Source organism: Anomaloglossus baeobatrachus, chromosome 1 (genome assembly GCF_048569485.1).
Source record: "Anomaloglossus baeobatrachus isolate aAnoBae1 chromosome 1, aAnoBae1.hap1, whole genome shotgun sequence".
Lineage (NCBI taxonomy): Eukaryota > Metazoa > Chordata > Amphibia > Anura > Aromobatidae > Anomaloglossus > Anomaloglossus baeobatrachus.
This window is the reverse complement of record NC_134353.1, coordinates 906,080,989-906,369,346: the sequence shown is the minus strand read 5'-3', so window position 1 is coordinate 906,369,346 and position 288,358 is coordinate 906,080,989. Positions and strand designations below refer to the sequence as shown.

The following is a 288,358-nucleotide window of genomic DNA, read 5'->3' as shown; positions in this document are numbered from 1 at the left end:
GCTCGTCCGGGATCGGTTTTGCGGCTGCAGCTGAGATGTTAGCCCCTCCGTGGGTAGGGGCGGTGTGTCCCGGGGCCCGGTGGGGGAGGACTGTATGGGCTGATGCTGTTGTCGGGGTGCAGGGTGCCGTGCCGCGGTGTAGTGTGTCGTGCCCGGATTGCACTAATGTACTCACAATTAATTCACACTGAGTCACTGGTAAACCAAAGTTCGGGTCTGGTCAGTTCCCGTGGCCGGCTGCGGATGTCCCCCTGCGGGGTTGATGGTGGCTCCTTTTCCCGTGCACCTCTAGATGTTGTGTTTCGGCTCCCCCTGCCTAAGCAGTGGTAGCCCGCTCCCTGGCGTTGAGCTGGCGCAGGCGCAGCTGGCGCAGGCGCTGGCCCGTCGGGTGTTTGGCCCTTGGCGGTGGCGCTCACCCGGTCTCGGTGGGCTTTTGACTTCTTTCGGGACTTTGGTTGTGGATGAACCCATGAGGTCCGGCCAGCAATCAGTCAATTTGCCTATACTAAGTGGCTTCTAAGCTAGGACGGGGACTGAGTACCCTTCTGTTGGTGCTCCGGTACACGTTTGACTTTCCGGTTCGGGACCGGCGGGCTCCAACCCAGGCCCGATCCGTACGGTTCCGCCGGTTGCTGTACCGTACTCCTGCAGACGGCCACCACCGTCTGCCTGCCTGACGTTTTCCAAGGGGCCCAGGCTCCTACCCGGGTCCCTGACAGCTGCTCCTCTACCACTCACTGTCACTGTATAAACTCCACTCTCCTTCTGCTCTTGAACTTCCTGGAGTAGTCTCCTCGGTGGGCGTGCCTTTCCGCCTGACTCCTCCACCTGGTGTGCTCTACTCGCCCTGAGGGAGGCATCAGGTCTCCCTCTCGGGTGACATGTGTGTGACCTCACAGGGGGTGGGGGTGTGTGTGTATGTGGCTGATGTAATTACCTGTGACCCCTGGAGTCCAGAGCGTTACAAATGTATCGCCCCGCGGCCTCGGCTGCGACCGCCGAGCCGCTCGGGTCCGGGCTCGTGTCGGTGGCTCGAGCGCCTCCGGACCCGGGGGTCACGTCGCTCTGGAAGGGTGTTTGGCGCTACGCGCGGGGAATGTGGGTGTTTGGTTTTGGGAGGATTGTTTGTGACGCCACCCAAGGGTTGTGGTGATGGTGGACACCACAGCTGCGGTGAAGGTGCGGGGGACTCCCGGGAGCGGTATAGTGGTGCAGCTAGGTGTTGACCCATCCGTGGGTAGGGGATGTTGGTCCTGGGGCCCGGTTGTGCAAGGACCGGGGTGCAGGGCGCAGGGTTGCGGCGCGGTGCCGGATGGCACTGGCGTACTCACGATTAAACCACACAGAGTCACTGGTAAACCAAACGGAGGGATGGACAGGGCCCACAGCCAGTTGCAGCTTCCTAGTCGGGTTGGCAATGTCTGCCTTTCTCCTGCACCTGTGTTTGTAGTGTGACCACTGTGCCTGGGCACTGGTAGTCCGCTCCCCGGTGTGTATGTGTCGTAGGAGCCCCTTTTGCCCGCAGGCGCTGGCCCTTGGATCTCTGGCCTCTGGCGGTGTCTACTATCCGGACAGGTTGGGCTGTTGCCTTCAAACGGGACTTCGGTGGGAATGAACCCCTGAGGTCCAGACCGCAATCAGTTAATTCGACTATGGTGGTGGCATATAGCCTAGTTCGGGGTCTGAGTACCCTGCCTGGTGCTCCGATATCCTGTTAGCTCCCCGATTCGGTTCCGGCGGGCCACTACCCTGTCCCGGTCCCTTACGGTTCCGCAGGTCGTATTCCCGGTCTCCTGCAGGCGGCCACTGCTGTCTGCCTGCCTGACTGATCTGGGGTCCTAGGCTCCAGCCCAGGTCCCAAGCAGAACTGTACTCCACTACTCTCCACTCCACTGTACTGAAAAACTCTTTTCTGTTTTCCTGCCTCAGGCCAGCAGACTCCTCGGAGGGCGTGTCTTTCCGCCTGACTCCGCCCACCTGGTGTGCCTGTCTGACTCTGAGGGAGGCAATTAGGTCTTTGTGGTTGACTGGTGGTACCTTTCTAGTGTGGGGATGTATGTGGTGAGTGTAATAACCTGTGACCCCTGGGGTCCAGGGCGTCACATTCCCCCTTGATTTAATGCAGACCGTCCGCGGGCTGCCCGTCCACACTGGGTTTTTTGTTTTTTTTTCTGAAAGATAAATAACAAGTAAAACGTTCAAAATCATTTTTTTCATTTCTTCCCTTACGGGAGGCACATGACTTGAACCGTTGCAAACGGGAAAACATTTTTAATAATATCAACAGGAACGGCTCCATCCGCTTTCCCACCCAAGCAACCTGAACATTGATGCTGCTCCTAAGAAACAGGCAGCACCCGTTTTCCCCAGTCCGGAAAACGGGAACTGGCCCAGGCCACCCAAGCGGGAACGGGTACGGTGACACGCACCCGGCAGTCACTCAGAGGCCCCACGTCCAAGGGGACCCCTGACCCGGAGGATGGTCACCGGTCCTGATGGTGACCGGACCCCAGCCTACTCTGCTGCGGGTCCTTCCTCCAACCAGCCTCTCCGGGGACTGGGAATTGTGGGAAGGGGCAGTTGGGGACTATTTACAAACCCAATAGTCTTTGGGTGGCTTGCGAGTTCTCAGCCTTGTCTTTAGGGGGAGAAAGGGGACAACATCCGTCCCAACAGGGATGGGCACTTCAGCAGGCAACGGGCTACCACCAACACTTTAGATCCCAACGGGGACTGTCACTGTCGACAACGGGAGTCCGCTGCCTTACGTAAGGTCTCCTTCTTTGTACTCCTCCTCCAGCTCCACATCGGGGCTGCATGGCGGGGAAGGGGATTGGGGCCGCCCATGAACGCCGCGGCTCACCCTCCTTCTGGCATCAAGGGCGAACCAGCCCCTCTCCCTGCAGTGGCTTGTGTAGGTGAACAGCTCACCGGCCTTCAGGTCACGATCTGGGTGGCCCAGGGGCAAGTGATGGTATACGTCCCTCCTGGAGAAAAAGACTTTGGCCTCCAGGCCCGGTTCGTAAATAAACCCCCATCCACGCCGGGGGCAAAACTGCCGGACCTGGCCCTCGTAGGTCTGGCCCTCACCCGGTATGTTGCATTCCGGAGATTCTCCTTCTCCCGGATAGTGAGGGCCAGTACCGCGGCCATCTCCTTATCACGAGCCTCAATCCCCCGGCCCGTCTGGTTCAGCTGCCGCTCCCAAAATGGGGTTTCCACACGCTCCTTCTGCGCGGGAGTCGGGCCCAGTCGGCTCTCCCTGATGCTGGCTATGACCAGCACCATCTGTGTTGAGGAGCTCCGCTGTGTCGCGGCCTGTCTTGCTGCCTTGCAGCGACAACCCTCCGCTGCCTCAGCCGAGGCCTTGAGCTTGGGAGCAGCCAGCCTTACCTTCCGGGCCTCTTTCCGGTCAGCGTCCATCATTCCTCTGGCCAGGTGGACTGCCGGGGCCTCTTCGGGCGTGGTCACTTCCAGGACCAGCGGTTCCCCACGGGGAACGGGCACCTTCCAGGGCAACGGGATCGGTGCCGACCGGGCAAGCGGCCGTCCGCGGGCCGCGTCTACAGGCAGGTACGGTGGAACCCGCTGCCGGTGTCGGGGACAAGGGACTGATCGGCAGGGGGGCGGCGACCGGCGCGGGCTGTGGGGGACGCAGCAGGGTGAGCGGGAGCAGACCGGGCTCCTCGGCAGCAGTAGCCGTTCCCTCTGGGACATAGGGACGTGGGTCGCCTACCCGTTCCTCCAACACTGCCTCCACCTCACATGCCCGCACGGCCGCAGCTACCTCCTCCTTCTCAGCCACCCACCCTTCCACAAGGAGCTGGACTTGGGCCTGTAGTCGGCGACTCATCTGCGCCGTACGGGCTTTCACCCACGCCGCTGTTCCGGGCGCGGGCTTTGGACTTGCCGGACGGGGCGGACGTGTTTCTTGCTCGGGATCCAGGAACAAGACGGGTGCAGAGTCCTGGCATCCCTGCTTCTCATCCCCGGGATCACATGAGGCCAGCTCCTCGCCCGCCCCCCTTGGTTTTTCTACAGCACTTCTCTATTTGGGGCGGAGCTTCACTTTCGCGCCTCCACTGCTCGGGGAAGATGACTCTAGCGGGAAACCTTCGCGCCCATGATGGCGGATCTTCAGATTTTTCATGGGACGCCGCTGACTGGAACCACAAGGCGCACTTCTACCGGTAAGTAGACTGGTTCTATCCTGTTCGTAACGCCAGAAGAGTCGATGTGTATCGCCCCGCCGAGCCGCTCGGGTCCAGGCTCGTGTGTGTCAGTGGCTCGAGCGCCTCCGGACCCAGGGATCACATCGCTCTGGAAGGGTGTTTGGCGCTACACGCGGGGAATTGGTTTTCGGAGGATTGTTCGTGACGCCACCCAAGGGTTGTGGTGATGGTGGACACCACCGCTGCGGTGAAGGTGCAGGGGACTCCCGGGAGAGGTGTAGTGGCGCAGCTAGGTGTTGACCCCTCCGTGGGTAGGGGATGTTGGTCCCGGGACCTGGTTGTGCGAGGGCCGGGGTGCAGGGCGCAGGGTTGCGGTGCAGCGCGGTGCGGTGCCGGATGGCACTGGTGTACTCACGATTAAACCACACAGAGTCACTGGTAAACCAAACGGAAGGATGGACGGGGCCCGCAGCTGGCTGCAGCTTCCTAGTCGGGTTGGCAATGTCCGCCTTTCTCCTGCACCTGTGTTTGTAGTGTGACCACTGTGCCTGGGCACTGGTAGTCCGCTCCCCGGCGTGTATGTGTCGTAGGAGCCCCTTTTGCCCGCAGGTGCTGGCCCTTGGATATCTGGCCTCTGGCGGTGGCTACTATCCGGACAGGTTGGGCTACTGCCTTCAAACGGGACTTTGGTGGGAATGAATCCCTGAGGTCCAGACTGCAATCAGTTAATTCGACTATGGTGGTGACATATAGCCTTGTTCGGGGTCTGAGTACCCTGCCTGGTGCTCCGGCATCCTGTTAGCTCCCCGGTTTGGTTCCGGCGGGCCACTACCCTTTCCCGGTCCCTTACGGTTCCGCAGGTCGTATTCCCGGTCTGCTGCAGGCGGCCACTGCCATCTGCCTGCCTGACTGATCTGGGGTCCTAGGCTCCAGCCCAGGCCCCAAGCAGAACTGTACTCCACTACTCTCTACTCCACTGTACTGAACTGAACTCTTTTCTGTTTTCCTGCCTCAGGCCAGCAGACTCCTTCGAGGGCGTGTCTTAACACCTGACTCCGCCCACCTGGTGTGCCTGTCTGACTCTGAAGGAGGTAATCAGGTCTTTGTGGTTGACTGGTGGTACCTTTCTAGTGCGGGGGTGTATGTGGTGAGCGTAATGACCTGTGACCCCTGGGGTCCAGGGTGTCACACTAAGAACCCGTCAATCAAAAAATCCTAGGATCGCTCTGCACCACACCCAACAGACACACCATTGGGTAGCCTGAAGGGAATAGGGCCGCCCATTTGGGGGGTTGGTTTGGGAGGGTTAGGAGTGTCAGGAGCAGTGATTTGAGTGGTGACTCTCGTGAGGAGAGGTCACAAGTCGGTTGGAGGTTAGGAGCTGGGCTCCTTGAGAATACTACGTGGTAGACGTTGGTCTGGGCCTGGTAGGAGCTGGAACCCCGGTCACAGGGGATCGTGAGAAGAGGCACAGAACTGCCGAAGAGGGCAGTCTGCGGCCTTGTACCGGGCAGGGGCCAGGGCACAATGGGGTACGTGGACCCTAGGCCGGGAAGTAGCTTCAAGCGTCCTGGTAATTCACCCGAGGAGGATGGAGCCTTCAAGATTCATTCTCCACCCGCTCCAAAATTGGGCTACTAGCACAACGAGGGGGATAGGACTTTCCCAATACACAGTCCAGAAAATCCCAAGTGTGAACCCTGAGAGCAAGCTCACTCTGTTAGCCATACGGGTGAGCGGGACCCGACTAGTACTACACTACAGGAGCCAATCAGTAGAAAGGTGTCAAGGAAAAGGTCCCAGGCTAACAAGCAACACCAACAGGCACGGGATCCAGGCGTGCTCCCTCCCTGCTGCAGCGGTGCTCAGAACTTTGGTTTACAAGTTGTCGGTGTCAGCGTTACTGGACTGAGTGAGAACGCAGTGCCCCTTACCTCCCCAACGGTATCCCTTCGCCATCATCACCGAGCCTCGGGGCATTCCCCCTACCCATGGAGGGGTTAAACACCTGGCTGCCATCCCATCGCCACCGGGTGCTCCCAACGGCAGCGGTGGTACTCCACCTTACCACACACCGTGGGTGGCGTCACAAACTTTACACATACCACTCCCCTGTAAATACCCCCTTTTTGTTCTGAGTGGCCGCACGACCCCTGAGTCCGGAGACCCCTCGAGTCACCGTGGATCCGGATCTGAGCAGCAGTCCGACTGCTGACATGGGGGCGGTACAGCAGCAAGGTGTCGTAGCCCTCCATGGGTAGGGGGGATGCCCCGGGACTCGGTGAGGGGTGCCGTGGGTTGCAGGGGTCACTCTCGTACTTACTCAGTCCATAAGCAGACACTGACAACCGGGTAAATCAAGTCTCTGGGTACCGCTGCCGCTGAGGGGAGCTCGACCGGGTCCCATCCCCAATGGTGCTGCCTGGTGATCCGTGACCTGCCTCCTGGCACTTGGTTTGACTTCAACTTGGTGGCCCGGTAGCATGGAAATAGCCGCACCCCGCTCCCTACTATGGCTAAGTATGGGAGCTTGCTCTCAGGGCTCACTCTTGGGATTTTCTGGACCGTTTTGGATTGGAAAGTCCTATTCCCCTCGTTGCGTTAATGCCCCGATTCTGGAGCAGGTGGGAACAGATCATAAATGCTCCGTTCTCCTCAGGTAAATTATCGGGTTTCCTGAAGCTACTCCCCGACCTAGAGTCCGTGTACCCCGTCGTGCCTTTGGTCCCGGACGGGTGACAGTGCTAGGCTGCCGGCTGTCCTCTTCGACAGGTCCAGGCACCTCGCCACAATTCCCTGCGACCGGGGGCCCGACTCCTCTAGGCCCAGACCACTGTCTGCAACCTAGACAGTTCCTTCAGGAGCCACCGCTCCCAACTTCCTCTGAGCTCCTCACAACTCAAGGGCTCCTTCACGACCCTCTCTCAACTCCTCACTCTCTACACTCCTCACCTTCTCTCCCTGACCCCCCCAGGTGGGCGACTCTATTCCACTCAAGCCATCCACTGGTGTGTCTGGTGGGTGTGGTGCAGGATGTATCTAGGATTTGATTTGCTGTTGGAGGCAACACCATTTAGATAGGGACCCAGAACCAAGAGGGAGGTGGAATACTGCATGGAAGGGCAGCTTGTGCAGTACCCTATGACGACCTGATAGTCCAGGGGCGTCACAATTCCATTATCCTTCTAGAATGCGAATACTTCTTTGAGCTGGTCCAGGTCTTGTAAGGAACCTAAGTCCTCAATCTTGAGGTCCTTGACAACCTCTTTAGTGTATTGCAATGGTGCACGGGGCAGCAGTCACGGGCGAGGGTTTCACTCCTTTGCTTGCCCTGGCACTCTCCAGACAAGGGGGTTTGAGGGTGTGTGGGAGTTTTACCTTGCTGCAGCGTTACTTCTCGGCTACAAGCCAACTTGTCATTGCCTAGTTCACAATGTGCGGTTCCGTGTTTAGGGTTATTGAAGATGAGTCCAGAATGGTTAAAAAGTGCACATAATTTACTGGTCAGAAGTTTCCAACACCATTTCATTTCCCTTTGCGACAGGTTTCACACTTGGTTTGTCACAAGCATTGACATCTTAGTACAGAACGGCTCTTTCATTACGGCTGTAGACAAGTTCACACCGGCTAACAAGGAGGGTGTGGGCAGTTAGCGTATCGCTGTCCCCTGGGTCTTTAACCACATGGGTCAATGTGTATCACTGTCATTAGAGTAGCCTTTGGGATCACTCCTCGACTTGATTTCCTCAGTGACCATCAGTCAACACTGACCTGTCACTGTCTACACTCTTCACACTAACCTCTCTGATGGGTGGTGCTCTCTGGTCCTTCAATTTCTCTATGGAGCTTAAGCTGCAATCCGGTCCCAGTCACCTTTACTTCCACCTGCCCCTTACTTCTGCCTTGACTTACATTTCAAACCACACTAACGCCTGGATCGGCTGGGGCCCATCATGGATCTGGGATCGGCTGGGGCCCATCATGGCAGAGACCAGTACCCTGAGGCTGCACTGGAACAGTGAGTAAAAAGACCTGAAACCGCAGCAGCTGACTCTGCCTCCTATTGCCGGCGCCCCGTACTTAGTGCCTGCCATCACTACAACCTACATTATCCTCCCCGGGCCCGCTCCACCTTTAGCAGGGGTGGGGAACCTCTGGCCCGTGGGCCGTTTACAGCTCACCATGACTTTTTATATGGTCTTGTCGGCTGCTGGCCCTTTAAATCACAATGTGTGATGTGATGCGAAGATGCACACAGCATGCTATCAGATCCTCAGCATGCAGGTCTGTGTCAGCGTCCAGAGAACATACACTACAGTTCAAAGGTTTGGGGTCACCCAGACAATTTTCTCTTTTCTATGAAAAATCCTACTTTCATTTATAAATGAGTTGCATAATGAATAGAAAATATAGTCCAGACATTGCCGAGGTTAGAAATAATGATTTTTACTGTAAATAATAATTTTCTCCTTCACACTTTGCTTTCGGCACAGAATGCTTCTTTGCAGTAATTCCAGCTTTGCAGACCTGTGGCATTCTAGCTGTTAATTTGCTGCGGTAATCTGGAGATATTTCCCCCCATGCTTCCCCCCTCCCACAAGTTAGATTGGCTTGATGGGCACTTTTTGCGCACCATACGGTCAAACTGCTCGCACGACAGCTCAATAGGGTTGAGATCTGGTGACTGGGCTGGCCACTCCATTACAGATAGAATACCAGCTGCCTGCTTCTTCTCTAAATAGCTCATGCATAATTTGGAGGTGTGCTCTGGGTCATTGTCCTGTTGTAGGATGAAATTGGCTCCAATCAAGCGCTGTCCACAGGGTATGGTATGGCATTGCAAAATGGAGTGATAGCCTTCCTTATTAAAAAACCGTTTTACCTTGTACAAATCTCCACTTTACCAGCACCAAAGCAACCCCAGACCATCACATTACCTCCACCATGCTTGACAGATGGTGTCAGGCACTCTTCCAGCATCTTTTCAGTAGTTCTGCATCTCACAAATGTTCTTCTGTGTGATCCAAACACCTGAAACTTCGATTTGTCTGTCCATAACTGTTTTTTCAATCTTCCTCCGTCCAATGTCTGTGTTCTTTTGCCCATATTATTCTTTTCCTTTTATTAACCAGTCTCAGATATGGCTTTTTCTTTGCCACTCTGCCCTGAAGGCCAGCATCCCGGAGTCACCTCTTCACTGTAGATGTTAACACCGGTGTTTTGCGGGTACTATTTAATGAAGCAGCCAGTTGAGGACCTGTGAGGCATCGATTTCTCAAACTAGAGACTCTAATGTGCTTGTCTTGTTGCTCAGTTGTGCAGCGCGGCCTCCCACTTCTCTTTCTACTCTGGTTAGAGCCTGTTTGTGCTCTTTTCTGAAGGGAGTAGTAGTCACCGTTGTAGGAAATTTTCAGTTTTTTGGCAATTTCTCGCATGGAATATGCGTCATTTCTAAGAACAAGAATAGACTGTCGAGTTTCACATGAAAGTTCTCTTTTTCTGGCCATTTTGAGAGTTTAATGGAACCAACAAATGTAATGCTCCAAATTCTCAACTAGCTCAAAGGAAGGTCAGTTTTATAGCTTCTCTAATCAGCAAAACTGTTTTCAGCTGTGCTAACATACTTGCACAAGGCTTTTCAAAGGATTTCTAAATATCCATTAGCTTTCTAACACAGTTAGCAAACACAATGTGTTGGAAATGGGCCTCTATACACCTATAGAAATATTGCATTAAAAACAGATGTTTGAAGATAGAATAGTCATTTAGCACATTAACAATGTATAGAGTATATTTCTGTTTAATTTAATGTTAGCTTCATTGAAAAAAAATTTGCTTTTCTTTCAAAAATAATGAAATATCTAAGTGACCCTAAACTTTTGAACTGTAGTGTACTTTGTGGGCGGGGTAAGCATGAGGTGTGCTGCCGTGCCACAGAAGAAGAGCAGCAACAGGTTTACCGGCCTCCCTGCTGTACATGCCTCGCGGTGCTGTCCGATCTCCGCCCAGTGCTGTGAGCCCTCCCCCTCCTGTGAGGTATATGTGAGCCCTCCACCCAGTGCTGTGAGCCCTCCAGCCAGTGCTGTGAGCCCTCCAGCCCTCCTGTGATATATATGTGAGCTTCCAGCCCTCCTGTGATGTATATGTGAGCCCTCCACCCCCTCCTGTGATGTTTATGTGAGTCCTCCACACCCTCCTGTGGTGTATATGTGACCCTCCACCCACTCCTGTGATGTATAAGTTGAGCCCTCTACCCACTCCTGTGATGTATCTGTGAGTCCTCCACCCACTCCTGTGATGTATATATGAGCCCTCCACCCACTCACTCCTGTGATGTATATGTGATCCCTCCGCCCCTCCTGTAATGTATATGTGAGTTCTCCACACCCTCCTGTGATTTATATGTGAGCCCTCCAACCACGCCTGTGATGTATAAGTGAGCCCTCCACCCACTCCTGTGATGTATATGTGAGTGCTCCACCCACTCCTGTGATGTATATGTGAGCCCTTCACACCTCCTGTGATGTATATGTGAGCCCTCCACCCCCTCCTGTGATGTATATGTGAGCCCTCCACCCCTCCTATGATGTATATGTGAGTCCTCCAACCCTCCTGTGATGTATATGTGAGCCTTCCACCCCATCCTGTGATGTATATGTGAGTCCTCCACCCCTCCTGTGATGTATATGTGCACCCTCTGTGACGCCCTGGACTAGCCAGGTAGTCACAGACATAACATCACACACACACCCTCCCCTGGATAGTTTACATCAGTCAAACAAAATCCTTGTTGCCTCCCTCCAGGGTCTGATGTCCACATCAGGTGGGGCGGAGCCAGGGGGTTGGCCCCACCCACCGAGGAGTTCACAGGCCTGGAGGCGGGAAAAGAGACAGATTCGAGTTGGAGTTGAAAGTGAGAGGATAGAAACTGTTAGTGTCTGGGTAGGAGCCCAGGCACTGTCAGCAAGGTCGGCAGATGGTGGTGGCCGTCTGCAGGAGTTAGTGGACCTCTGCGGAACCATAGGACCGGGGTCGGGCGGTGGCCCGCCGGTACCGAACCGGGGAGCGGAGTGAAGCTAAGCACAAAGGCAGGGCCATTGGACCCCGACTAGGCTTGGAGCCGCCAACAACGGTCAAATCCGAAAGTGACCGGAACCCCAGGGGTTTTCTAACACCCAAGACCCGACAGAAGGCAACAGTCCACACTGTGAGGATACACAGCCACCGCCATAGGCTAGAGATCCAAGGGCCAGCGCCTGCGGGCAAAACTGGCTCCTTCGGTACCTATACGCCAGGGAGCGGACTACCATTGGGAAGCCATCGGAGTCAACACATTTTACACAGGTGCAGGGAAAGACAGCCGCCATCACCTGTCCGGGGAGAGCAAAGACACTGCAGCCGGCTGCGGGACCCGTCCATCCAGCTGTTTGGTTTACCAGAGACTCTGTGAATTTGTGCCTGAGTGAGTACAACAGTGCCATCCGGCACCGCGCCGTGCTGACCCTGCACCCCGGCCACTCTGCCTCCCCGTACCGCCACCGGGCCCCGGGATCACCAACCCCTACCCACGGAGGGGACCACATCTTAGCTGCTCCCTGCCATCGCTCCCGGGATCCCCGTCACCAGCAGTGGTGGTGCCCATCATCACCACGACCCGTGAGTGGTGTCACGAACTATCTCCCCAAACAAACCACCCCCTTTTCACTCGTGGGCGAGGAGCGTTGCTCGAGTCCCCGGGTCCGGCCCACCGCTCTAGCCACCGAGCAGCAGCAGCAGCCGCGGACCCGAGCGTAGCGAGCGTGGACCCTCCACCCGCGACACCTCCACCCCCTTCTGTGATGTATATGTGAGCCCCCCACCTCCTCCTGTGATGTATATATGAGCCCTCTAGCACCTCCTTTGATGCATATGATTTACCAATCTGTTGACTGCGCTGCAGACTGAAACAAACCTAGAAAAGCAGTTGTGAGAAGCAACATGATCAATATCACCGAACATCACAGCCGCACCAAAGAGAAGCAGCTCCAACCACCACAGTAGAGGTGAGTTAATTGTTAAACAAAACATTAGGGTCATTTTTATCCTAATAATTTTTTGCGGCCCCCGGAGGTTGGTAGAAATTTCCAAATAGCCCCCGGCAGAAAAAAGGTTCCTCATGCCTGTAGGGAGCAGAACCATCTTTGCTGCGACACCATCAGCCCCGGAGGACATCACCCGCAGCGGCGGCTAATCCCTGGCTGCGCACCATAGGTGGCGTCACGAGACAAACCTCCATTCCATCATCCTTCCCCTTTGATTGTACGCCTCAGAGCCACGAAGCCAGGCAGGGCCACCCGTGACATCCCCAGACCTGACATCACCAGACCTGTGGGTGCTACATAGATTTCCCCTTCCAACTAGGGAACTCAGGACTGGTGACACCTAATGGTTATCGGTAGTACTGCACCCATAGCCACACACACGGAGTACCTAAACATTTTACTGCTTCTATAAATATAAATACACATTATACATTCTTATAAAAACAATATCTTCAGGAGGTTGTAGGTAACAGGCCCCTTTCCTACAGTACTAAGGCCAGTGCATCCATACATCGTATGGGCCTTACTCTGGTCACACGATGAGATGAGATCAGTAGATGTCCCCCCCTTTGGACTCAGCCCTTCTAGGAAGTGATCAGCATCATTATAGTATATAATGAGTTATAGACAGATATAGCAACCATATTTGGCATGTGTACAAACCTGGCTATGCCTACCCATGTTTCCTCAAAACCACAAGAAACATTTTATTAAGGGCTATTCTCAAGTTCTATAAATAAAATTTACAATTTGCACTTCAATTTTGCATTAAAAATCCCTAAATTCCAGAACACATTTTTAATTACTGCTTATTACCTAGGTAAGGTTACCAGCTACCCCTAAAATAAATGAAAAATAGATGGTCTCCTAGGCACTAGAGCAGATCTTCCAAGCTCATTCCAATAGAGCTTGTAAACTCTGCTCAGATGTTGGCTGCATTGCTGAATCTAGCTCCCTTTGCTTATTTTATTTTACAAAGGCAAAGCTGTGCTGGTCCAAATAATCAATTGTGAGCTCTCCGACAGGTAGGGGTGCTATGTGCTCCTGAAATAATGATGAGTGTGAGGGAAACCCTGGGATATGAAGGTGAATTATGACTTCCAGTCATAATCGCTCTCATCACTCCCTGGCAGTGCCCCCTCCCTTCTTGTTCTCAGATGTCCAGCATCTGTGAAGGTGTCACATCCCAGCAACACATCCCATGGCCATCTCCTGTGATATGGAGATTAGGTGATGTGGGAACAATGGACACAGGATGACTCCCTGCCGTGACCCTGTAGTAGGGGCTGCTATCTAGTTAGCAAGCTTGGAAGTATCCAGACAGGACGACTCCAGTAAAAAATGGTTCATATCTCGCAAGCCATATTTCCGATAAATATGGCAACCATAAAAATGGTGTCTCCGCATGCGGACGATGCTGGCACACCCTTTTTATGGGAGCAGGACCTGGGGAAATACCCCAGGCGTGATATCAGCCAATGGGGAACTAGTAGACAAGTCATGAGTCCTCTCGTTCTGTAGCTAAATTCATAGCTGTCACAATGAGAGCGTCGGCGTCCGCCTACGACGCTCCCAGGCCAAGTTATGGCCATATTCCATGTTGTGGATTTTGTCCATAACTCCAGCCAGGGGTGGAGCAGTGCTCCCTCTGAGGTCACTAAGGTAGGAGGGGACCTGGATTTGCCCAGGTTGATAACCCTACTTCGGCCATTTTCCAGTGTTCTTCTGCTCGGGGGCCTGGTTGGGAAAGACCTGTGAGGGAGTTCCTGGAAACCTGGTCTATGGCGCCCCCCTGTGGCCAGACGCACAAGGTAACTGCTGGAACTGTGTATGCCTGTTTGTAACCCATGCTTTGCTTGTAACTGTACTCTGACATATGTATATTCTGTAGATCCCCTATTGTATATATTGTAGTTTCTAGTGTGCTTTAGGCTGATTAAATTATATAATTAATCTTGGGCTGTTCTGTTATCTCGATCTTGAATCCCACGTCTGTGTGTTCGGCTAATAGTTACCGTGAAGCGGTTGGTGGCAGCGAGTTGTGCCAAGGATTATTGTGGGGAGGCCAGTGAGATTCGGGGAGGTTTTATATATTCCGCCCGCGGAGGTCGGGGGAATATATACCCTACTCTCACCGGGGACCCTTCAATAATCGGCATAAGTAGTATAGCGGCCTCCTTGCTTATTGTCGGGCAATTCCATAATTGGCCTGACTATAAGAGGGGCGCTAGAGAGCGCGTCACGTGCTCTGTCTGTCGGTCGGGAGGTATAAAGGAGGGGTGACCCCCACTTGTTACCCCCCGATTGTGACGTACTGGTAGCCAGCGCGGGGGATTTCTGAGTGACCCCCCCGGTGGTTCGTGACATATTGGTGGCATAGCGGTGGGATCGAGATAATAGTGTGTGTGAGTGTGAGACCCATACTCCCAGACACTAAAGACTGCCAGCAGCAGCTGTGGCTGCTGGGGTCTTCAGACTAGCTCAACACTAGAGTGTCAGAGTGCAGATACTGTAAGGTGTGTGGAGGCATCAGGTGGCAGTTCTGTGTCAGTGACCAAAGTCTGCAAGAATGGCTGATGGCACCAGGAGCAAAGCCAAAGGAAGGGCCGATGCTCAGGCCAGAGACGATGAGGAGGTTGTCCACGAGCCCTCCAAGAGCCCGACGCCAGAGAACAGCTCTGCAGAGGACATTGCACAACCTGGCAATTATGGACAAGATGAGGAGCAGCTCACCCAAGGGTCCTCAACGAGCCAGATGCCAGCCCTCCGCTCTGCAATGGACAGTGAATCACCAGGCTCCGCAGCGGGCCGCAGATCACCACGTGCCATTCCACCGAGCCTGGGAGGCTCGGATAGCCTTCTTCAAATGGCTATGGCCCTTCTCCAGGCTGGAGACCAGGAGGGCTACAAGGAACTCCTGGCAGAGCGCAGGGCAGAGCGGCAGGCAGCGCGTGAAGAGCGCCAGGCAGAGCGTGAGGCTGCGGAGCGACGGCAACAGGCAGACCGTGACCACCAGCTGCAGCTAGCTCAGCTCCGGCCCTCATCAGCCACACGTGACCTTCAAGACACCAAACTTCCAAAGGTCCGTGTTGAGGACTTCCCAGTGCTGGAGAAGGATGGAGACTTGGACTCTTTCTTGACTGCTTTTGAACGGACTTGCCTGCAGCACCATCTGGACAAGGACCAGTGGGCCAAATACCTGACCCCCCGTTTAAGGGGTAAGGCCCTGGATATCCTTGGGGACTTGCCTGCTGAGGCAGATCAGGGCTACGACACCATCAAGCGGGCCCTGATCCAACAGTACAACCTCACTCCAGAGTCCTACCGCAAGAAGTTCCGGACCCTGCAGAAGGGACCAAAGGACTCCTGGGCTGACCACCGGCGGGCACTTGCCCGAGCTGCCGACCACTGGACCCAAGGCCTGCAGCTTTCCACCGGACCGGAGATCCTGGACTTGTTCATCACGGAGCAACTCTTGTGGAACTGCCCTGAGGATCTCCGCCAGTTCATCCGAGACCAGAAGCCAAAGGGGTCCACGGCTACAGCTGCCCTGGCCGATGACTACACCAACAATCGGGCTCCTGAGGCCAGGGGAGCAGCCACCAGCAGCACCTGGAGAGGGGGTAAGATGAATTCTACGACTGCCCCACCTGCCCCTAGACTGCAGGGGGTGTCCCCCTCAACTCCCCTCTCCAGGCCCGTGGCAGAACCAAGACGGTGCCACCAGTGCAACCTACCTGGACACTTCAAGGCCATGTGCCCTCAGCGTCCCAAGGCCCCGGCCCCGGCTCCGTCCCCGTCCCAAGGGCCGCCCAAGGTGTATTGTGTGGGTGGGGGTGGTGGTAGGTCCCTGGACAGCTTCCAACCTGTCACCGTCGGCCGGTCTGTGACCATAGGATTGCGAGACAGCGCCTCGGAGGTGACTCTGGTGCGGCCTGGGATGGTGTCCCCCCAAGACTTGATCCCTGGAAAAACCCTCGTTGTCTCCGGGATTGGAGGCATTGACCCGGCGCTGCCTGTTGCTGACATTTATGTGGACTGGGGCGCAGGGCGAGGGGTGAGGGAGGTGGGGGTAACTGATCGGATCCCTGCAAACGTGCTACTTGGGACAGATTTGGGGCAGATAACCTCCCAGTTTGGGCCCCCCCCAAGGGCTGAACCTTCAGCCCGTACTGACATGACTCCTAACAATGTTAATGTGTTATCTATGAATGATGTAAGGGAGGAGGGAGTGAACTCTGATATTTCTGCTTGCATAGACACCATAGACACACACTCAGCTGCAGCTGTGACAGGGGAGGGGGTCAGAGAAAGGTGTGACAATGCCTCTACAAGTAACCAGCCAGTGAGCTGGGATCTGTTGCCCTCTGCAGGGATAAGCAGAGAGCAGGGTGCTGCAGGGGGAGGACCAGTGTGTGGGGTGGGGGCTACCACAGCAAATGTGGGGTCCCCAGAGATTTCACAGCGGGGTTCTGTTGCTGCAGGAGGGGAACAGGCAGGTGAGATTGGGGCCGGTCCAGGAGCGGAAGTGCTCCCAGGTAAGATCTCGGTTCATGGTTCCCCCACAACCGGGGTGTCAGGAAGCCAGGTAGGTCTGCCTGAACCGGCGACTTGGTCAGGAACGGAGGAGGAGCAGGCACGACCCACGGTCGCAGCGGCTGTGGCCGCTGTCACCCGCAGTGGGAGTGCTGGAAGCCCAGGGGCCTCCCGGAGGTCCGATAGCTCTTCCCCTTCTGACCAAGTGGCAGCCGAGTCAGGTGGAGGCTAGGACACAGGTCCCGGGGTACTGACTGAAGATGTGACAGTCTCGTCGATTCTGGCCACATCTAGTCAGGGGTTTCAGGCAGCGTTAGAAGCTGACGACAGCCTGAAAGCTCTTAAGGAGCAGGCGGCACAGCCTCCCTCGGACTCGGACCCGGAGCGAGTGGTCTGGGACCAAGGACGGCTGTACCGGGCCACGGTCCAGCAGGGTTCACCGGAGGCGTGGCCCAGGGACCGACAGTTGGTGGTACCCTATCCGTTCCGGACGGAGTTGTTGCGGATCGCACATGAGATTCCGATGGCCGGACACCTAGGGATCGCTAAGACCAAGGCCAGGTTAAACCAGCATTTCTACTGGCCAAAAATGGGGGCCGATGTGGCTGCCTACTGCCGTTCGTGTGAAACCTGTCAGAGAGTGGGGAAGGCGGGGCCACACCCCAAAGCCCCACTAGTATCTCTGCCAATCATCGATGAGCCTTTCAGGAGGGTGGCTGTGGATCTGGTCGGCCCGCTGGCCATCCCCAGCAGCTCCGGGAAACGCTTCATACTGACGGTAGTGGACTATGCCACCCGGTACCCAGAAGCAGTGGCCTTGTCGTCCATTCGGGCTGACAAGGTGGCCACCGCATTGCTGGAGATTTTCTCCCGAGTGGGTTTTCCCCAGGAAATGCTCACTGACCGGGGGACCCAATTCATGTCCCAGCTGATGGAGGCCCTCTGTAAGCAAGTCCAGGTGCGACATCTGGTGGCCAGCCCGTACCATCCACAGACTAATGGCCTGTGCGAGCGGTTTAATGGCACCTTAAAGCAGATGCTTAAGATGTTGGTCGACTCCCATGGGCGTGACTGGGAGCGGTATCTCCCACACCTGTTATTTGCTTACCGGGAGGTTCCACAGGCCTCAACAGGATTCTCACCGTTTGAGCTCCTGTACGGGCGACGTGTGCGGGGCCCCCTGGCTCTGGTGAAAGAGGCTTGGGAAGGGGATTTGGCCACCCCTGGAGTGTCGGTTATCGAGTATGTCATGCGCTTCCGGGACAAAATGCAGGCCTTGACGCAACTGGTACACGACAATATGGCTCAAGCCCAGGCCGATCAGAAGCGTTGGTACGACCAGAACGCTTGTGAGAGGACCTACCAAGTGGGTCAAAAGGTGTGGGTACTGGTCCCCGTACCACAGGACAAGCTTCAGGCAGCCTGGGAAGGCCCATACCTCGTGTACCAGCAGCTCAACCCTGTGACGTACCTGGTCACCCTGGACCCTGCCCGTGGAAGGCGGAAGCCCTTCCATGTGAACATGATGAAGGCACATCATGAGCGGGAGGCATGTGCGCTCCCCGTGTGCAACCTGCCCGAGGAGGGAGAAGCGGAAACCCTCTTGGATATGCTAGCCCAGGTTAGGGCAGGCGGATCCATTGAGGATGTGGAGGTTGGCCACCAGCTCTTGGAGGACCAACGGTCCCAGCTGTGGGCCACCCTACACCCCTTCCGGGGGTTGTTTACCAACCAGCCCGGAAGGACTAACTTGGCTGTCCATCACGTGGACACTGGGGATCATCCCCCGATCCGGCGTTCAGCATATCGGGTCTCCCTGGAGGTGCAGCAACACATGCGCCAGGAGATTGACGAGATGCTGAAGCTGGGGGTGATCCAGGCATCCAACAGCGCTTGGGCCTCGCCTGTAGTCCTCGTCCCTAAGAAGGACCGAACCACTCGGTTCTGCGTGGACTACAGGGGGCTCAATGCTGTCACAGTCGCCGATGCGTACCCAATGCCACGCATCGATGACCTGCTCGATCAGTTGGCCGGGGCTCAGTACCTGACCATCATGGATCTGAGCCGGGGATATTGGCAGATCCCCCTGACTCGCAAGGCCAGGGAACGCTCTGCCTTTATTACCCCATTTGGACTGTACGAGTCCACGGTGATGCCATTCGGGATGAGGAATGCCCCTGCCACTTTCCAGCGGATGGTCAACACCCTGCTCAAGGGACTTGAAGGGTACGCGGCCGCGTACCTGGATGACATTGCCGTCTTCAGTCCCACCTGGGAAGATCACCTAGAGCATCTAGCACAGGTGCTCAGGCGGATCCACCAGGCAGGTTTGACCATCAAGCCGGGAAAGTGTCAGCTGGCCATGAGCGAGGTCCAGTACCTCGGTCACCGGGTAGGCGGGAGAACACTGAAGCCCGAGCCTGAGAAAGTGGAAGCCATCGCATCCTGGCCCACCCCCAGGACCAAGAAGCAGGTGATGTCCTTCTTGGGGACCGCTGGGTACTATAGGAGGTTTGTTCCATGCTATAGTAGCCTGGCAAAGCCCTTGACGGACCTCACCAAGAAGAAGCTGCCCTCTGCAGTCGATTGGACAATGGACTGCGAGACAGCCTTCCGGGCCCTAAAGGACGCCCTGTCCAGCCCGCCCGTGCTACAGGCAGCCGACTTCACGCGGCCGTTTGTAGTACAGACCGACGCCAGTGACTTCGGCCTCGGTGCGGTGCTCAGCCAGGTGGACTCTGCGAGCCAAGAGCACCCAGTCTTGTACCTGAGCAGGAAGCTGTTACCACGGGAAGTGGCCTATTCCACGATGGAAAAGGAGTGCCTGGCCATAGTGTGGGCCCTGCAGCGTCTGCAACCCTATCTATACGGGCGCCACTTCATCGTGGAGACGGACCACAATCCCCTCAGCTGGTTGCACACCGTCTCTGGGACGAATGGCCGATTGTTGCGATGGAGCCTTGCGCTCCAGCAATACAACTTCACCATTCGCCACAAAAGGGGCCGGGACCACGGTAACGCAGACGGGCTGTCCCGACAAGGAGAGGTCGCGGACGGGCGCACGGGGGAACACCGGAGTGTGCTGCCCCCTAGCGCCCTCAAAAGGGGGGAGGTGTGAGGGAAACCCTGGGATATGAAGGTGAATTATGACTTCCAGTCATAATCGCTCTCATCACTCCCTGGCAGTGTCCCCTCCCTTCTTGTTCTCAGATGTCCAGCATCTGTGAAGGTGTCACATCCCAGCAACACATCCCATGGCCATCTCCTGTGATATGGAGATTAGGTGATGTGGGAACAATGGACACAGGATGACTCCCTGCCGTGACCCTGTAGTAGGGGCTGCTATCTAGTTAGCAAGCTTGGAAGTATCCAGACAGGACGACTCCAGTAAAAAATGGTTCATATCTCGCAAGCCATATTTCCGATAAATATGGCAACCATAAAAATGGTGTCTCCGCATGCGGACGATGCTGGCACACCCTTTTTATGGGAGCAGGACCTGGGGAAATACCCCAGGCGTGATATCAGCCAATGGGGAACTAGTAGACAAGTCATGAGTCCTCTCGTTCTGTAGCTAAATTCATAGCTGTCACAATGAGAGCGTCGGCGTCCGCCTACGACGCTCCCAGGCCAAGTTATGGCCATATTCCATGTTGTGGATTTTGTCCATAACTCCAGCCAGGGGTGGAGCAGTGCTCCCTCTGAGGTCACTAAGGTAGGAGGGGACCTGGATTTGCCCAGGTTGATAACCCTACTTCGGCCATTTTCCAGTGTTCTTCTGCTCGGGGGCCTGGTTGGGAAAGACCTGTGAGGGAGTTCCTGGAAACCTGGTCTATGGCGCCCCCCTGTGGCCAGACGCACAAGGTAACTGCTGGAACTGTGTATGCCTGTTTGTAACCCATGCTTTGCTTGTAACTGTACTCTGACATATGTATATTCTGTAGATCCCCTATTGTATATATTGTAGTTTCTAGTGTGCTTTAGGCTGATTAAATTATATAATTAATCTTGGGCTGTTCTGTTATCTCGATCTTGAATCCCACGTCTGTGTGTTCGGCTAATAGTTACCGTGAAGCGGTTGGTGGCAGCGAGTTGTGCCAAGGATTATTGTGGGGAGGCCAGTGAGATTCGGGGAGGTTTTATATATTCCGCCCGCGGAGGTCGGGGGAATATATACCCTACTCTCACCGGGGACCCTTCAATAATCGGCATAAGTAGTATAGCGGCCTCCTTGCTTATTGTCGGGCAATTCCATAATTGGCCTGACTATAAGAGGGGCGCTAGAGAGCGCGTCACGTGCTCTGTCTGTCGGTCGGGAGGTATAAAGGAGGGGTGACCCCCACTTGTTACCCCCCGATTGTGACGTACTGGTAGCCAGCGCGGGGGATTTCTGAGTGACCCCCCCGGTGGTTCGTGACAATGAGACAACCCTTTTGTTAAATTTGCATAAACTTTGACCCTTTTGGGGTCTGGCTCTACCAAAATTGGGACTGTTGGTAACACTGTCAGACAAAGACAGAAGAGGGCTCTTGTGCAAGTGACTCGCCCACCCCAGGGCTATGGGACACCCGGTGCCGGGCCGGACTAGTCCGGTGGTAGTCAGTGGTGGCTGGGCCCGGCTCCGTGGCCCTGGTGGGTGTCAGTAAAATATGTGGCTTGATGAATAAAGTTTGTGTTCGTGACGCCACCTGAACCCTTGGACTGCTGGGACCACTGTCAGGGACCTCCGCCGTTTCTGAGTGATTCTGAGAGTAAAAGCCGGTACCCTTCTCTTAGTGTCTCTATCTTCTGCTGTCTTCCTTAGCCTTGCCTTTGATAGGATAAACCTGGCTTGGCCTCCACTACAGCCTCCAGGCTGGGGGGTCACCTGTCGGCTGATTACCCCTTTTCTGGAAGTTCTGCTATGGGTTCTGGCCCGGGGAGTCTACAACGTTCCCTGGGCCTCGGTTTTTACTGTTTGGAGATGATCTTTGCACTCCTCCAGTCTCTAGGGACCGTCCCCTGTCGCAGCTTGATCCCTCCACCGATGTTCTTGTGAACCAGGCCACCGCAGCTCTAAACTGCCCTGGACAGCTATACAGACTGCCCGTGGCCCTGCGACTCCTTCTCTTCTCTACGTGGTGTCACCTGGACCCTCCGAGTCCCAGGATCTTCACCAGGAAGCGTCTCTTTCTTCTTCTCAGCTCCTGACTGACTTGGAGCTGTCTTTCCTTCTCTCCTCCTTGCCTGCCTCCGGCAGGCCTCCTCCTCCTTCACCACTCTCCCTCTAACTTCGACTGACTAAACTTGACCTTCCTCTCTGTGTCTGCTCTCAGATGGCTCCTCCCACCTCCCCAATTGCTCTGTTCTACCCTATAGGAGCAGGGATGGGTCTTACGACCCCTCCCAGCATTCAGCATGGCAGAGTTGTCTGCCACTTTCCCTGGTCCCAGTGTGTTCCTAGCAATGGGTGTAGTGTGGATTTACCAGGGGACCGGAGTTCACTCTCTTCCTCTCTCAGAATGGGGCATCACACCGCTGGATGGGGTGCAATGACCTGTGGCGACGGAAGCCTCAGGGGCGCCACACTCCCCCACAGCAAATCCCAGCACGTCCTCGGGCTGAAAAACAACAAAAACATGTGGAGGAACTGCAAAACATTTTTGTTATGAACAACATTAAACAATAAAACATTTCTTCCCTTTATGGGAGGCACAATGATTCGAACGTTACGAACTTCTTATAAAGAAAACTATGTGTGCACTTCCAGTTCATTGCACGGTTTGGGCACATCCCCCATAATTCTGGTAGGGGGCACAACGGGTGCAACTATATACATTTCTTGGCTACAACAAGTCCAGTAGCCTGGCAGTTCGTTCAGCTTCAATTTAAACGTAAGACACATAAACAACATACCAGCCACTAAGTCCAGTGGCCTGGTAAGACATGACACAAAAACATTCACCGGGAACCACATTCCAGTTCCGTGGCCCGGTACATATAAACATGGGGGGTGACATCTTCGAAAAGCACAAGGGGCAGTAAGGCAGGAAAGGGTGTCATCTTCAAAAAGAACATTAGGGCAGCACAAAAGGGACATCCTCACAAAGAATGAGGGGCAGACAGGGGCTATATACAGTTCAGCTTCTTTTCTTACTTCTTTACATGTAGGGATTCTTCTCCGGCTCCCCACCTGGCAGCAGGTAGACAGCGGTCAGCACAGTCTGCGTCTGCTGGTCTTGGCGGGCCGCGCCTGGCATGGCGGCGGCCTGTATTGGAGTCGCTGCTGTGACCGATTCCTGACGGGCCACACCTGGCGTGGCTGCGGCCTGGGCTTGGCGGGCCGCATCTGCGGCGTGGATTAACGTCGCCGCTGCGGCGGGATCTTGCTTGTCCGAGCGGGGTATCGCTGCTGGGGCCTGAGCTGGACGGGCCGGACCCGGCGTCGCTGCTGCGGTGTGGATGGGCGCCGCTCCGGCGGCGAAATCTTGGCGGGCCGCACCTGGCGTGGCTGCGGCCCGGATCGGCGTCGCCGTGCCGGACGTCTCTCCAGAGGCAGCGGGGGTTGGGGCACTCGCGCCGGCAGGGGCAGCATGGGACTCACCCAGATCTAGGCCGGAGATGCTCTGCAGCAGGATCGGTATCGCCGGTGTGGACTCTGGATGGACGTGGGCATCACCCCCACGCAGGCCTCGCTGCACAGACTTCTGCAGACTCCTCATGGCCAGCACCATCTCCTTCCCCCACACGGCTGTCTCCCGTCCGCTCTGCTTCTTCATCCCGTCAGCCATCCTTCCGACCTCAGCCTCCAGCTCAGCGGCGGTCACAGGCCTGATCCAGGTAAGCTCCCCCTGGCCTCCGCTTGCAGGAGCCATTTTCTCTCTCTGCTGGTCTGGCATTTAGACTCTTTCTGCCAGCCGGCCAGCTTTTCTAGTCACCATATCTTCTTCTTCCGCCTTCCATGGCGGGCACCGCTTCGCGCTCTCTTCTTGGACAAGGGGGCGGGGCTTCTCTTGGCGCCCTTTCTTCTTGCACGCCCCCCTTCTTCCCGCGCTCTGTGGCTTCAATGGCGGCAGTTTCTCATAGTAAACACAGGCTATTTCACGATTCTTCAGGCGCACAGTACCCGGTGTGACCGGGCACGAGATCCTGTTCACAGCGCCAAAAGTTGACTCGCCCACCCCAGGGCTATGGGACACCCGGTGCCGGGCCGGACTAGTCCGGTGGTAGTCAGTGGTGGCTGGGCCCGGCTCCGTGGCCCTGGTGGGTGTCAGTAAAATATGTGGCTTGATGAATAAAGTTTGTGTTCGTGACGCCACCTGTGGTATGCGGCTATTAAGCCGCCGCTGCTGTGTGAGGCCTCCGGGGTGATGTTATGGCAGCAATGGTGGTACTGCTTCCCACAGGTGGAGCAATGCCCGGGGGTTCAGTTGGTGCTTGTGAATGTCTAGGCAGCTGAAATAACAGAGACCACTCCGAGGGTGCAGTTCAAGTTCTTTACTCACAATTCTTGTCGGGTCCCGGGAACCCTTGGACTGCTGGGATTACTGTCAGGGACCTCCGCCGTTTCTGAGTGATTCTGAGAGTAAAAGCCGGTACCCTTCTCTTAGTGTCTCTATCTTCTGCTGTCTTCCTTAGCCTTGCCTTTGATAGGATAAACCTGGCTTGGCCTCCACTACAGCCTCCAGGCTGGGGGGTCACCTGTCGGCTGATTACCCCTTTTCTGGAAGTTCTGCTATGGGTTCTGGCCCGGAGAGTCTACAACGTTCCCTGGGCCTCGGTTTTTACTGTTTGGAGATGATCTTTGCACTCCTCCAGTCTCTAGGGACCGTCCCCTGTCGCAGCTTGATCCCTCCACCGATGTTCTTGTGAACCAGGCCACCGCAGCTCTAAACTGCCCTGGACAGCTATACAGACTGCCCGTGGCCCTGCGACTCCTTCTGTTCTCTACGTGGTGTCACCTGGACCCTCCGAGTCCCAGGATCTTCACCAGGAAGCGTCTCTTTCTTCTTCTCAGCTCCTGACTGACTTGGAGCTGTCTTTCCTTCTCTCCTCCTTGCCTGCCTCCGGCAGGTCTCCTCCTCCTTCACCACTCTCCCTCTAACTTCGACTGACTAAACTTGACCTTCCTCTCTGTGTCTGCTCTCAGATGGCTCCTCCCACCTCCCCAATTGCCCTGTTCTACCCTATAGGAGCAGGGATGGGTCTTACGACCCCTCCCAGCATGCAGCATGGGAGAGTTGTCTGCCACTTTCCCTGGTCCCAGTGTGTTCCTAGCAATGGGTGTAGTGTGGATTTACCAGGGGACCGGAGTTCACTCTCTTCCTCTCTCAGAATGGGGCATCACACCGCTGGATGGGGTGCAATGACCTGTGGCGGCGGAAGCCTCAGGGGCGCCACACAAGTACAGTATTTGGGACTTTTGCAGTCCAATAGGTGATTATAGCACACAATTCCACCTACGTTGGAGGTAGAAGTGGCCTCCTAATCTCTTGGGCACCTGTGCAGATGCAAAGTTGCATCAATGATATGTCCACCCCTGGTTGTCATTTATGCATTTTTCAGCTTTGCTCTCACCCTGACAATGTTTGAGACAGCTCAGCTTTACCAAATGATCACAGTGTAGAATCAGGTTAGGTCCTGACCCTGTCTATAAGAGTTTGCAATCCATTATTGCAATCCATTATAAATCACAGTATCTCTTGTGTCATCGACTTAAGAGTCTAAAGGGGGCTTAACACAGAGCGACATCACTAGGCATGTCGCTGGGGAAAGCACCCGCCCCCGTCGTTTGTGCATCACAGGCAAAACGCTGCCCGTGGTGCACAACATCGTTAGGACACATCACACGGACTTACCGCCTAGCGACGTCGCTGTGGCCGGCGAACCGCCTCCTTTCTAAGGGGTAGGTTCGTTTGGCGTTACAGCGGCGTCACTAAGCGGCCGCTCAATAGAAGCGGAGGGGCGGAGATGAGCGGGCGGAATATCCCACCCACCTCCTTCCTTCTTCATTGTGGGCAGCCGCAGGTACGATGATGTTCCTCGTTCCTGTGGTGTCACACGTAGCGATGTGTGCTGCTGCAGGAACGACGAACAACCTGCGTCCTCAACAACCAACGATTTTTTGAAAAGGAACGACGTGTCAACGATGGGCGATTTGGTAAGTATTTTCCATTGTTAACGGCCGCTTGTTGGTGTCACACGCAACGACGTCGCTAACGATGCCGGATGTGCGTCACGGAATCCGTGACCCTGGCGATATATCGTTAGATATGTCGTTGCGTGTAACGAGGCCTTTAGGCCTTGTGCTCACGCTGCGTTTTTTTACGCGTTTTTCGGGTGCAGTTTTGCTCCCGAAACTGCATGCATTTCCTTGCTGTGCGCACATTGCAGTTTTTTTGGCTGCATCTGTAGTTACTCTTTTTGCGTTTTGTCCCTGCATTTCGGAGGACTGGCAGATCAATCCCCCACTGACTTGGGGTCTGTATGAAATGGATCCCTGGTATCTGGCCAGATGCCGTTCCTCATATAAAGTCTAGGTGGATTGTGAGGATGAGGGCAAGATGTGACACCATATCAAATATAAATCAAGACTACTCCCTACCAGAAATTTGCATACCAAGAGAACAAGGGGACAATGTAGTCATGGTCCAATATAGGACCCAATCATCAAAGATGAATCAAAACAACTTCTTGCAAAAATATAAAGGTGTTTATTACAAAATTTATTAAGCAAGAAGAGACAAATGACAAACAAATAAAGACAATACATAGTAATAAGTCAGGTACTCAAGGAAGGATCACTGATGGTAAACCACATGGGTCCACTGTCCACACAGGGGATATTAATTAATAGTAGTAGCAAAGAATTTTTGTGACAAAAAAACCCCAGTATAAATAAGTAGAATCTCTGAAGTATACTCACTCATGACATGTCTGTATACCATTAGCAAAATGTATTGATAACTAAATATTGGCAATATAAACAATTCCCATCTGACAATGGCCACAGACATGTGCAGAGACAATCATGTACCTGGGGATGAGTCATTGCGTGTAACGAGGCCTTTAGGCCTTGTGCTCACGCTGCGTTTTTTTACGCGTTTTTCGGGTGCAGTTTTGCTCCCGAAACTGCATGCATTTCCTTGCTGTGCGCACATTGCGGTTTTTTTGGCTGCATCTGTAGTTACTCTTTTTGCGTTTTGTCCCTGCGTTTCGGAGGACTGGCAGATCAATCCCCCACTGACTTGGGGTCTGTAGGGGATGGATCCCTGGTATCTGGCCAGATGCCGGTCCTCATATAAAGTCTAGGTGGAGTAGAATATGGCGCAAAGGGGTAGGAGCAAACGTTTTATACTTATCATTTCACCGGGGCGGCTGTCACACTAGTCCCGCGGCCTCTCTTTCTTGTTCCCAGGCCGCTCCTTAGGCTCATACATATCCACTGCTTCCCTTCCCACTTCATCTGTGATTGGTTGCAGTGAGACAAGCCCCCATGCTAAGTGACAGCATGCCTGAGGCATCCAATCACAGATACCGGTAGACGGGTCTATATCTGACAGTAAAATAAATAAATAAATTAAAAAAAAATGGCATAGGATCCTCCATATTATGATACCAACACAGATAAAGCCCGACAGCTGGGGGCTGGTATTCTAAGGCTAGGGATACCCATGGTTATTGGGCACCCCCAGGCTAAAAATATCAGCCAGCAGCCACCCGGAATTGCCACATCCATTAGATGAGTCCTGGCACATTACTCGGCTCTTCTGGATTGCCCTGGTGCAGTGGCAATTGGGGTAATGAGGGACTTAATAGCAGCCCACAGCAGCCATTAAGTCCTAGATTAGTGAAGGCAGGGGCTATGACACCCCTCATCACTAATATGTAAGTGAAAGTAAATAAATACAAACACCACAAAAATCCTTTATTTGAAATAAAAGTCAAAAAGCCCCCTCTTTCACTACTTTATTAACCCCCCAAACACCCCTGCAGGTCTGATGTAATCCACATGAAGTCCCACGATGCTTCCACCACTGCTACATCTGAAGCTCACAGCCCGCACAGCAACTGAAGTGAGCCGCGCAATAAGCGGTGACTAGAGCTGGGCAGACTCAAAGAAAACTGAGAGTGGCGGGTCCCTGTTACCTTTTTTTTTTAAACTCAGTTCCGATCCAGAATCCGCTACCCATATAAGTCTATGGGGATCAGAAACCAAAGATTAAAAATGTTGGTAAAAGGGATGGGGAGATAGACGTGGGCACGCTGTACTAACCCATTCTATGTCATAGCGGCAAGCCGCTTCCAGGTCGCGCATTCACTTCTGGACCAGACTTCTTTGAATAAACACTGCTTTCCCCGTCCACCGGTGCCTGTGATTGGTTGAAGTCAGCCACGCCCCCACACTGAGTGGCAGCGTGTCTGCATGTCAGCTGACTGCTTCCATTCACAGGTGCTGCAGATGCGATATGCTAATAACCCTTTGCTCAGGCTATGCTCCGAGCGTGGTCCGAGTGTCATGTGACTGTGACCCGATCGTGCGATTGTATCACAGCTGCAGAGGAGAGGGAGGGATTAATCCCCCCACCTCCTCTAATATCAGACTGTGCATATATCGCACTCCACTTGGATAACATCCGAGTGCAGTCCGATGACTTGTATGGGAGCGAGTGATAGGAGACTCGCAGACAGGCCGGTGTTACACTTGCGTGTGACTCGCATGAGTATTGAGTCGCATCACCTGGCATGGCCTGCCGCAGTTTGGACAGGAGCATGTATTTCTATGCAGCTGCACGCTCGTGTCCGGAGAGTGGCAGGCTGGGTGATGCGACTTAATACTCGGGCTAGTCACACGTAAGGGTAACACCGGCCTCAATCGCTTCAAAAAGTTGAAAAAAGTCGCAGATGTGAGCTGCAGCATTGCTTTATATGGGGCCGAGTGCACTCATGCGAGTCATACATCAGTGTAACTCTACCTGTACAGTAAAAATAAATAAATTAATTTAAAAAATGGCGTAAGGTCCTTTTACGGATCCTTTCCAGGTCCTTGGCCGTGGGTGGCCACGGTTATTGGCCACCCACCCAGCCTAAAAATAGCAACCTGCAGCCGTCCGTAATTGTTGCATCCATTAGATGCGACAAACCTTTTGCTTTACCGGGCTCCTCTCGATTGCCCTGCTGCGATGGCAATCGGGGTAATAAAGGGTTGATAACAGCCCATAGCTGTCACTAAGCCCTAGGCTGTGATGGCAGGCGTCTGAGCTCCCCCCATCACTAATCTGTAAGTGAAAGTAAATAAACACAATCACCGAAAAAATCCTTTATTTGAGATAAAATACAAAAAACACCCTCTTTCACTACTTTGGTTAACCCCCTAAACACCCTACAGGTCCGACATAATCCACACGAGGTCTTACTGTGATTCAGCTCTGCAATATCTCTGTCACAGTGAGCGACCATAGAGCATGACCGCTCACTGTGCACTCCACAGAGAGAATGAATGAGCCGCGATGAGCAACCAATCACAGAGGCCAGGCCGGCCGGTGGGCGGAGAAAGCAATACTGAGTGCATATAGATGAGCAAAGATGAGTGGAGGCCGCAAGAGCATCGTACAGCCACACGGGAGCAGTTTACAGCTGTGACAGAGCCTCGGTAAGTATGAAGCTTCTTGCTTCATTCTTAGTTTCTTTCTTTTTCCTTTATTTTTTTTTTACTTCTCGAGTGCGGGATCTGGATGAAACAGCCGGAATCCTGGGCCCGAGTCCGGCACCCGGGAAACTTTCAAACCTTGCGGATCCGGACTTTTACAGTCAGGGTTCGTCCAACTCTTGTGGTGACGTCACTCAGGTTAGCCGCGGCCTCAGCTGCAGTCCTCTACCTGTGGCCGCAAATCACCTGAGTGATGTCACCGCTGATCGCGAAGCTCACTTCAGTTGCTGTGTGGATCTCACAGTGGGCAGTCATTGAACTGAAGTGAGCCTCGTAATCAGCAGTGACATCACTCAGGTGACTTGCAGTCACAAGTGGACTCCAGCTGTGGCTGCGGGTAACCTGAGTGACGTCACCGCTGATCGCGTGGCTCATTTCAGTTGCTGCTTGGAGCTCACAGCGGGCAGTCATGTTCTATGGTGCTCACTGTGAGCTTCAGATGTAGCGTTTTTGCCACAAGTATATTTTTTGGGGCTAAAATCTTGCAACTTTGTGGTCACCACAAGGATGCAAAAACGTGCATCTTTGTGGCCACTGCAAAGATGCAACATGAACACATAGCGTTACTGTTGCTGAGACCATCAGTTATGGTTGCGGCAAATTCTTGTCAACATTTGAATGTAAAATCATGATTCACATGGATCAGTAGGGAAGGAATGGTATCTGCTGCAATCACTGCAGTGTTTTATTTTCTTGACCGTTTTATTTTCTGGTGTTTTTTTATTTCACCAATATCAGGACTACTTTTCTGTCAAATCAAAAAAATTACATAAAAAAACCCTCAAATTTTGGATATCATCTATTTACATTATTTTGTGACGCCAAAATAACAAAGATTCCAATTACATTTTTTGCTCTCTCAACTAATTCAAAATTCTATTTTTCAATATCCATGTGACTTAGCATTATACCCACCACCAGATCATCTGGGATAGTTCACTCCTGGAAAGGCGAAAAATGAAGAAAAATGTTGCAAGATTTTTGGACTAAAGATCCCTCTCCCTGCCCCCAGTGAGCTCAGCTGCTTCCACACCTGCCAGCAATGGTATTGTGAAAAAGAAAGCCCTGTTGAAGCTCATGGGGTAAATAGTTCTTCCTATTGTCTTTCTAGAATGACGTGATACATTAGAGACTGAATTGACTGTTGGGGGTCAACATTTTGCAGGAAGAGCTGAGATTTTTATTGATTCCAACTTGGTATACAAAGTATCTTTTTGTTCACTTTTTATTGCATTTTTAGGGGGGTGAGGTGACCAAAAACATCCCCACAATTCTGACGTTTCATTATATTTTTCTCTTTAAGGCATTTTCTGTACAAGATAATTTTATATTTTGATAGATCAAACTTCTACAGATGTGGCGATACCATATATGTTAGTTTTTGTCATACACGTTTATTTCCTTTGTGTGTAATTAAACAACACAAAAAAAAGAGGAAAAAGGCAATTTGGACATAATTTCACACAAAACCTCCAAAATAGACCAGACTAAATTGTTGGCACCTTTCCAAAATTGTGGGTAAACAACTTTGTATCAAACATGTGATGTTCATTAAAAGTCACTTTTGGTAAGTAACAGGTGTGGGCAATATGAAAATCACACCTGAAACCAGTTAAAAAGGGGAGAAGTTGACTCAATCTTTGCATTGTGTGCCTGTGTGCACCATACGAAGCATGAAGAACAGAAAAAGGAGATAAGAACAGTCTGAGGACGTGAGAACCAAAATTGTTGAAAAATGTCAACAATCTCAAGAATACAAGTCCATCCGGAGATCATGGTATTCCTTTGTCCACGATGCGCAACATAATCAAGACGTTTATTACCCATGGCATTGTAGCTAATCTCCCCGGATGTGGATGGCAGAGAAAAATTGATGAAATGTAGCAATGCAGAATAGTTCGGATGGTGGATAAGCCGCCCCAATCAAGTTCCAAAGAAATTCAAGCTGTTCTGCAGGCTTAGGGTGCATCAGTGACAACGCGAACTATCCATTGATATATGAATGAAATGAAATGCTATGCCAGCAGGTAGTAGGACACCACTGCTGACAAAGAGACATAAAAAGTTTGCCAAAATGTACGTGAGTAAGCCAAAATCCTTCAAGGAAAGTACATCATTCTACTGTTTACCAAAAGGAATGAGGCCTACAAAGAAACAAACACAGTAGTACCTACAGTCAAATTTGATGGCGGACCAGTTGGACACGTTGAAGTGTGTTGATACACGAAATGGACGTAGTCCTTAAACTGCAGCCGCCCGCATGTTTTTAACATTTGCTAATAATGATTTTTTTTTTATGGATGATCAGCGCCGCTTCATTTTTTTTAAATTTTTGTTGGATTCCTCTACGACTTTTTTAAGTGCAGCACCTTAAGTCTTCTTCGTCAAGGGAGCCTCCTACAGTGGTGCACAGACACATGTGTGACTAATTCCAAACTATTTTTCTTTATTTACCATGTCAATATACAGTCTGGTTCTGCTCCCTGTCTTCGAAACTTGGATGGAACCATTAGGCGTTGATAGCAACAGCCTGGGAGGGTCTTCTCCAGAAGGATTTAGGATAAACTGGCTGGTCAAGACACAATCACTACCATAGATGACCTAATTTCCCTGGCTATCCAAAAAAGTGACATGTTAGCAGAGATCTTTGCATCTAGCTATGTCCTTCCAAAGATAGCTCATTCCCCTGCCTTCCGAGAAGATGTCCTTGTGATTGTCTCTATCCTTCCAGGTACCGTTCATTCCCAAGTCTTCCGAGTTAACATATGAGAAGTCATCCTTGCGTCTGGCTCCATCCTTCGACAGACTGCTCATTCCCCAGTCTTCCGAGGTGACACGTGAGAAGAGATTGTTCCGTCTGGCTCCGTCCTTCCAGAGACCATTCATTCCTTAGTTTTCCAAGCCAGTTGTCCCTCCTGAGCTTATGCAGGTCGACTGAGTTAAGCTGGCAGAGCAATGACAGGAACTCCATCATGCCAAGGGATTGTGCTACTACTGCGGTCGCATGGAAGATCTTATCCGCTCCTGTCCCAAGAAGTTGGTAAACTCCCAAGCTTAGGGTTTGATGCAGAGGAAACCCTGGACGAGAATAATTTCTCTCCGCCATTGATTCTGTGTGGGTCTGTGTCATGTGGAGTTACCCGGTTTGCTGAGATGGCCTACCTGAATTTTGAGTAGACTGGAAATTTTGTACAACAAGCCATGGCCAAATTTGAGAACTGTGTCTTTGAGCTGTGCTCTTTCCTTCCTTGGATATATCATTTCATACACGGGACTGAAAATGGATCTGGGGAAGGTGTATTCTATTCTCAAGTGTCCCTGTCCTGATTACATTGAGGCAATCTAGCGGTTTTTAGGATTTGCAAACTACTCCCACCCGTTTTTCTCTCACTTCTCGCTTGGGACAGCTCCAATTTCAAAGCACTAATCTGAAGATATGGACTCAGAGGCTGAGAATGCATTTCTCTCCTTGAAACCGGCCTTCTCTCCTGTTCTTGTGCTACATAGTCCAAAGAGCAACAAGTAATTCTTCCTGGAAGTGGATGCTTTGTCCTTTTGGGCAGGGTCAGTTCTTACACAGGAGACTCTCACTGGGAGAATGATAATGTGTGGTTTCTTCTCCAAGTCCTTTTTGCTATTGAGCGCAACTATTTGATTGGAGATTGTGAGTTGTTGGCAATAAAGATGGCTTTGGATGAATGACATTATCTACTCAAGGGTACAGTCCATCCAGTCATCAAGTCACCAGCTCAGAGTCTAAATCCCCGCCAAGCTAGATGGGCACTGTTTTTTGCCCACTATGTCTTTGTTCTCAGTTTCCAGCCCGCAGACAAGAACATAAAGGTAAAAAACACCAAAAAAAAACTGAGCTGTGACAATTGTTCAATAAACATGCAACATTACAAGCATGTGAATTGCAGCCTCAAGACTAGAAAAAAACCAGGAGATAATTGTAGAAAAAATACCCTGACTATAAATAAATAAATTGCAAGTGCTTAATAAACAGGGTACTTAGTATATACATTTTTGCAAAAAGGTTTTTTTTTGGTGTTTTTTGTCTGTTATCTTGCTTTAATGCAAGTTGGGGGTGCAGCCCTCCTGATACTGAGGCTGAACAATTACCTGCTTCTCACTTTTTGCTGTGTATTTAATCTGGGACCCAGCTAACCACTTTACCATCCATATTGAAGTTTTGACATGACACAAGTCAGGTACAGAATATGTTTTTAACTTTAGTATGTTAGGGACTGTCTCAGATGGGTACACCGTGACGAGGTGAGACAGCTTCTTACCTTTTTGCAAAAATGTATATACTAAGTACCCTGTTTATTAAGCACTTGCAATTTATTTATTTATAGTCAGGGTATTTTTTCTACAATTATCTCCTGGTTTTTTTCTAGTCTTGAGGCTGCAATTCACATGCTTGTAATGTTGCATGTTTATTGAACAATTGTCACAGCTCAGTTTTTTTGGTGTTTTTTGTCTGTTATCTTGCTTTAATGCAAGTTGGGGGTGCAGCCCTCCTGATACTGAGGCTGAACAATTACCTGCTTCTCACTTTTTGCTGTGTATTTAATCTGGGACCCAGCTAACCACTTTACCATCCATATTGAAGTTTTGACATGACACAAGTCAGGTACAGAATATGTTTTTAACTTTAGTATGTTAGGGACTGTCTCAGATGGGTACACCGTGACGAGGTGAGACAGCTTCTTACCTTTTTGCAAAAATGTATATACTAAGTACCCTGTTTATTAAGCACTTGCAATTTATTTATTTATAGTCAGGGTATTTTTTCTACAATTATCTCCTGGTTTTTTTCAAGAACATAAAGGTAGCTGCACTCCCTAGGTCCTTTCTACTCACAGACCAAGAAGAGGAGCCTCATCATATTATCAAGCCTTCCAAGATGGTTACATCGGCTCCGCTGAACTTGTCTCAGATTCTTCTAGTGAAGACTTTGGTCTTGGAATTGGCTAGGAAACAGTTGTGGGGTCATACATCTAAGTTGGCTGACAATGCCGGACAGAGAAAGACTACTCTACTTATCTCTCGATATTTTTGGTGACCAGCCATGCAAAAGGATATTATGGAGTTCATTTGGCCTGTCCTTCATGTGCATGAAGCAAGACTCTCAGGCAAATTCTGTACTGACGAATTGTACCACTTCCCGTTCTTTCAGCTCCCTGGCAGCACATCACTATGAACTTTATCATGGATGCGCTGTCATCTCTGTGGTGGATTGATTCTTGAAAATGGCACACTTTACTCCTTTGCCTGGGCTTCTATCTGCAACCTTGTTTGCAGAGAGGCTCACCTGCACATCTTTCACCTCCACAGGTTATCACTTCACATAGTATCCAATAGTAGTGTTCAATTCACATCAGGGCCGGACTGGGACTGAAATTCAGCCCTGGAACTCAAACCAAAGCAGCCCACATGTGGTGGCGCACTGGCGGTATAATACCGGTGGCGGCCAGCAGCATTGAAAATTGGCCGCTATAGTGGCAGCCGGCGGGTGGCGGCAGCCACAAAATAATTTTAAACAGCAGGCAGTGCAGGCAGGGCCGGCTCCAGGTTTTTGTGGGCCCCGGGCGGAAGAGTCCCAGTGGGCCCCATCCACACACAGACACACACATACGTACACATACATGTACATATTTAAAGACAAACTCACAAAAATACATATAGAACTGACACATCTATACAGTCATATACACTGACATACATTGATACACATCATACATGTATACAGACACACACAGCTCTGCTGCATACATACACACATAGCTCTGCTGCATACATACACACATAGCTCTGCTGCATAAATACACACATAGCTCTGCTGCATAAATACACACATAGCTCTGCTGCATACATACACACATAGCTCTGCTACATACATACACACATAGCTCTGCTGCATACATACACACATAGCTCTGCTACATACAGACACACTTAGCTCTGCTACATACATAGCTCTGCTACATACATAGCTCTGCTACATACATACACACATAGCTCTGCTACATACATACACACATAGCTCTGCTGCATACATACACATAGTTCTGCTACATACATACACACATAGCTCTGCTACATACATAGCTCTGCTACATACATACACACATAGCTCTGCTACATACATACACACATAGCTCTGCTGCATACATATACACATAGCTCTGCTACATACATACACACATAGCTCTGCTACATACATAGCTCTGCTACATACATACACACATAGCTCTGCTACATACATGCATAGCTCTGCTACATACATACACACATAGCTCTGCTACATACATAGCTCTGCTACATACATACATAAATCTGCTACATACATACACATAGCTCTGCTACATACACGCATAGCTCTGCTACATACATGCACACATAGCTCTGTTACATACATAGCTCTGCTACATACATGCACACATAGCTCTGTTACATACATAGCTCTGCTACATACATACACACATAGCTCTGCTACATACACGCATAGCTCTGCTACATACATACACACATAGCTCTGCTACATACACGCATAGCTCTGCTACATACATGCACACATAGCTCTGTTACATACATAGCTCTGCTACATACATGCACACATAGCTCTGTTACATACATAGCTCTGCTACATACATACACACATAGCTCTGCTACATACACGCATAGCTCTGCTACATACATGCACACATAGCTCTGTTACATACATAGCTCTGCTACATACATGCACACATAGCTCTGTTATATACATAGCTCTGCTACATACATACACACATAGCTCTGCTACATACACGCATAGCTCTGCTACATACATGCACACATAGCTCTGTTACATACATAGCTCTGCTACATACATGCACACATAGCTCTGTTACATACATAGTTCTGCTACATACATACACACATAGCTCTGCTACATACACGCATAGCTCTGCTACATACATACACACATAGCTCTGCTACATACATACATGAATCTGCTACATACATACGCATAGCTCTGCTACATACATACACACATAGCTCTGCTGCATACATACATGAATCTGCTACATACATACACATAGCCCTGCTACATACATACATACATACACACATAGCTCTGCTACATACAGACGCACACGTGGCTCTGAGGGGCCCACACACGCGGCTCTGGGGGGGCCCACACACAGCTCCAGGGGCCAGCACATACAACACCGGGGGGGGGAACGGGGAGGGCACATACCGCTCAGGTCACGGTGGAGAGGGGGCCCACACAGCGCCGGAGAGAAGAGCTGTGCTGGGGGTCGCTGGCTGGCACTGCAACTCCTTCATCTGTGGGACTGAGCAGGCCGGTCGGTAGCTCCGCCCACAGATGAAGTTCAAACCAGGAAGTCTGCGCGCCTTAAAGGGACGGCGCTGCAGATTCCTGGCGAGGATTGCGGACCCCCGGAACTCGGCCAAGGGGCACCAGAACTGACGAGGCCGAGTGGGCCCCCCCGGCTCTCCAGGGCCCCGGCATTTGCCCAGGTATGCCGCGTGCACTGCTGACGCCGGCCCTGAGTGCGGGAGAGGCGGGGGGCGGCCCCCCCACCCCTCCACCGGCCAGCCCACTGGGAGAAGTCCCGCCCCTCCCGCCTGTCAGTCCGGGCCTGATTCACATCCAGGTTCTGGAGAGCTACTTGTAAACTTTTGAATGTATCCCTGAATTTGTCTTCTGCTTACCTTCATCAGTCCAGCGATCAGGTGTAACTGGTCAACCAGATCGTGTCCAGGTTTCTGCTGCATTTTACAAACATACACCACAACACAGGGGTCAAACTTTTGTCTTGGATGGAGCTGTCGGATAATAATAATCTGAGCAAGGCTTTTGCGAACTCACTGTTCTTCATTGTATATGGTCAAAGCCTAATGTTCCCCTTCCAGTGTCAACTACTTCTTGAAGTCTGCTGTTGATTCTCACACTAAGGACTTCTTCAAAATCTGACAGGACACCAAAGCCACTCTTGAAAAGTCATCTGAACTGATGAAAAGACATGTGGACAAGAGACGCTTATATCCATTGTGACGTCCTGGACTAGCCAGGTAGTCACAAACACAACATCACACACACTCCCTCCCCTGGATAGTCAACATCAGTCAAACAAAATCCTTGTTGCCTCCTCCAGGGTCTGATGTCCACACCAGGTGGGGCGGAGCCAGGCGGTTGACCCCACCCACCGAGGAGTTCACAGGCCTGGAGGCGGGAAAAGAGTTGAGTTTTAGTTTGGAGGTATTGAAGTTGGGAGTTGAAAGCGACAGGACAGAAACTGTTAGTGTCTGGGTAGGAGACCAGGCACTGTCAGCAAGGTCGGCAGACGGTGGTGGCCATCTGCAGGAGTTGGCGCAGGTCAGCGGAACCGTAGGATCAAGGATGGGCGGTGGCCCACCGGTACTGAGCCAGGGAGCAGATCTGAACCAATCACAAAGGCAGGGCTATCAGACCCCGACCAGGCTAGGAGCCGCCGACAACGGTCAAATCAGATAGTGACCGGGACCTTAGGGGTTCCCTCACACCCAAGACCCGACAGAAGGCAACCGTCCACACAGGGAGGATAAAAAGCCACCGCCATAGGCTAGAGATCCAAGGGCCAGCGCCTGCGGGCAAATGGGCTCCTTCGGTACATACACGCCGGGGAGCGGACTACCAGTGGGAAACCATTGGAGTCAATACATTAGACAGTGGTGCAGGGAAAGACAGCCACCATCAGCCTGTCCGGGGAGAGCAAAGATACTGCAGCCGGGTGCGGGACCCGTCCATCCAGCCGTTTGGTTTACTCTGTGAATCTGTGCCTGAGTGAGTACAACAGTGCCATCCGGCACCGCGCCGCGCTGCCCCTGCAACCCTGCACCCTGGACTTCCTGCCTCCCCGTACCACCACCGGGCCCCGGGATCACCAACCTCTACCTATGGAGGGGGGAACCAACATCCTAGCTGCTCCCAGCCATCGCTCCTGGGATCCCCGTCACCAGCAGCGACGGTGACCATTATCACCACGACCCGTGGGTGGCGTCACAAACTATCCCCCCCAAACAAACCACCCCTTTTCACTTGTTGGCGAGGAGCGCTGCTCGAGTCCCCGGGTCCGGCCCACCGCTCGAGCCACTGAGCAGCAGCAGCCCCGGACCCGAGCGTAGCGAGCGCGGCCCCTCCATCCACGACACCATCATGTTTTCATCCAGGAGATAAGGTGTAGCTCTCCTCAAAGTACATCTGTCTCAAGATGCCATCTTACAAGCTGGGTCCTTGGTTTATTGGTGCCTTTGAAGTAATCAAGAAAATCAACGCCATGTCCTACAAGCTGAAGCTTCCAGCCTCATTATGTGTGCCTAACTCCTTCCACGTTTCTCTCCTCAAGCCAGTCATTTTCAACCGTTTCTTCAAGGATGTTGTGCCACAATTTTGCCTGTCTTATTGGAGGATGTCTTTGAGAATAAGAGCATCCTGACCATGAAGAAGGTTAAATGAAAATCCCAATTTCTGCTGGGCTAGAAGGGTTTTAGCTATGAATAGTGGTCGTGAGAGCCCAAGTAACACATTCACGCCCCTCTTATCCTGAAGAAATTCCTTTCTGGACTGGTGAGAAGGGGCTTTAAGGAGAGGGGTACTGTAATGTAAGTGTCTGTGCACTGTTCCGCTTTCTCCACCCGGCAGTGACACCAACGTACTCACCGCTCCAGCTGCCCAGCTGTGCCTTCTGCTCCGGTACCTGCTGCAGCTTCCAGTTCCCAGGGCCTGGTCTCTTGGCAACATGCTTAGGGCATGCATGTGAGCTCCCCGCTATTGCTGGGAGGCAGTAGATATTTAAGCCCTCTAGGGTAAACCACACACATGTGCATGATAGAAAAAAAGTGCTGGGGAGTTCTGAAGTGGCCAGCAATGAGTCTGGTTCTAAATACCATTGAAAACCTGTGGAGAGATTTCAAAATTGCTCTTTGAAGAAGGTGCCCTTCAAAAATGAAAGACCTGGAGCAGTTTGCAAAAGAAGAGTGGTCCAAAATTCCAGTTGAGAGGTGTAAGCAGCGTTGATGATTATAGGAAACGATTGAATATATTTATTCAGTCCAAAGGGTGTGCAACCAAATATTAAGTTGATGGTGCCAACAATTTTGTCCAGCGCGTAGTGTACGTTCAGGAGACAGGCTGGATGGACAGGCAAAGGAGACTGGCAGGACAAGTACAGGTGCAGGTTACACACAGGACAGGTTCAGGAAAAGGATACTGAAAAGATGGGTTCATATACAGGACATTGGCAGGTCAGACTGGCACAGGATACTGGCAGGAAGCATACTGACATACAGTCTTGCAGCACTGGGGTCCTGGGTTCAAATCCCACCAAGGACAACATCTACAAGGAGTTTGTATGTTCTCCCCGTGTTTGCGTGGGTTTCCTCCTGGTACTCCACTTTCCTCCCACATTCCAAAGAAATATTGATAGGGAATTTAGATTGTGAGCCCCAATGAGGAAAGTGTTGCTGATGTATGTATAACACTATGGAATTAATAATATTATTATTATTATAAATATTTTTATTATTATACTGATGTGACTAGAGTAAAGAGGAAACTATTTTATCCGGCATGTCCCTACAAGGGAAGGTGCTTTAAACACCCAGTGCCTCCCAGCCATCAGTTGAGGAACACGTTTACGTGTTCTGACCCTTTAAGAGATGGGGAGTATGTGTGCCCTAAGGGGTGTTGCCAGGGGACCTGGGCGACATGTGCACGCCATGGAGCATGGAGATTGGAGGAGTGGGAGAACAAGCATGGTGGTCATGGGGGTGAGTACGTCGGTGGTAATTGCCAGAGCATTCAACTGGATGTTCACCGACTACAGGAAAGTCAGGATTTGATCCTGCTATTCATGTTAGTGGGTAATCTCCTGAAATAATTCTCAGAGCAGAGGTATATTGGAGTTAGCAGGGTCCATCACCTAAGCAAACTGTTACGGGTGTGGACACACTGCGTCATGGAATGGGCTTACCAAGAAGGGGTGTAAATAATTGTCTACTGGGTTTTCACCAGAGCCTCTGATGGTGAGGATGGACTGGGCTGTGGGTAGACACCAGCTACCATTCCAGGGTAGGTTAGGACCCTGCTTCACCAATTAGGTGCTCTGGAGAAAAATATATATATGTGGGAAAGAACTCCGGCACTCTTAGTAACCCCAATAAGAGACTTAAGCAGTAGTGATGTTCAAATAGAATTTTTTATTCTGAGAAAAAGTCCATAAATAAACGTTTTCGACCTAATTCGGTCTTCCTCAGAAAGGACTTATCTATGGAGATGCAGGGTAAAATTATGATCTTCCTTTGTAAGATCCTCCTTTATGGATCCACCGATTCAGAACAGACCTGTTATAATGAAAAAGCGTTCTTTGAATAAGGGTTTTTTTAATATTTCTATCTGACGTCTTAATAGTTTCACGGGGAAATGACCTTACCACGTGTTTAGGCCGATCAGTTCATCATTACGGTATGAAAACAAATGTAAAAATCAGCTGCCTATAGGACCATTCAATAGCATATATTCAGACTATCGTCCTATAAATTGGATATCTTAAATGAGGTTGGATTGGACAATACTGAACAAAAGAGGAAAGCCCTCACGATTATGTTACAAAGTGGACATATGTGTGTGGGGAACCGCTCCGTGGACTTCACTGACAGTGAAGTCCACGGAGCGGTTCCCCACACACATATGTCCACTTTGTAACATAATCGTGAGGGCTTTCCTCTTTTGTTCAGTATTGTCCAATCCAACCTCATTTAAGATATCCAATTTATAGGACGATATTCTGAATATATGCTATTGAATGGTCCTATAGGCAGCTGATTTTTACATCTGTTTTCATACCGTAATGATGAACTGATCGGCCTAAACACGTGGTAAGGTCATTTCCCCGTGAAACTATTAAGACGTCAGATAGAAATATTAAAAAAACCCTTATTTAAAGAACGCTTTTTCATTATAACAGGTCTGTTCTGAATCGGTGGATCCATAAAGGAGGATCTTACAAAGGAAGATCATAATTTTACCCTGCATCTCCATAGATAAGTCCTTTCTGAGGAAGACCGAATTAGGTCGAAAACGTTTATTTATGGACTTTTTCTCTGAATAAAAAATTCTATTTGAACATCACTACTGCTTAAGTCTCTTATTGGGGTTACTAAGAGTGCCGGAGTTCTTTCCTACCATTCCAGGGTAGACCCCAGTACTGTAGCATCTGACCCAAGGGTCAGGGACGAATTTACCGAGAGCAAGTAGCACAGAACGGGTAGTGGAGGCTGACTGGACAGAGTACGTTAAGGAGACCATCTGGACTGACAGGCACAGGGGACTGGCAGGTTCAGGTGCAGGTTACAGGCGCAGTATAGGTGCAGGTTGCAAGTTACAGGCAGGATGGGTTCAGGTACAGGTTGTAGGCAGGATGGATTCAGGTATAGGATACAGGCAGGACAGGTTTATGTATATGTTACCTGCAGTAAGCAGACTGGCGTACTGACAAGATCAAAATAACCAGGAACCTAATTTCTAAGGCACCTCTCTAGAGGGGAAGGTGCTTTAAATACCCAGTCCCTTTGCTGCCCCTTTAAGAGATGCGGATTGCGCGCCCTAAGCACATTGCCAGGAGAACTGCACGATATGTGCATTCCCTGGAGCATGGAGACAGAGCATGGGAACAAGCTTGGTGGCCGAGGCTAGTGAGTATGTCAGCGTCGCTGCCAGGTGGAGGAAGCGAGACCGTGCATTGACTCTGGTGTTCACAATGAAATGGTCATCAGTGTGAGATGGTGACATCCACAGGACATCCACTTCTCTGTCTTTCTTCTTCCAGTCTCTCTGTATCTCTGTTGCAACCTCCTGATGATACTCTAAACTTAGTGGCCACTAAGAACTTCCAGCTTGAAGCCTTATGATGGAACAATACTGTTGATCAATTGTTAGGTGTTGCCTTTGTCTCATGGTGTCAAAATGTGAGCAACATGATGAGGAGAACTGTATAAATACCAATTCTAATTGAACCCAGAAATTTATTGGGCGATTCATTGATCAAATGCCTGTTTTGAATCTTGCCATTAAGCTCCTTGTTAAGAGAACAGCAAGTTGTGCAAAAAATATTGAAACATAGTTGGACATGTGAATTCAATAGATTAGAGTAGCTCACATTCAGTTAATCTAAAAAGGTTAGAGCGCATTTTAGGATCATCCTGAAATTTCAGCCAAAACCAAAAATCCCTAACTTTTTGTGAGTAGTGTATCTTATCAAATTTGCTTCTGGATCAGTCATTATCAAAATTCTTAATTCTGAGGTAAAATCTGTAATCAGTGAAGACGTTCCCTGTTGTGAATACATTTTCCAGTTTGGGGCTCCCTCTTGTGGTCAGTGCTGGCAGTGCAGTTAATTTGTGGAATGAATGTCACACACCTGTGGAGGACTGGCAATCAGGTCTCTCAGATTGGGCTATATAGCTGAGTAGTTTTCTACTGTTACTTGCCGGTGCTCAATGGATATCCTGTGTGTTAAGGACATTCTGAAACCAGCCCTGCTCTCTACCAGAACTTATCTCAGATAAGTTGGTCTTGTACCTCTTCTTATTGTTTCCACTTTCTTGTTGTTTTTTTCTACTTTGATACTAATGCTTGATTCCTATTTTGCCAGTGTGGATTTCCTGGTGGAATTGGATCATTCCCTGCTGGGAGTGTCTGTATACCCAGCTCCATGATTCTGCAATGTATTGTGTTTTGTCATGCTTGGTATTAATTCAGTCCCTCATCTATATTAGTGTTTTTGGATCCCAGTAACATCAGAGTGCTGATATAGTGGGGGAGAGGCCGTTTGGTCTCAGGGTTTTTCCATATCAGACGTGCTGGTATTTATTAGGGTTTTTATGGCTGTACAGAGTACTCCTTCCTATCCTTTCCTATATAGATAGTTTGGGCCTCACCTTTGCTGAACCTGTTTTTCTAGCTTTGTATTGTGTTTTCCTATATCATCGTAGTCTTTACATGTGGGGGGCTATCTATATCTTTGGGGATTGCGAGAGTATTTTGTTTTCCGGCTGTGTCGAGACGACTAGGTCATCGTAGGCACGCCCCACGGCTACTTCTAGTTGTGTGTCAGTATTAGGTCTGCAGTCCATTAAGGTTCCAGCCACTCTGGTTACTTTTTGGGTTTCTGCATTTCTTGATCCTCCTCGGTCCCTGAATCATAACATTTACATTACTGAGATAGGAGATGGCGGTTAGTGCTGATGAGACTAGATGCAGAGGGAGGAGATAAAGGAAGAGAAAAGAGCTAGATGCAGGAGGACCTTACGTAGAGGGAGGAGTAAAGGTATAGGGAGGAGCTAGAAACACAACTCCGCCCCGCCCTCATCTACATAAAATATCATCACCATCAACCGCCATCTTCTTTCTCGGTAATGGAAAAGTCTTCACTGAATACAAATGTTATCTCTGAATTGATAATTTTGATAATGACTGTTCAATTCTGGCAGTGAAAGAGGCAGATTTTTCTGATAAGATATCTTACAAAGTTGCCTATTTTCTTGTGTAGTATGAAATAAAAATTAAAACAACGGTTACACTTTAATGTTACATGCCACCATTTTTATTATTATTATTTACTGTATTTATAGAGCATCATTGATTCCATGGTGCTGTACATGAGAAGGGGTTACTTATAGAATACATATACACTGTGTGCAGAATTATTAGGCAAATGAGTATTTTTATCACATGATGCTTTTTATACATGTTGTCCTACTCCAAGCTGTATAGGCTGAGAGCCAACTACCAATTAAGTAAATCAGGTGATGTGCATCTCTGTAATGAGGAGGGGTGTGGTGTAATGACATCAACACCCTATATAAGATGTGCTTAATTATTAGGCAACTTCCTTTCCTTTGGCAAAATGGGTCAGAAGAGAGATTTGACGGGCTCTGAAAAGTCCAAAAATGTGAGATGTCTTGCAGAGGGATGCAGCAGGCTTGAAATTGCCAAACTTTTGAAGCGTGATCACCAAAGAATCAAGGCAAATAGACAACCGGGTCGCAAGAAGCGTGTTGGGCAAAAAAGGCGCAAAATAACTGCCCATGAATTGAGAAAAATCAAGCGTGAAGCTGCCAAGATGCCATTTGCCACCAGTTTGGCCATATTTCAAAGCTGCAACGTTACTGGAGTATCAAAAAGCACAAGGTGTGCCATACTCAGTGACATGGCCAAGGTAAGGAAGGCTGAAAAACAACCACCTCTGAACAAGAAACATAAGATAAAACGTCAAGACTGGGCCAAGAAATATCTTAAGACTGATTTTTCAAAGGTTTTATGGACTGATGAAATGGGAGTGACTCTTGATGGGCCAGATGAATGGGGCAGAGGCTGGATCAGTAAAGGGCAGAGAGCTCCATTCCGATTCAGATGCCAGCAAGGTGGAGGTGGGGTACTGGTATGGGCTGGTATCATCAAAGATGAACTTGTGGGACCTTTTCGGGTTGAGGATGGAGTGAAGCTCAACTCCCAGACCTACTGCCAGTTTCTGGAAGATAACTTCTTCAAGCAGTGGTACAAGAAAAAGTCGGTATCATTCAAGAAAAACATGATTTTCATGCAGGACAATGCTCTATTACATGCATCCAACTACTCCACAGCGTGGCTGGCCAGTAAAGGTATAAAAGATGAAAAAATAATGACATGGCCCCCCTTGTTCACCTGATCTGAACCCCATAGAGAACCTGTGATCCCTCATAAAATGTGAGATCTACAGGGAAGGAAAACAGTACACCTCTCGGAACAGTGTCTGGAGGCTGTGGTGGATGCTGCACGCAATGTTGATCGTAAACAGATCAAGCAACTGACAGAATCTATGGATGGTCGGCTGCTGAGCGTCATCATAAAGAAAGGTGGCTATATTGTTCACTAATTTTTTGGGGTTTTGTTTTTGCATTTCAGAAATATTTATTTCTAAATTTTGTGCAGTTATATTGGTTTCCCTGGTGAAAATAAACAAGTGAGATGGGAATATATTTGTTTTTTATTAAGTTGCCTAATAATTCTGCACAGTAAGGCTATGTGCCCACGGGACTCTGTATCTGCGGATTTTTCTGCATCAAAATCCGCAGCTTTCCCCCGGAATCCGCACCTTTTCATAGGTGCGGATTTGACGCTGATTTGATGCGGATTTTGTTGCGGATTTTGCGATTTTTTTTTTTAATTCAATTGAATAGGCAAAATCCGCACGAAAATCTGCAACAATAATTGACATGCTGCAGATTTTTCCGCACGAAAATCCGCACGATTTCCGCTGCGGAAAAATCCGCAGCGTGGGCACAGCATTTCCAAAATGCCATAGAAATGGCTGGGGAGTAGCTGTGCTGCAGATTTCTGGAAAATCACGCTGCGGAAAATGCGCGGCTTTTGCCGTGGATTTCTCTCGGAAAAGCCGCGGATTTTCCACGTTTTTGCAACGATGCAAAATCACTCGAAGGTGTCACACGCAACGGCATCGCTAAAGCGACCGGATGTGCGTCACAAATTCCGTGACCCCAACGAGATCGTTGAGCGATATCGCAGCTTGTAAAGCGGCCTTTAGACTAATATCCTCCATAATACGAACCTCACACCTCCGTCTCCAAGACGTTTTTCGTGCCACGCCAGTTTTCTGGAATGCACTACCCCAAAGAATGCGACTAATATCCAGCCCCCAAGTTTTTAAGCATACATTAAAAACACATCTCTTCAGACAAGCTTATTAGAATAACTTTCTAACCTAACTCCCCCCTGTCTCACCTTCTAAATGCTACTCGTACCCTTCTCTCTCCTATTTCTGTCCTCACTTCCTACATACAACCAATAGCACGTAAGGGCACCCAAAAGGTTACTGTCTAAAGTAACTGGCTTCCCATTGCCCAACGACTCCAGCTCCAAACATTAACCATGACATACAAAGCCATGCACAACCTGTCTCCTCCCTACATCTGTGAACTAGTCTCCCGGTACCTACCTGCACGCAACCTCAGATCCTCACAAGATCTCCTTCTCTACTCCTCTCTTATCTCCTCTTCCCAAAATCGCGTACAAGATTTCTCCTGTGCCTCCCCCATACCCTGGAACGCTCTACCTCAGCATATCAAACTCTCCCCTACCGTGGAAAGCTTCAGGAGGAACCACAAGACCCACCTCTTCCAACAAGCCTACAACCTACAATAGCCCTCGGTCCAGTAGACCACTGCGCAACCAGCTCTGTCCTCACCTATTGTACCATCACCCATTCCCTGTAGACTGTGAGCCCTCGCGGGCAGGGTCCTCTCTCCTCCTGTAGACTGTGAGCCCTCGCGGGCAGGGTCCTCTCTCCTCCTATACCAGTCTGTTTTGTACTGTTAATGATTGTTGTACGTATACCCTCTTTCACTTGTAAAGTGCCATGGAATAAATGGCACTATAATAATAAATAATAATAATAATAATAATAATAAAGACCAGATCATTAATCTTTATATGTAACCAATACACTAGCATAACGATGGCCGGCCAGATCTACAAGTGTGCTTCACCTTTTGTGTCCCCCTTCTTCCCCATAGATTGTAAGCTTTCGAGCAGGGCTCTCATTCCTACTGTAGCTGTTGAATTATGTACTATTTTGTCTTGTTTTTGTCTATACAACCCCCCACCGGATTGTAAAGTGCTGCGGAATATGTTGGAGCTATATACATAAACGTTATTATTATTATTATTATTATTATTAATATTATTATTAACGAGCCAACATAACTACAAATATATTGATTGACAGCTACTTCTAAGATTGATTATAGCTGCCAGTCCTGTCTATATGGCCTTTTATACTCTTCCTAGAAATACATAAGAAATGTCAAATATCTGGGTCAGACTCATAAACCCATCCATATCAATGGGCCACCAGGTTGGACACGCAGGACATGGTGTCAACTGAGTGACCCTTGAGTCAGGTCATTGTTTCATTGATTTAACAAATCTTAAAAAAAAATAATTAATAAATAAATCCAATGCAATGAAACAAGCTAGCCCAGACAGACTGCAGGGAGCTCGCGTGCCCTCCCCCCAGCTCCTAGCTCATTGGTTAGGCTGCTTTGTCTTGGGGGAGCTGTAGAAGGTAGCTTCATGCCCCCTCCCTTTGTGTTGAGGCAGCTGCAGCACATTTGAATGTATATAGGGGGGATTTGAAAGGACCATTACCAATGGGCCATCTGTCTCCCAGCCAGCAGTAGGAGCACACAGACTAGGATCAGCCTGTCCTTATAGTCACAGTGATCAGCACCAGGGGTTGCAAGCGCTGTCTCTGCCAGCATGGTGTTAGTCCACGTAGGATATCTTGTTCTTCCAGTCTTTGGCTCTGTACGGAACCGAGGTACGGTGGTGGTGGATGTGGTGGTGGTGGTGGTGGTGGTGGTGATGGTGGGCTTCTGATGGGGAGGGGGGAACAATTGCACTAAATGCTATGATGTGCCTGACACAGGAGGGAGGGAGAGGGCAGATATGTTGATCAGCCAGAGCCTTGAGGTCTGCAATCTTCTGCTTGTGTGCCCTGTATCTATTTATAGAGACACACAGCATATCTGCTCTATGGATACATTGTATCTGCTTCTAGTATTCTGCATGGATACAATGTATTATTTTGAAATGCCATTATGCCAATGCTAGTAAATAATGTCGTGTTGTATTTCTATTTACAAATAGATGCATGGATACATACAGATATGTTGTATGGGTACTTTGTATTATTAAGTCACAATTATTCCATAAGAATAGTGTTATAGATACATTATGTATCATTCTAATATTCTGCTGTATGGATAGATTGAGAATTAGGAATCCTGCTGACCACAGACATAATGAATACCTTGTATCTATTTCTTATAAGCCCATAATGTATGGATACATTGTAGCTATACATTTTAAATACATGCTGTTTGGATACACTCTATATACATTCTAAATACATGCTGTTTGGATACATTCTATCTATACATTCTAAATACATGCTGTTTGGATACACTCTATATATACATTCTAAATACATGCTGTTTGGATACACTCTATATATACATTCTAAATACATGATATTTGAACACACGCTATATATACATTCTAAATACATACTGTTTGGATACATTCTATCTATACATTCTAAATACATGCGGTTTGGATACATTCTATATATACATTCTAAATACATACTGTTTGGATACATTCTATCTATACATTCTAAATACATGCTGTTTGGATACACTCTATCTATACATTCTAAAAACATGCTGTTTGGATACACTCTATATATACATTCTAAATACATGCTGTTTGGATACATTCTATCTATACATTCTAAATACATGATATTTGGACACACGCTATATATACATTCTAAATACATGATGTTTGGATATATTCTATATATACATTCTAAATACATGATGTTTGGACACATACTAAATACATACTATTTGGATACATTCTATTTATACATTCTAAATACATGCTGTTTCGATACATTGTATCTATATATTATACATACATACTGTTTGGATACATTCTATCTATATATTGTCAATGCATGCTGTTTGGATACATTCTCTCTATACATTATAAATGCATGCTGTTTGGATACATTGTATCTCTACATTATAAATACATGCTGTTTGGATACATTGCATCTATATATTATAAATTAATGCTGTTTGGATACATTGTACATGTATACATTTTAAATACATGCTGCTTAAGTACATTGTATCTATATATTATAAATATATGCTGTTTGTATACATTGTATCTATATACTATACATACCTGATGTTTGTATACATTGTATCTATATATAATAAATAGCTGATGTTTGGATACATTGTATCTATATCTATCTATATATATTATAGGATGCTATTTGTATACATTGTATCTATTATTGATACCTTATGTATAGATACAAAGTACCTATTTAATATAGAGCTGTGTTGTATGGATACATTGTATCTATTTCTTATAAATCCATGCTGAATGGATACATTGCATTGTTGTATCTTATTGAGCGTCCTGCAGTAAGCAAGTATTGGCTTCCGTTTTTGATATCTTGGCCCTAATCTTATTTAGACATTTGCTGTATACTGTTTTATTTAAGGAAGATCAGATCCAATTACTCTTTGTGAGCCACCCCCTCCTCCTCATTGCTTCGTTTCATCCTCACATCAGCTGCTTTTTCCTACTGTCACCAAATTCTCTTGCAAAAAAAAAGGTGGCTGCAGCTTGGTGGTTAGAGGAGGGGAGGCTGGGGTTCATTTAAAGAAAGGGAGGGGGCTGGTTTCACCTGTATGTAGCATTGTTGTTATGATCTAGCAGATGCTTAAATATTCTAGCTATCAAAATGTGCAAAGGCTATCAAACACCCCCCACCCCCACTCTCCATGCAAATTGCTGATGACCTGACATTTTTAATCATGGCACAGTGCATTTATTTTTAACCAGCTCAATTACATATGGCTCCTCCATCTTTTGTTAGATTTAAGATTAGTGAAAAATGAATAGATCTAATTTGTAGGATATTTGGGACGAGATCGATAGCGATATATAGACGATGTGTTTGGACTAGCCACTGCATTTTTATACAGACCTGTCCTTCCTCCACTGGTGAGGTCAGCAGATAGTTGTTCTTCAATAATTTCCTGTCCTCTCCAGCCTGGGGACTATTGGCTAGTGATTGGGATGATGCCCCAGTACAAAAAATGTATAATTTTAATATTATGCATCTAAACTGTATGCATGCAAAAACAAAAACATCTACCCTTAAAAAAAAGGTTTATTGACTATGGGATATTATTACATTTGCATTTATCAATTCTTTTTTTTTTTTTTCCTTCATTGTGTAGCACAGTGAATGACCCAACATGCTGCTCTTGGTGTAGTCCTCTGCCTCTGCATATACCTGTATTGTGACACCCTCTTAACCATTCCTGTTTCCATCTGAAGACAACATTGTTCTCTAATTAAGCTGCAGTATCCCCTTCTTTCATGGCTGCTTGTCCTTTCTTTGTTTATGGAGAAGGGTTACTATCTGGGTAACCCTTGCCAATGCAATTATTATTCCTCCGCCTCCACACTCGTCTACCACCGCCACTATCACCATCACCACCACCTTTATGCTCCAAAAAAGGCTTTCGTTTCATTGTATCATTCAATAAAAAAAATTATAAATTATAATTAAAAAAAAAAATTGCAAAAAAAAAAAGTAAATTTGTAAAAATATATATATTATCTCTTAAATATTTAACGTAATCCTATACAGCCATGTGAGGCTGGAGCTCTGGCCACTATAGCCCTGCAACAAGGGGATACTGATGCTTTATAATGAATTTCCTAAAATCATATTTTTCTTGTTGAAAACTGTAGAGAATGTAACCCTGAATCTGTTTTTCTTTCTTTTTTTTTTTTCTATTCTTTGTAGTATCATTGTAGTAACATAGAAACCTAGCCATTCAGTAGAGCTGTAGAGAATAACAGCCATTTTTATTTGTATCTTCATCTTGTTTAGCTAAGTACATTACACTGTAAATTTCTGTTAAGTGGATTCATTTTGCTTTCGGGAAGACCAGGCCTTGGTCTAAGCTAAATTTTAAAGGAACTATAGAAAGGGATGGGGAGGATGGGGGTGGGTGGCCATTAATTTTCCAATTGTATTTTCCAACCATCAGAATCCATTGTTTGCAGTCTACCTTTGAAAATTTTGGGGAAAAAAAAATCAAAAATATTAAAAATAAATTTATAAAAAAAATTGCAATGACAAATTCAAATAATTGGCTTTGAAAATTTTGGGGAAAAAAACCCCAAACTATTAAAAAACAAAGTTTAAAAAAAATTCAATAATTGGCTTTGAATATTTGGAAAAAAAAAAATCAAAAATAGTAAAAATAAATAAAAAAATAAAATTGAAATGACAAATTGGAATAATTGGCTTTGATAATTTAAAAAAAAAAAAATTGAATTTAAAAAAAATTGCAATGATAAATTGGAATAATTGGCTTTGAAAATTTGGGGAAAAAAATCCAAAATATTAAAAATAATAATAAAAAAATTACAATGACATATTGGAATTATTGGCTTTGCAAATCTGGAAAAAAAACTAAGGAATCTTGAAAATAAATTAAAAAAAAAATTGCAATGAGAAATTAAAATAATTGGCCTTAAAACTTTTGGGGAAAACCCCCCAAAAATATTAAAAATAAATAATAAAAAATTAGCAATGACAAATTGGAATAATTGGCTTTGAAAATTTGGAAAAAAAAATCAAAAATAGTAAAAATAAATAAAAAAAAATTGAAATGACAAAATTGGAATAATTGGCTTTGATAATTTAAAAAAAAAAATTGAATTTAAAAAAAATTGCAAATAATAAAAAATTATCAATGACAAATTGGAATAATTGGCTTTGAAAATTTTGAAAAAAAAATAAAAAAAATATTAAAAATAAATTTAAAAAAATGAAATTAGAAATTGGAATAACTGGCTTTGAAAAATTAGGAAAAAAATTAAAAATATTAAAAATGTTTAAAAAAATTGAAATGACAAATTGGAATAATTGGTTTTAAAAAATAAAAAAATATATAAAAAAAAATTAAATGCAATGATAAATTGGAATAATTGAAAATTTTGAAAAAAAAAATATTAAAAATAAATTAAAAAAAATTGCAATTACTTATTGGAATAAATGGCCTTGAAAATTTGAAAAAAATACTACAAATAAATTTAAAAATATTACAATGACAAATTAGAAAAATTGGCTTTGCAAATTTGGAAAAAAAAAAAAATATTAAAAATAAATTTTAAACAATTGCAGAGACAATTTAGAATCAAATTGGCTTTGAAAATTTTTGAAGAAAAACAAACAAAAATATTAAAAATAAATGAAACAAATTGCAATGACAAATTAAAATAATTGGTTTTGAAATTTTGGGGAAAAAAATTGAAAATATTAAAAATAAATAAAAACAAAATTGCAATGTCAAATTGGAATAATTGGCTTTGAAAATTTTGGGGAAAAAATCAAAAATATATATATAAAAATTGCAATGACAAATTGGAATATTGGCTTTAAAAAATTTTGAAAAAAAAAAACAAATATTGAAAATAAATTTGAAAAAAAATTGGAATAATTTTATTCTTTAAACCTTGTTGGCAAAATGGTTGATCCATTTAACAGGAGTATCCTTTTTTTTCTGCTGTGCTATAAAAACTACTTTCTGTTCTTATTTTGTGGGTAATGTTCTGTATCTGAAAGCCTTTAGTCGTGAACCTTTTTTTTTTCACCTTTTATTTCATGTACTAAGACTAAAGCATGTTCTGTATTTTTTTACATTACCTAGTTATTCTGATGTAAATCTCTCTGTAGAGGCGTACCCTGCTGAAATGTACTGTGCTGTAGCCTACACATCTACTCATTGTATGCCGCTTTTGTTCTGTTGTGCCCCTCCAAAGCATGGTGGGCTTGCCTTTTTGTATCGTGTGCATGACTCTGTTACACTCAGTTTCACAAATACTAATACAACAATCTTTCAATAAAGAAACTAGTTTTCCTATATTAACCTAGTCTGCCTTTTCTATTGCTGTTTTCCCATTTATTGTCGTACTCCTTTTTCTCTAGTAGATCTATATATCCCTCATACCTTATTACTGAATCTCCTTCCTATGAGTGAATGACTTTAGTTTCTTCGCTATGGGGGCCCTTGTTAGAATTTATTTTTTTTCACTTTATTTCCCTTTTTTTATTATTATTTATACTTAATAGATTAATAAAAAACAAAAATTCATTGGCTGCAAATCTTACTAAGAGGTTTCCAATCTTTAAATAAAATATGTTTTAGGCAGTGGACATCATGGTCGTTAGAATTACACGTCATCCTTTTTCTTTACGTTAGAATAGAAGGAATTATAGTCAAAAAGTGCAATCACTTTACATTTTAGGGTTGAAAATGACTGACTGCCATACACCGCTAAGACAAAAAATAATGGTTAGAGGCTTAGACGTTTAAAATAACTTCTAATCTTCTTTCCTTCCTGAAAAATCACACTTTTCTTGGTTCCCTTAAAGGAATTTTCCAGACGTCCCTGCACAAATAAATGGTAAAGCTTGCAGTACCTTTTTTGGCCACTACACAATGTATTGAGCTGTGCCACTTCCAATACTCCAAGGTAGCCTCAATCGGCTGATCTGTGGGTCTACCTAAGTCAGAACTGTACCAGTATGATATTGATGATTTGTCCTGAGGATAAGTCATCAATAATAAAGCACTTAATCTGGAAACTGCTTCCCACCATACTCTAATGATTCCTTCTCTCAATAATTCTAGATATCAGACTCACGAATATCCTTACATATGGTCTAAGCCTTCAAGATACTCCCATGGAGCTTACTGTCTGCCACCTGGCATTTTTTTTGCCTTACTCTAGGTCAACATGTTAGGTTAGGTCATGGGTTGAACGTGATGGACTTAAGTCTACCTTCAGCCTTAACCACGATAGAACTCTAAAACATGTTAGGTTAGGTCATGGGTTGAACTCGATGGGCTTAAGTCTATCTTCAACCTTAAACACTATGAAACTATAAGATCCTACATGATCCTATGTTAATAGTCATCATGTCCACCACTCAGGAGGTCCAAGAACTCTTAAGACAACTCACCAACAGTCTATATCAATGAGATATCTTGCTATTACCATCCCTACTCTCTACCAGCCAAGTAGTGTCTCCTCTGCCAAAGAGATGTTGTATCATTAAGGTCAGAATCCTACAAATTGTAAAGACCAGTAGATATTGAAGCCTCTGCCAGAAAAAGAGGACATAAGATGACCTGTCACCTCTCCACAAAAGCCTGAGTTAGTTAAAAATTATATTCCAGGAAATATAAAATTACTGGTACATATGTTTTCAATATTCTACAACGAGCTGAGTCTCTCTTATTCCCATTGGAGTTTTATGACTACATTGAGTGTTACCAGTTAGGGGTGTGCTCTTTGACAATATGACACTGTCCAATTGGTGCTAACTTACACAAGTACACACCCATTTGACAAGGTGACTGGTAACCACCCAATTCACAAGGTGACTGGTAACCACCCATTTCACAAGGTGACTGGTAACCACCCATTTCACAAGGTGACTGGTAACACCTAGTTGTCAATTTAATCATGAGCTTCTAAAAGGAATAACAGAGTGACTGTTTAAAGAAAAGGAAATATAAGTATTTACTAAAACAGATAAGTTTGTAGAACTGTCATGTCCTTTTTAAAGCTGATCTGTCACTTGCCATTAATATTTATATGATTTTCTTTTTACTTGGTGTGACTGATGCTGTTCTCCTGAATCTGGCAATGTTTTTCTTTTGTTCCTATGACTCTCCATTCCTGAGATATAGCCCTTTCTTCACTGTATGTAAATCTAGTCTTGTTAACCAAGTGGGACGAGAGGAGTTGAGGACCACGCCCATTTGGTTGAAAAGCCATTATTTATACACACGGAAGAGATGGCCATATCTCAGGAATGGAGAGGAGCAGGAAAAAAAGAAAACCAACACTAGATTCAGGAGAACAGCGGCATTTACACTGGGTAAAAAAAAACAAAGATATTTTTGGCAAGTGACAGATTTTTGTATAGTTTGATGTTGAATATTACTACAAATTTGTGAAAGTTAATTGTGATTAGAAATATTTTGTACTAATAAAGGTCCAGAGAAGTCTAAAAAAAAGGTCCAAAATATGATAACTCTAAAAGCTACTGTACAAATATGTAACCCAAGAACCTTGCACATGCACAGAACCTGAGCAGGAAGGCCTACAACACCGGCCGGGTTTAGCCAGGCCTCTGTGTTGGTTTCTTTGCTACCTTTGTAAACAATATACAGAGCCCCCCTCCCTTACTCTGCTCTTTTCTTTCTAATCTGGATTTGTAGTCTAATCTCTCGGTAGTGACATATGCATACACATACACACGTGTCAGTAAGGGAGGTTGTGCTTCGCCTTGCATGAATGAAAACATGCATGTGTTTTGAGGCTGCTCATTTCAAATGTGATTTCTTTTTTTAATTTTATTTTTTTATTTCGATCCTTTTCACTTCCATGAAACTACAATACGGTCATTTTGGAAAAACGGGGCCTGGATATCGTATGACGATGCTGTCCATGGAGGAAATTGCTTCTTCTGGTGCTTACGAGGTTTGTGGTCCTCGTCTGCAGAATTCTTATTCTCGAGAATAGGTTCTACAGAAAGATTGAGGGTCACCAGCGTTTTTAGGGATGGGACAGCCTGGTCATGTGATATTCAAAACAATGGTGCCAATAAATCTCAGACTGTGTGGACTTGAAGGTATCAAGATATTTTTAATTCCATATATTTACATCTCAAGGTTAGTGGAAGGTCACACGATTCAACTGATATGGTTGCCATGATATTTTATGGTAAACACTCTTTGCTAAGCAGAAGTATAAAAATGGGCCTAAACGTAGGCTCGGCTCATAATTGTGCCATGATTTACATGAACACTGGATATTCTGGTGCATTTCTAAGCCCAACAGACACCACTAGAGTCTGATAGGCCCTCTGACTTACAATGGGGTCCGTCTGGGTTATTTGGTTCCTTGTGCCGTACTATTCTTCGCATCAACTCTGACAGGACTTCTGACAGGCTATGATGACCTGTTGGCAATGTAAAACAAGCCTTAGCAGACATTTTTGGTGTTGTGAGAGCTGTTACAAACAACTGAGCTCAAGTGCCTCTTCCATACCTTCTATTTGGCAACAACACCATTTTTGAGCTAAAGGTCTAAGAAAATTGAGACATGTTGGTTGATAGTGACTCGCTGCTCAATAACATCATATTAGAGGATAAAGGTGCCAATACAACTAAGGCAAGCTTCACACTATGTCTCTGCGCATAGCCTACGGTGCATATCAGGAGCTTTTTGCTGCATTTACTGCACCATTTGCAACATGAAAGTCAAATTGTGAATTATTTTGGCCCCATCTGGCTGGTGTACATCTGCAAACCACAGAAAATAAACATCAACCATGGAGTATATGTTCTTTTGCAATCGGTTGCTATGGTGTACTGATTCCTAGATACCCATCCTGATTGTGACTCCAGTTGAGCGCCTACACTCAGGAGATGTGGGCCCAAGCGTGGGCAGAGAGGCAGTGAGTACCTAACCTAAGATAGTGGTTGTTAGGGTGAACTCATAGAAATGTTCACGAGTTGCCTGCTCCTGACTTAATTAATGTTGATCAAGCGCATGCTTAAAAGAATAACACCAGACACAGTCGGATGTGAATCTTTCCTTGATCAGAGAAAAATGTCACCAAGAGAGCCCTATTCCAATAGAAACATTGACTTATATAAACTAGGAAAAGGGGCATGGTCAGTTCCTCACTGGGCATGCTCGGATGTGTTCATTGGTCAGTGGGTTGGACAATGGGCTAGTCCATGGGCTGATCCATGGGCGTCATCGTGGGCTGGTCTGTGAGGTCATCAATGGGGTTGTTCCATGAGGCCATGAGTGGGGTGGTCCTCTAGGTTGGCCAGTGGGTCTTTTCCCTTATATGGTGATTCTTCTTACATCTGAACATTCCTTGCATACCAGTGCAGGGTGTGGAGAACATGAAATGGAAGCCATCTTTAATGTGTGTTACATGATGATATATCTGAACTGACTATGTAAGGTGAAATAATATGTTTCATCAGTGATTTCCCACAACCCCCTACGTCTCAAGGTTAATTAAGTATTTGATCCAATGGTCCTCCTCAACAGTGTTCCTATATAGAGATGAGCGAACCCATGAAAGTCCTGTACGGCTAATTCAGTTTGGGACACGGACTTGACTTGAACCTCAATGGAAGTCACTAACTGGGCAGTACGGGTCTCTGCCCACATGCAGCCAGGCATAAACACATCACTTCCGGGGGCAGGTAGGCGGGCTTTTTCTATTTTTTTTTTTTTGTTTAGTGCGCGCTACATCCGTAGATGCTGTTGTTACCCCCAATGTGAGCCATTCAAACAATGCAAGAGGCTCGCACTGGGTTGAGGACCGAGCGTACCAAAACACAGTGATGCTCACATGAGTGATTTTCATACGTAAAGCCCGACCATCAAACACCAAACCTCGGGTTCGCAAATCTCTAGTCATATACTCCTTCAGTTCCCATTAAAGAGAGTATAGTAAAGGCTCCCATACACATTAGATGGCTGTCGTCCAAACAATGCTTCGGCTAATTGTTTAGTCAACAGCCATCTCGGCTGTCTTTCTCATACACGTGAGAAAGTCACCGACAGATATCTCTGACAGTGATATACCTTCAGGAGAACAAAGCCATTGGTAGTCCAAAATTGGGCATCCCAATGACAAGTCTCCCAACGATCAGTTGGCTGGCTCCATCATACACATAGGAGTGTTGGCCAAACCTCTTCATATCAACAGATGTGTCTGACATTAGTCTAATGTGTATGGTCAGCCATTGCCAGACACCTCTGGTGGCAGCCTATCTCCCTGGGAAATAAAAGGATTGCTCATCCTTCACTCCTCTGATACAATCTGTAGTAGTGGACCCATACTTATTATATGGTCAGCCGGTATCACCAAGATTTGTTCTTTAAGTGTATGAAGCAGAGCTAACCACAAAGTTGGATTGGCTCAACGGTGCCATTAGAAAAGGAGAAAAGCATCTTGGTAACATAAAGACCATGCCACCATGCCATTCTCCATCTCCTAGATTTTTTAGAAACCTACATTTAGGTGAAAATGTGATAAAATCTAGTTGGCGTAATAGTCAGAGTTTATGGTGGCTTATCATGAAACCCAAAGTTTGAATGACTACCTGTATATAACATGCTTGGTTTAGTTGCAGTTGCTCTTTACATATCTTACTGGAGAAGGTTTTGGAGCTTTTAGTTATTTTCAGATTCGTAGTCAGTGGCTACCTATTGCCTAAGGGGGACCTCAGATGCCCTTCTGCCTTTATGGCCATTGCAATAGTAATGTATGTATCCACAGCAGCTGGATAGTCAAGGGTCATCCACTTTTTATCTACGTGTCCTGCATAATTTATGGCACTTTATCATGACTTATTAATAGCCTATGCCATCCTTAAAAGGGGTCATGACCGGCACTATAAAAAATCTCAGATGATGACGAGCTCAAAAAAAGAACAAACTGAACCCGTTTCGTAAGTGTTTCATACTAGAAAATGTACATCTGTCATACTTTCCACCGGCAGTGCTCCACTCAATACTCCCCTTGAAGAGTGCTCATCATTTTAAAGGGGGACTTAAATCGATGTATGTAAAAGGTTTATGGATAATGGATGAAGTTATCAGAGCTACAGTCAGCCATTGAAAACAGGAAAAACAGACTGCAAATAGACCGTAAATAATAGGTATTACCCTCTCATGATCCCCTATATAATGTACGAGTAACAGAGCTTTGGACAATCTCATTGTACCAATCCAGAGCCAATGATTCAGCGCTCACCACCCAACCCTATAATTACTCCATATTGTATTATGACAGTCCTGCTGGGTTAGTTCTATAGTGTTTCATGTAGGTTATAAACCCCCAATCTGATTCACAAAGGAACAGACGGCATCTGGAGGTCTAATAATGTCTTCTCCGGGAATGGCCTTCAGCTTAATGTTCTCTTGCTCTCGGCAGCACCTGAGTGTTCCTCGTCAATAGTTCGCCTTTAAGAAATTTTGAAAAGGAGTGAACTACAGCTTACAGCAATGTATATGAATGCATCGGCACAGACCATTGTCTTCCGGCCACCTGTCACTGGACCAAAGGGAAAACAAAAAGGATTTATTTTCTTTCTCTAGGTCTTTCTTTGTAGTTTGAAGCTCAGCAAAAGTGTTGGTGGGAACTAACTCACTTTACGTGAAGTCACAGCCAATAAATAAAGTAGCCATATTGTTCAGATTGTTCCGTCCATGCATAATGTGTGGAATGATAACACTTCATAAATAAACTACTCAACAGAAGAGAAGGAAAAGTCGTAGAATTATGGAAATTACAGGATGGAAAGACATGTTAATGATTTGCCAATGATGAAAAATGGAAAAAAATGAAACATTTTAAAGGGAACCTGTGACCAGATTTTGGCGCTCTAAACTAAAGCTAACACCTTAAGCATCACCTGTGCTGCATTCCATGAAGCTGCACATTACCCCCTGACCCCCCACCCTGTTTGGCCCCCAAAAATACCTTCATAAAATCTCCTGGTCCAGTCCAATAGGCGTCCTAATCTGAGCCTCCTGGCCCTCCTTTCGCCGTCCTCCTGTGCTGATCGACGTGGATGACACCTCAGACACCACCCATGTAGGCGGGCAAAATCTCTCGCCTGCACAAACATATTCCCAGCTTGCACAGGTGCACTTCACTCTGCCCTATTGTGGACAGAGCTGAAAACAGAGGTGTGCCTGCGCGAACCTGCGAATTCTCTGCTCAAGCGCAAGATTTTGCCCGGAGATGTGGATGACGTCACTTCCTTCATTCACATCGCCGGACAAAATCTCACGCCTGCTCAGAGAGCTCGCCGGTTTGTGCAGGCGCACTATTTTCCGTTCTGCCCGCAACAGGGTAGATCGAAGTGTGCATTCACGAGTCAGGAATATGGAGATAAGCAACACGTGCTGTATTCCATGAAGGTGCACGTTACCCCTTCATTGCCCCTGTACCCCCCAAAAATACCTTTATAAAATCTCCCCCCCTCCGGTATGTAAACTATCTAGTCCAGTCTGATGATGCCTCCTGTCCATCCTTTCACCCTCCTCTTGTGCTGATTGACGTGGATGACGCCTCGGATGTAATTGACATCAGTGAACAAAATCTCCATATTCCCGACTCGTGCAGGCGCACTTCGATCTACCCTGTTGCGGGCAGAATGGAAAATAGTGCGCCTGCACGAGTCGGGAATATGGAGATTTTGTTCACTGATGTCAATTACATCCGAGGCGTCATCCACGTCAATCAGCACAAGAGGAGGGTGAAAGGATGGACAGGAGGCATCATCAGACTGGACTAGATAGTTTACATACCGGGGGGGAGATTTTATAAAGGTATTTTTGGGGGGTACAGGGGCAATGAAGGGATAAAGTGCACCTTCATGGAATACAGCACGTGTTGCTTAAGGTGCTAGTTTTAGTTTCTTACGCCAAAACGTGGTGACAGGTTCCCTTTAATTTATTCAGCTTGAGCACTATTGTCAGAAATCTCCACACTTACAGCCTTGGCTGCTATCAGTGAGGTCATTAATGGTTGTCTGAGGAACATTCTACTCTTGGGAAGCAAATCATCAAGACCTGCAGTTGGCTAGTCTCTTTGCAATTACTGATCAATATTATCCCAGATATGCTCAATGGGAGACAAATCCAGAGATGCTGCAGGCCATGGAAAAATGTTTGCACCACACAGGCTACTCATAGTAGCATTAGCAACATGCGGTCCGGTGTTGTTGTGTTACTAAAAACCAGCTCCTGGGTCTCTTTGATAAAGTGGCCATACCACTGGTTCCACGACCAAATCAATGTAATGCCGAGCTGTTAGTGCACCTGGAAGGAAGACTAGAGTGTCCTACTATCATCAATTATGCGATCACACTCCATAATCCTAGGAGTAGGACCAGTGTGGCGTTCTCTAGTGAAGGCCTCTTCATGGCGTTGCCCACTTGCCCTCCAGTTTAATATCCGGCTATCATTGCATTCAGAACAAAAAAAAACGGGACTCATCACTGAAGAGGACATACCTTCATTCTAGTCTCTATTGTCAGCTTGCTGTGCACAGTGATAATCCTTGAGAGTGGTGAAATGAAGTCAGAGGACTATCTGTAGCTGGACATTTGGTTTGTAGCCCAATGCAATGTAGACGTCTTCTTATGATAAGTGTAGACATTGATGCCTTAAGGCCGCTTTACACGCTGCGACATCGCTAAAGCGATGTCGTTGGGGTCACGGAATTCGTGACACACATCTGGTCGCGTTAGCGATGTCGTTGCGTGTGACACCTAAGTGCGATCGAAAATCATCGCAAACACGTGCAAAATCGCTAATCGTTGACATGCTCCCCAAATCCCAATTATCGTTGCTGCTGCAGGTACGATGTTGTTCGTCGTTCCTGCGGCAGCACACATCACTATGTGTGACACCGCAGGAATGAGGAACCTCTCCTTACCTGCGGCCGTCGGCAATGAGGAAGAAAGGAGGTGGGCGGGATGTTCATCCCGCTCATCTCCGCCCCTCCGCTTCGATTGGGTGGCTGCTTAGTGACGTTGCTGTGATGCCGAACGAACCGCCCCCTTAGAAATTTTTTTAATAAAAATTTGGTTGTATACTATATCTGATCACGCTTTTGTTACCCCCAGTGGGATCTGTTCAAACACTGCAAGAGTCTTGCACAGGGCTGAACACCGAGCGTGAACATCATGTTCACTCATCTCTACATATAACATCATGACGTGGCAGCTTGATGCATGTCAGAACATTGTGAGGCCTACTAAGTACTGATGGGCGAACCCGAACTGTAAAGTTCAGGGTCCATACCGAACACATAGTGTTCGTGCACACGATCCCGAACACGAGCTTTCCTGGGAAGCTCGTGTTACAGTTCGGGTCCAGGGGCTGTAAAAAAAATAAATCTTTATTAAAAAATATTATGATTATACTTACAGGTCCCATGACGCGTCCTGCAGACTCTGTCTCCTGGCCGCTTCTGCTTCCGGGTCCGATCATTGCTGGGCCCCCGGGTAAACACTACTCACTACAGGACCTTCCATGACATTGTGGTGCCCCTGCGGCTTCAGGCGCCACAGGATACTGCGCCTCAACTGAGATGCAGTATTCATCCCTGGTAGGGAGGAAGAGGTTATTCACCGGTGTGCATCACAATACATTCAACACACAACTTAGTTGCCATCCACTGGAACTTGGTTAGGGCAGGTCATTTGGATGGTCACCATAGTGAATGGGACCTCCTACCCACTAGTTCAGCCACCGACAAGGAAGATGTGAGAACACGGTCGCTGAAGTGAGAGCTGATAGCTCTCTTAGGATCTGTGCAGACGGGGTACGGAGCCCTAGGTTGGGGGGAACTTTATATCCCTCTAACAAATCCACCGGGCAGAGGATTCCAAGTCTCCTGGCCCACCACAAGCGCCCGCGGCAAAGCAGCACATAGAGCCAGGAGTTGTGATCACGATCCAGCTCACAACAGACTCGTGCTGCTTGCTATACAGGACTAAACCCCAGGACACGGGTCTCTGTAGGACTACAAGTCCTAGGGATCCATCAAACACAGCGCAAGGAGGAAGGGCTCACAATCCACAGCACCGGTTCTGGCCTCTGACCTATCCGGGATCGGCTGAGGTCCATAACAGCAGTGACCGGCACTCCAAGGGTGACGACCTTACAGTGAGTAAAGAACTTTAACTGCAGTCTCTATGTCGTCCCATCACTGCGGGTGCTCGCAAACTGGCGCCCCTTAGCCATAGGCAACTACCATTCCCAACATCCTACCTGGGGCCTAGCTCTACCTGTGGAGAGCTGCAACCCCCGAGCTGCGTTACCATCTGCCCCAGAATAGAGAAGTCTCGCAGCGCACACCACAGGTGGCATCATGAACAACTACCCCCATCGACCCCATCCCCAGCTCTATTGACACCGCCGGGGTCACGGACCCATGCAAGGCCACCTCGGTGACCCAGGAGAAGAACCGCGGCCCGGTGATGGGTAACCCACCGACCCCGTGGGCACGTCAACATCATAGCCATGTGACCAGTCTGGTGTGAATGTTGTTATTAACTCGTGGGTTACAGGACCTTCCGTGACGTCATAGCCATGTGACCAGTCTGTAACCCACGAGGTAATACAACATTCATACCTGATTGGTCACATAGCTATGACGTCATGGAAGGTCCTGTAACCCGGGGGCACAGCAATGATCTGGGTCCGGAAGCAGGAGCGGCTGGGAGACTGAGTCTGCAGGATGCGTTGCGGGACCTGTAAGTATAATGACAATGTTTATTATTAACTATATTCTTTATTTTACAGCCCCCGTCTCATCCCATAACTGTAAAGTTCGAGTTCGGTGTCAGGACGCAAGTTCGCATTATCTGAGAACCCAAACTTGAACTTTACAAAACGTTCAGGCGAGGCTCCCGAAACACGAACATTGGGGGGTTCAGAAATCACTATGACTAAGTAGCAGAGGATTGCCAGTACAGAAGTAAATTCTAACCTGATGCGGCTGCCAGGGTAGATTAAACTGGACAACAGAGGTTAGTTCGAATTTCTTTGCTAATCACTTCTTAGAAACAAAATAACACCAAGCAATTTGTTAATTGTTGAACTTCTATAAAGAAAAAATCTGCTGATCAAAAGATCACAGTGATCAGGTGGAAAAGAAAACAAGTGTTTAGTTCCTACACAGCACCTCCACAGGGGAAAGAAGGTATTGCAGCTGTCCATGTAATACATAGAAATGTCAGGTCCTGCAGAGAGAGACGAGTTTTCGTCAGTCTAGTTAATAGCTGTAGTACTCTCTTTTATTGGTTTATTAAAAGCCCTAGTATGGTATATAAAAGTGGGTCTCCCCTTTAACGCTGCAGAACACATGCACAACCACTGCCATTCCTTGTTATAGTCCTTCACAAAGCAGTCAACATTCGGCTTCATTTCCATCAGGCTAATTTTGCTTCTCGTAAGGCCTTAGTAGGCCACCAAAAAGAGTACTTCTCTCATATTGCTACAGCAATTCCGCAGGGAAAATGATTAAGTGTCCTTATTGTATGAGCACATTTCAGTTCGGTAAGGAGCAGAATTTCGAGTACAGACTGTATTTGGATTAAAGATCAGGGCCAACCTTTATAGACATAGACTTGTCAAGGGATGTTAATATTAAAGTGCGCACCACTAGCCCTGATGACTGGCCCCACTTGGCCCCCAAACCTGGAGAAATAAATTTACACATGGCGTAGTTACATTCCTTTGTTATATTTTGGCAGTGTATGTTTGTAGCATCAGGGTAGACCATAATAAATCATGGGTTTCACTAGTACATCTACATATGGTACTAACCAACTCCTTCAAGGGAATCTGTCACCGGGTTTTTGCCACCTAATCTGAGAGCAGCATAACGTAGGGGCAGAGATCCTGATTCCAGCAATGTGTCACTTATTGAGCTGCTTAGTGTAGTTTTGATTAAATCACTGTTTATTCAGCAGTAGATTATCATTAGAGGACTACTTGGTGTGCTACCAGGTAGTCCAGCATATTCATGAGCTCTGTATAATTCCATCCGCACCACTGATTGACAGCTTTCTGTGTACACTGTATATGGGCAGAGAGCTGCCAGTCTGTGGTGTGGGTGGAGTTACAGAACGCCACCTTCAAATAAATGCTAGATCTGCAGCAGAGAAAACAGTGATTATATCAAAATGACAGCAAACAGCTCAGTAAGTGACACATCGCTGGAATCAGGTTTTCTGTCTCTACATAATGTTGCTCTCAGATTAGGTAGAAAAACCTGGTGACAGATTGTCTCCTCAATATACGGCTCTGGTCCCCGTCCTGTGACCCTGAGGCCCGGTGAGCAGAAGAATGAAAGTGGAGGGGCTCGGGCTGCCAATGTGTCCAGGCCCCCTGTGTGCTTCTGCTCTCCGAAGTGCAGGCAGCTGAAGCGAGGCAGGGGTTGGGGTAGGTGTGCCCCCCCCCGCCACCCTCTGCTCTGCCCCACTGACCCTGCCTCCAGTCCAGCACATGGCTAATTTGCATGCTCCTCCCCTTCACATGCAAATTAGCCATGTATAGTAGCCGAAGCGACACTGCCAGACCCCTCTAATGCAGCTGTGACTGGGGCACGGTGAAAAGGGGCACTCAGCCGGCCCGGGGCTTAATAAAGCTAAGTAATTACGCTAGGCCGCCCTCTTCACCGGGCCCCATACACCAGTCATGGTTATAATGCCCTGATGGCGGCCTTGCCCTTTGAAGAGGATCTGTCAACAGATCTCACAATGCAAACTGCATGCATTATTATACAGTATAAAGCCTGCTTTACACGTTGCAATTTCGCATACGATATTGTATGTGATTTGCAACGCCCCCATTGTACGTGTGGCACGTTCAATTTGTTGAACGTGCCGCTCAAATGATTAACCCCCGTCACACGTACTTACCCGTCCATACGACCTCGCTGTGGGCGGCGAACGTCCACTTCCTGGAGTGGGAGGGACGTTCAGCGTCACATCGACGTCACGCGGCAGCTGGCCAATAGAAGCGGAGGGGCAGGGCTGAGCGGGACGTAAACATCCCGCCCACCTCCTTCCTTCCTCATTACTGGCCGGGAGCCGCAGGATTCAGGTAAGATCTGTTCATCGTTCCTGGGGTGTCACACACTGCGATGTGTGCTACCCCGGGTATGATGAACAATCTGACGTTCAATCCATGAGGAATGAACGACGTGCGTGCGATGAACGTTTTACCGTTCAATCGCATTCGCACGTACCTGTCACACACTGCAATGTAACTTACAATGCCGGATGTGCGTCACTTACGACATGACCCCGCCGACACATTGTAAGATACATTGCAGCATGTAAAGCGGGCTTAAAGCCCGTGACAGGTACATGCGATTGAACGTTAAAACATTCATCGCATACACATGGTACCTGTCTCTAGAATTGCACGTCAGATTGTTCATCGTACCCGGGTTAGCACACATTGCAGTGTGTGACACCCCGGGAATGATGAACAGATCTTACCAGCGTCCTGCGGCTCCCGGCCCACAATGCGGAAGGAAGGAGGTGGGCGGGATGTTTACGTCCCGCTTAACTCCACCCCTCCGCTTCTATTGGCTGGCTGCCGTGTGATGTCGCTGTGACGCCGAACGTCCCTCCCACTCCAGGAAGTGGATGTTCGCCGCCCACATCGAGGTCGTATGGAAGGGTAAGTACGTGTGACGGGGGTTACTCGTATGTGCGGCACGTTCAACAAATTGAACGTGCCACACATACGATGGGGGCGTTGCAAATCGCATACGAAATCGTATGCGAAATTGCAACGTGTAAAGCGGGCTTTAGTCTGTTAGATTGGATAAGACTGTTGTGCTTTCTTTAAAAATCCATCTAGGAATGACTGTATAATCCTTTTTCAAAGTTTTCTCCCCTGGCTATTAAAAAGAATCTTGACTCATAACCTTCTTATTTTAATAATAGGACTAAACAGACATTTTTAGTTGAATTGTCACAAGAAGTACACCAGCGCCATCAGGTCTAAAAGATCTATTTAATCATTTGTACAGTTTTGAATTGTGAAACAGGGTGACGGATCTGGTTTAACACAATGGAGGCCATCCTTTAAGACTGGTGTAGCGCACGCTTGCACTATGTCCGTCTTGCTGGAGCACAAGGCGCCAAATTCATTAAGAGGCATCTTCCGAGTAGCGTGAGAACTGGAGTAGCATATCTGCCATACAAGACGCTTGAACTTTTGGTTGGGTGGACTTGTCAAAGCCCCAACCTGCCCTGTCTCCTCCCCAGCTCCACCCATGTATGCGGTGCTGAATCAAATTGGTGAGAAAAAGTCACCAAATTGATGTGCAACTGCGCATTGCACAAAAATTTTTGCGACTTTTCAAAGATTCTATGAAATTTTTTTGCCGTAAAAGCATTGATGACTCGGCCCCAAAATGATTGCAAATGGTGAGACTATGCTTTATTATTTACCGAACGTGTATATTGCTGTGTAGATGACATAATTACAGCTGTCTTGGGAGGAAATTGATCCAGCCTGTGCAATCCGGCCGCATGCATAGTAATATCAGCAATGCCACCATCACGCTGACAAGGAGAGGCAGGACATTGATCCAGCTGTCCCGGAGAAATCCTACACAATTAGCTTAGCCAAAATTCGATAAGCCAATTTTGTGTGTCCGAAGATCTTGATTATCTCTGGAGTCTTTTATGAAAGCCATACTCACAAAGAAGACCCCCTATCTGAGCCATTATTACACAAAGACATTCAAATATAGAATGATTCTCTATAAGGTTCTCTCATTCTGTAAAAATAAGAAATCCATTAAAATAAAAAGGTCTTCAAAAAAAAGTTCGCAAATTTCAGTTGCAAATTATTCAAAATGCCTTTTATAGGAATTGATCCTGTCAGAGACAAGTGTCTAACGGATGGCCAGGGGACACAGGAAACCCTATATAGACCCTAAGACTTGGGTCCCAAAGCTCACTCTCACATTTGGAGGTACCCTTAAAGGTAGGGAGGTCTGGACTCCCGACCTGGCCCTGTCTCCTGTCCTGGCCCTGATAACAAAGCCCACACCGCCCACACCACCCAGGGGACCAACCAGGACAGAAATCCCAAAAACTCACCAAATATGAAAAACAGACAGTGGTTAAATAAAACCTCATGCACACCTAAAACCTACACCAGGGAGCACCCAAAGCTATAAGGGTAGGAGTAACAAGAGACAAGAGGTAACAACAAAGAAACAGACAACAATTGACAAACCACAGCAGACAGCAACAAGCACGTCCTCTCTGCTCCCTGGCTAGCTCCAAACTGAGTCGAATAACCAGCAACCTCTCCAGGAAGCAGATGGATTAAATGCAGCCCGGAAGTGCTCAACTGAAGACAGCTGAGCAAGTCTGCTGCTGCACCAGGAAAATAATTAACCCTAAAATGCCTAAAGAATAAAAAACAATGCTTAAATGTGCATAGTCTCAGATGGAAATAGAGAACTCCAATCCTGAGCTTGTCCTTATACACATGACAGAACCTTTTTGTTAAAGGGAATGTGTCATCAGGTAAATGTCCTTTTGTTTAAAGAGGCTGTCACTTGCTCAAAAAAACTACCTTGTAAAAAGCCCTGAACTTTCCTGATTCTGCTGCTCTTTTCCATTTTGCTCTGCATTATTCCATTGCAGAGATATTCGCATTTGTTGCTTTTGGAGTGTAATGTGTGAAATCTCTACTTGCTGACCAACTGGGTGTTTCTTCAGAGTCTTCTCTGGGGGGTGGCACAGCATGGCAGCTTATCTAGCAGTCTGAGATTCTGTAGAGCTGTGATTGGCCACATCTGGAAGGGAGAGGTAAACCCCCACCCCCAGAGAAGACTCTGAAGAAACACCCAGTTGGGCTACAAAGCAGAGATTTCACATTGTGTGCTACTGAATAAACAAAATGTGAATATCTCTGCATTGCAGTGACACAGCACAAAACCGAAAACATCAGCAGAATCAGGGGAGCGCATAGATTTTTTTTTATAAGATATTCAACTCAATTTTCAGCAACTGACAGACCCTCTTTAAGAAGGTTTGTGTGCTGCATGTATGTTTTTTTAGGCAATCTTGTAATTCTTACACTGGCCACTGAGGCTATTTTAGACTTCCTCTCCTTTCAGGAATAGTTTACAGCAGAGGAAGGATAACACTGACAGTTAACACCTCCTATAGAGATCTGATAATACAGGATCCATTATAGGCGATATCACAGCAGACCTGCTCCCCCTTCCTTCACAATGACCTTTGCACACGCACATTAGATACTACAATACAAAAGACTGAGTTAGAGGCTGTTTATTGCGGCTAATGTACATGTTGATTTCCTGAAACAACAGGAAGTTGGAGTCTTAAAAGCCCTAGTGGCCAGTGTGAAAATTACAAGGTTGCTCATTTTTATTTTCAATATAGGTTCTGATACGGGAAATTAAAAATAGTATTGACAAATGAAAATAATCCATTTCACCCCCCTCAAAAATCCAATTCAAACAATAGATCATTTTCTGATGACACATTCACTTTAATAGTGTTATAGCGTAAAAATTCAAGCAATTAAAGGGAACCAACCATCAGGATTTTGCTATATGAAGTAAAGGCAGTGCCATACAGGCACTAGGATGCTGAATCCAGGCATACCTGTTATAGAAAGATGGGACGCTTGATTGCTGAAATATCTGTAATCAAAGTTCCAGAAATGCACTGCACTTTGATTGACATGTGCGTGGGGTGCGGGCCTTTGTGGGTCGGGTTCTCGGTGTATATTTCTCCTCCTGCGTCTTGTGTGGCTTGCTCCCTTTTCTATATTTAAATATTGCACCACACCGCCATTGCTGCTGTTGGAAGTGCGTGAGCATTCCCACAGTAATGATGTCTTCATTAAAATGACGCTGTAGACTGTGCATGTTCATATGTAGCACGCACGGGGCAGGGGTTAAATACTCGTCGCCAGGCCGGTGATGTCGGGTCCGGGGATGTCACGGGTGGCCCTGCCCGGGTCCATGGTCCCGAGGTGTACAATAAAAGGGATGGATGAGGGAATGGAGAGGATGAGGGTGAAGGAGGATGATTGGCTCGTGACGCCACCTGCGGTACGTGGCCAGGGAATTAGCCGCTGCTGTTGTCGCTGTCCTCCGGGGCGGATGGTCGTAGCAGCAAGGATTGTTCTGCTCCCCACAGGTGGGTCAGGCCCCTCGGAGGATGATGAGGGGAGTGGTGGCCGTTGGCGTCGAAGCACGGGGCGAAGGCGCCGGCAATCAAAAGACAGCTGCTGCGGTTCTAGGTGTTTTACTCACTGGCTTTAGATGGCCCAGGAGGTATCGCTCACCACCGTGTTAAGCTCCAGCCAATCCCGGTTAAGTTAGAGGTAGCCACTGGTATTTTGAAAGTGCCCTTTCTAAGAGATGCCCCTCCAGGAGTGAGGAACCCGGGCTGAGCGTCCCGCTCCAAGCCTCAGGCTTCGTGAAAGAAGAGAAGAAAGTGGTGTTGTGTCACCAGAACTGACGTCCCGGCTTGACTTGACTGCAGATTGAGTAAAGGTTGCTTTTACTTCTACCCTAAGTAATACCGGCCCCAGGTGGTTGTACTAGTGACCGGGAAAGTCCCATGCTTCGTGATGGCCACCTCCCTATCTCCCTAGTCCAGTCCCCAGTGGAAAAGCACCGAAATTGTATGTAAAGTGTAAATGTAGAAACACCGGTGATTAACCCCCTCCTTACCCGAGATGAATACTGCAGCTTAAATGAGCTGCAGTACCCTGTGGTGACTGAAGCCTCATGGGCGCCACACATACTGCTATATCTAGCACCATTTTATTAAAAATATTGTGGTGAAGACTATAAACAGCATCGGCGCGTGCACAGTTTTTTGTTTGTTTTTTTTTATTTCTGCACACGTGCCTGCAGCGCATAGTCTTCTCTGCAGTTTCTTTAATAAAATGGCGCCGTAGATCACGCTATGCACATGTGCGGACTACGACATAATTTTAATATAGACATCATTACTGTGGCAATATGCATACGCAGCCAACAACAGCAATGACAGTGTGGTGCAATATATAACTAAAGAAAAGGGGGTAAGCCAGGAAGACGCAGGAGGAGGAATATACACCGAGGACCAGACCCACAAAGACCCGGCCCCAATGCACACATCATTCAAAGGCGCACTGCATTTCTGGAACTTTGATTACAGATATTTCAGTAACCAAGCGTCCGATCTTTCAACAAAAGGTATGTCTGGATTCAGCATCGTAGTGCCAGTATGGCTCTGCCTTTACTTTATATAGCAAAATTCTGGTGGTTGGTTCCCTTTAAAGAGTTTAGCATGGGAAATGAAGACTATTATTTTGCTACCCCCTGTATTCGAATTTTTGTGGTGATATCTTCTTCCACAGCTGAGATTTTGTGCCCTAATAAAGTCCCAACTCATTTTACAATCTCTATATAAAAAAAAAAAAAAAATTGATCAAGACACAACTTGTTAAAGTTTCCGTGAAGATCCATGTACCGGCCGCTCACACTTATCCGGACAGACAGATGGCTGATGGTGGCTGTGTAACACTAGGCCTCTTTGTGCGGCCTCTAATTCTTCACGTCCTGTGCTGGCAGACAACAGATGGTCACGTTTTATAGACTAACCGATGTTTAGTGACACACTTTTTCTTTACTCGCTTCATTAAGGGAATGCTCCTATTGTGGCTTTATTTTCTTTAAAAATTGACAACAATTTGCTCGTATATAGGAATTAACATTCTCCACTGACTCCAATGAGTTGTGACTGTACAAGCCAAACAAAGGACCATTTCTATGATGGACAAACCAGGGTTCACTTACTTTTTCATGGATCAAAATTACCAAAAATACAATATCTGGCTATTACCAAAACATTTAATGTGCCCACTTAGCATATGAAGCCCATCACAAATGCCGACTGGCTTCACATACTCTAAAAGTTCTAACAAATACCAGTAAAGTGCTCTATGATATCCGCTGGAGAAGTTTAGGTAAGATACTGTCAAGAAACATACTACACAAAAAATCAAAAATAATATAGGGACTTTTACCTTACAAAATGAGGACCACACAATGAAATGATGAAAGATAGCATAATATATAAAATAAAATATTATTTTTTATTGTAAGAATATAAAAAATATATATAAATATATATAAAAGTAGTAGGGGGTGCCCAAACAACAGATCTGAAATGATGAGAGAAAATCTAGATTAGGGCATGGTGGTGAAGATTATAATATACATATAAATAATGGTGCCTTAACGTTTTAATATCAAATTAACATAGACTCCTTTAAACGGCTCTGTGTGAAACGTACGTCGGGGTCTGTGTGCCTTCAGTTGGTGGAAGTCTTTGATTTATATGGTTATTATAGATTATATTAATTTGATATTGAAATGTTGTAGCACCATTATTTGTAGCCATGGCCAGACTGCTCCCCCGCCACCGGATGGTCCAGTGAGGGGCTTCTGCGCCGCCACAAAGACAGACCCAGCTCCAGCCGGGACCTGCAATCAGGCCGTTCTTGCGTTGCTGAAGATCCCAGCGCTCCAGGAGAGAGACGCTACGGAGGCCTGGACCTGCACTGTGGACATCCCCATGCCGCCGCTGGAGAGGCTGCCCCCCCTGCATTCTGCGCCGCTTGATCCCGCGGCCTGGATCCATGAGGAGTGTGACAAAAGGCAGGTGTACCTGCAGAAAAGAAGTGACATGCTCATTCTTTTTCTCAAAAAATTCTGCATAAAGAATTTTCTTGAGAAAAAAACAGAGTGCGCACAGCTATTTTATTTTCCATAGGTTTTGCTGGCTAATGTCTGCAGAAAGGTTACAACCATTTTCTCAAGAAATTTCTGCAGCAAAAACGCGGGTAAAAATGCAGTGTGCGCAGACTGAATCTTTTTTATCTCTGAGATAAATGGCCACCATGAAAATACATTTATAAGTTTCATGAAACTAACAGAAATTGTCTCTGCTGCCATTGTTGTCCATAGCAACCAACCATAGTGCAGCTTTCATTTTCAAAAAGCATGTTAAGAAATGAAAGCTGCGCTGTGATTGGTTGCTATGGGCTACAATACAAACATTTTCTTTTATACCATTGTCATAAATTTGTCCTACCATGAGTCTAATGTGGAGGGACGGACATTAGAGTAAACAAGATTTAAGATTAGTTTTTCCTTTTATAAACCTGGGTGAAACGTTCAATCATAAAAATAATAGTATAGTTGTAAAAGCGCCATCTGCTCTGATTATTACTGCGGCATTTACACTATTACTATAGCACAGAATAAAGTAAATGATAAGCTATTTCCATAAACAGCATAAAAACGCTATGATAGTGCCGTAGCGCATAGCATAAGTATCCAATGATACCGTAGTGCACAGCATAAGTAAACTATGATCATGCCGTAGCGCCCAGCATAAGTATGCTATGATAGTGCCGTAGCACACAGCATAAGTATGCTATGATATTGTGGTAGCACACAGTGTAAGTATGCTATGATATTGCTGTAGCACAGAGCATAAGTACCGTATGCTATGATAGTGCCATAGCGCAGAGCATAAGTATACTATGATAATGTAGCGCAGAGCATAAGTATGCTATGATAGTGCCGTAGCACACAGCATAAGTATGCTATGATAATGCCGTAGCACACAGCATAAGTATGCTATGATAGTGCAGTAGCGTACAGCATAAGTATGCTATGATATTGCAGTAGCGCACAATGTAAGTATGCTATGATAGTGCTGTAGCGCACAGCATAAGTATACTATGATATCGCCGTAGCGCACAACATAAGTATGCTATGATAATGCCGTAGCGCTCAGCATCAGTATGCTACGATTGTGCCATAGTGCATAGCATAAGTGTCGCGGGCGGAGGAGGGGACGCTGCACTCTCCCACTGCTCGGGTCCGGCCGCTGCTGCTGCGGCTGCTGCTGCTCGGTGGTGGCTCGAGCGGTGGGCCGGATCCCGGGGACTCGAGCGGCGCTCCTCGCCCGTGAGTGAAAAGGGCGGGGATTGGATTGTGGGCATTTGGTTATTGTCCGTGACGCCACCCACGGTTGTGGTGATATTGGTGACACCACCACTGCTCTGGACGGGGATCCCGGGAGCGATGACTGGGAGTAGCCTGGATGTTAGTTCTCCCCTCCGTGGGTAGAGGGTTGGTTGTCCCGGGGCCCGGTGATGGGGTAGGGATGGATGGCAGGCGGGCTACGGGGCCTGTCGAGGTGCAGGGTCGCGGGGGCAGCGCTGTGCCGCACGGCACAGTGGTACTCACTCAGCCAATGATGAGGACACAGTTCTCGGTAAAACACACGGCTGGATGGACGGGTCCCACAGACGGCTGCGGTGTTTCTCCTCCCAGCAGGTTGATGGTGACTGCCTTTCCCTGCACCTGTGTAACGTGTACGGTTCCAATGGGTTCCCACCGGTAACCCGCTCCCCAGCTTGGATGGGTACTGAAGGAGCCCCTTTTGCCCGCAGGCTCTGGCCCTGGGAACTTTAGCCTTGGCGGTGACTGTGTTTCCCTCTCTCGGTTGGACTGTTGCCTTCTGATGGGACTTGGCTGCTGGGAAACCCAGGAGGTTCCCTTCGTTAACGGATTTGGCAAATTCATGGCGACTCCTAGCCTTGCCGGGGTCCGTAAGCCCCTGCCGGATGGTGCTGGCTTCTCTTTGCGTACCGGTCCGGTACCGCCGGGCCACCGCCCGTCCACAGTCCTTACGGTTAGCTTCAATAGGCCACTCCTGCAGACGGTCACCACCGTCTGCCAACCTTGCTGATCTGTCCGGGCCACACACCCGGACCAATTTCAGGCTTCTCTTCTGCTACTTCCCTCCTTCCACTTTCACTTCCAACACTAATCTGCCCTACTTTTCCCGCCTCCAGGACTGTGAACTCCTCGGTGGGCGGGACCAACCGCCTGGCCCACCCCCTGGTGTGGACATCAGCCCCTGGAGGAAGGCAACAAGGGTTTTTGTCTGACTTTGGTGTGCCTGACCGGGAGTGTGGGGTGTGTAGGTGTTGTGCTGTGACGACCTGGCTTGTCCAGGGCGCCACATAAGTATGCTATGATAGTGCCATCGCGCAGAGCATAAGTATGCTATGATAGATGATAGTGCCATAGCGGAGAACATACGTATGCTATGATATTGCCATAGTGTAGAGCATAAATATGCTGTGATAGTGCCGTTGTGCATAGCATATGTATGCTATGATAGTGCCATAGTGCAGAGCATAAATATGCTATGATAGTGCCGTAGCGCAGAGCATGAGTATGCTATGATAGTGCCGTAGCGCACAGCCTAAGTATGTTAGATAGTGCGGTAGCGCCCAGTATAAATATGCTATGATATTGCTGTATCGCAGAGCATAAATATGATATGATAGTGCCGTAGGACAGAGCATAAATATGCCATGATAGTTCCTTAGTGCAGAGCATAAATATGCTATGATAGTGCCGTAGCACAGAGCATAAATATGCTATGATAGTGTCATGTCATTTATGGTTGTGGCTGCGGTATTTTTTATTAAAATGTCACCACATATGTACGGTATACCATAGAGGGATAGACATGTATTGACAATTGTATATCAAGGAACACCAAGCTGATTTTGTCAACCTCTTAATCCCCTGGAACAGGCTCCCATCAGCTGTCCAGTAGCCTCGGGCTGTAGATTAGTAGGGGGCGGCCATACTCATTATGCACTGGCTTTGTTCTCTCTGATGAGAACGGGGTCACTGAAGTTGGTTGGATTTACTTGGTCAATTTGATTGTATTGATTTGGTCACCATTCAAAAATCTCTACCCCCCACTCCACCAAACCAATGTTGAGAACTCTACTTTGATCCTATTTGATGTGGTAGAAAACAGGTCAAATGTCGACCCCCAGCCCCCATCCTTATATTGTTCTTACACAATGCCTCCTAGGATTCATATATGGGTCAGCCAGCTCAAGAAGCAGAAGAAAGTATGTCAGTAATTATTATTATTATTATTATTATTGTTTATTTATAGAGCACCATTGATTCCATGGTGCTGTACATGAGGGGGTTACATACAGAATACATGTACACGTTACAATAGACAGACTAGCACAGGGGGAAGAGGGCCCTGCCCTTGCGGGCTTACATCCTAAAGGATTTTGGGGAGGAGACAGTAGGTGGGGTGTAGGTGGGGCGGCAGCTCCGCACGGTGGTGGGGCGGCAGCTCCGCACGGTGGTGCCAAGCGTCTCACAAGTCTGCCATCAAAAAAGAGGTCTGAGGCATTTAGGTTCAAACTCTACAAATGGCTCAACTGACTCATTATTAGGGCTTTTGGACCCCATTAGTCACTTGTATCCAGGTTTTGCAGCTATCTTTGCACTGCTTATAGCTATATCAAAGAGTAAACTGACTAAATGGAGGATTTGAGACCTTTAACTGGCTGTCACAGTCTACCACCAGTACCTGGCGTGCCCAGGCAAACACAGGGCCACACTCCAACTGGATGATTCACTTTGCCCAAGTTTAATTTTGCAACATCCGCATATATGTATGATGGAAGTGGACACTCCATGTATTGAGCAGGCTCAGGACCAGGGCCAGCTCCATACAGTGTGGATGTCACCCAAGTTTTAGGCCTAAGACACACGGCATGAAAATCGGTGCGAGGGAATGCGATAAAACATCGCATTCCACTTGGACCGATATTAGTCTATGTGTCAGCATCCATGAGCGATTATTTTCTCAGCCCTAATCGGACCGAGAAAACAATCGCAGCATGCTGTGACTGTAATGCACTCCTGGTTTCTCTCGCACCCATTCAAGTCTATGAGGCGAGAGAAAAATCGCACTGCACTCGCGGTACACAGGTGTACCGCAAGTGCAGGGCGAGAATGGCAATAGCCGGCTACGGAGGAGAGAGGGAGATAAATCCCTCCCGCCCCTCCTCCGTGCCGACCCACCCCTCCTCAGCGCCAGCCCGTCCCCCGCAGCTCAGGTCCGATCGCATGAACGGACCTCAGTCGCAGTGACACTCTGCTCCCGCAGTGCTGCCAGCGTGAGCCGAGTGTCATGCGAGGATCGCAGTAGATCCCTGTGTGGCCCCAGCCTTAGGCTGAGTGCGCACGCTGAGTTTATTGGACATATCATTTGGCCCCATTTCTACCTCCAAAGCAGATGAAATTGTGCATTTTCATGAGTTTTTGGGGCTGCAAAGGGCCCATATACTGTTCTTGCACAGGGGCCCTTTTCTGTCTCTGTCCAACAGTGGTTTATCGTGCAGATTGTTGCCCAAATCTGCATATCTATCCTTATTCCAGAAAAGTTAATGAGAATTCTGAAGTGCTGTGCACACGTTGTGTGCTGACCCGCGACAGCCGACGGGCTGCTCAGACCCAGATCCGCAGTGGCTCGAGGGGTCTCCGGACCCAAGGCGGGGTCGCACGGCCTCTCGAAAATAAAAGGGGGCTATTTTGGATAGTGTTCGTGACGCCACCCACGGTGTGGGGTAACGTGAGGGACCACTGCTGCCGGTTTGGGGAGCCCGGGGACACTGGTGCGGGGCAGCTGAAGTTGTTAACCCCTCCATGGGAGTGGTGTCCCGGGGCCCGGTGATGGATGGCGTGGGGAACCTGTCAGGTGCAAGGGGGGTAACGTGTACTCACACAGTCCAAAGTCACTGACGCTGACACCAGATAAACCAAACTCTTGAGCATTCTGTGGTCCTTGGATGGGCACGCTGGCTCCGTGTCCTCTTGGTGTTGCCTGTTGACCTGAAGCCTTGTCCCTTGGCACTGTGTGTCCTACGTGTGGATCCCTTACACTTGGAACGTTTCGGGTCCCGCTCACGTGTGTGGCTAGCAGGGTGAGCTTGCTCTCAGGGCTCATGCTTGGGAATTTCTGGACGGTTGTGGGAAGTCCTATCCCCTTTGTTCCTGAAGATTCTGTTCCCGTCGAGTGAATTACTGGGCTGCGTGACGCTACTTTCCAGCCTAGGGTCCGCATACCCAGTCGTGCCCTAGTCCCTGCCCGGTTGTAGCACAAGGCAGCCGGCCTGCTCTCTCTTTAGCAGCACCATGCTCCCTGCCACTATCCCCTGTGACCGGGGTTCCAGCTCCTTCTGGCCAGGCCAACGTCTGGCCAACGTCTGGCACTTGGGACACATACAGGAACCCAGCTCAACAGCGTGACCTAGACTGTCACCGCCATCTCTCCTTCCACCTCCACTCTCCAGCTCTACAATTCACTAACTGCACTGACAGTCTGACACTTCTGCCCTCCTTCTACCAGCCCTCCATCTGGGTGGCCCTATTCCCCTCAGGCCACCCAATGGGTGTTTGGAGGGTGTGGTGCAGAGTGTTCCTCAGGATTTGTGTACACCTGTTGGTAGCAACACCACAGTGACAGGACCCGTAACCAAGGAGGAGCGGGTACCATGCAGAAGGGCAGATTGCACGGCACCCTTGTGATGACCTGATAGGCCAGGACGTCACAGTTGCTTCTTTTTACCTCTTAAGTTTTGGGTGCAGAAATAATAATCTGCAGTATGTCAATTGTTGGTGCATTTTTTTCCATGAATTTTTGTTAGCCCTTCCAGCCATTCATTTTGCAAAAAAACTGCATGGCAAAAAATGCACCAAAAATACACCAAAAACACACCAAAAAATGCATGTTTTTTTTGCAGTTTTCTGCCACAAGGTGCGTTTTTTTTGGTGCAGAAAACCTCAGCGTGTGCACATACTCTTAGATGCTGCAGTCAGTTGTGACAGAAGCATTTGAGGGTATGTTCCCACTATCAGTAATAGTAGCGTTTTGGACATTGCAGGTTTCCGCTGTGTTGTACAGTAGACTCACAGTGGATGACGTTTATAGATATCTCCTGCCCACTGTGCTTCTGTTCTCCACAGCATAAACTGTCATCTAGTGCAGGGAGAGTACAAAGTCCACAGCTTCCGGAACCCTGATCGTGGGCACAGGCCGCTGTGATCTCCTGCGGAGAACACTCACAGCCTCACAGGAGAGGACACCCTGCGTCCAGGACACAGTATGTCCTGATCGTGAACACCCACCCTTAAGGCCACGTTACACGCAACAACGTATCTAACGATATATCGATGGGATCACGGATTCCATGACGCACATCCGGCATCGTTAGCTACGGCGTTGCGTGTGACACCAACGAACGGCCGTTAACGATCAAAAATACTCACCTTATCGTTAATCGTTGACACGTCGTTCATTTTCAAAAAATCGTTGATTGTTGCAGGACGGAGGTTGTTCGTCGTTCCCGAGGCAGCACACATCGCTATGTGTGACACCTCGGGAACGACGAACTACAGCTTACCTGCGGACGCCGGCAATGAGGAAGGAAGGAGGTGGGCGGGATGTTACGGCCGCTCATCTCCGCCCCTCCGCTTCTATTGGGCGGCCCCTTAGTGACACCGCTGTGACGCCGCACAAACCTTAGAAAGGAGGCGGTTCGCCGGCCACAGCGACTTCGCTAGGCAGGTAAGTCTGTGTGATGGCTCCTAACGATTTTGTGCGCCACGGGCAGCGGTTTGCCCGTGACGCACAAACGATAGAGCGGGTGCTTTCACCAGTGATATCGCTGCGTGTAAAGCCCCCTTTAGAGGTTGAAAATGATGGAAGGTGAAATTTCAAACTTCAATGGTTCCTCTCATTCATCTCATCTCATCTTTTCATCCATTTAAGGCTATGTGTGCACGCTACAGATTTACCACAGATTTTACCATGGATTTGCCACGGATTTGCTGCAGAAAATGTGTCTAACATTTCTGCAGTCAATCCCCAGCAAAACCTATGGGTATAAAAAAATGCTGTGAGCACACTGCGTATTTTATACCTGCGGATTTACCGGCGGATTTTCCGCTGCGGAATTAATGTGCATGTCACTTCTTTTCCGCAGGTACCTGCGGTTTTTGCCATAGATAATGGTAAAAATCCGCAGGGACTAACCTGCGGAAAAACCACGGCAAATCCGTACCAAACCGCGGCAAAACCGAATGCGGATTTCGTTGTGGTTATGTGCGGTTTTTCACCGCAGGTGTGGGATTCTTTCAGAGGGTCCAGATTTTCCTTGAGAAAAAGTCAATTTCTAGTGCGCACATGGCCCACTCAAGGCCCCCGTGTCTGCCATGAGTCTACATGTGTGAAGCAAAAATTTTTAAAAAAATGTTGTTTTCTAAATTGAAAACAATTTATAACTTCAGATCACACCTTTATTCCTGACACCTAATTACAATTTAAAAAAATAAACAAAATTAATATATTTGGTATTGGCGCATGTACGAATCAATAAAGTATTCTAACGATCCTCTCATACAGTAAACCTCAAAACGGAAAAATAAAATAAAATGGTAGAATTACTGTTTTTCTTGTTAATTTTGCTTCCAAAAATATAATAAGTTCAAAAAGTCATAAGGAACCCAAAATGGGACCAATAAAAACTAAAGCGCAACTCGTAAACAAGCCTCATACACCTTCATAGACCGAAGAAAATGTTTTTGCTCTTGTAAGGTGAGGAGGAAAATTTGAAAGGAAGGAGTGGCACTCTAGGACTCTATCCCAATGGCAAGTATAATCCTAGAGCGGGTCCTGGGCTGCACTACCCAAACAATCATGATGAGAAAAGTAGAAATGTTGGCAGTACCCATCACACATGCACTGGAAAGGGGGATCAACAACTCTAGCGCCACTTTTCTCCACAAAGAAACGGATAGGGGAAGGTAAAGATCTAACTTTTCTAGCAAAAGTTATTGAAAGCCAGACCAACTTTTATCACCCGTCATTAGACACAAGAAAATGTGACGCACCAAAAATGAATATAAGGAATCTATTGTGTGTGATGAAGACCCAAATATAGTGGTCGAAACGTTACAGTTTTTGGATTGCCTGTGTAATAAAGTCCTTATATTCATTTTTGGTGTGCCAAGTTTTCTTGTATCTAATGACAGGTTTGAACCCTTCTTGAGCCCCCGTAATTCCAAGTGTGGCATAAACCTGTAATGCCTGATTGGAGCCACAGACTCAGACTGGCTGTAAAGGGAGTCTAGAGAAAAGCCGCTCACAAAGCAGGACCCCAAGAACACTGCAACCCTTCAAACCCTATACAGGGATTTGGAATTACACAGAGCTCCAGAGATCACTACCTGTGGTAGACTGTAGTCCGTGGTCGTCAGGCAGGGTCAAAAACCAGGAGATGCAAAACAGGAACCGAATCGGCAGGCAAGGGCGCAGTGAGGAGACAAAGCAAAGGTCAAATCCGGAACTGGCAGCAAGGTACAAAAACGACAGGCAGGAGGGTAGTCAAAAAACAAGCAAAGGTCAGCGCACAGGAATCAACATACAAACAGCACATGAGCCAGGAGTACAGAACTATCTCTGGCAGTGGTCATGTGACAGGAGGGGGAATAAGAAGGGTGTGGTGTCTTCCCATTGGCTGCAGGTGAATGTTGGCAACTTCAGCTGGAAGACACACACACCACCTACAGTCAGCCAGTGGTACTGCAGGTTCCAGGGAAACCCAGCCTAGTGGATGAGCGAAGCCTGTGCTCCGCAGAGCCATGGGCACCGACTCCTCTCCCATCACCAGCACTATCCATGGTGGGAACATGGCGTCATCTGGCGATCAGAGCAGAAGTCGCCGGAGCGGGCTCCGGTGGGGACGTGACAAAACCTTATTCAACTTTTACCATCAACATTAAATTGTTTTTAATACTAAAGCAAGATGCTAGACCTGTCATTGGGACTGGGAATCCATGTGGATGTTACTATAAAGTGTGTCCAATGGAAAAGCATTTCTAGCCTTCAGAATTTTATCTGTAAAGCATCAAGTTAGGACAATTTTATATTTGGCCTTTGGTAATCCAAAGTTCACTCAAATTTTTGGGAAGGATTTTGAGTGTATGGCACATGGCGTCTTTGAGTCAAGTTTTCCAAGGTAAAGACTTTTCAGGAAAGGGGGCTTTACACGCAACGACATCGCTAACGAGATGTTGTTGGGGTCACGGAATTCATGCTGCACATCCGGCCTTGTTAGCGACGTCGTTGTGTGTGAAACGTATGAACGACCGCTAATGATCAAAATTACTCACCTAATCGTTGATCGTTGACACGTCGTTCTAATCCCAAATAGCGTTGCTGTTGCAGGACACGGGTTGTTCGTCGTTCCTGAGGCAGCACACATTGCTACGTGTGACACCCCAGGAATGAGGAACAACACCTTACCTGCGTCCTCCGGCAACGAGGTGGGCGTCACTTTCTTTCGGCTGCTCTCCGCCCCTCCGCTTCTATTGGACCTATGCCGTGTGACGTCGCTGTGACGCCGCACGAACCGCCCCCTTAGAAAGGAGGTGGTTCGCCGGCCACAGCGACGTCGCTAGGCAGGTAAGTACGTGTGACAGGTACTAGCAATGTTGTACGCCAAGGGCAGCGATTTGCCCGTGACGCAGAACCGACGGGGGTGGGTGCTTTCACCAGCGACATCGCTAGCGATGTCGCTGCGTGTAAAGCAGCCTGAAGACTCTGGCTGTGTTTCCTTGAAGCTTGTTCATTGTAGTTTTTCTATAGTTTTTTTTGGCTGCTCTGCGCTGGTGTACCCTTTTAGTAAATAAAACTTTAAACGGGGATCAACTTTCAAGCGGAAACTACCCACATGCAACTTATTTTAACAGTTTAGCAGCTTTTGAAGCCTTAAAACAAGTGACAAAAGATAAAACTCTTACACAGATATGTCAGTATTACGTTGATATCCATTATGTTCATTCTTTGTAGTATTTTGTAATAGCGCTTCTTCAGGTGAATGTGCCTGTGGGCTCTCTTGCACCACTGTATACATCACATGAGTGCTATATGTGGCGCCCCTGACCTGGTCAGGCACCACTGAGTACTGCACCCATGCTGGGGACAGTACAATACAGGTAATCCAGAAGGCTGACAGGGGTGTGGTACACAGGCGCATAGTAATCAGCTCTCACACATGTACCCATGAGAGGACCCCTGGGGATCCCAGGAGGGGGAAAAGCCTTCACCTTCACTGGAATAGTGGAGGGGGCCAAAAGCCTCCATCTCCTCTCAAGGGGTGTGGTAAGAGAATCTGGTTGCTAGGTGGCGTAGGCAAGAACAGGAGAGGAGGAGCAGTGAGCCGGTTCAGAGCAGAGTCCAGGGAGCTCCGAAGAGAGCTGACCCCTTCCCCTGGGCTGCTGGAGTCTGACAGCGTCCGCGCAGTGGCTACCGACGGGGGAGAACGGTCAACTAGGAGTGCTACCCGAAACCCATCTCCAGCTAAAGAGAGAGCACAGAGTGGGAAGTAAGGAGACTGCTAGGGAGTACCAGGCCCAAACGGGCGGCAGATCCCGAAGCGGAGATAGATCCAGCTTTCTTTTGCTAAACCTGCCGGTGTGGGGCTCTCAAAGCCCACGCCACAACACCACAAAAGCCGCAGCCACGTAGCCACAGTTAGGGCCCATAGCTCACAGGAGGCAAGAAGCTGGAGTGATCTGGCCCAGGCAACAAGCACACGGCAAACGAAGGGGAGTGAGGCTTCAGCAACTTCCCTGGGTGACCCCCATAGGGACTAAAAGTCGGGGTCACCCCAAACCAAAAAGGGCTAAGGAAGGCGAGTTAGTAGTCACCCTCACAAGTCAGCCTGAAGGACACCTGGTTCCCGCCTGGTTCATCCCAGCTACGCCCGGGTTACTCACCCTGCCACCTGAAGTGAGTAAAAACCCTGAAAGACATTCTGCCTGTGTGGAGTTATTCTGCGCCTTGTGGAACTACGCACCTACATCGGGCCCTGGGGCTTGCCTCACTCTCAGGAGGCTATCCCAACTAACTGCACATACCATCAGCCCCAGGCGACCCTCAACCTGCAGTGGCGGTCCCTACTGGCCGCAATACTGAGAGTGGCGTCACGACAAGAAGAAGATCTCCTACCTGTGACCAGATCCAGCTGAGTGGAGTCCCTGAAGGTAATGCACCGACACAACACCTGTGGGGCTTCACACTATACATTTTTTTTTTTTCGGATAACACTTGTACCATGTTATTTGATGGGACAGTGCTGATGCCTGATTTTATTTCCACTGTCAGTGAACAATGGAAACATGATGCCATTTCACTTTGAAATTCGATGTCATTCACCCTTTCAAGTTTATGGCTGTGTGTAAAACATCGGACTGTACTCGGATGACATCCAAGTGCAGTTCAATTTCCACGGACTCAAAATTGGAAATTTTGTTCTCCATCTTCTCCACAAAATATGCTAATCTTCTCTCATCTGAGAAAGTCAGATCACAATAAGTTGACACTCTGGTCAGAGTTTGGTCAAGGTGTCATTATTATAATCCACCCAATTCTCTCCTTTGAGAGAATCTACGGTTGTATTACCCTAACCTGAAAAAGATATCATGTGCACTTACCCTGAAGAAGATCCACTCCAAAATCCACAAAAACAGCTTTAGATAATCTCAGAGGATGTTCACACTGCATCTTTGGAAGAGTTTTTTGGGACAACTGAAAAATTGCTCAAAAACTCAAAAATAACTTTGCTGGTCATCTATTCAGGCTTTTGATCCTTTTTTTGGTTCAGGTTTCCAAAAATGTCTAGTGGAATAAAAGATTGTCACTACTTTGAATTATCTCTTGGTGGAAAAAAAACCCCTGTGACGGGGTCCTTCTCCGATATCACACAATCAACAGAGCGAGAGACAAGTGAGCAATCCAAAGAATATTTCATGCAATCCAGAATGTCCATCAAATAATCCTCCACATAAAGGGTGGAATAGTCCAGCAATGGCATAAATGTCCCGGGGATCAGTCACACTCCTCCTGCAGTCCTTCTCCAGGGAAATCGGGGTTTCTCACAGTCTCTCTCGGATGCTGGCCGCAGCCCTAAGGTCCAGTCACACTAAGCAACTTACCAGCGATACCAACAACGATAGTGATCGCTGGTAAGTTGCTAGGAGGTTGCTGGTGAGATGTCACACTGCGACGCTCCAGCGATCCCACCAGCAACCTGACCTGGCAGGGATCGCTGGAGCGTCGCTACACGAGTTGCTGGTGAGCTCACCAGCAACCAGTGACCAGCCCCCAGCGCTGCGTGGAAGATGCTGCGCTTGGTAACTAAGGTAAATATCGGGTAACCAACCCGATATTTACCTTGGTTACCAGCGCATGCAGCTACACGTGCAGAGAGCAGGGAGCAGCGCACACTGAGCGCTGGCTCCCTGCTCTCCTAGTTACAGCACACATCGACTTAATTACCCGATGTGTGCTGCAGCTAAATGTGCACAGAGCAGGGAGCAGCGCACACCGCTTAGCGCTGGCTCCTTGCTCTCCTAGTTACAGCACACATCGGGTTAATTACCCGATGTGTGCTGCAGCTACATGTGCACAGAGCAGGGAGCAGCGCACAATGCTTAGCGCTGGCTCCCTGCTCTCCTAGCTACAGCACACATCGGGTTAATTAACCCGATGTGTCCTGCAGCTACATGTGCACAGAGCAGGAGCCGGCACTGACAGTGAGAGCGGCGGATGCTGGTAACGAAGGTAAATATCGGGTAACCAAGGACAGGGCTTCTTGGTTACCCGATGTTTACTGTGGTTACCAGCCTCCGCAGAAGCCGGCTCCTGCTGCCTGCACATTTAGTTGTTGCTGTCTCGCTGTCACACACAGCGATCTGTGCTTCACAGCGGGACAGCAACAACTAAAAAATGGCCCAGGACATTCAGCAACAACCAACGACCTCACAGCAGGGGCCAGGTTGTTGCTGGATGTCACACACAGCGACATCACTAGCAACATCGCTGCTACGTCACAAAAGTTGTCCATCAGCAGCGATGTTGCTAGCGATGTTGCTTAGTGTGACGGGGCCTTTAGCTTTTCCCTCAGAGGATCAATCCTTCTCTCTTGATTTTCCCAGCCTGACTGACTAATCTCCAGGTAAAACAGAGAATTTAGGTGGATCCCAGGCCCCCTTCCCCAGACTTAGTGACAATAGCCCGGCAGGGGGTTATTAAACCTGCGAACAGGACAATGTACAGACAAGGAATACAAAATGGACAGAACACCACGCCTAAAATACGAACCTACACAAAATTCTACACAATCGCCAATATTCCATCATCACACCCCTAATTAAGCATTGTCTAATCAAAACTCTACAAAAATGCTTGAAAAACTCTTCAAAACAATTTCAGACAACATAAAACTCCTGATGACTCCTCCAGGCTTACGTACATGTGACGTGTTTTTCACATGTATTTTACATTGGAAACCGTCTGAAGGCCTATGTGCATGCAGAATCTGTTAGACGCCGTTTGAGCAGCCTGAGTTTTCTCTAACAAAACCAATTCACAAGAAAATAAATTTCAGGTGTTGCAGGGATTTTGCTTTCTTTTTCACACCAGCTCTGCGGCCTTTTTACTATACGTTCTTTTAAACGAGCTGATGACACCCTCCATGTGGCATAAAGAAGAGGAATTTGAAGAAATAACATGCTACTTCAAGGTTTCCGAATCCTGAAGTGGTTAAAAGACATAACAAAAGCTTGAACATGTGCACAGCAAGTCACTTTTCCATAGACATGCACATGTTCATTCTTTTGAACAGCTTTTGAAAAGTCTTTGAGAAATACATAGTGTACACATATTTATAAAGTTCAAAAGAATGAACACTTGCAATTCTAATCTTTTCAGGTTTCCAAAAATTACAAGAGGTTAAAATAAGTGACGTGTCCATTCAGTGTTGTACTGGGGTGCCAAAAGCCAGTAACATTGACGTTGAGGGTCCACTGTTCCGCTACATCCAAATATTACATTACTTTTAGATATATCTATATAATAAACTGGGTAGTTTTATTAAATAAATGATGAGATTCTGCCATTTTCTGTACAGCATGAATCAAGTGTATTCTGCCAAATACTGCCTGTTCTGGAAGTTAGGGAGCCCACACCTGCCCAATGGCCCACCGGGTGTTTCGCCTGTTACTCTGTTGGCTAGTCCAAGCCTGTGACCATTCATTGGGCATTTTTTGCGTGGAAGATGCTCCGTACTGTACAATTTAAGTCAATAGGAAACCTCAAAATATGCCCAGAACACGGTGGGAAAAAACAACCTGTATAAAAAAAAGAGTTCTCACAAATAGTAATGGGCATGCACTAAAATGCTCGAATGCTCGTTTCTCGATTCGAGCTGGTCAGACTTTCGGACGAGCTTGACCCGAGTAATGAGCATTATGGAAACTCAATGATTGGCCAGTTCGGGTATCCGCTCACATACAGACAGCTATAAACAGAGTTTTTCCAGACTGAAGGAGGGTGGGGGTTTTGTTCTTGTTACACCGAGAACGTTGTTTTTAACCCTGGAAGAGCCATTCAGTGACTGCAACTGGCTCTCCTTGGGGTTCCTGCACATATCATGCAGTGATGCATGCCTGCGCATTGTAGTCATTGTTTCACAGACAAAATATCTTAGCACCCGCCATACTCGGATGAGCTCCACGATTACTTGAGCACCCAATGGTTGATCAAGTAACGAACAGTCCTCAGCACGCTCGCCCGTCACTAACAAACCAGTGGAAAGCTCTCCAAAAAACGCCGGTGACTAAAACCATCAGAAAAATACTTAGGATTTTTTTTTTTTTTTTTTTAAAAAAAAAAAAAAGACACATAAGACACTTACTTAAGGAAAAAAAATCTTTGGAGTTTCTTGAAATGTCTTCTGCTTGAAAAACCCATTGGGCTCACCCACGTTTAAAGTACATTGTGTGCACATAACCAAAGAAGGAGTTTCTTTGAGATGGTTTCCACCAGAAAACTGGTCAGTTTCGATCACGTAAAAAAAAATATTTGTAAATATATCATAATTATTCATAAAATAGAAAATTTTATAACCTCACCATGTAAAAAAAGAGTGACATTCAATTTCTTTGAAAGAAATTTCTGGGGGAATCTACTCTATGCTTGACTTTGTCAAGTCAAAATGCTACACTACACCATGGGGAAAAAAAAAACATTTCAAAAAGTTCTTTGGAGAAAAAAGTCAAAACTGTTTCAAAACATATTTCTGGAAAAAAACACCTTAAGTAGATTCCACTCAAAAAGTCGTTTTTTTGCTTCCTAAAATCTCAGAGTGAACATACCTTAAATCCAATCTCTACTTGTAAATCTGGTAAGTATGTATTCACGTAAAGAGAGTTTCCTCAAGGGTCTCCTGACCGGCGCTAACTGTGGTCAGGCCATGTAGGTCTGATGTGAGCACAGTCTGTATTTCATGGAAGTGTGAACCCGATCTTAGGAGATAGCATTCACTTTGATCAACCCCTAATACCTGTAGACTTCTCCAGCAATCAGGTATAATCTGTAATGGAATCTGCAGGAGAAAATGAGCATTACATAGTTCCCAGTTAAATCAATGGGTATTTCTTATAAGTCATGGAAACGTGGGTCCTCCAGCTGAAGACCTCCTGGAGTTGTCCTCAGCCTGGAAGACAAGGATCCCTATTTGGTGATACTCGAAGTCAGGGCTTCGTCTGTACCTCTTGGAGTTGTCTTCATCCTAGTAGACAAGAGTCCCTAATGGGTGATACCCGAAGTCAGGCCTACGTCCATACCTCTTGGAGTTGTCTTCAGCCCAGTAGACAAGAAACCCTATTGTGTGATATCCGAAGTCAGGGCTCCATCCATAAATCTTGGAGTTGTCTTCAGCCTAGTAGACAAGGGTCCCTATTTGGTCATACCCAAAGTCAGGGCTCCAACCATACCTCTTGAAGTTGTTTTCAGCCTAGTAGACAAGGGTCCCTATCGTGTGATATCCGAAGTCAGGGCTCTGTCAATAAATCTTGGAGTTGTCTTCAGCCTAGTAAACAAGGGTCCCTATATGGTGATATCCAAAATCAGGGCTCCATCCATACCTCTTGAAGTTGTCTTCAGCCTAGTAGACAAGGGTCCCTATTTGGTAATACCCAAAGTCAGGGATCCATCCATACCTCTTGAAGTTGTCTTCAGCCTAGTAGACAAGGGTCCCTATTTGGTGATACCCAAAGTCAGGGATCCGTCCATAGTGTATATGTTGTTGGTTTATTACAATGGTGGTCTTTAGTGAAGCACGTATATTGTCAGAGGAGCATTTCCTGCCGTATACATCAAACCGATGCCTAAAATGCAATAGGAATAAAACCTTATGGAAACGTCATAAGCAAAATCCAACATGATGAATCATTACTCCTCCAGACGAAAGATCACTACAGGCCGCCAGAGTGAACTGTAATTTTTCCTTTGTCTTTACGAACACTTTCAGTCTCTGAAAAGCTCTGTGATAAATCTGAATCACAGGAGACTGAGGATTTCCCACAAAGCACCGCTTCTAATTCATGAGTAGTTCTCAGACACACCAATCCCACTGACAGCTGCCGGAGATTTATTTATAGAGATATGTCACATATGAGAACTCCTCGACTCATTCAGATCCATTCGCTCATCCATATGGGGTGGTAATATGTTATATTCTTATAATAAGTGGCTGGTATTAACCCTTTCACGACCCGGCGATTTTCCTTTTTTTGTTTTTTGTTCTCCCTTTCTTAGAAGAGCCATAACTTTTTTTTTTTTCATTGATCAGTCAATATTGCCGTATGAGGGCTTGTTTTTTGCGGAACGAATTGTACTTTTGAACGACACCATTAATTTTATCATATAGTGTACTGGAAAAAGGGAAAAAAATCCAAATGCAGTAAAATTGCAAAAAAAAAGTGCAATGATTGTTTTGGTTTTTTTGGGGGTTTTCTTTGGGGGGGGGGGCGGTTATTTACCCTGTTTGCTATATCGTAAAACTAAACTGGCAGTATAATTCTCCAGATCAGTATGAGGTCATAGAAACCAAGAATGTATAGTTTTGTTGTTTTTTTTTTTTAAATCACAGTATGTGGTAAAACAAAATGTAGAAGATTGTAAAAAAATAATTTGCAGGTACAGTATTATATTAGACATATTCTTGTACATAGGAGCAGTATTATATTAGACATATTCTTGTACATAGGAGCAGTATTATAGTAGTTATATTCTTGTACATAGGAGCAGTATTATATTAGACATATTCTTGTACATAGGAGCAGTATTATAGTAGTTATATTCTTGTACATAGGGGCAGTATTATATTAGACATATTCTTGTACATAGGAGACAGTATTATAGTAGTTATATTCTTGTACATAGTGGACAGTATTATAGTAGTTATATTCTTGTACATAGTGGACAGTATTATAGTAGTTATATTCTTGTACATAGGGAGCAGTATTATAGTAGTTATATTCTTATACATAGGGGGCAGTATTATAGTAGTTATATTCTTGTACAGAGGAGAAGTATTATAGTAGTTATATTCTTGTACAGAGGAGAAGTATTATAGTAGTTATATTCTTGTACATAGTGGACAGTATTATATTAGTTATATTCTTATACATAAGGGCAGTATTATAGTAGTTCTATTCTTGTACATTGCAGCAGTATTATAGTAGTTATATTCTTGTACAGAGGAGAAGTATTATAGTAGTTATATTCTTGTACATACGGGGCAGTATTATAGTAGTTATATTCTTGTACAGAGGAGAAGTATTATAGTAGTTATATTCTTGTACATAGAGGGCAGTATTATAGTAGTTATATTCTTGTACATAGGAGCAGTATTATAGTAGTTATATTCTTGTACATAGGAGCAGTATTATAGTAGTTATATTCTTATACATAGGGGGCAGTATTATAGTAGTTATATTCTTGTACAGAGGAGAAGTATTATAGTAGTTATATTCTTGTACATAGGGGGCAGTATTATAGTAGTTATATTCTTGTACATAGGAGCAGTATTATAGTAGTTATATTCTTATACATAGGGGGCAGTATTATAGTAGTTATATTCTTGTACAGAGGAGAAGTATTATAGTAGTTATATTCTTATACATAGGGGGCAGTATTATAGTAGTTATATTCTTGTACAGAGGAGAAGTATTATAGTAGTTATATTCTTGTACATAGAGGGCAGTATTATAGTAGTTATATTCTTGTACATAGGGGGCAGTATTATAGTAGTTATATTCTTGTACATAGGGGCAGTATTATAGTAGTTATATTCTTACACATAAGGGCAGTATTATAGTAGTTCTATTCTTGTACATAGCAGCAGTATTATAGTAGTTATATTCTTGTACATAGGGGCAGTATTATAGTAGTTATATTCTTGTACAGAGGAGAAGTATTATAGTAGTTATATTCTTGTACATAGGGGCAGTATTATAGTAGTTATATTCTTGTACATAGGGGGCAGTATTATAGTAGTTATATTCTTGTACATAGGAGCAGTATTATAGTAGTTATATTCTTGTACATAGGGGCAGTATTGTAGTAGTTATATTCTTGTACAGATGAGCAGTATTATAGTAGTTATATTCTTGTACATAGGGGGCAGTATTATAGTAGTTATATTCTTGTACATAGGAGTAGTATTATAGTAGTTATATTCTTGTACATAGGGGGCAGTATTATAGTAGTTATATTCTTGTACATAGGAGCAGTATTATAGTAGTTATATTCTTGTACATAGGGGCAGTATTATAGTAGTTATATTCTTGTACAGATGAGCAGTATTATAGTAGTTATATTCTTGTACATAGGGGCAGTATTATAGTAGTTATATTCTTGTACATAGGGGCAGTATTATATTAGACATTTTCTTGTACATAGGGGCAGTATTATAGTAGTTATATTCTTGTACATAGAGGACAGTATTATTATTATTATTATTATTTATTTATAGAGCACCATTAATTCCATGGTGCTGTACATGAGAAGGGGGTTACATACAAAATACGTATACAAGTTACAGTAGACAGACTAGTACAGAGGGAAGAGGGCCCTACCCTTGCGGGCTTACATTCTATAGGATTATGGGGAGGAGACAATAGGTGGGGTGTAGGTCAGGCGGCGGCTCCGCACGGTGGTCGGGCGGCAGCTCCGCACGGTGGTCGGGCGGCAGCTCCGCACGGTGGTCGGGCGGCAGCGAGTTCATTGTAGATTGTAGGCATTTCTGAACAGATGAGTTTTCAGGTTCCGTTTGAAGTTTGCAAGGGTAGGGGATAGTCTGACGTGTTGAGGCAGCGAGTTCCAGGAGACTGGGGATGCTCGGGAGAAGTCTTGGAGTCGGTTGCGTGAGGAGCGAATGAGAGAGGAGGAGAGGAGGAGATCTTGGGAGGACCGGAGGTGACGTGTTGGAGTGTAGTGGGAGAGTAGTTCGGAGATGTACGGAGGGGAAAGATTATGCACAGCTTTGTAGGTCAGTGTTAGAAGTTTGAATTGGATACGGTGGAAGATTGGAAGCCAGTGGAGGGACATGCAGAGGGGAGAAGCGGGGTGGTATTGAGGAGAGAGGTGGATAAGTCGGGCAGCAGAGTTAAGGATGGACTGGAGAGGGGCGAGTGTGTTAGCAGGGAGACCACAGAGGAGGATGTTACAGTAGTCGAGGCGGGAGATTATGAGGGCATGCACTAGCATTTTAGTAGATTGCAAATTGAGGAAAGGGCGGATTCTGGAAATATTTTTGAGTTGAAGACGGCAGGAGGTGGTGAGGGACTGGATGTGTGGTATGAAGGATAAGGCAGAGTCAAAGGTCACTCCGAGGCAGACAGTATTATAGTAGTTCTATTCTTGTACATAGGGGGCAGTATTATAGTAGTTATATTCTTGTACATAGCAGCAGTATTATAGTAGTTATATTCTTGTACAGAGGAGCAGTATTATAGTAGTTATATTCTTGTACATAGGGGCAGTATTATAGTAGTTATATTCTTGTACATAGGTGGCAGTATTATAGTAGTTATATTCTTGTACATAGGAGGCAGTATTATAGTAGTTATATTCTTGTACATAGGAGCAGTATTATAGTAGTTATATTCTTGTACATAGGAGCAGTATTATAGTAGTTATATTCTTATACATAGGGGGCAGTATTATAGTAGTTATATTCTTGTACAGAGGAGAAGTATTATAGTAGTTATATTCTTATACATAGGGGGCAGTATTATAGTAGTTATATTCTTGTACAGAGGAGAAGTATTATAGTAGTTATATTCTTATACATAGGGGGCAGTATTATAGCAGTTATATTCTTGTATATAGGGGCAGTATTATAGTAGTTATATTCTTGTACATAGCAGCAGTATTATAGTAGTTATATTCTTATACATAGGGGGCAGTATTATAGTAGTTATATTCTTGTACATAGGGGCAGTATTATAGTAGTTATATTCTTGTACAGAGGAGAAGTATTATAGTAGTTATATTCTTATACATAGGGGGCAGTATTATAGTAGTTATATTCTTGTACAGAGGAGAAGTATTATAGTAGTTATATTCTTATACATAGGGGGCAGTATTATAGCAGTTATATTCTTGTATATAGGGGCAGTATTATAGTAGTTATATTCTTGTACATAGCAGCAGTATTATAGTAGTTATATTCTTGTACAGAGGAGCAGTATTATAGTAGTTATATTCTTGTACATAGGGGCAGTATTATAGTAGTTATATTCTTGTACATAGGTGGCAGTATTATAGTAGTTATATTCTTGTACATAGGAGGCAGTATTATAGTAGTTATATTCTTGTACATAGGAGCAGTATTATAGTAGTTATATTCTTGTACATAGGAGCAGTATTATAGTAGTTATATTCTTATACATAGGGGGCAGTATTATAGTAGTTATATTCTTGTACAGAGGAGAAGTATTATAGTAGTTATATTCTTATACATAGGGGGCAGTATTATAGTAGTTATATTCTTGTACAGAGGAGAAGTATTATAGTAGTTATATTCTTGTACATAGAGGGCAGTATTATAGTAGTTATATTCTTGTACATAGGGGGCAGTATTATAGTAGTTATATTCTTGTACATAGGGGCAGTATTATAGTAGTTATATTCTTACACATAAGGGCAGTATTATAGTAGTTCTATTCTTGTACATAGCAGCAGTATTATAGTAGTTATATTCTTGTACATAGGGGCAGTATTATAGTAGTTATATTCTTGTACAGAGGAGAAGTATTATAGTAGTTATATTCTTGTACATAGGGGCAGTATTATAGTAGTTATATTCTTGTACATAGGGGGCAGTATTATAGTAGTTATATTCTTGTACATAGGAGCAGTATTATAGTAGTTATATTCTTGTACATAGGGGCAGTATTGTAGTAGTTATATTCTTGTACAGTTGAGCAGTATTATAGTAGTTATATTCTTGTACATAGGGGGCAGTATTATAGTAGTTATATTCTTGTACATAGGAGCAGTATTATAGTAGTTATATTCTTGTACATAGGGGGCAGTATTATAGTAGTTATATTCTTGTACATAGGAGCAGTATTATAGTAGTTATATTCTTGTACATAGGGGCAGTATTATAGTAGTTATATTCTTGTACAGATGAGCAGTATTATAGTAGTTATATTCTTGTACATAGGGGCAGTATTATAGTAGTTATATTCTTGTACATAGGGGCAGTATTATATTAGACATTTTCTTGTACATAGGGGCAGTATTATAGTAGTTATATTCTTGTACATAGAGGACAGTATTATAGTAGTTCTATTCTTGTACATAGGGGGCAGTATTATAGCAGTTATATTCTTGTATATAGGGGCAGTATTATAGTAGTTATATTCTTGTACATAGCAGCAGTATTATAGTAGTTATATTCTTGTACAGAGGAGCAGTATTATAGTAGTTATATTCTTGTACATAGGGGCAGTATTATAGTAGTTATATTCTTGTACATAGGTGGCAGTATTATAGTAGTTATATTCTTGTACATAGGAGGCAGTATTATAGTAGTTATATTCTTGTACATAGGAGCAGTATTATAGTTATATTCTTCTACATAGGGGGCAGTATTATAGTAGTTATATTCTTGTACATAGCAGCAGTATTATAGTAGTTATATTCTTGTACATAGGAACAGTATTATAGTAGTTATATTCTTGTACATAGGGGCAGTATTATAGTAGTTATATTCTTGTACATAGGGGCAGTATTATAGTAGTTATATTCTTGTACATAGGGGCAGTATTATAGTAGTTATATTCTTGTACATAGGAGCAGTATTATAGTAGTTATATTCTTGTACATAGGGGGCAGTATTATAGTAGTTATATTCTTGTACATAGCGGGCAGTATTATAGTAGTTATATTCTTGTACATAGGGGGCAGTATTATAGTAGCTATATTCTTGTACAGAGGAGCAGTATTATAGTAGTTATATTCTTGTACATAGGAACAGTATTATAGTAGTTATATTCTTGTACATAGGGGCAGTATTATAGTAGTTATATTCTTGTACATAGCGGGCAGTATTATAGTAGTTATATTCTTGTACATAGGGGGCAGTATTATAGTAGCTATATTCTTGTACAGAGGAGCAGTATCATAGTAGTTATATTCTTGTACATAGGAACAGTATTATAGTAGTTATATTCTTGTACATAGGGGCAGTATTATAGTAGTTATATTCTTGTACATAGGAGCAGTATTATAGTAGTTATATTCTTGTACAGAGGAGCAGTATTATAGTAGTTATATTCTTGTACATAGGGGCAGTATTATAGTAGTTATATTCTTGTACATAGGGGCAGTATTATTCTTGTTGGGGGAATTTGGGGATTTCAAAAAGGCACAGACCAAGAGTCTTGTAAACAGGTGTATTTCTTTAGGTGGATACAGCAGCAGGTCTGATAGTATAAGACGCACGTAGTCTCTTCCAGCACGACGTCGATTAGTCTTTTCCTCTGTGGTAAAATTGCTGCAGTTAATTCACTCTGAGTGTGAACATTTTAATTACGCCACATAGGAAAGTTTCATCAAACCACAGCGACATCTCGCAATCTGCATCCCAGTTAATTAATCAACTCCATGTAGTCCAGTGAAAAATCAATTGGTTCTTTTACATCGGGCCTTGTGCATTTAGCACAGCACTACACTGCGCTGCAGCCGGAGAGCCATTATACTCAGACGAGGTCATTTCAGTCTGCGGATGACATTTCCGGCTGATACTTCTATGGATGTTAGTGGCCACGTTCACATGTGCAGACTTAATGGCATATTACAAACGTCATTGAAACCAATTCATTATGTTTTATAATTTTTATTTTTTTTCTTTATTTAATTTTCTATAGTATACAAATGATGATTCCAACTTACATGCATTTTATACATGAGTCTAAATACATTCTCCATTGACCAAAAGTTTGGTCATGAAACTGGTGATAAGCAGATGTGCAGTTCTACTGGGTCAAACAATGAAAATAGAGACTATCAACCAAGATCATGTCCCTCTGTTATTCCTCTTGGAAATGTAGAAATAAATTAACAACTAGGCCTTAAGCGGGCTTTACACGCTACAATAAATCTTACGATGTGTCGGCGGGGTCACGTCGTAAGTGACGCACATCCGGCATCGTTAGTGTTGTTGTAGAGTGTGAAACCTACGTGCGATTGCGATTGAACGAAAAACCATTGGTCACATACACGTCATTCAATTTCTAAAAATTGAACGTCCGGTTGCTCAATGTACCCGAGGCAGCACACATCGCAGTGTGTGACACCCGGGGAACGATGAACTCTGCTTACCTGCGTCCCGCGGCTCCCGACGGCTATGCGGAAGGAAGGAGGTGGGTGGGATGTTTATGTCCTGCTCATCTCCGCCCCTCCGCTTCTATTGGCCGGCTGCCGCGTGACGTCGATGTGACGCCGAACGTCCCTCCCACTCCAAGAAGTGGATGTTCGCCGCCCACATCGAGGTCGTATGGACGGGTAAGTACGTGTGACGGAATTTAATCGTTTCTGTGACACGGGCAACAAATTGAACGTGCCGCACATACGATGGGGGTGTGCGCGATCGCATACGAGATCGCATGTGTAATTGTAACGTGTAAAGCAGGCTTTATTCTTCCTTTTGTTAATGTCCTTAATACTCTGATTCTGAAGGTGCTTGATATTGAATTCTGGAATTTACAAGCTGCCTAAGTACATCAGAGTTAAAGCAACTGCCCTATATTGTGCCTGATATTGAGCCTGATACTGAGCCTGATACTGAGCCTGATATTGAGCCTGATATTGAGCCTGATACTGAGCCTGATATTGAGCCTGATACTGAGCCTGATACTGAGCCTGATACTGAGCCTGATATTGAGCCTGATACTGAGCCTGATATTGAGCCTGATATTGAGCCTGATACTGAGCCTGATATTGAGCCTGATATTGTGCCTGATATTGTGCCTGATATTGTGCCCGATATTGTACCTGATATTGTGCCCGATATTGTGCCTGATATTGTGCCCGATATTGTGCCTGATATTGTGCCTGATATTGTGCCTGATATTGTGCCCGATATTGTGCCTGATATTGTGCCTGATATTGTGCCTGATATTGTGCCTGATATTGTGCCCGATATTGTGCCCGATATTGTGCCTGATATTGTGCCTGATATTGTGCCCGATATTGTGCCTTATATTGTGCCTGATCTTGTACGCAATATTGTGCCTGATATTGTACGCAATATTGTGCCTGATATTGTACCCAATATTGTGCGCAATGTTGTTCCCAATGTTGTGCCCGATATTGCGCCTGATATTGTGCACAATGTTGTGCCTGATATTGTGCCCGATATTGTGCCTGATATTGTGCCCGATATTGTGCCTGATATTGTGCCTGATATTGTGCCCGATATTGTGCCCGATATTGTGCCTGATATTGTGCCCGATATTGTGCCTGATATTGTGCCTGATATTGTGCCCGATATTGTGCCTGATATTGTGCCTGATATTGTGCCCGATATTGTGCCTGATATTGTGCCCGATATTGTGCCTTATATTGTGCCTGATCTTGTACGCAATATTGTGCCTGATATTGTACGCAATATTGTGCCTGATCTTGTACGCAATATTGTGCCTGATATTGTACCCAATATTGTGCGCAATGTTGTTCCCAATGTTGTGCCCGATATTGCGCCTGATATTGTGCACAATGTTGTGCCTGATATTGTGCCCGATATTGTGCCTGATATTGTGCCCGATATTGTGCCTGATATTGTGCCTGATATTGTGCCCGATATTGAGCCCGATATTGTGCCCGATATTGAGCCTGATATTGTGCCTGATATTGTGCCCGATATTGTGCCCGATATTGTGCCTGATATTGTGCCCGATATTGTGCCTGATATTGTGCCTGATATTGTGCCCGATATTGTGCCTGATATTGTGCCTGATATTGTGCCTGATATTGTGCCTGATATTGTGCCTGATATTGTGCCCGATATTGTGCCTGATATTGTGCCTGATATTGTGCCTGATATTGTGCCTGATATTGTGCCTGATATTGTGCCCGATATTGTGCCTGATATTGTGCCTGATATTGTGCCCGATATTGTGACCAATATTGTGCCTGATATTGTGCCTGATATTGTGCCTGATATTGTGCCCGATATTGTGCCTGATATTGTGCCCGATATTGTGCCCGATATTGTGCCTGATATTGTGCCCGATATTGTGACCAATATTGTGCCTGATATTGTGCCTGATATTGTGCCTGATATTGTGAACAATATTGTGGCTGTTATCTGTTCTCTTACACCCTTTGCTTCTAGGTGGAAATTTTTTATGCATTTCCCCACAAATTCTGGATTTTACAAGTGTCTTAAGTACATCAGAGTTAATGCAACTGCCCAATATTGTGCCCGATATTGTGCCTGATATTGTGCCCGATATTGTGCCCGATATTGTGCCCGATATTGTGCCCGATATTGTGCCCGATATTGTGCACAATGTTGTGCCTGATATTGTGTCTGATATTGTGCGTGAAATTGTACCCAATATTGTGCCCGATATTCTGCCTAATATTGTGCCCCATATTGTGCCTGATATTTTACCCGATATTGTGCATGATATTGTTCCTAATATTGTGCCCAATTTTGTGCCCAATATTGTGGCTGTTATCTGTCATCTGACACCCTTTGCTATTGGGTGGGAAATTTTTATACAGTTGCTCAAAATTGGTTCCAAGCAAACTGGCAGCTCAATTGGCCCAAGTGCTTTTGAAATGTATGGAGAGGGAAACAAATACTAACCCTTCCGTATAAGAGAAACAAGGAAACAAAATTTTGCCTTTTTTTATGAGGTCTCTCTTTTGTGTACACCGCTGGTACAGTAAAACCAAAAAGATCAGGAATGGGGTGCAATACTATATGATATTGAGGCAGCTATTCAGTGGCTCAGTTATGGATCATTCTTATGGAGCACGGGTATGGATCACTTTGCCTGTCTTTTTTTATGTGGGTACAATGTTCCTCTTAACAATATATTAAATCTGGAAGCTATGTACCTGCCCGGACTCAGCTCTGGAGTTATAAGAGTTTTCAAAGAGATTTTATTCCCAGAATCGCATTATTTTTCCCAAAGCACAGTAAATGCATACATATTGTTAATGTATAGACTGAGTCCAACATGAAGTCCTCTGCCTCTTGTGTGCTCCTGACTAGCTCCATCGCTGTGAGTTGTAATCAAGCTAATTTAAAGAGAATCTTTCACGTGTAAAAATGCTGTTAACCTGGGGTTTATCTGCTGGTTAATAGCATTTGAAACATCTGCGACACCTGCACGTTGCACCCTGCTGCCGGGAGGAAATAAACTTTAATCCTCCCGGGACTGTTGCGGTTTCAGTCATGGGGGCAGTGTCAGCGCGGATTCAGTCACCGCTCCATGAATGGAGAGCGGCGGCTGTAACCGCACCTCCTACACTGACTGACAGGTGCTCAGCATTAGAACCAGCTGTCAATCAGTGTGGGAGGAGCGGTTACAGCCGCCACTCTCTATACACAGAGCAGTGACTGAACCCATACTGGTGCCATCTCCGTGACTGAAAAAGGAACGCTGTCATTATGATTTTCCTGTGAAAGCCAGCATTTGGCTGGCCTTCATAAAAGATTGTGAGTTTAAAGAATAGCTATACATAACAGTGCTGATGCACTGCTATGTATAGCACAAGTGATTGGACCATCGGAGCTTCAAGTGCACTAAGATGACTATTAAATGCAGTCAAAAGTTAAAAAAAAATATTTTTTTTTAAAATATGAAAAAAATAAATAAAAAAACCACAAGTTCAAATTACCTCCCTTTTGCCCCATAAAAAATAAAATAATTAAAAAAGAAATTAGAAATACACATATTTCATGTTGCTGCATTCATAAAAGTGAGATCTATCAAAATAGATGCAATCTGTAAACAGCATAATGAGAAAAAAAAAATTAAATTCCAGAATGACAGGTTTTTTTGGTTGCCACAACATTTCCGGAACGCTGCTGGGAGGATTAAAATTCATTTTCTCAGGGCAGCGGGGTTGAATGTGATGACTCTGGGCAGTATTTAAACGCTATTAACAGCTGTTTATAGTGTTTTTATATGTGACAGGTTTCTTTTAAGTTTAGAATCCACTTTATACCTCTGTGCACTGCTTGCCCCTGTAAATTTCACTGCTTGACCAAATTTATATACTGATATCTACTACAGTATAGCTGTCTGTGTGGCTTTACATCATTATCTGGTTGTAGCAGAGTTCAACTCTCCTGCACTTTTCTACAACGGTAGTGTAGAGCTTTGTTTGTTGTCTGCTGTGCCTGCTGCTAACAGATCAGTGATATGAAACGACAAATATTGCTCTGTTGATGCATACAACAGAAAATAATCCTCTGTAATATGCATCAATATAGCCACATTTGTAGTTTCACTCCCATCTCTACCGTCTACTTTTTGTACTTTTTTGCAAACTCGAGCCAACTCTTTATGACGATATTAAGGCTGGGGCCACACGGGGATCTACTGCCATCTCCTCGCATGACACTCGGTTCACGCTGGCAGTACAGCAGAGCCGAGTGTCATGCAAGTGTCCCTGCGACTAAGGTTCGATCATGCGAGCGGATCTCAGCTGCGAGGGGCGGGCCAGCACTGAGGAGGGGCGGGCCAGTGCTGCGGAGGGGAGGGCCAGCGTTGAGAAGAGGAGGGAGGGATTTCTATCCCTCTCTCCAACGTTGCCGGCTATTGCCATTCTCGCCCTGCACTTGCGGTACACCGGTGTACCGCGAGTGCCGTGTGATTTTTCTCTCGCCCCTTAGACTTGAATGGGTGCGAGAAAAAACAGGATTGCATTACAGTCGCAGTATGCTGTGATTGTTTTCTCGGTCTGATTAGGGCTGAGAAAATAATCGCTCATGGATGCTGACACATAGGTTAATATTGGTCCGAATGGAATGCAATTTTTTTTATCGCACTCCACTCGCACCGATTTTCATGCCATGTGGCTTAGGCCTTAAGTCAAGGCTTCTTCACCTTTTTTGGGGGCCACCATTCCAGACTTATGTAACGTGCATTGCATGGACGTCTGTTATCTCACTATTATGAAGCATACAAGCCATCTCCACTGCCATGTTTGTCGCTCCAGAACGGATGCTGTTGCTGGGTCCATTTTCTTAGGAAATCTTCTTCATGGCTCCTCTTTGATTCGAACCAGTGACCTTTCGCTTGGGAATCAACTTAATAACACACTGAGCTATTAAAGAATGTGAGAACAGGTTGTAATTTGTAGTATATGGAAAGATAAAGATTTTTCCACCCCCAGGAACAATGCAGTGACATGACGAGAATGTGCATAACTAATCATATGCTAAATAGCTGCAAGTCAAATTTATGTAAAAGATAGCCAAGATGATTGTCTATAAAATGAAGGTCGTCTCAAGCTCATAGTTATAGTGGACGGTGAGATATGGAGGCTGAAAGTCAAAAGTTCAAAACATTGTTACTCTTTTGCTTGTCAGTGTATCTGTTTTTCTATATGTGGCCTGGCTGGATTTTCTGCGCTGGAGATGTAGCATAATCCAAGCATATTCTAATGAATTACTTTAACGAAATATGAACCCACACAAGTGTCTACTGGAGGCCACATCTTATCAAAAGCTCAATAATTGTATGACCTGAACTTATGATTTGCATTTCCATGCAGATGAGACAATTAAGTCTGCGCTGATTGTATGGGTATAGTAATGATAGCAATGACCCGGGAAAAAGCATTCAGAACCTCGCCGCTATAATCACTGAGCTGTTGGCATTCTGCTTCGTGATTGCCATAAATGAATGCTGACTGCATGGGCAGGGAGATGGCGGGACTGAATGTCTGATCAAAGGCTCTTTACATGCAAAGTAATCATTCCACTAAGTCTTGTACAGAGCCAGGTATTTAGAGCTCCATACATCCACTCGTAATATATTATTGCAATCAGCTTGGTTAATAAAATTACACGATCATTCCACATTTCATAGGTAATATTACTTGGCCTGTATTGTCTCCTGCTCCCCAATACCACCATCACCTTCTGAGATACGAAACATCACAATTCCAGCGCTGTCTCACCACAGCCTTCCTCCAAACTACAGCTAATGCCACAAGTTTATAGGGTATTAAGATATTTAATAGCCTCCACCTTAATGTGAGTGGCAATTTGGACCTTTCTCCAACAGTAGTTTCACCATTACGTGACACCAGAGTTTTCTGAAATCCAGTGGACATGCAGGTTTTATGCCTTCGTACGGACCACCAGTAGGTTTGTTGACCTCCCCATGAGGTGGATCATTAGCCTTTGTGTTAAGGGCTCATCTGGTGAGGTGGATGCTTTAAGCCATTGTTCAGGGTGAGCAAAATGTACCAAAGGCAACCATGATGGATAAGGGATCAGATGTGGTATCTGAATGCAAAGCTGTCATGCATTGTTCGGCGTTGCACTCGCTGGGTGTCCGACTCTGTTCACACTGTATAGTCCGACAAACAGCCTGGGTTTTCTTAGTTGCACAGCCTGTCATGGGTCTGGCTTCACTATTCTCCAGCACTGCAGGAGTTAATTCCTGCTGGCTTGTGATCATCTGCTGGAAGCTCAGCCTGCTGATTACCATCCTCAGCTGCCTTCACCCTTTATTAGGTTCTGGTTCCTGGCGCTGAGTGCCGGATATAGCTTCTGCTTCCTCGGTTCCTGAGGTTTTCCCATTCTATAATGATCAACAAGATGCAGTTATGTGTGGTGTGTGAGTCCTCCAGTTGTGCATTTATTTCCTACCCCTTTTGGTTTACTGCCCAGTTCACTTATTCTCCCTCCTTTGTGTTTGAGTGCAGTGTGCACGCGTTTTCGATTACCCTTGCCTGTGCTTATTTGTGGGGTTTTCATTACTGGGCTTCTGACGCTCCCTCCGTGGGGGAGTAGAAGAATCAGGGCTCAGACAGGAGACAGGGTTACATTGGGGGCTCGAACCTGGCTACCATTGAGTCTACCTTCAAGATAAGGGACAACACAATGGTCAGAGTCTTAGAATCAGCTTAGGGGCTTCTGTTCCATTGGTTCATAGTCTGCCCCAACCATTTCACAAACTTTGAAGCACATATACATCAAATATCGTGTCACTGAATTTGATGCGGGCTCGATTGCCAAGCCTGCACCTTTCCTGATACATGATGGCTGAGTTAATCAGCCAACAAGTGCCTTTAACAGCCACAGGCGAAGTAGTGCTGTTACCATGTTAAATGCCCCTGTCAATGTCTGACACCAGCAATTAACACACACCAGCATGGGGCACATCATTCCACATTCTCTTCGGTGCACTCAAGACATGATCGTGGGTTGCCAATGAATTGTCATGATAGCTGAGGGTCTGATGAAGACCCCCATGCCTGTCATTATGATTTTCCTGTGAAAACCAGCATTTGACTGGAATTCATAGGAGATTGTGAGCTTAGAGATTAGCTATACATAGTAGTGCTGATGCACCGCTATGTATAGCACAAGTGATCAGACGATCACAGCTTCAAGTCCCCTAAGGCAACTATTAAATGCAGTAAAAAAAAAAAGTTTTTAAAAATATGAAAAAAATCAATAAAACACAAGTTCTAATTACCTCCCTTTTGGCCCATTAAAAATAAAACAATTAAAAAAGAAAAAAAATACACATATTTAATATTGCTGCATTCATAATAGTGAGATCTATCAAAATATAAAATAAATGTATCCAATGGGTAAACAGCATAAAGAGAAAAAATAAATGCCAGAATCACGTTTTTTGGGCTGCCATAACATAGCAATAAAATGCGATAAGTACATCTAGCACAAAATGGTATCAGTAAAAACGTTGGCTTAGGTTTCAAAAAATAAGCCATTAGACAGCTGTATATCCCAAAAATTCTCAGAATATGGTGAAACAAGTTAACTAGTGATGGGAGAAACAATGAAAGAACTGAGAGACGACACTTGAACCGGGGCAGGTGAGTAACATTACGGAAGCTGTAGGCAAATCCTTAGTTAAGGGTTCTGGCTAAAGATCGTGAAGATGGCCATTGGCAACCCATTGGTTTGCAGGGATTTCTTCATATAAGCTGTTCAGGAGCACCCTGTTACTCAGCTTCCCATTGCCAGGGGGTGGTGTGCTCCTCATGATTGACAGTTTGGACCAGCAGCATGGTCACACCTCTGCCCCGAACTGTGCACTCCTCTGTAATGCTAACAGAGGCAGCATTGGAGAAACACAGGGGTACTGGAGCTGCCCAGATCCAGAAATCTTGCCAGCTTCAGCATAGAGATTGTATGCTCTAACCACCCAAACCTAGTAAACCACCCACCTCTGATACACTATAGTGGTGGCTACTAACCTAGTTGCTTCTTCTTGCAGACACATAGCATTTTTACCCTTTAAACTATTCTGTAGCCAAATAAAGTGGACTTTGGTTTTGAGATTGTGTCCATCAGGTAGACCAACCAGAGTCTACTGACAAAGCAAAGCTTCCATAGACTCCAGTTGGTCCACTTTTTCAAAATTGGTGGGATTGGCCAACATTCATCTATGTCTATTGCCACCTTACATTCCCTCTTATGGTACGTTCACTGATAAAATATACACAGGGGCTAGCCATAGTCGGTACATGAGTAGCCTTTGCACCAGGACTCAGTACCATTAGGCAACCAAAGGCTCTTCTACTGCTTAAAAAGGCATCAGGATAATATTTGGGATGTGGTTGTCATGGGGGTTATCCAGAAACATCAAGTGATAGCTCTGTGTCCATCAAGTAAACCAACCAGAGTCTACTGAACATGAGCAAAACTTCCATAGACTCCAGTTGGTCCACTCCTTCAAAATTGGTGGGATTGGCCAACATTCATCTATGTCTATGGCCACCTTACATTCCTTCTTTTGGTACTTTTACTTACAAGGTATACATAGGGGGTAGCTATAGCCAATATAAAGGTAGCCTTTGCACCAGAGCTCAGTACCATTAGGCAACCAAAGGCTCCCCTACTGCTTTAAAAGGCATCAGGATAATATTTGGGATGTGGTTGTCATGGGGGGTCCAGAAACATCAAGTGATAGCTCTGTCTCCATCAAGTAAACCAACCAGAGTCAACTGATCATGAGCAAAACTTCCATAGACTCCAGTTGGTCCACTCCTTCAAAATGGGTGGGATTGGCCAACATTCATCTATGTTTATTGCCACCGTACATTCCTTCTTATGGTACTTTTACTGATAAGATATACACAGGGGGTAGCCATAGTCGGTACATGAGTAGCCTTTGTGTTGCGGGCGGGGAGGAGGGTGTCAGCACTGCGCTCACCCCACTGCTCGGGTCCGGCTGCTGCTGCTCTGTGGTGGCTCGAGCGGTGGGCCGGATCCCGGGGGTCTCGAGCGGCGCTCCTCGCCCGTGAGTGGAAGGGGGGTTTGATTTGTTGGTGGGGGATTTGATTAATGTCCGTGACGCCACCCACGGTTGTGGTGATTGTGTGGACACCACCGCTGCTCTGTCTGGAGATCCCGGGAGTGGTGGTATGGAGCAGCTAGATGTTGGTTTGCCCCTCCGTGGGTAGGGGGTTTGGTGGTCCCGGGGCCCGATGACGGGGTTAGGTTGGTGGACAGGTGGGTTATGGGGCTTGTGGAGGTGCAGGGACGCAGGGGCAGCGCTGTGCTGCACGGCACGGAGGTACTCACTCAGCCCAAGGATGATGACACAGTTCATGGTAAACAAACGGCTGGTTGGACGGGTCCCTCGGATGGCTGCGGTGCTGATGTTCCCTGCAGTTAGCGGTGACGGTCTCTTCCCTGCACCTAAGTATAGTCTTTGGTAGCGATGGATTCCCACCGGTAACCCGCTCCCCGACTTGGATATGGGCCAGAGGAGCCCCACTCTTGCCCACAGGCGCTGGCCCTGGGAAACTGGTGCCTTGGCGGTGGCGGTGTCTCCCCTTCACAGTTGGACGGTTGCCTTTACTTGGGACTTTGCTGCTGGGAGACCCGGAGGTCCCCTTCACTGACGGATTTGGCAAATTCGGCGACTCCTCGCCTTGCCGGGATCCGAAATGTCCCTGTCACTGGTGCTGACTGTTCTTTGTATACCGCTCTGGTACCGCCGGGCCACCACCCGTCCACGGTCCTTTCGGCAACCTCCGATCAGCCTCTCCTGCAGACGGTCGCCGCCGTCTGTCAACCTTGCTGTCTCAGTCCGGGGCACACACCCGGACCAACTTCAGGCTCTCAAACTGTCACTTTTCTCCTTTCACTACTTTCCCTCCTTCTACTTCCTTCTCCAAACTCTATCTCTACACTCTAGCTCTGCCTGAGCTCAACTCTAATCTCAACTCTTTCCCTTCCAAACCCTATCTGCCTGGTTTTCCCGCCTCCAGGGCTGTGAACTCCTTGGTGGGTGGAGACCAACCGCCTGGCTCCACCCCCTGGTGTGATCATCAGCCCCTGGAGGAAGGCAACAAGGATTTATGTTCTGACCTTGGTGTTCCTGCAGGGATGTGGGGTGTGTGTGGTGTTGTGACCTGTGACCCCTGGCTTGCCCAGTGCGTCACATTGGCACCAGGACTCAGTACCATGTTTATTGCCACCGTACATTCCTTCTTATGGTACTTTTACTGATAAGATATACACAGGGGGTAGCCATAGTCGGTACATGAGTAGCCTTTGCACCAGGACTCAGTACCATTAGGCAACCAAAGGCTCCTCTACTGCTTAAAAAGGCATCAGGATAATATTTGGGATGTGGTTGTCATGGTGGGTATCCAGAAACATCAAGTGATAGCTCTGTGTCCATCAAGTAAACCAACCAGAGTCTACTGAACATGAGCAAAACTTCCATAGACTCTAGTTGGTCCACTCCTTCAAAATTGGTGGGATTGGCCAACATTCATCTATGTCTATGGCCACCTTACATTCCTTCTTTTGGTACTTTTACTTACAAGATATACATAGGGGGTAGCTATAGCCGATATAGAGGTAGCCTTTGCACCAGAGCTCAGTAGTCAGTACCATTAGGCAACCAAAGGCTCCTCTACCGCTCAAAAAGGCATCAGAATAATAATTGGGAGGTGGTCATCATGGAGGATCCAGAAGCATCAAGTGAAAGCTCTGGTCAGACAGTGTATGAGCTTATGGGCTACGATAATGTTTATGGATCCTCTAGCAATAAATTGGAAGGCAGAACTGTATCCGATCCCCCTAAGTGCTAAGTCTTCTCAGTAATGTCTGCAGCTACCCTCCGCATTTTCCCTGATTTTGGGGGGTTATTTGGAGGGTGCAGCTATACTCACCAGCTCAGACCTTATCCAGACACGTAATTTAAAGCAAACCATGTTCCCTTACAATATCTAGCTACCGCAGAAACCCTGACTACACACTCGACTGCTGTGTAATTGCAGATGTCGCTTTGTTCCTTCCGTGTACCCGGTGGTTAGAGATGTAAAAATGCCATGCAGAACGTCTGACTTTAAAGGTTCCTGTGTGCTGAGCGTTCATGTGTCACCTCATTGTCTTATTTTAGAAAGTTCTTTTACACTTAGAAAGAAAACCCTCCCAAGACAGCCATGAATTTCTTAATATAGGCTAGCGAGCCGTCACTTCGTCTGTACAGATCGTGCGTCTTCAGTTTGTAAATTAAATGGTGGATGAGGAGCAAATTATACTGTACACATCACAGAAATTGTCATTTAAAGGGATTGTCTGCATAGGAAATGCCCTGCGAGAGTGATAGTGCTGTGCTTCTTACAGGGGCAGCTCTAAAAAATATTCCAAGAATTGTAGATACTTGACCTGATGGCAATCAATAGAGGCAGCAATTATTATACCCGCTCATCACTAGTTACCAGTACCAAACACCCGAGCATGGTAGTGCCCGCTCATCACTAGTTACCAGTACCAAACACCCGAGCATGGTAGTGCCCGCTCATCACTAGTTACCAGTACCAAACACCCGAGCATGGTAGTGCCCGCTCATCACTAGTTACCAGTAGCAAACACCCGAGCATGGTAGTGCCCGCTCATCACTAGTTACAAGTACCAAACACCCGAGCATGGTAGTGCCCGCTCATCACTAGTTACGAGTACTGAGCACTTGAGCATGGTAGTGCCCGCTCATCACTAGTTACCAGTACCAAACACCCGAGCATGGTAGTATTCGCTCATCACTAGTTACCAGTACCAAACAGCCGAGCATGGTAGTATTCGCTCATCACTAGTTACCAGTACCAAACACCCGAGCATGGTAGTGCCCGCTCATCACTAGTTACCAGTACCAAACACCCGAGCATGGTAGTGCCCGCTCATCACTAGTTACCAGTACCAAACACCCGAGCATGGTAGTGCCCGCTCATCACTAGTTACTAGTACCAAACACCCGAGCATGGTAGTGCCCGCTCATCACTAGTTACAAATACAGAGCACCCGAGCATGGTAGTGCCCGCTCATCACTAGTTACGAGTACAGAGCACCCGAGCATGGTAGTGCCCGATCATCACTAGTTACGAGTACAGAGTGTCGCGGGCGGGGAGGAGGGTGTCAGCACACCGCGCTCACCCCTTCTGCTCGGGTCCGGCAGCTGCTCAGTGGTGGCTCGAGCGGTGGGCCGGATCCCGGGGTTTCTCGAGCGACACTCCTCGCCCGTGAGTGAAAGGGGGGTTTTGTGGTGTGGGGATTGTTATAGTTCGTGACGCCACCCACGGTTGTGGTGATTTCACCACCGCTGCTCAATATGGGGATCCCGGGGATGGTGATGTGGAGCAGCCAGTTGTTGTGTCGCCCCTCCGTGGGTAGGGGTTGGTGATCCCGGGGCCCAGTGGGGTGCAGGGGCGCAGGGGGCAGCGCTGTGCCTTGCGGCACTGAGGTACTCACTCAGCCAGTAAACACGACACAGTTCTCGGTAAACAAACGGCTGGTTGGACGGGTCCCTCGGACGGTTCACGGTGCTGCGGTTCCCTGCAGTTAGCGGTGACGGTCTCTTCCCTGCACCTTTGAAATGTCTGTTTGGTAGCGGTGGATTCCCACCGGTTACCCGCTCCCCGACTGCAATCTGTGCCGGAGGAGCTCCACACCTTGCCCGCAGGCGCCGGTCCTGGGAAACTGGTGCCTTGGCGGTGGCGGTGTTTCCCCGTTGTGGTTGGACCTTTGCCGTCAATCAGGACTTGCTTGTTGGGGGATCTACGTCCCCTTCACTAACGGATTTAGCAATTTACAGCGACTCCAAGCCTTGCTGGGATCCGAAAGCCCCTGCTCTGGTGCTGACTGCCCTTTGTATACTGCTCCAGACCCCCGGATACACACAGCCTCCGTGGCCCTTCCAGCAACCTCCAGACAGTCCCACTGCAGATCTTCACCACCGTCTGCTGACCTTGCTGACTCCGTCTGGGCACACAGCCACAGACCAACTTCAGGCTTCCTTTCTTTACTGCTTTCTTCCTTCACTTTCACTTAGCTGTTTACTCTAACCCTGTCTAGACTACTCCTTCACTCTTGCCCTGCCTGGGCTCCACTCCTTCCACTTCCTCCTCCCTGACAGAACTGCACTCTTGCCCTGCCTGGGCTAATCTGCCTGGTTTCTTCCTGCCTCCAGTGTTGTGAGCTCCTCGGTGGGCGGAGCCAACCGCCTGGCCCACCCCCTGGTGTGCATCATCAACCTCTGGAGGAAGGCAACAAGGATTTTTGGGTTAGCTGGTGTACCTACAGGGAATGTGGGGTGCGTGTGTGTTGTTATCTGTGTCCCCTGGCTTGCCCAGGGCGACACATTTGTGGCGCCCTAGGACCTGGTCGCCACAACAGCATTGCCCTCTCAAAGGGGTAATGCTGAGCCTGGAGGTAATTGGGAGATCCATTGGCCAGCAGGTTTAACACCCAACACAGTTCTCCCTCCGGCCAGCAGGGGGAGCTCTGAACCTGGAATTCCAGGGAGCCTTCCTCTACCTGACCAGAGGGAGGAAGTAGAGTCAGTCTGAAGGGAGTAGTGAAAGTGAACAGACGCAGAGTGAGCTGTCCTGTGAATCTGGGGCCTAGAGCTGGAGCAGCTTGGCCCAGAGAAGCAGGAATAGCTGAGAGGCAGCAGAGAGACTCAGACATCGGAGTCTGTGGTTGCCAGGGTATAAAATCCGTCCCTGGTAGCCGAGTCCGAAGGGCAGGAGAGCTGCAAGCCCCTGGCCCAGAAACATCCAAGGTACAGCTGCAGCATCAGGGCCCGGTGTGGACTCCAGCGGAGAAGCACCAGAGAGAGGGTCTGCGCAGCCACCTACAGAAAGAAGGGACGTGCCATCGGTCCCAGCAGCAAAGAGGGCCATTGCTGGATTCAGAGAAGCAGGGTCCTATCATCACAAAGCAAAGTACAGGAGTAGGCCTCATACTCAGCTGGCCAGAAAGATCATCCCAAGTACTTCCAGGCCGACCGGATCCCCATCACCACCTGTAACGGTCTCCCAGGACTGGACTGTTCCCAGAGTAAAAGAGGAGAAGGTAAAGAGACTGTTGTTTGTGCCTGGTTCTTTCCTCGCCTGTCGGCCCTGCACCGTGTTAGCCACACAACACCATAGACTTTCACGGGCACCAACTGTATCCCGGGGCATCGCTCCACCTGTGGGGAGCAGTAACATCATAGCTGCCATAACATCACCCCGGAGTTCTCCCATAGCAGCGGCGGCTTAATAGCCGCATACCACAGGTGGCGTCACGAACATTAACTTCAACTCATCAGCCACATATTCAACTGACACCCACCAGGGCCACGGAGCCGGGCCCAGCCACCACTGACTACCACCGGACTAGTCCGGCCCGGCACCGGGTGTCCCCTAGCCCTGGGGTGGGCGAGTCAACTTTTGGCGTCACGAACAGGATTTCGTGCCCGGTTCCACCGGGTACTGTGCGCCTGAATAATTGCGCTTTAAAGACTGTATTACTGCGTGTTTCACTGTTTGAAAACTGCCGCCGCCATTATCCTCACTGAGCGCAGGAAGAAGGGGGGCGTGCCTGACAAAGAGCGCGAAGGGAGCGCGCCATCAGAGCAGAGCGCTGTTAACCCCGCGCGACCCGGAAGGAAATTTGAAAAGTGAACGGAGCCTGGTAAGGTTCACTAAGGGGGAGGAAGATGTCCGACGCAGAGGGAGGGCAGGTGGCTGCCATAGCCCGAGACGCCGCAGCGCCCGCCGAAGCGATCCCTGTCGCCGTCGCCCCATCCCCCGCTGTAGCGCCGGTAATGCCGATCACCATGCCGTACATACCGGGCGCAGAATGGCTGCCGCAGTATTCCGGGGAGTCCCATACCTTGAGCGACTTCAGAGAAAGCCTGCACAGCTTATTCCGGGTGTATCCGCTGACTGAGAGCCAGAAGGTGGGCATATTAATGGGACAGCTAGCCGGCGCAGCCCAGCGTGAAGTGAAGTCCTGGCCTGATACAGATAAAGGGACAGTAACCCAGATACTGGCCAAGCTAAAGAGTACTTTTGACACCCGCACCGCAGCAGAGATAAAGATGAGATTCTTTGGGTGCAAGCAGCGGCCCACAGACAGCATAAGGGACTATGCCTTAAACCTGCAGGAGGCCCTGAAAGCGGTTAAACAAGTGGACCCAGAGAGTGTACGTGAAGAACACAAACTCCTAACTGAGCAGTTCATAGAGGGGCTCCTGTCAGATGCCCACAGGACCCAGCTGCGTATCATGGTCCTGCAGAACCCTGCTCTGGACTTTGCAAAGTTTAAGGACCAGGCCATCCGGGTACTGAGAGAATCTACACCGAATGACCCAGTGCCCCTCCGGCCTCTTGCTATCACGTACCCCGGGGTGGTGCCTGCAACACGAGCCACTGCAGGGGCTGAGGCGCAGTCCCTGGATAAGGATCCCACTGCAGAGCTCAGACAGCAGTTCCAGGAGCTGACCAAGACTGTAGCTGCCCTTGCCAAGATCGTGCAGTCCCTACAAGTGACCCCATCGCCTGCAAAAATCGAGTTGGCCTCCAGCCCAGATGACGTCCCATGGATGCGACAGAGGAGGGTTCCGCCGACCCGAGGCAGAGACACAGACCGGTATGATTCAACGGGACAACCGATCTGCCGCCGCTGCAGCCAGGCGGGCCACATTGCACGATACTGTCCTTTAAATGGGCCGAGCCTGGGGCCAGGAGCCGACCCCCAGGTGTAAGGAAGCCCGGCTCAAACCCCAGCCGCAGCAAGTATGTGGGAGGACGCCCGGTCCTTCCCATTGTGCTGGATGGGATCCCTTTGAATGCCCTCCTGGATACTGGGTCCCAGGTAACGACCATCCCCTATAAACTGTACAAAAGATATTGGGCTGATTCAGACATTGACCATGGCCCAGATGATGATTTAACAATTGTGGCCAGTAATGGTCAGCCCTTACCTCAAATTGGGTATAAAGAAGTAACCATTAAAGTGGGGCGGGTGGAATTGCCATGTCAGGGGATGATAATTGTAGATATTGATCGCAAAGAATCTGACCCGCTGGTAACCATTGGTACAAATGTGATAGAAAATTGTATTGCCGAAGTGATAATTTTGTTGCAGCAGGCGTCTGAAACTGCCAGCTCCGGGCAGCAGCGTGCCCTACAGAGGGAGATCAGAGCCCTGATGAGGAGGCAGCAGGTGGAGCTGGCCGGAGGAGAAATTGGCAGTGTGAGGGTAAGTGACCCCCTACCCATTGCAATACCCCCAAGAAGTGAAATGTTGATATGGTGTCGGGCAGCAATAGGCCTCAAGGGTCAGGATTACCATGCCTTGGTAGAACCGGTGTATTCAGACAGTAGGCCTGGAGTCCTGATAGCCAGAGGGGTAGCAGACGTCCGCAAGGGGAGAGTGCCCATCCGTGTCCTGAATTGTGGGGAGGAGGAAGCCAAATTGCCCCGGTACGCCACTGTAGCAAAACTGTACACTGTCAGCAACAACACCATCAAAGCAGTGGAACCCTTGATCCCGTCCGACCAGGCGGAAGACAAGGGCTCCAAGGGGCAGCTGGAAGACTGGTGCCAAAACTTACATGTGGGCACCGACTCCACCCCCTCACACCAAAAGAATGGGGTTTACCGGGTGGTACAGGAGTACGAGCGGGTCTTCAGCAAACACCCCCTAGATTTTGGGCAGGTGAAAGGGGTTAAACATCAAATCCCCACGGGTGATCATCCCCCCGTTAAAGAGAGATACCGCCCTGTACCCCCCGCACAGTATCAGCGTGCCAAAGAAATGTTACGGGAAATGAAGGAGGCTGGGGTTATCAGAGATAGTTGTAGCCCCTGGGCAGCTCCACTAGTGCTCGTAAAGAAAAAGGATGGTACAATGAGAATGTGTGTAGATTACAGGCAAATTAACCGCATTACACATAAAGATGCTTATCCCCTACCCAGAATAGAGGAGTCACTAACAGCTTTAAAGTCAGCTAACTATTTCTCCACCTTGGATCTCACCAGTGGGTATTGGCAGGTTCCCGTGGCAGAGGCGGACAAGGAGAAGACTGCATTCACGACGCCGATGGGCCTCTGCGAGTTCAACTGCATGCCATTCGGGCTCTGCAACGCCCCAGGGACATTCCAACGGTTGATGGAGTGCTGCTTGGGCCACCACAACTTCGAAACCGTGCTGTTGTACCTGGATGACGTCATAGTCTACTCCAAGACTTATGAAGACCACCTGAAGCACTTAGCAGAAGTGTTCGAGTCTTTGTCAAAATATGGCCTGAAGATCAAGCCGTCCAAATGTCACCTCTTGAAGCCAAAGGTACAGTACCTGGGTCATGTGGTCAGCGCAGAAGGTGTGGCACCTGATCCGGAGAAAGTCACCGTAATCAAGGACTGGCCAAGACCCACCACGGTAAAGGAGGTGCGGCAGTTCCTTGGGCTGGTGGGCTACTACCGAAGGTTCATTGATGGTTTCACCAAGATAGCAGCGCCCCTTCAAGATCTCCTGGTGGGCCAACCAAAGCAGGCTAAGAAGCAGAGCCCTCCATTTGAATGGAGCAGCCAACTAGAAACCTCCTTTGTCCAGCTGAAAGGGGCTCTCACGGGAGAAGAAATTCTGGCCTACCCTGACTACAGCCAGCCGTTTGTACTGTATACAGACGCCAGCAACGTGGGCCTGGGAGCCGTTTTGTCCCAGGTGCAGGGAGGCAGGGAGAAGGTGATAGCGTACGCCAGTAGGAAGCTTCGGCCCACAGAAAGGAATCCAGAAAATTACAGTTCCTTCAAGCTGGAGTTCCTCGCTATTGTTTGGGCAGTGACTGAACGCTTCAAACACTATCTGGCGTCGGCCAAGTTCACCATCTTCACGGACAACAATCCGTTGACACACCTGGCAACAGCCAAGTTAGGGGCGTTGGAACAGCGATGGATGGCCCGGCTGTCTAACTTTGACTTTACCATCAAGTACCGGGCTGGCAAGAAGAATAACAATGCTGATGCGCTGTCCAGAATGCCTCACTTACCCGAATCTGGAGAAGACCTGGATGAACTCGAAGAGATAGAGTTACCGGCTTTCCATCATCAGGGCGTTTCCCAGTGTGAGCATGCTGTGGGAGTGAAGCGCTCGAGCCAACACGAGGTCCCGGTTAACCCATTACTCCACCATAATTGGGAAGAGACACAGAACGGTGACCCGGCGGTGCGATTGGTCAAAGAAAAGCTAGCACAAGCTGAGACTCATCTTGGTCCAGATGCTCCAGAAGAAGCCCAGCAGTTGTGGAAAGAGAGGGGACGACTGTTCACCTACCAAGGCAAGCTCTGCAAGAGACACGTCAACTGGCGAACAAATGAACTTGTCTGGCAGATCGTGGTTCCGCAGAGGGATGCTCCAATGGTCCTAGCAGCTTATCATGATAACGCAGGCCACTTTGGGTGGAAGAAGTTGGAGGCCCTACTCCGTGATCGGTTCTATTGGGTGCACATGAGAAAGGTGATCGAGAAGTGGTGCCGAGACTGTGGCCCGTGTAACCTGAGGCGGAAGGATGATGCCAGCCAAAGGTCTCCCCTACAGCCAATTGTTACGAAGCAGCCCCTGGAGTTGGTGGCCCTGGACCACGTGAAGTTAACACCAAGCCGGTCAGGCTATGTGTACGCCCTCACAATTGTGGACCATTACTCTCGTTTCCTGGTAGTAGTGCCTGTGAAGGACCAGACAGCCAGAACAGCAGCTAAAGCGTTCCAGGCATCCTTTTGCCGGCCTCACGGTTATCCGGAAAGGGTACTGACCGATCAAGGCCCTGCGTTCGAGGCGGAGGTGTTCCAAGAGTTTTGTAACATGTACGGTTGTAAGAAAATCAGAACAACACCGTACCACCCCCAAACCAATGGACTGTGCGAGAAAATGAACCATGTGGTTATTGATATGCTGAAGACTCTACCTCTGGAAGAAAGGAACCAATGGCCAGAGAAGCTGCCAGATCTGGTCGACCTGTACAACCATATCCCAGTAAATTCGACCAACTGCAGCCCCGCTTACCTGATGCGAGCCAGACCTGGCAGGTTGCCTGTAGACTTTGAGATGGGGACTGTGTCGCCTGAGGCGGTTCAAGAAATAGAGGATTGGGATACAGAACGGCAGCAGCAGTACCGTAAGGTCCAGGAATGCGTAGAGAGGAGCCTGTCTCAAGCCAGAACAAGACAAGAGCAGCAGTACAATCAAACGGCCCCAGCAACTCCCTTAGCACCTGGAGAACAAGTCCTCAAGAAGAAGCGGAGGACGCATAAATTGGATGATCAGTGGGAGAACGAGCCCTACACCATTATCCCCTCCAACTTTGACAACAGTAAGGTGTGCCTCATAAGCAAGGACGAAGGCAAGACTTGTCAAGCAATATCCAGAGACCGCCTGAAGACGTGCCCTGAGCGGTGCAAAGTTCAAAGGGAAGTGGAGGAAGTTCGAGAAGAAGGGGAAGAGATGATACAAACGATCCTCGGCAAATTCCCCAAGACTTGGACCCGCATAAATGGTGCCGTAGTGGTACCGGTCCTGACGTTCCCACAGTTGGTCGAGCCAGAAACAGAACAGGTTCCGGATCCACCCAAAGAACCGTCCGCCCCGACACGCGGTGACACGCCAGCAGTGGAACAGGAGGATCAACCCCCTGTCAGTGGTGAACCTGTCATACCCTTGGCGACTCCTAGACCACATAGGCAATCATCATGCATACCTATTGGGGTTAGGCCTACCGGTAGTGCTGAGATAGGAGACACACTAAGTAGTCAGGGACAAACACCAGAGCTACGCAGGTCTCAACGCAGCACTCGGGGACAACCCCCTCTAAGGTATAGGGAATCAACTATATAAAGAAAGAGTATTTATTAGAATGTAAATAGTTATGTGAAAAGTCTGTAATGTCGTGTACAAAATGTTTTTTTTTTGTGATTGCGAAATTGGACAATTGGGCCACTGGACTATGGGTGGCCAACACCTAAATTGTTTATAGTTAGCACCAGTGTGCTCAACACCCCTGAAGAAAAACCCGTCCGGCGTGCATAGAGTGGGGTCATCAATGCTCTGACGCACGCCCAGAGCCTACGTTGGGGGTTTTATCGCGGCGGGTCCCCCATGGAGCAGTGTAATGGACACCCGGCAGGGAGCCACACTGGACTCTTATAGTACTGTTTGAATTTGTAACGTTAAAGAGAATGTGCCTCCCATATTGGGATGAAATGTATGACATGTTATGTTTTGTTTCCACAGTCCGGGAGTACTGAATTTAACTAAGGGGGAGTGTGGCGCCCTAGGACCTGGTCGCCACAACAGCATTGCCCTCTCAAAGGGGTAATGCTGAGCCTGGAGGTAATTGGGAGATCCATTGGCCAGCAGGTTTAACACCCAACACAGTTCTCCCTCCGGCCAGCAGGGGGAGCTCTGAACCTGGAATTCCAGGGAGCCTTCCTCTACCTGACCAGAGGGAGGAAGTAGAGTCAGTCTGAAGGGAGTAGTGAAAGTGAACAGACGCAGAGTGAGCTGTCCTGTGAATCTGGGGCCTAGAGCTGGAGCAGCTTGGCCCAGAGAAGCAGGAATAGCTGAGAGGCAGCAGAGAGACTCAGACATCGGAGTCTGTGGTTGCCAGGGTATAAAATCCGTCCCTGGTAGCCGAGTCCGAAGGGCAGGAGAGCTGCAAGCCCCTGGCCCAGAAACATCCAAGGTACAGCTGCAGCATCAGGGCCCGGTGTGGACTCCAGCGGAGAAGCACCAGAGAGAGGGTCTGCGCAGCCACCTACAGAAAGAAGGGACGTGCCATCGGTCCCAGCAGCAAAGAGGGCCATTGCTGGATTCAGAGAAGCAGGGTCCTATCATCACAAAGCAAAGTACAGGAGTAGGCCTCATACTCAGCTGGCCAGAAAGATCATCCCAAGTACTTCCAGGCCGACCGGATCCCCATCACCACCTGTAACGGTCTCCCAGGACTGGACTGTTCCCAGAGTAAAAGAGGAGAAGGTAAAGAGACTGTTGTTTGTGCCTGGTTCTTTCCTCGCCTGTCGGCCCTGCACCGTGTTAGCCACACAACACCATAGACTTTCACGGGCACCAACTGTATCCCGGGGCATCGCTCCACCTGTGGGGAGCAGTAACATCATAGCTGCCATAACATCACCCCGGAGTTCTCCCATAGCAGCGGCGGCTTAATAGCCGCATACCACAGGTGGCGTCACGAACATTAACTTCAACTCATCAGCCACATATTCAACTGACACCCACCAGGGCCACGGAGCCGGGCCCAGCCACCACTGACTACCACCGGACTAGTCCGGCCCGGCACCGGGTGTCCCCTAGCCCTGGGGTGGGCGAGTCACATTCCCCCTTAGCAAAACGCAGACCGTCCTCGGGCTGCCCGTCCAACACCGGTTTTATTTTCCTTTTTGTTTTTCTGAAAAGGTAAACGGTATAACATTATAAACGGTAAATTATGTACATTTTTAATAATAACTCTTCCCTTAACGGGAGGCACATTTCTTTTAACGTTGCAACGGTATACGGTCACGGTTTCCGCTCTCTCCCACCCAAGCAACCTGGCCCTGATGCTGCCCCTAAAACCCAGGCAGCACCCCTTGACCCACAGTCCAGCACAAGTCACCCGAGCGGGATCTGTCCTTCCCCTCCAGAGGGTGGCCACCGGTTCCTTTGGTGGCTGGGCCCTGGCCTGCTCTGCTCAGGGCCCTCCCTCCAACCTGCCTCTCCGGAGGCGGCATTGCGGAAACGGTAACGGTACCCAACATATTTACAAGCCACTTAACGTTTGTGGTGCCCTGCTAGTTCACGGGCTTGTCCATGGATAGTTCCCATGCAAAATAAACTTTAAACGGTCCCCACGGGGACAACGGTGCCGGCTCCAGCCGGTTGCAAATCAACAAACAAATCAGGTGACTTCTTCGGTAATTTCACTTATCATTCTCAACTTTTAAACAAACAGAGTGGTGGTCCCAACGGGGACAACTTTTAGGCGGAGGACCGCCGGCTTAGCAGTCCATCCTCAATCGCAGGGCTCTAGTGCCACCTTCACGTGGTGCACCGCCGTGGACCCCGATGGTAGCTAGCTGCGGGTCATCTTCCTCCATATTCAAGCGGGCATGCACATCCGCTCTACACCCCTCTCGGGCATCGATCTCCCTGCGCAGCTGCTGTTGCCGTCGCTCCCAGCCGGGAGCACTTTCTTTTTGCTCCGGTTCAGCGTGTGCGAGGGACGGGCCCAGCCAGAGTCCCTCCGTGTCGGCTACGACCGGCACCTTCAGTAATGAGGGACCCCGCTGTGACATGGCCTGCTCTGCCTCCTGGCAGCTGCATCCCCGCCGTGCCTCCGGTGCATCTTTGCTGACGGGCTCAGCCTTTGGCTTCTTCCATAGAAGCGGTTCAGAGTGGTCATGAGCTTCTGCTGCAGGTCGGTCCGCCGGGGCGGATTGGCAGGGTACCGCTACCGGTGGTGGTGGTAGCGGGCCTAGTGGCGGGGCAGCAGCAGCTAACGCGGGTAGCGGGAGAGGCAGCAGGGTGAACGGGTGTAGGCCGGGCCCCTCAGCCGCAGCGGCCGATCCCTCGGGAATACAGGGACGTGGGTCTCTTACCCGTTCCTCCAAATCTTCCTCCACCTCACATCTCCGCGTAGCAGCCACCACTTCCACCATGTCGGCCTCCCACTCCTCCAGGAGGAGCTGCATGCGGACCTGCAGACGGCTGCTTAGCTGGGCGGTCCGGACTTCCACCCACGCCGCCATGCCGGGCGCGGGGACCACGGTGTTGTTGGTCGGACTCAGCATCTTTAGCAGCGGCCTCTTCCAGGAACCAATAAATGGCTGCAGGGTCCTGGCGTCCCCGCTTCCACAGCCGCGCTCACATGCGTCCAGCCGCCATCGCGTCCCCCTTAGCTCTTTTCGGCCCCTCCTGTCTCGGGGCGGAGTTTTGGCCTTCGCGCCTCTACTGCTCGAGGAGACGCTCGAGCGGGAACTTTTCGCGCCAAAGATGGCGGCTTCTGAAATTTTCCTGCCGGATGCCTCTGGCGGTAACAAGGCGCACCTCTACCTGACGGCAGAGCGGTAGGATCCTGTTCGTGACGCCAAGTTGTCGCGGGCGGGGAGGAGGGTGTCAGCACACCGCGCTCACCCCTTCTGCTCGGGTCCGGCAGCTGCTCAGTGGTGGCTCGAGCGGTGGGCCGGATCCCGGGGTTTCTCGAGCGACACTCCTCGCCCGTGAGTGAAAGGGGGGTTTTGTGGTGTGGGGATTGTTATAGTTCGTGACGCCACCCACGGTTGTGGTGATTTCACCACCGCTGCTCAATATGGGGATCCCAGGGATGGTGATGTGGAGCAGCCAGTTGTTGTGTCGCCCCTCCGTGGGTAGGGGTTGGTGATCCCGGGGCCCAGTGGGGTGCAGGGGCGCAGGGGGCAGCGCTGTGCCTTGCGGCACTGAGGTACTCACTCAGCCAGTAAACACGACACAGTTCTCGGTAAACAAACGGCTGGTTGGACGGGTCCCTCGGACGGTTCACGGTGCTGCGGTTCCCTGCAGTTAGCGGTGACGGTCTCTTCCCTGCACCTTTGAAATGTCTGTTTGGTAGCGGTGGATTCCCACCGGTTACCCGCTCCCCGACTGCAATCTGTGCCGGAGGAGCTCCACACCTTGCCCGCAGGCGCCGGCCCTGGGAAACTGGTGCCTTGGCGGTGGCGGTGTTTCCCCGTTGTGGTTGGACCTTTGCCGTCAATCAGGACTTGCTTGTTGGGGGATCTACGTCCCCTTCACTAACGGATTTAGCAATTTACAGCGACTCCAAGCCTTGCTGGGATCCGAAAGCCCCTGCTCTGGTGCTGACTGCCCTTTGTATACTGCTCCAGACCCCCGGATACACACAGCCTCCGTGGCCCTTCCAGCAACCTCCAGACAGTCCCACTGCAGATCTTCACCACCGTCTGCTGACCTTGCTGACTCCGTCTGGGCACACAGCCACAGACCAACTTCAGGCTTCCTTTCTTTACTGCTTTCTTCCTTCACTTTCACTTAGCTGTTTACTCTAACCCTGTCTAGACTACTCCTTCACTCTTGCCCTGCCTGGGCTCCACTCCTTCCACTTCCTCCTCCCTGACAGAACTGCACTCTTGCCCTGCCTGGGCTAATCTGCCTGGTTTCTTCCTGCCTCCAGTGTTGTGAGCTCCTCGGTGGGCGGAGCCAACCGCCTGGCCCACCCCCTGGTGTGCATCATCAACCTCTGGAGGAAGGCAACAAGGATTTTTGGGTTAGCTGGTGTACCTACAGGGAATGTGGGGTGCGTGTGTGTTGTTATCTGTGTCCCCTGGCTTGCCCAGGGCGACACAAGAGCACCCGAGCATGGTAGTGCCCGCTCATCACTAGTTACGAGTACTGAGCACCCGAGCATGGTAGTGCTCACTCATCACTAGTTATGAGTACTGAGCACCTGAGCATGGTAGTGCCCACTCATCACTAGTTACGAGTATTGAGCACTTGAGCATGGTAGTGCCCACTCATCACTAGTTACAAATACAGAGCACCTGAGCATGGTAGTGCTCGCTCATCACTAGTTACAAATACAGAGCACCTGAGCATGGTAGTGCCCGCTCATCACTAGTTACGAGCACCCGAGCATGGTAGTGCTCACAAATCACTATTTATCACCCAAAAGTTTGGAGCATGACTGGACTCAGACTGGTACTAGGACTTATACAAACCAGTCCCAAATTACAAAGCAAAATATCACTCATCTATGACATCAGATATCTGATTTTACTTCTCCATATATTGCAAGAAATAGCTCTGAAAGATTATTGATCATTCTCAAAGAAAATAGGGGTTTCATAGGATTCAAAAGTAGCACCATAGCTGTGTAGTATTATACCTCAGTCCTATTATTATTGGGACTGAACTGTAATACCAAACATAACCTTTTTTTAGGTGTGGCGCTGTTGCTGATAATGTGCTTTTCTGTAATCATAAAGTAGTCATTACTTTTCATGTTGCTATTTATATGTCCCATGTCACACACTGTCCTGAACCCCTTTAATCCCTCAGTGTCAACATCTTGATAAATGGAATAAGAAAGTCAAGACGGTGAGGTCTGATCCTCCTGGACAACGTCCAGTTACTGCTTATGCAAGTCTGACATAACATCGCACAACCCTTGGAGGGGATTTCCTTCTAGTAAATAAAATCTTCATAATGTAAGAATAAAAGAAAAGTTTTGTAGATCTCTAATAGACTTTTTAAGTGACTTTTCTTGTCTTGCGGTATCAGTTACTGTTTTTTCATCAAATAATAAAACAAATGGTGCACGTGGGGGTGAAATAAATTTATGACATTTTGAGAAGTTGCAAATGAGGCATTAGGCTAAAACATTTTGAAACGGAAAACCACGTCCACATTGTCGATATAAGGGAAAAAAAGGGAGTAAAAAAAACCCCAAAACAACCGCTCATTCATACAGTGCCTACAAGTAGTATTCAACCCCCTGCAGATTTAGCAGGTTTACACATTCGGAATTAACTTGGCATTGTGACATTTGGACTGTAGATCAGCCTGGAAGTGTGAAATGCACTGCAGCAAAAAAGTATGTTATTTCTTTTTTATTTATTTTTTTTTTAAATTGTGAAAAGTTTATTCAGAGGTTCATTTATTATTCAACCCCTCAAACCACAAGAATTCTGTTTGGTTCCCCTAAAGTATTAAGAAGTATTTCAGGCACAAAGAACAATGAGCTTCACATGTTTGGATTAATTATCTCTTTTTCCAGCCTTTTCTTACTAATTAAGACCCTCCCCAAACTTGTGAACAGCACTCATACTTGGTCAACATGGGAAAGGCAAAGGAGCATTCCAAGGCCATCAGAGACAAGATCGTGGAAGGTCACAAGGCTGGCAAGGGGTACAAAACCCTTTCCAAGGAGTTGGGCCTACCTGTCTCCACTGTTGGGAGCATCATCCGGAAGTGGAAGGCTTATGGAACTACTGTTAGCCTTCCACGGCCTGGACAGCCTTTGAAAGTTTCCACCCGTGCCGAGGCCAGGCTTGTCCGAAGAGTCAAGGCTAACCCAAGGACAACAAGGAAGGAGCTCCGGGAAGATCTCATGGCAGTGGGGACATTGGTTTCAGTCAATACCATAAGTAACGTACTCCACCGCAATGGTCTCCGTTCCAGACGAGCCCGTAAGGTACCTTTACTTTCAAAGCGTCATGTCAAGGCTCGTCTACAGTTTGCTCATGATCACTTGTAGGATTCTGAGACAGACTGGTTCAAGGTTCTCTGGTCTGATGAGACCAAGATCGAGATCTTTGGTGCCAACCACACACGTGACGTTTGGAGACTGGATGGCACTGCATAGGACCCCAAGAATACCATCCCTACAGTCAAGCATGGTGGTGGCAGCATCATGCTGTGGGGCTGTTTCTCAGCCAAGGGGCCTGGCCATCTGGTCCGCATCCATGGGAAGATGGATAGCACGGCCTACCTGGAGATTTTGGCCAAGAACCTCCGCTCCTCCATCAAGAATCTTAAGATGGGTCGTCATTTCGTCTTCCAACAAGACAATGACCCAAAGCACACAGGCAAGAAAACCAAGGCCTGGTTCAAGAGGGAAAAAATCAAGGTGTTGCAGTGGCCTAGTCAGTCTCCTGACCTTAACCCAATTGAAAACTTGTGGAAGGAGCTCAAGATTAAAGTCCACATGAGACACCCAAAGAACCTAGATAACTTGGAGAAGATCTGCATGGAGGAGTGGGTCAAGATAACTCCAGAGACCTGTGCCGGCCTGATCAGGTCTTATAAAAGACGATTATTAGCTGTAATTGCAAACAAGGGTTATTCCACAAAATATTAAACCTAGGGGTTGAATAATAATTGACCCACACTTTTATGTTGAAAATTTATTAAAATTTAACTGAGCAACATAACTTGTTGGTTTGTAAGATTTATGCATCTGTTAATAAATCCTGCTCTTGTTTGAAGTTTGCAGGCTCTAACTTATTTGCATCTTATCAAACCTGCTAAATCTGCAGGGGGTTGAAGACTACTTGTAGGCACTGTATGTGATTTGCACACTACGTGCCGACGAGCTTTTCCTAATTCTCTCAATGTTCAGTGGGAAACTCCAGCCCTTCATCGTTGAGAGAAGCAAGAAGAAAAGTTAGATGTCACATTTCCATAAGTATGAAAGTCATATATGAGTAGAGTGGCCTTGTGATGACTGCTGGAATCAGTGAGCAGAGCTGAATCCTGACAGTGAGTATATTACACGCTGTTAGGATTGGCATGCTTCCGTGTTTAATTTTATAATTAAAGGGTTTGTCCAGGTTTGTGATAAAAGTCTACAGTCACTTTAGGTGACTTCAGGCTTTTGAATTTTCACTACACATTTTTAAGAGCACAAGTATGCGATTTGTATACTTTCGGCGACATTCCAACTAGACGTGTCCGGCTTCACTCAATTCACTTGTATTCAGCAATGCCACACATGTCTATTAGGCACATAACCGCATATATGCAAATCACATAGGTGTGATTTTGTGACCTGCAACTTTCGCCACTGACACCATAGAATCCTGACAGTGTGCATTGGGCACATTGTGAGAATTCAAAAGTCTGCAGTCTCAAAAAGTGCCTGCAGACTTTCATTACAAACTTAGAAAACCCCTTTCATGCTCCTAACATAAATAACAGTATAATACTTAACACAGTCATGTACAGCGTAATTTTACAAGCTATGCATAGTTATATATGTACAGGATCAGAACTAATAACACCACATGAATACATCCCTAGAGCCACCAGCAATACAGAAATACATCACTAGAACCACTAGCAGTACAGAAATACATCACCAGAGACACTAACCGTACAGAAATACACACAAAGAACCAACATAAGTACATGTCAGGTCAGACCCATGTACATTTGCATCACATGAACCTACAATTCCCAGTATGTGCCTATGGAGATACTGGGAGTTGTTGTTATCAGTCATCATGATGACTGCAGACCTTACAGGAAACATAGTACTGATCAGAATTAGTTTTGCAAATAAACATTTATATCCAGGTGCCTTATTGATTACATTGTCTCTGATCGGAGTCGTTTGCTTTCTTTTCTTCATCTTGTCCAGATGATATCCACAGCTCGTCTCTGCAGACTTCCATCTCCTCTAGTCTTCTGCAGGACATTATGACACAATGCCCTTAAAAATAGCAGAATGATTATAATTCTCTTGAATAAAAATATACACCCTATTCTGTGCCCCTGAATAAATAATTGCCCCTTACTGTGTTCCCTTCATATAATATTATGCACACACTGTCCCTCTTATGCGCCCACTGGGTCGGAGGGTTACTCGTCACTGGGCCGCGGTGTTTCTCCTGGGACACCGCAGTGGCCTTGCGCGGTTCCGTGACCCTGGGTATCAATAAAAAAAACTGGGGATGTGTACGATGGGGGTAGTTGTTCGTGACGCCACCTGTGGTGCGTGGCCAATATTAGCCGCCGCTGCGGGACTTCTCTGCTACGGCAAATGACAACGCAGCTCAGATGGTTCAGCTCTCCACAGGCAGAGCTGTGCCCCAGGGAATATCGCTGTGGCGCATTGGGAAGGGCGCTGGCAGTAACTGGACGACACAGGCTGGACAGTTCAAGGTCTTTTATTCACTGGTCACACACTGCCATTGGAGCACCGGGCTACTCTGTGATGGGCCCCAGTCTATCCCGGATACTTTGGAGGTCACCACCGGTGTTGTGAATTGTTAGCCCTTCCCTTCTGTGTGGTACGAGTTAAGTCCCTGTGACCTGTAGTCCTTCATAGACTCCTGTCCTGGGTTTAGTTCCCATCCTGTATGGCAGGCAGTGTGAGTCTGTTATTGGGCTGGATCATGGTCACAACTCCTGGCTCTGTCTGCTGCTTTTTCCCAGGCACTTTAGGTAGGCAAGGAAACCTGGAATCTCCTGCCCAGTAGATTTATCTGAGGGACATAAAGTTCCCCCCAGCCTAGGGCTCCGCACCCTGTCTGCACCGGTCCTGAGGGAGCTAACAGCTCTCTTCTCAGCGACCGTGTTCTCCTGTGTCTCACATCTTTCCTCTCCTAGGCTGTTCTGTCTGAATTTGCCTCATATTACATCATATCCCATGGCCCAAGAACCACCAACACCTAGGCAATTGCACATAGAAAAACTTTCATTGATTGGGTCAGGCATATAAATATTACATGGGATATAAAACATCATAGCAGGTAAAGAGGTTAAATGACACATGAGAGCGAGCAAAAAATCCCCATGTGGGGCTGCATGGATCTAATAAGGTACACACAAGGGTATACTCCCAGCAGGGCCAGTGTAAGTGCCTTTACAATAAACAGGTTCAAGGTAAAAAGACAGAATAGTACTTAGTAAAGAACCGTAGGCACATTACCCAAACACATAACCCGGCGGGGAATCCACCAAATGGGATGGGTGTAAACACAGTATGGGGAGTCGGTCCCCTGAGGAAGTCATCACGAAATACGTATTGGGACTGCTCCCCATGTGCGTCTGCATGTAAGTGTTACATTTGGTGGATTCCCCGCCGGGTTATGTGTTTGGGTAATGTGCCTTATATGCCTGACCCAATCAATTAAAGTTTTTCTATGTGCAATTGCCTAGGTGTTGGTGGTTCTTGGGCCATGGGATATGATGTAATATGAGGCAAATTTAAAGACTTTCCTTCCGCTGTTTTAATATGTTCTTGAAGTTGTTGCCTCTCACTATATCCAAGTCTGCTGTGACTGTCTTGGTCGTTGCTAACTGTTCTGTCTGAATGTCTGTGTGTCCTTACTCCCCAGTCTGTGTAGCTCCACCCCCCCAGGTGCTCACCAGAGAGTGGAAAGTCCCATTGCTATGGTGACATCCAAATGACCTCTCACCCAGTTCCAGTGGCTGCTACTAAGATTTGTGTGTATGAAATGTGATACACACAGGTGATGGCCCCGTATCCGAGATGAATACTGCACCTCTGGTGAGGTGCAGTACCCTGTGACGCCTGAAGCCGCAGGGGCACCACACGCCCCACATGGCCCTGTCTTTTACACACTCTTCCCCTCTTCACACTGTCCTCAAACACTGTGCCCCCATTATGCTGCCCAGTCTCTTTACTTTGCCCACTTACAACACTTCCCTTCCCTGGCATACTGTCCCCTCCTGTCTGTGTCCTTACACTGTCTCCTAATGCTATTTCTTCTCTATGCTGCCCACTCCCCCCACACACTACCCACTTTCTATTCTTTGACACTTACACTTTTCTCCACCCCAAACTGTCTCTTCACATTTTTCCCCTCAAAAGTTTCCTTGCACATTTCCCCCTCCCTCGTGCTGTCTTTTCTCACATTCCCCCTGCTAAGCATACTGTCTCCTCACATATTTTCCCCTCACCCTTCATCTTGTCTCCTCACATATCCGCCCGACTCCCCATACTGTGTTTACACCCATCCCATTGTTTTTACTCCCCATACTATGCCTGCATCCATTCCATACCCCTCACTCCCCATACTGTCTACACATACTTTCCTCCAGCTCCCTATACTGTGTCCTCATACATTGCCCCTCACTACCCATTCTGTATCTATACCTATCCCCCCTCACTCCCCATACTGTGTCTGTACCCATACCCCCCTCACTCCTCATGCTGTGTACACGCTCATCCCCTTCGCTCCCTAAACTATCAGCACCCATTCCTTTCCATGCCTTCCAAAATGTGTCCTTAAATTAATTCCCCCCTTGATTCCTATTTTGTGTTAGCACCCATCTTGCCCCTCATTCCCCAATTACAATAATCTTCAATGTCTTCAGTTCCACTGGTTTGGTTCCACCAATGCTGTCTACACCGCCAGCGAGTAACATCAGCAGCATGATCAGGTGACCTGATCTCGCTGCTGATGACACCCTGACCTGGAAGTATCAGTGGTCAGGACTTCAGTTATACTTGCATCTGAAAGGTGCAAGCATAATTAATTGCTAAGAGCTGGTGCTCTGCACTTTCTCTGAGCCAGGTGTCATCTTGACAGTCGAATCCCGGTCCAGGGGGTGCCACAATGGGAAACAACTCAGACTGCGATAGCCCCACCCCAGCTGCTGCACCTAGAGCACCTTCCCCGCTTGTCCTCCCCTGGATATGCCTGATTTTAGCTGTCAGAAATATTAGACAATGTTTACACAGAGATTTTTAGAGGCTATCCAAAATAAGTGTTTCAAGGGGAAACATTTTTTTCTTAGGAGAGTTTTGCGGATGTTTTTCTTTTTCTGAAGTGATTTTGAAAAATATTGTACGGCCAGGTGCACACGTTGAGTATTTGGTGAGTTTTTTACCTCAGTACCTGTAAGGCCACGTGCACACGGTGAGTATTTGGTGAGTTTTTTACCTCAGTATCTGTAAGGCCACGTGTACACGGTATTTGGTGAGTTTTTACCTCAGTACCTGTAAGGCCACGTGCACATGGTGAGTATTTGGTGACTTTTTTACCTCAGTATCTATAAGGCCACGTGCACACAACGAGTATATGGGGACTTTTTTACATCCAGGATTTGTAGCCAAAACCAGGAATGGGACAGAGGAAAAGTATAATAGACACACGGGAACCACTGCTGTATTATTCACCCACTCCTGGTTTTGGCTGAAAAATAAATAAAACCCAAATATTCGATGTGTGCATGTGGACTAAAAGGTTTTTTTTACCTGAAGAGGGGCTTTTTTTGCAGTCTTTTGATTAGATAGTGTCTATTTTGGAGGGGTTCCTTCAGAATCTGCTTCATAGAATTGACATGAACTTTCTTTTCACCAGATGTTTTTCAAAAAGGAAAAAAAATATTCCAAAAAAAGAAAAGTGGATTTCTCATAGAATTAAAAAGTGCCCGGCTGGAACCTCCACCCCCTCCCCAGGGGGTAGGTGGAGGCCGGCATGACGTGGCTAGGGGGGATAGGGTGAAGAGGGAAAGGGGTGGGGGTTTAGGGACAGTTAGGCTGGGAGCGGGGAAAAAGTGGCATTGCTGCGGCTGCAGCTGAAGTAGTTGTCTGCCACTCACAGACACTGCTGCCGAGAAAAAAAAAAAAAAAAAAAAAAAGAAAAGAGACCGTTATCTTACCTGTTATGGACGGTCTGTTGGAGGAGCTACGGGGGGCGGCCTGGCGCCATCCATCCAGCTGGCTGGAGGAGCAGCTGCGGGCAGTGCTGGCTGGTGGCGTGGTGCCGGGTGCGTCTGCCCCGGCTAGGCCGCAGGCGCGGCCCGCTCGTTGTGGTCGGCGGTCGGGGGGGGCTCCGGGGCCGGCCGCGGAGGTCTCTCCGGTAATTAGGGAGCGGCCATGCTGCAGGTCCAGGCCTCCGGAGCGTCTCTCTCCCGGCGGTTCCGGGCGGGCCACAGGGCAGCGGTTAGAGCCGGGGCGGTCCAGTGCAGCGCCTGCGGGGCCTCAGCGGCAGCGGGGAAGCCCCATTAGGGACCCTCCGGCGGTGGGGGGGTGACCAGCCTTGGGAGCCCCCTCCGGGCCGGGAGGAATTCACGGCCGCGGCTGAGGTCAGCGGTGGTTAGCAGGCCTCGGCCCAATAGGGGGGAGGGGCCTGCTGCTACCTGGCGTCAAATGGACCTGGAGGCTGCGGCGGGCCGCACTGGCGATGTTCCGGTCGGGCGGCCTGGCTGGACGGCACGGGACACGCAGGACGGACGGCGGGATCCCTGGCAGGAGGTCGGCGGGCCAGGGCAGGACTGCTCTGGGTCTCAGCAGCAGCCTGGTGGTCGGGATCCAGGAGCGGCGGTGCGTGGACCACCTGGATTGGGCTCGGGACCGACCGATCCGAGGTTACCTTCGCCGATCGGACCAGTGGAGGACTTCAGACAGGAGAGGGACGCGGCGCCAGGGACGGCTGGACGGCAGGATTCGGGATTGACGGCTGGCGGGATCACAGCTCCTGCGCAGCTTGGTGAGTACAGCTCTGTGTCTTGTTTGTCTCCTTTGGCTAATGTTGTGTCAAGTAGCGCAGTGGGTCCGGCTGGGGCTGGGATGGCTCAGGGGCAGGCGGCTCCGCCGGGGTCACTAGGGGTTGAGGAGGTTTTGTCGGAAGTCAGGCAGTGGCTGGCGCGGCTGGAGGGGAGTGTCGGAAGTTGTGCTTCGGCGTGGGTGGGATCGGCAGTCCCAAGCGTGGGGGTAGCGGCGGCGGCGAGTGCGGCGGAGGTACGGCGGGGGTCCGAGCCAGTGTCGGTTTCTGTGCAGACGGAAAAGGACAAGGATCGGATTCATTTGGATGATAAGGCGAGGGGGGAGGTTTACGTGTGTTTTGAGGGGCCGCTGGGCTCGCATTTGAAGAAGGAAGTTAGGGAAAAAATTTGGAGGGATGATTATGTTGAGATCTTCTCTTTGTTGCCGTTAGAGAAATTTAATTTGGACAAGCCCAAGAAAGATGACAACAAAAAAGAGGATGATGAGAAGCGGCGGTGGCGGTTGATCCCTCAGACGTTTACAAACTGGCTGCAAGCGTTTGCAATTTTAGCTAGTGTAATAGGGGAAAAGGCGCCGGACAACTGTTCGCACCTTTTCTGCTATTTGGATTCTATAGGGGAAGCTTATAGGGTGTATGGGGGGACGGCCTGGTTGCGGTATGACGAACAGTTTCGTCAGCGGAAAGCCATTCGTCCATCCATAAGATGGGACCAGAAGGATATTGGGCTCTGGTTGCGGGTCATGGCACCGACTCGGTATGGGCAATCCTTTCCAGGGGCGGCCGGGGTTTCCGGCCAGGCTGGGGGGCGGTACGGCCAGCAGGCCGGCGGGGGAGCCGGAGGGCAGCCGGGATCGCAGAAATCAGGGCTTTGCTGGCTCTTCAATGAGGGCCAGTGCAAGTTTGGGGAGCAGTGTAAGTTTAAACACCACTGCTCACACTGTAGCGGCACCAATCACGGGGCGTCGAGATGTTTCCGACGTAGCAAGGTCAGAGGGGGGCCTGGTAATTCAAAAGGGGGAGACTCCAGTGAAGCTTCCAGAGATGCTCCCTTACCTAAATAGGTTTCCTAGGAGGGAGGAGGCAGAGTTGCTAGTGAGGGGTTTTCAATTCGGTTTTTGCATTCCTTCAGGAGCGGGTCCGGGGCAGGGGCATTTTAAGAATTTACAGTCGGCAAGCCAGCATCCGGAGGTGGTTCGGGAGAAGTTGGAAAAGGAGGTGTCTTTGGGGCGTATGGCGGGGCCGTTTCGGTCCCCGCCTTTTCCGGATCTGGTGGTTTCACCGTTGGGGGTGGTGCCGAAGAAGGAGGCGAATAAGTTTCGGCTGATTCACCACTTATCTTACCCGCGGGGGGGAGGATCGGTGAATGATGGTATAGATCCTGAGCTATGCTCGGTGGTGTATACGTCGTTTGACGAAGCGGCGGCCTGGGTGCGGCGGTGTGGACGGGGGCTCTGATGGCTAAGACGGATATTGAATCCGCATTTCGGTTGTTGCCGGTTCATCCGGACAGTGTACGCTTGCTCGGCTGTTTTTGGGAAGGGAATTATTTTGTTGACAGATGCCTGCCCATGGGATACTCATTGTCCTGTTCATTGTTTGAGGCATTTAGTTCCTTTTTGGAGTGGGTGGTTAGGGATGTTTCGGGTTTGCAGTCTGTTATTCACTATTTAGATGATTTTTTCTGTGTTGGTCCAGGGAATGCGGTTGTTTGTCAGAGTTTGCTTGCAACGATCCAGTGGGTAGCTCAGCGTTTTGGTGTCCCGTTGGCGCCGGGGAAGACAGAGGGTCCGGGGACATGTATTTCTTTCCTTGGGATTGTTATTGACTCGGACAAGTGGGAGTTTCGGTTACCGGCGGATAAGGTGGTCGCTCTCAGGGAGCAGGTGGCGAGGGCGCTGAGGGTCAAAAAGCTATCCCTGAGGGAGGTGCAATCGTTGCTGGGCAGACTCAATTTTGCGTGTCGGGTGATGCCGATGGGGCGGATTTTTTCACGGCGGCTTGCGATGGCCACTGCGGGGGTGCTAGCGCCTCACCATTTTGTGCGTCTGCCAGCCGACGTCAAGGCGGATTTGGAGGTGTGGGGACAATTTTTGGCGGATTATAGCGGGCGGTCCCTCTTTATGGAGCCTCTGGTGGGTAATTCGGAGTTGGACTTATTTACCGATGCATCTGGGGGGCAGGGTTTTGGGGCTTATTTTGGAGGAGAGTGGTGTGCAGAGCGATGGCCGGAGGTTTGGCAGTCGGCGGGGCTGGTGAAGAATTTGGTGCTGTTGGAAATTTTTCCGATTTTAGTGGCAGTGACTCTGTGGCGGGAACATTTTCGGAACAGGCGGGTGCGGTTTTACTGTGATAACATGGGGGTAGTGTTAGCGATTAACAATATCTCGGCTAATTCCCCTCCGGTGATTAAAGTTTTGCGGAGATTAGTGCTGGCCTGTTTGTCCATCAATGCTTGTGTGTCTGCGTCGCATGTGCCGGGGGTGTTGAATTCTATTGCTGATGCTCTCTCTCGTTTCCAGTGGGATCGCTTCAGGGAATTGGCGCCGGGGGCGATTGCCGTGGGATTGCAGTGCCCTCCCGAACTATGGAGTGTGGTATGAGGGCAGTTGGACATTTGATCAAAGGATCTGTTAGGGCCAGGTGGACGGGCAGACCCAGGAGGTGGATCCACTGGGCCGAACTCCTTGATGATGGTAAGGGGTCCGGTAGCTGGAGCACTACAGGTAGCAAGGCAGTCCGTGCACACGAGTATAATGGAGAAGTCCCTGGGACCACGGAGTCACTGATGGTAGTCCGGGTGACGGAGCTCAGGTTCGGAAGCCAAGAAGATGTCAGGCGGAGTCTGGAACCGTTGGAGCGAGATGACGGGTCACCGCAGGGATCAGAGATGGTACGGACTGTCAGGATGGCAGATAGACAGCGTTCGGGGTTCGGGATTCGGCAGGACCGGATGGTGAGGCAGGATCGGCTCTAGAAGAGAGAGAGGTGAGTATCTCACAGAAACACAAGGAGACCTGACTCCTAGCTTGGGAAACACGAAGAACAGGCCCCGCCCACTTGGACACTAAACCCCTTTATACCCTGTACCTGTGTGCTTCATTTCCTGTCAGTGGACGCTGGCCCTTTAAGAAAGGGTCAATGACCGCTCGCCCTAATGCGCATGCGCGCGGCCCGGGTGCCAGAAGCCAGAGCAGGAAGCTGTGAGGAGGAAGCAGCAGAGCCGGGCTGGGGATGGGAAGCCGACGAGCGCCGGGAGCGGGGACCAGGTGGCCTGGGAAGCGCGGGCAATGGAGGCTGGAGAGCGGGGAGCATGGCAGGTGAGCCGGGGAGCGGGGCAGGGGACCCGGAGAGCGTGACAGTACCCCCCCCCACGCCCCCCTCCCCGCAACCGGGACAGGAAGGCACGGATCAGAGGAGTGCCCACATTCTCCCGGGGCTCCCAGGACCTATCCTCAGGACCATACCCTGCCCAGTCCACCAGGAAGAACTGTCGACCCCGTACGGTCTTCATGGCCACGATATCCCTTACCGCATAGATGTCGTCATCGGCAATAGGAGGAGGAGCCGAACTGGCAGCAGCGGAGAAGGGACCAAGGACAACCGGCTTGAGCAGGGAGACGTGGAAGGAGTTGGGTATCCTCATCGTGACCGGGAGCTGTAGCTTGTAGGAGACCTCATTGATCTTGCTGAGGACTTTAAACGGTCCGATGTAGCGAGGTCCCAGCTTGTAGGATGGTAGCTTCAATCGGACGTACTTGGAAGCAAGCCAGACGAGATCTCCTGGAGAGAAACACGGAGGGTCCAGACGTCTCTTGTCTGCGTGTCTCTTCATCCGCAGGGAGGCACGTGCGAGGGACGCCTTAACCAAGTCCCAAATGGTTGTGAAGTCACGGACTACAGCATCAGCAGCAGGGACATCCGAGGAAGAGGATACAGGCAATGGGACGGTAGGCTGAAGTCCGTAAACGACATGGAAGGGAGAGCTGGAGGAGGACTCACTGACGTGGTGATTATGGGAGAATTCAGCCCAAGGAAGAAGCGTGGACCAGTCGTCATGATGGGCGTTGACGTAGTGACGCAAGAAGGAGGTCAATATCTGATTGACCCGTTCCACTTGGCCGTTCGACTGAGGATGGTAGGCTGAAGAAAAGTCCAGAGTCACTCCCAGATGTTTGCAGAGAGCCCTCCAGAAGCGGGAGGTGAACTGAGTTCCTCTGTCGGACACAATGTGTGATGGAAAGCCATGCAAGCGGAAGATGTGATGTATATAGGCGTCCGCGAGTTCCTGGGCAGAGGGCAGTCCAGCCATAGGGACGAAATGAGCCATGTTAGAGAACCGATCCACCACGACCCATATGACTGTGTGTCCGGAGGACAATGGCAAGTCCGTAATAAAGTCCATCGCAATGTGTTGCCACGGAACTGAGGGTATAGGCAGAGGCAGAAGACGGCCATATGGCAGATGTTTGGGCGTCTTGTTCCTGGCACAAGAGGAGCAGGCAGAGACATAAGAAGCGACGTCCGTGCGAAGGGATGGCCACCAGTAATGACGTACAATCGCACTCCAAGTTCTCTTCTGACCAGCATGACCGGCTGTTTTCGAGGCATGGCCCCAGTGTAACACTTTTCTCCTGTCAGTCTCAGAGACAAAGGTCTTCCCGGGCGGTATCTGGGCCAGGGTGACAGGGGCCACCGGAATGATTTTACTAGGGCAGATGATGGGCTGGGATGTCTCCTCCTCCTGCTCCATGGGCATGAATGACCTGGACAAGGCATCTGCGCGTACATTCTTGTCCGCGGGTCAGAAATGGAGCTGGAAATCGAATCTGGCAAAGAACAAGGACCACCTGGCTTGCCGTGGGTTCAGTCGCTGAGCAGACCGCAGGTATTCCAGGTTCTTGTGGTCCGTGTAAATAATAACGGGGTACACTGCTCCTTCCAGAAGGTAGCGCCATTCTTCCAGAGCCAGTTTGACTGCCAATAGCTCTCGGTCACCGATGGTGTAGTTGCGTTCAGGCGCTGAGAAGCTCTTGGAAAAGAAACCGCAAGTCACCATCTTCCCGGAGGAGGACTTCTGCATGAGCACTGCTCCGGCTCCCGAGGAGGAGGCATCCACCTCCAAGGTGAACTGTCGGTTTAACTCCGGACGGTGGAGCACAGGAGAGGAGGCAAATGCCCGCTTCAGAGAGCCAAACGCGGCGTCGGCCGCAGGTGACCAGTCCTTTGGATTAGCCCCCTTCTTGGTCAAGGCGGAGAGAGGAGCAGTCAGAGTCGAGAAGTGAGGGATGAACTGGCGGTAATAGTTGGCGAATCCCAGAAAGCGTTGGATTGCCTTTAGTCCAGAAGGAGGAGGCCAGTTGAGAATGGAGGAGACCTTCTTTGGATCCATCTGCAGTCCGGTATCGGAGATGAGGTACCCCAGGAAGGGGAGAGAAGACTGCTCAAAGACACACTTCTCGTACTTGGCGTACAGTCGATTCTCTCTCAGTCTTTGTAGAACCAGCTGCACGTTCTCTCGGTGGGTCTGGAGGTCCGGAGAGAAGACAAGGATATCATCCAGATACACCACCACACAGACGTAGAGAAGGTCCCGGAAAACGTCGTTCACCAATTCTTGAAAGACTGCTGGTGCGTTACACAGGCCGAAGGGCATCACGCAGTATTCATAGTGCCCATCGCGAGTATTGAACGCGGTCTTCCATTCGTCCCCAGAGCGGATGCGGACCAGGTTGTAGGCACCTCGAAGGTCCAACTTGGTGAACACACGAGCTCCTCTAAGCCGATCAAACAATTCGGGGATGAGCGGCAGGGGGTACTTGTTTTTCACGGTGATTTGGTTCAATCCCCGGTAGTCTATGCATGGGCGTAAGTCGCCTTCTTTCTTCTTAACGAAGAAGAAACCTGCTCCAGCAGGAGAGGAGGATCTCCGAATGAATCCCCTTGCCAGGCTCTCAGTGATGTAAGTAGACATGGCCCTTGTTTCGGCTGGAGACAGTGGATATATCCGTCCTCGAGGTGGTGTAGTTCCCAGGAGCAGGTCGATGGCACAATCGTAAGGACGATGTGGCGGAAGTACCTCTGACTCCTTTTTATCAAAGACGTCCGCGAAGGACCAATAGGCCGAGGGCAGTCCCGGTAGGGACTCTGGAACCGGAGGTCGCCGGATGGGTTGTATGGTCTTCAGACAGTTCTCATGGCAAGAAGACCCCCATCGGGTGATTTCACCAGTGCCCCAGCTGACTGATGGTTCGTGTGTCCGTAACCAGGGAAGTCCCAGCAGGATTTGATGGGACATGTGTGGGAGGACGTAGAGAGCGATGTTCTCGGTGTGCAGGGCACCGATACGTAGTTCGACCGGCCTGGTGATCCAGGAGATGGTGTCAGAGAGGGGTCTCCCATCCACAGAGGCGATCACGAGGGGTTTGTCGAGTGGAGTAACAGGCACCTGGTACTTGTCCACCGTGGCCTGCTGGATGAAATTGCCTGCGGCCCCAGAATCGAGGTACGCCTCAGCCGTGAACCGCGTCTCTCCCGTTGTCACTTGCACAGTCCATGTAACTGGGTCTGAGAGAGTCCCAGCACCTAGGGTGGCCTCTCCTACCAACCCTAGGCTTTGGAGTTTCCCGGCCTCTCTGGACAGGAGCGTAGCAGGTGTGTGCCCTCTCCGCAGTAGAAGCAGAGGCCCTTGGCGAGCCGCTCTGCTCGGCGTTGTTCAGACTGCCGCACACGGTCGATCTGCATGGGCTCGTGGACGGAGACACCAGATGCCGCTGACTGGAGCACAGCGGGCTTCTGCGGAGGAGAGGAATGCCGTACCGGACGTCTCTCACGGGACACCTCTTTGGAGCGCTCCTGGAAGCGAATGTCCACTCGAGTCGCTAGGGTAATCAGGGCATCCAGGGTGGACGGTACGTCACGACCAGCCAGCTCATCTTTGATTCGACCCGAGAGTCCTTCCCAGAAGGCGGCGGTTAGGGCCTCGTTGTTCCACCCGAGTTCCGAAGCCAAGGTGCGAAAACGGATGGCGTATTGACCCACCGTCAGAGTCCCCTGACGTAACCGGAGAAGAGATGAGGCAGACGCGAAGGCGCGTCCGGGTTCGTCAAAGGTGCCACGAAAAGCCTGCAGGAACTCCTGGATGTTCTTGGTCACCGGATCCTCCCTTTCCCACAAGGGGTTCATCCACGCCAGTGCCTCGCCCTCTAGATGGGACATGATGAAGGCGACCTTGGCTTGGTCGGAGGCAAACAAATGCGGCAGCTGCGTGAAATGGAGGGAGCATTGGTTTATGAATCCTCTGCAGGTCTTGGGATCTCCGGCGTACCGGGGTGGTGAGGCCAAACGAAGTCTGGAAGGATCCGAAGAGGCTGCCACGGGAGCCGTGGATTGACTAGTGGAAGCCCGAGATGCTGCAGATGTAACTGACGCTTGTAGCGTGTTCAGGCGGGCGTCCACAGAAGTCATAAAGTTCAGCATGCGGGTCTGGGCCTCACGCTGGCGTTGGAGTTCCTCCTGTAAAACTGCTAGTGCTGCAGCGGGATCCATGGCCTGTTCTTTCTGTTAGGGCCAGGTGGACGGGCAGACCCAGGAGGTGGATCCACTGGGCCGAACTCCTTGATGATGGTAAGGGGTCCGGTAGCTGGAGCACTACAGGTAGCAAGGCAGTCCGTGCACACGAGTATAATGGAGAAGTCCCTGGGACCACGGAGTCACTGATGGTAGTCCGGGTGACGGAGCTCAGGTTCGGAAGCCAAGAAGATGTCAGGCGGAGTCCGGAACCGTTGGAGCGAGATGACGGGTCACCGCAGGGATCAGAGATGGTACGGACTGTCAGGATGGCAGATAGACAGCGTTCGGGGTTCGGGATTCGGCAGGACCGGATGGCGAGGCAGGATCGGCTCTAGAAGAGAGAGAGGTGAGTATCTCACAGAAACACAAGGAGACCTGACTCCTAGCTTGGGAAACACGAAGAACAGGCCCCTCCCACTTGGACACTAAACCCCTTTATACCCTATACCTATGTGCTTCATTTCCTGTCAGTGGACGCTGGCACTTTAAGAAAGGGTCAATGACCGCGCGCGCGCCCTAATGCGCATGCGCGCGGCCCGGGTGCCAGAAGCCAGAGCAGGAAGCTGTGAGGAGGAAGCAGCAGAGCCGGGCTGGGGCTGGGAAGCCGACGAGCGCCGGGAGCGGGGACCAGGGGGCCTGGGAAGCGCGGGCAATGGAGGCTGGAGAGCGGGGAGCGTGGCAGGTGAGCCGGGGAGCGGGGCAGGGGACCCGGAGAGCGTGACAGGATCGTTGGCAGAGGCGACTTGGACGGCTTATCAGCAGGCATGGCATCAATGGGAGGATTGGGTGCAGTCTTTTGGTTTGATTCGGTCGGTGAAGGATCAGGTAGGCGTGTTACTCTTGTGGATTTGGCGGTGGTCGGTATGGGGTTGGTCCCAGGCGAAGGTGGGTCGGGTGGTGGCGGGCCTGGCCTTTGGTTTTAAGTTGCGGAATAGGCCGGATTTGACAAAGAGCTTTTTGGTGCGGCAGGCGTTGAGGGGGTTTTGCCGGGGGCAGAGTTGTGTGGATAGAAGGAGGCCAGTGTCTTTTGCTCTATTGGAGCGAATGGGGGCCCACCTGAGTGCGGTATGTTCGTCTGTTTTTGAGGTTAATTTGTTTCGGCTGGCGTTTTCGTTTGCGTTTTTCGGAGCGCTCCGGATTGGGTAACTGGTGGCGGTTAGTCGGCAAGGTTTCGGGGGGATTCAGGCGCGAGATGTTTTTTTATTTGACACCAGCGTGGAATTTTGGCTCCGGAGGTCCAAGACGGATCAATCCAGCAGAGGACGGCGGGTGGTACTGGGGATGGTGGCGGAATCGGCAATGTGTCCAGTGCGGTGTTTACGGGAGTTTAAGGAGTTGGGACCGCGGGTAGATGGGCCGTTGCTTTGTCATGAGGATGGTTCGTTCTTGTCGAATTATCAGTTTCGGGCAATTTTCCGGAGGTGTGTGGAAGGTCTTGGCCTGGATCCTAGTTGTTATGCGCCTCATTCTTTTAGGATTGGAGCGGCGACTGAGGCGGCGGTGTGCGGGTTGAGTCCGGAGGTAGTACGGAGGATAGGTCGGTGGGAATCCAGGAGATATTTGAGTTATGTGCGCCCTTAGCTTGGCTTGTGAGGTGGTGAGTTTTTGGATTTATTGGGTTATGGTATGGTACTGTAATGTATTTTTGTTGCCTTCCTTTACAGGGGATTTTTCCCGTTTGGTCTGGATATTGGGCCACTCCTTTGTGCACTGGGCAGCGATCCGGGCAGACATTCGATCGGAGGGTCGTCAGCTGGGCTTTGCACGAAGTGTGGCGGTAATCCGGTGGTTGGGTATCCGGGGCATGCGGTGGATGCGGGTGTTGCCCGAGGTGCACAGGGCACTGCGGTTGGACCGGGCGCCGGATATTCTGGTCTTGCACGTTGGGGGAAATGATGTGGGAATGGTGGCGGGCCGGGAGTTGATCAGAGATATCAAACATGATTTACTTCGGCTGTGGGTGGCTGTACCAGGACTTCGGACGGTCTGGTAAGAGATTGTCCCGAGACGGACATGGCGTAGGGCTCGGTCAGTTGAAAGGCTGAATAAGACCCGTATAAAAATCAATCGGGCCATTTCGGGTTTTGTAGTGAGGAATGGGGGGGTGGCGGTCCGTCATTTTGACCTGGAGGCGGTGGATCAGGATTACTGGTTGGCAGATGGGGTTCACCTGAATGCAGTGGGAACAGATTTGTGGTCGTTGGGGATCCAGGAGGGTATTGAGCGGGCCATGGCATTGTCCGGTAGAGGGGGGGTCTCGAGCGTTTGAGGGGGTCAAAGCGCTCTCGTTATGGTGGTGGGGGTGGGATCCTCGAAGTTGGTGAAAATTGGATTGGGGGGTCCCAATGGAGGTGGAATTCCCCCCGTTAATTACTGGCTTGGGGAGTGGTCTGGTGATCATGGGGGAACATCGGCTTGGTGGGGTCGGTTCCCGTGCTTGGTGGTTTAACCCTTCTCCCTCATATTTGTTTGGTGCTCCCGAGTTTGTGGTTGCGGCTGGGAGTAATGGGGTTGAGGGGGAAGGTAGGATCGGAGTATTGGGTGATCACCAGATTGTTTGAGCTTCGAGGACCACAACCCCTTGTTTTATAAATGTTATTATAAGTTATGTTTAAATAAAAGGCTGCTGTGGCCATTTCATCCAACTATGTGTCTGTGGTCATTTCAATAAGGGGTTAAGCTTTTGGGGGTGGGGGTATGGTAGCAGTATAAGGGGTCACCAGGACTCCACTATGCCAACGTCAAGATTTTCCCAAGTGCTTTTGAAGGTGATTTTTGGAGAGGAAGACATTGTAAAAAAAAACCCTCTGTGTTAGCGTAGTCTTAGAAGGGTTGTGCAGGACTCTTTCTTTATTTTTCTTATGGACCTAAGAACTTACAGATCGGAAGTTGCTAAGTTGCCCGGAAGAAAAGGATCTGCTCTGTTGTCGTGAGGCCAAATGAAGCAGCAGAATTTCCGGAATGAGTGACCCCATTAGAAAAAAAATATAATAGATAGGATAAATCATTCAAAAAGAATTTCATCAGATAGCATAAATCCAGGGGATTGACGGTAAATGTCAAATCAATGGTGACCTCAATGCTGGGATCCTCCACTCATCACCAGACTTGGGGGCTGCAGTCTTCCCAGACACACGGTCACCGCTACAAGGACACTGAGCATGCATCCTGCCGGACTATTCAGTCAGTGGCTCCAAAGCACTTCTCATCGCTGTCATTAAATGGTGTATTCCCATCTCCAAGATCCTATCCCAATATGTAGTAGGTGTCATAATAATATTAGCAAATACTCCTGATGTCTCTTACCTAATGTGCAGGGCATTACAGTAGCTTAAGTATTCATGGTTGCGACCACAAGTGACTAAATGGATGCTTAAGCTGCAATGCCCTGTACATGAGGTAAGAGACATGGCTAATCAGGAGAACTATACTACACTTCTAATTGGAGGTCCCGTATGTTTCGGTTTATAAGACGCACCCCAAATTTAGTGGAAAAAAAAGGTAAAAAAGAGAGGTTTGTATTATAATCCGGTGGTATCATACCGGGGGGGGGGCGGCAGTGGTGGTGGAGCAGTGTTACAGGAGGTAGGGGCGGTGGTGGAGCAGAACGATGCTGTTGGTGGTGCGGCAGGTGTTCCAGATCCTTGCTACTGGTGCTGTGAGGTAAGCAACATCCAGAAACTGTCGGCACTGCGGTCTTCCAATGAAATGGCGCCCAGATTTGGCACATGCAGCTCAATTACAAGCCGAGTGTGCAGCTCAGTGACAAGCCAAGATCTCATCTGCACAGACGCCACCTCCGGGCACCATTTTCCTTAACACTAGAAGTCCCAGAAATTTCGAACTCCATAGGGTTCCAATGGTAGAAATGTTAAATGACCCCTCTCTCTGACTTCTAGTGTTAAGTCCACTGCTGGGAGATCAATAGGGCGTAGGCGACGCGTGCACAAATGAGATCTTGATCCGAGAGCTCCATCTGCACACGCGCCGACTCCGGGTGCCATTATTTGAAGCCCACACTGGAGACAATTTTAGGATGGCCCCTGCCTCACCGCCCACAGCACAGCAGTCTGAAGCACAGCGCCCACAGTACAGCACCCACCACCCCAGCATAGCCACTGCAGCACAGCACCCACAGCCCGCAACATTGCCCCTGCCTCCTTTCTACCCCGCACCACCACCTCCCGGTAAGCTACATTCAGATTATAAGACGCACCCCTCATTTTCCTCCCATATTTTTGGAAGTAAAACTGCATCTTATAATCTGAAAAATAAGGTATTTGCTAATATTATTAATATTACACCTACTACATACTGTATTGGGATAGGGTTGTAAAGATAAGAATACCCCTTTAAGGCCCTGTGCGCACTAGAAAATGGAATTTTCATAAGAAAATTCCGCACCCTCTGAAAGATTACCGCACCTGCGGTAAAAAAAAAACCCACAGCAAATCGCATGCAGTTTTTGCGGCGGTTTTACTGCGAATTTTCCGCAGGTTGTTCCTTTTTGACCATTATCTATGGCAAAAATCGCAGGTACCTGTGGAAAAGAAGTGACATGCAATTCTTTTTGCTGCAGAAAACATTCAGCAAAACCTGTTAGTGAAAAAAAACCGCAGTGTGCGCACAGCATTTTTTTTTTACCATAGGTTTTGCTCGGGAAGGACTGCAGCAAGGTTATAAACATTTTCTGCAGCAAAACCACGGCAAAAAACGCAGCGTGCGCACAGGGCCTAAGTTAGGATTGTGCAGCAGATTTCAGGGTTGATGTTGGTTACAGAAGGGTTCTCCTTACTTTATTTCTTTTGTATTCCCTAAACCTGTGTAAATGATAGTGTAGAGTAGTGCCAATATTTTGACCAATCGCTGTCTTCTTCGGTGTCCAGTGCCGCTCTGGTCCTCCGCTTATTCATGTGATGACTCTTATGTCTTGCCAGATTATACTATGGTCTTCGTGTGACCCAGAAGTGCTTTTCCAAACTAAAAACAGAAACTTACATTGTAAGTGCTCACTCACATAAGCATATTTATTGCTGATTTATCGAATAGCACTCAAACCTATGTTATTCAATGGCGCAGTGTTGATCAACTTTTTTTTTCTCATGACGATCTGGCATGAGAAAAAAAAAATCAGCGTGCTGTGCAAATCAGATGGGGTGCAACCATTCAAGACCCAGGGGTGCGTGGAAATTTGTTCTCCGTCGACTCCTGACAGTGTGCTGCGATTCTGTCAAGGTCTCCAAGATCAATCTCTGATCAGAGTTTGATCCTTGTGTCATTTGTATAATTGAATCTCTCGCATTAGCGAATCTACGTTCATGGGACCCCAGACAAAAAACGACTTCTGAGTCACACGCAGAGAGCAGTGTGATCCGGCAAGTTGGAAGAGATGTGAGGTTGGTCCCATATGGTAGTCACGGTTCTCGAACGCCCTGGTCAGCCCCACAGGAAGTCAGATATTGTCTTTGGTGTTGTGGTGGACCTGGTTGGGTGTGAGGGTTTGTGTGGTGCAGGTCATACCTTTCAAGAAGCCTCACGTCGCCGGTGATAATGGCCTACCAGGTCCCATCCCCAGTGAAGACAGACAGAGAGGCAAACAGTTCTTTTTCAACAGTTCTTTTAGTTGAACACAATCGACTTTACATGTGATAATGCAGGCAATTATCTTAAGCACATTCTGTTCATAGAACTTCAGATATACAGCAGCATAGTCTCGACCGGTTATTTTTCTACACAATGGTCTACCTTCACTTTCCCTTTCTCCAGAGAATCTCCAAGGGTTCACCGAACCATGGTGGGGATCGAAGCCTAAGATCTCAGACTCTTTTTCTCTGAACAAGAGGGGGGCAAGGGGAAGGTCATAACTCCAGCGAAGAGCTACTTACTTGCGGTCACTGACTAAGGTTCCACATGGGGGTGGAGTACCGATGCCGATGGTCGCAAATTATTGCTTACCCATACCAGGAATGGTCAGGGGCCTGGCCGACAGTCTGTTTACTAGTTCTGTATGTAGGATGGGGCCACTCATCCACTTCTAGTCCCTAGTCTTTCCATCCGAAGCTGCAGTCTTCAGAGGAGTCTTTCCATCCAAAGCTGCAGTCTTTGGGTGAGTCTTTCCATCTGTATCTGCAGTCTTTCAGAGGGTTCTCACTAGTCAACGAATCATCCACTAAATGCAGCCTTTTAGGTATTAAACAACCTGCAGGTCCGAACTACACACAAGTCAAACCCTATTTCAATTCTAAGATGCATTTTAGTTCTTTCCCAAGGGACAGCTCCTGACCTTGTGGGCTAATCCCACAGCTTAACTGTTTCTTGCCCTACAGTCTCTGCAGATCAAGTCCTATCTTACTAACACACTTCAAAACATTATCTTATCACTCTATATATGCACAAATTATATAAACAGTGTCGATGTCTTCAGGGGTAGGTATCCGGACAACCCCTCACAGACTCATCATGTGATTCAGAAGAGGATGGGAGCGGCGCTGGACACCAGAGAAGATGGTGATCGGTTAGTATATTGACACTACTCTACGGAGCGTGGGCAATGCTTATGTTGTATGTCCGCCACTCTGTATAGGTAGGCTGGGCAAAGTAAAGATTAGTTCTTTGTAAATTTGGAGGATTAAATCAGTGTACACTTAACTAGCATCTTCTATATATGAGGTGATGTAACAGTTTCAAGCAAACACCGCTATATATATAACACTGTTCACTGTGTGGCAATAGTAGATGGAATGCTTTAATAATCTTCACACATGGCTTCCAGAATAATATACATAACAGTCTGTTCACAGACTATATTCTCTCCTTACACAGAGTCTTTCTCCTTACAATGTGGATGTACACAGAGCAGAGCACTGTACCTTATAATTGCAGTGAGGTGAGGGGAGGGTGAATCCTGTGCTGATCACTTTTCTTCTATACTTCTGCTACACAGAGTTTGCTTTTGAACTATCCTGAGCTGTTCTCCACTCCTGGGTGCTTCTGTCCTGAACTGGCAGATCTCTGTAGCTTGACCTTTCTCAGGATACACACATACACTTTCTGACCACTGCTGCTTTGCAGAGAGACAAACAGACATTTTTTTTCCTTTTGCAGAAGCAAATACACACTCCCGGCTTCCCAGCATCACCTGGGTCACTGCTAGATACTTCCTGTCTCCTAGTGAAGCTTTAACTCCACATTTGCTGGATGATTTTAGATCATCTGTGCAGGTTCTACTTGTCACACTTACATGATCTTTGTTCTAGAACTTGTAAGTGCTGCTCTAAAGCTTGCTGTATCCAGCCATCTTCAGTGCTCCTGCTCTCCTCCAATGCCACCTCTGCTTGCAGAACCAGTAAATGCTCAGTTTGGGCCATCGGCACAACCATCAATCAAGCATGGGGACACCGGCAATAGATATTGAATAGATTGGTGGGTTCTACCAAAATCAAAGTGCTGGAGGGCCATGAGGAAAATCATATGCAAGTCATCCGTTCTGAGAGTTCTTGCAGAGAGGCTTGGGGGAGACATTAAGCAGCAAATGGAGATTGTCTTTAAGATGTGTGTTCTCTTCGGAGTCCATCTCCCTCAGCTTCTTCCACTGATTGCGGCATAATATGGAGTCTCTTATAAGTCACATATACCCCGGAGAGTCTTTTATACAAAGCTGTCTGATCAGCAGGATCCCTGCAGCCTGGCTGTGATGTATAGATGGAGGCAGCGCAGTCTGTGGCTCAAAGCAAGTTCCTGAAGATTTCTTATACATTGCTGGAGGAAGTGACTGCATCTTAAGATGAAAATATTCAGTATATCACAAAACAAACAGAATTATACATAACTGGCACTGCTCACCTAGCGTCGTCCTGCTTCTGTATGGATGTAACGTACGGCTCCTACGTCGCTGCTGCCCCTATGGATGTAGATTAATCAGGCAGCATAGATTAAGATGAAATAGTATAGATGTGACGAGCAGTGATGTCTGTAAAAAGGGGTACATGGAGGTGAGAAAATTACAATATGATCCATGGGATGTATATCCAGCGTACAATACCCCTATATCTGGAGACAAAACCGCCATACTGTTCAACCATCAGAACCTACTGTATAATGGATACAGTCCACACGGTGCACGCTGCAGATAGTATATGTTCTTTCCTCAATTCCCCCAAATTACCCTATAGATCTCAAATTGTCTCTCCAGGACTGGAGACAAACTCTAGCGCAGCGCCACCTATTGGAAGTAGCGATCCTAAAAGTTAAATGTGGATTTTTAACAACCCTTTACATATAGCTTAGGATATATATACGCCAGATCAGAATCCCAATTTGCAGACACGGTGTTTCGGGGTGCTTGCCCCTCGTCAGTGCAAAGTATGGGGTCTCAGTAAGGGGTCTTCAGAAGTGAATAATATACGGCACTAGTCCACTATATTCCAGCTACAGATCTAGGGGCCTCTATGGGTGTTATTCGTAAAGGCAGCTACAGTGCCCCCACAAATACAGTCATATTAAACCTGTAAGTGCCAGCTACAGTGCCCCCATAAAAGCAGCATAGTAATCCTATAAGAGACAACTACAGTGCCCTCATGAATGCAGCATAGTAATCATATAACAGACAGCTAAAGTGCCTCTATAAATGCAGCCATAGTAATTGTATATGAGACATCTACAGTGCCACCATAAATGCAGCATAGTAATCCTATAAGAGACAGCTACACTGCCCCATAAATGCACCTTAGTAATCATATATGAGAAAGCTATAGTGCCCCTATAAATGAAGCATGGTATTCCTACAAGAGACATCTACAGTGCCCGGTGCTTCCATAATGGTCTGTCACACTAAAACATGGGGGTCACAGTACCCCCACAAATGCAGCAATAGTAAACCAGCAGCTACAGTACCCCCATAAATGCAGCAATAGTAATCCTATGAATAGCAGCCACAGTACCCCTATAAATACAGCCACTTTAAGCCTATAAATGGCAGACACAGTACCCCCACAAATGCAGCAATAGTAAACCAACAGCTACAGTACCCCCATAAATGCAGCAATAGTAAACCTATAAGTGAGAGGTACAGTGCTTGAGTCATCAATAAATGTCAATCTTTACCTATTGAAGTACCGGCCACAATATCCTGTAAGTGTCAGCCACATTACCCTCAGGTATAGCCCCTCGTGTCGGTCACAGGACCATTATATGTTTTGCGACAGTATCCCCAAAAAGAGTACAAACCACTCCCCTAGGCACTAAGTAAGCCGACCCCATAGGTGTAAATGTGACAGTTCCCTCCTCACTTTCTTACCAATTCTGGGGTCTCTTCTCTCCGTTATATATGGCGGAGATCTTTGAAATCGTCAGCAATTGAAACACAAGGGCCCAAATCATGATCACCAAGATTGTAGTGATAAAGATTGCGCTGGAGTAAAACGCATTTATTTCCTTTGTGTGTATTGGAACAACACAAAAAAACTGAGCACAAAAGGCAAATTGGTTAAAATTTCATATAATACCCCAAAGATTGTCCGGACATAAATTGTTGGCATCGTCAACCTATATTTAGTTGCACACCCTTTGGAATAAAAATCTGCAAGCAATGGCTTCCTATAACCATCCACAAGCTTCTTACTCCTCTCAACTAGAATTTTGGCACTGACAGACACACAATGCAAAGACTGAGTCAACTTCTCCCCTTTTTATCTGGTTTTAGGTGTGATTTTCATATTTCCCACACCTGTTACTTGCCACAGATGAGTTTTGAGCGTCCCATGCTTGTAACAAAGTTGCTTACCCACAATTTTGGAAAGGTGGCAACAATTTTGTTAGTGTGATGCCGAACATCCAGGTACAATGAGACGCTTACCCACTAAGAGCCGTAGATTACCAGTGGAGGAGAACTGCGGAGTACTCGAACAAGCCAGGGGTCAGGAGCCAGGAGATCACGTCAGTAACCGAGGGATAGAGAAAAGCTGAAGTCAATTTGCAAGCCGAGTGTCTGTGAACCAGCAAGTAGCGTAAAATACCAGGAAGAGAACAGAGATGGGGTCAGAGTATAAGCCGAGGTCAGTAGCCAGAAGGACAAGTCAGGTACACGAGAGAGAGCGGAGCCGGGATCAGAAACAAGCTGAAGGTCAGGGAGGCAGGGAGTCAAGTCAGAGCAGGGAAGGAGACGGGATAGGGAACAAGGGACTAGGTAGTGGGACAAGATCAGGTCAGTCATTTATGGGAACCAGAGACGTGCACTGAAAAACAGGAACTATCACTGGTGGCGATCCGGGTGGACTGGCACCCGGATAAAATAAAGCCATAACCCGGAATGAGGCAGACCCTTCTCATGCTATACAGGACTAAACCGGGAACAACGAATTTACCGGAGGAAAATATGAGGCCTAATACACGCTAATCAGAATCATGGGAGTCAGGACCATTTTGGGGGTTCTGTATGAAATTTGCCCTTTTTTCTCAGTTTTTGTTTGTGTTGTTCCAATACACACAAAGGAAATAAACGTGTGTATAACAAAACAGGTGTAATTGCGTTGTTTTTCTGGGAGAAATACTTAATTTTTTGGAACAATTTCAAAAGGTGCCAACACTTTTGGCCAAAGTCGCAATATTTAATTTTTTAGAGTTGCGTAAAAAAGTTTTGACGTTTGAAGCCATTTTTTCACCCGAAAACTGGGAAAACTGCTTAATGAATTGGGACGGGGGTGGGGGGGAATCAAAGATTATTTAAAAAGTTGCAATGCTCCAATAAGATCTTTTTTCCTGTTGGGTTCCATTTAAGAAAGAGCATTCTCCTTTAAGATAGATTTCCCACAGTTGTTTTTTACTCGTCCGTCCCAAATTCAACTGCATTGAGCACTCGGAGCAGCGCTTGACTTCTGGTCTCAGACGATCAGTCAAAAAGTAATGGCCATTGATTTTTTAGGAATGAAATCTTGATGACTAAAGATCTCAGGGGTCAAAATCACGTTAAGCAAACCTGACTCAGCGATAGGGGGGCGCCATTACTTTTTTTATTACCTATAGATTGTCTTAATTCACTGAGCAATTACGTGTCACTGAGGATTAATGAAAAATATAGTTCTCTCTAATTAGCAATTTACGAGTTTACAGCAAACTATCCACAGGGATGCTGATGACGTTTTCTGTTTAGATCATTTTGTAGCTTTACTGTACAGATTGGAACCAGAGGAACGGAGTCATCTCATTATAATTTGGGGGCCGGGTTATTTAATGACAGCTCAATGCTCTATTGTACCAATGGAGGTCTGGATAAGGCAGGGTAATAACACTATATACCCTAAAACCCTCTGTATGCAACTCGCCCATCAAACCCTGAGCTATTTCCCTCTGGGGGTATAGCTGTTCTCCATCATTCCCTGAGCTTTATAATAACATTTCTCAGACAACTGACTCTTATGCCTGCTTTACACGAGTCGACCAATCGTGCGATTTCACGATCGATCGTACCCGCCCCCGTCGTTTGTGCGTCACGGGCAAATCGCTGCCCGTGTCGCACAATGTCGTGAAACCCCCGTCACACGTACTTACCTGCTGAGCGACCTCGCTGTGGGCGGCGAACATACTCTTCCTAAAGGGGGAGGGACGTTCGGTGTCACAGCGACGTCAAACAGCCGCCGGCCAATAGAAGCGGAGGGGCGGAGATGAGCCGGATGTAAACATCCCGCCCACCTCCTTCCTTCCGCATAGCCGCCGGGAGCCGCGGGACGCAGGTAAGCTGTGTTCATCGTTTCCGGGGTGTCACACGGAGCGACGTGTGCTGCCCCGGGTACGATGAACAACTGGCGCCATTTTAATTAAACAATTTTTTTAAACTGAGCGACGAGTACACGACTCACAATTTGTGAGCGATATTGCGTCGTTCGGAGGTGTCACACGAGACGACGTCGTGAACGATGCCCGATGTGCGTCACGAAAACCGTGACCCCGACGATGCATCGCACGATAACCGATAACTCGTCTCGCGTAAAGCACCCTTTAGGCATGCCGCAGTTTTGTGCCTTCAGCGAAAAAAAACACCCCCTGCTAGAAAAACACACTTGTGGTCAAAGAACGCATCCAAAAAACACATGCGTTTTTGCTGAGTTTCGGTGCGTTTTCATTGCTTTTTGGGGTGCATTTTTGTCGCGTTTCGGTGCATTTTCAGTACGTTTTTAGTGCCTTTTTGGGTGCGTTTTTTTAATTATTTTCAATGGTAAAACGCAGGTCAAAAACGCCCAAAGAATTGACATGCTGTTTCTATTTTCTGCACCCAGCCTTTCTGAATTCTCATAGACTTTGCTGGAGAATGAAGTAGATGCAGTTTTGGGTAACAAACTGCAACAAAAAAAAAAAAGCAGCAAAAACTTCCACGTGCGCACAGGGCCTTAAAGTGGACACAGAAAGTGCTACACTGGCTATACAGACAACAAAAGGAATTCATAATGACTGTCTGCAGACTATTAAAAATATATATATATAAAAAAAAAAATATATATACATAAAAAAATCTGAATAAACACGGTTTTTTTTCCCATTCCTGTAGATAATTTATGACACTGATTTTTTTTAAAAAAAATTACACAACCCTTAAAGGGAATCTGCCAGCAGGTTTTTGCTACCTCATCTGGGAGCAGCAAAATGTAGGCAAAGAGATGCTGAATTCAACTATGTATTACTTAGATTACTGACTGCAGCCGTTCAGACACAATTAGAATTTTTAGGTTTTGCCATGTAGCAGAGTTGAGAAACCTAACTCCACCCACAACAGGCTCTCAATAGAGATTGTTCATTGACAGAGGTGCCAATCAGAGGAGGGGGCATGCTGGACTGCCCTGCATGTGACCTTGTAGTTCTGCTGGTTAAACAAACATAGCAAATAAACAACAGATATGACCTTAACAAGACAGACATCCCTGAATTCTTTGACAGAGGTGCCAATCAGAGGAGGGGGCGTGCCGTACTGCCCTGCTTGTGACTTTGTAGTCCTGCTGGTTAAAATAACATAGCAAATAGACAACAGATCTGACCTTAACAAGACAGACATCCCTGAATTCTATGTTTTAACCCTTGCAGCATGCTGTTTATAGCTTACATAGCAACAACCTGCTGACAGACTCCCTTTAAATATGAAAATCAGCTCCTAAATGAGAAAATTAGAGGCAAGTAATGCCTTGCTTGTCATACCAGTTAACACCATGTGTAAACCTCACCGGTATAGATAATTTATGGAAAATATTGATGAAACTGATAATAATTGATTTGTAATTCGGAAGATACATGTGAATACCGTTCCCAATAACTGGAAGTCCTGAAATAGCTCAGACATTTCTCTTATCTGACATTCTAAAAATTACCCTGCGTTCAGACCTGTCAGGGATGACAGATCAGTGTATGGATTTATATCCTCGTCAGTCATTAGTGGATCTATGGGGATGGAGGATCGGGCTCTGCTGATAACACAGCGCGGTCGCTGATGATAAATAAGTGTTTTTAGACAGCGGGGAATTGGCTCGATTTATTTATTCTGCGTAGACATTGCTTATGTGGACAAGTTACAAAATATCAATCAATATGTTCATTTAGATGTCTTAGTGACTGGCAGTGGCGCCCTCTGTCCGTGATCACACAACCGGACTATAGATGAGCAGATATTTCGAATTTTGTATTTGCTGAATTTGATTTGCAAAGAAGAAATTTGTGTGAATATACAGTAATTACCCTAAATAACCTCTAATTGCCTGGAAAATATATATAGAACCCTACAAGTTCCCTCCACAATGCAAAAGCTTCATCAACTAGGGAACTCAATTAAATACATAATAATTATTCTCTAATTTTTATTAACTGATGAAGTTTAAAGAATTTTGGTTGGATAATTTTGCACTTTCTCAAAACCCTGATCAGGGTGCGACAGGGAAAATTCCATCCAGACATAGTCAAAATATTATTCAATTTCACCCAAAATTAGAAAGCAGGTGAGTTTATTTTATCAGAAAATTGATATATGAAATTTCTTATTCTAACAGTCCGGGCCGCTGTCAGGACATTACAACCACGACTGGTGTATGGGCCCCCGTGAAGATGGGGGCCCGGCCAGGTCCGGGATAATTGCTTAGCTTTAATAAGCCCCTGGCAGTGTCGCTTTGGCTACTGTACATGGCTAATTTTCATGTGAAGGGGCGGAGCATGTGCTAGACTAGAGGCAGGGTAAGTGGGGCAGAGTAGAGCGCTGACGCGTCATTGCTGGACCGTGCAGAAGGATGGTGAGGTCATCACTCTGCGACCTCATCACGCTCCTGCAAGTAACAGCGGCGAAGGTGGCGAGGACGTGGCAGCCAGTGGGGACTGGTAAGCTCTTAGTGAGCTAAAGATCACCGGAGGTGGTGGGTGGGCCTGGAAATTTTGCCAGTAGGGGCCCTGAAATTCCTAGTGGCAGCCCTGCCAACAGTCTGCACAATATAATAGGTTGGTCCTCCCACACACGAGAAACTTGCACATACAACTAGCCACCACTGTAACCAGACCTTTCAGGCACTCTGAAACCTCCTCCACCAATAGTACATGCAGCATTACCTGCTCCAGAAGTGACCACAGGAAAAGTAGATTTGGCCCCCTAGGATGTTTTTGATGTGCAGAGTTTGTGTTGTCTATGAACGATGCCATCACACTCCTACTCTGATTACCTCAACTTCTTGTCGCCTCTGTCTGGTGTCTGTCTAACACTGAATTATCATCTTCATCATCCATAATTCCAATGGCAAGTGTGTCGCCCTGGGCAAGCCAGGGGACACAGATAACAACACCACTACACCCCACACTCCAGGTAGGCACACCTGCTAACCAGAAATCCTTGTTGCCTTCCTCCAGAGGTTGATGATGCACACCAGGGGGTGGGCCAGGCGGTTGGCTCCGCCCACCTAGGAGCTCAGAACTCTGGAGGCAGGAAGTAAACCAGGCAGTTAAGCCCGGGCAGGGCAAGAGTGCAGTCTAGCTGAGGGCTAGAGTAAACAGCAAGTGAAAGTAAGAGAAGTGAAACAGGAGGAAAGCAAGAAGTGGTGACAGCGCAGAGAGATTGCAAAGCCTGAGAGCCCAGCTGTGTGTAGGGCTAGAACAGCAAGGTCAGCGACGGCGGTGACTGTCCGGAGTGGGACAGTTCGGAAGTTCCTGGAAGGACCCCGTTGGCTGTGTGCCCGGTGGTCTGGAGCAGTGTTCCGAAGGACAGTCAGCACCAGGGCAGGGGCCTCTCGGACCCCGGCAAGGCTAGGAGTCGCCCAATTTGCCGAATCCGTCAGTGACGGGGACGCAGATCCCCCAACAACAAAGTCCCGATTGACGGCAACAGCCCGACCATTAACGGGGAGACACCGCCACCGCCAAGGCACCAGTTTCCCCAGGGCCAGCGCCTGCGGGCAAAGTGTAGAGCTCCTCCGGCCCAGATTGCAGTCGGGGAGCGGGTAACCGGAGGGAATCCACCGATACCACCAGACCACACAGGTGCAAGGAAGAGAGAAGTCACCGTCACCTACCGGGAGTGCAGGTGCAGCCGTCTGTGGGGGACCGTCCTACCAGCCGTTGGTTTACCGTACAAACTGTGTCCGTGTCAGGCTGAGTGAGTACCTTAGTGCCGCAAGGCACAGCGCTGCCCCCGCGTCCCTGCGCCCTCCAGGCCCTACACTTTACATCTCTCCATCGGGCCCCGGGATCACCGACCCCTACCCACGGAGGGGCAACACAACACCTGGCTGCTCCCATCACCATCCCCGGGACCCCCCCACACCGAGCAGCGGTGGTGCAATCACCACAACCGTGGGTGGCGTCACGAACTATAACCCCAACAAACAAACCCCCTTTCACTCACGGGCGAGGAGTGCCGCTCGAGACACCCCGGGATCCGGCCCGCAGCTCGAGCCACCAGGAGCAACTGCCGGACCCGAGCAGAAGGGGTGAGCGCGGTGTGCTGACACCCTCCTCCCCGCCCGCGACACAAGTACCTCTGTACTGTATGTGAAATGGACAGTGCACCTTGTCTGATTAGCACTTCGAGGTTTCCCTGGCTCAGAGTACTACTACCATTGACATTGTCATGAATCATGATGTCCAAAACCTCTGGCACCATGTCTTCCAAAATATCAACTGGAAGAAGTTTTTATGACATAGCATATTCCTTACCCCCAGGGTCTTATGGCTGCAGGGCAAACAGAAATGGCGGAACGAATGGAAAGGGTGGTGGAGGAAGTGGACTGGGGAGAATGCTAACTCCAGCTGATGGTGTCGCTGTCAGAGGCAACATCATCCTGCAGTGATTGAGATGAGCAATGGGAGATATAGTCCATTATGCCCTAAGCTTCCTCCCTGCTAATGCTAGGATTTGCACAGTAGGAAAAGTGTGACTTGCATTTGTTACGACTACTGTTGGGACAGTTGCTGTCAGCAGTACCGGTGATGTTAGAGCTGCTGCTAGTGAAACCACATTCTAATATTCGTGATATTAATTTTTTTCTATAGCCCTGCCACATCCATTCCATGTGTCATGTTTGAGTTTAGGAAACACTTTCGACAAGAGTATAACGTTTCATTTGTTTCTAAACTTTAAGAAACTTAACCAATTTTTAGTTTAAAATTCTCCCACCATGGACAAATAAAACTTAATTCTAAATAAAGAGGTCACTACATAGGTACATGCATGGGAAGCAATTTGCTGAAATAGCTGTCCCAGGTGTGTCAGGCTTGACAGACAGTCCTGTAGTGCCCGTCTGTAGAAGGTTGCAGCGTTTGACTACACAAGCAGCTCCCTGACATTCCCTTTTTATTGCTTGGGGTTATTCCCTTTCTTTTTAGGACCGAGCGGATTTCCTCACCTTTCCGCAGTTAATCATCAGCACTTCCCTTTGTGTCTTTAAATACTCTCAATGCCCCTTGCTCTTTGCTGGTGATAGGTTTAAAATTCCTTTACAGGTTTTGAGTGCAAGCAGTCAGCTTGTATTCATCTGGAGAAACTTTGTTGTTGCAGTTCCTCTCCCTGAGTCATCTGGAAATAATTTATTGTATACTTTCCCCCGTGTGTATTCACTGTGTTCTTTAGTACTTTGTGGGGTTGACTAAGTGCTCATCCCATCTGTTCCCTATATAGGGTTCAGCTCAGGGTTAGCCAGTGTCAGTTATCCTGCTCGGCACATAGGTGTGGCGAGGGAAGCCAAGGGCTAGTTCTAGGTTTGGTCAGGGGTCACTATCTCCCCTTTCTCTAGACACAGGGTTTCCCTTCCCTTTCGCTGTTCGAGGGGTACTTCCCCGTACCTAGCGTGACAACAGCAAGCAGTATTCCTCTGGCACCTACAAGTAGACAATTAAAACAGGTATTCCAAGAATGAAGAGACTTTTTATAATAAATTTGAAGGGAAAAAAGTCCATGAACTTTTACAATATCAGATGGGACCAGAGAATGAAGGTAGAATCAGTTACCACAAACACATTTAACTGGCCGCTGTACTCAGGTGTTGTGTGTACATGTCTAATATTAGACTAATTTGAGCAATGAAGAGGGATGGGCAACAAATTTGAAACATTGCACACACTTTAGTAGGTGAACATTTGTGTCTAGGTTTAAGGATTATGTAGCTTTTGTTGCACAGCTTCTAGCTTCCCAGTTGCAGAATAAAGTTCAGAGTGCAGATTACATGGTATAACACAAGCTCTTTACTTCTAGAAGTATGAGGTAAAAGTATGTACAATCTTACAGCATTGCATCAGAAGAGAAAACGAAACTAGAAAGAAAAACAAGAGACTTTCTACAAAACAGTGAGTAAGGAAATAGCACAACATCGTCTTCTACTGCCAGATCAGCACAAAGTCCTTCTCCACAAAAATAATGAAGTCCTTCAACTGCTGTATATACCAACAGCTTTTTCTCTTAAAAATCTTTCTTAAAAACTTCACATGCCTTTACCAAATAAAGATGGGACCTGGAATTTAAGTAGTATCATGTGTCAATAACAAGAACACGTAACTGGCAGCCTTATTCAGGTGGCCGGTGTATACATAGATCATTAGACTACTGGAGCAATGAAGAGGCTCGAAAGAGGATTTTAAACAAAGTGCACACTACGGGAGGTGAATACTTTTAATTAAGTTTTAGGATTTGGGAGATGTTTCCTTAAAAAAAAAAAAATGGCGGCTCTCAAATCACAGAGGTCACACTTACATTTACAAACATAAGCAACCATTGAATTCAGATTTAGATGCAAAATCTGCAATGAGAGGTTTATTACTATCCTTGCTGTCTGTCACTATGCAGCTATTAAGGTTCAGTGGCTGCCGTATATAACAGATGGATAATTCACAGTCACACTCTGAATCCTGGTGATGATGAGACGCTACAATGATGAGACGCTGAGTATCACTTGAATTTTGGATTTTTTCTCAAAGACAGAGAGTATGGGGTACTTTGCACGCTGCGACATCGCTAGCCGATTGTAGCGATGCCGAGCGCGATACTCCCCGCCCCCGTCGCAGATGTGATCTCTTGTGATAGCTGCTGTAGCGAACATTATCGCTACGGCAGCTTCACATGCACTTACCTGCCCTGCGACGTCGCGCTGGCCGGCGACCCGCCTCCTTCCTAAGGGGGCGGGTCGTGCGGCATCACAGCGACGTCATACGGCAGGCGGCCAATAGAAGTGGAGGGGCGGAGATGAGCGGGATGTAAACATCCCGTCCACCTCCTTCCTTCCTCATTGCAGGCGGGACGCAGGTAAGGAGATGTTCCTCGCTCCTGCGGCTTCATACACAGCGATATGTGCTGCCGAAGGAACGAGGAACAACATCGTACCTGTCGCTGCAGCGAAATTATGAAAATGACCTACACGACATAGATCAGCAATTTACGATGCTTTTGCGATTGTTTATCGGTGCATCTAGGCTTTACACGTTGTGACGCCGTTACTGGTGCCGGATGTGCGTCACTTTCGATTTTACCCCGACGACATCGCATTAGCTGTGTCGCAACGTGCAAAGTACCCCTAACACTCCCATTTTCAATCTGATACATCTGCACTGAAGTAGTTCACTACAATCACATTATGCCTTTATCTATCCCTATGCTGTGCGCTCTGAGCTCCTATACCAATAGAGTATAAGCATGGCAATCAAACCAAAATCCCAGTGACCAATGCATAAATAAGGAAGATGGTAAAGAGGGCCACTGGTAAAGAAAAGACCAAAACAAATACTTGGTGAAATATAAAGTAATTTATTATAATGATTGTGAGCAAGGACAGACAGTGATGGCGACCAAGATGACAATATCGCCGGACATAGAGTTGCACAGACGCCAGCTGATGATGTTACAAGGCTGCTAGTCCACAAAAGGGTTAATGTGGAAACCCATTAACCAAAGGGTGAAAGGGTTATATGATAAATAATTATTTGGTTACAGTCACACAAGTGCTTTCTTCCTGTATGAGCCAAAGGCATGTCAGCAATTCAACATGTTAGCAGAATATTACCTTGAAACATGTTGGAAGAGTACTAGCAGGCAAAGTAGGTGGCAGTGGGCGGGGCCTCGACGCACGTTTCACCGGGCGTGGCTTTGTCAGAAGGCATAAAACGGGATTCTTTGGCCGACTCCTGTTTTATACTGCCTGTAATAGAAACCCTGATTGGCTGTGCTACACCATGTGATCAGATTGCTGCAGGACATTATGGGGAAGCTACTGCTGCCACACCAGACATCATTGACCGGCTCACTGAGTAAAGTAGTTCCTCACTATTGTTGAGGTGAGACTACAATGGGTCTCTTAAGGTCTGACTGCCGTGTTCAGATTATAATGTCATGTGTGCACGCAAGAACGAACAACATAACGGACTACAAGTCAGTTATGTCTTTCTCTTATGACCGACGCCAGTGAATTCTGCTCGTTTATTTTCTTCCAAAGCCTTTATAGTTCTAGAGGAGTAAAGGGTGTAGACAAAATATAGTCCAATCAAATATCGCAGGCTGGACTCAGAACGTATAGGAATTTGCATAGTCTCTACTAGATTGGTTGTTCCAAACTTTGAGAATTCCTCTGTTTTTCATCTTCTTGGGCGTTGTCCAGAATGTAGGAGCCATCTTTAAGTTACATATGCTAGTATTTTGTATTAAGGAAAATCACTGAAATATATATATGTGTGTGTGTGTGTGTGTGTGTGTTAAGTAAGAAACAAAAGCATTCATAAATATGTTAGGCTACATCAGCTAAACTATATATTTGGGTCTGTAAAATGGCTGAATTAAGTATTTTTGGTTACTTAATTCTTATCCTCAACACTATCACATTACACTTTTATCTATCCCTATGCTGTGTGCTCTGAGCTCCTATCCCAACAGAGCATAGTCATGAAATGGGGGTTCTTTTGCTCACCCCTATTTTATACTGCCTGTAATAGCCCCCCGATTGGTTGTGCTATACCATGTGATCAAATTGCTGTAGGGCATTGTGGGGAAGCTAGCGTATCATTGGCTCGCTCACTGAGAGTGCAGCATGTTTGAAATGGCGCTAGACTTTTTTTTTATTACAAATAGCAAATCTTTCTGCTCATTATTTCAATTTGTGTGTAATTGCAAATTTCAGGAAACTTGACTCAATCTAGAACCTCCACGGATTGATTAGTTCATCTCTACCCCCGACTATCCCTCCAATTTTCAATCTGATACATCTCCACTGATGTAATACCCCACAGTCACATTATGTCTTTATCTATCCCTATGCTGTGTGCTCTGAGCTCCTATCCCTATTTTACCTACAAACAGCCAGATTATTCAAATTCGTGTGATTTCTGGAAATTCGACTCAAACTCAATTTTCCACGGATCGATTTGTTCATCTCCACCCCTGACCATATCATTCTATCCTGTGGTTTCAATGGGAAATAATAGACTGGGAAATTGCATAGAGGTCAGGCACAAAACAATCAAAAAATCATCAAAAAGTCAGCAATAAAATAAGAAAAGAGAGTCAGTGTATGAAAATATTATATACAAATATATTCTAGGAGTGGTCAGCACTGGGGGTAATTGTGGGGCCACCCCCTTTCTGCTTCCTAAGAAAATTACCTTATGTTTAGATCAGGTTTTTGTGTTGAATTAAAATTTATAATATTTTTGGCAAATTTATTTCCCTATTAACATCTATATTAAAAATAAAAAAAATAATACATTTTATAATATATATATATATATATATATATATATATACATACACACACATACACACATATATATATATATATATATATATATATATATATATATATATATATATATATATATCATGATTTTCACACTGACCACTGGGGCTTCCTTAGAATCTAACTTCCTGTTGTTTCAGGAAACAACACATGTACAAAGAAGCAATGAATAAGCTTTTATATTGAAGCATCTAATAAGCATGTACAAAAGTCATTCTGTAGAAAGGTGGAGCTGGGACATTACCTATTGTGATTGGTTATCCGCCATGTATAGTTGTGTTATCTGTCATTGTAATCCTGCCCTTGATGATAATGAGGCTGTTGAAAACTGTATCTGAAAGGATAGGTCTAAAACAGGTAGTGTGAAAATTGTAAAAGTACTATTTTTTAATATTTTTTTTTTTAAAGGTCAGTAAGGAGAGGGGAACATATAGAAGAGAACATGACTGTAGAATCAGACTGCAATATTTTTTTAATTTGCAACCGAGGAGACATATAGCTCTGTATAGGAACTGTATACAATAATTATATTTTTAAATCAAAACTATATAAACATTTGCATTGTTGTCTATTCAATTAAAGGAAATGAAAGGGGTCAGGAGGTCAGATCCTACCATTGACCCTTGGCCTGGACTGTTCCACTACATTTAAAATGAATCTGTCAACAGGTTTTTGCTACCTAATCTGAGAGCAGCATAATGTAGGGGCAGAGATCCTGATTCCAGCCATGTGTCACTTACTGGGCTGCTTAGTGTAGTTTTGATAAAATCACTGATTAATCAGTAGTAGATTATCATTACAGGACTACTTGGCATGCTGCAGGTAGTCCAGCATACTCATCAGCTCTGTATAACCCTGCCCCCACCACTGATTTCTATACACACTGTATACGGGCAAAAAGCTGCCAATCACTGGATCGCATGGGGCTATAGAGCTCCACATTCAAACAACTGCTAGAACTACAGCAAATAAGACATTGATTTTACTAAAATGACAGCAAACAAGTCAGTAAGTGACACATTACTGGAATCAGGGTCTCTGTCTCTACATTATGCTACTCTCAGATGGGGGAGCAATAACCTGGTGACAGATTCCCTTTAATATTTTTGAGTATGGAGCTAAGAACTAATAGGCAGGTAGTTATTCACTACTTGCCTGTTCTTCCTGTGGATGATCTCTCATAGCTCAGCCGGCGATTCCCCTGTTTCATTTCTCTCATCATCAACAGAGCTGCACCTTCTCTTCTGCTATGCTCTGTTGATGGGGCATCATTGCAGACTTGCTGATTGCCAACCATTGCAGACTTGCTGATTGATAACCGACTCCCCGCAGTTAGACAGTGGGGAGTTGGCTTTCATCTATCAGTATGACATCAACAGAGACGGCCTGTCAACAGAGCAGAGCGGAAGAAAAGACACCGCCCACTCATCGTGACATCAGCAGAAGACCCATGGATGATCTCTGGTGGCTTAGACGGCGATTCCCCTGTCATTTCACCCCTCGTCAACAGAGCTGCGTCTTTTCTTACGCTCTGCTCTGTTGATGGGGCATCACTGCAGACTTGCTGATTGCCAGCCATTGCAGATTTGCTGATTGATAAACGACTCCCCGCAGTTAGACAGTGGGGAGCTGGCTTTCATCTATCAGTATGACATCAACAGAGACAGTCTGCCAGCAGAGGAGAGCGGAAGAAAAGACACCGCCCTGTCATCGTGACATCAGAAGAAGGCGCAGAATCGCCGGCATGAACGGTCCGTGATCATATGTTGGGGTAGAGTACTTCAAACTGATATCCTACGATATCACATTTCTCATCTGTAATACTCTGTGCTGCTGTGAACTGTGCCTCATCTACTACCAATCTATGACTAGTCTCTGCTCTTTCCTTCTCCTTTCATATGTCACTAGTAAATATATCCAAGAACGTCACTGATCCCTAACTGTGCTGCTGAAATACTCTGTAAAGCTGTGAGCCCTCTACTTTCCGGTCTGTGACTTCTTATTTTTCTTTATTCTCATCACATCATGACTACCACTTTCTTCTACTTACAACCATATCTTTACAGACATCAGAATACAGGCCCTTTCTCTCCTCAAGATCAGCATGCTTAAATACTCTGCACTGCTGTGAGTCATTTCCTTTCTACTTCTCATTCTCCTCCATACCTGCTCATATACGGCCCTGCCCTTAACAATATCATCAGATGAGCGGCCTCACACATAGCACACACTCCTCTCATTAAACACTCTGTGCTGCTGTTGACTGTAACCCTTTCACTCAAAATAAGAGGAAATTCCAGTAGTTCAAATTTTCTATCCCCTCTACAAAAAAAAAAATAAATTCTGTATATAATGATTTCACAATCCCTTCCCCGTAAAAACAAGTCTTGACTGTAAAAGACCCTCATATCTCTTTTGCTTTGCCACCTCCCTCCTGACACGGGCTCCCTGCATTAAATTAACATGTCTATTAATTTGAGCCATGACGGTAATTAGACTAAAAAAGCCAATATTGGACATAATTCCCATGCATTAAGGCTCTGGGAAAAGTGACTTTTCTTTGCAGGTTTAACATTAAATATTAATCTTTTCTTATTTAATTCTAAAGCAAATTCAGCTTCAGTTATGTGCAATATTGTGCAAACATTATTACAGGAGATTGGGGCTTTTAATTGGCGGCAGCAGATCAAACAACACTTTTGCTGTAAAAACAGTAGGAATGGGTAATATCTCCAGCTACAAATATCACCGTGTCAAGGAATTCTAGATAGGTCAAAAAATTCTGTGCCGATCCACTTTATAATATACATTATGTGCCGCCCCTGCAGCAGTCGACTGCTCGAATCCGGGGTTTGCTGTGGCTCGAGGGTCCCCAGATCCGGGGCTCAGCGGCCTCTCAAATAAAAGGGGGAAATATTTACAAGATGACAATTCGTGACGCCACCCGTGGTGTGCGGTAAGGGAGTACCGCCGCTGCCGATGGGAGTACCCAGGATGGATGGAGTGAGATGGTGGTCCCTCCATGGGTAGGGATCCGTAGGGATGGTGAATAGGATGGTGGAGGTGATTTGGGCAGGTCAGGACCCGGGGAGGCAAGTGTACTCACTCAGGCAGTGCAGTTCTAAGTGCGGCCAATAAGCAGATTCTGACACAGGAGTAAACCAAGGTCCTGGGTGTCGCTGCCGCTCGGGGGAGCCCGTCCGGGTGTCCGTTCCCGTTGATATTGCTTAGTGGTCTGGAGCTTGCCTCCATGCACAATTGTGTAGATGTTCTGGGTGACCCTTCGGCCTGAAGCTGTCGGGGTCCCGCTCCCTTTAGTGAAATAGGGAAGCTGTGCTCTCGATGGCTGACATTTGGGATTTCAGTGGGCCGCATAAGCTGGAAAGCCCTATCCCCCTCGTTGTGTTGATGCCTTCGATCTCTAAGCTCTTGGGGAAAGTTCATAAAGAGACTATCCTCCACAGGTGAATTACCAGGTTGCGTGAAGCTACTCCCTGATCTAGGGTTCTGTACCCCGACGTGCTCGGTACCGGTCCGGTTACTGGACTTCTGCTGCCGACCGTTCTCCAAAACTAAGTCTGTTACACCTCCTCCAATACCCTGCAACTGGGTCTGACTCCTCTGGTGCCAGACCACCGTCTGTGACCCAACCAAGGTCACACAGAAAGCTACAACTCCCCCAGCTCCTCCCTCTCTGAGGGCTACTGCTTAACTCCAGGGAGCTGCTGCTCCCAGCTTCTCACTCTTTGGGAGCTACTGCTGAACTCACTATGTCCCTCCCACCAGTCTGCCACCCACTGAGGGCTCATACTGTATAAAGGGGAACTATTTGAGGGCTCATACTATATATAGGGGGAGCTATGTGAGGGCTCTTACTTTGAAATAGGGGGCTATGTGTGGGGCTCATAATGTATATAAGTGGCTACAAGAGGGCTCACACTATATATAGGGGGTGCTATGTGAGGGCTCACACTGTATATAGGAGGCTATGTTAGGCCCCTATTTCACAGTATGAGCCCTATGTGAGGTCTCATACTGTATATAGAAGAACTATGTGTGGTCTCATACTGTATATAGGAGGCTATGTAAGGTATCAGTGTATATATGGGCTATGTGAGGTCTCATACGGTATATAGGGGAGCTACGTGAGGGCTCATACTGTTTATAGGAGGGCAATGTGAGAGCTCACTATATATAGGAGTGTACCGCCCCCACGTCAGCGGCCGAGCCGCTCGGATCCGGAGCCGCGGTGGCTCGAGGGGTCTCCAGATCCGGGGGGTCCGCACGGACACTCGAATTAAAAGAAGAGGGGGGATATGTACAAGGGAGATAGAAAGTTTGTGACGCCACCCACGGTGCGTGGTAATGTGAGAGACCACCGCTGCTGTTGGGGAGCCCGGTGATGATGTTGCGGCAGCAGGATGTTTAACCCCTCCGTGGGTAGGGGGTTTGTGTCCCGGGGCCCGTTGGATGGTTGGTGGATGGGGTGCTGTTGGGGCTAGGAAAAGGGTTTTTCAGTGTACTCACTTAGTCCAGGAATAACAACTCCGACAGCTTGTAAACCAGAGTTCTGAGCACCACTGCAGCTTGTAGGGAGCACGTTTGGATCCATGCCCTTGGTGTTGCGGTTAGCCTGTGGCCCTTTCCTTGGCACCTGTGTCTCTATTTGGACCCTAAAGTATGGAACTCTTCGGGTCCCGCTCACCCGTATGGGTAACGGAGTGAGCTTGCTCTCAGGGTTCACGCGTAGGATTTCTTTGGACTGTATTTGGGAAATTCCTATCCCATCGGTGCGCTAGTACCCCGATTTTGGAGTGGGTTGGGGATGAATCTTGAAGTCTTCACCCCCGTCGGGTAAATTACCGGAACGTGTGAAGCTACTTTCCGGCCTAGGGTCCATGTACCCCGTCGTGCCCTGGCCCCTGCCTGCTGATAGCTCAAGGCCGCCGGCCACCCTCCTCGGCAGTCTGTGCCCCTTGACACAATCCCCTGCGACCGGGGTTCCAGCTCCTACCAGGCCCAGACCAACGTCTGCCACCTAGTAACTACAGGAGCCCTGCTCCAGACCAGTGACCTCTCCCTCGCAGAGAGTCACCTCAGCCTCCTTCCTCTCCTGGCTCACTCCATACTCTCTCCAGCTCGACTGTCCCTTTTTTCACTTTCCCCTACCAACCCCCCATATGGGCGGCCCTATTCCCTTCAAGTCCCCCAGTGGTGTGTCTGGTGGGTACAGTGTAAAGTGTTTCTAGGATTTTGATTGGCTAAGCTGTTAACAACACGAAAGGACCAGGACCCGTAACCAAGGAGGGTGGATACTGTGCAAGAGGGCAGATTGCACAATACCCTGTGACGACCTGATAGGCCAGGGCGTCACAGGAGGGCTATGTGAGGGCTTATGTATGGGCTATGTCAGGGCTCTTACGTTATATAGGAAGGCTATTTGGGGGCTCATACTATGTATTGTGGGCTATTTGAGGCTTCATACTGTATATAGGGGGCTGTGTATTAGCCTAAACTATATTGGGGGATGTCAGCATACTTAATACTAATATTGAGCAGAATTAATTTCAGTCTGTTGGCTCGGCTCTCCATACTAGCCATAGTCTTTCATCTGGCCCCTCAGGAGTGTTAATTGCCCACCCATGACTTAGCGCATACATGATAGTTTACACAAAAGCCGTGTCTTTGTGTCGCCCTGGGCAAGCCAGGGGACACAGGTCACACACCACCACACCCTACATCCCAGGTAGGAACATCTAAGCTAACCAAAAATCCTTGTTGCCTTCCTCCAGAGGCTGATGATTCACACCAGGGGGTGGGCCAGGCGGTTGGCTCCGCCCACCGAGGAGTTCACAGCTCTGGAGGCGGGAGAAACCAGGCAGTTGAAGAGAGTCGAGTCAGGGAGGAGGAAGTGGAAGGAGTGGAGGAGTAGCCCAGACAGGGCTAAAGTACGGAGCTAAGTGAAAGTGAAGGAAGAAAAGTAGTAAAGGAGGAAAGCAAGAGTGGTGACAGAACAGAAAGAGTGTGCAAAGCCTGAAGAGTCCAGCTGAGTGCAGGGCAGGTCAGCAAGGTCAGCAACGGCGGTGACTGTCTGAAGGGGGACCGTTTGGAAGTTCCTGGAAGGACCCCGTAGGCTGTGTGCCCGGCGGTCTGGAGCAGTGTTCCGAAGGACAGTCAGCACCAGGGCAGGGGCCTTTCGGACCCCGGCAAGGCTTGGAGTCGCCATAATTTGCCGAATCCGTCAGTGAAGGGGACGTAGATCCCCCAACAACCAAGTCCCGATTGAAGGCAACAGCCCAGCCAGTGTAAGAGAGACATCGCCACCGCCAAGGCACCAGTTTCTTAGGGTCAGCGCCTGCGGGCAAAGAGTAGAGCTCCTCCGGTCCAGCTTGAAGCCGGGGAGCGGGTTACCGGTGGGGACCCATCGCAACCAACAAATACACCAAGGTGCTAGGAAAAGGGACATCACCGTCACCTACCGGGAGAGCAAGTGCAGCCGTCCGTGGGATCGTCTTACCAGCCGTTTGGTTTACCGTAAAAACTGTGTCAACGTCTCAGGCTGAGTGAGTACCACAGTGCCGCAAGGCACAGCGCTGCCCCCGCGTCCCTGCGCCCACCAGGCCCTGCACCCCCCAAGCCATCACCGGGCCCCGGGATCACCAACCCCTACCCACGGAGGGGCAACACAACACCTGGCTGCTCCGCATCACCATCCCCAGGATCCCCATCCAGAGCAGCGGTGGTGCAATCACCACAACCGTGGGTGGCGTCACGGACAATAAACAATCCCCACACCCAACCAATCCCTTTCACTCACGGGCGAGGAGTGCCGCTCGAGAAACCCCCGGGATCCGGCCTACAGCTCGAGCCACCACTGAGCAGCGGCCGCCGGACCCGAGCAGAAGAGGGTGAGCGTAGTGTGCTGACACCCTCCTCCCCGCCCGCGACAACTTGGCGTCACGAACAGGATCTTACCGCTCTGCCGTTTGGTAGAGCTGCGCCTTGTTACCGCCGGAGATATCCGGCAGAAAAATTTCAGAAGCCGCCATCTTTGGCGCGAAAAGTTCCCGCTCGAGCGTCTTCTCGAGTAGTAGAGGCGCGAAGGCCAAAACCCCGCCCCGAGAGAGGAGGGGCCGAAAAGAGCTAAGGGGGACGGAAACAAGATGTCTGCGCCCGACGGAGCCGCTGGAGGAGCGGTGGTCGCAGCCGCAGCGGCACCCGCGGATGGGAATGGGCCTGCCCAGGTCCCGGCCGCACCGGCGGGAGGTGCCGCGGCCCCCGCGCTCGCTCAGGTCATGCCGTTCTCCTCGCCCTATGTGCCCGGAACTGCCTGGCTACCGCAGTATGATGGGAAACCGGATGCCCTGCAGGCCTTCCGGAAAAAGCTTAACCCGTTGCTAGAGCTGTACCCCCTGACTGATAAGCAACGTGCAGCGATAGTGCTAGGCCAGTTAACCGGTGCGGCGGAGCAGGAAGCGGAGACCTGGGCCGAGGGGGACCGGCTCTCTGTAGCCACCATCTTTGAGAAGCTACAGACTGCCTTCGAGACCCGGACTGAAGCTGAGCTGAGGATGCAGTTTTACCAGTGCCGGCAACGAGCTGGGGATAGCATTCGGGACTATGCTCTACGTCTGCAGACCGCCCTCCGCACGCTGAAGCGGGTGAACCCTATTAGTGAGGCGGATAGCAACAAGATGTTAGTGGAGCAATTTGCGCAGGGGATGAGGTCCCCTGAGGATCGTAAACAACTCCGGCTGTGGGCCTTGGAACACCCTGATGTGGACTTTGCTGTGTTAAAGGAGCGGGCCATTAAAGCACTACAGCCCCCAGCTGCCGAAGTTATGGAACCCGCCCCGTGGCCCGTCGAGACGGCTCCCGTTGTGGCGGCCTCAGCCAAACCAACCTCTCCAATACCTGCAGCCCCAAGCAGCACAGTGGAAGAACTGGCAGCCCAGGTCCGTCGCATGGACGGAGACCTCACCAAGATCCTTGCTGCACTACAACCTCTGACCAGATCTCAGCCTCCAGCACAGATACAGCTTGCTGACAGCCCCGAGGATGTTCCCTGGATGCAGCGGAGAAGTGCTAATAACCCGCGGAGCAGACCTCCAATCTGCTACAAGTGCCGTAAGCCTGGTCATTACTTTCGACAGTGCCCGTTAAACGAGCAACCCCTGGGGCCCCGGGCCAATCCTCAGGAGTAGAACATCGTGGCCCCCCGGACTGGCGAGACCGATATATCGGGGCCCGCCCTATCATCCCCGTGGCTGTGGACGGCATACCAGTGATGGCTCTCTTGGACACTGGATCACAGGTAACTACCATACCGTACACGTTGTACCAGCGGTATTGGGCCATAGACGAGCTGGCGCCCCCAGACAATAGTATAACGTTGATTGCCGCTAATGGACTTCCATTGACCCAGGTGGGGTATAAACAAGTAGCTATGACAGTGGGGCAAGCTGAACTGCAACACCAGGGTATGATTGTGATCATGAATGAACCCAGTGATCATAACCCGAAAATAGTGCTGGGAACCAATGTGATGGAGCACTGCATGGCTGATGTGTTAACCCTATTACAACAGCTGGCCGCCACAGCGGCAGGGAGCCGGCAGAGGGCTGTGCAGCGTGAGATCCGAGCCCTGATGTACCGCCAGCATGTAAGCTCAACAGGAGGGGAGATTGGTGGAGTGAGAGTGATGGATGTTGCTCCATTGACTGTGCCCCCTAGGAGCGAGATGATGATCTGGTGTAGGGCAGCAGTAGGGCCTCAGGGGCGTGACTACCCTGCGATGATGGAGCCCATGCCTTCCGAGCACTGGCCCACTGTAATGGCCGCCCGAGGGGTGGTGGATGTGAAGAAAGGGAGAGTGCCTGTGAGAGTGCTGAACTGTGGAGAGGAAGAAGTCAGGCTTCCCCGGTATGCCACCATTGCCAAGCTGCTCACCCTGGACCCTCACACTATCCATGAAGCCAGTCCATCCACACTCCCACCTACCACCAGCACTTCCCCACCCCAGGGGGAGACAAAGGAGTGGCATCAACAGTTACATGTAGGCACTGACGATACCCCTACACATCACAGGGCAGGGGTATACAGGGTGGTGCAGGAGTACGAACAGGTTTTCAGTAAGCACCCCCTAGACTTTGGGCAGATCAAGGGGGTCCAACACCACATCCCCACCGGTGAACATCCCCCTATCAAAGAGAGGTATAGACCTATTCCCCCTGCACATTACCAGTGTGCCAAGGATATGTTGAGGAATATGAAGGAGGCAGGGGTTATTCGGGACAGCTGTAGTCCCTGGGCCGCTCCGTTGGTACTGGTCAAGAAGAAGGATGGTACCATGCGGATGTGTGTGGACTACCGGAAGATCAACCAGATAACCCATAAAGATGCCTATCCATTACCTCGTATTCAAGAGTCTTTGGCTGCACTGAGAACTGCAAACTACTTCTCGACCCTTGACCTCACCAGCGGATACTGGCAAGTGGCCGTGGCCCCAGAGGACCGGGAGAAAACCGCCTTCACCACCCCGATGGGGCTCTGCGAATTCAATAGCATGCCGTTTGAGCTGTGCAATGCCCCCGGAACCTTTCAACGGCTGATGGAGTGCTGTCTGGGACATTTAAACTTCGAGACCGTCCTGTTGTACTTGGATGATGTGATTGTTTATTCCCAGACGTATGAGGCCCATCTGGAGCACCTGGCCGAGGTGTTCGCGTCCCTTGCCAAGTACGGGATGAAATTGAAGCCCTCTAAATGCCACCTGCTGAAACCCCGGGTGCAGTATCTAGGGCATGTGGTGAGTGCGGATGGTGTCGCCCCCGACCCTGAGAAGATTACTGCCATCCAGAGCTGGCCGAGACCAACTACAGTGAGGGAAGTAAGGCAGTTTCTGGGTCTGGTGGGGTACTATCGGCGCTTTATAAATGGGTACACGAAGATGGCTGCCCCCATGCAAGACCTCCTCGTGGGACAGACCAAAGGTGGTAGACCCATTGGAGCCCCACTGTCGTGGGAGGACAAGCATGAGGAGTCCTTTTGCCAGTTGAAGGCGGCCTTGACCGGAGAAGAGGTCCTGGCGTACCCTGATTATGGGCGCCCGTTCATCCTCCACATGGACGCCAGTAACGTGGGGCTAGGAGCGGTCCTATCCCAGGTCCAGGATGGAAAGGAGAAGGTGATTGCCTATGCCAGCCGAAAACTCCGGCCGACCGAAAGGAACACTGAGAACTACAGCTCCTTCAAGCTCGAGCTATTGGCGTTGGTGTGGGCTATCACGGAGCGGTTCCGCCACTACTTGGCGGCAGCAACATTCACCGCGTTTACGGACAACAATCCGCTGACTCACCTGAACACGGCCAAGTTGGGCGCGCTGGAGCAGCGGTGGGTAGCCCGGCTAGCCAACTATGATTTCACCATAAAGTACCGAGCCGGTCGCGTCAACATAAATGAGGATGCACTCTCCCGAATGCCCCATTTGTCAGAAGAGGGGTGCGAGGATGACGACCTCGAGGAGATTGAGTTGCCTGCGTTTCACCAGCCGCCTACTGAGAGGGTACAAGTACATCAGCAACGAGTGGATCTGGACCCACGGCCCAGTCAAGAGTGGCAGGAAGCTCAGGACCAAGTGCCGGCTGTTCGCCTTGTCAAGACTCTGGTGGAACAAGGTGCTACGGGAATAGACCCTGCCGCTCCAGCCGAAGCCCAACGCTTGTGGAAGGAACGGAAACGGCTTTACCTACACCAAGGGAGGCTATACCGTGAGCTGATCAACCCGAAGACCAATGAGAAAATATGCCAGTTGGTCATTCCTCAAGCTGACGTCGCTACTGTCCTGCGGACATACCATGATGGTGCTGGCCACTTCGGGTGGAAGAAGCTGGAGATGCTGTTGAGGGAGCGGTTCTATTGGAGTGGGATGCGTGAATCGGTGGAAGCCTGGTGCCGAGAGTGCGGTCCTTGTACGCTGAGGAGAAAGGACGAGAGTAGCCAGAGAGCACCCTTACATCCAATAGTCACCCATCAGCCGCTAGAGTTGGTCGCCCTAGACCATGTCAAGCTCACCCCTAGCCGAAGTGGGTACACCTACGCATTGACCATTGTAGACCACTACTCAAGATTTATGGTGGTAGTCCCCGTTAAGGACCTGACTGGTCGAACTGCTGCTCGAGCGTTCCAGGCTTATTTTTGCCGACCCCATGGGTACCCCGAAAAGGTGCTGACTGACCAAGGCCCGGCCTTTGAAGCAGAGGTGTTCCACGAATTCTGCCAGTTGTACGGCTGCAAGAAAATCCGGACCACTCCGTACCACGCCCAAACCAACGGCATGTGCGAGAAGATGAACCACTTGGTCCTGGGGCTTCTCAAGACGCTACCGCTGGAAGAACGGAACCTGTGGCCGGAAAAGTTACCCGACTTGGTCGACATGTACAATAATATCCCCTCTAGCTCGACGAAGTGCACCCCAGCGTATCTGATGAGGGCTCGGCCTGGTCGCCTGCCGGTGGACCTGGAGATGGGGTTGGAGGCCCCAGAAGCACTCCCTTCGACGGCAGAGTGGGAAAGTCGGAGGAGAGCACAATACCGGCAAATCCAGGAGTATGTGGAGAAAAACCTCAGTCGAAGTCGAGAACAGCAGGAGCACCGGTTCAATCAGAAGGCGTCCGCGGGTCCTTTCCAGCCAGGAGATGTAGTGCTGAAACGGAAGAGGAAGGCCCACAAGCTGGATGATCAGTGGGAGCAAGTCCCTTACGTCATACAACCCACAGAATGGGGAGATGGGAAGGCCTACCAGATCAGTCGTGACCAAGGGGGCACCCTGGCCACAGTTTCCCGGGACCATCTAAAAAGGTGCCCCCCAGCGTTGGAGGCAGAGGCTGAAGTACCGGTTCCTCCACCAGCAGAGAAGGCAGCAGAGGTAATCCACACTGTCATGGGTGACTTCCCAGCAAACTGGCCTTCACAGAACGGCGCGGTGATTCTTCCAGTGATACTGTTCCCACAACCCGTGGATGAAGAAGTAGTGGAAGCGGTTAACCGTGAGCCAGAACCAGTGCCAGTGCCCAGGGATGAACATGTACTCAGCTCACCTACACCTCCGCCTGCTCCACACTATAGCAGGGAGGAGGAACCGATTGTTTCCTCTACCCCACTGTCTAGCACCACTGACATCGGTCCCCTAAGGTCCACCCGTTCCAACCTAGGTAGACCTCCACTTAGGTACAGGGAGACCGTTCTGTGAGTAAAGGGGTCAGGGATGTAAAGAGTGTTTGTTTGTTGTTGAAAAGTTTGAAAAGTTGAAAGAATGATAAGAAAAATGATACTGTGAAAGTAACCAGATTGTCTTTGTGATTTGCAACCGGCAGGAGCCGACACCGTTGTCCCCGTAGGGACCGTTTAAAAAAATTTTGCATGGGAACTATCCATGGACAAGCCCGTGAACTTGCAGGGCACCCACAAACGTTAAGTGGCTTGTAAATATGTTTGCCGTTACCGTTTCCGCAATGCCGCCTCCGGAGAGGCAGGTTGGAGGGAGGGCCCTCAGCAGAGCAGGCTGGGGCCCAGCCACCAAAGGAACCGGTGGCTACCCTCTGGAGGAAAGGACAGATCCCGCTCGGGTACCGTGTGCTGGACTGTGGGTCAAGGGGTGCTGCCTGGGCTTTAGGGGCAGCATCAGGGCCAGGTTGCTTGGGTGGGAGAGAGCGGAAACCGTAACCGTAAACCGTTTGCAACGTTAAAGAAATGTGCCTCCCGTTTTGGGAAGAGTTATTAAAAATGTACATATGTTATTTTACCATGTTATCTTTTACAGAAAAATAAAACCGGTGTTGGACGGCAGCCCGCGGACGGTCTGCATTTTGCTAAGGGGGAATGTGTCGCCCTGGGCAAGCCAGGGGACACAGGTCACACACCACCACACCCTACATCCCAGGTAGGAACATCTAAGCTAACCAAAAATCCTTGTTGCCTCCCTCCAGAGGCTGATGATTCACACCAGGGGGTGGGCCAGGCGGTTGGCTCCGCCCACCGAGGAGTTCACAGCTCTGGAGGCGGGAGAAACCAGGCAGTTGAAGAGAGTCGAGTCAGGGAGGAGGAAGTGGAAGGAGTGGAGGAGTAGCCCAGACAGGGCTAAAGTACGGAGCTAAGTGAAAGTGAAGGAAGAAAAGTAGTAAAGGAGGAAAGCAAGACTGGTGACAGAACAGAAAGAGTGTGCAAAGCCTGAAGAGTCCAGCTGAGTGCAGGGCAGGTCAGCAAGGTCAGCAACGGCGGTGACTGTCTGAAGGGGGACCGTTTGGAAGTTCCTGGAAGGACCCCGTAGGCTGTGTGCCCGGCGGTCTGGAGCAGTGTTCCGAAGGACAGTCAGCACCAGGGCAGGGGCCTTTCGGACCCCGGCAAGGCTTGGAGTTGCCATAATTTGCCGAATCCGTCAGTGAAGGGGACGTAGATCCCCCAACAACCAAGTCCCGATTGAAGGCAACAGCCCAGCCAGTGTAAGAGAGATACCGCCACCGCCAAGGCACCAGTTTCTTAGGGCCAGCGCCTGCGGGCAAAGAGTAGAGCTCCTCCGGTCCAGCTTGAAGCCGGGGAGCGGGTTACCGGTGGGGACCCATCGCAACCAACAAGTACACCAAGGTGCTAGGAAAAGGGACATCACCGTCACCTACCGGGAGAGCAAGTGCAGCCGTCCGTGGGACCGTCCTACCAGCCGTTTGGTTTACCGTAAAAACTGTGTCAACGTCTCAGGCTGAGTGAGTACCACAGTGCCGCAAGGCACAGCGCTGCCCCCGCGTCCCTGCGCCCACCAGGCCCTGCACCCCCCAAGCCATCACCGGGCCCCGGGATCACCAACCCCTACCCACGGAGGGGCAACACAACACCTGGCTGCTCCGCATCACCATCCCCGGGATCCCCATCCAGAGCAGCGGTGGTGCAATCACCACAACCGTGGGTGGCGTCACGGACAATAAACAATCCCCACACCCAACCAATCCCTTTCACTCACGGGTGAGGAGTGCCGCTCGAGAAACCCCCGGGATCCGGCCTACAGCTCGAGCCACCACTGAGCAGCGGCCGCCGGACCCGAGCAGAAGGGGGTGAGCGTAGTGTGCTGACACCCTCCTCCCCGCCCGCGACATCTTGCTATACACATACTCTACAAGAAAAACAGATTTTGGTGCACGACACCTAATATGTCCAGGACGTGTCCTTATTCTTATGCTCAGTAACTGTTTGTGAGGTTTTGTTTTCATCAGCAAGGACCATGTGACATGTGATGAGATATAATGGGGCTAGGGGGTCCCGCTTTTTAAACTGCCCGGGATCCTGGCTACTCTAAGGCGGGCTTTGCACACTACGATATCGCAGTTGCGATGTCGGTGGGGTCAAATCGAAAGTGACGCACATCCGGCGTCACTTGCGATGTCGTAGTGTGTAAATCCTAGATGATACGATGAACGAGCGCAAAATCGTCGTCATCGTATCATCGCTGCAGCCTCCGACATTTCCATAATGCCGGGGGAGCGACAGGTACGATGTAGTTCCTCGTTCCTGCGGCCGCACACATCGCTGTGTGTGAAGCCGCAGGAGCGAGGAACTTCACCTTACCTGCCTCCCGGCTGCAATGAGAAGGACGGAGGTGGGCGGGATGTTTACATCCTGCTCATCTCCGCCCCTCCACTTCAATTGGCCGCCTGCCGTGTGACGTCACTGTGACGCCGCACGACCCGCCCCCTAAGGAAGGAGGCGGGTCGCCGGCCAGAGGGACGTCGCACGGCAGGTATGTGCATGTAAAGCTGCCGTAGCGATAATAATCGCTACGGCAGCTTTCACTAGATATCGCACGTGCGACGGGGGCGGGACTATCGCTGCAGCATCGGTAACACATTGTTACCGATGTTGCAACGTGCAAAGCCCGCCTTACTCTGAGGGTTGAAACACATCCATTTTTATTTTATTATTATTATTATTATTATTTATTTATAGAGCACCATTAATTCCATGTTGCTGTACATGAGAAGGGGGTTACATACTGAACACATATACAAGTTACAATAGACAGACTAGTACAGAGGGAAGAGGGCCCTGCCCTTGCAGGCTTACATTCTAAAGGATTTTGGGGAGGAGACAGTAGGTGGAGTGGGGGTGGTCGGGCGGCAGCTCCGCACGGTGGTTGGGCGGCAGCTCCGCACGGTGGTCGGTCAGGCGGCAGCTCCGCACGGTGGTCAGGCGGCAGCTCCGCACGGTGGTCAGGCGGCAGCTCCGCACGGTGGTGAAGCAGTGAGGTCATTGTAGATTATAGGCATTTCTGAACAGATGAGTCTTTAGGTTCTGTTTGAAGTTTGCAAGTGTAGTAGATAATCTGACGTGTTGAGGCAGCGAGTTCCAGAAGACTGGGGATGTTCGGGAGACGTCTTGGAGGCGGTTGCAATAGACATACATGATAAAGTTCTGCCTGCGGCCACCACTAGGGGGAGCCCGATGCAGACAGATTTGTTATAGAGCTCAATAGCAGTTTTATGGCTTCATCTTCAGAAAGTTCTTAATGTTTTGCACTCAGAATTTCAGCATTTTACTCTATGTGGGAGATTATCAGAAAATGATATTTTTATACACCAGTTTCAGCTCCCAAGTAGTATACTTTAAGATATTGTAGTACATAGGAAATGAAAACACACATTGTTCTTACCACGAGCGGTGCCAAGTGACTTGTCAGTTCTGTCATATATGAATGTCTCTACATCAATCAGAATGGGGTTGTACGACAAGACCCTGGCACAACGCAGTGAAAATCTCGTATCCAAGTGAAAAATGAGAATCAAGATGAAGAAAACTATAAACTATTTCTATATAATCAGAAAATACAGACCATCTGGAGGCCGTCTATCAGCCAAGGTGGCTGCCTGCCAATGTTTTCTCAAAGATAACAGGTACAGAAAAAGAGGGCAAGGGAAGACAATTTATTTAAGCCCTGCTGCTGACGTTTGTAACCATCAGTAGAGAAGTTGAATTTTTGGCCTTCTATTTTTCTTTTTTTTTAATATTTTTTTTTTACTCCTGGCAGGTTTGATTTAGTCACAGAAACCTGCAGGCGGGCAGAAGCATAGCTATTGACAGGCATGGGAGTAGCTCTAGCAGTCGTTCCAGAGCTCAATCCTCAAGACTGTAGAGTCTGTGTAACTCCCCTACATAGCTGGCTATCCTGCTGATTCTGACATGGATCCAGAAACACTGCTCTAGTGCAGGGATCCCCAACTCCAGTCCTCAAGGGCCACCAACAGTGCATGTTTTCAGGATTTCCTTAGCATTGCATGAAAACATGCACTGTTGGTGGCTATTGAGGACTGGAGTTGGGGACCCGTGCTCTAGTGTAACGGGGAGATAAGGATGGTACAGGGGCTCCCCAGTTGACCCTAAGACTGGGGTCTCTGTACTGTCCCTTATCCCAACAGTAAACTTAATGGTAGTTAGGGTCGAGCCTCAAACGTGGCCCTGTCTCCTGTCTTGGCCCTGAAGACTATGTACCCACCACCCAGGGAACAGACCAGGACGGAGATCCCAATAACTAACCAACAAGGAATGACAAATGGGTAAAACAAAACTCATACATACCTAAAACCTGCACCAGGGGATAACCAAAGGTGTACAGGTAAGGGTACAAAGGAAGGAGGTAGTAGAAGCAACTTACAAGAATCACAGCAGATAGCAGGAGTAGTAGCAACCCATCCTCTCTGCTCCCTGGCTAGCTCCTAACTGAATAGAATAACCAGCAACCTCTCAAGGAAGCAGAGGGATTAAATACAGCCCGGAAGTGCTCAACTGATAACAGCTGACCAAGTCTGCTGCTGCACAAGGGAAGGGATTAACTTCTAAGTGCTAAAAGGAAAAAAAAAACAACTATGTGCATAGTCTTCGATGATAAATGAGAAAGCTAACCCTGAGCCTGTCCTTAAACATGTGACATATAGGATTTCTTCTCTTTCTCTGTCTGCTCGTCCCACTTTCCTGTTGCCATCTCTCAAGAGCGTGAGTCGGCAAGAAAGGAAGGAGGAATAGAATGTGGAGAGGAGGGAAAGCATCTAAGTCTTTGGGATGGGAGGATCACTCCCAGGACGTAGGTTGTTTGTCGTTCCTGCGGCAGCACACATCACTGTGTGTGACACCGCAGGAACGAGGAACATCATCATATCTGCAGCCGCCCGCAATGAGGAAGGTAGGAGGTGGGAGTTATGTTCGGCCCGCTCATCTCCGCCCTTTCGCTTCTATTGGACGGCTGCCGTGTGACATCGCTGTTACACCGCACGAACCGCCCCCTTAGAAAGGAGGCGGTTCGCCGGTCACAGCGACGTCGCAAGGCAGGTAAGTCCGTGTGACAGGGCCTAGCGATGTTGTGCGCCACGGGCAGCGATTTACGGGGGCGGGTGCTTTCTCCAGCGACATCGCTAGCGATGTCGCTGCGTGTAAAGCGCCCTTTACTATTGAACCAGGTGCATCGCTCTGTGAGCACAGGTCATGAAGGAGCTAAGGACTTCAGAACAGCGTTTTGACCCATCGGTGGAACTTTCAAGACCCGGCCTTTTATTGCTCAGAAACACTATGCAGCACATACAATATATATATATATATATATGTCGCGGGCGGAGGAGAGGACGCCGCGCTCTCCCATTGCTCGGGTCCAGCTGCTGCGGCTGCTGCTCGGTGGTGGCTCGAGTGGTGGGTCGGATCCCGGGGACTCGAGTGGCGCTCCTCGCCCGTGAGTGAAAAGGGGAATGGTTTTGGAGATTTATTGTCCGTGACGCCACTCACGGTTGTGGTGAAGTTGTGACACCACCGCTGCTCTGAACGGGAATCCAGGGAGCGGTGACAAGGAGCAGCTTAGATGTTGTTTTCTCCCCTCCGTGGGTAGGGGGTTGGTGGTCCCGGGGCCCAGTGAGGAGTAGGGATGGATGGCAGGTGGGTTACGGGGCCTGGTGAGGTGCAGGGTCGCGGGGGCAGCGCTGTGCTGCACGGCACGGTGGTACTCACTCAGCCAGAGTCTCTGATGAAACAAACGGCTGGATGGAAGGGTCCCACAGACGGCTGCGGTGTTTTTCCCCTGACCCCAGGTTGGTAATGTAAGTCCTTTCCTGCACCTTCCGTACGCTCCTCCTGTGCTCCGGTTTCCAGCTGGCTCCCCGGTTCGGTACCGGTGGGCCACCGCCCAGCCCCGGCTACCTACGGTTCCACCAGACTGTCTTCCCGGCTCTCGCAGACGGCCACTACCATCTGCCTGACTGCTACATGAGGGCCCTAGGCTCCAACCTAGGCCCCAGTCTGCGTCTGCCTCTCTGCAGACCTCCTCTCTCTTCCTCTGCCTGGACTTGTCTGGACCTGTTTCCTGCCTCAGGCCAGCTAAACTCCTGGGTGGGCGTCTCCATCTGCCTGACTCCGCCCACCTGGTGTGTCTGTCTGAACCCGAGGAAGAAATCAGGTCTCACTGGGGATGTCTGTGTGAACTGCTGGGGGTGGGGGTGTGTGCGTGTTGTTACCTGTGGCCCCTGGCTTGTCCAGGGCGCCACATATATATATATATATATAGATATATATATATATATATATATATATATATATATATATATATATATATATATATATATACATATATATATATATATATATATATATATAAAAAATACAATTACAATTAGACTTTAAATAGCTTGATTTTCAGACTATTAACAATCAGTGCCCTATGATCGCATCACATAGCTGCCGATTGTGGCGAGGAATGTCGTGATCTCCACTGCGGCCATTTAAATTACGCTTTCATTATTTTGACAGCGTGATCTAAGTGTTTAGCAGGCACTGGTGGATCTTTGATCTGATCTCTCATCCACCCACGTCTGTTAGCTACACATGTCTGCTGATCGGATCAGCAGACATGTGCGAGGATAACTGTGGGCTCGCTGCCGGAGCCCGAAGTAACCAGGAGGTGGTGACCTTGGAAGTTTATATATGAAGGGGTTAAACCACTCGAGTGTTGCTTTAGCAGAATGCTTTGGGTCATTGTATCGACAATCAGAAAAAAGACTGACTGGAACACCTACAGTATATGTGTGAATTAGGTGCTAGCCTAAAAATACACGACTATAATACAGATAATAAGCTGCACATAACCCCTATAAAAATATAAACATGAAAAATGGTAAAGCATTACTGCTATAGGGATACTATGAACAATGAAAAATACATTTAGCTATCTGGAAAAAATGAAATACATGAAAAATGGTATTGCAAAACTGCTATTAATATTTGAAAGTAGTAGTGATGTTTAGCAAATGTATTGATCAATGCAAATGAGCCCGAAAACCAAAGACAAGGTAATCTCTTAATTTTTCGGGAACCTAACCTTAATGCCTCCCTATGTGCTATGAAAAATCAGCAACATTTTTCATGTTTATATTTTTATAGTGGTTAGTGTGCAGCTTATTATCTGTATTTCTGTATTGACAATAACTGACACTGACAGCCTGAAACAGGTTTTCTGCTGCCGAAAAACATCTCCCAGCATGATGCTGCCACCTACATGTTTCACTGTGGGGATGGTGCTCTTGGGGTGATGAGCTGAATTGGCACCAGAAAAATTGTTTACCTTTGAAGCCAAAAAGTTACGTTTTAGTCTCATCTCACCACAGCACCTTCCTCCATACATTTGGGGAGTCTCCCACATGTGTTTTGGCAAAATCAAAATGAGACTTACAATTTTTATGTGTAAGTAAAGGATTTTTTCTGGCCATTCTTCTAGATCTATAGAGTGTATGACTTATTGTGGTCGTATGGACAGTTACTCCTGTCTGCTTGAGAACTCAGCAGCTCCTTCAGGGTTACCTTTAGTCTCTGTGCTGCCTCTCTCTCTCGCTCTCCTTGCCCGGGCTGAGAGTTCTTGTGGCCGGGCTTATCTTGGCAGCTTTGTTGTGGTACCATGTTCTTTCCATTTGATGCTAATGGATTTGATGGTGCTCCGAGGGATCATCAGAGATTGGGATCTTTATTTAGAACCCAACTCTGACTTCTCAACAACTTTGTTTCTGTCTTGTTTGGAGATCTCCTTGGTCTTCGTGGTGTTGTTTTGAGATCTCCTTGGTCTTCGTGGTGTTGTTTGGAGATCTCCTTGGTCTTCGTGGTGTTGTTTGGAGATCTCCTTGGTCTTCATGGCGTTGTTTAGTAAGTGGTGCCTCTTGCTTAATGGTGTTGCAGCCTGTGGCCTTTCAAAAAAGGTGAGTATATACTGACAGACCATGTGACACTAAGATTGCACACAGGTGGGCTTCATTTCACTAAGCATGTGACTTATTTAGGTAACCTTACGCCATCCGAGCCGCTCGGATCCGTGCTTGTTCTGCGGGCAGTGGCTCGAGCCTCCCATGGACCCGGGGGTCACCTCGCTCTGCAAGGGGGTAGGTCGGCGCTACGTGCGGGGGAGATGCGGGTAGGCCGGTGTTGGGGTGGTTTTCGTGACGCCATCCACGGGTTGTGGTGATATGGGACACCACCGCTGCAGTGAAGATGCAGGGGCTCCCGGGAGTGATGGCAGGGCGCAGCTCAGTTGTTAACCCCTCCGTGGGTAGGGGCGGTGTGTCCCGGGGCCCGGTAGCGGAGGGAGCTGCGGTGCGGGGCGCAGTGCTGCGGTGCGGTGCAATGATGTCGTACTCACAATTAAGTCACTCAGAGTCTCTGGTAAACCAAACGAGATGTAAGACGGGTCACCCACGGCCGGCTGCAGCACTGGACGGTGTGACAGAGTCCCCTTTCTGCTGCACCTTAATTGTGTGGACCACGGTGCCTAAGCACAGGTGGTCCGCTCCCCGGCGGTTATGTCATGGGAGTTCCTTTGCCCGCAGGCGCTGGCCCCTGGATCTATGGCCTCTGGCGGTGGCTGTTATCCGGTCAGGTTGGGCCTTTGGGTGGGAAAGGACCCCGGGAGGTCCAGACCTCAATCAGTTAATTTGACTATACGTTGGCCTATGGCCTAGTCAGGGTCTGAGTACCCTTCCTGGTGCTCCGGTAAACTGTTGGCTCCCCGGTTCGGGTCCGGCGGGCTCCAACCCAGGCCCAGTCCCTACGGTTCCACCGGTTGTGTTCCTGGTCTCCTGCAGGCGGCCCCTGCCGTCTGCCTTCCTGTATGAGGACCCTAGGCTCCGACCTAGGCCCTGCGCAGCGCTGTGTGTCACTCTCCACTACTACAACTGTTCTGTACTGTACTTCCTGCCTCAGGCCAGCAGACTCATCGGTGGGTGTGTCTTTCTGCCTGACTCCGCCCACCTGGTGTGCCTGTCTAGCACTGAGGGAGGCAATCAGGTCTTAATTGACGGGTGTTACCTTCCTAGTGTGGGAAGGGGGTGTGTGGTGTGTGGAATGACCTGTGACCCCTGGGCTCCAGGGCGTCACATTTACATATGCACATGGCAATTTTTATTTATTTTATCCAATAAATTTAATTTTTTGCCTATTTTTCTCACTTTACTTCATAGAATCCTAGAATGGTAGAGTTTGAAGGGACCTCCAGGGTCATCGTGTCCAACCCCATGTTCACAGCAAGATTCAGTAAAGCAGGGTGATAATTACTTCACGTGATCTAGACTGCTTCTCTTAATATATCCCAGAGTTGTCTTTGTTGAGGAAAAGGCAAAGGAGAAGTACAAAACAGTGACCTATAGAGCCTCGTTCTCATGAAATTGTCAGAACAAAGCTCCATAGGAATCAATGTAAGTCATGGGACATTACGCCATTGGATTATGTCGGAACGTCAAGGATGTTTTAAAATTGATAAATTGGTGAGCGAGGGAGTGTGAGGGAGTTTTTATTCAAAAAAGCAATTTTTTCCTGTGTGTGTTTTTTTATGATAGATGCCTCTCCATACTCTAACCTCTGGTCTTAATGCCAGCTGACAATTCACAGCTGACACCAACCCCTTATATTACTCCAATTAACACCGTACCAAGGTAAATAGGAAGAGGTGGGTGTAAGCTCCAGAATTGGCACATCTAATAGATGATCTATTTCTGGGGCGGCTACGGGCTGCTATTTTTAGGCTGGGGAGGGCCAAATAACCCGTGGGCCTTCCCATACTGATAATATCAGCCCCCAGCTGTCTAATTTACCTGCACTGATTATAAAAAATAGTGGGGAGACTCCATGTCATTTTTTTTAATGTATTGATTCAGGAGTGTACAGGCATATTCCCCGTGCAACACAGCCTGTTGATTGGCTGCGCTGGAGCCTTTCAACAACCTTTATTGGCATATGCACAGCACCCGAACTGGGAAACTGACCTTTTTTAAATGCCTGTGCTTGAGTTCAAACCCCGGACACCCGGTGTCTGGTACAAACTCTGCACTTTACTGTTTGGGTTCGCTCATCCCTCATAGTGATGACAGAAATATTATATAGAGAATACATGGTTATTAAGTTAGATAGACATCTCACAGGTTTTAGGATAGTTGGATTGCCAATTGATGCCCACATCAGTTCTCAGATAAAGTCGGCTTATGGTAAATCTTACCAAGTATCAGCGCTCATCTAGTCATAGCCTGCTCTCACCAGGGGTTTTATCTCATATCTAGCAAAGCACACACAAAATCAGAGCAAACTGCAGGAAAATGTTATCAAAAACAAACAGAAAGCTGTAATCTACGAGAGCAAAAAATGCTTCTCCTGCGCAAATAAAGACTCATTCCCGGATATTGATATAGAATTAAGGGCATTATAGAAGCTTTACCCTGTACAACAAGGGAAATTGTATTATTCTTCACTCACATCATCACAAGGAGGGGAAAAAATCACATTCACTCAATCCTTTCTGTATGTATAAAGCAATGGCACAGAAATATGGACTGCATTGTAATACTATCATATGACATAGTATTGTAGTTGTTCTATGCTTGTAGATGGAGGGAAGTATAGCAAATATATTCATGTACATAGGGGCAGTATTATAGTAGTTATATTCTTGTACATAGGGGCAGTATTATAGACGTTATATTCTTGTACATAGGAGCAGTAGTATAGTAGTTATATTCTTGTATATAGGGGCAGTATTATATTAGTTATATTCTTGTACATAGGGACAGTATTATAGTAGTTATATTCTTGTACATAGGAGCAATGTTATAGTAGTTATATTCTTGTACATAGGGGCAGTATTAAAGTAGTTATATTCTTTTACATAGGGTCAGTATTATACTAGTTTATAGTCTTGAACATAGGGGCAGTATTATAGAAGTTATATTCTTGTACATAGGGACAGTATTATAGTAGTTATATTCTTGTACATAGGGGGCAGTATTATAGCAGTTATATTCTTGTACATAGGGGGCAGTATTATAGTAGTTATATTCTTGTACATAGGGGCAGTATTATAGTACCATAGTTATATTCTTGTAAATAGGGGACAGTATTATAGTAGTTATATTCTTGTACATAGGAGGCAGTATTATAGTAGTTATATTCTTGTACATAAGAGCAGTATTATAGTAGTTATATTCTTGTACATAGGAGGCAGTATTATAGTAGTTATATTCTTGTACATAGGGGGCAGTATTATAGTAGTTATATTCTTGTACATAGGAGCAATGTTATAGTAGTTATATTCTTGTACATAGGAGCAGTATTATAGTAGTTACATTCTTGTACATAGGGGGCAGTATTATAGTAGTTATATTCTTGTACATAGGGAGCAGTATTATAGTAGTTATATTCTTGTACATAGGATCAGTATTATAGTAGTTATGTTCTTGTACATAAGTGGCAGTATTATAGTAGTTACATTCTTGTACATAGGGGGCAGTATTATAGTAGTTATATTCTTGTACATAGGGAGCAGTATTATAGTAGTTATATTCTTGTACATAGGATCAGTATTATAGTAGTTATGTTCTTGTACATAGGGAGCAGTATTATAGTAGTTATATTCTTGTACATAGGGAGCAGTATTATAATAGTTATATTCTTGTACATAGGGGCAGTATTATAGTAGTTATATTCTTGTACATAGGGGCAATATTATAGTAGTTATATTCTTGTACTTAGGGAGCAGTATTATAGTAATTATATTCTTGTACATAGGGGCAATATTATAGTAGTTATAGTCTTGTACATAGGGAGCAGTATTATAACATGTTTCTTGTATATAGGAGGCAGTATTATAGTTGTTATAGTCTTGTACATATATGGCAGTATTATAATAGTTTCTTGTATATAGGAGTGGTATTATATAACTTCGTTTGTTGATCATAGGTGCCAGTATTATAGTAGTACTTTTTTTGTTCATACATGTCATTATAATAGCAGTTATATCTGTAAGTATTGTAACTGAGAAGGCACAAAATTAAGAAATACACTTTACGAATCAGATATATGACCTCAGGGCAATTTTCTTTCTCCATATGAAATTCACTCTGAGGCATCCTGATCACATGATAGCTGTTTGAATACTTATGTCACGGGGTTCTTCTCCATTGTCACACAATCAACAGAGCGAGAGATGAGTGAGCAATCCAAAGAACATTTATTCCAAGCAAATCAGAAGGTCAATAAAAATAATCCACCACACAGAGGGTAAAATAGTACAGGAACACAGATACAGTCCAGTGAGCGAAAAATGACAGGTCTCTCTGGGGAGCCGCAGCTTCTCCCCCAGAGGAGGAATGTTCCTGCTTGTCTATTGTCCTTCTCCTGACTGAATAATCCCTCAGGTAAACAAAGAGGTTGGGTGGGTTTCAGGCCCCCCTCCCCCACATCTAGGGACAGAAGCACTGCAGGGGGTTATATACCTGCAGACAGGACAAATACATAGAATGGACATAGCACCGCGCCTAAAATACGAACCTACACAAAATGATACACAATCCACAATATCACACCATCACCACTTACTAGGATTAGAAAACATATTTTCAAGTGCTCCTGTTAATAATAATCAATTACTTAGAGCGGAGAGTCGCTATACAGAGCTTCCCTCTTTGTCTAGAGGACCTGATATGTTAATATCTTACACAGGGACCTTTTTACATTTTCTTAGGAATGGTAAAATGTTTTCCAAGGCAATAGTGCTGCAGACAAAATGTACCATTCATGCCCGGGAGATCCAGGAGGACAGTTTGGGCTATGGCTTTCATTGTATTAAAGACACACTCTCATCAAAATTGTTATTCTGTTAATATATTGTGGTCATTATATATAGCACTGTGTACCTACAATTGCTTATTTCACCCTTCTTCCCAGTTCTTATCTGTTCCATTTGGTCTATGACATCACATGATTAATAACAGACTCCATGCATCCTTTTAAGCTCTGTGAAGAAACAGGAAGACTATTTTCCTTGCGTGAGTCATCACTGTAAAAATCAAAGGTGGGAAAAGAGCAGCTAGGTCAGGAGTTCAAGAGGATGATGATTAATGCAGGGAAAAGTGATTTTCTGTTTCTGCATAGAGAAGAGAAAAGAGAAGAATTAACTGGGTAGAAAGACAAAATAAGTAATTACAAGTACAGAGAAAAGAAAAGAATTAACTGGGTAGGAAGATAACATAAGTAATTACAAGTACGCAGTGCCATATAATATGGTGATTGCAATATATTATGAGGATAAAAATTTTGATGTGAGTGCTTACCACTTGTGGTGGGCGAGCACAAAAATGCTCGGATGCTCATAACTTGAGCCGAGCAGGACAGATGCTCAGAATGGCTCAACTCGACTAAAGAGTATTATGGAAGTCATTAATTGGACAGTTCGTGTTTCTGCTCACATACAGCCAGCCATAAACAGAGCATTTCCAAGGGGAGGGACTTTTTTTTTAACACAGCATATCCAAAAATGTTGTTTTATCCCCCATGAGCACCTTTCAGCTCTCACTGGGGTGCCTGCAGTTAAGCAAGCCTGTGCTTTGTGTTTGTTGTTTCACACACAAAACTTTCAAGCACCCGTGATTAGAGATGAGCGGACATATGGAAGTTCGGATTCTGCGGGTTCAGCTGAACTATATATAAAGTTCTGTTCTGGACCCGGACTTGAAAGTCACTGATTGGACAGTACGGGTGTCTGCCCACATACAGCCAGCCATAGACAGATCACTTGCAGTGGACGGTGGGCGGAGTTGATAAGGGAGGTGCAAATGCAACATTTCATATAGAAAATAATCTTAATTTCACATCAATAAAATACAACAGATTATCAGTGATGGCAAATTCATATTTCTCCCACTCTTTTCTCATTATTTTTATTCATGCATCAGTATGGACAGGATGAGCAGTTCTGTAACATTGATGGAAGAGACAACTTTTGCTTCCTTTGCTGACATGAGCTCCTTTATGATATTGCCCCCTGCGTATCCTTCTGAATGAGTCACACACTTTGCAGAAGGGGAAAGACGCAAGAGGATACAGTATGTCACAAAAGTGAGTACACCCCTCATATTTTTGTAAATATTTTATTATATCTTAACATGAGACAACACTGAAGATGTGACCCTGTGATACAATGTACAGAGTCAGTGTGTAGCTTGTATAGCAGGGTAAATTTGGTGTCCTCTAAATAACCCAACACACAGCCATTAATGTCTAAACCGCTAGCAACAAAAGTGAGTACACCCATAAGAGAAAATGGCAAAATTGTGCCCAAAGTGTCATTACTTTGTGAGCCCACTATTATTTTCCAGCACTGAATTAACTGTTTTGGGAATGGAAGTCATTAGAGCTTCACCTCCATGACGACATCACGGAGCTGGTGGATGATACAGACCTTGTGCTTCTCCAACTTCCATTTGAGGAGGCCTCACAGATGCACAATAGGGTTTACATCTGGAAACACTTGGCCAGTCCAGCACCTTTACCCTCAGTTTCTTTAGTGAGGCAGTCGTTGTCTTGGAGGTGTGTTTGGGGTTGTTATGTTGAAATACTGCCCTGCAGATTAGTTTCCAAAAGTAGGGGATCATGCTCTGTTTCAGTATTTCACAGTACATGTTGGCATTCATGGTTCCGTAAATGAACTGTAGCTCCCCACAGTTGGTAGCACTCATCCAGCCCCAAACCATGACACGCCCACCACCATGCCTAACTGTAGGCAGGACACACTTGTCTTTGTTCTCCTCACCTGGTTGCCGCTACACACACTTGACATCATCTGAACCAAATAAGTTTATCTTGGTCTCATCAGTCCACAGGATGGTTCCAATAATCCATGTCCTTAGTCTGCTTGTCTTCAGCAAACTCTTTGTGGGCTTTCTTGTGCATCATCTTTAGAAGAGGCTTCCTTCTGGGATGACAGCCATGCAGACCAATGTGATGCAGTGTGGCGTATAGTCTGAACAGTGACAGGTGGATCCCCCACCCTTGTAACCTCTGCAGCAATGCTGGCAGCACTCATACATCTATTCTGAAAAGGCAATCTCTGGATATGACACTGAGCACATGAAGTCAACTTTTTTTGGCAACAAAGGCAAGGCCTGTTTTGAGTCTAACCTGTCTTGTTAAACCGCTGTATGGTCTTGGCCACCATGCTGCAGCTCAGTGTCAGGGAGGTGGCAATCTTCTTAAGGCCCCGTCACACTAAGCAACATCGCTAGCAACATCGCTGGTAACGAACAACTTTTGTGACGTTGCTAGCGATGTTGCTGTGTGTGACATCCAGCAACAACCTGGCCCCTGCTGTGAGGTCGTTGGTTGTTGCTGAATGTCCTGGGCCATTTTTTAGTTGTTGCTGTCCTGCTGTGAAGCACAGATCGCTGTGTGTGACAGCGAGACAGCAACAACTAATGTGCAGTGAGCAGGAGCCGGCTTCTGCTGAGGCTGGTAACTAATGTAAACATCGGGTAACCAAGAAGCCCTGTCCTTGGTTACCCGATATTTACCTTTGATACCAGCCTCCTCCGCTCTCACTGCCTGTGCTGCCGGCTCCTGCTCTGTGCACAGATAGCTGCAGCACACATCAGGCAATTAACCCGATGTGTGCTGTAACTAGGAGAGCAAGGAGCCAGCGCTAAGCAGTGTGCGCTGCTCCCTGCTCTGTGCACATTTAGCTGCAGCACACATCGGGTTAATTAACCTGATGTGTGCTGTAACTAGGAGACTGGGGGCTGGTCACTGGTTGCTGGTGAGCTCACCAGCAACTCGTGTAGCCACGCTCCAGCGATCCCTGCCAGGTCAGGTTGCTGGTGGGATCGCTGGAGCGTCGCAGTGTGACAGCTCACCAGCAACCTCCTAGCAACTTACCAGCGATCCCTATCGTTGTTGGGATCGCTGGTAAGTTGCTTAGTGTGACTGGACCTTTATAGACTTGGCCATCTTTATGTAGAACAACAATTCATTTTCTCAGATCCTCAGAGAAATCTTGAGGCGCCATGCTGACCTTCCAGTGAGAGAGTGTGTGAGCGATAACACCAAATGTAACACCCCTGCTCCCCATTCACACCTGAGACGCCGTAATACTAATGAGTCACAGGGCACCGGGGAGGGAAAGTGGCTAATTGGGCACAATTTGTCTATTTTCACTTAGGGGTGTACTCACTTTTGTTGCCAGCAGTTTAGACATTAATGGCTGTGTTGAGTTATTTAGACGGAACACCAAATATACCCTGTTATACAAGCTGCACACTGACACTGTACTTTGTATCACAGGGTCAGATCCTCAGTGTTGTCCCATGAAAAGATATAATAAGATATTTACAAAACTGTGAGGGGTGTACTCACTTTTGGGATATACTGTATATTGGAAAAATGCTGCTGTGTCCGACCCCTCTAAAGTTTTGTTGATAGTATCAATACAAATTAATTAGATCACTAATGATATGAGAAGGACATTAATTTATGAATGCGGGTGAAACTGGATTAGAGGCTGAATGGAGCTACTGTTTCTTTAACTTTTGGTGAGGAGACTGCTGTGTCCTTTAATTGAAGCCAAGTCATTCCCAGTTGCTCTGCGATTTGTCTTACAGCAGCTGTTTCTCTGTGCAGCAGGTGCTGCGCTGCTCCGTCACTGTGTACCATGTATGTAAAGCACAAGGGCTGTAAAAACGATCATATAATACAGCCTGCACCATAATACATTATCATTTCCAAATAGTAGTGCCATGTAGTGCTGAGGTGATGTCCAGTTGTGGCCAAAGATTTTGCATTTTACAACATGATGGAGATCATGTCATAAGGTAAAAGTGATGATGACTAAAGGGCACTTTACACGCTGCGATATCGCAAGTATATCGCTAGCGAGTGTACCCGCCCCCAGTGATTGTGCGTCACGGGCAAATCGCTGCCCGTGGCGCACAACATCGCTAACACCTGTCACACGGACTTACCTGCCTAGCGACGTCGCTGTGGCCGGCGATCCGCCTCCTTTCTAAGGGGGCAGTCCGTTCAGCATCACAGCGTCACTAAGCGGCCGCCCAATAGAAGCAGAGGGGCGGAGATGAGTGGGACGAACATCCCACCCACCTTCTTCCTTCCTCATTGCAGGCGGCCGCAGGTACGGTGATATTCCTCGGTCCTGCGGTGTCACACATAGCGATGTGTGCTGCCGGAGGAACGAAGAACAAACTCGTACCAGCAGCAGCAACGATCATCGGGATAGGAACGACGCGTCAATGATCAAAGATAAGGTAAGTAATTTTGATCGTTAACGGTCGTTCGTGCGTTTCACACGCAACGACGTCGCTAACTAGTCTGGATGTGCGTCACGAATTCCGTGACCCCAACGACATCTCGTTAGCGATGTCATTGCATGTAGAGCGGCCTTAAGGCCGGGTACACATATTCGGCTTTTCGCCAGTTTGACGGATGCGGTACACACCAGTACAGTGTATACAGTACACTGGCAGCGCAACAAGCGCCGGTCACATGCTGTCATGAGACCGGAGCATGTGACACGGAAGTTGCGGTGCTGCCACTGTACTGTATCATACTGTACTGGCATGCGCCGAATCTGGCAAACCGGCGAAAAGCCAGATATGTGTACCCGGCCTAAGCGGCTCAGTGAAATAAAACATTGATGAAAAAACATGACCAGGAAACTCCCCAGATCTCAATCCCACTCAGAACCTGTGATCATCCTCAAAAAGCAAAAGGACAACCAAAAACATAGAAATTATGCTAAACTCCAAGTAGAGATTAGCCAAAAATGGGTCACCAGTCAGAATTTGTCCCAGAAGCTGATATCTGACTGACAGAGGGAGTAGAGCAGAAGTTTTGTAAAATAAGGGACAACACTGTAAATATTGAGTAAGTACAAAAAACATATAACGTTTAAAAACATATGAAATTCTTATAATTGTACTTTAGTACAGAATTATCTATACTAAATTCAGTATATATAGAATTAATAAATATACTATATAAAATATACTATATTTAGTACACTATATGTATATGCAAAATAAAGGGAACACCACAATACAAAATCCTTGTTTAAGTGTTGCGTTTATTTTTTTGAGCAGTATATTTATATATTTAGTACACTATATTTAGTACACTATATTCATTTTAAATATATATATATATATATATATATATATATACACAGTATATATATTTATAGTATTATATATTATTATAATATTTATTATACTATATTTAGTATTAGAATATCTATATGATTAGGTAGAATCATCTGACTAAAAGATATAAAACGTCTGAAAGGCAAAATTTGTATCAGTCTCAGAACTTTTGGACATGACTATAGTTCAGACAGTGCTTAAATATTAGCACTAGTGGTGCTCGAGTGTGCTCGGCACTGCTTGATACTCGATCGAGCTTCACGGTGCTCAGGCACGCTCTTTACTCAAACGAGTATTGTGGGTGCTCGGGCTCCCAGCTCCACATGTTATGCAGCTTTCTCACAGCCAATCAACATGCAGGGATTGCCTGCCATACACAGCAATGCCATAGCCATGTTGGCTACTGGCATTACTGTGATTGGCTGGCCATATTGCGTCAACAAGTCTTATATAAGACCTGAAGGTGCACCTGTAGTTCAGGGAGAGTTGATCTAGGAGGGAGCACTTAGATTATAGCAGGAATATAGACAGGGATTATACTGCTGCTACAACCTAAAACCAAAAGTCCTTTCTTGTAGTAAAACTGCTGTTATCTGGATTCACTGAAGGGATAGCTGCTGGAGGCATATAGGCAAAGTTTATTGCAAAACAGTCCTTCTATACTTATACTGCTGCTGCAACCTAAAACCAAAAGTTCTTTTCAGGGCTTATTTCTGTCCTTTATTTTAGTAAAACTGCTGTTACCGTCTTTGAGTATAAGGATAGCTGCTGGAGGAGCGATACTTTTGGATTGGATCAAAGATATAGTCAGGATTTATTGCCTCACAGTCCTTCTATACTATTACTGCTTGTGCAACCTAAAAACAAAAGTCCTTTTCAGGGCTACATACTGTCCTTTATTTAGTAAAACCCCCTTTTACCAGCATTCTGTTTATGGATAGCTGGTAAAGAGGGAAAGTTTAGGATTAGAGGAAAATAGGAAGTATTTATTGACTTATTCCACTTTTACAGACTAATAATAAAACATACAAAACAGTTTTTACAGGAAAAAATGTTAGGAAACATTCTTTCCTGTATAATGACTTAAATATAAGACAAAATTAAAAAGAGGAAAAAAAAGCCTCCTCCACCCCTTAATAGCCGGACCATCTTCTCAGTGTATTTCCCCATTGCCATCTAGAGTAGATGACATACTAGAGGGGGAAATAAAACTAAACCCACCGATAGGCTCTGGAACTCTCTTCCTGAGGAAGTGGTGATGGCCAACTCACTGAATGAATTTAAGAGAGGAATGGATGCTTTTCTTGATAGCAAAAGTATAGAAGGTTATAAATAGCATAATCTTACAGGTAGATAGAAGAGCGACCAAGTTTAATAGAGGAATGGGTGGGTTGCAACACCAAGACAGGTTATTAAACTTGGGGTTATTTAGTTTGGAAAAACAAAGGCTTAGGGGGCATCTAATCACAATGTATAAACATATGAGGGGACAGTACAGAGACCTTTCCAAAGATCTCTCTACACCTAGGCCTACGACTGGAACACGGGACATCCGCTACGTCTTGAGGAAAGAAGGTTTAATCATAATCACAGACGAGGATTCTTTACTGTACGAGCAGTGAGACTATGGAGCTCTCTGCCACATGATGTTGTAATGAGTGATTCACTACTAACATTTAAGCAGAGCCTGGACGCTCTTCTTGAAAAATATAATTGCCAGTTATGTATATTAGATTTTATGACAGGGTGTTGATCCAGGGAACTAGTCTGATTGCCGTATGTGGAGTCAGGAAGGAATTTTTTTCCCCATTGGAGCTTATTTGACTTGTTTTTTTGCCTTCCTCTGGATCAACATGTTAGGCTACGGGTTGAACTAGATGGACTTAGAGTCTCCCTTCAACCTTAAAAACTATGAAACTATGATAGTAATCCAGAAAGTGTAATTTTAACATTTCACTACCTTATCTGGACGTGTGTGTGTGTGACATTGTCATACACATACAGTTTAATTTAGGAAGGATGGACTCAGAAACTCACAAAGCCTATGCGGACAATGTAAGAACTGCCAAACATTAGCAGAAAGGGGGACTTTGCTACATCCTGTATTAGTCATAAAGGAGGGCCTCATACACATTTTGTAAAATTGTTACGTAGTGGGACTCCTAGAGTCATAAAGCCTACGGACTAAGTACATTAAAAGGAGAGATTGCAATACACCCTGAAAGACATATAGAGGAAGGCTTCCAACCAACTTTTTTTCCCCATTTTTAAGGAGTGGGACTACTAGACTGGTAAAGCCTATGTAATAAGTGCAAGGACTGAAAATCCACTAGGGCGTATACATGTAAGAAAATTGTAGACATAGGCTTCATACACATCCTTGAAAAATTATGTAGCAGAGCATCATATACAAATTGGAAAAATTAAGAGCAAGCTAAGACACGGTTACGAGCCACAATCTGTGCCAAGAAATTAAAGAAGCAACGGATAACTAGTTAATAAATGGTTATCACTAATTGTTAAAGGCTTATTCGAGTTATTGTGGGTCAGTGAATCTACTATTTATTATGCTATATTCGTATAGCCATTGTAAAAGTCAGGTAAAACTGACTCTTTGTGCACCTACCTATGTTTGTCCACATAGCAGACAGGTGCAGGAACCATCTGCTATTTCCTTGCTTTAGTCTAGTCTGTAAATCGGACCAGACTACAGCATGCTGCTATTTTTTTCACAGCACATAGGCTCACATTTGGCAGTACACAGTGTGGCGATACGGGGTTCATTGGGTGCTCTCATTCATTGGCCTGGTTTCAGAAAGATCGCACGGAGCAGTGCTCTTCCCACTGAACGTCCGCTCTCCTTCCCCATTGGCAGAACACTACTAAGACAACAAAGGGTGAGGGAACCACACATTAGTAAGACTTTATTGATTCAGCAACAGGCAAAAACATATCTTTCATTCCCAGCAAGAACACAAAATAGTACAAGCGACAGAGTCTCGTCCTTTCGCTGGCTCACCAGGGATTAGAATCTTTGTGACTTCGGGGCTTCCAGGGCAAACTATTCCAACCAGCAGCACCACACTTTTTCTCGGCACCCACTCAGAGGCAATAGCGGTAAGCTTAGGTAGCTGAGCAAGCACAGCAATATATGTAGCCAGGTGACAGAATTGTCACAACCTGGGTTCTCCAAACAAATTTGTGGCCTTGGCGTTGAGCAGTGAAGCAGTTCTGTGATCCTCCAGCTGGAACCATGAATCCTAGGCTGAAATCATGTAGAATAATGATGATGGTTGTAGGAGCAAGGCCCTTTTTATACCCCTCAGTTATAATTTCAGGCTATTGTGTCTTAAGGGATTGGTGGGAAATGGCTGTTCTCTCATTGGTCGCTAGTTCAATCTGCATAATTTTGCTCTGAATTATATAGTCAAAAGGGTTGAGGCAAGCCACATTTAGCAGGAAATCCATATTTAACAGACAATAGGGCTCCTTTCAGTCTGACATGAAACAATAGCTAACTTCTCTTGATTTACCAAACAAAGGAATGATACCTCTGGCCTAATTAAGAACAGTTCACGACACACACAAGTGGCCAGACGCTGAGTCATCACAAACAGGTCTAAATAAGTTTGTTTGAATGTACCTTAAAACTGAATTAAGATATCCGCACATCAACGTTCCAGGATGGACTGTGATTTTTCAGACTGTCCGCTGGACCCCTGGCCTGAACTCAATAGCCTCATAGGTATATATGAGTCTGTTAAGTTGGGGATAGGAGACCTGCAGTCAGGCCTTAAATCACAATTTTAGACCATGATGTTAGAATGTCTGTATGAGGCCTTGGCCCAAATTCAGATATCTTTGTTTTACAGTCCGAGCACAGACTGTGATGCACAGAGTAATCGTGGCTCTCCTCATAGGCATATACATACCTCCCAACTATGAAATATAAGAGAGAGGGACATTTACTGTGACGTGGCATTTTTAATTTTATTCTAAGTCGGTACCCTAACCTGACCTTCCCCTAAATCAGGGGTGGGGAACCTTTTTCCTGCCTTGGGCCATTTGGAAATTTCTACAAACCTTCGGGGGGTGCAAAAAATTATCAGCATTGTTTGGTCAAACAATTAATTAACCCTCTCCTACACCCCTACTGTGGTGGCTGGAGCTGCTTCTCCTTGGTGAGGCTGTGATGTTCGGTGATATTGATCATGTTGCTTCTCACAACTGCTTTTTCAGGTTTGTCTTGGTCTCGGGCGCAGTCAACATACATATGCTGGGGCATATACAGTACACATCACATGAGGGGCTGGGGACATATACATCACTGGAGAGGCTGGAGATATAGACATCACTGGAGATGCTGGGGCATACACATCACAGGAGACACTGAAGCACATAAATTACAAAAGACGCTGGGGCATATATAAATCACTGGAGGGGCTGGGGGCATATATACATCACAGAAGGTGCTGGGCCGTAGACATAACACAGGAGGGGCTAGGGGCATATACATCACAAAAGGGGTATCTATAGATCACAAGAAAGGCTTGGGCATACACATCACAGGAAACGCTACATCACAGGAGACGCTGGGGTACATAAATTACAGGAGACGCTGGGGGCATATAAATCACATTAAGGTCTGGGGCTTGGACATCACTGGGAGGATCACAGACAATACTGCCTGGCATGGACAGCACTGGGGACATCGACAGAACTGAGGGACCACATAAATCACCAAGGGGGCATAGACAGCACTGGGGGGGTAGCACACAGCACTGGAGGGGGTGGCACACAGCACTGACTAGTCATTGGATCTCTCCGCCACTATTAAAGGTGTATTCCCATCTCCAAGATCCTATCCCAATATGTAGAGTAAAGTGAGAAGGGGATAATTGCCTTGGTGAGGAGTGCACATCATAAGGGCGGGTATCAACTTGTCACTTTGCACTATGTCCGCATCATTGCTTTTCTGTTCATCTCAGCAATCCATCTGGAAAAGGTCTTATCTTTAGACTGAAATGTAATTTATTTGGATTGCTATGATAATAAATCTACACTTTCTGAATCACCATTTTGGAGTGCTAGGTTTCTTTTGGTATCTGTACACAGAGTAGTATGCTATCCTGGCACCCAAGTTTACAGAGTGACGCACATCCAAGTTCTTCATTTTTTACAGACAAATTGGAGAACCATAATAAATCATGATAACAAGTGATAAATGTTTATAGCCAATAATTCTGATATGAAGACATCTGCTGCAGTCACTGTAAACTGTAAAATGATGATAATTACAGTCTGTATAAGTTTCTTCAGCTTCAAAAAAATCATGGACAGATCAAACTTTTTTTTACGAACTGGGCAAAAAAAAGAGTCTCCTGGAATTTCTGAACAGTTGGCAACTCAGATTCCAAGCACCAAAGGGTCCTTGCAGGATTTCCAGTACTCTTTAGGATTTATGTATCTAGCTTGTCTGGCACCTGCTAATTTGTTGTCAGGTGACTTTCTGTGACATTCTAATCTCCTGAACTTGACCCTGTCCTACCTGAACCTGAACCTATCCCGCCTGAACTCGAATCTGTCCTGTCTGCACCGGAACCCGAACATATTTCTTCTGCACCTTAACCCCAAACTGTTCCGTCTGTACCAGCCATCCCATCTGAACTAGTACCAGTATCTATCCTGCATGTGATCCCGATACTCTACTACCTGATATTCTGGTAAAACGCAGGGCAGGCCAGAACCTACAAGGCGTAGAAGGACAGTTCATGCCATTTGTCCAGCTTAGATACCCTATAGTTGTATGGTACAGAAGAATAATGGAGAATGCTTTTGTACAGTTGGCTAGGTACTTATTCACAATCTTCCAAAACTTTTCCCTCCTTATCAAACTACCCCGCGCATAAGGGAATGGGCCCCAGGAGGATCTAATGAAACTGCTCAAGACCTTTGATAGTGTTGCCTTGCCTCTCTTCGACCTGGTGTGTGTCTCCCTCATTTCTCCTCCTTGGTTGTCAAAGAACTATGACCTTTGCCGTTACATGGGAATTTCTGCATTAATTGTTCGACTAGGGCCTTCTGGTATTGCATCATCTTACTAGCCTTCACCGGAGCAGGGACGAGAAAGGTGAACACCCTGTAATCAATGTTGTCCAAAATGCATATAATGTGAGAGTCATGGGAAAGGCAGCGGGACATAAAGTGAGCCATGTGTGCCAGACTCGCAACAGGTAAGACTTCCCTGCCCCACCAGGAGAACGACTTTCCCACTCCTCCATCTCCTCTTCAACAGGTAACATACTCTCCTACATCCTTGACCTTTTCCTTTCAAATTCCCTTAACCTTCTAGCTCTTACTGAGACCTGGATCCAGGAGTGTGAAACCACCGCTGCTGCTCTCTTGTATGGTGCCCTACAATTTTCATATACCGCTAGACTGAGAACAGACCAGGTGGAGGTGTTTGCTGCTTTCAATAAATTATGCTTTTTAGTTTATCCCCCCTGCACCCTCACTTATCTTCTTGTTTTTTTGAGGTCTACACTGTCAGATTTTACAGTCCATTCTCTCCTTGTGTGTGGCAGTTGTGTATCGCCCTCCCAATTGTGAGAAGCGAGCATTTGAGTAAACGCAGAAGCGGTGTGGTAACACTAATCATGGCGTCATCGCCGCTCACCATCTTCATTGATTCCTGAAAGTTTTGTAAAACTTAACAGACGTCAGAGATCCATGGCCACTCGTCGGTTCTTACTTATGGAGGCTGACCGGAATACCAATGGGCAAGTTGTAGCTGATATTCAACTATTGCCCACTGCTGCTCACAAAGCCTTGCCAACATGTGCAATGTGGAGTTCCAATGCTTGGACATGTCACACACCAGTCGGTGAGCTGGCACTTGAAAGTTTTGCTGCAGCACTGCCAGACCGGCAGCAGTTGAAGCAGACCTTTGGAAATGGACTCACATTGGACATACCTTCACAAGTAGCTCAGAGAAATCTCAGTTGGTTTTCAGAAACCTCTGAACCACTAAGTTGAGCATGTGGGCTAGGCGGGGTACGTGTGCAAGTTTGTCAAGCTTCAGTGCCTCCACCAGCCTACTGCTATTATTACATATGACCTTGCCTGGTTGGAAGTTCAGTGGCGAGAGCCACAGATCTGTCTGGCCTGTTAAGGTTACTTTACACACAGCGATCTCGCAAGCGATCGTACCCGCCCCCGTCGGTTGTGCGATACAGGCAAATCGCTGCCCGTAGCGCACAACCTCGCTTACACCCGTCACACGGACTTACCTGCCCTGCGACATCGCTCTGGCCAGAGAACCGCCTCCTTTCTAAGGGGGCAGTTCGTGAAGCGTCACAGTGACGTCACACGGCAGGCGTCCAATAGAAGCGGAGGGGCGGAGATGAGTGGGACGTAACATCTCGCCCACTTCCTTCCTTCCGCATTGCCGGTGGACGCAGGTAAGGAGATGATCGTCGCTCCTGCGGTGTCACACATAGCGATGTGTGATGCCGCAGGAATGACGAACAACATCGTAATGGCAGCAGCAATGATATTAAGGAAATGAGTGACGTGTCAACAAGCAACGATTTTTCACGTTTTTGTGCTCGTTGATTGTCGCTCATTGGTATCACACGCTGCGATGTCGGTAACGGCGCCGGATGTGCGTCACTAACGACGTGACCCCGACGATATATTGTTACCGATATCGCAGTGTGTAAAGCACCCTTTAGACCTTTCAACAACTCTATGGTGTTATGCTGTTTGTCGCCTAAAGGTATCCGTTTCAGCAGAGCCCGTTGCCTCTTCACAGATGCAGTGCTTCCGGCTGCGACTAATATAGACATTGTGCTCCAAGATGACAATTTAGAGATGGAGGATGAGGAGGAAGAAGGGGTGCAGGAACTGGTGTAGGAGGTGGAGGAAACCTTGATGGAACTAAGGCCCGCAATCCTCGGCGTCGGTAGCATGTATGCCTTCCCAGGGTCCAACTCGGTCCCGGCTTTTCCAAGGTTCACCCAGTGAGCCGGCAGGGAAACGTTTCATCCCTGGCTACAAGTACTTGTCGTTCATTAAGCGGACCTTCCCAGCAACTGCACTGATGAGGGCACTCGTGATATTATGGGACGCGTGCCGGTGTAAGGTGGGGATGGCAGATTATTCAGCTACAGAGGAGACAAGTCTGTCCCTGCATTCTAAAGGTGAAGAAAAAGGCAGATTTTTTTGTTCCTATAAAACTACTATAACATTTTTAAAAATGTAGTTATTATTATTATTATTATTATTATTATTATTATTCACCCACCCCTCCCCTAGACTCGAGGTTTTGAGCCACAGACTCTGTTGTTGTCACAGACAGATATTTTATGTACTTGAAGCAATATTGCAGCCTCTGACTGCGGAGGCAAATTATACTGATACATCAAGATACATTGTACAAAGCAGTGTATTTCTATATCCCGTATTCTAGACGGAGAATAAGAGGGGTGTTTTTTCTTCCTACAAAATTACTAAAAGATAAAAAAAATTACAATAATGTAATTTTAAAATGCTTTTTAAAATAAATAAATAAATAAATATTACAAATCAATAAATAATAAGGACATATTCAGTGTCCCTGTAATCGTAACAACCTGCACAACACAGCGATCAAATTATTTATGGGGATCAGTAATTTGACCCTCTTTCTGTTCTTCAAAAGTTGGGAGGCGTGTGTTTGGCCTGGGGTAGGAACAGCTGAACGCTGTACTGGGGCAGAGGACCGGATTTGGTTGCTGATGGTGCTTGTGAATGTGCAACAACAGGTGCAGGTTGGTGGCATCCACCATTGCGTCTTGGACTGGGGATTGTCAAGCATGTAGCACAGGGAAAGAGGCATCGGTGTCACCCACAGACACTAATTGTGGACCCAGGCGTTCAGTCCGCCTTGTCAGGTGCTTTGATGACATGTGCCTGAGCATGCTGGTGGTGTTCAGGCTGTTAGTTGTCAAGCCCCTGCTGATTTTGGTACAACACAAGTTGCACATGACCATTATTTCATCGTCTGCACTTTCTTGAAAAAAGTGCCAGACTGGGGAACACCAAACCCTTGGTTTAGGAACTTGCTGCATATGGGTTCTGTGGGAACAGTATGCCTACTCCCTTTGGTCCTCCACTGCCTCTTCCTGCCTGTTGTGGTGCTGCGGATCTCTCCCCTTCTGTGCTGCTGTCCTCACTCTGCATGGCACCTTGCCAGGTTCGCTCAGTGACTTCATCATCCACCACCTCGTTTTCCACTTCTGCACTCTGGTCCTCCTGACTTGTTGACTTAACAACATCACTTGTTTGCAACTGTGTCTCATCATCATCTACCTCTTGAGACACTAATTGACCTTCCCCACCGTCATCTTCTTGTGCCGTGGCGTCTCAAATATTTGGCCATCACTACACACAATCTCCTCATAGCCCACTTAAAACATGCAGAGCGAGAGGCCAGAATCAAGAGATGGAAATGTAATGAGCTCCTAGGAGTGTCCGAGTGTGGGATCACTTGTCTCCTGAGACTCACCATGGTGGAAGGAAGGAGGATCAGGGCGAGGATTATGTGGTCCATATTCTTTGCTAGTGGAAGAAAGGGTGATGCTGGTAAACATACTGGAAGCATTATCTGCCATACACCGACCACCTGTTCACACTGTTCTGGCTGTGGTGCAAAAAGTGGTGCAGAAAGCTAGGCACATGGATCAGCGTGTTTATTGTACGCCCACAGTAGACAGTTTCACCTGGTCCACGACCTCAACTTTTGTATGCACCATTATTAGCAGGACATCCACTTCCCCGTCCCTTACTACATACCTTGCACATTTTAAATTAGGTATATAATATATACCTGTCAACTTTTCCGTATTAATAGGGAAAAGAAAATCTGTAGCCTTGAATAGACTTTTGCTTTTAGGTTGCAACGCTATAGAAGGACTGTAGGGGTATGTGCACACAATCAGTATTTGGTTGCAGAAATTTCTGCACCTTATGGCAGGTAAAAAGCAGCAGCAAAAACTCTTGTTGTTGATGTGTTTTTGCATGCGGTTTTTATATCGTTTTTTTCTGACGCCATTGAAGTCAATAGGTGAAAAAAATGCTGCAAAGTAGCTACAAGAATTGACATGCTGCAGATGCCAAATCTGCAAGTCACAAATAGGCTTGACACGTCAGGATTCTCACTGACTTTGCTGGCATAGGACAGCCTTCAGGTTTTGTGACAAATCTGCATTAAAAAAAACGCATGTAAAAACGCAATGTGTGCACACAGCCTAATAATCTGACAACATCGTTCCCAGCAGCGACTTGGGAGTCATTGATGTGTCAAGGACGGCATCTTCTCCATGCTGTTCCTATTCCATTTGTGCGCTGTTTTCCTCCATTTCAGCAATTTTCCCGCCTCCCCAGCCCTCCTGGGAGAGTCTCCGGAAAAATGTTTGAGTTTCTCATTGCCTTCCATTATACTCATTACTTGAATCGAGCCTATCCGAGCGTCCGACCTGCTCGATTCCAGTACTGAGCACTTGAGCATTTTAGTGCTTGCTCATCACTAATTACCACTGTAGTGCCCCTGAAGCCATCATGGTGATACAAGGTTCTGCATCTCCACCAAGATGCAGGGCCTACCCCCTTAGGTACCCAGAACCCCAGTGCCGGTAACAACAAAAACCCAGGTAATCCCAGTTTTCCCCAACAAATCCCCCATACAATAGTACCCAGCTAGGGTGGGACCAATGGATGGCAGCCTAGAGGTGGAGCCACTCCAGTCCACTAGTTGACCAGGTGGGAGGGGCAGACTGAGGACAGAGACAGCATAGAAAGTCAGGAGGGAGGAATGCAGAGACTGTGGAGAGTAGTCAGTCAAGTCTAAGGTCTAGTTCAAGTCGAAGTCAGGGTTTGAACTGCAGTGAGGAGACGTCCTGACTTGGGTTAACCAAGTTGGGTGACCTGGTACCCAGGAGAGGTAGTTGCCGGTGGAGTATGGTGCAGTACTCCTGGAACTACGCACCGACGGGGTACAGGACTCTAGGACAGGAAAGAGCTTCAAGCTGACCTGTTAACACCTGCACAGAAAAGGGGACCATCAAGGACCTTGCTGACCCTAATGAATCCGAAGACTCAATAGCAAAGAAAGAGCCGGGGACAGGACCAGAGACTCCAACCCCACAGGGTTCACGCTACCGTTAGGTGGACAAAGGTGGACAAACCACAGACCGGGACCCCCAGTGTTCCATACCACGGGGACCCACTTATCAGATACAGGTGCAGGGGAAGAAGGTACCAGAGAACCAGACTGGCACTGGGACGAAGGGGACCTGGAGGTGAAACCAGCCGACCTTGGGCAACCAGTTAACATCTGCAGAAAGTGAGTAAACCAGTTGCACTGAATACCTGTCTGGACTCCTTCTTCCGACCCCCACCGCACCATACACCTGCTGGGGCAATACCCATCTTGTGGAGGGATTACCATACTAGCTGCCAATACCATCAGCCCCAGTAGAGACATTTTGCAGCGGCGGCTCCCTACACTTAGCCGCAACATCGCAAGTGGCGTCACGAATAAACTTTATTCACCAATCCCCTGCAAATATCACCAATTCAAAAAGGGTCCAGGGCACGGAACCGGGTAACAGCCACCATCGTGACATCCCCAAGAGAGACACTGCCCGGGACCGAGTACCCCATATCCCTGAGTGCTATACCGCCATACACAGAGCATTAATAAAGCGTCATATCATGTCCAAATGAAAGAACTGTCTATTTGTCTCATATTGTAAAGTAGCTAGATCTTACAGATTATGACATTCTAGATTACGGGATTATAGATGATGATATCATGGGTCATCTGGGCAAAGATTATGTTACTTTGAAATATGATGATAAAGATTATGGTATTATGCAGTATGATATTCTGGTTCTCAACCATAGATGATGATATTACAGGCAATGATATCAGGTTTGGGTCATAAAATGATGGGAGTTATAATAGTCAGTGCACATTGTGATCATATGGAAAAATGCAGAAAAAAATGGCAGAAATTATGCCGATTCTGAATTATGGAGTTGTGATGTGGATAATGGTTGATTAGATTTTAATATGAAAAAGTTTTATTATTGTAGGATACATTTATCAAATTCTGAAACTGTGATTAACTGATCGTGCAAAGTGGATGTCAATTCATGAAAACTCCTACCCACTTAAAGACTCTGCTGAACTATGTGCGTTTTTTTTGGTGCATGTTTTCCCCATAGTCTTCTATGAGAAGCTTGAAGAAAAAAAAAACAAGAAACAAAAGTGCAATTGCGTTTTTGAGTACAGAATCCAGGCATTTCTGCACCAAAAACGCACTTAAAAAATGCAACAAAGGTGCAAAAATGATGCTATTGCAGATTTTGTTGCAGAATAAAAACATTGTTTTTGCACATGGGAACACAGCCTGGGTGGGGGGGGGGGCAAAATGCAGCTAAAGCTGTTGTACTTTGTTACCTTTTTGCTGCTTTTTTATGCGTTTCTGATGTAGGTTTGAAACAGCATTTATTTAGGCTCCTCACACTGTGTTTCTCCAAAACCTTAGACAGGGTATCTAATATTATATTTTGCTCAGAACGATGCACTAGGGCTTTTTTTCAGGGGATGTCTTATTTTTTTTTCCATGAACAACAATCCACAGTTATTCTTGAACAAAAGAAAATCAACATTCTGAAACATCAACATAACTCTAAAAACCCTGTCAATCTATTCCTCTATCAATCCCTCTATCTATCTATCTATCTATCTATCTATCTATCTATCTATCCATCCATCTATCTATCCCTCTATCTATCCCTCTATCTATCTATCTATCCCTCTATCTATCTATCCCTCTATCTATCCCTCTATCTGTCTATCTATCTATGTAACTATCTACACACTAGACTGTTTATTCTCTTCAGCTTTAGACACCTGCAATTAAGAGACCTTCAGTGACAACCTAGTCACATGCCTTGATGTCACAAAGGTCCTGAAGCAGTGTTATCATCAGGAGATAAATGCCGGGGACCCTAGGAGAGTGGGGGCCCTGAGAAATAGTCCCAGTTTGCTCTCCCTTACCCCTACTGCCAGTCCTGTATACCAGCCTGCCTCCTGTTCACTTCTTTTAGACTTCTACAATTGAGAGACCATTGGTCACATGACTGGGAATTCACCAAAGGTCCTTAAACAATCTTAACCTTGGAATCCAACTACTGGGGTCCCTAATAGACTGGACGCCCTGAGAAATTGTGTGGTTTGATTCCCCCCTAACACCGGGCCTGACTGTAACTAGGGCTTAGTTTTTAGAGTAGGACTTACTGTATATTTCAAGCATACTCCAAAAATCCTGTAAAATCATGCTAGGGCTTATTTTTGAGCTAGGTGTTAATTTTGGGGAAACATGGTAGAAGTGTTTAGACAAAAAAAATGCACAGCTCAACAGCATCTTTAACACATGTTGGGCACGAGTTTTCATGAAACTATATCCATTTTGCTTCAACTGTTAAACACAGCAGATTTTCTGCACAAAAAAGACACAGCAGGAAAAAAACGTAGCATTTCCACTACCTGGGAACATGGCCTACTGGTTATGATAGTACCGATTATAAAATGGAAAATTCCATTAAAGTGGGTGTCGACTACCTAAACATTGATCACCTATCATTAGGATAGGGCATTAATGTCTGATCAGTTGGGGCCAACAGCGGGCACCACCACCAATCAGCAGCTCCTGGTCCTGACTACGCCAGCAGACAGATGGAAATGCCCAGTTCCGAAGTTGTCCTATCAACTGATAGCGGCCGTGGTCGGGTCCTGCACATCCATCTCCCATTCAAATCAATAGGAGGCGGATGTGCAGTACCCGGCCTCAGCCACTATCAGAAGACAGCTCTGAAATTGACTATTTCCGGCTCAGCTCCGAAATTGACTATTTCCGGCCACCGGCTGCTGCCACTGGTATTGAGAACAGCTAATCGGCGGGGGTGCGGGGTGTTGGACCCAGGCCTATCAGACATTGATGGACAACATCTTTACCCCTTCACAACCGGTCGATTTTTCGCTTTCCGTTTTTTTTTCGCCATTCTTTTTCCGAGAGACGTAGATTTTTTATTTTTCAGTCAATATGGTCGTGTGAGGGCTCATTTTTTGTGAAACGAGCTGTACTTTTAAATGAAATCATACGTTTTACCATATCATGTACTGGAAAATGGAAAAAATATTCCAAATGCGAAAAAAATTGCAAAAAAAAAATTCATAGCACTATTGTTTTTGAGATATTTTATTCACCGTGTTCACTATATGGTAAAACGGATGTGTGGATGTGATGCCTGAGGTCAGTGCAAGTTCGCGAATACCAAACATGTTTAGGCTTACTTTTATATAAGGGGTTAGAAAAAAATCAGACGTTTGTCCGAAAAAAGTGGCGTACGTATTATGCCATATTCTGTGACCCGTAGCGTTCTTATTTTTCGGGATCTGTGGCTCAGTGATGGCTTATTTTTTGCGTCTCAGGCTGCCATTTTTAGCTGTACCATTTTTGTGCTGATGCTACGTTTTGATCGCATGTCATTGCATTTTGCGCAAAATTTGTGGTGACCAAAAAGCGTAATTTTGGCGTTTGGAATTTTTTTGTTGCTATACCGTTTACCAATCAGATTAACTGATTTTATATTTTGATAGATCGGGCATTTCTGAACGCGGCAATACCAAATGTGTGTATATTTTTTTATTTTTTTAACCCTTTAATTTTCAATTGGGGGAAAGGGGGGTGATTTGAACTTTTAGGGGTTTTTTTATTTTTAAAACTTTTTTAACTTTTTTGTTTTATTGTACTAGTCCCCCTAGGGGGCTATATATGGATCAACAATCCGATCACTCTGCCATTTCTGCTGATCACAGCTATACAGCTGTAAACAGCAGATATGCTCATTTTCTGTCTCACTCAGCTCATAGGCGGCTGAAACCGAAAGTAATTCATGTGAGCTACAGGAGTCATCACATGACCCTGTGCTACCATGACAACCACCGGAAGTCACGTGGTCACGTCACGTGACTTCCGGTATCGGCCAGTAAGTAAATGTTTACAGCCAATTCCGTTATAATGGCGCTGTCACATATTGACAGTGCCATTTAAGGGGTTAAACGGCACGGGTAGATAACGATTCTGTTTGTGCCTGGCAGGCACACATCTCAGCTATGAAAATCAGCTGAGATGTGAGCCGATCGCTGCATGCTGCCGGCAGCTGACTGCGGGCAGTAACACTATGACCGCTAGGACGTAATATTACTGCCCGCGGTCGTTACGGGGTTAAGGATTAGGATATAATTGGTAATGATAGTACAGGTTAAAAGATATTCTGGGTTATGATGCTATAGATTGTGATCATATGGAATTTGATAGTGTAGAATAGATTAGGATATGATGTAGCATAGAATTTTATGGAATATGATTTACATGGAGGTTGATACTATTGGTTATGACAGTATAGACGGTGATATGAAATATGACAATATACATTACTATTTTAGAAATTGAGAGTCAATATTAGGACTGGAGATGACCAAATCCATTTGAGACAAATCAGATTAACTTTGAATTTCTGTCATGATGTGACTGCACCTGTTGTGCCAGGTCCAAGAAGACACCCAGCGAGCAGTGTAATACAGAGGGAACACCAGGGTACCAATACTACAGAAGGCCCTGACCCTAGAGAGTGGGAGCGAGGTCACCTCCTAAAACTGAGACTGATTACTGTACTCCCTAACATCCCTGGAAGGCTCCTTCCCCCCGTACGCCAATCATGAGCCTTGGTCCTTGCTGGCCCTGAAATCATCCTGACTAGTGAAGGCCAGCAACACGCTAGTCTCACCTCTGCAATAATACGAGGTAGGTAAAACATACAGAGGAAAAACATAACAACAACAGAAATCACTCTAGCAGGAACTTCTCAGCTGCAACTTAAGCGACACCTCAGCTTTCTCTAGAGACTGTCTCCTTCCAAGTGGACAGCATAGGTATGAGCTATAGCGGGCATAGGAAGAAGTGAGGAATGGATATTTATAGCAGAAGGAAGTGGCTTCAGCTGAGGGGTTATGACTACCTGTTAGATCACTGCAGGATAGAAATGAACCTTAACCCCTTTAGTACCCGAAGGAATTAAATATACTCCTACTCTTGTGACAATTTTAGAAATAAATTGGGTTCACTACAACCTGCTTTTTTTTGGAAAAAGTTAAAATAAACAAAAACAAATATACTCACCTTGTTCTTTATTTGTCTCGGCACCGCAGGTTCTCGCCCGGTCCTCCGCCGCCTCACTTTCTTCCTCGGCGTCTCATGTGTTGACATCACAGAGCATCACACATGGGTCCTAGTGAAAACTGGAGGCGTTGAAGAGTGAAGAAGACTAAAAACATAAGAAAACACTAGAGCCAGATGGAGTAAGTGAGCCAGTGGAGTCCCGGGTGGAAAGAGGTGGTAGCGCCAAGACAGGCGAAGGCTGATGTGAGTATAATATTTATTTTTTAGCCCCTCCATTTATTACACAATGGGGTCTGGAGAGACGAAAATCAAATTTCCCAGCCAAAATTAAACAAATCTGGCTTTTTGAATTTCAGCACATTCACTCGTCTTTAGTCTTATTTTTGGTCAAAACCCCATAGATTGTGATTTTATGGAACATCATCATATAGCAGAGATGATCAAAATGGTCCGGTGGCCAACTCAGTAGTCCATGGCTGCTGGATAGGAGGCACGGGAACCACCTTCTACCTGTCAGACCTCTATGGCAAATCTTTTTTATTAGCTTTTTAGCATGAGAGATGACATCCCGGCTAATCAAAGTAGGAGCCGGTAGGTAGGAAGCGGGTGGTAGGGCTTCCTATCCAGCCGCCAAGGAACAAGGAACCAGGGTCCTGAGATTTCCTTTTGTTCATTTCTATTATATAAATGATGACATTGCAGAATATGACAGCACAAATTATAATATTACAGGATATAATAACGTAGCAGATGATATTATGGATCACGGGAGCACAGATATTAGTGGTTATGACAGTGTGGATTATGATATTATGAGTTATAGCTTAATACCTGACCGTCTTGCTCCCACAATGTTTACCGCATTATGTTGTCTTTTCTGTTGCTACGATATTACTCTGGATCTCAAGAAGATGATTTTATGGGTCATTCCACATACACTAATATACAGGATCCTCTACAGAAAAACAGTCACAAATTGGCTCGCTGCTGCATTGGCCACGGTGGAAGCTTTTGCTCGGGGCTATGATTATGTTACTGCGTGCCCCAGTTTTCCCCGACAGTGCTTTGTCATGAACGTACAATATTTTATCTTCTTGTATGATCGATGTCCAGTCCTTCATGTGACTGAGTAAATGACGTGCAATGAAATTTGATTGTATTTTGGTTTGTGTATATATATATACAGTTAGGTCCAGAAATATTTGGACAGTGACACAAGTTTTGTTATTTTAGCTGTTTACAAAAATATGTTCAGAAATACAATTATATATATAATATGGGCTGAAAGTGCACACTCCCAGCTGCAATATGAGAGTTTTCACATCCAAATCGGAGAAAGGGTTTAGGAATCATAGCTCTGTAATGCATAGCCTCCTCTTTTTCAAGGGACCAAAAGTAATTGGACAAGGGACTCTAAGGGCTGCAATTAACTCTGAAGGCATCTCCCTCGTTAACCTGTAATCAATGAAGTAGTTAAAAGGTCTGGGGTTGATTACAGGTGTGTGGTTTTGCATTTGGAAGCTGTTGCTGTGACCAGACAACATGCGGTCTAAGGAACTCTCAATTGAGGTGAAGCAGAACATCCTGAGGCTGAAAAAAAAGAAAAAATCCATCAGAGAGATAGCAGACATGCTTGGAGTATTAAAATCAACAGTCGGGTACATTCTGAGAAAAAAGGAATTGACTGGTGAGCTTGGGAACTCAAAAAGGCCTGGGCGTCCACGGATGACAACAGTGGTGGATGATCGCCGCATACTTTCTTTGGTGAAGAAGAACCCGTTCACAACATCAACTGAAGTCCAGAACACTCTCAGTGAAGTAGGTGTATCTGTCTCTAAGTCAACAGTAAAGAGAAGACTCCATGAAAGTAAATACAAAGGGTTCACATCTAGATGCAAACCATTCATCAATTCCAAAAATAGACAGGCCAGAGTTAAATTTGCTGAAAAACACCTCATGAAGCCAGCTCAGTTCTGGAAAAGTATTCTATGGACAGATGAGACCAAGATCAACCTGTACCAGAACGATGGGAAGAAAAAAGTTTGGAGAAGAAAGGGAACGGCACATGATCCAAGGCACACCACATCCTCTGTAAAACATGGTGGAGGCAACGTGATGGCATGGGCATGCATGGCTTTCAATGGCACTGGGTCACTTGTGTTTATTGATGACATAACAGCAGACAAGAGTAGCCGGATGAATTCTGAAGTGTACCGGGATATACTTTCAGCCCAGATTCAGCCAAATGCCGCAAAGTTGATCGGACGGCGCTTCATAGTACAGATGGACAATGACCCCAAGCATACAGCCAAAGCTACCCAGGAGTTTATGAGTGCAAAAAAGTGGAACATTCTGCAATGGCCAAGTCAATCACCAGATCTTAACCCAATTGAGCATGCATTTCACTTGCTCAAATCCAGACTTAAGACGGAAAGACCCACAAACAAGCAAGACCTGAAGGCTGCGGCTGTAAAGGCCTGGCAAAGCATTAAGAAGGAGGAAACCCAGCGTTTGGTGATGTCCATGGGTTCCAGACTTAAGGCAGTGATTGCCTCCAAAGGATTCGCAACAAAATATTGAAAATAAAAATATTTTGTTTGGGTTTGGTTTATTTGTCCAATTACTTTTGACCTCCTAAAATGTGGAGTGTTTGTAAAGAAATGTGTACAATTCCTACAATTTCTATCAGATATTTTTGTTCAAACCTTCAAATTAAACGTTACAATCTGCACTTGAATTCTGTTGTAGAGGTTTCATTTCAAATCCAATGTGGTGGCATGCAGAGCCCAACTCGCGAAAATTGTGTCACTGTCCAAATATTTCTGGACCTAACTGTATATATAGTTCAGACCAAATGTTTGGACACGCCTTCTCATTCAAAGAGTTTTCTTTATTTTCATGACTCTGAAAATTGTAGATTCACATTGAAGACATCAAAACTATGAATTAAAACATGTGGAATTAAATACTTAAAAAAGTGTGAAACAACTGAAAATATGTCTTATATTCTAGGTTCTTCAAAGTAGCCACCTTTTGCTTTGATTACTGCTTTGCACACTCTTGGCATTCTCTTGATGAGCTTCAAGAGGTAGTCACCGGAAATGGTCTTCCAACAGTCTTGAAGGAGTTCCCAGAGATGCTTAGCACTTGTTGGCTCTTTTGCCTTCACTCTGTGGTCCAGCTCACCCCCAAACCATCTTGATTGGGTTCAGGTCTGGTGACTATAGAGGCCAGGTCATCTGGTGTAGCACCCCATCACTCTCCTTCTTAGTCAAATAGCCCTTATACAGCCTGGAGGTGTGTTTGGGGTCATTGTCCTGTTGAAAAATAAATGATGGTCCAACTAAACGCAAACCGTATGGAATAGCATGCCACTGCAAGATGCTGTGGTAGCCATGCTGGGTCTGTATGCCTTCAATTTTGAATAAATCCCCAACAGTGTCACCAGCAAAGCACCCCCACACCATCACACCTCCTCCTCCATGCTTCACAATGGGAACCAGGCATGTAGAGTCCATCAGTTCACCTTTTCTACAAAGACACGGTGGTTGGATCCAAAGATCTGAAATTTGGACTCATCAGACCAAAGCACAGATTTCCACTGGTCTAATGTCCATTCCTTGTGTTCTTTAGCCCAAACAAGTCTCTTCTGCTTGTTGCCTGTCCTTAGCAGTGGTTTCCTAGCAGCTATTTTACCATAAAGGCCTGCTGCACAAAGTCTCCTCTTAATAGTTGTTCTAGAGATGAGAAGGTGTGTCAAAACTTTTGGTCTGTACTGTATCTATATTATATATATATATATATATATATATATATATATATATATATATATATACACATTATATATATATAAATTCTTATGTCTGTTTATGCGAACCCTCGAACCCTAAACTTTACTTTTTATTTTAAATTTTCCAAAAGATCGGAACCTTTGTTTTGCCATGTTTTGTAAATTCAATAATCTACTATCGCAATGTCCTAACAAATATTGTAAATTGAAGACATATGGTAGCATATTATGTCCTCCTGTAATGTCACTACCTTGTTCCCAAGTAACAAGGCCTTATAGCTAGTGATGAGAGAGTGTGCTCGGTAGTGCTCGGGGTGCTCGGCACTGCTCGGGGTGCTTGGCACTGCTCGTGGTGCTCAGCACTGCTTGGGGTGCCCGTGTACACTTGTTACTCGATCAAGTATCGTGGGCACTCGGGTGCCATTCTTGAATCCCCGTCCCCCGCATGTTTCGTTGCTGTTAGTCAGCCAAACAACATGTCGTACACTCTAATGCCATAGCAATGTTGGCTACTGGTATTACTGTGATTGGCCGACCATATCATGTCATAGGGTCTTATATGAGACTTGGGGGTGCAATGCTTGGCACAGTGTCCTCTAGAAGAGGTTCTGGGAGAGTTGAGCTAGTAGGGAGAGCTTAGATTATCGCAGGCATATAGGCAGCATTTAATTGCTATTGCAGTACATTGTATATTGGACACTTGCACCCTTTAGTGCCTTTTATGTGGCACTAAAGGGTGTTTTAGCCTTTTTAAACCTAATATATAAATAGTTAAAAAAATATCATGGGACCCTCTTACTTTTGATAACCAGCCAAGGTAAAGCAGACAGCTGATGGCTGGTATTATCAGGCAGGCAAGGCTTATTTGGCCCTTCCCAGCCTAAAAATACCAGCCCACAGCTGCCCCAGAATTGGCACATCCAGTAGAGGATGTCAATTCTGGTGCATTGCCCGTCTCTTCTCGATTCCCTGGGAGCTTGATGTCAACTATGTATCTGTCATCCAGCCCAGGGGTTAGTAATGGAGAAGAGTTGATAAGACACTCCCATTACTAACCCAGTAATGAAAAATAAACCCACAGTAAAAACAGTTTATTTCAATAAAGACTCCCCCCCCACTATCCCTCGTTCACTAATTTATTATTAAAAATGCTCCCATAAAGCTCCTCCATCTTAGTCCATGATCCTTAATGCAGCTCCGGCAACTGTGAATAGCAGTAAAGTCCAGCTATTCATAGACTCCGAGTAGTGATGACAGCTCTCCTCAGAGCCGCTAGGTCTCGCTGAGCGCAGTGCTGAGCTGGAGGATCTGAGGAGAGTTGTCCAGGTGTCCCGGTGTCTTCCTCATGCTGTTTCCATCCATCCAGCAATTTTTCTCCAACCACCAGCCCTCCTATGTTGGTCTTCCATCAAAATTCTTGGGTTTCCGATTGTCTTCCATTAGACTTGGTACTTGAGTGGAGCCCGTCCAATGGTCCGACCTGTTTGATTCCAGTACAGAGGACCCGAGCATTTTGGTGTTCGCTCATCAGTAACAGCGCTTCATAATTCCCATAGAAGGCTACGTGCACACTTCCTACGCCAAAAAACAGTGTCTTGGCAGGACAAACACTGTGTATCAGACGTCACATTTTGATGCATTTTTTACCCATTTTGCGTGCATTTTTCCATGATTTTTGTTTACCTACTCATTTGAATGGGTGAAAAATACTGCAAAGACTTGAGAAAAAACTTTGATGGTTCAAATCTGCAAATGCAAAAACAAGCCGCGTGTTCATGAGATTTCTGAAATCTCAATCACTTTTCTGGTAATATAAGGTTACATGCGCACGCTGTGTTTCTCGCAGCGTTTTTCGGGTGCATTTTTGGTCTAAAAACTGCATGATTTTGCTTCCCCAGCAAAGTCTATGAGTTTTCATTTTTGCTGTCCGCAGAGTGCAGTTTTGTTTTAGGTGCGTTTTTGTGGTGACCAATGTCAATTATTTCTGCGTTTTTGCCAGCGTTTTTCACCTATGCATTGGAGAAAACACAGCAACAAAGACACAGTAAAACGCAGCAAAAAACGTGCAAAAACGCATGCATTTTTTTGGATGCGTTTTTACCGCGGGTGTGTTTTTGTGCGTTTTTTGCAGCCAAAAACGCTGCATCTTTGTGGTCACAAAAAAAGGCAATGTGCGCACATAGCCTAAAATGTTCAATTTTTTTCCATGGTTAAAAAATGCGTGGAAAAAAAATAAAGCAGCAAAAACACAATGTGTGAACAATCCCAAAGTGTCCAAATATTACCACCATCTAGTGTGCAAGTGGTGTAATGCTAGAAATAATACTGCAAAAATAATGACACTGTACAGTGTAAAAATATTAGTCCATAGATCCAAATGCAGACTATTAGCTGGTGAAGGCCCTGGACCCATTTTTCCCTTTATAACCTTCTTGTTAGTGATGCACAGTTAGGGGGTCAGTTCTATATTCCTAACTGGTTTTCACTATTTTTATCTCGTAGGTGCCCCATTTCAGCGTTCCCAGCATGGCCATGCTACCTCCTGCCGTCACTTTCATCTGAGCCCCCAACATCAGCTCTCCGACTTCCCTATCCATACTCACACGGTTCAGCCACAACAAGGACTGACCTCTCACATGCCTACTGGTCACCAGCATAATGGAGCACTGCACCAGCCCCTGCCATCTCTGACTGGTCTACAGTTTCAGGAGGTGACGGGACCCTCCTTCCTACCTCAGGCCCTACACCAGCAATACCTTCTCCAGCAGCAACTCCTGGAGGCCCAGCACCGCAGGCTAGTCGCACACCCAAGGTGAGTGGCTTCATCTTTGACGTAACGTGAATCAATAGCAAGTAGTGCTGGTGTAGATCACAATGTCCACCGCTTCTGCCACACAGCGGTGGACATCGCGATCTACATCAGGGCTACTTTCACTCACAAGCTGAGCAGACCATTTACACTGATGAAGGTCTATGTTAGACAGAAACGTCTGTGCGGTATCTGGTCAAGCTTATTCTATAAAATACCAGTTTATTCAACTATTAGAGTGCCAAATATTTATTCTTTGGTGTCCAGGTTATATACAAGAAAAAGAGGGAAAAACTAAACATCAGATCCAAAAAGTTAAAATCAAAAGATGTATTAGGTCATGTTAAAAAGCATAAAAATGCTATAAAAAAAACCTGAAAAAAATTCCCATGGGGTAGACTTACACATTTCAAACTAAAAGTTCTTAAAGGGAATTCGTCAGGTACAATATGCAGAACAACGAGCGGTTCTGGGTGCATATTGCTGACCCCTGCCTAACCGTCCCTGTATCTACCGTAGTAGCATAGATAAAAAGATCTTTAGAAAAAATATTTATAAAGATCCTTTATGATATGCTAATGAGCGGAGGGACTAGTAATAAGGTTGTTAGTTCCTGCACTCATTCCACCATCTTAGCATGTTAGCACGCTCAGAGGGGTGTACTAACATGCTATTCAATGCAGCATCATCAGTGGTGACGCACGTACCTGTGTTTGCTGTCACCGCTGATCAGAAGTCCCGACACTTCCAGCTATGCGCACTAGACCTCTCTGAAGCTGGGACGCGTACACCTTGCTTCATACTGTGCATGACCAGAAGTGCCAGGACTTCTGATCAGCGGTGACAATGGACACAGGTGTGCTCGTCACCACTGATGGTGCTGGCAATGGGCAATGAATAGCATGTTAGTTAGTACGTCCCTGTGGGCATGCTAACATGCTAAGAGGGCGGAATGAGCGCAGGAACTAACTCCCTTGTCATCAGTCCCGGCGCTCATTAGCATATGATAAAAGATCTTTAGAAATACTTTGTCTAAAGATCTCTTTATCTATGCTACTAGATACAGGGACAGTTAGGGTACCTTCACACTTTAGCGATGCAGCAGCGATCCGACCAGCGATCTGACCTGGTCAGGATCGCTGCTGCATCGCTACATGGTCGCTGGTGAGCTGTCAAACAGGCAGATCTCACCAGCGACCAGTGACCAGCCCCCAGCCAGCAGCGACGTGCAAGCGACGCTGCGCTTGCACGGAGCCGGCGTCTGGAAGCTGCGGACACTGGTAACCAAGGTAAACATCGGGTATGGTTACCCAATGTTTACCTTAGTTACCAGCTCACACCGCTTAACTTAGCGTGTGCAGGGAGCAGGAGCCGGCACTGGCAGCGTGAGAGCTGCGGAGGCTGGTAACGAAGGTAAATATCGGGTAACCACCTTGGTTACCCGATGTTTACCTTGGTTACAGCTTACCGCAGGCTGTCAGACGCCGGCTCCTGCTCCCTTCACATTCAGGATTGTTGCTCTCTCGCTGTCACACACAGCGATGTGTGCTTATCAGCGGGAGAGCAACAATAAAAAAACGAACCAGCACTGTGTGTAACGAGCAGCAATCTCACAGCAGGGGCCAGATCGCTGCTCAGTGTCACACACAGCGAGATCGCTAATGAGGTCACAAAAAACGTGACTCAGCAGCGATCTCGCTGTGTGTGAAGTACCCCTTAGGCAGGGATTAGCAATATGCACTCAGAACTGCTCGTGGTACTGGGTGCATATTGCACCTGACAGGTTCACTCTAACCATAGCATGATCAAGAACTTTTCGTTTGAAACATGTAAAGGCCGCTTTACACGCTGCAATATCGATATCGATATCGCTAGCATGCGTTCCCGCCCCCATCGGTTGTGCATCACAGGCAAATCGCTGCCCATGGCGCACAACATCGCTAGTCCCCATCACACTACCTGCCTAGCGACGTCGCTGTGACCGGCGAACCGCCTCCTTTCTAAGGGGGCGGTTCGTTCGGCGTCACAGCGACGTCACTAAACAGGCGCCCAATCAAAGCGGAGGGGTGGAGATGAGCGGGACGAACATCCTGCCCACCTCCTTCCTTCCTCATTGCCAGCGGCCGCAGGTAAGGTGAGGTTCCTCGTTCCTGCGGTGTCACACATAGAGATGTGTGCTGCCACAGGAACGACGAACAACCTGCGTCCTGCAACAGCAACGATATTCGGGAATGGAGGAGCATGTCAACAATCAACGATAAGGTGAGTATTTTTGCTCGTTAGCGGTCGCTCATACGTTTCACATGCAACGACATCGCTAACGCGGACGGATGTGCGTCACGAATTCCGTGACCACCAACGACATCACTTTAGCCATGTCGCTGCATGTAAAGTGGCCTTAAGCCTATGCCATGGGAATATTTTTCTATTTTTGTTGTAGCATTTTTATGCTTTTAACATGGCCTAATAAATCTTTTGATTTTTACTTTTTGGATGTGATGCTGGATTTTTTTCTCTCTTTACCCCTGCTTCTCCCTGCACCAGCTTGAGTTGATTGACATGTCTTTCTCTATTTGCGTATCGAGAATAATTGGTTAATCAAGCTTAACTTGCCAGAAAATAAAAGTCAGAATGTCTTTCCTCTCTGTGCCACGGTTCTTTCTCTCCTTCCCTTCTCGTTTTTGATTTACCACAAATGTTTCAGACTGATGTGTTCAACCAGTAGGTAACTTATGTCTTCCATTAATACAAGACTTCAGCTGGAGGCGAATACTTTTTAAGTTAATGTAAAAATATTATATTGGTCACCAAAAACCAAAAACACTGCCAATATCTTTGTGCTATCGATGTAAGTTTCTATGTTTTATGACCCTCTGTTGTATGGTCCAACAGGCGGACTCCAGAGCAAATGTCTGTGCATCCACACCGGTTACGCCCAGGCTTCGACTTCAACCAACAAGTACAAATATCTCAGCCTCTGGGGCCCAGGTACTTGGCTGAAGGTACAGACTGGTAAGTGCCCATTGTGTCACACCAATCACGTAGAAAACCAAAATGGTGAAACTGATGTTAAGCTCATCTATAGAAAACCTGTTATTCCCCAAAAACATCTCCAATCACCCTGAAGGAGTATTCTGAGTGAATACATGGAAGTCCCTCATTCAAGACTTCTATTAATGAGGTGAGCTGCTCCAAAAGTTTCTCCAGATGACCTAACATGTCTGGATCTTACACGAATTATATTGTAGGATAATCAAAAATGTGCTTACAGGTTCTCTAGCAGATCGCCGGTAATCACTAGGGATGTCTCCATTTTCAGATGATTCATCTAATAAAAAGAAATTGTCAGAAATGGACAACCCTTTAACGTTATTCACAGGTACCCTTAAAGGGGGTTCAATGAGATTAGAAAAAAAAAACACAGAATTGTCATTAAGAAAGACAGGGTGGACAGCAGTGTGAGCAGCCTTTTCTTTCCTTAGCACCCATGATATTTTCTGCATTAAATCAGATAGACAGGATAGACAGCAGTGTCAATAGCCTCTTATCTTACAGCCCTGGTATCTCCAGTATTAGATCAGAGAGTCAGGGTAGACAGCAGTGTGAGCAGCCTCCTCTTGCCTCAGCAGCCTTGGAATCTCAATTATTAGCTCAGACAAGGTGGACAGCAGTTTGAACTTCTTCTTTCCTTAGCAACCCTGATATTTCCTGTATTCCTGTATTATATCAGATATACAGAGTGGACAGCATTTTCAGCAGCCTGCTCTTACCTTGTCACCCCTGGTATCTCCAGTATTAGATCATACAGGATGGACAGCAGTGTGAGCAGCCTCATCTTACCTTAGCACCCCTGATATATCCTGTATTATATCAAACAGACAGGATGGATAGCAGTGTGAGCAGCCTCCTCTTACCTCATCACCACTGGTATCTCCAGTACTAGATCAGACAGACAGGGTGGACAGCAGTGTGTGCAGCTTCTTCTTACATTTGCACCCCTGATGTATAGTGCCTTAGGTCAGATACACAGGATGGACAGCAGTGTGAGCAGCCTCTTACTTTACAATCCTGGTATCTCCAGTATTAGATCAGAGAGTCAGGGTGGACGGCAGTGTGAGTAGACTCTTCTTTCCTCAGCACCCTTGACATATCCTGTATTAGGTCAGATAGACCGGGTGGACAGCAGTGTGAGCAGCCTCTTCTTTCCTCAGCACCCTTGACATATCCTGTATTAGGTCAGATAGACAGACAGGGTGGACAGCAGTGTGAGCAGCCTCCTCTTACCTCAGGCACCATTTTATAACGTGGAAACCAGGGGGTAACTATAGTGGATGTAGCAGTTGCAGTTGCATCCAGGACATGAAACCTAAGGAGCCTGAAAGGTGGGGCCCTGTACTATGAAAGTCCTACAATATTTGCAGTTCCTATTGAAGATTTAGCATTGGGACCCATATGTTCCAAGTTACAACACTGGTATAACCCTATAAAAAAAATTGTAGTTTAGCCAATGTTACCATAAAATAGGTATAATGAACTGGTATAAATTAGTTTGAACAGATCATTTTGGGGATTGGGCCATACGCAGGTATTCAGAAACATAGACTCCAATCGTTCGGATTGCATTGGGATCAGCTGCCTTCTGATATAGTCACTTCAAGGGAAATCTGTTGTATAAGGTGCACGGCTTCTTCACTAATTGTCTGCATGGTTACACATTGTCTTAAACTCAAACATACGGGGAAAAGTTGTGGGGTCTTTGTAAGGTAAATGTGGCGACGCGTTCTCCTGTGTGATCCGAGCGCTTCTGGTGTAAAACAGATGGAGCTTGTGCATCAGAAATGATTTACTGGCACCAGCTGTTCCCGGTTCCCATCACTGTATGATGTTGTAATAGACCTTTTTTTTTTATAAACCGGCTTTCCAGAACATTGGGTGATATGATCTCTATACATGTATTAGAGGGAAACATTACAGATTCCTAATTAGATTGCAAACATTGGGGCTGGGCTGGCAAATGTAGAAAACATAAGAGAAAGAGTTCCCCATCTATTCAATAATGTAAATAAAGTGGGATTTCCATATCCAGATTAGGAGCTTGTAATACAATAAAATTCCTGGAGGTCAAGGGTTGCTTAAGGCCCCGTTACACGCAACAACATCGCTAATGAGATGTCATTGGGGTCACGGAATTCATGACGCATATCGGGCCTCGTTAGCGACGTCGTTGCGTGTGACACATAAGAGCGACCGCTAACGATGCAAAATACTCACCGAATCGTTGATTGTTGACACGTCGTCCATTTTCAAAATATCGTTCCTCGTTCTGGACACAGGTTGTTCGTCGTTCCTGGAGCAGCACACATCGCTACGTGTGACACCCCGGGAACGACGAACAACAGTGTTCCTGCGTCCTCCAGCAACGAGATGAGCGTGACTTCCATGCGGCTCCTCTCCGCCTCTCCGCTTCAATTGTTTGCCTGCTGTGTGATGCCGCATGAACCGCCCCCTTAAAAAAGAGGTTGTCCACCGGCCAGAGCGACGTCGCTAGCAAGGCAAGTACGTGTGACGCGTACTAGTGATATTGTTCACCACGGGCAGCGATTTGCCCATGACGCACAAACGACGGGGGCGGGTGCGAACACTAGCGACATCGCTAGCGAAGGCGCTGTGTGTAAGGCCCCCTTTAGTCTAGACTAAAGGGGGCTTTACACGCAGCAACGTTGCTAATGAGGCCGGATGTGCGTCACGAATTCCGTGACCCCAACGACATCTCGTTAGCGATGTCGTTGTGTGTAACGGGGCTTTAAGTCTAGAGAATCTCTAGTGATCTAGGATACAAAAGACACGATATTGATGTCCGTGATCTCAATGGTCCAGGATCTTTATGGGTTAATCTAATCTTTATGGGTTAATCTAGTATAAAAAGCTGAGTGTATGAATGTGTGTGTGTGTGTGTGTGTGTGTGTGTATATATGTATGTATGTGTGTATGTATATGTGTATATATGTGTTAATGTGTGTGTATGTATGTATGCGTGTATGTATATATATGTGTGTATGTGCGTGTATGTGTATGGGTTTGTGTTTGTATGTATGTGTATATGTGTATGCTTGTGTGTGTATGTATGTATGTGTGTGTGTATGTGTGTGTGTATGTATGTGTGTGTGTATGTATGTGTGGTGTGTGTGTGTGTGTGTTTGTGTGTGTATGTCTGCTAAAGGAATTCACACTGTTGCATTTACAATCACGATATTTTACACAGATGCCTCATTTGACTCAGGGAACATCATAGACTATGTTTTGAAGGGAAAACTTAACCCCGCGCTTTACAGTTATCCGCCAAAAATCCTGCTTGCATTAAAGTCAATGGAGCTGGGAGCCACAGGTCATTAATAGGAGATGTTTAGTGGCTATAGGAACAAAGGAAATTGTTAGTATACAAAGCTTATGTGTGAGGTAATATATTATGTGTGGAGAGACACAGAGAGAGAGAGAAATAGAGAGACAGACAGACAGAGAGACAAACGGATAGAGACACAGATGGACAGAGACAGACAGACAAAGACAGACAGAGATAGACAGACAGAGAGATACAGAGATAGAGACAGGCAGACAGGGAGAGACAGACAGACACAGAGAGAGACAGAATAGACAGAGAGACAGACAAAGACAGACTAAGGGCAGCTTTGCACATTGCGACATCGCAAGCCGATGCTGCGATGTCGCACGCGGTAGTCCCTGCCCCCGTCGCAGGTACGATATCGTGTGATAACTGCCGTAGCGAACATTATCGCTACGCCAGCTTCACATGCACTCACCTGCCCTGCGACCGTTGCTCTGGCCGGCGATCCGCCTCCTTATTAAGGGGGCGGGTCGTGCGGCATCATAGCGACGTCACACGGCAGGCGGCCAATAGCGGCGGAGGGGCGGAGATGAGCAGGATGTAAACATCCCGCCCACCTCCTTCCTTCCGCATATCCTACGGAAGCCGTGGTGACGCTGGTAGGAGATGTTCCTCGCTCCTGCGACTTCACACACAGCGATGTGTGCTGCCGCAGGAGCGAGGAACAACATCGTACCGTCGCGTCAGCGTAATTATGGATTACGCCGACGCTGCACCGATGATACGATTAAGACGATTTTGCGCTCGTTAATCGTATCATCTAGGCTTTACACACTACGATGTCGCATGCGATGCCGGATGTGCGTCACTTTCAATTTGACCCCACCGACATCGCACCTGCGATGTCGTAGTGTGCAAAGCCCGCCTAAGAGATAGGCAGAGAGACTGACAGGGAGACAGAGAGACACAGTTACTATCCCGGGCAACAATCGCGCATGTTGCAATATTTTTCTGCAGATATGCTCTTGGCCTCATTGAATAACATTGGTCCGAGTGCAAGCAAATGTTTTCTTGGATCGCAGTCGGGTTGAAAATACAGTCGTCTGCATGAGCCCTTCCTTTGATAAATAACCAGGCCCTTATGTCTACCCTATTAAACACCAATATGTGTCATGTCTAGACTTAAAATTGATGCCGCAACTAATTTTGTGCATTTTTTTCCATTTCCAGGGATCTCAGCGTGGATGCTGGTTTGACACATCCTCAGTTCCAAGTCAGACCGGTCCCACAGCACTATCCACATTACTTAACGAGTCCTCGTCTTCACCACTTCCCCAGGACCACATCCCTTACACAAATGGTGAGGAGACTTCTAGTTGGCTTAAGCTTGTGTCTTGAAAGCTCTCTGTGTCATCATTTGCTTAGGCCTTTGCTTTCTAGGTTAGCTTTTTTTTGTAAAGCTTTAAGTCCTAAGATATCCTCAGTTTCCCATTTTTTGCTTGCTATTGAGTGTCCATTTCGTGCCTAAAGTTAAGCTCACCATTTCATGGCTATCAGGCGTGTTGTAAAAGTGTGATCTGTGGTGGTGCAACCATTGAGATCCCTATCAATCCCAACACATAGAAGACACCACATGTGTATGGTTCCTCACTATTAAAAGGTGTCACTGAAAACTATTATTGCGACCATACACAATAGGTGAATATCAGCACCTGGCCAACTGTATTACGGGAACAGTGGTTTTCCAAGAAGGATGGAGCATGTTGAATCTCAATATTTCTGCTCTGTTGTTCTGTAGGGAAATAACTCTTCATCAGAGGTTTCTGACAGTGGTTCTATTTTATGAGAACAATTGCTAATTTCTGACTTGGGGTTTCCAAAGACAGATTGGGCATGTGGAGTTTTCGATATGCCTGGTCCTTTGTTCTGCAGTTAAGCATCCACCAGAGGTATATGGAAGAGACTCCCTTTATTGAGAGAGACCATGTGGACGTTAGGCCAAGATGAGTCCATGAGTATGACCAGAAGGACCATACTCATCAAATGAATGCAGACAGAACCGCTATTTTTGTTGGAAATAGCCAATTACAAAATGAGTACATTGGTTTCCCAACACTCTTATGTCAGATGTCGGGGGAAAGAGTGATCGGTCATGTTGTTCAATATGCCCAATCTTCTCTTCTAAAGAGATCATTCTCCTCTGACGTTGTCTGTGTCACGATTCGGAGTACGGGGGCTCCTCGCTTGTCTTCTGGAGCTGTTCCTCCCCATACCCGAGGTCGCTCGGCCCGATCTCCTGAGCCATGGATGGTGACCAGGACTTTTTGGAATTCTGACACTTTGTCAAAATATCCTACTGAGCATGTGCGGGATTCCTATGGGTCTTTTGACACTATCTGAGCATGTCAGTGATGTGGCACGTTCCTATTGGCCACAGTGACATCGTCGGTGATGTGGTACATTCCCATTGGCCGCCGTGACATCATCGGTGATGTGGCGCATTCCTATTGTCCAGTGACGTTATCAGTGATGTGGCACGTTCTTATTGGCCACCGTGACATCATCAGTGATGTGTAAGGCTCTCATTGGCCAAAGGGGCTGGCTACACGTGGTTCCTCCATCTTGTGGGCGGTACAGAGGTGATGAAAGCCCTGACGCCCACATGGAGGTGCGCACTCGTCTTTGTGCATTCAGTAGCACACAGCTACCTTAGGTAGGGATACGGGGTGAGGTCCAACCGGACTGATTGAGGGTCAGGAGGCAGGTTAGGGTGAGGCGTCGCGGTCACATCTAGACCGAGTTAGGGTCAGAAGCCGGCTAGGCAGGGTTCCATAGATATCGGGGTTGTGCTGCTAAGGGACCGGTAGTTATCCGGCTACACCCTAATACATCCCGATATAGGAGCAGTACCCTACTTGCTCACTCCTGCATATACCCAGAGCATATACTAGCAGATTACGGGTAAGGTTCTCCAGGCCTATCCCTATCCATACTGTGTATGCAACATATATTAACTTCTGTGAAGTCACAGGAGAGAATTGCACCATATCTAGTCCTGTGAGTTAACAGGATCCTGTCCTTTATATATTATTACCCGCTTCGGGTCCTGTGAGTTAACAGGGTCCCGCTATATTATGCTACAGCTTCTGTGTGGCCTAGAACACAGAGACTGCACACGCAGGTTCTGAGTACTTATTATACCTGCGTTAACGCCTGTGTGACCTGTAACACAGGTGTATATTATTACCTAGGGCTTTGTTGAATATCAGTAGAGCCTTATTCTATCGGCTGCAGTTTACCACCATTGCACGGTGGACCCTGACCACGGATATTGGTTTACTCTCATCTTTTACCATATCAGTAGGTCCATCCGTAACAGTCTGAGAGTACATTTATGCTTGGCCAAAATGAGAGTCCTTGTGTATACAAAGATCAGGACAAATAGGTATCAGCTGACAGCTATCTAAAGTGTGTAGCTATCTTAAAGGGAATCTGTCAACACGGTACCCCCCCTCCTCCACCAAACTTTCTTTTGTCATGTTGCTCTCTGAAGCATAATGTCATCCATTAGTTTACTTATACAATTTATTGTTCCCTGACTGGAAAATTGCTGTGATCATTTATATGCAATGGGACCCGTCCATCCAGCCGTTTGGTTTACCGGAGACTTTGTGCATCTCTTGCTGAGTGAGTACACCCGTGCCATCCGGCACCGCGCCGCGCTGTCCCTGCATCCCTGCACCTCACCGACCCTGCCTCCCCGTCACACCACCGGGCCCCGGGACCACCAACCCCTACCCACGGAGGGGGAAAACAACATCCCAGCTGCTCCCTACCATCGCTCCCGGGATCCCCGTCACCAGCAGCGGTGGTGCCCATCTTCGCCACAACCCATGGGTGGCGTCACGGACTAAATCCCCAAACAAACCACCCCCTTTTCACTCACGGGAGAGGAGCGCCGCTCGAGTCCCCGGATCCAGCCCACCGCTCGAGCCACTGAGCAGCAGCAGCGCCGGACCCGAACGTTAGCGAGCGCAGCGCCCCGCCGCCCGCGACACAAAGGAGGCTTAAGTGCTCTGGGTGTGTCAAAGCACTTCCCAAGTCTCCCCAGCTCTAAACTCTGCCCAGCCCCACCTTCCTTGGCTTGACTGACAGGTCAAACGTTGCGTGGTCAAGTCAATGAGTTGTCAGTTAATCAGTGGAGCAGGGCGGGGAATTGCTTGGGAAGTGCTTGATATGCCCAGAGCATTTAAAGTGCTTATTCAAGACTATTTTTTTTCTTATGGGGATAAGAACTGACAAGCAGGCTGTTGCATTCTACCTGCCTTTTCTGCCCGAAACTAGCTCAGAGCAGTCACTAAGTGTTCCTGCGGCTGATTCTGCTACTTCATTTTCGTCATAGTTCCAAATCAAACTCCATTAGGGGCATAGTAGACTGGTGTCAAGTACTGAAGTTTCTATACTTGTCTCCATTCCTATATTTTGTATACTTAATTTTAATGGGTTGATCCAACCAATATACGGTTTGCCAATCTCGGTGAAGTTCTTGTTGAGGCTATTTGGTAGTCCCAGGGTTTCATGTTTAGTATTGTTTGCTTTTATGTATTTGTGCATTTAGATTTACATATGTCCTAACGAAGCATAAGAAAGTGAGAGGATTTTTGGTGGGGGGAAGAGTGAAGGGGGCAAATGCCAATGATGGTGTTGTGTCGACAACGTATTTGTAACGCTTTCTGGGTGTAAAAACCATGGCGAGGTGTGCTCAGACCAACATGCATCTGATACACAACAAAAAACACAAGAAAAGGGGGGCACTAGGGACACAAAAACAACGGGAGGCCCTGGAATTAGTGAGAGGGGTAGGTGGGCACCTCCTCTCCTCACCAGTCCCTATACAGTCTCTGCAACTGTTGCTAAACAGGAACCTGAGACCCTATAGTAGGCTTGACTAGTGAGGGGCAGATGGGGTTCACTAGACTTCACTGCTGCACTAACAACACATCAGGTAAGAAAAGACAAACGCAGGGAAAAAACAGCCAAAAGGATATAGCCTGAGCACAGGAACTACAACTGCAGAACCTTCCTCCAAGGCGGCCAGAGTCCAAATAACTTTGTATCTTCAGCAGGGATTGCTGGGATACACTACTATTTAAAGCTGAAGGGCATGACTACTTAGTAAGTGCAGGTGATTACTCAGCAAGGAACTGCTTGGAAAAGCTGCAAGAGGAAAAACTGACACTTAACCACTTCAGTGCCAAGAAAAACGAAACCCATTTAAATGTAGAGAGCCAGATGAGAGGCTCCAGACTAAAGGCTGTGACTGGTCTCTACATGCATGGAGACGAACGTGACAGTATCATTGCGTGTTTCTTGCCAAAATGATTTTTTTTAATTGTGTGGGGACCACGGGGGAACACTATTCTCCTTAAGGAGACTTTGCAAGCCAGTCTGGCTGCCAGGTAAGGGGACTTATAGCTGCAATGCCCCTCTGGGAAATATTCAAATTGTCTCTCCAGTAAAGGAGACAAACTCTAGCACAGCGCCACCTATTGGAAGTAGCGATCCTAAAAGTCACAAGTGGATTTTCGACAATCCTTTGCAATATGACTCAGGATATATAAGCCAGATCAGAATCCCAATTTGCAGACACGGTGTTTCGGGGTGCTTGCCCCTCGTCAGTGCAAAGTATGGGGGTGTTGGACATTTTCAGGTCATTCTTAGGTTATGTGTATTCCAAATGGATTTTTACTCTTTTATCATATTCCATTATTATAATTATATCATGGTTCCTAATAGTCAATAACTAATGAAGAAAGGGAAAAGAAATGTAAGACGTGCCCCAGTATAAACAGTCTCGGGATCCCCTAAATGATTAGTTGGGAATTTGTCCTCTTTCCTGACTGATCTATTTTTGGGAAATATCCCCCATAAAATAACAGCTCTGGAGCACTTTTTCTTTGTCATTCTATACTCTTTCTTCTGGAAAAGCGTAAAAGACCTGGGCTCTGCTATTCACCTTGTCGATGGTACATCACCCTTATCGCACTGTCCAGTCCATTACTCCTGATGGGGTTAGAAAAATACGCGGTGCCTGAAATCCCCCTGACACCAAACCCCATAGGCAGTCGTGTATCTTTTGTTTGTGGGGTTTATTTCCATATTTTTTACATACGACAGAACATATTGAGCTGTATATTGGATATTCTGGGTTTGGTAGGGAGTCCTATGCCATAAAACCTCTAAATTTAGTTACTTTTTTGCTGGAGCCAGTTGAGTATTTTGAGCATTTCCCCATGAGCAGGTAATCTACGGGGAATGGCGTGGAAGGGTGACCTATTTTATCTGTTGTGCCCTCCCATCTCTTTCTGAGCTCGATTTCTTGCATTTTCTAAGATATTTTTTACATGAAATAATGTGCTGCACATTTTTAGATCTTGTGGACCCTGACTTTGCCTTTCACGTCTTTTTGGTCCAACGTCTAATTATAACTGAGAGTGTTGAGGTCCGCTTCCATGGACTTACCAGCGGCATGATACGACCGCTGATCGGTAAACTTTTACGGCTTGGCAGTGGTTTGACTTCCTATTTACATCGGCAGACCAAACCAAACGGTGTGCACTGAGCGACCTAGGATGCCATGGATTTTGGAAGTGCGAGTTCTACGCTTAAGACCGCTTTACACGCTATGATTTATCTGACGATCTCATTAACGATGTGACACGCCCAGATCATAGTTACGATTTGCCGGGATCGCACATAGGTCGTTTATTAACGGTCACACGTAACGATCTCACAAGCAACAGCGATATATTGTTTGACCGGTTGTGTGGATGATGTTCGTCGTTTGCAGGGTGTCAAACGTAGTAATATGTCTGCTGCGTTCCAAACGATGAACAATATTTTGAAACTGAATGACGTGTCAATGATCAATGATTTTCAACCTATTTGCGAGTCGCACGTAGGTGTCACACGCAACGACGTCGCTAACGATGCCGGATGTGCGTCACGGAATCCGTGACACCGATGACATATCGGCAGATAAATCGTAGCGTGTAACGCCGCCTTTTCACCGGACGATTCACCATCGAGTATGATAATACTTAATGCTCACCTGATGAGCGTTTCGTTCATTCATCCGGTGATCAGCAGCCTGTTTACGTGGCAAGGCAGTCGGGAAACGAGCGATTTTAACAATGCTTGTTCTTGCTTATCTTGCAGTGTAAATGTCCCTTCTAAAAGGAATTGGTCACCAGGTTTCTCCATATAAAGTACGGCCAGCGCCTATAAGTCCTCATACACAGCATTTTAGAATGCTGTATATACAGTATGTCCTCAATCCGCTCTGCAAGGCAAAAAAAAAAAAGATCTTTTACTATACTGAACAGCGGAGTGGTCCGGTTTGATGGGCGTACCTGGTTTTGTTTCGGTGCCGCCTGTCTTCTTATGATCACCATCTCTCTTACCTTCGTTGTGTGGATGATGTGTCCTACATCATCCACACAGTGTCTTACATCCCTCTCCTGCAGACTTCTCTCAGCCCTGACAAGGGCTTTCACTCTATGTGCGGGGAAGTACCAAGCTAGAGGCGAAAGGTAAGAAGGGAAGGGGACCCCTACGTCTAGGGAAGGGGGAGATGGTGACCCCTGACCAAACCTACTGCTGGTCCCTAGGGTCCCTCACCACCCTATAGGTTAGGATAGGATAGGTTCCACGCCTATGCGCTGAGCCGGACGCCTGACCCTAGGTATCCGCAGTGCTGGGCTCTAAATAGGGAATGGGTGTGATGAGCTCTTCGTCAATCCCACTAAACACTATAGAAGACACAAGTAGGACACAAGGGGAAAATGCATGAACTACTTATCCACAGATGACTTAGGCAGGAGTTCAGCAAAGCTCCAGCAACGATATCACAGATGAGAGCAAGCCACCTGCTTTCAACCAAGGTTTGAAAGAACTGAATGATATCACCAGCAGCAGTCCAACGAAGAAGGGAGTATTTAAGCACCAAGAGACTACTCATTATTAACAGCTGGATGGAAGTGCAGCTCCTGCTGGGTCCAAAAGGGGGGAGATGAAAATTCAGCAGGAAAGCTACCTATACCAATTAATATTGACAGCAGGAACAATAGAAAGTCAGTGAGCATTCTGCGCAGCCAAACGCTATGACCTTCTATTGCCAGAAACCACATGACAGTCTATCACCCGTGACACAAGGGCAGAAATAAAGTATTGCAGTGCGCATGCGCTGGTGCTCTTAGGCCTTTCCTTGTGCATGCGCACTACAGTACTTTGCTCTGTCCTCAGTAGGATAGAGAGAATTGGCCTGTGCAGGAGCCCGATGTAAGACACTGTGTGGATGACATACAACGCGTTATCCACATGAAGAAAGAAGGAGGATGAGGATCGCAAGAACAGATCAGATGCCAGATCAAGACCAGTGATGCTCATCGGACCGGACTGCAGCGTAGGTGAGTATAGTAACAGGTTTTTTCCTTGCCTTGCCGAGCGGATTGGGGACATATATACAGCATTCTAGAACACTGTATATGAGGATGCTGGCCATACTTTATATGGGAAAAATCTGATGGATTCAATTTTCCAGGAGGATATCACAGAGGAACAACCCAATGTACCCCTATTAGTTTTTTTAACAGATCACAAAGGTGTGCACAAATCAGGAGGAAAGTTCACAGTTTACTTACTCTTTAATCATCCATATACATTAGGGAAAAATTGGCCTGCCTATCAATTTCGGTGAGAGCAGCAGCCCCTCTCGTGTCTGGCAATCTCCCATCTCTCCCCCAACAGATGTTATTAGGGAAAAGAAGGATCGAGAAGTTGAATTTCAGTGCCTGATCCCTGTGTTCTGTGCGGCCACCAGAGGCGTCTGGAATTGAGTTTTCTCCTCAGTAATAACATATGCATGCTCAGTCAAATTGAGCATGCAAGTGTATTATAGTTGCAAACAATATTGAATTGTCCCAGCTGTTAGGATATAATCCCATCAGAGTTTATGTAAAACCCACTGAAAAGTGGGGCAGTTTAAACATCACTATTGTAACACCATCATTGTTGGTAAGGTTAGTGTCTGGGGTTGGAGGGCATAGCTGTCAGGTGTAATCAGTTTGCTTGCACATGGGGGATGACAAGAAAAAAGCTGTTGGACAAATTCTATATTTTTCTGCAACTACCATCAAATATGTTCTCCACAAGAGAAGATGGAGTAAATTGCAGTTCCTTCTGCCCCCGCAGAGCCGTCCTTTGTGTCAGAGCTGTCATTTTCCTGGATTATTTCCAGTATTAGTGGTTTAGCATCACTACTGGTAATAGCTCCATTTACACATCCAGACCGGAATCAAAAGCTGTGAAGTCTACCCGTCCACGACACCTAGTCATGTTACATCTCATAATAGACGTCAGGCGATGAGCACTTACAACGCCGATACTATTCACATCGTAGACAAACCTGTCGGAGTGTAACGTGACACGGGCTGTTCTCTTGCACCCCAGCATGCCACAGGAAAGAGGGGGTGGTCCTGGCTGAGTGTGTGGACTTGTGTCGTGAGGGTGATTCGCTCCTGTAGGCCATATGCTGCCAATGGCTTTGGCTGGCCAGGATCAGATGTTAACTGAACAAAATAAGGAGACCACCAGTTCTTAAAACAGTCTTTTACTTAAATGTAACTTGACAAGCACAGTACAGGGAATAGCAGGCATACATCTTCTCGGACATTTCTTGCTCAATACAAAGCATCACCTCCAATAGTCCCTCCACTTCTTCCAACCTAGTTGTTCCGGTCCTCATTAGTTCCAGTTGTTTCTCCACCACCCATCTCAATATCACAACACCGTCTGTGAGAGTCGTTCCGTCCCATTATGCGACTCCACGTCCAGTTTTCCTTGCGAAGGAGATAGGTTACCACTATGGCTGAACCCCAGCCTCATGGTTCTGACACTTTCGGAACATCCGCCCAGGGTTCCCATTTTGTCTCACGTACTTTTTGAGCAGGCCGTTCAACTTCTCAAATCATAGACTATCTGGAGCCTCGATCCTGAGTGTCCTGTATAAGGAATTGACTACCCCAGCCGCTAGTTCACCATGCTGACCCAACTACGCTGTATTCTTCATGTACCATGACATCCATGTTATGCGGCATTGTTGAGCACTCAGAAACACGTCTGCTCTACCCGCAGGCTAATCCCTGTCTGATGTTCTAGGAGGAAACCTATTACTTTCCCTGTATACTAATCCCTCGCCTATAGGCTAGTCCCATCTTTAACTGTGTCTGAACCTACAGCATGTTGTTGGGCAGACTTGAACTTTTACCTACATTTCTATACACACGCATCATATTGCTCTGCATTACCACATCCTACAGAACACTGCTATGCCTTACACTATACAGGAACATTTCATATTTACATTATCAACACTGCTACATCTTACACATTATACATTCCTATCTTATATTATTAACACATATCTCTATCATGTATTACATTACCCAGCAATGATGCAATTGTGTCTTTGGGGGGGAAACATTACCATAGGTCAACCTCCTTACATTACTACCCTCTTAAACGATGGTCATCGTCGACCATCCAATGAACCTGGAATACGCCGAAGAAGTACCCAAAACACATACAGTAAATGAACAAAAGTTTCTGCTATGGGGGTAGAAATGTCCTCCCCTTTTTCGGGTCAGCACAATCCCGGACAAAGACCCATACTTACATCTCTTAGAGACATAGACCTGCCCCTACAACCTGTTGAAAGACAAACATCCACCCCCACTTCCTGTTGAGAGACAGAAACTCGCCACTACCTGTAGAGAGACAGAGACCCTTTCCATTTCCTGTAGAGAGACAGAGACCCGTCCCACTTCCTGTAGAGACAGAGATCTATCCTACTTCCTGCAGACAGACAGATACCTATCCAACTTTCTGTAGAAACACAAAGACCTCTGCCACTTCCTGTAGAGACACAGAGACCTCTCCCACACCCTGTGGAGAGACAGAGATCTATCCCACTTCCTGCAGAGAGACAGAGTCCTCTCCCACTTCCTGTAGAGACACAGAGACTTCTCCCACACCCTGTAGAGAGACAGAGATCTATCCCACTTCCTGCAGACAGACAGCTACCTATCCAACTTTCTGTAGAGACACAGAGACCTCTCCCACTTCCTGTAGAGACACAGAGATCTATCCCACACCCTGTAGAGAGACAGAGACCTTTCCTACTTTCTGTAGACCCACAGAGACGTATCCCACACCCTGTAGAGAGACAGAGACCTCTCCTACTTCCTGTATAGACACAGAGACTTCTGCTACTTCCTGTATAGATACAGAGACCTCTCCCTGACACCCTGTAGAGAGACAGAGATCTATCCCACTTCCTGCAGAGAGACAGAGACCTCTTCCACTTCCTGTAGAGACACAGAGACCTCTCCGATTTCCTGTTGAGAGACAGAGACCTATCCCACTTCCTGTAGAGACACAGAGACCTATCCCACTTCCTGTTGAGAGACAGAGACCTATCCCACTTCCTGTAGCGACACAGAGACCTATCCCACACCCTGTTGAGAGACAGAGACCTATCCCACTTCCTGTAGCGACACAGAGATCTATCCCACTTCCTGTAGCGACACAGAGATCTATCCCACTTCCTGTTGAGAGACAGAGACTTGCTCTACTTCCTGTAGGGAGACAGAGACCCATCCCACTATCTGTAGAGAGACAGAGACCCATCTCCACTTGCTAGGATCTATGTCGGTATCTTTGCTGTTAGAGATGGATTACACTTGACAAAAGGCTAAACAGAAGTGAGACACCTAGTATCTGGCACTTTGGAGTAATTTTCTTCGGGTAAACAAGTTAGTAGCAATTTTGTTAGTCATTGCTTAGATTATCAGATGAGCCTAAGGTTACAACAATGACCGTTTAATACATATACCATGGACAGGGGTTTTCTTATTGAGAGAATCCCCTAAAGGTCTCAGTAGGCCCTGGATGGTTGCAGAACCGACAAGGAATGTGTAAGAGGATGTCAGGAGGAAAAGCTCTTGGCTAGACAAGTGTTTGAACTCCAGCAGGTGAAGGTGTATGGTTCCCTTGAGTCATCTTTTTGCCCTAACACCATGTCCATGTCTTGTCCGTGCTTTGTCTGTTGCAAACACATATATTTTGGCTTAGAACAAGCACCTGACCTACAGGAATATGGGGCTCCTGGGAACAATATCATCGAGGCCCTTCAGCTCCGTAATGTGGATGGTATTTGCTCAACATTTATAGTCAGGCGGCTGGATGCAACAGTTCTTTATGAATTAACTGTTTCTCTTGTCTGTCTGTTTTAAAAGGTTGTCCATGAAATCAGAAATTACCCTTATCCGCAGCTTCATCTCCTTGCCCTCCAGGGTCTCAGTCCAGCGCGGCATACGTCTGCTGTGAGGGAAAGCTATGAAGTGAGTAGCTTCCAGCTTCACATGAATGTGTTCAGGACAATCTGACATTCATATCCAATCCTAGAGCTTAGTGCACCCTAAATGCGAGAGAGGGACCATCCATAGTGACTTCTGTGTGCATGACAGTCCGTACAGCCATGGTAGTGTGTCCAGTCCACTTTGCATGTGCTCTTCATGTGACGTGTCATGGAGTGGTGATCCATCCATCCATCCATCCATCCATCCAAGTAGCTACAAGTGTATGAATGACTGTCTTTCTAGTCTATCCCCTGCCCCACAATCCTTCCATCCATGTAATCCATACATTAATGTTAAAGTCTATATTATAAACTGTCGTAAAACAATACCTACTCAGCCTGAAAGGCTTCCAAAATTCCATCTAGTGCTATAAGGATTGCCTGCAGCGCTCATGTGACTTAAAGTGGTATTTCCATCTTTAAGATCCTATCCCTCTATATAGTAGGTGTAATAATAATAATATTAGGAAAAACCTCCAATTAGAAATGTAGTATAGTTTTCCTGATTAGCTGTATATCATACCTCATGTGCAGGGCATTGCAGGACCTTAGGTATCCATAGATACAACCACCCACATAGTAACAGGTAGTTAGTTAGTTGGTAATTGTCACCATACCACCATAGATATCTAAAGTCCTGCATTGCCCTGAACACGAGGTAAGTGACATAGCTAAACAGGAGAACTATACTACATTTCTAATTGGAGGTATTTGCTATTATTATTATTATTATTATTATTACACCTACAGCATATTGGGATAGGATCTTGGAGATGGGACTAGCCCTTTAACCATGTCACACGAGCACCAGGAAACCAGGCATTGGAATAGCTTGAATGGCGCAAGTATGGGAGAAGGATATAAGCATTACTCTTTTTTCTCAGGGTTCTTGGTCATTTAAAGGGAACCAACCAGCAGGATTTTCATATATAAAGTAAAGCCAGTGCTATACTGGCACTAGGATGCTGAATGTAAGCATAGCTTTTGCTCTGAGATTGGATGTTTTATATCAGACATACAGTATGTGCAAGTAGAGTTCCAGCAATGCACTGCTATTTGATTGACAGGTGCAACAGGAAGTGAATATGTGGGTCGGGTCTAGCTAGCGATTCCCGCCCCTGTCTGCTTGCCTGGCCTTCCTTGCCTTTGTCACTGTCATAGACGGTAATTCCAGCACAGGCAGATAGACAGGGGCGGGAATAGATAGCAAGACCCCACCCACATATTCCTTGCCTGTTGAACCTGTCAATCAAATAGCAGTGCATTGCTGGAACTTTACTTGCACATATTTCTGCAATAAAACATTCAATCTTTGAACAAAAGGTATGGTTACATTCAGCATCATAGTGCCAGTATAGCACTGGCTTTACTTTATATATGAAAATTCTGCTGGTTGGTTCCCTTTAAAGGGAACCTGTCAGCAGAAATGTCCCCTAAAACCTAACAGATTCCCCCTCTGCAGCTCCTGGGCTGCATTCTATAAAGGTCCCTGTTATGATTGTGCCCACTTTCTGACCGAAAAAAAGTGTTTATAAAGTTGTACCTTTTTGGCTTCTGATTCTGTAAATCCGTCACGGGGGCGGGCTGCCTGATGGCCGTTATTCTGCCCCCTGGTCCTGTATGCCGCCCCCATCGCTGATTTCAATACTTCTGGACGCCGCCCACTGCTCCAGCCATCCCCGCGCATGCCCAGTGCCCATCTCTCGGGGATGAGCACTGTGCCCAGCGTCACGTGCACGCAGGGTTAAGATTATGGGCGGTGCTGTGATGTTTATTCCTAAGCAACCGCCCATAATCGCGGGACCGCGCTTTCGGTGTAGTCACTGCTCCGCGCTCTTCCCATCTATTTCCTGCCTCGGGGCAAGATGGGAAGGAGGCGAAGTGAGGTCAGCAGCAGCGCGCTTGCGCAGAAAGAAGCAGGCCGAGGGGGAAAGCGCGGTCCCGCGATTATGGGCGGTTGCTTAGGAATAAACATCACAGCACCGCCCATAATCTTAACCCTGCGTGCACGTCACCAGCGGTGACGCTGGGCACAGTGCTCATCCCCGAGAGATGGGCACTGGGCATGCGCGGGGATGGCTGGAGCAGTGGGCGGCGTCCAGAAGTATTGAAATCAGCGATGGGGGCGGCATACAGGACCAGGGGGCAGAATAACGGCCATCAGGCAGCCCGCCCCCGTGACGGATTTACAGAATCAGAAGCCAAAAAGGTACAACTTTATAAACACTTTTTTTCGGTCAGAAAGTGGGCACAATCATAACAGGGACCTTTATAGAATGCAGCCCAGGAGCTGCAGAGGGGGAATCTGTTAGGTTTTAGGGGACATTTCTGCTGACAGGTTCCCTTTAAGGAGAGGTTGTCCAAATAGTGGACATCTCCTTAAAATCGGAACTCTTAACTCGTAAACTTAACTGCAGGTAAACCCAATAAGAGATGAGCAAATCTTACCAAATTCTAATTTGGCAATTATGCTTAAATTCAACATCTGTTGATGCAAATTTACTGTGGCCCAATTGCTGGTAAAGAAAAGCACTAGAAAAAATAATATACTTATCTGTACAGCTGATTTACCTTCTAGCCTGGTCCCCACTTACTCCCTCTGGCGCCGGTCTGCTCTTCAGTCTTCACTATAGCGCCTTTTGTACTCACTAGTAGAGATGAGCGGTGTTCGAAGCGAACCATTCGCAAATTTCAAATTCGAGTTGTTTTGGGCGGTGTTCGAGTCGTTCGACGAACTGGAACGATTTGCTTCACGTTTGATAGTTCGAGTTAACGTTCAATAATGGTTCGATTACCAAAAGTGTGGCATTTCACAGTACGGCTATGTGCGCACGTTGTGCATTTTCATGCGTCCTGCGTCCCCAGCACAATTCCTCTCTCTTTCCTACTCACCGATCAGCTGCACGGCTGTCACAAAGCTCCGGCGGCTGCCGCTCATTATTCAATTTGGTATTTCCTGCTTTCCCCGCCCACCGGCGCCTATGATTGGTTGCAGTCAGACATGCCCCACGCTGAGTGACAGCTGTCTCACTGCAACCAATCACAGCCGCCGGCGGGTGGGTCTATATCGTGCAGGAAAATAAATAAATAAATAATAAAAAAAAAAACAACCTACGGTTCCCCCCAATTTTGATACCAGCCAAGATAAAGCCACACGGCTGGAGGCTAGTATGGTCAGGATGGGGAGCTCCACGTTATGGGGAGCCCACCACCCTAACAATATCAGCCAGCAGCCGCCCGGAATTGCCGCATCCATTAGATGCGACAGTCCCGGGACTCTACTCGGCTCATCCCGAATTGCCCTGGTGCGGTGGCAATCGGAGTAATAAGGTTAGGTTAATCATGACAGGCGTCTCCCCAAGATACCTTCCATGATTAACCTGTAAGTGAAAGTAAATAAACACACACAACTAAAAATCCTTTATTTGGAATAAAAGACAACCCCCCCCTCTTTTACCACTTTATTAATCCCCAAACACTCATGGAGGTCCGAAGTAATCCACACGACGCTTTCAGCACTGCTACATGAAGCTGACGGGGAGCGCCGTAGAACATGACCGCTCTGTGTCAGCTCCACGCAGCAACTGAAGTGAGCCACGCTGTCACCGGAGACTTCACTCAGGTAGTGCTGGGGTGTGTGCGGGGATGATGATGAGTGCGGTAGTGCCGGGGTGTGTGTGCTGATGATGATGGGGGCGGTAGTGACTGCGTGTCTCTCTCTCTCTCTCTTTCTCTCTCTTTCTCTCTCTCTTCTCTTCTCTCTCTTCTATCTCCTCTCTCTTCTCTCTTTCTCTCTCTCCTCTCTCTCTTCTCTCTCTCTCCTCTCTCTTCTCTCTCCTCTCTCACTCTCTTCTCTCTCTCTTCATTTTCTCCCCTCTCTCTCTCCTCTCTCTCCTCTCTCTCATTCTCTCTCCTCTCTCTCATTATCTCTCCTCTCTCTCCTCTCTCTCTTTTCTCTCTCTTCTCTCTTCTCTCTCCTCTCTCTTTTCTCTCTCTCGCCTCTCTCTTCTCTCTCTCCTTTCTCTCTCTTCTCTCTCTCCTTTCTCTCTCCTCTCCCTCTCTCCCTTCTCTCTCTTCTTTCTCTCACCTCTCTCTCTTTTTTCTCTCTCTCTTGTCTCTCTCTCCACGTCCGATGGCTGCAGGACCTGGCGATGATCAGCTGATGCGGTCACCTGACGGAATCAGCTGACACAATAAGTCGAGTGGTGAGGTGATTGGATCCGGATTGGACGGCGCGATACCCTTGACCCAGGATTACTGCGGAGGGGGAGGGGTCTTTATTTCAATAAAGATGGAGTCACTAATTGTGTTGTGTTTTATTTCTAATAAAAATATTTTTCTGTGAGTTGTTTTTTTTTTAATCTATACTATAAATTCATGGTGGCCATGTCTATTTTGGCGTGACACCATGAATTTCGGGCTTAGTACCATCTGAGAATACAAAGCTGGCATTAACCCCTTTATTACCCAGCGAGCCACCGCCATCACGGCCGTTGGACGAGCCAAATAAAGTGCCTGGAAATGGCGCTAAGAAACAATTTCCAGGGGTAGCTGTGGGCTGCCGAGAATCCCAGCCCCCAGCTGCCTGGCTTTACCTGACCGGCGATCAAAATACGGTGGGAGCCCGTGCATTTTTTTTTTTAACTATTTTCTTAAATAAAAAAAATTAATGGGCTTCCCTGTATTTTGATTGCCAGCCAAGGTAATGCCAGGCAGATGGGGGTGGCAACCCGTAGCTGTCTTTTTTATCTGCGCTGAGAATCAAAAATACCGCAGTGCGCGACGTCATTTTTTTTAATGATTTATTTTTACAGTACTTGATGTCAGGCACTCAAAATACAGGGAAGCCCATTTTTTCTAGTTATTGAAATAAATAATTAAAAAAAAAATAAGTGGGCTCCCGCTGCATTTTTTGTATTGGTAGCTAAGGGTAATCCAAGCAGCTACTGGCTGCTTACCCCCCACTGCTTGGTGTTACCTTCACTGGCAATGGAAAATCCAGGGAAGCATTTTTTATTTTTTTTAAGTTTTTTGCCAAAAAACAAAAAAAAAAAAATCACGTGGGCTTCGCCATATTTTTGTATGCTAGCCAGGTACAGCAGGCAGGTACGGCTTCCCCCAACCCCCAGCAGCCTATTTGTACCCAGCTGGGAACTAAAATATAGGGAAGCCCTTTTTTTAATTATTTCATGAATTTCATGAAATAATTAAAAAAAAAAACGACATGGGCTTCGCCACATTTTTTGTTTCCAGCCAGGTACAACTGTGCAGCTGGGGATTGGAATCCACAGCATAGGTTGGCCCGAGCTTTCTGGGTCCCTCCGTTGCGAATTGCAGTCCGCAGCCGCCCCAGAAAATGGCACTTTCATAGAAGCGCCATCATCTGGCGCTGTATCAAACTCTTCAAACAGCCCTGATGCCGGGTGGCTCGCTGGGTAATAAAGGGTTAATATTAGCTTTGTTTTACTAGCTAGTATTAAGCCAGAGATTCTTAATGTCAGGCAAGTTTGACCTGGCCATTAAGAATCTCCAATAAAGGGTTAAAAAAAGACACCACACAGAGAAAAAATACTTTAATAGAAATAAATACGCAGACACACTTAGAGACTCCATGTTTATTACTCCCTCTCAACCCTCCACGATCCTGGTCTTCTTTCTCCTTCAACCCATGCAGGTCTGCTACATCAGACAGCACTGCATGGGAGGAAGACGCTGCTGCTCCCGTGCAGTCTAATCACTCAGTGAGTGAGCAGAGGCTGCGGGTTGGTAAGCGGTGACGTCACCGCTGCCACTGTTGCAATAGTAACCTGAAAGGCGGGTTACTAAAGTAACGGTGATCTCTGATAACCTGATTCCCGGCGCCGCTATTCACCAGCTGTGGTATCCAGTCCCTGCATGTGGGCTGAGTCTGTAAAGAGCGTCGACATGCAGGAACGAAGGCAAGAAACCTGTGGAAAAAAAGCGCATAGGGTCTTACCCTGATAAACAGGGGGTATAGTGAAGAGTAATCCTACTCACCTATTAGAGTTGTGAAAGGCACAACTCCTGTAACCACATATATAGATCAATGGCAGCAGTAACCCGATTGGCAGATAACAGAGAGAGATAGCGGAGATGGGTTTTTAAAAACCGCGCCAGAGATCCCAGATGTAAACTTGATCAATGTACACTTTATTTCGGCATAGGTCTACGCGTTTCAGGGGTCTCAGCCCCCTTCCTCAGGACCAGCAAGCACAAGATACATCAAATCTGCAGAGTCACATGCATACAGACAGTATATACCCAGTGGAACATCAAAGCACTCATTTTTGCGCTCACTATTAAATCATTCCATGGGATATATATGTTGTTTTTCCATTACACCATCATCTATTCCGTATATAATTAATATTGGGATAGATCTTCTCATTTTTTACATTTTTTTAGTAGTTTCCTTTTTCTACGGTTTCTTCACTTTCCTTAGATCATGAACTTTTACCGCACGACGTTCTGGCTGTGTGGTCTAACTGCTTCACATTCCTTGGTCCTCATGAAGATTGATGGCCATGATTAGGTGTGGGTTCTATACCCTCTCACTGCGGTGTGAATTCTAATATGGTCTGGGACACAATTAAACACATATATATGTATGGTTATACATTTTTTATTCATCGGTGATACATTCATGTTTTATGTTAATTGTTTTTATTTTTGATTTACATTGGTCATTTTATTAACGAAAAGACTGTTGCTGTTGATACAATTCATTGTCTTTTGTTTTTTCATTGGACCACGTCACTCCTTGCAGGGATTGAAGTTTTTTCCCGCCGATTTTTTTCTTTTTGAGGGCGGTTCTTTGATGTTCCACTGGGTATATACTGTATGTATGCATGTGACTCTGCAGATTTGATGTATCTTGTGCTTGCTGGTCCTGAGGAAGGGGGCTGAGACCCCTGAAACGCGTAGACCTATGCCGAAATAAAGTGTACATTGATCAAGTTTACATCTGGGATCTCTGGCGCGGTTTTTAAAAACCCATCTCCGCTATCTCTCTCTGTGACATGCAGGAACGGGGAGCCAAGCATGTGCCTAAGCATCTTGCTGGTACACGGAGATGCTCGATCGAGCACCCCGTACCGGAGAGATGCACTGACAGGACCTAGAATGACGTCATAGACATGTGACCAGTCTGAAGCAAATGATAATAATACACACGTGACTGGTCACATGCTATGACGTCACGGAAGGTCCTATCATTAGTTCTGGTTACTGGGAGGGCACAGCGTTGTGTTTGCCTGCCATTGTTTTTAATGGGGTTCGAAGGTGGCTCATCTCTACTCACTTGTGCCCGGTTCATGATGCTGCGTGAGTCACTGAAGAGTGAAGAGCTGGCGGGAGTCCAGGTGCGGAGCTGAGGTGGCGGGACAGGTGACGGCAAAATTAGTGTGTGTGTGTATATATATATATATATATATATATATATACAGTATATATACAGTGTATACATATATACATTTTATATTATTTTTTTATTTTGTAACCACCTTTCTACCCTACAAATGATCTGTCAAAATGGAATCCGATTTTTTTTTTTAGATATTTATAGTGCATTTGATTCGATAATATCCTGTTTTGTCTACTTGTGGGCGGGATGTTCTTGGCGTGATGTCAGAGCTGTGCTGGGTCATCTGACCAATCAGATTTGCTTCTCCTACCCTCTCTTTTCTCTTGCTGAAAAGCTGCAGCTGCATCCCCCTCTCCCCTCTCCGTCTCTTATAATATTTTTTTAACTGAGGGAAAAAAAGATAAAAAATCCTAGATGATAAAGAGATTGGCACTAATAATATATACATTTTTTTTTTTCTAGGTGGAGTTGAGGGGACTATGTGTATAGATGAAGAATCTAACTAAAGAGGGTCTCTATTTTATGTATAAATCACCTGTTCATACATAAGAGAGGGGGTCTTTAAAGGGATATTCCCATCTCCAGGATCCTATCCCAATATATAGAAGGTATAATATTATTATTATTATTATTAATAATATTAGCAAACACCTCCAATTAGAAATGTAGTATAGTTGTCCTAATTTAGTTTGTCCCTTACCTCATGTTCAGGGCATTGCAGGACCTTTAGGTATCCATGGTTATTATGACAAATAGCGAATAACTAACGAACTGTGACTATATGCATGGTCAAAACCGTGGATACTTAAGGTCTTGCAATGCCCTGAACATGAGGAAAGAGACAAAGTGAATCAGAACAATTGATAATTGGAGGTATTTGCTAATATTATTATTACTTTTACACTTACTACATATTGGGATATTATCTTGGAGATGGGAATACCCCCCTTTAAATTCCTTGGGTCCTATGCACAGCATTAAATAGGGTCCAACCTACCATGCACCATTTATAAGGTCTTGTTCATATAAGGTGTTTTTGATGCAAATTTGATGTGCTTGTTTTAGGAGCAGCATTTTACAAAAACTGCAACATTAATACGTTTAAAGTCTCATTCACATGGTGCATTTTTTCCTGACTTTTTTTTTTTTACGTGTTTTTTAATTCAAAGAGTCAGTTTTTTTAGTGTTTTTACTGTAGAGTTTCATCGCTGAGATGGATTAGCACAAAAAAAAGGAAAAAAAATCTTAAATTAAATTAAGCATGAACAAAGCATAATGATGTGTTTTTTTAAGGCGGCAGCTGAGGGGATTTTAGTAGTCTCTATATTGTTTCCGGTGACTCTTCAGAAAAAGCTATCATGTCTGCACATGAGGAATATCTGCCCATTATTATACTTGAATCCTACATTTTTCACCAGTTTTCCCCTCTACACACTCTGTTTCTAAATTTCAGTTGTCTCTGAGCTGGTGGGTGGAGACTAGCTACCACAATGTCTCCCGTACATGATACACACAGACATGAGAGAGGGAAGAGAGGAGGATTCCATGTAGTTCATGTTCAGAAACAGCAGCAGTTGGTAATTTAGGTTTGGGTGAGATAAAACACTTACTAGAAAGGTTAGAGCCCCATCTGTCATTTTCTCTTTTTATCATTCCTTCCTCTCAGCTGTAATCTGATCTCTCAGTGAGCTGCCAGTCTGTCTTGGATGGATATTCGCTTTTTTTCAGAGACAATTTGAATTTAGGAGAAGTGGCTCATAAGTGGAGAAAAAAACCCCTGCATTTATCTGATATTATATACTTTATCACAAAGTTTTTTATCTTTGCTTGTACTCTTGATTTATGCAAAGTTTGTGGAAACAGCAGTGAATATTACAGTGTGACCAGTTATAAAAAGGTTTCAATATAAAAATTGGGGTCCTAGTATACAGATTTAAGTTATGGAGGTTTAAGAGTCGCTATATGCTGATGAGGGGTCTTTGTGCATTGACTGAAATACTGTACTATCGATTGGGGGTCTCTGTATACAGATTATTATTATTATTATTTATTATTATAGCGCCATTTATTCCATGGCACTTTACAAGTGAGAGAGGGTATACGTACAACAATCATTAACAGTACAAAATAGACTGGTATAGGAGGAGAGAGGACCCTGCCCGCGAGGGCTCACAGTCTACAGGCAATGGGTGATGGTACAATAGGTGAGGACAGAGCCGGTTGCGCAGTGGTCTACTGGACTGAGGGCTATTGTAGGTTGTAGGCTTGTTGGAAGAGGTGGGTCTTGAGGTTCCTGTTGAAGCTTTCCACGGTAGGTGAGAGTCTGATGTGCTGAGGTAGAGCATTCCAGAGTATGGGGGATGCACGGGAGAAGTCTTGTACGCGATTGTGGGAAGAGGAGATGAGAGAGGAGTAGAGATGGAGATCTTGTGAGGAACTGAGGTTACGTGCAGGTAGGTACTGGGAGACTAGGTCACAGATGTAAGGAGTAGACAGGTTGTGGATGGCTTTGTATGTCATGGTTAATGTTTTGAACTGGAGTTGTTGGGTGATGGGAAGCCAGTGAAGGGATTGGCAGAGTGGCGAGGCTGGGGAGTAGCGAGGGGAGAGGTGGATTAGGCGAGTCGCAGAGTTTAGGATAAATTGGAGGGGTGCAAGAGTGTTGGAAGGGAAGCCAGAGAGCAGGAGGTTGCAGTAGTCGAGGCGGGAGATGATAAGGGCATGCACTAATGTTTTTGCTGATTCTTGGTTAAGGAAAGCACAGATCCGGGAGATATTTTTGAGTTGTAATCGGCATGAGTTGAAGAGGGCTTGGATGTGTGGCTAGATGAAGGGTCTCTGTGCATAGACCGGGATATTGTTCTATAGTATCACGAGGGACTATGGGGATAGCTGGAAATCGGGGCCCCTAAGCTGACCCTTAGACTAGGGTGCCATGTACCTATCCTTATTCTCAGATATACCCCTAATGATGGGGATGTCTGAGTCTCCTTCCTGGCCCTGCTCCTGACCAGCCCTGATGTTATACCCCTCCTCCAGGACAGTCGGGGCAGGCTTGTGATTTAACCCACAGAAATAAGAAAACAAGGGAACCCAAAACTCTGTCACACAGCACACACAGATGTATAAGACAATAAGAGATTAGGAGGAAAACAAGAGCAGGGTGGAAACAACAAGATGACGAGTAACTCCACAACACTAAGCACAAAGCAACTCTTTCTCCAGCAAGTCTGGGACACCACAACTCACAGACAAACACAGCATAAACTATAGTTGGCATAGGTAAAAGATTTCCTCCAGCCTAAAAATGAAAGGAGCAGAAGTGATCAAAGAAACCTAACGAGCAGGCTAGCAGAGGTTAACTCTTGCTAGCCTGTCTATGAATGAGCAGACAGCAAGTTGATGCCCAGGTCTGCCTGAATTGATCAGAAACACCATAGAAGCCATTGGTCAGAGTGTCAGTATCTGTAATGTGAACAGAGCCTTACACCGCTGTGACAGTTTGCGAGTTTTGTTTAAAACTCCATGTGACATATAGGTAGGGAGTCTCTGTATACAGATCAGAGGTCATATACTGGAATATTGTGCTATAGATTGAGGGTGTCACGCTGTACAAAGGGCTGGTAAGAAGTAGTACAGCGTATTCCCCACTAGGTAGCAGCAGAGTAGTGAAGGAGAGTCAAAGTTACACTGTAACAGAAAAAAGGCTGAAGTACAGCAAGTAACTTCAGCAGGCAGTTCACAGGCGAACCACCAGGAGGCAATAGAGTAGTCAAGCAGTCAGGGTCTGGCCAGGAAGTCAAGTCACTGTAGAGGGAGGATCAAAATCAGGTCAGAAAACAGAACCGAGGTCAGATGCCAGGAAATCAGGTATGCAGAGGGAAACACAAATGGCATAAGACAAGACCAGAGGATAAGGAGACACAAATATGGGAAGGAGGATGAACCAGGATGGGTAAACAACTGACAGGAGCGGGAAGTCAAGGACTGGGACAGACGAACGGGGGAGGGTACGGGTCAGGGCACAGTAACAAGGAGTCAGATCAAACAGGAATCTCACCAGAGCCAGTCACAGGCTGCAGAGCAAAGCTATAACCAGCACAGGAATGCTAGTGCAGTGACCAGATACAGTGTCTCCTGAAACCAGAACGAGGCTGAGCGGAGTTAACCCTGACATGACCAGGTCGGGTCTGCGAAACTCCGGAGCGGGAAATTACGGTCCTGGATTATGACAGGGGGTCTCTGTATACAGATGAGGGGTCTCTGTGCACAGACAGGGATATTGTGCTATAGATTGGGGGTCTTTGTATACAGATAAGGGGTCTTTGTGCAGAGACTATGATATTGTGCCATAGATTGGGGGTCTCTGTATAAAGAAGAGGGGTCTCTGTGCATTGATCGGGATATTGTGCTATAGATTGGGGGTCTCTGTATACAGATAAGGGGTCTCTATTCATAAATCAGGATATTATGCTATAGACTGGGGGTCTCTGTAGACAGATGAGGGGTCTCTATTCATTGACCGGAATATTGTGCCATAGATTGGGGGGTCTCTGTATACAGATGAGGGGTCTCTATGTAATTGCTGACGTCTATATTTATTTATTGTGTACAGATGAGGGGTCTGTGGGTGTGATTCCCCTTATTTCACCCGGTGTGACCCCTCAGTTCTCCGTATGACAGCTCGCTCTGTCTCGCGACCTTTATGATGAAATGTGAAGTCTTCTGGGCCACTATTCTGAGTCACGAAAACCAATATCATCTCTGCCGGTGGAGGAGGGAGGCTTAGAGGAGAAAATCCTGCATTTTTTTTTAATATATGGGGGGGTTTTCAATATCATGATAAAAATAGCTCCATCGGTGCGGTGGGGACAGTGTGCTCCGGGATTGCCGGCTAATAATGTTATGTATGTCTGATATTGTCTCTCCCTCTGCCCGTTATGACATGAGGCATAGATAGCTGATATATGTGTGCGCTCAGATATTGATTTTTCAATATATATATATTTAATTTTCCAGTTCAGATTTTTAGTGTTTTTTTTCGACTTTATAGACCCAGGGGAATTCAGTTTTTATTGCCATGGAGAGCTGCGGCTGGCCACACATTGCTGCTGCCGTATGGTCAATTATATCTGTCAGAGAGTGGAATCCCTGTATATGATGTCCACTGATATGAATAGAGACCATGTATATACACATATATAATCGAGAAAGATCAACTTGCTACAGGGAAACTGTCAGCAGGTTTTTGCTATGTAATCTGAGAGCAGCATGATGTAGTGGCTGAGACCCTGATTCCAACAATGTGTCACTTGCTGGGCTGCTTACTCTCCCTTTTAATACAATCCCTGTTTTTCTGCTGCAGATTTCAGAATGCTAAGCTGTGTATAACCCCGCCCCCACAACTGATTGGCAGCTTTCTGTCTGTAGTGGAGGGGGCGGAGTTACATAGAACACTAGATTAGGAGGCATGAGATACCTAGTCAAATAGTGACTATCTCCTGCTGAGAAAACACTGATTATATTAAAATAACACAGCCTAATAAGTGAAACATCACTGGAATCAGGTTCTCAGCCCCTCCATCAGGCTGCTCTCAGATTACATAGCAAAAACATGGTAACAGATTCCCTTTAATGTATAATCAATAAATGCAGAACAAATCCAGCTCTGCTACATGCACATTACAGGTCCATCCCTAAAGTCATCGCCTCGGCATATAGCTAGACTGTGCCATTGCTTCCTGATTAATAACGACGTTTATGCCCCCAATCCCACCCATGAAGGGCCCTAAGCTGAGTGGGTGTGGTGGATTTATATAGATTCCACCCTTTTTTGATGGGGAATTCCTATTTCTTTTCTTTTTTTTCTTAAATTGGGAAAGTCTCAGCATAACTAGGGCTGTTTGCAACTATGAACCTATGATGAGCTTGCAAGTTACTGTAGATTGCTTCTTTATATTACTTCTTGCGAAAAAGTTGGATTTTGATTGATTCTTTATGCTTTTTATACCCAAGATTAGACTAGACCAAAGGCGTAGCTTAACCCTTAGCATAAATCAGGATGAGCAATTAGTACAGTGCTCATTAGTGGAACTGCAACTATGACGAGCCATGCAGCACTATGTGGTCACATAAACCGGACAGATTTTTTTTACCCCCTAGAAGAAAACAATGTTTCTCATTCATTGACAGCAAGCGGAATGTGGACAAATGGGAGATTATAGACTGTTAAGGCGGCGTTACACGCTACGATTTATCTGACGATATGTCGTCGGGGTCACGGATTCTGTGACGCACTTCCGGCATCGTTAGCGACGTTGTTGCGTGTGACACCTACGTGTGACTCCGAATGATCGCAAATAGGTTGAAAATCGTTGATCGTTGACACGTCCTTCAGTTTCAAAATATTGTTCATTGTTTGGAACGCAGCAGACATATTGCTACGTTTGACACCCTGCAAATGACGAGCAACATCCACACAACCGCCTTGGTCAAACAATATATCGCTGAACGATGTAACGTCGCTTGTGAGATCGATACGGGTGACGGCTAATAAACGACCTATGTGCGATCTCGGCAAATCGTAACTACGATCTGGGCGTGTCACATCGCTAATGAGATTGTCAGATAAATCGAAACGTGTAACGGGGCCTTAAGTTACAATTTGGAGGGGAGGGGTGCTGTTCCTGCACAGAGTATTTATGGACAAGAGTGTGGAGATACAAATTGGAGGGGAGGGGTGCTCTTCCTGCACAGAGTATTTAAGGACAAGAGTGTGGAGTTGCAAATTGGAGGGGAGGGGTGCTGTTCCTGCACAGAGTATTTAAGGACAAGAGTGTGGAGATAAAAATTGGAGGGGAGGGGTGCTCTTCCTGCACAGAGTATTTAAGGACAACAGTGTGGAGTTGCAAATTGGAGGGGAGGGGTGCTGTTCCTGCACAGAGTATTTAAGGACAAGAGTTGTGAGTTACAAATTGGAGGGGAGGGGTGCTGTTCCTGCGCAGAATATTTATGGACAAGAGTGTGTAGTTGCAAATTGGAGGGAAGGGGTGCTGTTCCTGCACAGAATATTTATGAACAAGAGTGTGGCGTTACAAATTGGAGGAGAGGGGTGCTGTTCCTGCACAGAGTATTTATGGACAAGAGTGTGTAGCTGCAAATTGGAGGAGAGGGGTGCTGTTCCTGCACAGAGTATTTATGGACAAGAGTTTGGCGCAAAAAGATTGCAGGGGAGGGGTGCTGTTCCTGCACAGAGTATTTAAGGACAAGAGTGTGCTGAACTTGTAGGAAGCAGTGGTAGGAGTAGAAATACATTACAGATTAGGTATATGATATTGGAAGAGAGAATATTGTTAGGAGAAGAGTTGACTTTTTTCTCTTCTTTGAAGCAGAAACTGGGCCACTTATGGGAGGGATTGAGACATCTACTGCTCGAAAATTAAAATAAATTAATTAACGTCTACAGTACTGATTCTGTAAGATGTTAGCATTTTATTTATTATTGTATGTCTCATACCTGCTTCATGTGTTTGTTTTAGAATATATGGCTTTAGCTGCTGCCTGCAATGATGTAGGTTGTGAGTTTGATTCCCTGGGTGACCAAATATCAAGTTGTACCTGTTTATCATTATTTTCTCACCACAAATGTCATCGTGGATTATAGATAATCTACTGACAGAGAATGTATCATTGGTTGAAAAAGGTTGAACTCTATGAAATAGCAGCACAGAGCTTTTTAATAGGGACCATCAACCAGGGACTGTAAAATTCATTATTACTTGGGCTTAAAGCCACATGATCTTTGTTGCACTAAAACAGGATTTAAGTACAGTTTTTCGCAAGGCATCCACAATGATTGCTGGTGTATTTATTTTTTTTCTATTAGGACACATAAAAGATTCTTTTAGCTATTTCTAGGGTTAGTTCCACCCCACATTTGGCTATCCTTTTGGAATTTCATGGCTCCTATCACAGGAAGATCTGGGGGAGGGCTCCTACCTCATTCAGGTGCCTTACAGAGCGATATAGTTTGCTGAGGAAGAGGGAAAATGTTCTATTGGGAATCTTTAGCTATTTATAAGGGGTACTTTGAAGGCTGCGACATCGCTAGCCGATTGTAGCGATGCCGAGCGCGATAGTTCCCGCCCCCCGTCGCAGCTGCGATATCTTGTGATAGCTGCCGTAGCGAACATTATCGCTACGGCAGCTTCACATGCACTTACCTGCCCTGCGACGTCGCTCTGGCCGGCGACCCGCATCCTTCCTAAGGGGGCGGGTCGTGTGGCGTCATAGCGACATCACACGGCAGGCGGCCAATAGAAGCGGAGGGGCGGAGATGAGCGGGACGTAAACATCCCGCCCACCTCTTTCCTTCCTCATTGCAGGCAGGACACAGGTAAGGAGATGTTCCTCGCTCCTGCAGCTTCACACACAGCGATGTGTGCTGCCGTAGGAACGATTAACAACATCGTACCGTCGCTGCAGCGAATTTATGGAAATGACCAACACTACACAGATCACCGATTTTCGATGCTTTTGCGATTGTTTATCGGTGCTTCTAGGCTTTACACGTTGTGACGTCGTTACCGGCGCCGGATGTGCGTCACTTTCGATTTGACTCCGACGATATCGCAGTAGTGATTTCGCAACGTGCAAAGTACCCCTAAGGCTCGGTTCACACCATATATAACAATTCTTTTACTATTGCCGACCTGTCAGTGCATTTGTCGCTGTGGTGGAGGGCTTCTGCTGCAGTCAGTTGTCTTACAGAGGGAAATAGTTTTGTGTGGAGGAGGGAAATTATTTTTCTGTTGAGATATGTATAGAAGAAACCTTTCTCTATTGCTTTACGGTAAATTTGTTTTGTGAGAAGAGGGAGACATTTTTTTTTTTTTTACTTCTTTTGAGACAATTTTAGAGGTATCCTAAAGGCTATGTGTATGCAGACTTTTAGGCAGAACATTTGAAGCAGGAAGTGAGCGGAAACGTTCCAGTTCCTTCTTGAAATCTCAAAAATTTTGAATATTCGCTCATTTTCTGCCCTGAAAACTCAGCATAATCTCTATGTGAACCTCACCTTAGCTATTTCCCATTCCAGATTAACTCCACGTTTGGCTCTCCTTTTACTAATTTTTGACTCATTGCAGAAAGAGGAGAGAAACGTTTTCCGTTACGACACATTTAGAAGAAACGTTTGGCTATTCCATTACGGAGTAATATTCTTTTGGGAGGAGAAGGGAAAATGTTTATTTTTGGTGTTGTTTTTCTATTGGGACAAATTTACAGGCATTCCAAAAGCCAAGAGTTTTTGTAAGATGTTTTTGTAGTAAAAAAATGAATAGAGACTCCTCAAACCCTCTTCCAAATCTCAAAATATCTCAAAACCTAATTTTCTGCTTTGAAAATATAGCAAAAAGACTCCTTTGAAATAATTTTGGGAGGAAATGGAGGAAAAGTTAATCCTTTGGGACACATTTTGAATACATTTTTTACTATTTCTAAGGATAGGCTCCCACCACGTCTGCCTATCCTTTTATTATCTCCAGACTCTTGGTCAAGCTGGAAAAAGCTGTGGAGGGGCTTCTGCTGCAGCCAGTTGTCTTACAGAATGAAATTGTTTTGGGAGGAGAAGGAGGGAGAGTTATTTTTTGGAAACACATTTTGAATAAACCTTTGGCTATTTCTAAGGATAGGTTCAAACCACGTTTGACTAATCTTTTGCTGCTTTCCCAAGCCGTGAAGGGGTTTCTGCTGCAGCTAGTTGTCTTACAGAGGGAAATAATTTTGGGAGCTGAAGGAGGGAAAGCTATTCTTTTGGGAGACATTTTGAATAAATCTTTGGCTATTTCTAAAGATAACTTCACACCACATTTTGACTATCCTTTTACTATCTTCCTAAGCTGTGGAGAGGACTTCTGCCGCAGCCAGTTGCCTTACAGAGTGAAATCGTTTTGCGAGGAGGAGAGAAAGTTATTTTTTGGGGTACACATTTTGAATAAACCTTTTGCCTATTTCTATGGATAGGTTCCCACCACGTTTGACTATTCTTTTATAATCTCCAAGCTCTTAGTCAAGAAAAAGCTGTGAAGGGGCTTTTGCTGCAGCCAGTTGTCTTACAGAGTGAAATCATATGGGGAGGAGAAGGAGGAAAAGTTATTCTTTTAGGGCACATTTTGAATAAACCTTTAGCTATTGCTAAGGCTAGCTTCACACCACGTTTGACTATCCTTTTACGATCTTCCTAACCTGTGGAGAGAACTTCTGCTACAGCTAGTTGCCTTACTGGGTGAAATAGTTTTGGGAGGGGAAAGCAGGGAAGTTTATTTTTTGGGACACCTTTTGAATAAACCTTTGGCTAGTTCTAAAGATATCTTCCCCCCATGTTTGACTATCCTTTTACGATCTTCCTAAGCTGTGGAGGGGACTTCTGCTGCAGCTAGTTGTCTTCCAGAGTGAAATCATCTGGGGAAAAGAAGGAGAAAAAGTTATTCTTTTTGAGGCAGATTTTGAATAAGCCTGGCTATTTCTAAGTCTAGGTTCTCACCACATTTGACTATCCTTTTTCTATCTTCCTAAGGCTGCTTTCACACTATGTTTTTTTAACATGCGTCATGAACTTTTTTTGCTGTAAAAGTAGATCCTGTTTTTACAAAGAAAAACGCATGCAAATGCATGTGTTAGTTTGCAGGATCCTGCCACTTGAAGTTTATGGGCTGGAATTGAAGTCATGTGATCGGCAGTGAGGGGAACTGAACATGATAGACTGGGAGCCGGCATCTGACAGCTGCGGAAGCTGGTAACCAAAGTAAACATCGGGTAACTAAGCGAAGCGCTTTGCTTGGTTACCCGATATTTACCTTGGTTACGAGCGTCCGCCGCTCTCAGGCGGGGGAGAGAGAGAGAGGGGGGAGAGAGGGAGAAAGGGGAGAGAGAGAGGGGGGAGAGAGGGAGGGGGAGAGAGACTGATCACGCCATGCTGGTTTCTGGGCATGCTCAGTAGAGCAAGCTGGGTCCTGTCTATCAGCATGCCAGCGTTTACATGTATTTGCGTGCAGTTTTGTCAGGATCCAGTGAAAAACAGTATTTGGACACAGCTCAAAAACGCTACAAGTAGTGTTTTTGAAAAAAGTTAAAAAACTGCAAGTCGCTGGATCCTCACTATAACGCACGCAAACGCAGGTGAACGCATGTTGACGCGAGTCCATTGCAAATGCATTGAAATGAAAACGCATTTGCACTGGATAGGTTTTTGAGTTAAAAAGCGTTCATGACGCATGTTAAAAAACGTAGTGTGAAAGCCGCCTTAGCTATTGAGGGGACTTCTGCTGCAGACAGTTGTCTTACAGAGCGAAATCGTTTTGTGAGAAGGAGGGAGATTGTCTTTTTATTCTTCCTATTTGGACACATTTAAAAGAATCATTTAGATATTTCAAAGGCTAGGTTCACATCAGATTTGGCTTTCCATTCAAATCATCCATTTAGTTTTTTTTTGTTCATCTGTTGATGGACTTTTAGGTTTTTATTTAGGCTTTGGTCTAAAACTGTCTGATTGTGTCTATTGGAAAAGTTTCTGCCAGGATCCGATTTTTCAACAGAAAGAAAAATAGAAGTTATTCCATTTTGGTATCTTGTTGATCAAGAGGATCCTGACAGGTCCAGTGTATGGCAGCGGGATGCAACTATTTGGTGTCCATTTTTTTTCATACAAAATTTTGAATATTTTACATATTAGTATGTGATCTTGGTGCAACAATAGGGACACCTTGTTAATTGTTGAGTCTCTCTAATTAAAGGAACTGCTACAACTAGAAGACAGACTGGGAAGTGTGACACGAGGAGCCGTGCAGAACATCATAGAACGGTGCACGTTTCCTCACAAGTACAAGAAGGTAAGAGACCCGACTTATTGCAAAGGCATCTACTCAAAACTTTACATACACTCCTCAACACTGAAATAGGCTATCCTGAAATTCACAGGAGTAAGACATTACTGATATGGAAATTATGAAAAAATGGAAATACATTTCTCAAAACCTCTGAACTTATTTGGTATGAAGTGTGAGCCCCACATGTCGAAATCTTGGCTGCGTTCAGTGAGGTTATTAATGGTCATCTGAGGAATGTTCTGCCATTTTGAATGTACTTGGGCAAATCATCAAGATCCACTGCTGGCAGCTCCTGTGTAATTGTCGATCAATGATGTTCCAGTTGTGGTCGATGTAAGATAAATCCGAAGATGCTGCAGCCATGGAAGCACATTTAATCCACGAAGGCTACTCACAGTATCACCAGCCACATGCGGGCTGGTGTCATAGCTTTGAGAAACAGCTCCACAAACACTTTAACATTCCCTCGTGAAGACCTCTTTATGGTCATTTCATATGTTGTCTCCAGAAAGATCTCCAGCTAACATTGCATCGAAGACAAAAGCGGAACTCATTGCTGAAGACAACAGATCCTCATTTCAACCTCTACTCCTGTCTTGCTCTGCACCATGACAGCCTTTGACAGTGGTGGTGTAAAGTCCATGGATATCTGTAGCCGGCCGTCTGGCTCATAGCCCAATTTCATAGCCCAGCCTCTTGATGGTTTGTGTAGACACTGATTGATGCTTTTGGCTTGGTGCGTGACGTCTATTTTCACTTGCAGTACAGAATGGGTCATTCTGCCATTTTTTGGGCAACATCATAAAGAGGCAATCATGATGGAGTGTCATTCTGGTCTCTAGTCATCTTGTAGGTACACTAATAGTTTGACCTTACATTGACTTGGTTGTTGTGCCAGTGGTACACCATTTCTCCAAAATGTCCTAGGAGCCGTTTTTCAACAAGACAACTCCAGGCCACATGTTGCAATTGCAAAAGGAGCTGCCAGCAGAGGATCTTGATGATTTTTTCAAGTGCATTCAGAGCGGCAGAACTTTCCTCAGACAACCAATAATAGCCTCACTTATACCAGCCCTACCAGATCATTTAGGTGGTGCCTACGACACTGGAGCCAATGGATGAGGGGAAAATCACTATTTTTTATATCTTTGCCTATCGTCTTCCCAAGTAACTTTTTTGCCCTGCTTACGGTCGAAAAATACAACACTAATACGTGTCAAACGGTGTTTGGCTCTAAACTTGTCAAATGTCAAGGCAGCATCTGATGCTGTTCACACTGCAGAATGACACTCCACACTATGCCTTCTCTGGTTGCACAGACAGGTTTGGGTGTCGACCAGCTGTGTGCTCATTAATGATTAGACTTGCAGGAGTTAATTACCCTGCTGGTTACACCTCTTGGATCACATGTTGTGGGAGATCTATCACAGTTACTTCACACCTTTTTAAGATGGTAGAGCCTGTCTTCCCCTGCCGACTATAGCGTTTGCTAAACCAGTCCATGTGCTGTTGTGATCTAGTTGCTGGTGGTTTATTGCATGCTGCTTGGTGTGCTGTGGAAATTCTTTCGTCGTCTGGTTATTTCCTCCCTGCTCTTTATTTCCTCCTTATCACGTATTGTCTTATTTCTTAATGTGTGCTAGCTGTGTGAAGGTTTTTATTTTTCCTGTTTGTCTCTATCTGGGGATTCAACCACTCCTGTCCCGATCCGATCCCTGGGTTGGGGGAGTCAGGTTATAATGTCAAGATTGGGAATTTCGGGGAGACCACAAATGGGGTCCCTCGTTCGGGTCACAGAGGCGGAATGGTCGACGCAGATATAAATGAATCAGACAACAAGACGTATTCACTGTTTGAGCAGAAGCTAGCTTCTGGGTTATGTATTGAAAATCATGATTATAAAATACAACATTTGACCTTGGAGCAAGAACAAGGAGTCAACATCCCACATCCCAGCTGGTGTGAACCAACAGATTATGAATTTTCTCTGTATGTTATGAATACTTCTTTGTTCATTGTTCATTTTGGCTTCATCATCTTTGTTAACACATTGCTGAACACATATCTTAGAATCATATTATAAAGCTTCTATGCGATTGTCATATAGACACACAGATAATTATGCAACGAGTCGACATCTATACTTTGATTATTTACACTCACAGATCATCTTATTACATCTGGACAAATGGCCAATAGCCCAGGCCTACCCTCACAATAAGATCAGGGAGTGCCAGGAGCAGGGCAAAGAAGGAGGCCCAGACATCTTCACCACTAGAGGTATCTCTTGGATTAGGGACAGCTAGGGCCCTTCTAGCCTGAGGGCCAGTCTAAGAGCCCCTACACTCTGTGACAATATGTCTTTGGATTTTGTCACCAATCGTAAAATACTCAAGTAAGTTCCAAATTTCACCATGGATTTTATCCCTGTACATTTAAAAAAAGGAAAATCTCCTGTTAAAATCCGTTACAGAGATTGACAAGATGCAGATTTAAGAGATTTACAACCAAGGCAAATTTCTATGCAGAAAAATTCTGTCCCGTCCAGATAAGAGTTTACGTCAGTAAATCCATATGGGATAATCTGCAGAATTTGCAGACTGTGTTGAAATCCTTTAATTCTCTTGTATTTTTTTCCTATCATTTTATTTTTTCTTAGCACTTTTATGACATATTTTTCTTTATTGCTTGACAGAGAATGCCACATGATGGCAAAGACACAAAGGATGACGAGGAGACGGATACGGATGAAAAGTGCACAATCTGCCTGTCGATGCTTGAAGACGGCGAGGACGTGAGGTAATTAAGAGACTGTTTCATTCTACCCCTTTATAACCCTTTGGATTCAATGGGAGGCCAAATCTATGTGTGTAAAAGAAAGTAACTCCTTCCATTGCTGTAACTGCTCCCGCGGCTGTACTTCCAGGGCCGCTGATTATCCCACATACATATTCACTGCTTTCCTTGCTCACCAGCGTCTCTGATTGGCTGCAATCAGACCCCGCCCCCAAACCGTGACTGTAATTGGTTGCAATCATAGACCCTGTCTATGGGTCTCATATCGTGGTATAATATAAATAAATAAAACAATTGGCATCGGGTCTTCCCATCGATTGATACCCAGCACAGATAAAGCCCACGCCTACAGGCTGCAGCCCCCAGCCATGTGCTTATCTTGAATGTGTATCAAAATAAGAGAAACTGCAAGCCACTATTCTTTTTAATTATTTAAATAAATAATTTAAAAATCGGCATGCGGTCCCCCCAAGTTTGCTACCAAGCCAAGATAAAGCCTGTCAACTTCAGCTGGGGGCTGGTATTCTCAGGCTGGGGAGACTCATTGATATTGGGCCCTCCAGCCTAAAAATAGCAGCCTGCAGCTGCCAAGGATTGCTGCATCCATTAGATGTGACAAGCCCAGCACTTTACCTGACTCTTCCCGATTGCCCTGGTATGGTGGCAATCAGGGTAATAAGGGGTTAATCGCAGCTCACAGCTGCCGTTAAGCTCTAGATTAGTGATCGGAGGCGTCTATGAGAGCCCCCCATTACAAATCTGTAAGTGAAAAGAAAGAAGACAAACACTGAAAATCTTTTTTTTAAATAGATGACAACAAACATCTCTTTATGAACCCCAAAACACCCAGGTCCGACATACTCCATTCGAGGTCCCTCGAAGATTCCAGCTCTGCTAGATCTGAACTGACAGTGAGCGGCCATAGAGCATGACCGCCCGCTATAACTTCAGGCAGAGAATGAGCCGCAGTGATGAGTGGTGACGTCACTCAGGTTAGTTGCGGTCACAGCAGGAGGTTCCCACGGTCCTCCACCTGTGATCGCAGGCTAACCTGACCTAAGGTGACTTCACATCTCCTGGCAGAGAACTGTGTTTTTTTGCTAAGGGGGATACTAAGGGGCACTTTGCACACTACGACATCGCAAGCCGATGCTTGCGATGCCGAGCGCGATAGTCCCCGCCTCCGTCGCAGCTGCGATATCATGGTGATAGCTGGCGTAGCGAACGTTATCGCATGCACTCACCTGCCCTCCGACGTCACTCTGGCTGGCGACCCGCCTCCTTATTAAGGGGGCGGGTCGTGCGGCGTCATAGCGACGTCACACGGCAGGCAGCCAATAGGAGCGGAGATGAGCGGGACGTAAACATCCCGCCCACCTCCTTCCTTCCACATAGCTGGCGTGAGCCGCAGGACGCAGGTAGATGTTCCTCGCTCCTGCGGCTTCACACACAGCGATGTGTGATGCCGCTGGAACGAGGAACAACATCGTAACGTCGGTCATTTCCAAATTATGGAAATAACCGACGCTACACCAGTGATACGATTACGACGATTTTGCGCTCATTAATCGTATCAAAAAGCCTTTACACACTACGATATCGCCTGCGACGCCGGATGTTCTTCACTTTCAATTTGACCCCACCGACATCGCACCTGCGATGTCGTAGTGTGCAAAGTGCCCCTATGTCTTGCAGCATTTAATTATAATAAAGCTTTTTTCTATCGATCACATATAAGACCACAAAAGTAAAATTCTGACAGGTCGCTATTAGGTCTAGAGCCTCAAGGTTAACACTGCTTCTAAAGCACTGGAGTAGGAAGTGTTATGATGGGGACACAGGAACAAGGTTCTATAAGGCTAAGTTCACACTTCCGTTGTTTTGCATCAGTCACAATCCGTAGCCTTGAGGAATTACGGTATCCTGCAAAATATTTTGCAGGAATCCTGTTTTTCCCCATAGGCTTCTATTAGTGACGGATTGTGACTAATGATGCTGCGTTGCGGTCAGTCGTTTTTTAACTGACCGCCGGGCGGGAGAAACACAGCCTGTAATGTTTTTTGAGCAGCGCGATCCGTAGGATTTCGCTGCGCATGCGCTCTCTGGCTCCCCGCCCCGTAACCAGGATAAACATCGGGTAACCAAGCAATGCGCTTTGGTTAGTTACCCGATATTTACAGTGGCTACGGGGGCGGGGAGCCAGCGCTAAGCTGGTATCCAAGATAAATATCGGGTAACCAAGCAAAAAGTGCTTTGCTTATACCCGATATTTAACCTGGATACAGTGTGCAAGGAGGCCGACACTTCACCACTCGGCTCCGCCCCCTCCCGCACTCCGCATGTGTACACACACACTCACACACACACACACTCACACACTTGTCCCCAGCCCTGCAGTCCCCGCGGCACTGACGTCCTCAGCTCCACGGCCCCGCTCGGCTCCGCCCCCTCCCGCTCTGTCCCCTCCCGTACTCCGCATGTACACACGCATGTAGACACACACACACACACACACATACACACACACACACTCACTTACTCACCTGTCCCCAGCCATGCAGACCACGGCACTGATGTCCTCAGCTCCGCCCCCCGAACTCCGCCCCGCGCACACAACGGAGTCTGACAAAGAAATTCTTTTCTTTGTCACCGTTGTCATCCATTGTACAACGCATCAGTCATATGCGTCAAGCAACGCATGTGACTGATGCAAAACAACGGTAGTGTGAACTTAGCCTAACTAAAAGATATTGATAACTTTGGGGACATTTTCTTCTCATTTAAATGCATGTATATTTGCAGTGGGGTTTCATTAAACATTTTGCACTTTTTGACTTTTAAAGGCTCTTTGGATTGTTTTCTGACATTGCTGCTTGGAAAATAAGTAAACTGAGAATCCATCAAGGAGTTTATAGCACCTTGCCTTTTTCTGAACTTCTCTACGATGATCGCTGACCACAGATCATATCAATGTTGAGCTGAACTTTGAGGTGGTCATAAATCAGCTGAAAGGAGCTCAGGAAAAATAAAACATTAAAAAAGTGCTTATTTATAGATTTTCTGTTAACTATTCTGCAATCAGTAATGTGCTGGAAAACAAAGAGCATGTAAAAGCCGAGCGTTGTAATATTTAACTGAAACCTAATTGTATAATTTGACATTTGCTTTTATTAAGGTGAATTTTTCAGGTGATTTTGTAGTACAATATTAATGTTTTTTTAAGCAGGGCTTAAGTAGACCTTTCAGGATTAGTTTTATTGTTCTACCTTTTCCTGTTATCTTTCTGTAAATTTGTAGAGTTTCAGGTCTCCTGCAGGCTAGTCAAGTGTATGTAAATCTAATTTGCATATTCACAGCTCCCCAAACCCACCTCCCAGTGCATTCACTATCAGTGCTGAGAGGTGGAATGGAGTATAGGTGGGGTAAGCAGTGCAAATTCAATTCAGATTTACTTTCACTGATGCCAGCACTGAGGGTTGGGAGTCGGGAGCACAGCATATGCAGTTTGTCTTTATATATGACTAGTTACTATGTTATACTGAATTCTATGGAGCTTACAAGAAGATAACAGGATAAGGTACAGCAATAAAACTTAGGGTACCTTCACACTTAGCGATGCAGCAGCGATCCGACCAGCGATCTGACCTGGTCAGGATCGCTGCTGCATCGCTACATGGTCGCTGGTGAGCTGTCAAACAGGCAGATCTCACCAGCGACCAGTGAACAGCCCCCAGCCAGCAGCGACGTGCAAGCGACGCTGCGCTTGCACGGAGCCGCCGTCTGGAAGCTGCGGAGACTGGTAACTAAGGTAAACATCGGGTATGGTTACCCGATGTTTACATTAGTTACCAGTGTGAGCAGGGAGCAGGGAGCCGCGCACACTGAGCGCTGGCTCCTTGCTCTCTTAGCTACAGTACACATCGGGTTAATTAACCCGATGTGTAATGCAGCTACATGTGCAGAGAGCAGGGAGCCGCGCACACTGAGCGCTGGCTCCTTGCTCTCCTAGCTGCTGTACACATCGGGTTAATTAACCCGATGTGTACAGCAGCTACATGTGCAGAGAGCCGGAGCCGGCAGCACAGGCAGCGTGAGAGCTGCAGAGGCTGGTAACTAAGGTAAATATCGGGTAACCACCTTGGTTACCCGATGTTTATCTTGGATACAGCTTACCTCAGCTGTCAGACGCCGGCTCCTGCTCGCTTCATTTGTCGCTCTCTTGCTGTCACACACAGCGATCTGTGTGTCACAGCAGGAGAGCGGCTTTGAAGAAAACGAACCAGGGCTGTGTGTAACGAGCAGCGATCTCGCAGCAGGGGCCAGATCGCTGCTCAGTGTCACACACAGCGAGATCGCTAATGATGTCACTGCTGCGTCACAAAAAGCGTGACTCAGCAGCGATCTCGGCAGCGAGCTCGCTGTGTGTGAAGCACCCCTTACTGATCCTGAAAGGTTTTCTTAAGCCCTGTTTAAAGATGCAATAAGTATTTTACTAGAAAATCACCTGACAGATTCCCTTTAACACAAATTATACTCACATACCTCCTCTCTGGTGACTCATAACAGGGCTGGTCATTATCATGTGTTTACCTTTCTATAGAGATGAAACATGGCATGTTGATAGCACAATTATATAAAAATATGCATGTTCTTTCCCTTGGGATCACGATACTTAAAATGTATCTCAGTACAGTACAGTACTGTACAGACTGAAAGTAATATTCCCAGAATTACCACTTCTCTCCTACAAACAGCCCCCTAACTTAAGGAATCTCCTTGTTAAGGCCCCGTCACACTAAGCAACATCGCTAGCAACATCGCTGCTAACGAACAACTTTTATGACGTTGCTAGCGATGTTGCTGTGTGTGACATCCAGCAACAACCTGGCCCCTGCTGTGAGGTCGTTGGTTGTTGCTGAATGTCCTGGGCCATTTTTTAGTTGTTGCTGTCCTGCTGTGAAGCACAGATCGCTGTGTGTGACAGCGAGACAGCAACAACTAAATGTGCAGGGAGCCGGCTTCTGCAGACGCTGGTAACCAATGTAAACATCGGGTAACCAAGAAGCCCTGTCCTTGGTTACCCGATATTTACCTTCGATACCAGCCTCCGCCGCTCTCACCGCCTGTGCTGCCGGCTCCTGCTCTGTGCACATTTAGCTGCAGGACACATCGGGTTAATTAACCTGATGTGTGCTGTAAGTAGGAGAGCAGGGAGCCAGTGCTAAGCATTGTGCGCTGCTCCCTGCTCTGTGCACATGTAGCTGCAGGACACATCGGGTAATTAACCCGATGTGTGCTGTAAGTAGGAGAGCAGGGAGCCAGCGCTCAGTGTGCGCTGCTCCCTGCTCTGTGCACATTTAGCTGCAGCATACATCGGGTAATTAACCCGATGTGTGCTGTAACTAGGAGAGCAGGGAGCCAGCGCTAAGAGGTGTGCGCTGCTCCCTGCTCTCTGCACGTGTAGCTCCGTGCGGTGGTAACCAAGGTAAATATCGGGTTGGTTACCCGATATTTACCTTAGTTACCAAGCGCAGCATCTTCCACGCGGCGCTGGGGGCTGGTCACTGGTTGCTGGTGAGCTCACCAGTAACTCGTGTAGCCACGCTCCAGCGATCCCTGCCAGGTCAGGTTGCTGGTGGGATCGCTGGAGCGTCGCAGTGTGACATCTCACCAGCAACCTCCTAGCAACTTACCAGCGATCCCTATCGTTGTTGGGATCGCTGGTAAGTTGCTTAGTGTGACGGTACCTTTAGAAGTGTCCTCTTATCACCATCAGAGACGGGCACATTCTCCTGTAATGGCAAGAAATGCAAGACCTGTACCCACATTTTACCAACAAATACGGTCCACATAGCCAACACATATCAGAACTACAAGATCATGGACCTCTTTTCATGTACATCCTCCAATGTGGTATACATGATACAGTGCACAAGATGCCCTGGAGGAACATATATTGGGGAAACTAAGCAAAAACTACAAACAATGATGAATCTATACAGGCACACAATAAAAAATGAAATGGACACGCCTGTGGGAAAACATTTCTCTAGACAGGGACACAGTATGACAGATTTAAAGTACCAATACTGAAAGGTCATTTTAAAGATGACAGAGAGAGAAAAATTTGGGAATTCAAACTGATAAGGATGTTTGGATCTTTAACAAAAGGACTCAATTTAACACCTGGTTTTATGACTCACTACATGGACACACTTCACACCTCCAGCAGAAGAACCTCAGAAGTGATCTGAACAGACCACTTCCAACTCATCAGCATTTCTAAGAAAAAACTTAATTTGATTTCCTTGGCTTATCTTTAGGAGGCATCATCTTTCCCATGTCCTGCTGTAACATTCAGTTAAATCTTAAGGGTAAGTTCACACAGTGCGTTTTTCGCTGCGTTTATGCGCAGTTTTCGGGTGGGTTTTTGCTCAGAAAACTGCATGACTTTGCTTCCCCAGCAAAGTCTATGAGTTTTCATTTTTGCTGTCTGCACACAGCGTTTTTTTTCAGCTGCGTTTTTGGGGTGCCACAAAAACGCAGCATGTCAATTATTCCTGCGTTTTTCACTGCGCTTTTCATCAATTGAGTGCAATGGGATGTTGAAAGACGCAATGAGAAACGCAAATAGGTGCGTTTTGGTACGTTTTAGGCTAGGTTCGCACACTGCGTCTTTTTGACGCTGCGTTTTTGTGCGTTTTTGGCCGCTAAAAACGCACAAAAACGCACCTGCGTCGAAAAACGCATGCGTTTTTGCCGCGATTTGGTGCGTTTTTGGCTGCGTTTTGCTGCGTTTTTGATCTCTGCGTTTTGCTGCGTTTTTCCAATGCATTGCATGGGGGGAAAATGCAGAAAAACGCAGGAAAGAACTGACATGTCCATTTTTTTTTTTAACTCAAAAACTCAGGTAAAAAATACAGATGTGTGCGGACAGCAAAAATAAAAACTCATAGACTTTGCTGGGGAAGCAAAGTCCTGCAGTTTTGAGGCCAAAAACGCACCCGAAAAACGCGCAAAAACGCCGTGAAAAACGCACTGTGCGCACATAGCCTTTAGTGTGTTTCTAAAACGCAGCTATAAACGCAGGAGGTGGGTAGTACAGTGACATGTACAGGAAGAGGATTCCTTCTGTCAGTAAACACAGAAGCGTGAATCCTCCCGGTACCGTCACTGCTGCGTCCACCTCCCGTCCTGTGCATGTATGCTGCCGTGCGGCGCCATGTCTGGGCGGGAGGTGGAGGCAGCTGCGAAATCAAAAGTGAACAGTAGAAAAAAAAAAGTCATACTCACCTGTCTGCAGGGTCCCGGTGCCATGCCCGCTCCCAGATCCTCCTGCCGCTCCGGGTGTGTGCAGTCTCCCCGGGTACGTATGCCTGCAGGATGCAGTACCTGGCGATGGATCACCTGATGCAGTCACCTGACGCGTCAGCTGATCGTAAGTCTCGGGCTGACGCCAGCGCCCGGCCGGTTTAACCTATCAGCGGATGCGTCAGGAGACTTCATCACTGATTACCGGCAGCTGCTGCAGCGATCGGACGGGATCAGACTCGCTCCAGGAGCTGCCGGTAATCAGCACATAAGTATTTTTTTTTTTTGCACCGATGCATCTGCTGATTGTATAACCAGCTTTTATGCAATCAGCTGATGTGTGATGTGATTCAGGCACTTGAACCTGACACATCATCTGATCACTTTGCCTTCCAGCAAACCGATCAGATGATATTGGATCCGGATTGGACGGCGCGGACCCTAACCCAGGATTACTGCGGAGGGGGTTTCTTTATTTCAATAAAGATGGAGTCACTAATTGTGTTGTGTTTTATTTCAAATAAAAATATTTTTTTTGTTCACTGATAAAAAACGCATAAAGACGCAGTGAGCAAAAACGCAGCAAAATGCAGCAAAAACGCACCAAATCGCGGCAAAAACGCGTGCGTTTATGGCCACGGTTTTTTGACGCGGGTGCGTTTTTGTGCGTTTTTTTGCCGAAAAAAACGCACAAAAACGCAGCGTCAAAAAAACGCAGTGTGTGAACCTAGCCTTAATGTTGTGATTTGGTCTCAGTAATTCATTTATAATTAGCCTGAAGAAGGAGCCGTGATGCTCTGAGAGCTTGCTAATATAATTTTTCTGGTTAGCCTATAAAGGTATCACTCCTAATATACTTTTATAATTCTTGGGACAGAGTATTTCAATTGATTTTTCTGGCTTAGGGTGCTTTCACACATCCGGATTTTTGCTCTGCGGCACAATACGGCGTTCTGCAGAAAAACCGCCACCGGCTTTTGTAATGCCGGTGGCGGTTTTTTTTTGCATAGACTTACATTAGTGCCGTATTGTGCCGCAGGGGCTTGCGTTCGGTCCGGTTTTGGCCGCATGCGGCAGATTTAGCCGATGCGGCGGCCGGATCGAACGTCCCCTGCAACGTTTTTTGCTCCGGCAAAAAACACCGCATCGCGCCGCATTCGGCCGCTGCGGCGCATTTTTCAATGCATACCTATGGAGGCCGGATGCGGCGCGATGCGGAAAAAAACGCATCCGGTCGCCGCATGCGTTTTTTTCCACTGCGCATGCTCAGTAGCATGCCGCAACCGGAAAAAAACGGACGGGCCGCATGTAAAAACTTATGCAAAGGATGCGGTGTTTTCGCCGCATCCGTTGCATAGTTTTCACAGCCGGATTGAGCCGCAGGGCTCAAACCGGATGTGTGAAAGTAGCCTAACACGGTACCACAATATTACCCTATATTGCACATCATAATTAAAGAATCATATGTTGAGCCTTGTTTCCCCTTTTTCCGTTATACTAGATTAATTGTACCACATTTTAGATCTGAAATAAACTGAAAGATCAGAAAAAAAGACATAAAAAAGTTACAAACTGTCCCTCAACAAGCTCACTGACAGATTCTCAATGAACTCATTATGAAGCAGTTGACAAAACAGCCAGTAAAAGCTAAACGCTACAAAATTTTTAATGAAAACCAAATGCAAAAAATTGTGTTTACTTTATATTAGGCTGTATATTAGCTTGTAGTGAACCTACTAATTATTTCTTTTTACCCCACCAGGAGGTTACCCTGCATGCACCTGTTCCACCAAGTCTGCGTTGACCAGTGGTTGGCCACCAGTAAGAAGTGTCCGATCTGCAGAGTAGACATTGAAACGCAACTGGGAGAAGACAGTTGAGAGAACGAGGATTTTGTATTTTTCTTGTCAGGATCCCATGTTCCTTATCAGGTCACGTGGCCATTGCCTGCAGCAAAACTTTGCCTTCTGAGCCATTTTGTTTTAGAGGACAGCCTGCAAGCACATTATTCTTTAGACGAATTTGCGGGCATGTAACAATTACCAGAGGATCTTAACAGCCATAATGCCCCGTTGCATTGGAAGCTGGCCTTCCTAGAGCCAAAGAGGGCGATTGCTGGGGATGGAGACTAGCTCTTGGAGGTACTAGTGTGGTAGTCTGGCTTGCCAATCCTGCACTTCAAAGGATTGTATATATACCTCTCCAATAAGTAGAATCAAGTAGGGGTACTTAGCTACAGTATTTATGTGGACGGCATCTGGAGCATGTTAGCTTATTTAAAAAAAAAATGTTCTGTGTTTGATGCCCTAGTCATCTCGTGGTGGACATGTTGCTATTAGACTAATTTTGCACCAAATATTATTTTTTTTAATTTTTTTATTTTATTTATATTTTATTTAAATTTTTTGTATTTTTTTTTTCTAAATTTTATTTTTTTTTGGTGCGTACTTGGGTGAGCCATTTATGGTTGATTCATGGAAAATTTCCCCCAAAATATCCTTCCAAAATAAGAGGCTACAGAAAAAGAAAAGGAAAAAATATTATCCTGTTTACAATCATACGGAGGAAATTCGTAGCCTTAGTTTGTTCTTTTCTTTTAAGTGATGTATTTATTACGCTTCTTATGTTTACAAAAGGGTGATAAAAAGGGCAAACAACTTCTGTGACTATTACAAATGGTTTGCTCTGCCTTCGCAATTGAAAAAGTAATTATATATAGTCCATTTTATAGACCGCCATCCCCAAGAGTTTTGAGTATGTTGCGGCCATAATTTTTTTTTTTTCTTCGAATACTAGACTTTAGTAATGCCATCAGATAAACACTCTAGACCCTAAATTTATTTTTAACCATCTCAAAACAAAAAAAAATCGTTATTACTGTTATTACAGTGGGTTCTATTCTACTATAGTGCCAAAATACATATTTTTTTTGTTTTATTTTTGTCACATGTGACAAAAAAATGATTTAGTGACAAAATATATAATTGGTGGATGAAAGTTGAACTAGATGGACCTAGGTCTTTTTTTCAACCTAAGTAACTATGTAACGATGTAACATGTCATAGTTAAGTATTAAATTACAGAACGGTCCCAATTTTTGACAGGGAAAATTCAAACAATTTTTAAAATTTGAATCCATCATCGCGTTGCTTAAAAATTTGGGTTCTCCTTTGAAAAGTCCAAGTTAAGTGTGATACCGACAATTGCATGTAACTCTTTTTGTGCCATAAAACTCCTAGGCCTTCATTCTAGAATTATTGAAATTTTTGTGGGGTAATCTCATAGTACAGAGAAAAAATTATTAGGACTCTAGTAGCTCAAAAAGCCTTTACTTCAATGAACTCGCCAACTGTTTACAGCACAATAATGGTGGCCATAGCCATAAAGATGAATCATCCAAACGACAGAAAAATGATCCATTAAATCAATTACTATGACAGAAATAATATTTCTAAAGTCAGTTTCTTGACTTGATGTCTTTATGGGGCAGACTTGAAATTTTTGCTCAGCTGCTAAAATACCATCTGTCATAACCTGGTAACTGCCTTTGTTAATGAAGGATGACATACCATAGCTCAAAAGGTCCCGATTCTCCAATGGTACATGTTTAGATTTAGGCTTTCAGGCAATTTCTTGTATTGAGGTGCAGTGAAGCATGTTATGAATGTCAAACAAATGGCAAGTCAACTCCATGGGAAACTGTCCAAAGGTCAGGATCTCTAGGTTCTAAGGGCCTCCCAAGTCATTACAGGACAGGTTTCAGAAATAGATGAAATAGCCAACAAAGACAGATCTGTGCTAGCAATTCAGTAAAAATATTCAGTCATGGTGGAAGAATATTTCCAAATTTATGAATTATGAAAATCCAAAATTTTATGCATTAGGTTTGAAATGTTCATATTTATGGCTACTTATGTTCAATAACAAGAGAGATTTGCAGCGCATAAAGTGGGGACGCCATGGGTTGCTGGGCTAGGCAATGCAGGGGATGGCCATGGGGGCATACACAACCCCATGCAGCATAAGCTAAGCAAACCATAAATCACAGACATAAAGAAGGATCTGTTACATAATTACAGATATGATTTAACCATATGCTAGCAATTCAATGCAAATATTTAGTTATACTGGAAAAATATATCCAAGTCCATGAAATATCTTTAATTTATGACAATCCCAAATTTAATTTATACATTGGGTTTGGAATGTTCAGCTTTATGGCTACCTATGTTTAAGCACAAGAGAGATTTGCAGGGCATGAAGTGGGAATGCCATGAAGTGCTTGGCTAGGCCATGGAGGGGATGGCCATAGGGGCATACACAACCCCTTGTAGCATAAGGAAAGCAAACCATAAACCACAGACATAGAAAGGGTCTATTACATAATGTCAGATCTGTTCTAAAAATCTGCTAGCAACTCAGTGCAAATATTCAGCCATACTGGGAGAATATTTCCAAGTTCAGCAAATATCTTTGCTTTATGAAACATCCAAATTTAATTCATACACTTTATATCATGTTTATGGCTGTCTATATTCAATCACAAGAGAGATTTGTAGAGCATGAAGTGGGAATGCCATGGGGTGTCGGGCTAGGCCATGGAGGGGATGGCCATGGGGTCAAACCCAACCCCTTGCAACACTGCAAAGCAAACCATAAACCACAGGCATAAAGGAGGGTCTATTACATAATGTCATATCTAAAAGTCTGCTAGCAATTCAGTGCAAATATTCAGTCATACTGGGTGATTATTTCCCAGTTCAGCAAATATATTTTCTTTATGAAAATTCCAAATTATATTTATTTGCAATGTTATTTATTTATTTGGAATGTAGGAATGTTGTTTATTTATTTGGAATGTTCATCTTTATGGCTACCTTTGGTCAATCGAATGAAATGGGAACGTCTTGTGGGATGGCCATGGGAGAATTCCCAACCTCTACCAGCATAGGCAGAGCAAACCATAAATCACAGACATAAAGAAGGGTCTATTACATACAGGGTCTTTATTATAGACCTGCCTGAAGCCTTGGAACAATGAGTGCATGGTACAAGAAGCCCATCGGAGTGTATCAGTATGGAAAAAGTATTACATTATCGCCTAATGAACAAGCACATTTTTTCTAAAAAAAAAAAAAAAAAATGAAAGGAAAAGCACCAAGTTTTTAATGGAAGTATATATGTGTGTATGAAACCCTTAACGGTGAAGCGTAACGTCGCAGATCGTATTAGTGTATAGGGTTCCATGTGTTAAATATCTCGTGAGAATACGACACTGTAGAACGATTTTTTTTCGAGTCCGTAGGAATCAACTGTTGATAGTTTACAGGGTTTTGTGAGTTTCAATGCCTTATATTTAACAATCATAATTTATGACTAACTTGTAGACTTTTTTGTGGGTTCTTATTTAATTATTTTTATAGTTGTTTTGGCCTTTTTAATTATAATTTATTTATTTAGAGACAATACTAATTTTTTTTATATATGGATATCTATAAATATACATAACTCCTATTACCTCATATTTTGCATTGCTCTGGACTGGAATGCTTTGCATGTGATAGTAACTTTTAAAACAAATGAAATCTTTATCTTGTGGAAAACAAAAAAAAAAACAAGTAATAATTCAGGGTGTGTGATTATGAACTGTATTACTGTGGTGCTGTAATCTTGGATACATTCCTTACGAATGCAAACCTTTGATTCTGTATGCTGTGACCTAGTGGATAACTGCAATATAGTGGACGTGTTTAGCACATATACATATTATTTGCACTCATAAATCGAACCGAGATGACCATTTCACTTTCCTCACCGTCTATTAAATAATTCTGGTACGACAAACTTGAAGCCAAATGAAATGTTACCCTAAAAAATGTATTTCGTAGTCAATTTGTATGTCAAAAACAAGAAAATTCCTTTAATTTTTAAAGGGGTTGTTCATTTATAAAATATAGGCATCTTATTCTGGATTCTCATCAATTATCTGGACAAAGGAAAGCCTTAAAAAAGCATTTTTGTCCCTGGAGGACAAAACCATGTAATGCTTAATTTTTCCTGTGGAGGCGCTGTGGGGAAATTGAATCCTTGATCTGAATACACTGATCACTAGGGATTTCAGAGATAGGATAAACTTCAATAAACTTAATGTTCATGCGACCTTCCAGGAAAAATAAGACATAAAAAAATAGACAACCCCTTTAAGCCATCCTCTTCTGTTAAGTCAGTGAAAACTCGTAAGGAGCCATTACCTTTGTATGATCTGTTATATGGCTAATTAAGTGGTAGTCAACTAAGCCACCATTGATGTTGTCCCAACTAACTGTCCTAGAGTCCCAACGACAAAATATCACTACAAAGGCCAATAAGGACTCTGGGAACAGTAATAACAGCAATGTTTTTGACTGTCCCAAAATATATAAAATCTCTTAATAGTACTGTTAACGGATTGACTGAAGAGAACTGGGGATATTTTTGTTTCTAACTTTCAGATTAAATTATATTTTAAGTCAAGCTTAAAGGGATTGTCCACTTTTGGTGACATTTTGGTTTTTTTTTTACTTAAATGCATAATTGGGGCTAAAAAAATATTTTTACCATTGGGTTTTAATAAAGAAAAATGCCTTTAACAGCCTCTGTGGTGCACAGTATTACCTACTGTGGAATGAGTTAACTGAGTATTCATCAGTGAGCAAATTGTTGAAGCTTGTAACCCTTTTATCAGTCTTTTTTTGAGCTCCGCTCAGCTGATTTATTACTCCAGACCATATTTACAAAGAGTCTGTAAAAGCCAAAAGGTGCAAAGTTTTTAAGAAAAAGTGCAAAAATTATACCTGCATTTGAGTTTTAAAAAAAAGTGGACCCCTTTAAAGGAAAATTTTTTTGTATTCCGATGAGTCACAACACGCCCAACTGTGATGTCATGATGACATCATAACTTTTTTAAAATTCCCCTTTAATTTGTATTTTGGAATTTCAATGTTTGTTTGCCGGAATAGATGAAGAACCGTTTTAATGACTATTATGAATATTTAAAGGAGAAATAAACAAAAAGTTGTGTGATGTATAATGGAGCAGAATCTAAAACTAAATATATACAGTATGAATGTACCTGTCTTAAAATCTGTTGTTATTCCTAAACCAATGGGAGGACGGGGTTATTATTTGCCCTTCCATGGCGGTACCATTGTTGCATTTGCTCTCTATGGAGAGTTCTCACATTTTTTGTCTTTTGACTTGAAGCTGCTGCCACTTGAATATATGCACAGATATAAAGAGCTATATAGTGATGTCACGCGAGCTGCATGTACCGAGCAGTGGAGGAAACTAAAGTAAACTCATGTCTTTTTATGAAAAAGAAAGTTTCTTGCCTCATTTTTTTGTCAGATTCCTTTCCCCCTCACCCTTTATAGCAGAAAAACTTCCCTCTGCCATGGAATAAAGCAGCCAATATTCATTGGGGGACAGATGACTGGCAAGGGGTGAGACGTACAGATGACCTACAGATGGTGGGATTTCAAGATGATTGACATGGGCCAAGACTTTAAGATGATTAAAGGGGTGGGACTTCAAGATGATTGACGAGGGATGGGACTTTAAGATGATTAACGGGGGGTGAGACTAACAGGATTAAGAGGCAGGAATTGGAGATGATTGAAAGGGCTCTGGACTTCAAGAAGCTTGACAAGGGGTGGGACTTCAAGATTGACATGGGGCAGGACTTTACGATGGAACTTCAAGATGATTGACAGGGTGAGACAGTAACATGATTGAGGGGCAGGACTTTAAGATGATTGCAAGGGCTTTGGACTTCAAGACTCTTGACAAAGGGTGAGACTTCAAGATTGACATGGGACAGGACCTTACGATGATTAAATGGGGTGGAACTTTAACATGATTGACAGGGTAAGACTGTAACATGATTGAGGGGCGGGACTTGAAGATGATTGAAAGGGATCTGGAATTTAAGATGATTAACATGGAGCGGGACTTCAAGATTGATATTGGGTGGGACTTTAAGATGATTAAGGGGGTGGGACTTTAAGGTAATTGACAGGTTGAGACTGTAACATGATTGAGGGGCAGGACTTTAAGATGATTGTAAGGGCTCTGGACTTCAATACGATTGACAAGGGGTGGGACTTATTGACAGGTGGTGGGACTTCAACATCATTCATGCTGCCAAACTTGAGGATGATGGAAAGGGGGTGGGATTTAACGATAATTGACAAGGGATATGATATCAAGATGATTGACAGGAGGTAGGACTTCAAGATGATTGACAGGTGTTGGGAGTTTAACAAGATTCATGGGGCACAACTTCAAGATAATTGAAAAGGGGTGGAATTTCAAGATGATTGACAGAGGGTAGGACTTTAAGATGATTGACAGGTGGGGTGGGACTTTAAGATGATTGACAAATAGTAGGACCTCAACATGATTCATGGGGTGGGACTTCAAGATGATTAAAAGGGGGTGGGATTTCACAATAATTGACAAGGGGTGTAATTTCAAGAAGATTGACAGGTGGTGAGACTTCAGAATGACTGACAGGGGGTGGGACTTAAAGATGATTGACAGAGGGTGGGCCTTCAAGATGATTGACAGAGGGTGGGACTTCAAGATGATTGACTGTTATGCTACGTTTTTGGAAGTAACCTTGTCAAGGAGAGGCGATGGTTGCTTTTTGCTGCTTAGTCCAGGAAGTTAGCTGCTTTTCAAAGGTGGTAACTCATTAGCTATTGCTATTGTCACCTCTGAACTTTTCAATCATGCAACTAGGATGCCAGTAGTCCACAACACTAATGAGTTTATATTAAATGATACACATATCCAGACATTCACCGATATTTGTTACTGGGAAGTATTTGGAGGCCTATGGAAGTCATAGGGTATTGTCTGTATAGAACAACCTGTCCATGAGTTAAAGTGGAGAACTGCCAAAAAGAAATAGCTTTTGAGGACCCGGCCTGCCCATGTTTTTGCATGGGTTGACACTTTTTTCAATAGACGGCATGTAATACTACTTTTCTCTAGTAGTGGCCACTGCAGGTTAAAGAGGACCAACCACCAGGATTTTGCTATATGAGGTGCAGGCTTATTAAATATATTTAATCAAAGTTGCAGAAATGCACTGCACCTTGATTGACTGGTGCAACATGGGCGGGTCTTTGTGGGTTGGGTTCTAGTGTTTATTCCTCCTCCTCAGGTGTCCTATGCCCCCATTTTATTATTTGATTATTAACCGCCCTGGCATTGCTGTTACTGGTGGTGCATGCGTATTGCCACATTACTCAGGTCTTCATTAAAATAACAGCGGAGTTTGCACATGCGCGTACCGCAATCTCTGGTAACATTTTATTGAACATACTGCAGAGAACACCATGAAAAGCATCGGCGCATGAGCAGGTTTGTTTTTTAAAACACTCACATGCTGATGCCTCTCATAGTCTTCACCGCAGTGTGTTGAAAAAAGGCACCAATGCACAATGTGCACATGCGTGGACTCTGGTGCTATTTTAATGAAGACCTGAGTACTGTGGTGATGCGCACGTTCTGCCAACAATAGCAATGGTGGCGCAGCGCGATATTCAGCTAAAGAAAAGGAGGTAGAGAACACGGAGGAGGAGGAATAAATGCAAGGACCTGACCCACAAAGACCAGCTCATGTTTCACCAGTCAATCAAAGTGCAGTGCATTTCTGCAACTTTGATTAAAGATCTTTAATCAACCAAGCATCGGATCCTTCTATAACAGGCATGCCTGGATTCAGCATCTTAGGGGTACTTTGCACGTTGCAACATCGCAGGTGCGATGTCAGTGGGGTCAAATCGAAAATGACGCACATCCGGCGTCGCTGTCGACATCGCAGTATGTGAATCCTTTTACATACGATTAACGAGCGCAAAAGCGTCATTATCGTATGATCGGTGTAGGGTCCGACATTTCCATAATTTTGCAGCAGCGACGGTACGATGTTGTTCCTCATTCTAGCAGGTAGCACACATCGCTGAGTGTGAAGCCGCAGGAGCGAGGAACATCTCCTTACCTGCATCCCAGCTGCAATGAAGAAGGAAGGAGGTGGGCGGGATGTTTACGTCCCGCTCATCTCCGCCCCTCCGCTTCTATTGGCCGCCTGCCGTGTGACGTCGCTGTGACGCCGCACGACCCGCCCCCTTAGGAAGGAGGTGGGTCACCGCCCAGAGTAACGTCGCAGAGCAGGTAAGTGCATGTGAAGCTGCCGTAGCGATAATGTTCGCTACAGCAGCAATCACAAGATATCGCTGCTGCGACGGGGGGGGGACTATCGCGCTCGGCATCGCAGGATTGGCTTGCGATGTCGTAGTGTGCAAAGTACCCCTCAGTGCCAGTATGGCACTGCCTTTACCTCCTATAGCAAAATCCTGCTGGCTGGTCTTCTTTAAATGTATGGTTAGCTCATCTTCATCCAATAATGCTTTAGAATTTTCATTAATCTTCAAAAGAAAAAAAAATGGAATGACTTCAATATATGAAACTTTTTGTTTAATAACCTAATAAATAATCCTAAAATCAGGAGCACATTGTTCATTCTGTGAAATTTCACCTATTCTACCCAGTACAGGCTCTAGCTCTAATTTTCAGTTCTGTCTGAGCCAGTGGGTGGGGACTAGCTGGTAGGATGTCTCCCATACACAGCACACAGACATGAAAGATTCCTGCTCTCCCCTCTTTATGTAGCACAAATTCAAAAGCAGGAGTATCATGGAGGAGATTACCGAGCGATACTGAGCAGTGTAGCTCTAAATTCAGCTTTCTAGTGAGATAAAACACTTTCTAGAAAGCAGCAGCATAGATCTGTTCTGCTCCCCCCACCCCATAGACTATAATTTAAAACCTTAGTAATCTGGAAACCCCTCTTCTTTTGTACAAAAAAGCAATTTTAGTTGTTTTTCAGAGTAGTGTGAGAGGCTGGAGAAGAAGTGGCTTGTAAATAGCGGTAGATAATATAAATTACAAAGCTTCTTATACTTGCTTGCACTATTGAATTATCCATAGATTGAAGCTGGTTTCTTCTGCTGTGATATCTCCCACCTCTGGTCTGGTCATGTCAGGGGTTAATTTGTCCCTGCCTCTTTCTGGTTTCTGGGATGCTATATCTGGGTGCTGCAACTCTGGTTCAGCGCCAGTGATAGTCTATGTCTCATAGTGTGTGTAGCTGGCTCTGTTGAGGTACCTAATCTGTCCTGCTGTGCACCCTTTCCAACCTAACCTGTGTCTGTCTGTCCTCTCCCGCCCCGTACTGCATGTCATACCTTTGTTTGTAGTTTGGACTTCCCTGTACTTTACTTATGCTCCTGTCCCTGACTTGGCTCTGTCTCTCCCTTCGGCTTCCTCTATTACTGTTTGGCTCCTGACAGCTTTCCTTGCTTCTGACTTTGAGTTCGTTCACCCCTCGTACATTAATTTGACTTCCCGTTGCTGACTCGGCTCTCTAACTACTCTGCTGCCACCTTGTGGTGACTTTGCTGTACTATTCCGGGTCACGTCTTAGTACAGCGTGACGTTACTCTGCTGCCACCTTGTGGTGACTCCGCTTTACTACTCCGGGCCACGTCTTAGTGCAGCCTGACAGATTCTTGATACAACAGAGTCTCTAAGTTTAGGAGTCCAGTGGGCGGGTGTCTTCAGTGATTGACAGCCACTCTTGTATGACTGTGCACCATGAATTAGCACCACCCACTGGACACCTAAGCATTGAAAGAATTTAAATTTATGAAATAGCTACGATCATTTTTTTTAGGCAAAACTTTATAAAATCTGCTCTTCTCCTATTCCATATTATACTGTCCACTTATAGGACTGTAAAACCAATGTAACGGGTCCCCTTTAAATGCCCAAAATGAACATCCCACCCCTGAATGTTGAAACAGTCTATAACTCTGCCGAATAAAACTAAACTGTATTCATGGTTAAGTAATATTTCCCTTAAAAAAAAAAAAGCGCCATTCCGCAGCAATACGGTAAAGTATGATTAATTTATCCAGCGACCTGGTGGAAAATGTAATATTCTCACTTTGAAATGAGTAAGAGGAAAGTTAATGTAAAAATCCAATTATTGTAATCTCGGAGCGTCACACAGGGCAGGTTTGTAAGGCGCCACTTCTGTCGGCTTTGATAATGGCTCGTATTGTTGTCACCCCGATGTCCCGCTCTCCAGACGATGGCGAGGAGAACAGAAAACACAGAAAACAGGGCTGACGCTCGGCACAATCTCATTTGTCTGCAAAGCACTCGGAATTTCCTACAATTAAAGTTTTCTAATCGAGTCTGTACAAAACTCGCATTGGTAATATTTTTTTTTTGTCGGTGCTCATACCCTTGGACTGCGGCGGGTTGGTAGTGGGGGCATCAGACCGGGGTCGTCTCTGATATATTTGTGTTGACCTCATGTTTGTTACATTCAATATGCTGGAAATGTACTGAACATCCGGGAGACTGAGAGGCAGACCAAGGGAGAGAACGAGGGAGAGACCAAGGGGGAGGCCAAGGGGAAAACCAAGACAGAAACTGAGCGGTTGACCGAGGGTTGAGACCGAGGGGAAGACAGAAGGGGGCACTGAAGGGGAGACCAAGGCGGAAACCAAGACAGAAGCCGAGCGGGAGACTGAGGTAGAGAGAGCAAGAGGTAGACTGAAGCGGAGAGAGCGAGGAGGAGACTGAAGAGGAGAGAGCGAGGGGGAGACTGAAGAGGAGAGAGCTTGGGGGAGACCGAGATCGTGACAGAGACCAAGTGGGAAACCGAGATGGATACTCAGGCATAGACTGAGGGGAGACCGATGTGGAGACCAAGGGGGAGACTGAGGGGGAGACAGAAGCAGAGAACGAGGGGGAGACCAAGGCGGAGACTGAGGGGGGAGACCAAGGGGAAAACCAAGATGGAAACCGAGTGGGAGACTAAGGGGAAGATTGAGGTGGAGACAGAAGGGGTGACTGTGGGGGAGACTAAGGCAGACACCAAGACAGAAACTGAGCAGGAGACTGAGGTGGAGAGAGCGAAAAGAAGATTGAAGAGGAGGGAGCAAGGGGGAGACTGAAGAAGAGAGAGCTAGGGGGAGACTGAGGCAGAGATTGTGGCAGAGACCGAGGGGGAAACCGAGGGGGAGACAGAGGCATAGACTGAGGAGGAGACAGAGGCGGAGACTAAGGGGGAAACTGAGGAGGAGACAGAGACGGAGGCCAAGGTGGAGACCGAGGTGGGGGGCGAGGGGGAGACTGAGATGAAGACTCAGGGGGAGACCAAAGGGAAAACCGAGCGGGAGATCGAGGAGTGACATTTCAATTACTACATGGAAATGGGGCACAGTCAGAAGTAACATGGTCGCATCTGATTACACTGCCCTACCCAAAACTGACAGTATGAGGACACAAAGCCATAATGTAGAGGATGAGGATAACTGCAGGGTCCTCTACAGCTGCTAATGCCAGAAATGTACTGACAGGGGTCACAAGGAGATATCATCTATCATCTATTAATCTATCTTGATAAAAAAAACAACAAGTATCTGGAGACAGCGCACCCAAGTGTAAAAAGAATAATCTTTTAATGGGCCATTGTGCCGACGTTTCAGTTCAAGAGTGTGAAGCTTTCTGGAGCGGATCACAAAGGTTCAGTCTCTTGAACTGATAGGTCGCCAGAGTGATCCATTAAAAAAATGACTCTACACTTTTGTGCGCGGCTTCCAGTTACTTTGTATTATCTGGATGGTTTGGGTTGTTGCCAGGGAGGCTTTGCTTATTGTTCTGGCGCTGCTCTAGTTTTTGCTTTTATATCTATTTATCTCATAATCTATATCTGTCTATAAATGTCTGTCTTTCTATTTATCTATTATTTTATGTGTATAAATGTCTATCTCCTGTCTTTCTTTCTCTATGGATGTCACATGTATCTATCTATTTTATATTATTGTTATTATTTATTTATTATGCATTGCTTATATACCTCCATCATATCCCGCTTTACAGATGTGATCATCACTGTTCCCATTGGGGTTCACAATCTACATTCCCTATCAGTATGTGGAGTGCGGGAGTAAATTGTAGAACCCGGAGATGTTTCCAATATTCTATTTCTTCATATAGATTTCTATCTCAAATTTATCCATTTTATTTTTCTATCTCTCTTTCTTGCTTTTTTTTCTTTCTCTCCATCTCCCTCCATAGAGATTTATCTTTCAATCTACCTCTGTCTCCTATTTATCTTTAAATTTACTTTCTCTCTTATATTGTGTGGTTGTCTATATCTGTTTATCTAATATTTTAGTTCTATCCAAAGACATCTGTCTCAGATCACTCTTTCTTTCTTTTATTCTCTTCTTTTTTTTCTTTTCTTTTTAACTTTCTATCTTTCATGCATTTTTTTTTTTACTTTTCTTCCTCTTCCTTTTCTTTCCATTTCTTTCCTTTTTTACTTCATTTTTATCATTCTGTCTTCTTTTTCTTTTCTTTATTTCTGTTTTTTCTTTCTTTTTATCTTTCCTTCTTTCTCTTGCATTCTCTTTTTTTCTTTCTTTCCTTTTATTCTTTCTCTCTTTTCTTTCTGTTTTATTGTCTCTATATTTTCTTTCTTTTTCTCTCTTTTTCTTTTCTTTTCCCTTTCTTTCTCTCTCTCCTTTCTTTTCATTTTCCCTTTTTTCTTTCCCCTTTCTTTTTCTTTCTTTCCTTTTTTTGTTTCTTTCTCTTTTATTTCTTTCTTTCTCTCTTCTTTTTTTTCTTACACTTTTCTTTTTCTATCTTTCTCTTTTCTTTCTCTTTTCTTTTTATTTTTCTTTCTTTCTCTTTCTTTTTCTTTCTGTTTCTTTCATCACATATATATCATAAATATTGTTAGCACACTATTTCAGTATCAAAAATGAGATCAGATATCAGATTTATTTGCACCATACACCCATTGTTCACACCCTTCTTGATGAGGAGGGAGCCTAGAGTCAGAGGCAACTGGTTCATTAAGAGACACTAGCCTCCATGTTCCTAGCCACAAATCTTACTCCATCTTACTCCAGTCAGTGACTGGAGTAAGATTTTTGGAATAAGAGACACCGCAGCTGCTCATGAATTGTACATTCTGCCACCATCTTGTCCCATTTTGCTGGAAATTGCCAAAACTGTCGTGAATACGACAAGATTTGCAAAAACTTTGCCATTATCAAAACGTTTTATACCTCTTTATACCATATTTCTAACAAAAAAAACCCAAACATTTTGCTGATTTGGGGCCATAGTTTTTTGTGTAAAGTGAACAAGTATCTTATGGCAGCCAATTAGATTACAGCTTATTTCTGCAGTACATGTGTGGAAATGGAAGCTGTGATCTCATTGGCTGCTTTTTCTGCCATAATTACTGTACAGGAGATCCACTCCCATTACATTGTGAACGTGTGCAACGGCCAAAATGATTTTATGATGCAAAAAGGAAATAACAAAAAGAAAGAATAAAAGGAAAAAAAAAAAAAAGAAAAATTCCTTGTGGTAATTGTTTAATAACGTGGGTGAGAGAAATGGTCATTTTCGGTTTTGTAATCTCTACTGCTGTCTGATTTGCCGTGGTGGAACATTTTGTTACATATAGAATATTTTATAGTAAAAAAAAAGTTAAAAAAGATGAAAATAAAAAATGCTAGAAGATTATTTATTATCAATATGAAAGCAATAGTGCATTACAGAGACATTAGAAATTGTGTACTTGCTTCAATTCACATTTTGTGGACTTTTTTGTACTTTATTTATAACTAATAAATCAAATTGCATTGCTTACTATTTACCTCTGATTTCATATTTTTTTGCTTTTATTTGTAATGAAACTAAAAATTGGGATAAAATTACAACTGTGGTGTAAGTGCAAAGAAAAAAAATGCAATTCCGTCATTTTTTTGGGGGTTTGCTTTTTACGGTGTCCATTGGTCGGTAAAAATGACCTGAAGGCAGAATTCTCCAGGTCATGACCATTACAGAGATACAAACTTATATGTTTTTTTTTTTATTATTATTTTTGTTTTTACATTTCTATTGTTGGAGATCTCTGATGATTTGTTATTGTTTTTTGCATGCATTTTTTGGGGTACAAAAGACAGTTTTATTCACTATTCAATGGATTTATTGGGGGATGTACGACAACCAATAAATAGCTATTAATTCAGTGTCACATAGATTTGGTGGGAGAACCGGTGGTGTGATCATTTCTCCAAAGTGTCCCAGGAGCCGTATTTCAACCCGACGGCGCCAGGCCGTATATATTGCGCCTGTGAGCAGCCTCCGTGTCCTAACCATATTTCCATGGCTGCAGCATCTCCGGACTTGTCTCCCATGGCTGCATCATCTCCGGACTTGCCTCCCATGGTTGCAGTGCTTCTGGACTTGTCTTCCATGGCTACAGAATCTCCAGATTTGGCTCCCATGGCTGCAATGCCTCCAGACTTGTCTCCTATGGCTACAGCATCTCCAGGTTTGTCTCCCATGGCTGCAATGCCTCCGGACTTGTCTCCTATGGCTACAGCATCTCCAGGTTTGTCTCTCATGGCTGCAATGCCTCCGAACTTGTCTCTTATGGCTACAGCATCTCCAGGTTTGTCTCCCATGGCTTCAGTGCCTCCGGACTTGTCTCCCATGGCTGCAGCATCTATTAACTTGCCTCCCATCGCTGCAGTGTCTCCAGACTTGTCTCCCATAGATTCAGCTTCTCCAGATTTGTCTCCCACGGCTGCAGCATCTCCAAACTTGTCTCCCATGGCTGCAGTGTCTCCGGACTTGTCTCCCATAGCTGCAGCTTCTCTAGACTTGCCTCCCATGGCTGCAGCATTTCTGGACTTGTCTTCCCTGGCTGCAGTAAAAGACAAAAAGGAGTGCACAACTAAATACAAATATAGGAATAATTATCCTCATAACCACATAATTGTATGTGGGTCAACGGATGCCCAATTAAGGGTCAGTCCACAGCCGGCACTAACTCCATTGCAAACATAGAAACAGGAGGACTAGAGTCTGATATACGAGTAGTGCAAAAGTTTATCACAAATATTTATTATATAATACAAAACAACATTACAGTTTCAGTAGGTAAAGAATGAAGAGAAATGGCCATAATAAAATTAAATTACAAACAGCATGGAGGGGATAAACCCTGAGACTGGACCAAAGAGTGGTGATAAATGCACAACACTAATTAAATATGATTTGCATCCATGGACCTAAGAGAGGAATGTTTGGTGTTGGTACCAAAAAAGTGAACCATACATGTGTTATGTGTCATCACAGCATGTATTAGACTATCCCAATCCGAGGGAAAGCAATATATAATCCAAGTGGACACAAATCACACAATGCACATAGTCCACACATGTAATAATAATAATAATAATTATTATTTCTATAGAGCCAACATATTCCGCAACGCTTTACAATTCAGGAGCATCATATACAAACAAGTAACAGTTATAGAAGATACAATATTTAAAGGGAAAAAAGACAACCCTGCTCGTGAGAGCTTACAATCTACAATGAAATGAGGGGGGGGGGACAAGGTACAAGTGCTTATTTACAATGGCAATCCAGCCATCTCATGGAAATGGGGGATAGATAATGGCTTCCTGGACCAATAGGCCAGAGCCTTGAGATGCATTTGGGTGCCATGGAGTTTGATGTGGAGTTATGTTGTGAGACATTGTAGAGGGACTATGTGAATCGAATCTGATTAAGGAGTGTGATAGGCCGCCCTAAAAAGATGCGTCTTTAGGGTGCGTCTGAAGCTGAGTAAGTTGTGATTTGTCCTAACGTCTTGGGGTAGAGCGTTCCAGAGGGTTGGTGCAGCTCGGAAGAAGTCTTTGATCCGGGAGTGGGAGGTTCGAATTAGTGTGAATGTTAGTCGAAAGTTGTTTGCAGAGCGTAGAGAATGGGTGGGGTGATAGACAGAGAGGAGGGTGGAGATGTAGGGGGGTGCCGCACTGTGGAGAGCTTTGTGGGTGAGAACAAGCAAACACATGTAAATAAAACAGAAAAAAACAGGTGCAATACTAGATGTATTTAACAACACTGCCTAAGTGACCACCTCGATGATATGATCAAGAAAGTGCTATGTGCAATTATAAATAATATGTAAGAAGGTCCTTACACAGAGTGTCGCAAGATAGAATGACCCTGAACAGACCAACGTACGTTTTGCCCGTTATCAATGCTCTGTGGTCTAAAGGCTTCATCAGGGAAGAGAAGTCGACCAGGATAAGAGGAATAATGAAAACAACACCTTTATTACAATGCAGAATTTAAAAAAATTAAAATGGTATAACACATGCATGAAGACCAACACCCCAATGTCCATCAGGTAATATGTAATATAATCTAAATAAGTACAAAAATACTGAAATAGAGTCTCACAACAACAGGGATAATGTAACCCGATTAAGGTGCACAGGGGAAAAATTGATTATCCACAATAATCATAGCAATGCATATAGGCCCATATTCCTACATGAAGCACATGGAAATCCACGACAAACTAGTTAAGGAATGGTGCAGCACAGCAACAACTGACAAAAAAATCTCCAATATGCATAAACACAGATAACCGCAACAAAAATCTGCCTAATATGGTAAACAGTGAACCCTATGCTCAGATTGAGGGAATGAAAGACTGTAGTCTATGATCAATTGATCCCAAGGGCAAGGGAACCCCACATAGCTATCAACGGATTGTGAATAGAGCAATCCAAGGCACAATAAGAACAAATCCATCGATATGGATGAAGCCTCAGCAGCGGCGATATGCGTGGGACTTCATTGCATGACCCACTCCCCTCACTTTCTCCTGCCATAGGTTTTCCATCTCCAGGTGTTCAGGTCTTCACCTGGCAAGGTCTGCAGACCTTGTGAGTTGTGACCCCCTTCAGCAGCTTCTTCTGGAGCACCTGGAGCACCTTCCCGGGTTTGTTCCCTGGCTGCAGTGTCTCCGGACTTATCTCTGTCATGACGGCATACTAGGGATGCCGGCATCCCTTTGTACCTTGTGCAGTGTACCTGCTTCCCTCTTCTCTGCCGCCGCGTATAAATGAGGTCCACGGCTGTGTTTGCCGGTGGATGCCCACGTTATGGTCGGCTCTACCCCCACTTAGGCTGCAGGCTCTGCACAAGTTGTGTGGGGTTTCCTGCTCCCTGCTCTCCAGTCTAGGGGGTGCGCGCTCACACTTCCTCATCTTTTATAGGGAGATGTGCGCACCTTGCTAAGGGGGTCCCAGCCTATTGCTGGGAGGCCCCAGCTATTTAAGGCTCCTTCCCCTGTTAAGAGGTGCTGAGCATTTTATATCATTTTGTTTGTGTTTTTGTATGTGTTCCTCCTGAAGGGCTGGTGTCTTCTGTTCCTGAGTCCAGTATACTGGCAATCCCCTTGGACTCCAGCCTGGTCCTGTTTCCTGTATTCCTGAAGAGCTGGGGTCTTCTGCTCGTGAGTCCAGTATACTCCCTGAGTCCGGTCACCTGTCTGAAGCTGGTATCCTGTTTGTAGTCTGGTTAACCATTGTCCCAGCGTGCTCAGGTATCTGCATATTCAGGGACCTGCAGATCTGGTTACTGGCATTCCCCCTGGTCTCCAGCCTGGTCCTGTGTCCTGTATTTGTGTTCCTGCCATGTGATGTACCCAAAGCCCTCCTGTGTTACGTGTTATCCTGCTGTGTGATGTATCCGAAGTCCTTCTGTGTCCTGTGAATAAAGTCGTGTTTTGTATAACCTGAAGTCTGGATGTACCTGCTGTGCCGACATCACTCTGCTATGGTCCATGCCTGTGCCTGCACTGCCCTGTTGCGGCCTGTTCTTGCTGTACCCGATGTCCAGTGTCTGATGACTTCTGCTTGATGTCTGGAGCCTTACCAGATGTTTGGTGTTTGATGACCCCTGCCCGATGTCTGGAGCCTTACCCGATGTCCATGACCTATGCCTGTGGACCCATGCCTGACGTCCTACTCTTGGTGTCTCGTGCCTGATGTGTGCTGTTGCTTACCTTGCTCGTTCCTGTTCAGGTCCCTGCTCTGTGTTCTACTTCCCCAGTCCGGCTGTCACTTCGGCCCGCTCAGCTGCCACAGTCACGGTCTCTTGCCCTGGGAGTGGCACTTGGCGTCCCACGCTTAGTCAAGCCCCTCCATCTGCTAAAGGGTAAGTCCGGATTCCCCTGTGGTCCAGTGCCTCCACTCTTCTCTCGGACACTCGCCAACTCCCCTGGATCCGCTGGAGGTGAGGTTGTGATAGTCTCCCATGGCTGCAGTATCTCCAGACTTGTCTCCCATGGCTACAGTGTCTTAGGACTTGTCTCCCATGGCTGTAGTGTCTCCGGACTTGTCTCCCATGACAGCAGCATCTCTGGACTTGTCTCCCATGGCTGCAGCATCTCCAGACTCGTCTCCCATGGCTGCAGCATCTCTGGACCTGTCTCCCATGGCTGCAGCATCTCCGGACTCGTCTCCCATGGCTGCAGCATCTCTGGACTTATCTCCCTTGTCTGCAGCATCTCTGGACTTGTCTCCCATCGACCACATCTGGGACGTCATTGGATGGGGATTACAAAGGAGCTGCCAGCAGTGGATCTTGGTGATTTTCCCAAGTGCATTCAGCATGACAGAATCTTCCTCAGACGACTATTAATATATAACCTTACTGATAAAAGTTGAGGCCATAAGTCTGGGGATTTCTGCACATGGGGCTCATACTCCAGACTGAATACATCTAAATGTGTTGAAAATGTTGTTTCCATTTGCAGATCAGTAACCTGTCTCCATCCTTGGATTTTCATAATTCCACGACTTTTCCATTTAGGTGATGCAAAATCAATGTTAAATGAATAACATAATAAAGGTTTCAGACCCATTTTCCCATACAAAACTAAATAAATAAGAGGCATATTTGGAATCATTGCACTTTTAAAAGTCCAAATCTTGAAAATATTATTTATTTAAAGGGCTTTTCCACTACTTTAACATGGATGGCCTTAGGATAGGTCATCAATGTCTGATCGATGGGGGTGAGACATCCTACACCCCCACCTAGCAGCTGTTATCGGTACTGGCGGCAGAAGCAGGAGGTCAGAAATACTCAGTTCCATATCTTCTTCCGATAGCGGCTTTGGCTACTGCACATCCGCTTCCTATTGACTTGAATAGGAGGCAGATCTGTTGTACCCGGCTATGGTCATTATCAAGAAGATGGAGCAGCTCCGGGATCTGAGCATTTCTGGCTGCCTGCTACCGCCATCAACACCTAGAGCAGCCCATTGTCTGAGGTGTTGGGTGTTGGACCCCGGCTGATCAAACGTTGATGACCTATCCTAAGGAAAGGCCATCAATGTAAAAGTAGTGGATAATCTCTAAAAAAAAAAAACCTTGCACGAAATGCTGATTCCTGCTACTTCCTTAAAGTCAACTAGTCTTGTAAAAACAATAAATTAACCTGCAGATATGGAGTTAATCTGCAGGTTAATACAGTTCTCAATCTGCACAGTGTCGGGACTGAGAGCCCCTCTGCTGGGAATAAAATAACTTTATTGCTCCTGGCAGCTTTGCTTTTGGTTTCCAGTCATACGGGCGGCACCAGCGCAGGTTTAGTCACCGGTGGTGTATAGTTAGCGGCGTCTGTAACTGTCCCCTGCACTGACTGACAGCTGCTCAACATTAAACACCTCTTAATGTGTGAAGAGTATCTATCTCCACCATGCTACATTGTTAACACCAGTGAGAACATCGCCAGTCTTGATGTATCAGACCCTTTGAGTGTCCATTCAGTTTTTAAAAATAGAGCAAGAAAACCCAGTGTGCACATTTAGCACCCCTGAGACACTCAGGGCACTACAGGGAACTGCATACTCACCAGGATGCAGGGCCTACCCCCAGGAACCTGGAACACCAGTGCCAGAAATACCCACACACACCAAAATCCTAGTTACCACTCCCCACCAGGGGTAATTGGCTAGTCAGACAACAAGGGTATGACCACCTAGAGGGCAGAGCCAGACCAGGGGGACTAGACAACCTGATGGGAGGGGATAGTAGGCAGTAAGAAGTAGGAGGTGAAAGTGGAAAGACGTGCCTGAGAGCTGGGTCATGTAACAGTGACCCGGGGACACAGGAGAGTGGTCGCCAGGGCAAGAATACCCGAGTACTGCTGGGACCAGAGCACGCACGGGGCACAGGGCCCTAGGTCAGGCGACAGTTTCATACGGCCTGGCAAATACCTGCACAGTGAGGGGACCTCCACGGACCTCACTGACCTACAGATCCGGGGGCATCAGCAGTAAAGCAAGGATCAGGGTTTTGGGACACAGATCAGCCCTACAGGGTCCACACTGCCCGCCATATGGACAAGGAGACTGCCACCACAAAGGGAAAATCGGGCCCCAAACACTCCATGCTACAGGGACCCAACCACACAGAGTGCCGGGGACAGAGCAACCCAGTCATCAACTGGCACTGGAAATACAGGGACCTGAAACAGCCGTCTGAGGGTCCAGAGTGAGTAGAGACTGTTAATTACAACCCCGATGTGGCCTCCCTTATTACTCCATCATACACCTCCCAGGCTCAGCCCTACCTGCGAAGGGCCTACCACCACAGCTGCCATTACCACCAGCCCTAGGAGTAACCAATCCAGCAGCGGCAGTTCCCCCATATTAACCGCAACCCGCAGGTGGCGTCACACAAATGATTTTATTCTCCCCTGTAAATACTCCCCATTAAAAAAGCACCCAGGGCACGGGACTGGGCAACAGCCACCAAAGTGACATTCCCCAGCTAAACACTGCCCGGTACCGAGCACCCCATTCCCTAGGCAACGTCTCAATTCCAACGGCAGCGCTACATCAGAAAAAAAAAACAGTGATCTTTGTCTGACAGTTTTTACCATCATTATTTACAGCAACTTAGCCTCCGGCAGTTTTTCTTATAACAAGTATTTGATTTCCAAATGAAGCCACCCAAAAAATGAAGTCTCTGAACACAGTCTCTGAACTTTGGTACTGTTAAAAGAAGACAGAATGTGTGACATAATGAAGACAGAAGACAGTGCCGTTTTACATTGCTGTGAATTATCTGCATTTTTTTGCTGCCGTTTCGCTTCGCTTTTTCAGGCAGTTTGCAGAAAGAAACCGCCTGAAAAAGACATTGTGTGCACAGAGCCTCAGTATAAAAATGGGTCACATTGGAAAGCACGTATCCGGCAGTGCAATCACTGTTTCCACATATAGATACATCTGATGCAATCAGCAGAAGATCAGGTTATGCATAATTAGCCGAGTAATCAGAAACAACATTTCGTCTCGCTTAATATCACATTAATTAGATGCATCATTACGACATCTCCTGCTGCCTGATGCATAAATCTATTTTTTTCCTCCTCTGATGTGTCAGTCTCATAAACATTCCTCTATTCCCGCTGATACATAATGGAGAGGAATTCTCCAGAGTTATCACTGTGAACCTTTCCTGCAGGATACTCCTCACTTTAAAGGGGGACTCCATCCAATTAGCTTGATAAAGCTGACTCCCTGCTGGAGCAAAGCTATGGGGCCCTTAGGCATGAGGTCTGCGCTTTTCAAGAGCTCCTCAGGAGCTGCAGGGGCTGCCAGCTTTACTTTTTTTTCTGATTTGCACATATTAGACGTTATTAGACAAGCCAATGTTGGATCTTTGTTGTCACCTCTCCAGTTTCTTAAGGGTCTCGTGGACATTTAAACATCGGGTTGATTCTTGATTCCTGATAAAGAACTCCAGATCCCTTGCAAACAATCAAAAATGTTCTTTATTTTTTTCCTTTACCTTTTTTTTAACACTTTTTAAAGGGCAAAAAGTTGTATGTGCTGCTAAAAATATTGCAAAAATTCCAGATGTACCTAAAACAAACTCCATGGCATGATTAAAAAAAACATTTGTGGAAAAATTGTGACTTTAGAAAAAAAAAAATCACAATTGATGGATCATCCGCAAACGTCTGGAGACCTCAAACACTGTCGGATATAAGACAAAAACATAAAAACAGGAAAAGGCATAAATGATTATTAAAATAGCACAAATGAAAAGAAAAATAAAGCACAAATGAAAAAGACATGAAAAACACCCAAAACGAAAAAAAAAATGGGCAAATGCAATAATTAGTTGGCCCGTTGTATTAAAATGAGCTTTATTCTCCGGTTATCAGATTCCTTTCTATATCGTCCATCCATCCAGCAATGTTCTTTCATTCTACATTCATTGCTAAATCTGTACATAGATTTTTTTTTTCACTGAGAGATCAGGTTACAGCTGCTACCCCCAAATGATCAATGAGAGGAAGAGGGGTTTTCCCAGCAGCCCTTGCTGTTGATAAAATTCATTCTACTCTGGCTATCTTGGTGGAAAGAGATGCTGGGGAATTGTCCTGTGCCCATCCAACTTCTACTTTGGAGTCTGTCTGCAGCCGTGGATTTTTGTGCTCATATTTTGTTATTTACACCCCATCTTATCTATCCTTCCTTTACCTCCGTGTTTATTAGTGCAGCTGTGGGACTAGTGTCTCCTGCAGGCCATCTCACTAGCCAGGGTGTTAGCAGGACCAGTGAGAGATTAGGTACCTGGCTCGGTGACAGGTTTAAACATCCCTTAAAGGGACAAGGTAACAGCTTGAGGTGAGTTCAGGAGTTGTCCCCCCCCCCCTCTCTAGATGCAGGGCCCACCATTGTAAAAGTGCCCCGTTGTCGCCCTTGTTCATTGTTTGTGTTTTTTAGTGCGTCAGACGCCCGTAGGTCTGAACCCAAGTGTCACGCAGTGCTTTCAGACTTCATGATCTCTGATCGTGACACTCTCCTCCCCCTCTCTATAGATTTCTATGAGCAGCAGCTGTAACCCGATCCATCAGTGATACTTCATCTCTGCCTCCTGTGCATAGATTTTACTAGTGAATAGACTCATGGAGTCTAGAGCTGTAAAACTGCAATTCCCAGCAGGGTTCAGGCTGTGTTTTCTGGAATGTAATGTAGTTTTAAAATATCTGGACTATCGCAGGTTGCTTCCCCCTGGATCGAGAAAGAATACTCTGCGAAGGAGGCAGGGAGAAAACTTTGCTCAATTTTGAGCTACAGCAATGCAATTTGGATATAAGGATAGGATGAAATGAAAGAGCCTAAAATTTGGATGTGGTGCCAGTGTTCCTCATACAGGTTAACAGTTCCTGGAGGTGACACAAATTCAGTATTTGTTAGATCTTCCAAGAAGTAGAACAAGGTTGGTTCTTAATAGCTGTTTCACATTGTATTTTAGCCTCCAGGGCACGTCTACTGTAGTCAGAGCTGGATTTCCCAGAAGGCAGGATAGTCGCTGGTCTATTAGCGGTAAGCAGGTTGATAAAGGAGCAGGAAACCTATACAGTGGGGGAGTCATGCACATTATGGTGAGAAAATCATAGGAACACGTTGAACGTGAGCAGATGGGGAACTGCTGATACGGCTGGGGGAAGAGATGGACCTCCATGACTACCTGGAGAGCAGTTGTAGAGTGCTTACTGGGCCGACAGAGAAAAGTGTAACCACAGCTCTGATTGTTTCCCAATAAAGAGTGGAGGCATGCTGACATTATTATGGGAAGGAAGGAGGTGACCATGCTTTGATTACTAAAGGAAAGAAGGAGGAGGCCATGCTTCTATTTCTATGGGAAGGAAGGAGGATTCCATATTTTGATTACTATGGGAAGTTAGGAGGAGGCCATGCCTTGATTACTATTGGAAGAGAGGAGGCCATGATTTGATTACTATGAGAAGAGGAGGCTATGAGTTGATTACTATGGGAGGGGAAGAGGAGCCCAAGCTTTGATTACTATTGGAAGGGAGGAGGAGGCTATAATTTGATTACTATGGGAAGGGAGGAGGAGGAGGAGGAAATGATGTGACTACTACAGAAGGTGTAATCACGGGGTGGGGTGGGGAATCCTGTGTCTACAGTTAGCACTATGTATCAAGGAAAGGGGTGAATGATCAGTGAAGTCCCACTGTGATTAGTAGGGAGTAGGCCAAGATCTGACTACTGTAGAACGTGTGGATAATCCACTGTGTCCACTTGCGGAAATAGAAAGCACTGGCACATCTACAGGGAAGAGAAGGTGACCCTACTTTATGTTGTGCAGGAATGGGTAAGGCTCTGCTATGACTAATGGGGGAAGGAACCTGTAAATCCAAAATTAACTACTAGAGCAGTTTGATAGTTGCTGCCCTGTTCCAACATCCAGGCCAGCTATTCTTCATTTTAGCTCCCAACATCCTCAGCCGTGCATCTTGGGTGTCTCTGGCATTTTTAAGATCCCACAATGGCATGACGTTTCGGGAGGCTTACTGTTTAGTAAGCGATCAGAGGTGTCCAGTATGCCAGATGAAGAAGTGAAGATGGGCTGGACATTAGGCCAGGGCAGCTCAAATCGAATTGCTCATCTCTACTGATTACAGTGTAGACCTCCATTTTCTGCTCATTACAGATTTCTTCTTTCACAAAACTCCTTAGGTGAATGGAGCAAGAATCAGCTTTGAGGAAAAAATGATTTTGTGCCACTCTGTTGGGTGATATTTAAGCTATAGTGGCTACCCAGTGGTTGTTATATTAAGCGTGTGGAAGAAACCAGCACTCATGGAAATTAGGGTAAAATATAAGTAGAAAAACTGTAGAAGATTTGGTCAGATTTGTCTCTATGACTCCTAGTGATGACCACGGCCACAACCATTACTTTCCAGGAGTGTTCACATACATTGCTCTGTGATCATTTCTCAATGTCAGCGTACCGTACTCAATGCTTTTAGCTTTCTTGGCCTTGTTCCCATCAACAGCTTTAGCTTTCTTGGCCTTGTTCCCATCAACACCTTTAGCTTTCTTGGCCTTGTTCCCATCAACACCTTTAGCTTTCTTGGCCTTGTTCCCATCAACACCTTTAGCTTTTTTGGCCTTGTTCCCATCGACTCCTCCACATTGGTACTGGACGTCTTCCAGTCACCCAGTGATGTGGAGGTTGATTGATTGTAAGCTCACAATGGGAGCGTCCATAGCACCACTTACCTATAATGGAGGAGTAAGACAGTCCCTCGTGTTTATACGAGATGAATGAACCATATAGCTTGATGCCTGTCATGTCACACCAGGAATACGAGTCCTATATGAATGTCAATGCGATCATGGCGTCACTTCACAGCAGTCTCAGCAGGTCCCGATCTTCTCTTATCTCTAGAACATTCCAGTGGGAAGAGAATCAGACGGCACACTATGTTGTCTTGTTAGCTACATGAATAATTAACCGTATACTATTAAATGTATACAGAGCCACCGAACCCCTGAGGTGCTTGCCAGTCGGATGCGTTACGATGGCACTGGATGCATAATAACTAACAGCAGTGAAATCTTTCTAGAAATCCAGGCGTATCCTGGCGCAGTCTCATCTCTCATTTCATATGCATTTATACATTTTATTTAGTGCATTTTAATTAAAAATGAAAAAGGCTGCAGCACAATATTCAGCTTGAAAAGAGACAGACCTTGCCGGAAGGAAGCAGATTAGGCTTTGTTCACACAGAGATTTTTGAGGATATCCTTACCACATTAGACAAATAATTGAAAACTCTTCTTATTCATGAAAAATGGGAAATACAATTAGCTGTTTATGCAACGAGGATTTTTTTAGCTTTTTTTTGTTAAGCTTACAGTGACAGAGAAGATGCTGATATCACTCAGTGCGCTTGGTAGACGTGCACTTTTCTAACAAGACTGCTAAAAACCCCCACATCTGTAGCATTTCTGAAGAATAGGGTGAAAATGATTCAGTGGCCGAGAGTATCCTGATCTGAGCCCAGGTATGTCATACAAAATACTAGATGTAGTAGTTCTTGATGATGGGGTGTACTCATTTTTGCATTTACCAATTTGAGTAAAACTAAAACTTTGGTAACGAAAGTTATATTATTAATAGTGATGAGAGAATACTAACTATTTGTGTTTGGATTATTTGTAATGAATCTCAAAGCACTATTTTGGTATTCGTCATGAATAATAAACCTAATGCAAGACAAGAGAAACCTGAGTATTGTTCTTGTCGTGACGAATACTGGAATATTACTCGGATTTTGGTAATCATCATCTGAATACAAATAGTTACTATTCGCCCATTCCTAATTATTAAACCTATTGTCATATTATGGGTTAATGTTATGGGTTCCATGAAACTCAATCTTATAAAAA

At 46.5% G+C, this 288,358-nt stretch overlaps 1 protein-coding gene across 2 annotated transcripts; it reads left to right on the top strand.

The window, feature by feature from the left end:
- Positions 1-47,617: 47,617 nt before the first annotated feature.
- Positions 47,618-262,248, top strand: ARK2C (arkadia (RNF111) C-terminal like ring finger ubiquitin ligase 2C). Of its 2 annotated transcripts, XM_075343112.1 has the most exons (8): positions 47,618-47,905; positions 211,612-211,921; positions 214,811-214,930; positions 219,492-219,621; positions 230,618-230,722; positions 249,916-250,011; positions 252,704-252,807; positions 261,878-262,248. In XM_075343112.1, the coding sequence occupies exons 1-8, from the start codon at positions 47,845-47,847 to the stop codon at positions 261,993-261,995; spliced, it is 1,044 nt and encodes a 347-aa protein (XP_075199227.1). In that variant the 5' UTR covers positions 47,618-47,844; the 3' UTR covers positions 261,996-262,248. The 2 variants fall into 2 exon arrangements, 1 of the variants encoding a protein (XP_075199227.1); XR_012752919.1 differs by lacking the exons at positions 211,612-211,921; positions 214,811-214,930; positions 219,492-219,621; ... (2 more) ...; positions 252,704-252,807; positions 261,878-262,248 and adding an exon at positions 50,418-51,923 and having other exon boundaries at positions 47,817-47,905.
- The last annotated feature ends 26,110 nt before the right edge of the window (positions 262,249-288,358 follow it).

What these genes read in the sequence shown, in the direction of transcription:
- ARK2C (XM_075343112.1), top strand. Translation starts at nt 47,845, where the DNA reads ATGGTGTTAGTCCACGTAGGATATCTTGTTCTTCCAGTCTTTGGCTCT. An exon ending in TGGCTCTGTACGGAACCGAG is followed by an intron (nt 47,906 to 211,611) that starts GTACGGTGGTGG and finishes TTTATCTCGTAG; the next exon opens with GTGCCCCATTTCAGCGTTCC. An exon ending in CTGTGAGGGAAAGCTATGAA is followed by an intron (nt 230,723 to 249,915) that starts GTGAGTAGCTTC and finishes CTCTAATTAAAG; the next exon opens with GAACTGCTACAACTAGAAGA.